The following is a 288,358-nucleotide window of genomic DNA, read 5'->3' on the forward strand; positions in this document are numbered from 1 at the left end:
AAGCCTTTTCTTCAGGGCCTGATCGCCATGGCAACATTTCTTAATTCCTCCGTACACGCTCTCCCCCAGTGCGCTCTACAACGGGCCTGCACAGTCTGTACATCCTAATGATGGAGTAGATTCCATATTAATCCCATGTGATCATTCGAGGATCGAGATGATGCTGAATGCAGGAGAGGGAGGACTTGGCATCCAGCGACGTTTCAAACAATATCACAATTAGGTGTAAAGTACAGTAATTGTAGGAGATCTGTGATCGCCAGTATTCTATAGATGGGTTGCTACATGGACCAGTCGCGTGTCACACGTACGTAATCTATCTAATGTGGTGCAAATGCCGCCGATCTCCTGAATCTGGCGATGGTTTCCTCTTGCTCCTGCGCCTCTCCGTTCCTGAGATATGGCCCCCTATTCCCTGTATGTATATTTGACAGTGTTAGCCAAGTGGGCATGGTCATAACATGGCCCTCTGTGGGTGTATTCATTTGGACCACGCCCACTTGTCTTACAAGGCTAGCTTTATATGCAGGGAAGAGGCCATATCTAAGGAACGGAGAGGCGCAGGAACAAAATAAAAACATTGCCAGATTCAGGAGAACAGGGGTATTTACATCAGGTAAAAAATAAAACAAAAACAGTTGTTTTTAAGCAAGATAAAAGAGCCAGGGGCGCCTTGTGGAAGAGCTTCATCTATTGTCCATGCACAGGCTACACAGAGCATCTGTTGTTATGGCAGGATCAGCACAGATATGTACTACTTAGACAGGCCATTGATTTCTGTAGGAAGAGTGCAATAATTAATATCCCCTGGGATGGCGCTGCTGCACTAGGTGGGGTGTCTGCAACCGGACACCATGTGACCAGCCTATTGTCACTGTACAATCACACATTGGTTGAAGTAGAAAAGACCCTTAAATGATTAGAGAGGAAATCAATCTTCTGCAAATTATGGTCAATGTACATTGCGGGAATTGCTGTATTAAATGACTGGCAATATGTTTGTCAGTAGATAAGTCATTTAGTACCCTGTTTTCACAGGCCGACCTTGCTTCAGATACGCATTGAACGATCAGTAAAAGATCTATTCTGATTCCAGGACTAAGCTGCAAACCATAGGGCGCTGTGAGGCACCATTTCTAGGCTGCCTCTTTTACACCGCACTCATACATAGTGATTTCCTCAAATAGCTTGAACTCGACTGTAGGAGGCACGCATGAAGTTTCCAGCTGAATTCTTGTAAATATGTACACATACAATAGGTAAAAAAGACTTTTCAGAAACAGGACTGCATACACATGAGCTTCTAAGATGGCTGATAGACAGCGAATGAGGAAGAAGAATGAGGAAGAAAAGAGGGGCTACTGACATCAGAGCTACATCACAGACAAACTTCTAAAAAGAGCAAACCTTACTGCCTGGCAACGAAATAGCACAATATAACAACACAATGATAATACAATGTTAAGGGGAAAATATATGGCATATGAATATATACAAGAATCAAAACTGTACCACTATATAGACGCTTTGCTGAGTATTGGGATCATGTTGCTTTAAGATACTTCAGATTTTCTGAGAATTGTTTCTGTATTGTATAACCCACCTAGGCTTCATGCAATACTGGGTGGACTGGGTGGATCGGGCTAGAAGACGATAATTATGTACATAATGATTATGTAGCGATATGGGAACATATGAGATCATATGAGATCAATACTAATTTGCTATTTGGGGTAAACAGTAATTTGGAAATGCACCCATGATGTAACACAATGAGATAGCGCAATTTCTGTTATAAAAACTGTACACCTTGGATTAAAGATAGAGAAGAATCATATTGACATGATACACCTTGTCTTGTGTATTCTTTTCTCCGTGCACGTAAAATCTCTGCTAGAGATCCAATTCGGCCACAGGCAATTAAGACGGGCCACACCCTAGTGTGGCAGAATCCATAGAAATCAACAACAAGACTGTATGTATGATTCCCAAATAATGGGATATGGCAAGATTGTTTGGTGTGCAAAGGATGCCATTGTTCCCTACAGAACGATGTGCGGCCCAAAAGATTACTTCACCCTTACGGAGGAGCGTTTGTGGCTTGTTTACAATGCACAATTACCAAGAAATGATCATTTTAGGAATGGTACAATGTAAATGCCGTGCAGTGCCGAGCTCACTGATACCAGCGCAGTCCTATCATAGCAGCCACCGGGGTAACAAGTCCGTCCATGAAAATTCTTCCTCCTAAATCTAGATTTAGAATGGGATGTGTCGAATGCTCCTTTAGGTGTAATGCGGAGGGTTCACATACTTTTGTTCATATAGTATATGTCACATGTACACATAGCGGTGATCATTATGCCCCCCAACCTTCCTGGATTCTGCAGGACCAACCTAGATTTTTGGAGCTGTCCTGCCTTCCTGGGAGTCGGGGTAGTTGAATACAATGGTGGAGACGTCAGATCCCTACACTTCAGTCTCTACAAATGATCCAGTACAAAGAGCTGGGTCTCATCTAGGAATGATGATGATGGTCGATAAAAATTGAAAGTTTGGCGTCTGTATCTGGGAAGCAAGATAATGAAGAAAGATCAAATGCCAGAGAAAGATATAATAAAAAAAAGCGTTTTTCTTTTTCTACGCATTTCAAAGTTTAACAAACTTGTTCCTCAGGAAACAAAAACCACACCACCAGTGATGGTGGTCAGCAGATGAAACCCCTCTTGACAAATTTTTTGTCATTGGCTGGTTGCAGGTGGGTGGGTTCTCGATTGTGGTGATTTTATCTTAAATGTGCGGGGAAATATTTGATAGGGATTTGTTTAGCAGCCAGAAGAGCTGTCTTTTTTGGTGGAGCCAAATGGCTAACATCAGCAAATAGAGCCAGACTGACTGCCCATCACTAGCAAGAACTTCCGAGTCATGTGGCTGGGCAGTAGAGACTGCCAGTTGCAGACTAGCAGGTGTCCTGGGCGCAGTGACCGACTGCTCGATGGTCCAATCTAGAGCAGGGGCATGCTGAACTGTCGTCATTTTGATTGACTGGGAAGTGCTGAGCTTCCTTCAGGTGTCCCCTGTTCTTAGTGATTTCCCAGGTACTTAGCTAAGCTCTCAGTCCCACATCTCTGCCTGAAGTAATATTTGCTCGGTGGTGCGTGTTTGCCTTGTAGTATTCTTGTGCTTTGTTTGTTTATTTATTGCTGCCTGTCCTTGGACCTTGTTCTGACCATCCGTTTACCTTGCCCCTTTGCTCTGATTCGCTATCTTCCTGGTATTCTGACCTCGGACCGTGACCTAATGTCACCTTTGTGTTTACCCTTTAGTTTACAACAAGCTTTCTTGTTATGTGACCCTGGAACGTTTGACTACCCTGCCTCATGGGCTTGTTCATGAGTAGTGACTATAGTCACAACACTGATGTGAAAGAACGAAAATGTAAACGGGGCCTAAGATTCTGCATGTGGGCGGCTGTGGGGCATTATACCTTGTGGGTGGCATCATACTGTGTGTCACTGAGGGAGCCTCATGTGTGAGGTGGGAGTTGAGAGCATCATACTGTGTGCGGGGCACAGTGCATATATCATACTGTGTGTGGAAATTGTGGGTGCATCATACTGTATATAGAGAGCTGTGGAGGCATCATACTGTGTGTGGGGCATCATAATTTATATAGGGAACTGTGGAGACATCATATTGTGTGTCACTGCGCTTGAGGGAACTGTAGGGGTATTATACTGTATATTGGGAGATGTGGGGATATACTACTGTATGTGTGTGGGAACTGTGGGGGCATCACACCGTATATAGGGAGCTGTTTAGCCCCTTCCTTACCGATGATGGAATAGTATGTCATCGGTAAGGATCCCCTGCTTTGAGGTGGGCTCCGGTGCTGAGCCCACCTCAAAGCTGCGCCATGTCAGCTGTTATGAACAGCTGACATGTGCCCGCAATAGGCGCGAGCGGAATCGCCATCCACTCGAGCCAATTAACTAGTTAAATCCCGCTGTCAAAGCTGACAGCAGGCATTTAAATTGCACTTCCGGCTGCCGGGCCGGAAATGAGCTCATCGCCGACCCCTGTCAGGTGATCAGGGGTCGAGGTCACGTTGCCTGGACAACCACAGGTCTCGTAGAGACCTCCATGGTTGTTCCAGGCAGATGGCTTTGAGCGCCGCCCGATGGTCGGCGCTCAAAGCACAGCAATAAAACTGCTAAATATGGGCGATCTGCTCATCGCCCATATGTAGCAGAGCCGATCGGGTTGTGCATGCTTCTAGCCCCCTAGGGAGGCTATTGAAGCATGCCAAAGGTAAAAAAAAGTTTAAAAATAAAAAATAAATGAAAAAAGCCTAAAAGTTCAAATCACCCCCCTTTCGCCCCAATCAAAATAAAACAATAAAAAAAAAAATCCCACATACACATATTAGGTATCGCCGCATTCAGAATCGCCCGATCTATCAATTTAAAAAAAAGCATTAACCCAATCGCTAAATGGCGTAGTGAGAAAAAAAATTCAAAACGCCAGAATTACGTTTTTTTGGTCGCCACGACATTGCATTAAAGTGCAATAACGGGCGATCAAAAGAATGTATTTGCACAAAGGTGGTATCATTGAAAACGTCAGCCCGGCACGCAAAAAATAAGCCCTCACCCGACCACAGATCATGAAAAATGGAGACGCTACGGGTCTCAGAAAATTGCGCAATTTTTTTTTTTAGCAAATTTTGGAATTTTTTTTCACCACTTAGAGAAAAGACAACATAGACATGTTTGGTGTCTATGAACTCATAATGACCTGTAGAATCATAGTGGCACATTAGATTTAGCATCTAGTGAACCTAGCAAAAAAGCCATCAAAAAACAAGTATGGGATTGCACTTTTTTTTGCAATTTCACCGCACTTGGAATTTTTTTTCCGTTTTCGAGTACATGACATGGTAAAACCAATGATGTCGTTTAAAAGTACAACTCGTCCCGCAACAAATAAGCCCTCACATGGCCATATTGACAGAAAATTAAAAAAGTTATGGCTCTGGGAAGGAGGGGAGCGAAAAACGAAAACGAAAGATCGAAAAAAGCTCCAGGAGTGAAGGGGTTAGACATAATACTGTGTGGGCATATCATACTCTATATTGTAGCTGTGGGGGAACCGTGGGATCATCAAACTGTATATACAGTTGTGGCCAAGAGTATTGACACCCCTGCAATTCTGTCAGATAATACTCAGTTTCTTCCTGAAAATGATTGCAAACACAAATTCTTTGGTATTATTATCTTCATTTAATTTGTCTTAACTGAAAAAACACAAAAAGAATGAAGTAAAAAGCAAAACATTGATCATTTCACACAAAACTCCAAAAATGGGCCAGACAAAAGTATTGGCACCCTCAGCCTAATACTTGGTTGCAAAACCTTTAGCTAAAATAACTGCGACCAACCGCTTCCGGTAACCATCAATGAGTTTCTTACACTGCTCTGCTGGAATTTTAGACCATTCTTCTTTGGCAAACTGCTCCAGGACCCTGATATTTGAAGGGTGCCTTCTCCAAACTGCCATTTTTAGATCTCTCCACAGGTGTTCTATGGGATTCAGGTCTGGACTCATTGCTGCCCAGCTTTCTCACACTGGGCCCTACATTAGCTGCAAAATTTGTTGGTAGTCTCCTGACTTCATAATGCCATACACACGGTCAAGCAGTCCAGTGCCAGAGGCAGCAAAGCAACCCCAAAACATCAGGGAACCTCCGCCATGTTTGACTGTAGGGACCGTGTTTTTTTCTTTGAATGCCTCTTTTTTCCTCCTGTAAACTCTATGTTGATGCCTTTGCCCAAAAAGCTCTACTTTTGTCTCATCTGACCAGAGAACATTCTTCCAAAACGTTTTGGGCTTTTTCAGGTAAGTTTTGGCAAACTCCAGCCTGGCTTTTTTATGTCTCGGGGTAAGAAGTGGGGTCTTCCTGGGTCTCCTACCATACAGTCCCTTTTCATTCAGACGCCGACGGATAGTACGGGATGACACTGTTGTACCCTCGGACTGCAGGGCAGCTTGAACTTGTTTGGATGTTAGTCGAGGTTCTTTATCCACCATCCGCACAATCTTGCGTTGAAATCTCTTGTCAATTTTTCTTTTCCGTCCACATCTAGGGAGGTTAGCCACAGTGCCATGGGCTTTAAACTTCTTGATGACACTGCGCACGGTAGACACAGGAACATTCAGGTCTTTGGAAATGGACTTGTAGCCTTGAGATTGCTCATGCTTCCTCACAATTTGGTTTCTCAAGTCCTCAGACAGTTCTTTGGTCTTCTTTCTTTTCTCCATGCTCAATGTGGTACACATAAGGACACAGGACAGAGGTTGAGTTTAATCCATGTCAACTGGCTGCAAGTGTGATTTAGTTATTGCCAACACCTGTTAGGTGCCACAGGTAAGTTACAGGTGCTGTTAATTACACAAATTAGAGAAGCATCACATCACTTTTCGAACAGTGCCAATACTTTTGTCCACCCTCTTTTTTATGTTTGGTGTGGAATTATATCCAATTTGGCTTTAGGACAATTTTTTTCTGTTTTTTCATTTAAGACAAATTAAATGAAGATAATAATAACAAAGAATTTGTGTTTGCAATTATTTTCAGGAAGAAACGAAATATTATCTGACAAAATTGCAGGGGTGCCAATACTTTTGGCCACAACTGTATGAAGTGTCATACTGTTTGTATGGCAGACTATGGGGGCATCATATTGTAGATAGGGCGTAACATACCGTGTGTATGGCAGGCTATGGGGCATCACACTGTGTATAGGGAGCTGTAGAGACATACTGTACATAGGAAACTGTTGAGGCATCATACTGTGTGTGGCAAATTATGGTGGCATCATACTGTATAGAGGGAGCTGTAGCGGCATCCTGCATATAGGGAGCTGTTGCGGCATCATACTGTAGAGAGGGAGCTGTGGGGGCATCATACTGTGTGTATGGCAGACTATGGGGCATCATATTCTGTATTCTGTGTGTAGCAGACTATGGGGCATCATATTGTATAGGGGGAGCTGTGGGAGCACCATGCTGTGTGTGTAGTAGACTATGGTGACATCATACTGTTTAGAGAGAGCTGTTATGGCATCATACTGTATAGAGTGAGCTGTGGGGGCATCATACTGTGTGTGTGGCAGACTATGGAGCATGATACTATATAGAGGGAGCTGTGAGGGCATCATACTGTGTGTGGCAGACTATGGTGGCATCATACTGTATAGAGGGAGCTGTAAGGGCATCATACTGTGTGTGGCAGACTATGGTGACATCATACTGTATAGAGTGAGCTGTGGGGGCATCATACTGTGTGTGGCAGACTATGGTGACATCATACTGTATAGAGTGAGCTGCGGGGGCATCATACTGTGTGTGGCAGACTATGGTGGCATCATACTATATAGAGGGAGCTGTAAGGGCATCATACTGCTTATAGGGAGCTTTTGGGGGATCATATTGTATAGGGGGAGCTGTGGGAGCACCATGCTGTGTGTGTAGTAGACTATGGTGACATCATACTGTTTAGAGAGAGCTGTTATGGCATCATACTGTATAGAGTGAGCTGTGGGGGCATCATACTGTGTGTGTGGCAGACTATGGAGCATGATACTATATAGAGGGAGCTGTGAGGGCATCATACTGTGTGTGGCAGACTATGGTGGCATCATGCTGTATAGAGGGAGCTGTAAGGGCATCATACTGTGTGTGGCAGACTATGGTGACATCATACTGTATAGAGTGAGCTGTGGGGGCATCATACTGTGTGAGGCAGACTATGGTGACATCATACTGTATAGAGTGAGCTGCGGGGGCATCATACTGTGTGTGGCAGACTATGGTGGCATCATACTATATAGAGGGAGCTGTAAGGGCATCATACTGCTTATAGGGAGCTTTTGGGGGATCATACTCTATAGAGGGAGCTGTTGGGACATTATACTGTGTGTGTCAGATTGTGGGGGCATCATACTGTATAGAAGGAGCTGCGAGGGCATCATACTGTGTGTGGCAGACTATGGTGACATCATACTGTATAGAGTGAGCTGTGGGGGCATCATACTGTGTGTGGCAGACTATGGTGGCATCATACTGTATAGAGTGAGCTGTGGGGGCGTCATACTGTGTGTGGCAGACTATAGTGACATCATACTGTATAGAGTGAGCTGTGGGGGCATCATACTGTGTGTGTGGCAGACTATGGAGCATGATACTATATAGAGGGAGCTATGAGGGCATCATACTGTGTGTGGCAGACTATGGTGGCATCATACTGTATAGAGGGAGCTGTAAGGGCATCATACTGTGTGTGGCAGACTATGGTGACATCATACTGTATAGAGTGAGCTGTGGGGGCATCATACTGTGTGTGGCAGACTATGGTGACATCATACTGTATAGAGTGAGCTGTGGGGGCATCATACTGTGTGTGGCAGACTATGGTGGCATCATACTGTATAGAGGGAGCTGTAAGGGCATCATACTGCTTATAGGGAGCTTTTGGGGGATCATACTCTATAGAGGGAGCTGTTGGGACATTATACTGTGTGTGTGTCAGATTGTGGGGGCATCATACTTTATAGAAGGAGCTGCGAGGGCATCATACTGTGTGTGGCAGACTATGGTGACATCATACTGTATAGAGTGAGCTGTGGGGGCGTCATACTGTGTGTGGCAGACTATGGTGACATCATACTGTATAGAGTGAGCTGTGGGGGCATCACTGTGTGTGGCAGACTATGGTGGCATCATACTGTATAGAGGGAGCTGTAAGGGCATCATACTGCTTATAGGGAGCATTTGGGGGATCATACTCTATAGAGGGAGCTGTTGGGACATTATACTGTGTGTGTGTCAGATTGTGGGGGCATCATACTGTATAGAAGGAGCTGCGAGGGCATCATACTGTGTGTGGCAGACTATGGTGACATCATACTGTATAGAGTGAGCTGTGGGGGCGTCATACTGTGTGTGGCAGACTATGGTGACATCATACTGTATAGAGTGAGCTGTGGGGCGTCATACTGTGTGTGGCAGACTATGGTGACATCATACTGTATAGAGTGAGCTGTGGGGGCGTCATACTGTGTGTGGCAGACTATGGTGACATCATACTGTATAGAGTGAGCTGTGGGGGCGTCATACTGTGTGTGGCAGACTATGGTCACATCATACTGTATAGAGTGAGCTGTGGGGGCGTCATACTGTGTGTGGCAGACTATGGTGACATCATACTGTATAGAGTGAGCTGTGGGGCGTCATACTGTGTGTGGCAGACTATGGTGACATCATACTGTATAGAGTGAGCTGTGGGGGCGTCATACTGTGTGTGGCAGACTATGGTGACATCATACTGTATAGAGTGAGCTGTGGGGGCGTCATACTGTGTGTGTGGCAGACTATGGTGGCATCATACTGTATAGAATGAGCTGTGGGGGCGTCATACTGTGTGTGGCAGACTATGGTGACATCATACTGTATAGAGTGAGCTGTGGGGACGTCATACTGTGTGTGGCAGACTATGGTGACATCATACTGTATAGAGTGAGCTGTGGGGGCGTCATACTGTGTGTGGCAGACTATGGTGACATCATACTGTATAGAGTGAGCTGTTGAGGCATCATACTGTGTGTGTTGCAGACTATGGTGACATCATACTGTATAGAGTGAGCTGTGGGGGCGTCATACTGTGTGTGTTGCAGACTATGTTGACATCATACTGTATAGAGTGAGCTGTTGAGGCATCATACTGTGTGTGGCAAGACTATGGTGACATCATACTGTATAGAGTGAGCTGTGGGGGCATCATACTGTGTGTGGCAGACTATGGTGGCATCATACTGTATAGAGTGAGCTGTGGGGGCATCATACTGTGTGTGGCAGACTATGGTGACATCATACTGTATAGAGTGAGCTGTGGGAGCGTCATACTGTGTGTGTTGCAGACTATGGTGGCATCATCGTGTATATAGGGAGTTTTGGAGTATCATACTATATAAAGGGAGCTGTTGGGACATCATACTGTGTGTGGCATGCTTGAGGACATTACACTGTGTGGATGGAGTGTGGCGGCCATGAAAGGGGTATCACACTGTGTGGGAATTCTAATGGACTATGAGCCCACTATCACTAGTTGATTATTTCTGTGTGGAGCATCCAATGAACTGAGAGAGATTAGGGAACAGACTGTAAAATAAACGTTTCCACACTCAGCAGTTTGCGTCCGTCTTTCTTTCCAAGTTGTGAGCTATGGTGATCTTATATGACGTGTACACACAGTTATCAGGGAACAGCATTGCAACCATTCACACACATATTACCCCACAGCTTTACTATCAGTGGGATTTGCCCAATGCCCTGATATCTGCGGTCCTCCCCCAACTCTACACTAAAGGGAACGGTTTCTATGGCTTGGTTACTAAGGAAGCCATCTTGGCACTGTGGCAGATGGAGAGCGTCAGCCGGAAGTGACGAAGCTGTATAGGGGGCGTGGCTTACTAGGAGCATCTGCTGACTGCAGGCAGTGTAAACAAGGGAGGGAGAGAGACTGCAGTGCACAGAGAGACAGTGACCAGAGGGAGGAGGAGAAGAGAGACTGTGACCAGAGAGAGCAGGAGAGAGACTGCACGGAGAGACAGTGACTAGAGAGAGCAGAAGACTGCACAGAGAGACAGTGACCAGAGAGAGGAGGAGAGAGACTGTGACCAGAGAGAGCAGGAGAGAGACTGCACGGAGAGACAGTGACTAGAGAGAGCAGAAGACTGCACAGAGAGACAGTGACCAGAGAGAGGAGGAGAGAGACTGTGACCAGAGATAGCAGGAGAGAGACTGCACATAGAGACAGTGACAAGAGAGAACAGGAGAGACTGCACAGAAAGAGCAGTGGAGAGACACTGACCAGAGAGAGCAGGAGAGAGAGACTGCACAGAGACAGATAGTCACCTGGGAGAGGGAGACTGCACATAGAGAACACAGAGGGGACAGTCTCCCTAGAGCGATTGCAGGGACTAAGTGAATGCTCTACTGGAGAGATACATCCTATATGGTGACCTCCTCACAGAGGTTAGAGAAGAGACTGGTGGGAATGTATGCAATGGTGATAGAATAGGACAAGGAGCTAAGAGAGCACTGTGCTGGAGAGGCATCCTATAACGGGACTGCATGGTGACAGCCACAAGACTGTCGGTGTGAGGCTGCGGAGAGAGAGGTAGTATACCCTGTGTGTGAATGCCCTGGGTACTCCTGTAGAGAGGCATACGGGGTGAAGAGTGCTCCTATACCTGAGACCACGAGGCAAGAGACCGTCACATAACCTGAGACTACAGGTAGGGACAGTGCTCAGCTAGAGAGACCCTCCATACTTGACTCCAGGGTGACAGATCAGAGGCCCTCAGGTAAGTGGGAAGCCTCTATGCAGCAGTCAGGTGCCTGGATACCTCAATGAGACGTCCAGAGAGAAGAAATTAGAGCGAGAGAGCACACACGTCCCAGGAGGAGAATGCGATGCCAGAGAGTAAGATGAGAGCGCTCGCCTTGTCTGTCCATCTATCACTTCCATTTATTCTTCCTCTCTGATGATTTGGGGGCATGAGCTGTAGTGTAGGATTTATCAGATGATCAATGGGAAGATTAGATTTGTTTCTGAAAGGATGTAGAGGTCAGAAAGCGCGGGGTTAACTCCTTATGGTCCTGTTCAGAACTTATACAGTCACATGCCAAAGTCCTAATATGTATCAGTCTGTACGTTTCTGGGCAGTGAGGTTTATAGGGCACGTGAAGTCGTATGGTGACCACCTATACCCGGGTCGGGGCCTCTGCCTGGTGCTGTACCTGTGGGTTTAGTTTGGCCTGGAGCCTCATGCTGTGTCTGTGGTTGTGGTGGCCCAATGCCTCGGTGACTCTGCCTAGTGCTGTGTCTGTGGGGTTGGTGTGGCCTGGAGCCTCTGGGGCTCTGCCTGGTGCTGTATATGTGGGTTTAGTTTGGCCTGGAGCCTCTGGGGCTCTGCCTGGTGCTGTATCTGTGGGCTTGGTTTTGCTTGGAGCTACAGGGGTTCGGCCTGGTGCTGTGTCTGTGGTTGGGGTGGCCCAATGCCTCGGTGACTCTGCCTGGTGCTGTGTCTGTGGGGTTGGTGTGGCCTGGAGCCTCTGGGGCTCTGCCTGGTGCTGTATCTGTGGGGTTAGTTTGGCCCGGAGCCTTGGGCTCTGCTTACTGCTGCGTCTGTGCGGTTGGTGTGACCTGGAGCCGCTGCCACTAGTGACACCTAATGGGTTAATACAGTGGAATTAAAAAGTAGAGAGATGAATGGTTAATGGGTTGATACGGAAACAGGTAAGTAGTTGACTGTATTAGCGCAGCCCCTATATTATTTAGCAAGTAATTGGTTAATAATGGAGAATTTGGGTTTGGTAGATGGTGGCAGGTTGTGTCTGCAGCTGATGAAGGGTTAACATGAGGGGGGTATGGTCACTTCAAGCTGATGAAATTAGATATAGCCTGAGGCTGCCAGGAAAACACAGTGAGAAGTGAGAGTGCCCCCCTGTGTGCAGATGTGAGTGCTGCGCTTACTGGGAGACTGGCAGGTGGTGTAGGGAAGTTATTCCTCACATTGCTACCAGATGCCTGGAGGCCGGTGTCAGCAACGAATGACTAATGGTGCCAGCTGTATGTATGTGAGCGCTGCCGGGTCGCGGTCAGTCCTGTCGGCTCATTGGATCATGTCTCTTGTTTATAGGTAACTTTAAACATGACTGAAATGTGCCGCCGGATAGCGCCGATGTTCTTCGTGCCCCTCTTGCTGTGGATTGCGGACCCCACGCACGGTTACAAGCCGGTTATCATGGTCCACGGCCTTTTTGACAGTTCTGCCAACTTCAAATACCTGGTGGAATACATCAACAAGGTGAGCCGAACAGGCAGTGCCAGAGAGACTGCGGGGGCTTGTAACTGGCAGGAAGGTTATCGGGAGTATGAGACGGAGACTGACACAGCTGGTGTGTGAACATTATGCACATGAGGAGTGTGTGGAGCACCGTCTCTGCCCGGCTATCGCATGGGGCGCCATATCTCTTCCTGGCGAACATGTTGGGGCACCGTGACTGTATCTCACCTGCGAGCATACGGTGTGTTTTGTTAGTACCAGGACTACATTACTCTTGCCCTCCTGGCATTTTCCTTCTGCTGACACATTGTCCAGACAGCTGCAGGTCTGCTGGGACGATCGAGGGAATCTTCTATCCTGACTTCTTTTTTTCTCCGACCACAGTCTCACCCGGGCACCAATATCTCGGTGCTGGACTTGTTTGACCACAGGGCGAGTCTGCAGCCTCTCTGGAAACAAGTGATGGGATTCCGGGAAGCCATCTACCCCATAATGCAGAATGCTGGCAAGGAAGGGGTGCACCTGCTTTGCTATTCACAAGGTGAGTACTACTCTACCCAGCATCCGGCAGACACACTGTATACCAGTGATTGCAGCTTTTGTGACTATTCATGAGCTGTACAATACGGCAGAATTTCTCCATAGAGATGATTGAGAGCTCTGTGCCAGAAATGTCACCTATGTCTCCAGCGATTGGCTGAGGGCCAACCAACATTAAGTAGCCCAGGCCGAGTCTCGTATGCGGGAGAACTTAATTTTCTAGCTTCTGTTTACTTCACATGCAGCTGGGAGACTTCCAGTTCTTCAGGATAATTTCATTCCAAAGTTCTCAGTCATCTAACAGGAGAAGTGGAGACGCCCAGACAGACACACGGACACCATAATTCAGATATGCATATATTATGGCCGGAAAGTAGGTGTCATCTCCAGGGGCCCCGACAGCTGCTTCCTGCTGTGGAATAGGCAGGAGCGCCATGTATGGTGGGCACAGTGATGCCCCATCCCCGGCAGGAGTGCTGCCCAGCCTGGTCCACTGCTTCCACACCGTCACCCCCTTTCTGGAGCGAACCCCAGTTTGCATAGCTCTACAGACAGGTTACTGACTGCCGCCTCCTTAGGGCTGGCTTCTCCATGGACAACAGAAAATATGCATTATTAAAATAATCTGCTATATACAATCACTAGACCGCCCCCCCCCGCCTTAGACGGCCATACTGAATCCCACCCCACTACCAATTGCATTTTAGTCCATCATCTACTGTTGTTTCTGGAGAATAGTGGTGCCGGCATCTGATTTGATTCCTGCCTTCTCTCTCCTTCTGTCAGGAGGACTGATCTGTCGGGGGATCTTGGAGACGATGCCGGACCACAATGTGGACACGTTCATCTCGTTGTCTTCTCCGCAGATGGGACAGTATGGAGGTGAGGGCTATTCATCCACATCTGTTATGCTCTCCTCTACAAGATCACATGGCGCTGACATCTCCTGACATCTTGGGGGGGTTCGGACAGTTAATTGCACCGCCTGGGCCAGCTTAAAGGGAATCTGTCACCATTTTTTTGAGATATCATATAATGATATCATTCAATTGTGTGTCACATAAGGATTCTCTTAGTACTTTTGCTTCCCCCTGACCCCGCACCTTTCATGGATAAATACCTTTTTTATATCGGTTCAGATGTATGTAAACTGCTGCTGTCTGGTCCGCTGGGCGGGGCTTATTCACCTGCTCCTCCCCTCCCTGTCTTGCTCTATGCATTTCTTCTTGCGCAGAGCAAGACAGGGAGAGAGGGAGCAGGTGAATAAGCCTCGCCCATCGGACCGGAACATGGCAGTTTACATACATCTGAACCGATATAAAAAAGGTATTTATCCATGAAAGGTGCGGGGTCAGGGGGAAGCAAAAGTACTAAGAGAATCCTTATGTGACACACAATTGAATGACATCATTATATGATATCTCAAAAAAGGGGTGACAGATTCCCTTTAAAGGGTGTATATGAGATCTGCCTCAAAACGGTGCCACTCTTGTCTGTGGGCTGTGTCTGGTGTTGAAGTATTCACTTGGTGCAATACCAGATACAACGTATGTACAAGGGTCGTGCTGTTTTATTAGTAATACTCGAGGTCAATCTTTACCATGGTGGTGAGCTAAGACTCGCTGGCATGAAGCAGAATGGTTCTGCAGATATTTACCATGTGTCTCTAGAGGATCATCGCCCCATGTCAGGAAATATTGTTACGCTCCTCCTGTAGTGATGGCAGAACATATGCATTATTAATATAATATGCTATATATAATAACCAGACGTCCCGGCTCTCATTACCGCCTCTTAACCCCTTCACTATCCTATCGTATAAATGTACAACACAGGGGTGTATGGAGCAGGCAGAAGAGCAGAGGCGTCTCTGTACATGGTGGGAGGCAGCTGTGTTATACAACCAGCAACTCCTCAATCAGCAGAGATGACAGCGTCCAGTGTCCCTGCATCTGGAAAAGTCGGATGTCTGATCAGTGAAAATATAAAATTATTTAAAGGGTTTTTTCCCAAGGACAAATGTTGATTTTAATCATCAGTAGATCTTGGAATAATAATAATTTCCAGGGTTGGATGTGTGTAAAGAAAATGTTCCTGTGCTGAGATAATCTTATAAAAGTGTCCCTGCTGTGTAATGGCCGTGTCTGACCGTACAGGGATATGATCTGATCATACCACATCTCCTGGGCAGGGAAGGATGCAAGAGAGTATACAGACAGGACAGCATGGGATCGCAGGGGGGAGCAAAAGAGTATACAGGCATTACAGCACAGGATCACAGGGGGGAGCAAAAGAGTATACAGGCATTACAGGACGGGATCGTAAGGAGGAGCAAAAGAGTATACAGGCATTACAGCACAGGATCACAGGGGGGAGCAAAAGAGTATACAGACATTACAGCACGGGGGAGCAAAAGAGTATACAGGCATTACAGCACGGGATTGCAGGAGGAGCAAAAGATTATACAGGCATTACAGCACGGGAAGCAAAAGGGTATAAAGGCGTTACAGCACGGGATTGCAGGGGGAGCAAAAGAGTATACAGGCGTTACAGCACGAGATCACAGGATAGGAAGAAAAGGATTAAACAGACATTACAGCACGGGAACGCAGGGGGAGCAAAAGAGTATACAGGCATTACAGCACGGGAACGCAGGGGGAGCAAAAGGGTATACAGGCATTACAGCACGGGATCGCAGGGGGTGCAAAAGAGTATACAGACATTACAGCATGGGATCACAGGGGGGAGCAAAAGTGTATACAGGCATTACAGCAGGGGGGAGCAAAAGAGTATACAGACCTTATAGCATGGGACCTCACTCCTAATGTTATTGTTTGAATTGTCTTAACTTGTATTGAATTTATTGTCTGTACATGTCCCCGCTTAATTGTAAAGTGCTGCGGAATATGTTGGCGCTATATAAATAAAAATTATTATTATTATTATTATGGGATCGAAGGGGGGAGCAAAAGAGTATACAGACAGGACAGCACTGGATCACAGCTGGTTCTTTCATTGAAATACTTTTTTTTCCCGCTATATTATATGGGAGAGTCAATGGCATCATTGAGACTACAACTCATCCTGCAGAGAAAAAAAAATAAGGCTCAGAAAATAAGGTATTGCTCTTAGAGGAAGGGGAAGATAAAAGAAAAAAAAAAGTAGCGGAGGAAAGCCTGAGATGTGCAGATGGCTGTACGTGTCACTTTTGGGGTGTTTGTTCCCGTCCAGTTCTGCACATTGGGGTATAATTCTGGTGCGATAACGCTGCTATGTCCTATGTTGCAGACACGGATTATCTGCGGTATCTGTTCCCCACCTATGTGAAGGCCAATCTCTACAGATTCTGCTACACGCAGTTCGGGCAGAGCATCTCCATCTGCAATTTTTGGAACGGCAAGTGACGGCAGAGGATGAGGGGACGGGGGTGACATGAAGGAATTCTGACGCATTCCCGACGCCCGCGGATGCCGCTTTCTGATGTCCACAAGGTGGCGCTGAGTGAAGTAGACATTAAGTGTTTTTTACTAATGGTGTTTTTTCCATTTTCAGATCCCCATCACCACGACATGTACATCAACAGCAGCAAGTTCCTGGCGCCTATAAACTCCGAACGGCCAGAGCCAAACACAACAGGTAATGTAGTGTGGAAAAGGCCAACTTTATGCCCCCATTCCACACACACAAATATACATGGGATCCCCAATATTTGTTTGGCAGAATAATCCTTAATTTCTACCGTACCATGTGTATGCGTCATGTCAATAAGTAATTTTCTTACTTACAGAATGGAGGAAAAACTTCCTGCGCCTTCGGAGGTTAGTCCTCATCGGCGGTCCCAGTGATGGCGTCATCACCCCCTGGGAGTCCAGGTACGGAGGCGGTGGTCCGCAGTGTCAGTGAATTTGTTCCCGTGCACGGCTTTGCCGTCTCATGTTACGTTTTTTTTGCCTTTTCAGCCACTTTGGATTCTACGATGAGAATGAGACGGTGCAGGAGATGAGATACCAGAAGGTTGGTTCTTCCTGGAAATCTCCTTGGGGGTTTGTTCCCACCAATATACTGCAGGATGCAGTGGACCCCCATAATAAATAAGGAGGTAGCACAAGTGCCAAATATAAATTACTCACACTCCCATCATCTATGGGAGGATGGGTGCTTGGTATTACAACAGATAAGACTGTAATCACACAGACACGCGTGGTGCGCCACGTTGGCTTAGCCCATCCTGAGGACACAAAGCTCTCTGTTACACTGTAACGAGTCCTGCCCATGTGTGAGCAGCACATTTGGCTCCTTGTTCCCTAATGTTTCTTGTCCCACCTCAGGTCTACAAGGACGACAGCTTTGGCCTCCGCACGTTGGATAAGAGAGGAGCTGTCACGGTGTACTCTGTGGCCAACGTGGTTCACACAATGTGGCACTCCAACGAGACGGTGTACAAGGAATGCATCGAGAAGTGGCTGACCTAACGCCGCCGCTCCGCAAACCTCCCGTCTGCTCCATCATGGGAACCTTCTTCACCCTCCTTAATGCAGATGGATTCGAATCCATGACCCTTCCTGGCTCATCCTTGGCCGCCTCCTGCCATGAACTCTAGGCCTCCTGCCATTTTTACCTCCCGCCATCGGCCTCCATTGTGTAACCATAGGAGGAACACGTAGGCCACTTTTATATCCCTCCCCTAACTTTTTGGAAGGTAGAACGTTTTCTGGTTGTACCCCTTTTTCTAATGGAAAATTTAATTTTTGGGAAACCATTTGCACAATTTTGGGGGAAGGGTACAAAGTGGGATCCTCTACCTCTTCTCCTCCAATCCACTGCTGTTACATTATGGTCTATCAGGGTGCTTTTTACCTTTGAGGCGAACCTCGTAGCTTTTTACTAAGTGTCTGCCTGCCCTGAGCGTGGACTTTCGTGGTTTCGCCATAGTAGTCGTTTACATACCGTGTTCCCACCGATCGGATGTATGGATTGTCCAATTTCTTGCTATCACTCCAATGCATCTATATTTAAGGCTGCCGTTTTGTGTACACAGCATCCATGCGGAGAAGGAGAAATGCATAACTTCAGAAACCAATTACATAGTTTGTAGTCTGCAACTGCAGAAACGCATAAATCTGCATAGAAGCTGTATACGCAAAACGGTAGGGGATGGTGTTTTAGCTTTATTAACCAACCAATGCCAAAAAGGTACTATGGCCACCCTGCTTGTGCACGATTGGGGAGGGGTGGGCTCGCAAAATCGCTTTGGTAATGGTAGATGCAACAGAACAAAAACAAGAAATGGGGAAACCTGGCCGATCCGCTGCAGATGGCCGCAACGGGCGGCTCTGACCACAGTGTGGCCTCCTCTACAGGGTTAACCTGGAGCTGAAATAACCCTGTGTTTGCTGCAAAAAAAAAAAAAGCCGTCATCAATGCAATGTCCATAGAAGTTGGGGCAGCAAATATTATTTAATTTTTTTACCTTTGATTGTCGGATTCTGGACTCGGGACACTCAGGACGTTGGTTATTTATGTATTTATAATCCCAAGGCACAAGAGCTGACACTCCTGGACACGAAGGACGGCGTCAGCCCGGTTACGTCAGGAAGTTTACCGCCCCGTTAGACTTGTAATCGTGGTTTTTCTGCCTTTTTTTTAATTGCTGTTTGTTGTGTTCAATAAAACATTTGTGCATTTGAAGTTGTTATATAAAGCGTGTGTGACCGCGACTAACCGTCATCACAGATCCGTCACCGGCAAGGAAATAATGGGACGGGGGCAAGAAATGACTGATCTGTGCCTTTATTCCTGAACAGTGGTCTATTGGTGATACCTGGTATTGCAGCCCAGGTCTATTAATTCAATGAGCTGCAGTACCAGATCCAACCAATAAACGTGTGTGGCGCTGTTTCTAGAAGGAGGCGCCTATATTATAATAATTCTGTACAAATCCTTTACCTGCACCCTTCCCACTCCCGGTAAAGCTATTGCTTTCTGTTCCAAGACGTATTACACAACGGGTGCCAGCCCTGCACCCAGTAAATAAAAAAGGTTACTTGCATTTACGTAAAAAATAAGCAGCATCAAAAACTCACTCAAAACTCAGCGTGGGAACGTAGCCTTAGGGTATGTGCACACGGTGCGGATTTTACTGCGGATCCGCAGCGGATTTGCTGCGGTTTTAAATCCGCAGCATGTCAATTCTTTGTGTGGATTCCGCAGTGGTTTGACACCTGTTGCATTGTCCAGGTGTCAATCCACTGGCAAATCCACAGGAAAACCGCAGGTCACTTTACCTGCAAATCCGCGTGGAAAAATCCGCAGGTGAATCTGCAATGTGTGCACTCACCCTTAGGCTTCAGTCACGCGTGGATATGAAAAAAGTCAATTTTCCATCCTTGCTATGGCCCGTTTATCATTATCAGTGTGACTTCCACAATAATATGTTTTATATAATCGTATATAAAATTATATATATAACATAAAAATAATTTGTGAAAAGATTATATATAAAACAAAAATAATTTATGAAAATATACGTATATAACATAAAATAATTTATTAAAATATATTATAAGAATAAATGCAAAAAGATTACCATACATATAAAAGAAATATAAAAAATATATTACATTTTAAAAATATAAACTAGAAAAAATATAAAATTTAAGATGACATAAAAATATTAAAAATACAAATATTAATACTTTTGTGTAATTTTTTCATATACTATAGAAAATGTTACTTTTAATATTTTATTTTTGATTTATATATTTATATGTAATCTGCATTTTTATATTTATCTTTTTTCTAATGATTTTTCTACTATGATAAATTTTTTAGAGTTAATTATATTTAGTTTATATTAAATATAAAAATAGCATAAAATTTGTTTTTATATTAAAATATGTAAACTATAAAAAAATTATATATAAAATCTAAATTTTTTTATATAAAATATATATAAAAATAATAAACTGCCAGCTACTTTCCTATTTTGTAATGGATCTGTAGAAAAATGTAAAAAAAAAAAAAAGAGAATTGCTGTTTTCTAGTGAAAAAAAAGTAATAAAAATACTGCAGATATTTTCTGAACTTTCCGTAACTCCTGTACACACACATACAAAAAAATCATCATTAGTTAAGTCATTTTGACTCTTTCCTCTCCAGATTGTACGGCTGAAAGGGAGCAAAGTCTTTATCCCAATGGTATGGGGGCTGTAGTTAACGTAAAGTTATATATTTTTTTTGCTGCGGTGTACAGTACCATTCAAACCTATGAAAAAAAAACCCCGCTGTGCAGACACTGCAGAATTTTCCACGGTTTCAAAACCGCAGAAAGAATTGACATGTCAATTCTTTCTGCGGATTCCGCTGCGGTTTGCCAACTCCTCCATTAAGGAGATGCAAAACCGCAGGCTAATCCGCAGGTAAAACCGCAGGTCTTTTGACCTGCGGATTTACCTGCGGATTTTACAAAATCCGCGTGGCCAAATCCGCACCCCAATCCGCAGTGTGTGCACGTACCCTTAGAAGTGGCCTTCTATAAATTCAGAGCTAGCCTGGGGATGCAATTATGTAGGGGGACTTTTTTGTACATGTATCAAAGTACGCTGGCAGTTATAACATCGCAGCTGGGCAGGAGACAGGTAAGACAAATCTATTCTCTGTACATTTGGGCTACCGCAAATATATACCATATGCATTTGTGTAATTTATATCCTGGCCGCTGCATTTACACACATCCACCGCCCTGGTATTAACTCTCTACACTCAGTCCATATCGGCCCCTCGCTCCTTTCCTCTCCTATGTATAGCACTCACGCTCTTTTCACATTGCTAAACAGCACAGATCCATTCAGTCCCACCATTCAACATCAGAGACGCTCTCACAAATCACTTAACCATCTTCTCACTCTTTCTATCCTCCTTTTCCTAGTCGCAGGAGACATTGCTCCCAACCCAGGTCCCCCATGTTATAGAAAGTCAAACCCCCCAACTGCTATACTCAGAAACCCCTCTAATCTTATTAATATTCCCTGCATGCCATCTGTCTCTCTTAATTGTGCCCTATGGAATTCTCGCTCAGTGTGTAACAAGCTCTCCTTCATTCATGACTTTTTCCTTTCTAATTCTCTTAACCTCCTGGTTCTTACTGAAACCTGGATCCAGCAGTCAGACACTACCGCTGCAGCTGCTCTTTCATACGGGGGACTACACTTCTCTCATACCCCAAGATTAGACAATAGAGCAGATGGAGGCGTTGGTCTGCTCCTATCACCAAAATGTACCTTTCAGGTTATCCCTCAAGTACCCTCACTTGTCTTCCCTTCCTTTGAGGTCCATGCTGTCAGACTCTACACCCCCTTCTCCATGCGAGTGGTGGTGGTGTATCGTCCTCCCGGCCCCTCCCATCAGTTCCTGGATCATTTTGCCACTTGGCTTCCACATTTTCTCTCCTGTGACATCCCTACCCTCATCATGGGCGATTTCAACATCCCCATTGCTCTTCCCCTCTCCCCATCTGCTTCTCACCTTTTATCTCTAACCTCCTCGTTTGGCCTTTTGCAGCTTACTAATTCTCCAACGCATGAAGACGGTAACTCCCTCGACTTGGTCTTCTCTCGGCTTTGTGCAGTGGATGATTTTGCAAACTCCCCTCTCCCGCTCTCTGACCACAACCTTCTTTCATTCTCTATCAAGAACTACCAGGCTGCTCAGGTCACCCCCACTGTCCATATTTATAGAAACATACAGGCCATTAACACCCAGAAACTTATGAAGAACTTGCAGTCTTCATTGGCCCCTATCTCCTCCCTCTCATGTCCTGATTCTGCACTGAAGTATTACAATGAAACACTTCAAAGTGCCCTGGATGAATTTGCACCCCCTATAAATAGAACACCACAACGCAGACGGCGACAACCCTGGCACACCCTGCAAACATGTTTCCTGCAGCGGTGCTCCAGGTGCGCCGAACGTCTGTGGAGAAAATCCAACCTACCCGAAGATTTCATCCATTATAAGTTTATGCTTCGAACATATAACACTGCCCTTCACCTCTCAAAACAAACCTATTTCAACACCCTCATCACCTCACTGTCCAATAACCCGAAACGTCTTTGACACTTTTCATTCTCAACCCAAGAGTACAGGCCCCAACCACGGAGCTCCGAGCTGACGATCTGGCCAATTGCTTCAAAGAAAAAATTGACAAGATCTGACAGGAAATTATCTCCCAATCACCTCATACCATGCACTGTCCTCCCTCCCCCACTGCATCTAGCTCACTCTCTGATTTTGAATCAGTCACAGAGGAAGAAGTAAGCAGGCTCCTTGCATCTTCTCGTCCAACCACTTGCACCAGTGACCCATTTCCGTCACATCTCCTCCAGTCCCTTTCCCCTGCTGTCACTCCTCACCTAACTAAAATATTTAACCTCTCTCTCTCTTCTGGTATCTTTCCCTCCTCATTTAAGCATGCCATCATACATCCACTACTTAAAAAAACCATCCCTCGACCAAAACCGTGCCGCTAACTATAGACCTGCCTCTAATCTTCCCTTCATCTCTAAACTCCTGGAACGCCTGGTCCACTCCCGCCTTATCCGCTATCTCTTTGATAACTCTCTTCTCGCCCCTCTCCAATCCGGTTTCCGCTCTTTACACTCTATTGAAACTGACCTCACTAAAGTCTCTAATGATCTACTAACAGCTAGATCAAATGGTCATTACTCCATGCTAATTCTCTTGGATCTCTCTGCAGCATTCGACACTGTGGATCATCAGCTCCTCCTAGCTATGCTCCGTTCCATTGGCCTCAAGGACACCGTTCTCTCCTGGTTCTCCTCCTATCTCTCTGACCGCTCCTTTACTGTATCTTTTGCCGGTTCCTCCTCCTCTCACCTTCCCCTTACTGTTGGGGTTCCTCAAGGATCGGTTCTAGGCCCCCTCCTCTTCTCCTTGTACATTGCCCCTATTGGTCAAACAATCAGTAGATTTGGTTTCCAGTACCATCTCTATGCTGATGACACCCAATTATACACTTCTTCTCCTAACATCACGCCAGCCTTTCTAGAAAACACCGACGATTGTCTAAACGCTGTGTCTAACATCATATCCTCACTATATCTGAAACTGAACCTGTCAAAGACTGAACTCCTTGTGTTTCCTCCCGCTACTAATGTACCTATACCCGACATTGCCATTTCCGTGTGTGGTTCGACTATTACTCCCCAGCAACATGCCGCTGTCTTGGGGTCATACTTGACTCCGAGCTTTCCTTTGTCCCCCACATACGATCACTGGCTCGCTCTTGTTATCTGCACCTCAAAAACATTTCTACAATTCGACCTTTTCTTACTTTTGACTCTGCAAAAACTCTTACTGTTTCTCTTCATTCTCGTCTCGACTATTGTAACTCTCTTCTAATCGGTCTCCCTCTTACCAAACTCTCCCCTCTCCAATCTGTCTTGAACGCTGCAGTCAGGATCATATTCCTCGCCAATCGTTACACCGATGCCTCTACCTTGTGCCAGTCATTACACTGGCTACCCATCCACTCCAGAAATCCTCAATAATCAGAACCGCCCACTCCCGTCTCCAAGACTATACACGTGCTGCGCCAATTCTTTGGAATGCACTTCCCAGGTCAATACGATTAGTCCCCAATCCCCACAATTTTAAGCGTGCCCTGAAAACGCATTTATTCAGACTGGCCAATCGCCTCAACACATTAACCTAATCTATCCCTGGGTGGCACAGCCAAAAGTTTTATCATAACCAGGTTCCCCGCATCATGTTCCCACATGCTTTATGCATCCATTAGCCCTCTGTGTCTGTACTGATACACACTTAACATTATGGCTGGTCCATACAATCAGGGCAACTGTTACCACCCACCTTTCGTGTCTACCTCTTTCCTCATAGACTGTAAGCTTGCGAGCAGGGCCCTCATTCCTCTTGGTATCTGTTATGATCTATGTGATTATTGTTATGCTGTAATGTCTATTGTCTGTACAAGTCCCCTCTGAATTGTAAAGTGCTGCGGAATATGTCGGCGCTATAGAAATAAAATTTATTATTATTATTATTAATGTACTGTCTTTTAAAAAGTGGGCGTGGCCTGACATCTCACCTGTAGGAGTAGGTGGGACCCGCCCAAGTTAAAGATCTGTAAACAGAGTAAACCAACATCCCACACAGGAGGGGGGGGGTGGAGGAAAAGTTGTCTGGACTCTTCCAAAGTTTCAGTAACTTCACTGCAGCCTGAAAAGTTGTCATTAACCCCTGAGCTGCCTGACACCCATGTACAAAACGCACAGTCCTCTGCCGTTGCCGCCTCTTCCTGCGCCCTCTGGAACTGAAAGCGTTAATATCCCCCATAATAACCTGAGCAGTGTGAAAGCTCCAGCCAAAAAAAAAAAATCCTCATTTGCAAAATCCGTTTAACTCTTTCCTCTCCAGAGCAAAAGTTTTAATCCCAAGGGGGGGGTTTCGAGCTAACAATTATCCGTGCTCCAGTTCTTCCTGAATAGGACATGCTGGGACTTGTAGTGTGCTGCTCTTCTCTAGGAGAGGTGGTGGTAATGCTATTCTGCAGGAGATTAGATGAGCTATTTCCAGTATAATCTCACAAAGCTGCTCTTTAACCCCTTAAATGTCAGGGAGTTCACATAGCAAATATTTTCCATTTGTTACTATGAGTCTCGTCAGTGTGTATGGTGGGGGGTGAAAATTGATACATTGTAGTAGCAAACCTGAAAAAAAAACAACAACACACCTTTGTGTCAGGTGCTTCTACCTTGAAAGGGTTAAGTCAGGTAGTGTCCTGGGTGCACACCTCCACTCCTCCCTCTTGGGAGTTTCCTGGAAGGAGAGGTGAGCTGGCAGGGGAGGGTCTGTCCTGCTCCTGAGCACTCCCTTCTGGATACCAGTCTGCCATGGGGGCATAGGAGTTTTGGAAGGAGCTGTGACTAGTTCTGCATGTGCAAGGAGACCTAGGGGCCCAGTCAGTGCCAGCAACAGAGCACAGGTGGGTGGTGACAGCGAGGGGGCAGCAGGGGTGCTGGCGGTGGCTTACTGGTTGGCAGAGGACAGACTGGAGCAGCTGTAGGGGAATAGCAGAGGGTCTTGTATAGCAGAGGATCTGGGGTCACGGGAACTGGGGAAATGTTTTAGGAGAAAGAATCAGTGGAACAAGCCGGTAATCCCTGACTGCCGCAGGCCTCCTCCTTGCCTTCCCTTCCTACAGGGTGTTGTGACAGATGAGTCAGTGCTGTGAAAACGTGGACATGCTCCCCTTGTATGTTGTGTGCGAAACATTCAGCCCTGCGAAGGGCCGGTGACATGTAAAGCTCTGAGCATCAGGTCCCTCGGGGTTAAAAAGTTTTTTTGTTTTTTTCCTGTAGTTTTTAAAAAAATATTTACCGCTTAGGAATGTTTCTCGGTTTCCTCTTCTAGATATGTCTGATCTTTGCCGTCTCTGTTCCTCACAACTTCGTGGATCACGTCGTAAGTGGCTCTTCGGGGGCTCTGGATCTCTTCCAGCCTTATTTTCCCATGTAGTAGGGACCCCAGTTCTACGCAATCCACCTGGATCATCCCCTAGACTGGGAAAAGGGAAAGGAAGGCCGGAAGATGCGGAGTTCATCTGCGGAAAGTGCTGCCACTCACTGAATGTCTACCACCGCTATGACCAGGTGTTGTCTCGTATGCGGGAGCTGTATGAGCAGAGGTCCATCCGCCTGGTGAAGGAGAAGGAGAAGCTTTCGTTTACCCTACGTACTATTCACGCTAGGGCCTGGGGGCTTCCAGTACCCGAGTACCTTGGGCATCAGCAAGACCGTAATGCCTATGGGTATCGGGGTTCTTATAATGATCTCAGATCTCCGGGTTACTCTAAGTCTCGTAATAATTCCCTTTCTCCAGGATACCAAAATTCACGTCCAACATCTCCTTTTACGGACCGCCCAGGGTCCTTGCATAGTTCTTTGGGTTCTTTGTCTTCAGGAACTCCTTCAAAGTCTTACCAAAATCTTCTGGACCATGACCGCTCAATGTGGGAGCATGAGAGCTGGTGGGACAACCATGACAAGGGCTGCTCTCATTGTGTCAGGGGCGAGAAGTGCCATTCTTGTTCCTCCTGGAGAGTTTCCGATGCCAATTACGAGTCTGTGTGTACAGTCCCTCGGAGGAAGAAGCACGGCCGAAGCGAAGATGACGTCTCTGTTCTTCTAAGGAGCAAATCTCTAGGAAGTGTTGGTGGAGAGAGTACCAGCAGTAAGGGTTCCCTCCTCTCCTTATCTGCCTCTTCTTTGGATTCTCTTTCTTACGCTGGTGAAGAAGGAGATGGAGTTGTGTTTTGGGAAGCAAAGTCTCCTTTAGCCTCGTCTCCGCCTTCATCATTTTCTTTCCCCAAACCAATGGTGGGAGAATTGTTGAAAAGCTTGAAGGAAATTAAGTATAGTCCCATTAAAACACCGACAAAGAGCAAGATACCCATCAGGGGTCAACCGAGAGTTACGGCGGGAAGTGTGGAGATACATATTGAAGATGACTATGAGGGGCCACGGGTCGAGGAACCTGTGCGAGACTTCGATGCTTACATGTGCATTGGGCCTGAGGTACGTGATAGTAGATTGGTATGTTGGAGTATAAGCACATATATGTGACTGTCTCGAGAGTTGATAGTGTTTCATGGGTCAGGTGGCTAATGGAGGGTGCAAAGAGATGAATAAGACTCAAACTTCCCTGGTCTGGCATCCAGTTTGGTGCTCCATGGCAGCTAGACCAGGGCAGTGTTCAGTTCTGCACTGAAAATCCTCTGCCCAGTATCATCACGAGGCTTGGTCACCAGCCCAGCCTTGTGCATAAAAATGTGGACACTGTTGTCCTACTTTTTTCATGAGGTCCACCTTTGGTTTGATCGGTGAAAATTAAACCGGTAGAATAGTGACTCGTTATCTAGAGAAACCAAATCATTTGACATGAAGATGCTTCAATCTCTACTCATTGGTGCAAGTAAATTCAACGCATTTTGGGACCAAGGTAATCCTGAAAGCTATTGCTGTTACCTTCACCTACTGATGAAAATTGAAGCATCTTGATTGCCTCCTCTTCTCTGGATAAGTGGCATCACTTTTCTACCATATTCTTTGTGGTTTTAGAAGTGTTGAACATGCATTTCGCCCCTCATGCCACCAGGGCAGTGATGTTGCTTCCTGATGTTCTGGGAGCAAGGAATGGCACTAACAAGCCAATAAACGAGGGCACGGAAATTAACTCTTGCCCTGGGTGAAGGAAAATCTGGTGGCGATGTGGCTGGTCTGTCTAGTCAGTCCATGGGTGGGCAGCAATATTATCTGCCCAACTATGGCTGGCCTTTACAACAAAGTACAGATGTCTCGGGCGTGTCCCGGTCAAAGACAAACATTAAGCCAGACAACCTGTATAGTCTAAACAATGGCAGGACTAACTCCACCCAGTGTGCCACAATATAAACTGTGGAATTACAGGGGAGGAATCCGCACGTGTGCCCGCGTGTGATTGGCATATGACACCTCTTCATAATTGCCCCATTAATGGAGGCAACATATCTGGGAGATGAGTCCATATTGGTGACGGTCAACGCTCCGGAGCCAGTGACTGAGGTGCGAGGCATTTATGAGGGATTCCACCTGCATCTTGTATATACCCTGATCCAATAGGAATGTCCCTTGTATAATATACGGCGGGGAATGAGGCGTCCTAGTAAATTTGAGTCATTCCAGTAAACGTGCAGAGAACTGTAATATACAGAGGCTTCTTTTTGGGTGGCTCGCCCTCCTTGGCAATGACCGTTTTACTGCCCGGCCATTAATATTGTCACGTTGGCTAGTGGTGAGGGATGGTGTACTGTTAGGCGTAAGGACTGCGAGGAACTCCACCTGCGTAGTGGAAGATGTGCTGCCGACAATGACTTTTAGGCAGCACAGAAGATGCAAGATGCTCATGAATGAGTGATTGAGCATCTGCTGATCCCTACCATGGATAAATGGACCAATGACCTGTAAGGCCTCTTTCACACTTCCGTTTTTTCTTGTCAGTTAAAATCTGCCAAAATGGCGGAAAGCGGATCCGTTTGTAACTGATGCAAACGGATGCCACTGGACCGTTTTTTTGACGGATCCGTTGAATGCAGAATTTTAAAGGAACCGCAATCTGGGAAGGAGAGAGAGAGAGAGAGAGAGAGAGAGAGAGAGAGAGAGAATATATGAATATTTGTTTCCACCGCCAGAAAGGATTTCAGGGTTAAATCCCCGGCTGACTTCCTTTCTCCGGCCATGCGGATCCTACAGCCAAAAAAAGCATTGCAGGGTCCGTCCAGGCATGCCGGCGGACGCAAACATTTTGGCGGATCCGCAAAAAAACGGATCCAACGGATGGCCATCCGTCAAGATCCGCCGGTAATGCAACTCAATGGGGGAAAAAAACGGATCCGCTAAAAAAATGGAGGATCCGTTTTTTTCAAAAACTGGCGCATTTTGACTGATGGTCAAAAACGGAAGCGTGAAAGAGGCCTAACTGGCGTTTGGCCTGTGTGAAAGGGCTGTTAGGCTCCTGCCATGAAACATTCCCCCCCCGGTGGTCAGACATTCATCAGTCGTCCTTTAGGCTCTTCTCTGATATTAATGATCATACATGTTATACTTATCTCCGTATTCCTGTCCCATCTGAATTCCAGGTCTGCAAGACTCAAACATCTCGTTCGCTCCACATCCGGGAGACCATAAGCTGGCTACAGACACAGCTGAAGGCCGCGCAGAGTGGCAGCACTGAGTCACGGCAGCAGGTAAATACCCAATGTGTGATCGGTGGCTGTCATCACTGTGCTGCTATGTGCCCGCAGTCATAATGACCCCAAATCCACAATGTGATGTCATCCTGTGGTGTATCAGTCATTGTACATGAGGGGGAAGAGGTGAGCTGTGATATCACTTATTGTGTATGGTGATCCTGTGTTACCTACTGTATATAGAGGTGTTATCAGTCATTGTACAGGAGGGGGAGGAGGTGAGCTGTGATATCACCTATTGTGTATGGTGATCCTGTGTTACCTACTGCATATAGAGGTGTTATCAGTCATTGTGCAGGAGGTGAGCTGTGAAATCACCTATTGTGAATGGTGCAGCCTGTGTTATCTACTGTATATAGAGACGTTATCAGTCATTGTACAGGAGGAGGAGGGGAGCTGTGACATCACCTATTGTGAATGGTGGATCATGTATTATTACTGTATATAGAGATGTTATCAGTCATTGTACAGGAGGAGGAGGGGAGCTGTGACATCACCTATTGTGAATGGTGGATCCCGTGTTAAAATTCAGTGTAATCTCACTTTTGATGATAATGAGGTGACTGATCTCTACAAAACAGAGTGTCAGAGAAAATTACAACATTTTATATTTTTTTAATAATTGTCATTGCTTGGAAAAACTCTATAGCTTCTGTTTAGCACTGCCTATTGCTAGTGGCAGGATGAGTTACCCGAGAATCAATCAGTGAGCTCATTCTGAAGAGAGAGTTTGACTCTAATCTTCCCTCTTCTACTACTAGAAAGAGGAGCTGCACCTTTTGTTATGATTCACCCGAGATGAGCTCAGAAGAGGGAAGATTAGAGCCATAAACTCCCATCAGAATAAGCTCGATGATAGATTTTCAGTTGACTCATTCTGCAGCTTGACAACAGACTGTGTAAAATAAAAATTATGTGATTTACAATATAAATACCTAGAAAGTGAAGTTAGAAAAACATTTTTTTTTCTTTAAAGTGGTGGTCGCATCAGAATCTGAGATAACCCAAGTCCTATTTCCATCTTAAATATTTATAGAGGAAGCCACTCTCGGCATGTGGTCGTTTATACAGACTCTCCATTATATATATTCTATTTATATAATTGCCTTGTAATGTTTTCATTTCCTGTTCTGTCCAGATGTCACCGTATCCCAGAATTCCAAGAGGTGGAAGTTCACCGACTTCCATATTGGGACACCCAAGTGATGGGTGTCTCAATATGGAAACTGCTGGTGGTACCAACCTATTGCACGGTACCACCAGCGGAACACCGTCGTACCACACACTCGCTCACTCTCACACACATTCGCTCTTGCGCGGTACCACCAGCGGAACACCGTCGCACTGCACTTGCGCGAATTCCACGCAGACGCAGCTAGTCATTCGGCTGATCCTGGCGGCAGATGCGCGACGTGTCTACAAGCAGAGGAAGCCGGTCACGTTAAAGGGGTTTTCCAACGAACAAAAGTTCATTTTAAAAATTGTCTGTGTCTGACCGTGTACGGAGCATACCACATCTTGTGGACAGGGGAGGAAGGAAGCAAAAGACAATACTGACATTACAGCAGGGGATCACAGAGGATTCATTTTGTAAGGTAAACTTTTTCACTGACTGTTTTTAAACAATATTTTACCTCACAAAATGTATCCTCTGCGATCTGCTGTAATGTCAGTATTGTCTTTTGCTTCCTCCCCTGCCCAGGAGCTGTGGTATGTTCTGTACACAGTCACACAGGGGTGAGAGAAACAGAACACAGGGGAGTAGACAGCTCAAATGGGACAGCACATGAGGGGAGAACACAGCACAGGAAGGAGACAGCAGACAAGAGGGATAGCACATGGGGTAGAGAGGTCAAAGAAGAGAGTACAGACGGGAGAAGTCAGCACATGGGGAAAGAGAGTGGATAGGTGGGTGAGCACATGTGGGGGGGAGAGATTCTCAATGCTGCAAAGCCTGCCCCCATGGTGACATTACCGCCCTCCCGATGCGACAGCATCGGGCCTCCATCTAGTAATATATATCAGTCTTGTCTTTAGGAGACCTCCCCTTTAAGGCTGCAGTGTTACATCTCCCTGCACTTGTTGGAGCTTTGGTTTTACTCTCGACACTCCTTCCCTTCCAGGACCAAATGATCGAACAGCAGGAACTAATCCGAGATTTGATCAAGAGACTGACGTTGAAGGAGGACTTCCTGGAGGTGGGCGCCCGCGCAGGTCTGACCTACGGTGGTCTATGGAATCATGTTATGGTCCACTGAGACTTATCCTCTAATCCTCAGGACTCGCTGAGTTTACTGCTGGCACTCCCTGTAGCCTGTGACCCATCGGGGCAACTTATTACAGACTTTGTTGAAAAGTTAAGGGCACGAGAAGATCAGATACAGGTGACTAACAATGACCCCAAATTAGAGACCATGACAGGGGGACATGAGCAACACCAGAAGGCGGAGGAGGAAAAGGAAGCAGACACCGACTGATCAGTGTTACTGAAATTATTATGGTTTGATGTCTGTTTTGTCACTAATAAACTATACGATACATCCTGCTGCGTCCTGAATGAGGATCAGGCTAAACAGTGACGTCAATCTGCAAATGATAGAGGAGAAATAACTTTACATCACTCATCCTGTATTATACCCCAGAGCTGCACTCACTATTCTGCTGGTGCAGTCACTGTGTACATACATTACTGATCCTGAGTTATATCCTGTATTATACTCCAGAGCTGCACTCACTATTCTGCTGGTGCAGTCACTGTGTATATACATTACATTACTGATCCTGAGTTACATCCTGTATTATACTCCAGAGCTGCACTCACTATTCTGCTGGTGCAGTCACTGTGTACATACAGTACATTACTGATCCTGAGTTACATCCTGTATTATACTCCAGAGCTGCACTCACTATTCTGCTGGTGCAGTCACTGTGTACATACATTACTGATCCTGAGTTATATCCTGTATTATACTCCAGAGCTGCACTCACTATTCTGCTGGTGCAGTCACTGTGTACATACATTACATTACTGATCCTGAGTTACATCCTGTATTATACTCCAGAGCTGCACTCACTATTCTGCTGGTGCAGTCACTGTGTACATACATTACTGATCCTGAATTACATCCTGTATTATACCCCAGAGCTGCACTCACTATTCTGCTGGTGCAGTCACTGTGTACATACATTACATTACTGATCCTGAGTTACATCCTGTATTATACCACAGAGGTGCAGTCACTGTGTACATACATTACTAGTAGGAAAAAAAGGCCACTAAATTAACAATCCATCCAGCTCTATAGATGAAATTCCGTCCCAGTGATTCTAGTACTGATGAATAGATCCATAAGATCTGGTTTCTTAGGGCCTTGACTCGTTTTGACACTGTGGCCTGTCTGAGCAGAGAGAAGGGGATGAGCTGGCCTTACTCAAAAGCCAAAGAGAAACGGAAATGAAACGTCTGCAGGAAGAACTGACAGCGAGAGAGGAAGACACCGCACATCTGTCAAAGGTTCTTCGCGACAATCAGGACATCATAACTGTGAGTGGCTCCCAGGGGGCGGGTCTATAACTGGCATTGCCTTTCAGCACTGGAATCTTGCCAATCAATATATCGAGTTTCTATATTCCTACTATATTCATTTAGAATTCTTCTTGTTTCGTCCTCTGCTCCAAAAACTTGCTAGCTGACGCCCAATATATCCACTACCACCTCTGCCGTTCCCTCAGGGGTTGTTGTCACCCAGCTTTTCTAATGCTATCTTCTATTTAATCATGGAGGCTCTGCGTGACATCCTGGTAGAGAAGGACTTCACCATCCAGAGGTTAGAGGTGGCCCTGGACTCTGCAAATCGCTCTGCAGCCTCCCAGGATGCTCTGCGCCTCTCTGCTCTGCGGGAGAAAGATGCCCTAATCGCAGCAATACAAGGAGCTCTGAGCAGTAGCAATCAAGATGTCGAGGTGAGTGTGAGGGGCGTCCGAACCTCAAACCTCTGTGTAAAATATTATCTCTGACTTTCTCCAATAGCGAACCTCACATCATGGATATCTCCATCTTTGTTTCAGGCACTCGCAGACTCTCTCTTATCCCAGGGACTAGATGACTTTAGCACCTCAGTTCCTGGATTGTCTGCCCCTAATCCTCTAGTCTCCCAAATCCAGGAGAAAGGCCGTCTGCTATGCCAGGCCCACGCAGAAAATCAACGCCAGAGTGTTCATCACCAGCGAGACATCCAGGATCTACTGAATGCTCTTAATGAGAGTCAGACACTGCTCCAGGTGAGTCACGAGTGCTGTCTGTAATATAACTATAATACTACTCCCTATGTACAAGAATATAACTACTATAATACAGCCCCTATGTACAAGAATATAACTACTATAATACTGCCTCTATGTACAAGACTATAACTACTATAATACTGCCCCTATGAACAAGAATATAACTACTATAATACTGCTCCTATGTACAAGAATATAACTACTGTAATACTGCCCCTATGTACAAGAATATAACTACTATAATACTGCCCCTATGTACAAGAATATTACTGTAATACTGCTCCCTATATACAAGAATATAACTACTACAATACTGCTCCCTATATACAAGAATATAACTACTATAATACTGCCCCTATGTACAATGTAACTACTATAATACTGCCCCTATGTACAAGAATATAACTACTATGATACTACCTCCTATGTACAAGACTATAACTACTATAATACTGCCCCTATGAACAAGAATATAACTACTATAATACTGACCCTATGTACAAGAATATTACTGTAATACTGCTCCTTATATACAAGAATATAACTACTACAATACTGCTCCCTATATACAAGAATATAACTACTACAATACTGCTCCCTATATACAAGAATATAATTACTGTAATACTGCCCCTATGTACAAGAATATTACTGTAATACTGCTCCTTATATACAAGAATATAACTACTACAATACTGCTCCCTATATACAAGAATATAACTACTACAATACTGCTCCCTATATACAAGAATATAACTACTATAATACTGCCCCTATGTACAAGAATATAACTATTATAATACTGCTCCTATGTACAAGAATATAACTACTATAATACTGCCCCTATGTACAAGAATATAACTACTGTAATACTGCCCCTATGTACAAGAATATAACTACTATAATACTGCCCCTATGTACAAGAATATTACTGTAATACTGCTCCCTATATACAAGAATATAACTACTACAATACTGCTCCCTATATACAAGAATATAACTACTATAATACTGCCCCTATGTACAATGTAACTACTATAATACTGCCCCTATGTACAAGAATATAACTACTATGATACTACCTCCTATGTACAAGAATATAACTACTATAATACAGCCCCTATGTACAAGACTATAACTACTATAATACTGCCCCTATGAACAAGAATATAACTACTATAATACTGCCCCTATGTACAAGAATATTACTGTAATACTGCTCCTTATATACAAGAATATAACTACTACAATACTGCTCCCTATATACAAGAATATAACTACTACAATACTGCTCCCTATATACAAGAATATAATTACTGTAATACTGCCCCTATGTACAAGAATATAGCTACCACAATACTGCTCCCTATATACAAGAATATACCTACTATAATACTGCTCCTATGTACAAGAATATAACTACTATAATACTGCCCCTATATACAAGAATATAACTACTATAATACTGCTCCCTATATACAAGAATATAACTACTATAATACTGCTCCTATGTACAAGACTATAACTACTATAATACTGCCCCTATATACAAGAATATAACTACTATAATACTGCCCCCTATGTACAAGAATATAACTACTATAATACTGCTCCTATGTACAAGAATATAACTACTATAATACTGCTCTGTATATACAAGAATATAACTACTATAATACTGCCCCTATGTACAAGAATATTACTGTAATACTGCTCCTATATACAAGAATATAACTACTACAATACTGCTCCCTATATACAAAAATATAACTACTATAATACTGCCCCTATGTACAAGAATATAACTACTATAATACTGCCCCTATGTACAAGAATGTAACTACTATAATACTGCCCCTATGTACAAGAATATAACTACTATAATACTGCCCCTATGTACAAGAATATAACTACTATAATACTGCTCCTATGTACAAGAATATAACTACTATAATACTGCTCTGTATATACAAGAATATAACTACTATAATACTGCCCCTATGTACAAGAATATTACTGTAATACTGCTCCCTATATACAAGAATATAACTACTACAATACTGCTCCCTATATACAAAAATATAACTACTATAATACTGCCCCTATGTACAAGAATATAACTACTATAATACTGCCCCTATGTACAAGAATGTAACTACTATAATACTGCCCCTATGTACAAGAATATAACTACTATAATACTGCCCCTATGTACAAGAATATAACTACTATAATACTGCTCCTATGTACAAGAATATAACTACTATAATACTGCTCTGTATATACAAGAATATAACTACTATAATACTGCCCCTATGTACAAGAATATTACTGTAATACTGCTCCCTATATACAAGAATATAACTACTACAATACTGCTCCCTATATACAAAAATATAACTACTATAATACTGCCCCTATGTACAAGAATATAACTACTATAATACTGCCCCTATGTACAAGAATGTAACTACTATAATACTGCCCCTATGTACAAGAATATAACTACTATAATACTGCCCCTATGTACAAGAATATAACTACTATAATACTGCTCCTATGTACAAGAATATAACTACTATAATACTGCCCCTATATACAAGAATATAACTACTATAATACTGCTCCCTATATACAAGAATATAACTACTATAATACTGCTCCTATGTACAAGACTATAACTACTATAATACTGCCCCTATATACAAGAATATAACTACTATAATACTGCCCCCTATGTACAAGAATATAACTACTATAATACTGCTCCTATGTACAAGAATATAACTACTATAATACTGCTCTGTATATACAAGAATATAACTACTATAATACTGCCCCTATGTACAAGAATATTACTGTAATACTGCTCCCTATATACAAGAATATAACTACTACAATACTGCTCCCTATATACAAAAATATAACTACTATAATACTGCCCCTATGTACAAGAATATAACTACTATAATACTGCCCCTATGTACAAGAATGTAACTACTATAATACTGCCCCTATGTACAAGAATATAACTACTATAATACTGCCCCTATGTACAAGAATATAACTACTATAATACTGCTCCTATGTACAAGAATATAACTACTATAATACTGCCCCCTTTGTACATATAATTCTGGGTTTACTCTGGTCAGTAGCTCCTGTATGTGTGTTGCGCAGTGTCCGGGTCGTTCCCTGCACAGTATTAGGACCTCTGCGCTGTGGTGAGTTCCCCAGGACTTTCCTCTCGGTGTCGGTGCAGCTGGGAATCTGTGATCGCATCTCACATGTGAATGATTTCTAATAGCATTAGTGCCGGGCCAGTGACGCTTATAGACTTTGACACTCAGCCCTGAGTCAGTCAGTAACAAGGAGGCCTCTGAGTCCAGAATACAATGTGGCATCTGCAATATGGGAGGGAGATTTAGTTTCGGATTGGTTTTATACAGTGAATCGCTTTTTTGGAAGTCCCATGTAAATGCTTGGTTAGAAGGATCTGGTAATTCATTATGTGTAGTGTAGCAGAACTGGGAGACCTAATCAATGTTGTTTCAGTCAGTCTCAATGACGTGCTGTTTTTTCCTCCACCATGCTTTACACTGCATCTCTGTGTTTACATGGCTGTTGTGTAAAAGTTGAGCAGGACGTCCGTAGATGGTAACATGAGTCTCAGGTTGGCAGCTATAGAGGGCTTTGTGGTATTTCCTTTCTTTACGTTGTACCTGTATGTGATCCATCTCCATAACATTGTCCTTCACCTTCAGGAACAGCTGCAACATTGTAAGAAACGTCTGCAGGACGGGGCTCTGGAGCAGAAGATGCTGCGAGAGTCGCTGCGGGTGAAGGAGGGCGAACTGCAAGCAGAGAGACGGAGGCACAATGCTGATCGGCACCAAGTACAGGCCAAACTACTGGAACTACAAGACTCGGGGAGGGAGAAGGACCGGACAACTAAGGTGAGGACCACACCACCCTAGATCCTGGTCCACGGTCACCTCAATGGGTGAGGACAGAACAGACTGTAACACCCCATGAACATTTTAGATAGATCTGAGGTCACCACTAGGGGGAGCTCACTGCATATAGATTTATACAGCCACCACTAGGGGAGCTCACTACCTATAGATTTATACAGCCACCAATAGGGGGACCTCACTACATATAGATTTATACAGCCGCCACTAGAGGGAGCTCACTACATATAGATTTATACAGCCACCACTAGGGGGAGCTCACTACATACAGATTTATACAGCCACCACTAGAGGGAGCTCACTACATATAGATTTATACAGCCACCACTAGGGGGAGCTCACTACATATAGATTTATACAGCCACCACTAGAGGGAGCTCACTACATATAGATTTATACAGCCACCACTAGAGGGAGCTCACTACATATAGATTTATACAGCCACCACTAGGGGGAGCTCACTACATATAGATTTATACAGCCACCACTAGGGGGAGCTCACTACATATAGATTTATACACCCACCACTAAGGGAAGCTCACTACATACAGATTTATACAGCCACCACTAGAGGGAGCGGTCTGTATTCAGATTTATACAGCCACCACTAGAGGGAGCTCACTACATATAGATTTATACAGCCACCACTAGAGGGAGCTCACTATATACAGATTTATACAGCCACCACTAGAGGGAGCTCACTACATATAGATTTATACAGCCACCACTAGGGGGAGCTCACTACATATAGATTTATACAGCCACCACTAGGGGGAGCTCACTACTTACAAATATCCTAAGAATAGTTCATTATTTCAGATTTGTGAGGGTCTGACAACCAGCACCCCAATTAAGCATCCGTCACCAAGTCCCGCGTTCTCCGGAAGTAAATGGTGTATAGAACAGCACAGCGCTGTATTCTATCTAGTGGCTGTTCTCATGTACTGCAGCTCAGATCTCTCTCACAATTTACTCTAACTTTCTTGTCTTCTAGAAATTGCTGAAGGATGCGGAGAGCAGAGATCAGATCATCAAGAAGCTTCAGGAAAGACTGAGCCTGGGAGGGGGGATGATGGGCACGCTGTGAGGTAAGCGGAGTCCCTGTGACTGTGCACAGATGCCTGGTGCTGTTGTGTGGCACTGGCGGGTGATGGACAGGTGCACTACTCTGGTTCCTAGTGACATAAATGAATTATGCTGGTGGAGTAAAGATTTTACCTGGTTCACATGGCGGGTAATGAGGCAGGTGCCAGTTTGTGGCCTGTGAGTTTGGTCTGAGTCCTGATGCTGGGCTAGTAGGGACTACTGTGGCTTGTGGTCATGAATTTAACGCGTGGTGGCCCCCAACCCGCTTACTTTGTCAGATGGGGGCCCCCAGTTGCAGCCAAATTAAGACTTTTCAAAGCTTTTTATGCCAGAATACTGGTATAACAGCTCTGATGAAACTGCCCTTTTCCTTTTATTCCCGTTTTTTTAATCTACTCTCTTTAAAGCTTATATACCACACACCATACGGGGATGAGGGGACCCATTACTAAACCCTTCTGCTCCCTCCCGTCCATGGGTATCAAATTAAATATTAGTTACTTGAAGTCACCACTAGGGGAACTCCCCACAGACAGTCACACAGCTACCAATGAGTTCTTTGCGAACTGTATACAGCGCCCTCTGCAGGATGCATTTTTCCGGAATTCAAGCTGAGCCCTTTCAGGACTGCAGTAATTATATGTTTATATGTGACTTAGTGTCTCTCATCACATTTCCTTACATTTGTCACTGTCTTCTCTTCCAGATGTTCTTCTAAGCTACTTTTCTAATGGAATGAAACTAATTGTTTACCTGCTGGAGACTCAGAACTGGAATAATTTTTTTCTGGGTTGGGGTGGGTGGGGAGGGTTATAGTAACTTGGGATCATTTTTCGAAAGCTGGAGGCTTGATATATGTTTATGGAGGAAACAGTAGGTGACATATCTTATAGGATGTAAACTGCGGTGGGAATGAAGACGAGTCAGATTTGGAAATATAGAATTTGGAATGTTAGAGATCTTCTACTTGAGATATGCATACAGATCAGATGGATCTACTATGTGATGTCCTACAGAAAGACCATGGAGAAGTGATGAGGCATGAGCAATGATCCAAGACGTCCTATGTCCTGTTATCTTTGGGTCAAAAGAATCAACGCGACCTCATCTGAGGGCCAGGACATTATGGAGTTCAGCGGATCTGAGGGCCATGACTTTATGGAATTCTGCTGATCTGAGGGTCAGCACTTTATGGATCTCTCCTGATGAAACATATTCTGCCATGATGTAATCCTTCGCTTTAGTCTTTCCTTGGTAGAGGCCGAATATGATGGAGATGACATTCATTCCTTGTGCTGCCTTCACTCCTCTACCGGGTGGACGACTTCTGGACAGATAATACAACATTGTTCCCAGGTGTCCAGTAAGTTCCACCAGGGCTGGGATTTCAGGTCATCCTGTCAGACAGTAGAGGAGACCATAATGTCCTGATCTCACCTCCCTGAACCGAATCATTTTATTGGTCCTCCTGGTGTCGGCATTGGTTGTCTTTCTAGGTACATCACACTTGTGTTGTCTTCTGCCATAATCTAAAAGTGTCCAATGCCATAACGAGAGAAAACGCCATCCGGAGACTGAGAAGTTTACTATGAGCCTGTAAAGGTTCAGATTACTCACATCCCCTCTCAGGACACAGGGTTTTTAGCCATCTCTCAGGTGCTAGGTGACCGGCCTGTCAGCAATTGACTGCCTCTGCGCTGACTGCCATAACGCTGGTGCTCAGATCTACTGAACTAATGCTCTTACTGGTTGTAATTATTTATTTTCTGGGAAAGAAATTTGTTACAATTCTAATAATAAAAGGTCTATAATAATCACATGTAATGTCCTGGCATTTATTTATAGAGGATCGTGAAGGTGCTGGATTATCAAATGTTCCAAATTAACAGAAGTATAAAAGAAAATAGCACACACAGACATGAGGGATTCCTGCTCACCTATTTAAACTAAGCACATGTCCAGAACACAGTACTGAGCAGTGTAGTTGTGAATCCAGCTCCAGGGTTCAAGAAACACTTACTAGAAAGCAGCAAAACGTATAAAAATAGGAGCAGATGTAGGCTGATAACTTTTTCTTTAGTTTTTATGATCATGCACAGGATTTCAGTGCATCCTAAAGGCAGGCTAACTGATTAACGTCAACTAAAGTGGGTACGAAAAGTATTCAGGTACCCCTTTAAATTTTTCACTTTGTTTCATTGCAGCCATTTAGTGAATTCAAAAAAGTTAATTTTTTTCCTCAATGTACACTCTGCACCCCATCCCTGAAAAAAAAAAAATGTAGAAATTTTTACAAATGTATTACAAAAGAAAAACTGAAATATCACATGGTCATAAGTAGCGATGGAAGAGCACTAAAATGCTCAGGTCGAGTAAATTGGAATGCTTGGGCTCGTTGCTCGGGTCGAGCACCCAATGTACAGTGGGGGAAAAAAGAATTCAGTCATCCACCAATTGTGCAAGATCTCACACTTAAAAAGATGAGAGGCCTGTAATTGACATCATAAAGTATTCAGCCCCTTTGCTCAGTATTGAGTAGAAGCACCCATTTGAGCTAGTACAGCCATGAGTCGTCTTGGCAAGTTTTTCACACCTGGATTTGGGGATTCTCTGCCATTCTTCCTTGCAGATCCTCTCCAGTTCCGTCAGGTTGTGTAACAACCATGCTGGCATTGCTGCATGGCCTCCCATTCCCCACTCACCAACTTGCTCACTGCTCCAAACCATGCTGTGAATTCTGTTTACTGCCAGCTCCTTGCCTTGCCTCCTGTCTGCTGTGTTCGTTTCCTGACTGTGTGTATAGGGGGCGGCGCCTGAACTCTCTGCTTCTTATGGAGTCAGGGTGCACCTGGCTAATGTGTCCCTGACCAATTACCAAGAGCCCTATACTATTTAGGGCTGCCCCACCCACTGGAACATTGCTTGAGCAATGTCTAAACTCAGTGTTTTGCTGCTGAGTAAGCCAGGCCCTGTGCTGTGTTTCTCCTTCTCTGGAGGCTACACACCTAGCTTTGTCTTGTGCCTGTCTGTCTGCCCTCCAGGAGGCAGAATATCCTTGTCTCTGTGCTATAGCTCCTGACCTTATCTTTCCAAGTACCTCCGTCCTCCCTCCAGGAGGCAGAATATCCTGGTCCTCGAGTCTTTGTCCCTGTACTTTATCTGAACTCTGTCCTACCCCGCCTCCTTGTCTTTGGCTTCTTTCCCTGCTGTGTCTATCCCTGTGTCCTCCCTGTCTGCTTCGCACTCCTGCGGCTCCGCCTACTTCTCACACCTGCCTGTATCCATACCTGTGGGACGCCCTCACACCCAGGGCTGTGGGGTACTCGGTACCGTGCCCGATGAGCTCCAATGGGAGATGTCACGGCAGCTGTATCCCGGCCCATGGCCCTGGGCGCCCATTGTAAAAGGGGGTTGTTTCAGTGTGCTTATGGTGATGAAAGTTTATAAGTGATTGACGCCACCTGTGGTGTTCGGCGATAAAGATGTAAGCCGACGCTGCAGACAGATCCTCTGGGACAGATGGTGTGGTGCAGCAATGATGTTATAGCCTTCCACAGGCAGGGCTGTAGTCCCAGGGCAGAGTAGGTGAAGGGACATGTAGATGGTGTAGTGTCAGGCGCAAGGGATGTAGCAGTGCTGGGCAGGTTGGCGCAGGGATAATTGGAGGACACCAGGGCATGTAGTTCCAAAGCTTTACTCACAGTCTGTTGTACAAACAGGTGCCTGCCTCCGCGCCGTGTCCTCCGGATCAGGGACTCAGTCAACCTCCAGGCAAGATGCAATGTATGTGCCTTTCTGAACGTCTCCTCTTATAGCGCCTTTAAATGAAGTACTCCCAGTACTGAGTTACACTGGAGTTCCTCCTGTCCGATGTTCCTATGAACTCTACTTGTACAGCAGACAGCTGTAGCCTGCTTCGGGGACTCCTTACTCCTAGTCCCGGCTCACTATCGTTGCTGTTGTGCCCCCAAGTCTTGTGTGGGAATAAAGTGGTCACTACTTCTATTCCTCCGGTGTCTGCTGCAGGACCATTAGTATTCATACAACCTCGGGGACCGCGCCCCAGCTTTGCGCTTGGAACTTCTAGGAAGGGTCCTCTTCTAACCCACGTCCTCTGTTCTCTTTTACTCCTCACGTTCCGTACTAATCCTTCTTTCTATGGAGAATCAGGCTTTCAGTCTATGCTGCTCTCTCTCTTCCTTTGCCGTGCCAGCAGACCCAGGTCACTGGGATCTGCTGCAGCACTTCCATCCATCTATCCCTCTCTCCAGGGATCTTCTTCTCTCCAACACTCTAACCAACTGACTTCTTATCCTAAACTCTTCCCGCTCTTTGTAATGTAATCTAACTCCACCCACCTCCCAGCACGTTTCGTGTTCCAAGCAGGGAGCCACCAATGGGTGCTTTGCTATACTCCAAGCAGGGAGCCGCCGAAGTGCTTTGCTACACTACTTTGTGGTGTGGGGGTGCAGGTGTTGGAGCCTGGTCAGGAGTCTCCACCTTACCTGGATGGTGGGATACCACACCTCAGGAGAAGGTGCAGTACCTCTGTGGCGACTGAGCCTCAGTGGTGCCACACCTGCTCCTCCCGTGTGAACAGGTCCAAACCTGTCCCATCATATTCCACTCCATCCTATCAGTACCTGTACAGTCATGGCCAAAAGTTTTGAGAATGACACAAATATTATATTTTCACATGATCTGCTGCCCTCTGGTTTTTATGTGTTTGTCAGATGTTTTTATCACATACAGAAATATAATTGCAATCATATTATGAGTAGCAAAAGGTTATATTGACAGTTAGAATGAGTTAATGCAGCAAGTCAATATTTGCAGTGTTGACCCTTCTTCTTCAGGACCTCAGCAATTCTCCCTGGCATGCTCTCAATCAACTTCTGGATCAAATCCAGACTGATAGCAGTCCATTCTTGCAAAATCAATGCTTTTATTTTGTCTGAATTTGAAGGTTTTTGTTTGTCCACCCGTCTCTTGATGATTGACCACAAGTTCTCAATGGGATTAAGATCTGGGGAGTTTCCAGGCCATGGTCCCAAAATCTCTGTTTTGTTCCCTGAGCCATTTAGTTATCACCTTTGCTTTATGGCAAGGTGCTCCATCATGTTGAAAAAGGCATTGTTGATCGCCAAACTGCTCTTGGACGGTTGGGAGAAGATTCTCTTGGAGGACATTCTGGTACCATTCTTTATTCATGGCTGTGTTTTTAGGCAAGACAGAGAGAGCCCATTCCCTTGGCTGAGAAGCAACCCCACACATGAATGGTTTCAGGATGCTTGACAGTTGGCATGAGACAAGACTGGTGGTAGCACTCACCTGGTCTTCTCCGAATAAGCCGTTTTCCAGATGTCCCAAACAATCGAAAAAGGGATTCATCAGAGAAAATGACTTTACCCCAGTCCTCAGCAGTCCACTCCCTGTCCCTCTTGCAGAATATCAGTCTCTCCATGATGTTTTTCCTGGAGAGAAGTGGCTTCTTTGTTGCCCTCCTTGAGACCAGGCCTTGCTCCAAGAGTCTCCACCTCACAGTGCGTGCAGATGCACTCACACCTGCCTGCTGCTATTCCTGAGCAAGCTCTGCACTGCTGGTAGCCCGATCCCGCAGCTGAAACACTTAAGAGACGGTCCTGGCGCTTGCTGGTCTTTCTTGGGCGCCCTGGAGCCTTTTTGGCAACAAGGGAACCTCTCTCCTTGAAGTTCTTGATGATGCGATAGATTGTTGACTGAGGTGCAATCTTTCTAGCTGCAATACTCTTCCCTGTTAGGCCATTTTTGTGCAGTGCAATGATGACTGCACATGTTTCTTTAGAGATAACCATGGTTAACAGAAGAGAAACAATGATGCCAAGCACCAGCCTCCTTTTAAAGTGTCCAGTGGTGTCATTCTTACTTAATCATGACAGATTGATCTCCAGCCCTGTCCTCATCAACACCCACACCTGTGTTAATGGAGCAATCACTGAAACAATGTTAGCTGGTCCTTTTAAGGCAGGGCTGCAATGATGTTGAAATGTGTTTTGGGGGATAAAGTTCATTTTCTAGGCAAATATTGACTTTGCAAGTAATTGCTGTTAAGCTGATCACTCTTTATAACATTCTGGAGTATATGCAAATTGCCATTAGAAAAAATGAAGCAGTAGACTTTGTAAAAATTAATATTTGTGTCATTCTCAAAACTTTTGGCCATGACTGTATCTGCACCTCCTGTTTGAACAGGACCCAACCTGTCCCTCCAAATTCTATAACTTCCGGCCAGTACCCGCTCCTGCTGTTTGAGCAGGTCCCTACCTGTTCCTTCATACACCACACCTGCCTGCCCTGTGTCTCCAAGCCGTGCCTGCCTGCCAGTGTATCAAGCAGTGCCTGCTTGCCCTGTGTCTCAGCTGTGCTTGCCTGCCCACCAGCTGCACCCAAGTGACTTGTCCCCGAGTGGGATCAGCAGTCACAGCCAGACACCACGCTGGAGTGGCACCTGGGAGCTGCCTGCTGCACAACCCTGACCTCACCATTGGAGGCTCCAGAGAAGACCAAAGCAACTGTCTTAGTCACGCCCCTTCCAGGGTAATCTGGTCCGTGGCACAGAGGGGCCACAACCTCCCGATTCGCGCCAACCTGCCAAGACGTGAGTGTGACAGGTTGGATGGTGAATGTTGGTGGACAGCCATTTTCAGGTCTCTCAAGAGATGCTCAATTGGGTTTAGGTCAGGGCTCTGGCTGGGCCAGTCAAGAATGGTCACAGAGTTGTTCTGAAGCCACTCCTATTTTAGCTGTGTGCTTAGGGTCATTGTCTTGTTGGAAGGTGAATCTTCGGCCAAGTCTGATGTCCAGAGCACTCTGGAAGAGGTTTTCATCCAGGATATCTCTCTACTTGGCCACATTCATGTTTCCTTCAATGGCAACCAGTCATCTTGTCCCTGCAGCTGAAAAACACCCCCATAGCATGATGCTACCACCACCATGTTTCACTGTTGGGATTGTATTGGGCAGGTGATGAGCAGTGCCTGGTTATCTCCACACATACCGCTTACAATTACCACCAAAAAGGTCTATCTTCGTCTCATCAGACCAAAGACTCTTATTTCTCATAGTCTGGGAGTCCTTCATGTGTTTTTTAGCAAACTATACAGGCTTTTATATGTCTTGCACTGAGGAGAGGCTTCCGTCAGGCCACTGTGCCATAAAGGCCCGACTGGTGGAGGGCTGCAGTGATAGCTGACTTTGTGGAACTTTCTCCCATCTCCCTACTGCATCTGTGGAGCTCAGCCACAGTGATCTTGGGGTTCTTCATTACCTCTCTCACCAAGGCTCTTCTACCACAATTGTTCATTTTGGCTGGACGGCCAGGTCTAGGAAGACTTCTGGTGGTCACAAACTTCTTCCATTTAAGGATTATGGAGGCCACTGTCCTCTTAGGAAACTTGAATACTGCAGAAATTCTTTTGTAACCTTGGCCAGATGTGTGCCTTGCCACAATTGTGTTTCTGAGCTCATTGGTCAGTTCCTTTTGACTTCACGATTTTCATTTGGTGTGACATGCACTGTGAGCCTTCACAAATCAAGTCCTATCAGTTTAATTAAACACAGCTGGACTCCAATGAAGGTGTTGAACCATCTCAAGGAGGATCATAAGGAAATGGACCGCATGTGAGTTAACCCCTTTCTATCATCTGACTTTCAGTACTATCCCATCTAGGTTACCCAGGCTCGTATGACCGTGGACGGGATAGTACGTCATCGCGATCAGCTGCTCTCACGGGGAGCGCAGCTGATCGCGGCCGGGTGTCAGCTGATGATCACAGCTGACACCAGGCACTATGTGCCAGGAGCTGTCCGGGACCGCTCCCGGAACACTGCGATCAAACATGATTGCAGTGTTCCAGCGGCATCGGGCAGGGAGGGGGCTCCCTGCGTGCTTCCTTGAGACCCTCCGAACAACGCGATTGTGATTTTATTTTTATGGCTCTATGTTAGAAACTTCTGTGAAGCACTTGGCAGTTCAAAGATCTCACCACACATCTAGATGAGTTCCGGTGGGGGTCTAGTTTACAAAATGGGTTTACATATGGCGTATCAGTGTACTCAGGACAAATTGCACAATAACTTTTAGGTTCCTGTTACTCTTGGGAAAATAAAAATTGGGGGTGAAAAGATCATTTTTGTGGAAAATTTTTTGTTTTTTTTTTTTAATTGTACGGCTGTACGTTATAAACTTCTGTGAAGCCCTTGTGGGTTCTCACCACCTATCTAGATAAGTTCCTTGGGGGGTCTAGTTTCCAAAATGGGGTCATTTGTGGGGGGTTTCCACTGTTTAGGCACTTAGGGGGTCTCCAAACGTGACATGGCGTCCGATCTCAATTCCAGCCAATTCTGCGTCGAAAAAGTCAAACGGCACTCCTTCCCTTCTGTGCTCTGCCATGCGCTGAAACAGTGGTTGCCCCACACATATGAGGTATCAGCGTACTCAGGACAAATTGCACAATAACTTTTGGGGTCCAATTTCTCTTGTTACCCTTAGGAAAATAAAAAAAATTGGACCTGAAATTTTTTTGTGAAAAAAGTTAAATGTTCATTTTTTTTTTTAAACATTCAAAAAAATTCCTGTGAAGCACCTGAAGGGTTAATAAACTTCTTGAATGTGGTTTTGAGCACATTGAGGGGTGCAATTTTTAGAATGGTGTCACTTTTGGGTATTTTCTATCATATAGACCCCTCAAAGTGCCTTCAAGTGTGACGTGGGCCGTAAAATAAAATGGTGTTGTAAAAACGAGAAATCGCTGGTCAACTTCTAACCCTTATAACTTCCTAACAAAAAAAAATTTTGGTTCCAAAATTGTGCTGATGTAAAGTAAACATGTGGGAAATGTTACTTATTAAGTATTTTGTGTGATATATTTCTGTGATTCTAGGGCATGAAAATTCAAAGTTGTAAAATTGCGAAATTTTTGCCAAATTTCAGTTTATTTCACAAATAAAATCAAGTTATATCAAAATTTTTTTTTAAGACTAATATGAAGTACAATATGTCATGAGAAAACAATGTCAGAATCACCAGGATCCATGGAAGCGTTCCAGAGTTATGACCTCATAAAGGGACAGTGGTCAGGATTGTAAAAATTGGCCTGGTCATGAACGTGCAAACCACCCTTGGGGGTAAAGGGGTTAAATAGTGTCTCAGCAAAGGGTCTGAATACTTATGACCAGGTGATATTTCAATTTTTCTTTTTTAATGAATTTGCAAAAGTTTCTTTTTGGTGCAGAGTGCACATTAACGAGAAAAAAATGAACTTTTTTGAATTTACCAAATGGCTGCAATGAAACACAGTGAAAAATGTAAAGGGGACTGAATACTTTCCGTACACACTGTAGGTGAATTTATATCTCATGACTCTTAACAATCTCAAAAAGTAATACTATAAGGGTTCTCAAATAAACTCATATATATATATATCCCCTACAATGATACTTTATTGTTTAAAAACCACAACTGTGGTATACACCAGAAAAAACGTGACTAGAGATGAAAAAAAGTAAAAAGAAAAAGTGTTCAAGCAAAGCCCATACTAAGGTGACACCTTGGAATCCCTCGTACGTAACTGAGCTGTATCCTGCCTGGCCGCGGAGGTTGGCACCCTAGGGGGGAACGTTTTGGCGCCCCCGCTCAACGATGGCTGTCCCTAGGGGCCCTAATAAACCCTACAGCCACTAGTGGTCCCTTCTACCCAATAAACATAAGGGAACCCCTGCTTCTAGACAGAGACCAAGCTGCTCTATAGAGGACCCTGTGTCCCAAAGAGAGAGGTTAAAAATAGATTTACAACACATATGGCATTAGGTGGTCATATTAGATAATGTCCCAAGAAGACCAACAGACATCATAATGGGATAAAACAGTTGGGCTAGTGCCTCAGTCTCATGTACAAGATCTATTGATATACAAAAAAGAGGCACATTATTCTATTGAATTACTGATTCTGATAAGCCACAACCCAAAAAAACGGCCATAAACAATATCCCAATGCTGTACATATACAAAAAACGCAGAACTGCCACAGCGATACTCATCTGCGTTTTTCGCCACCTGCCAACAAATGGTTAACGCCTCAACGCGTTTCGCCTTATTAGGCTCATCAGGAGGCCCGATTCTGCGATATCTTGTGTCCCATGAAGGTGCAAATAGCTTACCGATACTCAGTACAGCTCCCCTCTTTAAACCTGCCGCGCAGAGCCTAAGCTCCGCCCACTCACATTCCATGGCGTCTCTGAGCGCCAATTGCATCGCCACCCATTCACTGTCGCTCCAATCAGCAGGCAGATCACTCATGCAGCATCATAGTGACCAATCAGGTGTCCTCAGACAGAAAGTCTCCCAGCATTCACCAATCATCAGAGCTGAAACTGGTTACCGCGTCTGACGTGTATGCAGCGTCGCTGCTGAGTCACCAATCAGATGTCCATAGACAAAAACTCTCACAGCGCTCACAACACACTGCGGCTAAGACCCACTGTCAGCTCCGAAGTATATCACCCACATATACAGTAGACACTCCACTCTTCTAATATGCCCACAGTCAGGCACTGTATATGATCCGATGCTTAGCAATCTTAACATATTAATTGCATTATTAATTAGCATGCAACTAAGCAAGTATAAATCGCATCATAACCTTCAACGGTGTGAACAGGCGTCAATATGCAACTACCTCATCATATGAAATAGAAAGTGGATGCCTACAAGAAAAAAACTGTACACAATATATATGCAGATCTTTTAGTTGTTAATCAGATGCTTAACAATCCAGTCCAAACATGTTATCTTCGTTGCACAGATAATTAACATGAGAATAATCATGAATCGCATCATACATTTCAACAGTGTGAACATGCGTCAATATACAACTCCCTCAACATAAACATATGCTGAGAACTTTCTGTGTATGTCACTAGGGCTGAAATTAGCCAACAACTGCTCAAAGTCCATTAAAGAGTGGATATACATACGGCAGTAAGAAGGGGAGGTTTTATACATCCAGTATTCCACGACAATGCATGGGGATCCCACTAGAACGGGAAACAGAAACAAAATCCAAAAGGCCAATATCCTCGAGAAAGAACATATTATTCAATTGTGGCTCATAAGAAACAGGCAAATGACAGTTGCTCATTCAGCCCCCTCGGCTCCAGGGACTCCATCCTGAATATCCATTCACATTCTCTCCTAAGAATCACCTTGTCCACATTACCTCCTCTTGGGTTCACATTAACTACCTCTATAACACAAAATTTAATGTCACCGGGGTCGCCTTTATGACACGTCCACATATGCTTTGCAAGTGGGGTTTCTCTTTGATGTCTAATGTCTCCAAGATGTTCCCCCACTCTTCTTCTGAATTCTCTCCTAGTCTTCCCTATATAATTTTTAGGGCACAAACATATGGCCATATAAATGACCCCTGTTGTCTTGCAGTTTGAGAAGTCACGTTGATAAAACATCTTACCAGTGCTTGCACTACAAAACGACTTCCCCGGTCTCATATATTTACAAAAACTGCAATCCCCGCACTTAAAAAAGCCACAGGGTCTCCTGTCTAGCCAGGTGCCACCAACCACTGGTCTCCTATATTGGCTGTGGACAAACATGTCCCTGATTGATTTGCCCTTTCTGAAGGTAATATTGGGACGCTCACCGATCATATTTTTCAAATCTGGATCTAACCTGAGAACATCCCAGTGCTTAGACAGGACCTTCCTGACCTCCTGATGGTTAACATCAAATGTCCCGATCACCCTTATTAGTTCTGTCGAGTCTTCAGTCTCACGTTTCTGCAACAATTTAACCCTGTCTGCTTTCCTTGCAAAATCATACGCTGTGTCTAGAACATGTTGCGGGTACCCCTTATCCTTAAACCGACAGAACATATCACCAGCCTGTCTTTGGAACAGATCATTCCTGGAACAATTCCTCCTCAATCGTAGGAATTGTCCCTTCGGGAAACCTCTCTTAAGAGGAACTGGGTGGTGGCTCTGCCAATGTAACAAGCTATTTGTGCTCGTCGGTTTCCGAAAAATACTGGTAGAAACACCTCCCATCAGATCTTTTTTGATTTTAATATCTAAAAATGGTATTTCGGTTTCATGAATTTCTGAGGTAAATCTCAGGTTCACATTATTTTGATTCAGTTCTCTTACGAATTCTTCAAACTGATCTTTTTCCCCTGTCCATATCATGAAGACATCGTCTATGAACCTGTACCACAGAGAGATCAGACCGTGCCACCACTTCTCCTCTCCTCCAAAAACAATGGTCTCCTCCCACCAGCCCAGGAACAAATTTGCATACGAAGGGGCACAGGGGCACCCCATCGCAGTGCCCCTGAGCTGGTGGTAGAATTTTCCATCAAAACAGAATGCATTATGGTTCAATACGTACCGCTAGAGAGAGTTCATAAAGGTGTTATGCCCTCTACAGGCTATTGACCTCTGACTCAAAAAGTGTCCCACACCCCTAATGCTTGCTTCATGTGGTATATTGCTATAGAGGGCTTCTATATCAATGGAAGCCAACCAAGCATTCCCTTCCAGATGTACGCCCTCTAATTTTAGCAGTAGGTCTGATGTATCCCTTAAGTAAGATGGCATAGAAACCACAAAGGGGCGTAATATCTGATCAATATATAAGCCACTATTTTGTGTCAATGAGTCCACACCTGATACAATCGGCCTCCCTTTCAGGGGATTAAGGCCCTTATGTATCTTTGGTAATGCATAAAAAGTGGCTACCAATGGAAATTTAGGGAGAATGAAATCAAATTCTATCTTCGAAATCAAGTCCTCCACTAGGGCCTCATCCAAAATCAATTGCAACTCCTCTTTAAAGGTGGCCATAGGATTCCCTTTTAACACCTCATATGTGGAGTTGTCCTGCAGTATAGCCTGGCACATTTTGCGATACTCAGCATGGTTCAAAATTACCATATTACCCCCTTTGTCGGAGGGTTTCACCACTATTTGGTCATTTTTCTTTAAGGCCTCAAGTGCTGATCGCTCACTGGCCGACAGATTATCATGATTTTCCCACTCTGGTCCTGTTAATCTCTTAAGGTCCCTCTCCACCAAACTGGCGAAGATATCAATATTTCCCATATCACCCAGAGGTGGCATCTTTTCACTTTTATTTCTCAAATTAGTGAAGGGACCTTTCCCAGCAGTGGGGACTCTATTATTTTCATTCAAAAGTCCAATGAGCGCCTCATATCCTTCAATATCTTCCTCATTAAGGCCCTGTTGTCTACAGGCCTCACGACTATTGTGTCTAAAGAACTTTTTCCACTTGAGTTTCCTACAAAACAAATTCAAATCTTTAACCCACTCAAAACAATTGAACCTATTCATTGGCACAAAATTCAGGCCTCTTGAGAGGACACTCTGCTCATCCCTAGTGAGGATGTGCGAGGACAGGTTAATAATCTGACCTTTTATTGGTTGAACCGAGTTCTTAATTGGTAACCCGTCCTCGCACCTTGTTCCAAAAAAGAGGAAGAGGAGACAACTGGGGTAGAGGGCTGAGCAAAACCAGAACCAGATGCTGAATTGGAGCCTGAAAAGGGAGTTGGCATTCGCATACCTCCCCTGTGTGGCCCTCTTCCCTTTCTCATGGATCTGCCCCTCCCACCTTGCCATCTCTGTTTCGACAACGTCTCTCTGTACTGATATATACCCCCTGGTGCCCTCTCCGTCCTTTCTGTATCAGAAGTGTCAATATCAGATGACGAAGCCTCAGACTGTCTTTCTTTCTGGTAGTTGAACACCTGATTGTCACTAAAGTCCTTCAGATCTCTATGAAACTGGAGATGCTTTCGCTCTTTCAGCAGGGCCTGATACCTCTCAACAGAGGTTTGTAATACTCCCTCCCTTCTATTAAAGTCGGGATCCCCTTTAAATTTCAGGACTCGTTCAATCAGTTTATTCAATTCCTCAGTAGCCCTCTCAAGCACTTTCCTTTCTTCTGCCAACAAGATTTGCATGAATCTAAGAGATGACTCTATGGATTCCTTCATCCACGCATTCATAAGGTCTGGTGAAGAAATTCTGGGGGAGGGATTGATGTTTATCCTCAAACCTCTTGGAATTATCCGATTTTTTATATAGTTCTCAAGTGTCCTAAGTTCCCACCAGGATTTCAAAAAGTCTTTATAACCTCCATACACTTCGTTAAACAGATTCTTAAGAGCCAATGGGCATGTGTTGCCCTCAGCTGACCCTACTATGTTAAATGCCTGATTAGCATCTTCTAGCCACAAATCTGAATTAATAGGGCCTCATGCAAATCTTGTTGGCAGAAGAAAGGAAAGTGCTTGAGAGGGCTACTGGGGAATTGAATAAACTGATTGAACGAGTCCTGAAATTTAAAGGGGATCCCGACTTTAATAGAAGGGAGGGAGTATTACAAACCTCTGTTGAGAGGTATCAGGCCCTGCTGAAAGAGCGAAAGCATCTCCAGTTTCATAGAGATCTGAAGGACTTTAGTGACAATCAGGTGTTCAACTACCAGAAAGAAAGACAGTCTGAGGCTTCGTCATCTGATATTGACACCTCTGATACAGAAAGGACGGAGAGGGCACCAGGGGGTATATATCAGTACAGAGAGACGTTGTCGAAACAGAGATGGCAAGGTGGGAGGGGCAGATCCATGAGAAAGGGAAGAGGGCCACACAGGGGAAGTATGCGAATGCCAACTCCCTTTTCAGGCTCCAATTCAGCATCTGGTTCTGGTTTTGCTCAGCCCTCTACCCCAGTTGTCTCCTCTTCCTCTTTTTTGGAACAAGGTGCGAGGACGGGTTACCAATTAAGAACTCGGTTCAACCAATAAAAGGTCAGATTATTAACCTGTCCTCGCACATCCTCACTAGGGATGAGCAGAGTGTCCTCTCAAGAGGCCTGAATTTTGTGCCAATGAATAGGTTCAATTGTTTTGAGTGGGTTAAAGATTTGAATTTGTTTTGTAGGAAACTCAAGTGGAAAAAGTTCTTTAAAACACAATAGTCGTGAGGCCTGTAGACAACAGGGCCTTAATGAGGAAGATATTGAAGGATATGAGGCGCTCATTGGACTTTTGAATGAAAATAATAGAGTCCCCACTGCTGGGAAAGGTCCCTTCACTAATTTGAGAAATAAAAGTGAAAAGATGCCACCTCTGGGTGATATGGGAAATATTGATATCTTCGCCAGTTTGGTGGAGAGGGACCTTAAGAGATTAACAGGACCAGAGTGGGAAAATCATGATAATCTGTCGGCCAGTGAGCGATCAGCACTTGAGGCCTTAAAGAAAAATGACCAAATAGTGGTGAAACCCTCCGACAAAGGGGGTAATATGGTAATTTTGAACCATGCTGAGTATCGCAAAATGTGCCAGGCTATACTGCAGGACAACTCCACATATGAGGTGTTAAAAGGGAATCCTATGGCCACCTTTAAAGAGGAGTTGCAATTGATTTTGGATGAGGCCCTAGTGGAGGACTTGATTTCGAAGATAGAATTTGATTTCATTCTCCCTAAATTTCCATTGGTAGCCACTTTTTATGCATTACCAAAGATACATAAGGGCCTTAATCCCCTGAAAGGGAGGCCGATTGTATCAGGTGTGGACTCATTGACACAAAATAGTGGCTTATATATTGATCAGATATTACGCCCCTTTGTGGTTTCTATGCCATCTTACTTAAGGGATACATCAGACCTACTGCTAAAATTAGAGGGCGTACATCTGGAAGGGAATGCTTGGTTGGCTTCCATTGATATAGAAGCCCTCTATAGCAATATACCACATGAAGCAAGCATTAGGGGTGTGGGACACTTTTTGAGTCAGAGGTCAATAGCCTGTAGAGGGCATAACACCTTTATGAACTCTCTCTAGCGGTACGTATTGAACCATAATGCATTCTGTTTTGATGGAAAATTCTACCACCAGCTCAGGGGCACTGCGATGGGGTGCCCCTGTGCCCCTTCGTATGCAAATTTGTTCCTGGGCTGGTGGGAGGAGACCATTGTTTTTGGAGGAGAGGAGAAGTGGTGGCACGGTCTGATCTCTCTGTGGTACAGGTTCATAGACGATGTCTTCATGATATGGACAGGGGAAAAAGATCAGTTTGAAGAATTCGTAAGAGAACTGAATCAAAATAATGTGAACCTGAGATTTACCTCAGAAATTCATGAAACCGAAATACCATTTTTAGATATTAAAATCAAAAAAGATCTGATGGGAGGTGTTTCTACCAGTATTTTTCGGAAACCGACGAGCACAAATAGCTTGTTACATTGGCAGAGCCACCACCCAGTTCCTCTTAAGAGAGGTATCCCGAAGGGACAATTCCTACGATTGAGGAGGAATTGTTCCAGGAATGATCTGTTCCAAAGACAGGCTGGTGATATGTTCTGTCGGTTTAAGGATAAGGGGTACCCGCAACATGTTCTAGACACAGCGTATGATTTTGCAAGGAAAGCAGACAGGGTTAAATTGTTGCAGAAACGTGAGACTGAAGACTCGACAGAACTAATAAGGGTGATCGGGACATTTGATGTTAACCATCAGGAGGTCAGGAAGGTCCTGTCTAAGCACTGGGATGTTCTCAGGTTAGATCCAGATTTGAAAAATATGATCGGTGAGCGTCCCAATATTACCTTCAGAAAGGGCAAATCAATCAGGGACATGTTGGTCCACAGCCAATATAGGAGACCAGTGGTTGGTGGCACCTGGCTAGACAGGAGACCCTGTGGCTTTTTTAAGTGCGGGGATTGCAGTTTTTGTAAATATATGAGACCGGGGAAGTCGTTTTGTAGTGCAAGCACTGGTAAGATGTTTTATCAACGTGACTTCTCAAACTGCAAGACAACAGGGGTCATTTATATGGCCATATGTTCGTGCCCTAAAAATTACATAGGGAAGACTAGGAGAGAATTCAGAAGAAGAGTGGGGGAACATCTTGGAGACATTAGACATCAAAGAGAAACCCCACTTGCAAAGCATATGTGGACGTGTCATAAAGGCGACCCCGGTGACATTAAATTTTGTGTTATAGAGGTAGTTAATGTGAACCCAAGAGGAGGTAATGTGGACAAGGTGATTCTTAGGAGAGAATGTGAATGGATATTCAGGATGGAGTCCCTGGAGCCGAGGGGGCTGAATGAGCAACTGTCATTTGCCTGTTTCTTATGAGCCACAATTGAATAATATGTTCTTTCTCGAGGATATTGGCCTTTTGGATTTTGTTTCTGTTTCCCGTTCTAGTGGGATCCCCATGCATTGTCGTGGAATATTGGATGTATAAAACCTCCCCTTCTTACTGCCGTATGTATATCTACTCTCTACTGGACTTTGAGCAGTTGTTGGCTAATTTCAGCCCTAGTGACATACACAGAAAGTTCTCAGCATATGTTTATGTTGAGGGAGTTGTATATTGACGCATGTTCACACTGTTGAAATGTATGATGCGATTCATGATTATTCTCATGTTAATTATCTGTGCAACGAAGATAACATGTTTGGACTGGATTGTTAAGCATCTGATTAACAACTAAAAGATCTGCATATATATTGTGTACAGTTTTTTTCTTGTAGGCATCCACTTTCTATTTCATATGATGAGGTAGTTGCATATTGACGCCTGTTCACACCGTTGAAGGTTATGATGCGATTTATACTTGCTTAGTTGCATGCTAATTAATAATGCAATTAATATGTTAAGATTGCTAAGCATCGGATCATATACAGTGCCTGACTGTGGGCATATTAGAAGAGTGGAGTGTCTACTGTATATGTGGGTGATATACTTCGGAGCTGACAGTGGGTCTTAGCCGCAGTGTGTTGTGAGCGCTGTGAGAGTTTTTGTCTATGGACATCTGATTGGTGACTCAGCAGCGACGCTGCATACACGTCAGACGCGGTAACCAGTTTCAGCTCTGATGATTGGTGAATGCTGGGAGACTTTCTGTCTGAGGACACCTGATTGGTCACTATGATGCTGCATGAGTGATCTGCCTGCTGATTGGAGCGACAGTGGATGGGTGGCGATGCAATTGGCGCTCAGAGACGCCATGGAATGTGAGTGGGCGGAGCTTAGGCTCTGCGCGGCAGGTTTAAAGAGGGGAGCTGTACTGAGTATCGGTAAGCTATTTGCACCTTCATGGGACACAAGATATCGCAGAATCGGGCCTCCTGATGAGCCTAATAAGGCGAAACGCGTTGAGGCGTTAACCATTTGTTGGCAGGTGGCGAAAAACGCAGATGAGTATCGCTGTGGCAGTTCTGCGTTTTTTGTATATGTACAGCATTGGGATATTGTTTATGGCCGTTTTTTTGGGTTGTGGCTTATCAGAATCAGTAATTCAATAGAATAATGTGCCTCTTTTTTGTATATCAATAGATCTTGTACATGAGACTGAGGCACTAGCCCAACTGTTTTATCCCATTATGATGTCTGTTGGTCTTCTTGGGACATTATCTAATATGACCACCTAATGCCATATGTGTTCTAAATCTATTTTTAACCTCTCTCTTTGGGACACAGGGTCCTCTATAGAGCAGCTTGGTCTCTGTCTAGAAGCAGGGGTTCCCTTATGTTTATTGGGTAGAAGGGACCACTAGTGGCTGTAGGGTTTATTAGGGCCCCTAGGGACAGCCATCGTTGAGCGGGGGCGCCAAAACGTTCCCCCCTAGGATGCCAACCTCCGCGGCCAGGCAGGATACAGCTCAGTTACGTACGAGGGATTCCAAGGTGTCACCTTAGTATGGGCTTTGCTTGAACACTTTTTCTTTTTACTTTTTTTCATCTCTAGTCACGTTTTTTCTGGTGTATACCACAGTTGTGGTTTTTAAACAATAAAGTATCATTTTAGGGGATATATATATATGAGTTTATCTCATGACTCTTCCAGGATTCCAGACTCCTAACTGCTGAAGCATATAGGGTGTGGGAAAAGTTTACTAATAATTAGTCATATGCATCATATCTTATCATAACAACGGTTTCGGTGGTGAAATTCCCTTTACTGTTTAGTAAAATAAAATTTTCTTGCCATGACAAATCCCACCACTAGGTGTCTCTAGAAGTAAAGCAGAAAATCTGGATATTCTACACAGATCACTTCTGTAAAACTTTACCAAAACTTAACTTGATCTAGTTTTCCCCGCTACAGACTTTCTATCTAATTTTTAGTTGTCTCTGAGTGACTGGTTGTAGGCTTGCTGCTCTGTTGTATCCCGTACACAGCACATATTCAGAAGCAGCAGCAGTGTAGCTGTGAATCCTACTCCACAGTAAAATAAAACACTTACTAGAAAGCAGAATCACCATCTGCGTTTGTCTCTGCCTCACTCACCCCTCTACATTGATTACAGTTGACTATTATAGTAATGAGCCCTGGCAGTGTCTTATCTTCAGCAGGAAAGATTTTAGAAGGTTTTTTTTAATAATGAATGAGGAGTTCAGGAGGCAGTGGGGAAATAAGTGGCTCATAAGTGAAAAAAGCAGATTTTTTTTTAATAAGATTGCCTCATGCATTCATACGATGTAATCATGTAGTCAGATTATTTCTTATAATTCAATTTATTAAACTCTTATGAAAATACTTTACTATAAATCTATGGACACACAATATACAGGATTATGTACATAGGATATAAAACAATCTAAAAGCAGAAGATGCAATCTAAATATTATATACACTGTCAAGTGCGCTCCAGTGGAGCTCAGGTTAACCCCTCCTCTTTGGCTATTTTTTAGGACATTGCTGAAGATGCCTCTAGTCCTTCTCTAAGGACACCAAGACTGAATATAGATGAGGAAGCTGCATACGGGGATGATCTAGCCAGGTGCTAAGTAACGGACATAGAGGATAGAAAAGTCGGGACTTATGACGCGACCTTCTATCTGCGGTTTTTATTTCCATAATTCCTCTATACGTGGCGTGAGAAATTACTGCCTCTCAGATTTAGCTTAACCATCGCGATGTAATATTGGCATATATAATGCAGCCAGCAGGGGGAGCTCACTGCGCATACTTTTATACTGATCTGAATAGGAGCTCCCTCTAGGAGGATGTCGTAACAAGAGGACACTATAAATATATTAAAAATTGCTCCATGGTCACAGACCATGTTGTCTGTTTTAAATTCCCTATTAATTTCCTAAGCCACCACAATATAAGTATGTCTTTTTAAAGCACATTGTCTGTTAAGAATGGAACTTGTGATTCACAAAACTCAGTGTGCCCCTTTAAGGGTATGTGCACACGTTGTGGATTTGGCTGCATCCGTAGGTAAAATGACCTGCGTTTTACCTGCGGATTTAGTGCAGAATTACTGCGGATTTTCGGCAGTTTTCGGGCGGATTTCCCCTGCAGATTCCTATAATGAAGCAGGTGTCAAAACGCTGCGGATCCGCACAAAGAATTGACATGCTGTGGAAAATAAACCGCAGCAAATCTGTGCGGAATTTTCCACAGCATGTGCACAGCGGATTAGGGTTTACATGGTACTGTACACCGCATGGAAAACTGCTGCGCATCCGCAGCCAAATCCTCAACGTGTGCACATACCCTAAGACTACTGGAAAAGTACTCAAGGTTGTAATAGATCCTGACCACCAGCTGATCCCACGCAACAGGCTCCCGGAAACTTTAAGCATTTCTTTGTAGTGCAAGTTTTCACCCTTGAAATCTCTCGAAGTGGCCATAGTTCTACAACAGTAGATCACAATGAGATCCGGCGGCCATAGTTATGCTCAGAGCAAACACGCCGTCACGTTAGGCTGCTCCTGCCCATATTCAAGTAGTTGTGCCTTCTACTGGACTTCCTAATGGAGGCTAGGAGAAAGAAGAAGCCATATTCACAGCTGAGAGGTCACAGAAGGAACAGTCAGACATTGTGACGGATTCTCCTCACTCATGTAATCTTGGTATAATGGTTGCCGAATGGTGTAGAGGGGGACTCCAGGGACCATCAATGTGACGCTTCTCTACCAAACCGGGTCATTCATGGGCGGCAATAGAAGCCAAATGCGGCCATTTTCTTTGGTTTGGCGCAGCAGTCAATAAACCTTTCATGGGAGCGCTGATGATCGAAAATGTAAACAAAATGGCTGCCCTGAAATCTGCGGAGGGCACCAAACTAAATCAATAATAATGGCAATAAAGATAATCGGCCGCGAATCTCAGCGGAAAAGTCATTATTTCTTCTTTTTGCCACTACCCTTACGAGGCTGGTTCTTCTTGTTTAGGATCGACATCAGAGACTTGGACATGTAATATGGCTTCTCGGGGGAACCGTCGTGCCTTTCTAAGTCTTCCACTGGAAAAGACGGAGAGGAGAGGTCAGTGGGTCGGACGGTGATGCCATTTATGGTTGGGCTTATAAGGACGATAGGAGCAATCATCATGGTCACAAGGTTTGAGGAGACCCCTGAGCGTCAGTCACTGATGTCTCTCTGTCTACTCATCTCAGACCCATCGATCCATCCTCCTCCAAGCCCAGGAGATATAGGACAGCCGTGATTGCGCCTACAAGGTTGAGACCTTATGGACTAGCCAGCACCATGAGATTTGGAAGGTTTCCATGTTTCAGCTGCCTGACTTAAGATCCAAGATGACCACTCGGGTCAAATCAGACATCTGTAGGTCAACATCTAACATCTTCGTAAATGGCAACGTATACTCACAGAAGCAGAGAAAGAGAGTGTCCACGCACATAGTGTACACACTGAAGAAGCCTTGTGCGATCATGTATGACCCCAACACCACAGTCTGCGAGAAAAAAAAAAATTTACATAACGTGTGAAAATCCGACCACTGAGAAGAGTCCTTCAAGGATTCCAGGACCCGCAATATGTAAAGCCATAGATATGACCAGGTTATCCCATCAATGTTCACATCGGTAACATAAGCCCACCCAGCTCCTCACCAGAATGGGTATCCAGTAGTAGTTCAGAGTCGGCGACTTGAAGGCATCGTTTGGAATCGGCAGACGGCCGGAGAAGAAGAAAAACGCGAGGACTCCTGAGAAGACACAGCACATAAGTGTGAGATCTATGCAACAGAGATGAAGGAATTTTGGGGGCCATGGTGATTACAAAAAAAGACCGTCATGTAGGGTGAGGGTGGTGGTGGCAGAAGATGACCGTAAAGGGTCACATGTTTGTAGCATTGGAGCCACAGGTAGAACAAGGGAGGATAGTTAAAATATTGGTGGCAGCCAGTACAGATTTCTTGGTTGTGGTCATTTGGTTTCCTCACCTACTCCACCGACCACAATCAGTTTCCCGAAGAAGATCAGCAAATCTGTGACCTTATCCAGCACAACGACCCTGCAGAGAGAAGCACCAGATGTCAGAAGTAACAGACAAGACAACATATTCCACCCCAGAAATGACACTCTAACTAGACAATGGAGGCTGAACACACAGAGGACGTGCAGAATACTCCAAGACCACACAGGAAGCCAGATCAGCACGAAGGTGCAAACGATATCCAAAACATGCATAGGCCGGGAGAACATGCAAAATCCTCCATTACATTCAAACAGGCAAATCCAACTCCATAAGCCAAGACATACTTTACTTTTGTCAAGTCCAGATCACAAATCAAGTCCAACTCAATATGTTCAGTCACTTAGAACTCGCCAACACATCAAATCCAGCACTGCATGCCAGGTCCAGCTCACACATCACTCACAACATTCAAAGTCTAGGTCCAGCTCAATGTGCTAAGCCCAGCTCAGAGCACCTGTCCGCATTACTCAGAATATGGAAAGTCCAGGTCTAGCTTAATGTGTTAAGACCAGCTCAAGTGCTTGGCTCCATACTACTTAAGATAGGCCTAGTCGAGCTCACACATTACTCAGCAGATGTAAAGCCCAAGTCTAGCTGAATGCATCATGTCCAGTTCTCACTTTACTCAGTACATGCAAAGTCTTAGTCCAGCTCAACACGCCAGGTCCGGTTCATGGCACCGAGCCACACTGAAGTCCAACTAAGAAAGCCAAGCAATATATTACTCAGTACATACCAAATCCAGGTCAATCTGTCGAGTCACTGAGCACCTGCCAACTTCACGCAAACCCACCAAGTCCTGGTGATTGGCTAGGATCTGGTACACACACTGCCCACGACATGCCGCCCCCTTCTCACCACGCATTACTCACGAGTCATATTAGTGATAGACAGACACTTATCCGGAGACGCGACTCTGTGTAATAAGCAGGAAACATATGTATGTACAGGTGTATAACATGGGGGGACGGGGGGCCGCGTGTGGTCACCTCACAATGTTTCTCATCAGCAGCTTGAAGGCATTTTTGGCTGAAACGCAGAAATTCTTTCCATATACCGCAATCTGTAGAGGAAGGAGGAGAGCGGGTCAGTGTGTTACAGTGGCAGTATGCAGGGGTGGTGAGCACGAGACCCCGGGGTGTGTTCAGACCAACAATCTGAAAGTTGGTCCTTTCATCGATATTGGTGAAAGTCTTATTTTTTTCTCCATTCACAGCCAAAGCTGAATTGTAATTCTCATCTAAGCTCCCACAATGGACTGCTCTCTGATAGAAGGAAACCATCAGTAATGCTGAATGGGGAGGAGCCAAACTGCCGTCTGTTTCCAAAAGCCATCAGGAGAACTGTGAACGTCACTTTGAGTATGAAGGGAGAGCAGAAGCATAAACATGAATACATTGTAAAACTCTTCCTTCTATTTCTCTAAAGGCTGATGAGCAGCGTTCATATATGTGGAGTTACCATGATATACGCGTTTCGGTTCAAGAACTTGATGAACTTCTCCAGACACCAGAAGCAGCATTTCAGGCAGCAGAGGAGGAAGCGCGTGCAGGCATTCTGTGACCCTAGTGGAGAGAGCGGGCATTACACAGAGATGGATGCTCCTATCGGCTGGGCGCCATCCTGCGCCAATCACCGGACGGTGCGGCGTCTCTTGATCGCATTACCTTTCAGCCGGTGGTCCAGATACTCCAGGATGATTCTGATCAGTTGAACAATGGTGAGGATGAGTGCCCCAAACGCCAGTGATCCTGTGTGATACCTGGGGGCGACAGACACAGGGGGCAAAAACTTTTAAAGCTGGTCATTGGCATGTGTGACATATTTAAAGGAAAGTCTATATCCACAACCAGGTCATCAAAATCATTCCAACATAAAACTGAAGCAACTTTCTAAAAAAAATCTTCATTAAAAATCTCCCACCATTTTGCGTATACAGCTCCTATGCAGACTTATGTGTCATCATGGTAAAACGAGACAAGACCTAATATTAGATGGCGACATCTATTAATAGACTGACTCATAGCTTCACCTAGTGTGAAGAGTGGATCCTGTGTGATCTACTGTATATAGAGGTGTTATCAGTCATTGTACAGGAGGAGGAGGAGGAGGTGAGCTGTGATATCACCTATTGTGAATGGTGGATCCAGTATTATCTACTGCATATAGAGGTGTTATCAGTCATTGTAGAGGTGATCTGTGACCACCTATTTTGAATGGTGGATCCTGTGTTATCTACTGTATATAGAGGTGTTATCAGTCATTGTACAAGAGGAGGAGGTGAGCTGTGACATCACCTACTGTGAATGGTGGATTCTGTGTTATCTACTGTATATATAGAGGTGTGATCAGTCATTGTACAAGAGGAGGAGGGGAGCTGTGACATCACCTATTGTGAATGGTGGATCCTGTGTTATCTACTGTATATATAGAGGTGTGATCAGTCATTGTACAAGAAGAGGAGGGGAGCTGTGACATCACCTACTGTGAATGATGGATCCTGTGTTATCTACTGTATATAGAGGAATTATCAGTCATTATACAGGAGGAGGAGGTGAGCTGTGACATCACCTATTGTGAGTGGTGGATCCTGTGTGATCTACTGTATATAGAGGTGCTATCAGTCATTGTATAGGAGGAAGAGGTGAACTGTGACATCACCTATTGTGAATGGTGGATGTGTTATTACTGTATACAGAGATGATATCAGTCATTGTACAGGAGGAGGAGGTGAGCTGTGCCAACTACTGTATATAAAGGTGATATTAGTCATTGTGTAGGAGGAGGAGGAGGTGGGCTGTGACATCACCTATTGTGAATGGTGGATCCTGTGTTATCTACTGTATATAGAGGTGATATCAGTCATTTAACAGGAGGAGGTGAAATGTGAGATCACCTATTGTGATTTGATTCGTTGTCAACTACTGTATATAGAGGTGATATCAGTCATTGTAATCATTGTCTGTCATGATAAATGAGGCTGCTGAAAAGTCATCAGTACTGAGCAGGAAGTACGAGTCTAGTGTTATACCTAGGTTTCTGTAAAGATTGCTAAATTTCTAACTTTATTTATATAGTGATATGGAAAAATCCCCTCCCTCCTGACTAGTATATACAAGTAACATGGCCCCTGATGAAGCCACAGGTGATCATCGGGTTCCCTTGTGGATAAGGCTCTCACCTCAGGGTTCTCATGAAGGCGGCAGACACGGGGAAGTATGGGATGTCCTTCGGTTTGTGGAATGCCCAATAATAGGAAGCGAAGGTCCCGGCGAGGACGCACTGGCCCAGGGCGATGACAAAGTTAATGCACCAGAGGAAGCCGATCACGTTGTAGATCTGCAGGTTGAAGAGGTTTTGCTGGAAGATTCCCTCGGTGTTGTACTTGTAGAAAATGCATCGCGCCTCGGAGCAGCCGCTGCTGGAGGCGTTAAAGGCCTGCGAGAGGGAGGACATGAGATAACAGCCGCCTTGTAATGCAATCTATTACTTCCTCACCAATGATAAGATTTCTGCTTGGGCTGGATCATGGCAACATGCACAGGAGAGGACTCGTTACAGTGTAACAGCACAGTCCGTACAGCTTTGTGTGATGGATCGGGTGTAATTACATAGAGTACATGAGCGGGTAGTGGCCACGTATGTGGTGCTGCGTCAGGAGGCTCCCGTTCTGGATGAGCCGCCATTATCCAGCATTACCCACCATATTCCAATGCAACTGTACAATGCTTCAGTTCTCCTGAGGTGGCGCTGCAGAGAAATGGATCACTTCCTGCCAGATTGTCCCACTGATTACAGCTGATGGCAGGTTTCCTGGCAGGGTATTCGGCCTATGGTCATGGATGACATCTAACACAAGGCATTATTCCCAGTGCGCCAGCCCTGTAGTAGGCCACACATTGCCCTTAGCGCAGACGTGCTCCATACTCACCATCGGGTCACAGGTCTGGTTCCCAGTTATATTAGTGCACCCTGCGATGCTGCTGTTCGGGGCGGATATAACATATATTGGAGTTCCCGAGGTTGCCAGATACCTGGGGAAAGTTAAGGATCCACCACTGCATTGCTGTGCAGCCACCATGTCTACTGCCAGTAACAAAGCTGTGCACATCAGAGGCTTCCCAACCCCAGAACATCACTTCTAACACGAGATTCTGTGGGATCAGCACCAAAGCTGTCACTCACTCAGTGGAGTTCCACCAATCACAAGAACAGGTAGTCTGAAAGTCCCCTGTGTGAAAGGAGTGGTACTGAGCATGTGCAACCACCCCTGCTGTAGACTGTGATTGGAACGGTACTGAGCATGTGCGACCACCCCTGCTGTAGACTGTGATTGGAACGGTACTGAGCATGTGCGACCACCCCTGCTGTAGACTGTGATTGGAACAGTACTGAGCATGTGCGACCACCCCTGCTGTAGACTGTGATTGGAACGGTACTGAGCCTGTGCGGCCACCCCTGCTGTAGTGTGGATGGAGCGGTACAGAGCATGCAGGACCATAACTGTTGTAGAGTGTGGAAGGAGTGGTAATGGGCATGTGGGATTACCACTGCTGTAGACTGTGGATTGAGCGGTACTAAGAATATGGGACTATCACTGCTGTAGTGTGAATGGAGCGGTACTGAGCGTGTGCCACCACCACTAGTGCATGGAGCAGTGGTCACACATGATTTCTACTGCTCTATACAAACAGGGGACTTTACAACCCCATTTCTATAATCATTGGGGCCTTGTGATCACATTTCCCATCAATCCTGTAGGTACACCTCGTTACCTTCTATTATTTAGGTAACAAGGTAGTGATAAGAATTGGTATGAAGGACAGGACCAGATGAGGAGTCAGACTTTCTGAGCTTTGTAATTTTTGCCTCTCTATCCCAAAGCTATAAATGTAGGAGCTTTTACAGCACTTCCTAAAGTGGAGAAACATGGCTGCTTTCTCCAAAGACCAGTGCCACAGCACTATACCTGTTGTGTGTGAGGTCGTAGCTCAGCTCCACTGTATGAGACTCAGCTGCAATACCACCCACAACCTGTGCTCAGAGGTGGCGCTGGGATTTGGGAGAATGTTACACTATTAACCCCTTTCTGTCACCCCAGGGGCTGAATCTCTATCAGGAAGGTATATGCTGGATGCTTATGAAGGATACAAAGCGGTCATGCTCCAGTACGCCACACACACCACCAGTAGAACGAAGGTGACGAGGGGATAAAACAGGGAGGACATGATGTGAGCGATCGCCCTGTGGAGGCAAAGAGAGATGGTCACCAACAGACGCTTTACACCCGGGCGGGGGGCCGCTGGGTCGTTTCCCCTCTCCCGCTCACTTGCTGGCTTCTTTAATCAGCGCGATGGCAATGAGAATCCGCTTCCGCAGGAAGAGCAGGAGTAAGAGCAGGATGACTTCCACCACCAGGAGGATGATAACTGTGGGTGATAACACAGTGTTAGAGAGCGGCAGATGTATAGAAAGGCTCGGCAGCACATCTCCTGCTTACACGGGACAATGTGCTGCCGAGAATTAATATTTTAAGCAATTGTAAAACTCATTTCAGACCACGAGCAAGCATTCTGCTAATTTACGCTGTCTAATAACTGTTCCCGTATTGCAGCCGGTGTGAACGTGCGCTAACGTTAGTCTGACCCATATCTCGTGTACGGCCGTTACTAATCAGGTGAAAATCTAGATGAAGACTATGGAAGACACCAGATCAGATAAGTGATCCATGCTGTTATCTGAATGGCGCTATATAAGTGAAAAATACAAATCAATATTTTGCATTTTTCCAGTTGCGTGTCGGTTCCCACCTGCTGCAGTACTGTGTATGGCCACTAGATGGTGGCACTGACACAAACATTGTTATAGAGAACACCAAGACTCTAGCTCTCACTGTTATCAGCCATTAGGGTGCCGCCGTATTGCGGTGAGCTTCATCGATCTGCATCTACCTATGGCTATTTATCTGAGCCGACATGAAATAATTGTCCTGTAGGGTGAATGTCTGTTTGTTTGTGGCTTTCCCCAGAAAACCGCTCGCAGAGGCTCTTAAAATGGTGTACTGGCCCTTTAAACGATTCTTCCTAAGCTTTTACGACATGTGAAGGTTACTGCAGACTACGATAAGTGAGTCGGGAAGCACAGAGCGAGACGTACAGAAGGCCAGCCATGTCTCCTGCACATTGAAATAGGCGCTCAGGTTGGTGGTGAAGCCCACATTGTTGATCGTCGCCCCCGTCTTCTTGAACGTGTCATACTCCATATAACAGTGGTAAATGCCTGGGAAAGAAAGGAAGGAAAAAGAGAACATTCAGGTGCAGAATGAATTAACTGAGAACCTGTCAGTGAGCTAATTCTGGCGGGGAGTATATAACTCGTTCCTTCCTTTTCAGTTCCTCTCAGCTGATTTATGACCATATAACTCTTACTCTGGTCTGTATTTAAAGTATGTTCCTTTTTGGTGACTCTCTGATCATAAATTAACTCAAATGACCTCAGAAGGAGGAAGAAAGGCGGTCATAAGCTCTCCTGTCAGAACAAGCTCACTGATGGATACTCTGTTAACTCATACTGCAGCCTGCAATAAACAGTGCAACACAAAGGCTATAGAGCTATAGAAGGCAAAAAGATGCAAGGTTTTAAACTACTTCCAGATCGCCCCTAAATAATAATCATCCGGGCAGTCTGCGTTCTACTGTATATGTGATTGTGCAGCTACAGGAGTGGGGAGCAGATTGTCAGCTACAGCCAGACTCCCCATAGAGAAGGCATAGACTGTTTATTACGGTCTCTGCTTTTAGGTGATTGCTGGGTCTAGGAAGGGAGCAGGAGCTGCTGGATGCAAGGAGAAAGTCACCTCTGCTATACATCCAGGATGCAGAATTTCCCTTGTAATTAGGTCTAATATAACAGGTCTAGTTACAGGGGAAATCAGGTATAATAAAGAAAAAAACAAGTATTTAAAGGGAATCTGTCACAGGTTTTGCCACCTAATCTGAGAGCAGCATAATGTAGACGCAGAGATCCTGATTCCAGCGATACTCACTTACTGGGCTGCTTGCTGTAGTTTTGACAAAATCACTGTTTTAATCAGCAGGAGATTATTACTAGAGGACTAGTTAACCTTCTGCCAGTGGTGGAGGAGGGATTATAAACAGCTCAGTATTCTGAGCACTGGTAGATCTGCAGCATATTAAACAGTTTTCAATCAAAACTGCAGCAAGCAGCCCTTTAAGTGATAAGTCGCTAGAATCAGCGTCTCTGCTCCTGCATCATGCTGATGTCAGATGGAAGACCAACAACCTGGTGACAGATTCCCTTTAAATGTCCAAACAGACCCCAAATGACTTTTTATGCAGGTACAATAGATATATAAAAACAAAAAAAAGCCTGTGCGCCATATATAAAAAGAATGGATATGAAAAGGGGAACAAAATTTAAGATATATTTTAGTGGTTCTAAAACATAAAAAAGTGGAAAATAGAAATCGGTATTTCCTTTATTTTCTAATCAATATCAGCAAAAATAAAGAAATAAAAGAACTCCTCCTCAAAATAGTATAAAAAGTACATTTTTAATTTGCACAATGTCACTAGTCAAATAAACTGGAAATACTGTAAGGTGCGAGTCAGAAGTAATACAATGGCTTCCTGTCCAACTGGGAACTCCACTTTACATTGTGTATAAAAGCTGAGACACATTACTGATCCTGTATTATACTCCAGAGCTGCACTCACTATTCTGCTGGTGCAGTCATTGTGTACATACATTACATTACTGATCCTGAGTTACTTCCTGTATTATACTCCAAAGCTGCACTAACTATTCTGCTGGTGCAGTCACTGTGTACATACATTACATTACTGATCCTGAGTTACTTCCTGTATTATACTCCAGAGCTGCACCCACTATTCTGCTGGTGCAGTCACTGTGTACATATATTACTGATCATGAGTTACATCCTGGATTATACTCCAAAGCTGCACTCACTATTCTGCTGGTGCAGTCACTGTGTACATACATTACATTACTGATCCTGAGTTACTTCCTGTATTATACTCCAGAGCTGCACTTACTATTCTGCTGGTGCAGTCACTGTGTACATACATTACATTACTGATCCTGAGTTGTATTATACTCCAGAGCTGCACTCACTATTCTGCTGGTGCTGTCATTGTGTACATACATTACATTACGGATCCTGAGTTACATCCTGTATTATAATCCAGAGCTGCACTCACTATTCTGCTGATGCAGTCACTGTGTACATACATTACATTACTGATCCTGAGTTACATCCTGTATTATACCCCAGAGCTGCACTCACTATTCTGCTGGTGCAGTCACTGTGTACATACATTACATTACTGATCCTGAGTTACATCCTGTATTATAATCCAGAGCTGCACTCACTATTCTGCTGATGCAGTCACTGTGTACATACATTACATTACTGATCCTGAGTTACTTCCTGTATTATACTCCAAAGCTGCACTCACTATTCTGCTGGTGCAGTCACTGTGTACATACATTACATTACTGATCCTGAGTTACTTCCTGTATTATACTCCAGAGCTGCACTCACTATTCTGCTGGTGCAGTCACTGTGTACATATATTACTGATCATGAGTTACATCCTGGATTATACTCCAAAGCTGCACTCACTATTCTGCTGGTGCAGTCACTGTGTACATACATTACTGATCCTGAGTTACTTCCTGTATTATACTCCAGAGCTGCACTTACTATTCTGCTGGTGCAGTCACTGTGTACATACATTACATTACTGATCCTGAGTTGTATTATACTCCAGAGCTGCACTCACTATTCTGCTGGTGCTGTCATTGTGTACATACATTACATTACTGATCCTGAGTTACATCCTGTATTATAATCCAGAGCTGCACTCACTATTCTGCTGATGCAGTCACTGTGTACATACATTACATTACTGATCCTGAGTTACTTCCTGTATTATACTCCAGAGCTGCACTTACTATTCTGCTGGTGCAGTCACTGTGTACATACAAAACATTACTGATCCTGAGTTGTATTATACTCCAGAGCTGCACTCACTATTCTTCTGGTGCTGTCATTGTGTACATACATTACATTACTGATCCTGAGTTACATCCTGTATTATAATCCAGAGCTGCACTCACTATTCTGCTGATGCAGTCACTGTGTACATACATTACATTACTGATCCTGAGTTACATCCTGTATTATACCCCAGAGCTGCACTCACTATTCTGCTGGTGCAGTCACTGTGTACATACATTACATTACTGATCCTGAGTTACATCCTGTATTATAATCCAGAGCTGCACTCACTATTCTGCTGATGCAGTCACTGTGTACATACATTACATTACTGATCCTGAGTTACTTCCTGTATTATACTCCAAAGCTGCACTCACTATTCTGCTGGTGCAGTCACTGTGTACATACATTACATTACTGATCCTGAGTTACTTCCTGTATTATACTCCAGAGCTGCACTTACTATTCTGCTGGTGCAGTCACTGTGTACATACATTACATTACTGATCCTGAGTTACTTCCTGTATTATACTCCAAAGCTGCACTCACTATTCTGCTGGTGCAGTCACTGTGTACATACATTACATTACTGATCCTGAGTTACTTCCTGTATTATACTCCAGAGCTGCACTTACTATTCTGCTGGTGCAGTCACTGTGTACATACATTACATTACTGATCCTGTGTTGTATTATACTCCAGAGCTGCACTCACTATTCTGCTGGTGCTGTCATTGTGTACATACATTACATTACTGATCCTGAGTTACATCCTGTATTATAATCCAGAGCTGCACTCACTATTCTGCTGATGCAGTCACTGTGTACATACATTACATTACTGATCCGGAGTTACTTCCTGTATTATACTCCAGAGCTGCACTTACTATTCTGCTCGTGAAGTCACTGTGTACATACATTACATTACTGATCCTGAGTTGTATTATACTCCAGAGCTGCCCTCACTATTCTGCTGGTGCTGTCATTGTGTACATACATTACATTACTGATCCTGAGTTACATCCTGTATTATAATCCAGAGCTGCACTCACTATTCTGCTGATGCAGTCACTGTGTACATACATTACATTACTGATCCTGAGTTACATCCTGTATTATAAACATGAAGAGAGAAGGAAGATCCGGCACTGGAGACTTAATAAAATCCACGATAAGTTTTATTCACATAATTTCATGATAAAACCATAAAGGGGAAAACAGACCCCCCACGCCTGACGCGTTTCGAACCTTACACCAGGTTCTTCCTCAGAGACATGCCTCTGAGGAAGAACCTGGTGTAAGGTTCGAAACGCGTCAGGCGTGGGGGGTCTGTTTTCCCCTTTATGGTTTTATCATGAAATTATGTGAATAAAACTTATCGTGGATTTTATTAAGTCTCCAGTGCCGGATCTTCCTTCTCTCTTCATGTTTGCAACACATGGTGGTCAGCCATTTGATCCCTAGGCACGACCGGCTTACAGGACTATTTTGGTGAGCACAAAATTTCCCTTTCCCCTTCCTAATTTTCTAAATATCCTGTATTATACCCCAGAGCTGCACTCACTAATCTGCTGGTGCAGTCACTGTGTACATACATTACATTACTGATCCTGAGTTACTTCCTGTATTATACTCCAGAGCTGTACTCACTATTCTGCTGGTGCAGTCACTGTGTACATACATTACATTACTGATCCTGTACTGATTCTGAGTTACACCATCCATGTATTATACCCCAGAGCTGCACTCACTATTCTGCTGGTGCAGTCATTGTGTACATACATTGCTGATCCCGAGTTACATCCTGTATTATACTCCAGAGCTGCACTCACTATTCTGCTAGTGGAGACACTGTTATATATTTCAGATCCTGGTGGAGCAGTCGTGCTCCTTAGACTTACCATAACCAATAACCCCTATTACACCGATGATGAGCAGCCACACCAAGATGCCAGCAATGAACCTCAATAAGATGAGGAAGAGGAAGCTTGTCAACATAGCTATAGCCAGAGCTCTGCAATACACGGAGATGAAAGATTACAGAGTGTCAGCTCTTCCATCCACATTACTGTTAAATACTTTGTGACCACATCGCTATACTTTACTGGGAAGCTGCTCTCTATCCGACCCTGCAGCTGGTGCCCCATCACCTCAATGCCCTCCATGGTGCCATACACACGTTTTTACAACTGTCACCTACCAAATGCCTCGTTCACACTGACGTTTATACTTCCACCTTCAGATGCCACCATTTCCAAGTCAGACCACTTACAATGGTCCTAGAGCTACCTCCTCCAATTTACCAATCAAGAGGCTCCCATGTTCCCTGTGTGAATGAAGCGATAGTGAGCGCATGCACCCACTGGCTCATTCACTGCGTATAGTGGTGATTGTCGGACACGCTCACTATTTCTCCATCCACTGTGTACAGTATTGGTGGTCGCTCACGCTCACTACTTCTCCATCCATTGTGTTTAGTATTGGTGGTCGCACATGCTCACTACTTCTCCATCCACTGTGTATAGTAATGGTGGTCGCACACATTCACTACCGCTCCATCCACTGTGTATAGTAATGGTGGTCGCACACATTCACTACCGCTCCATCCACTGTGTATAGTAGTGGTGGTCGCACACGCTCATTACCACTCTATTCACAGGGTATAGTATTGGTGGCTGTACACGCTCACTACCGATCCATCCACTGTCTATAGTAGCAGTGGCCACACATGCTAACTACCGCTCCAATCACGGTGTATAGGCTTGGTGGTCGCACATGCTCACTGCCGTCTAACATCATGTCCTCACTATATCTGAAACTGAACCTGTCAAAGACTGAACTCCTGGTGTTTCCTCCCTCTACTAATGTACCTATACCCGACATTGCCATTTCCGTGTGTGGTTCCACTATTACTCCCCAGCAACATGCCCGCTGTCTTGGGGTCATACTTGATTCCGAGCTTTCCTTTGCCCCCCCACATTCGATCACTGGCTCGCTCTTATCATCTGCACCTCAAAAACATCTCTAGAATTCGACCTTTTCTTACTTTTGACTCTGCAAAAACTCTTACTGTTTCTCTTATTCATTCTCGTCTCGACTATTGTAACTCTCTTCTAGTCGATTTCCCTCTCACCAAACTCTCCCCTCTCCAATCTGTCTTGAATGCTGCAGCCAGGATCATATTCCTCACCAATCGTTACACCGATGCCTCTACCGTGCGCCAGTCATTACACTGGCTACCCATCCACTCCAGAATCCAGTACAAACTTATTACCCTCACCCACAAAGCCCTCCATGACTCTTCACCACCCTACAGCTCCTCCCTTGTTTCAGTATACCACCCTACCCGCGCTTTCTGTTCTGCTGATGACCTGAGGTTAGCATCCTTAATAATCAGAACCTCCCACTCCTGTCTCCAAGACTATACACGTGCTGCGCCAATTCTTTGGAATGCACTTCCCAGGTCAATACGATTAGTCCCCAATCCTGAAAATTTTAAGCGTGCCCTGAAAACTCATTTATTCAGACTGGCCTAACGCCTCAACACATTAACCTAATCTATCCCTATGTGGCAACAGCCAAAAGTTTTACCATAACCAGGTTCCCCGCATTATGTTCCCACATGCTTTATGCATCCATTAGCCCTCTGTGTCTGTACTGTTACACACTTAGCATTATGGCTGGTCCATACAATCAGGGTAACTGTTACCACCCACCTTTCGTGTCTCCCTCTTTCCTCATAGATTGTAAGCTTGCGAGTAGAGCCCTCATTCCTCTTGGTATTTGTTATAATCTACTGTATGTGATTATTGTTATGCTGTAATGTCTATTGTCTGTACAAATCCCCTCTGAAATGTAAAGTGCTGTGGAATATGTCGGCGCTATAGAAATAAAATGTATTATTATTATATTATTACTACTGCTCCATCCACTGTGTATAGTAGAAGTGGTCACACACGCTCACTACCGCTCCATCCACCAGCTATAATAGTGGTCGTCGTGTAAGGAGGTGACGGAGAGCCTCATTGTCTCCTCTCTCTCCTATGTCTTGGCCCCGTGCGCTTTATGCGGTACCCGGATAGTGTACCTGTTTATTAGTGCCTTGTTGTTACTGTACTGTGAAATGTGTGTACAAGCAATGTACAGCCATTATGTTAATGTGTATTAGTGCAAAGAAAGGAATCATGTCTGTCAATAGTCACTTATCAATGCATAATCAACATTAATGGGCAACTCTCAATAATAATACTAAACCTACAGAGAACACCAGAGTCAAAAAATGCCCCAAGAAAAAAAATCTTCTTTTTATCTAAAAAAAACAAACATTTATTTTATTGAAAATTTCACAAAACATAATGCAAAAAGATAAATAAGAACGAGTATACTCCTGAGGTGGAGAAATTTGTAGTGAGCATATCAGGCACAGATTAGGCACCTATAAGTAAAGCTGGAGTCACACATAGCGACTCACCAGCGATCCCGACAACGATATCAATGTGTCAGGATCGCTGGTAAGCTGTCAAACAGACAGCTTCACCAGCGATTAGCACAGCGACGCCGCGTGCCCGGCATCGCTGTGTTCGTTAGCGCTGATGCCATATTCATGTCAAAAATAGAATTAAAATAAAAAATGTTGTTATTCTCACCTTCCGATGTCCCGTGCAGCATTCCCGCCTCTCTCCACGCTCCGGTCCCAGTAATCCTTTGCGAGAATTACCGCGATGACGTCTGTTCTCGCGGGATCGCAAAGTCTCGCGGTCATTCTTGCAAAGGATTACTGGGACCGGAGCGTGGAGAGAGGCGGGAAGGCTGCGCGGGACGACGGAAGGTGAGAATAACAATATTTTTTTTAATTATTTTTTTACAGCTGATCGCTGGTCTCCCGCCTGTCACACGCAGCGATGCGTGCTGTGCTGGCCAGCGGGAGATCAGCGACGAAAAAATGTCCAGAGGTTTCTTGCAGCGATCCCGGCAGGGGGGCCGGTCGCTGATCGCTGTCACACACAGCGATCTCGCTGGTGAGATCGCTGTTGTGTCACAAAAGTTGTGACTCAGCAGCGATCTCGTTAGCGAGATTGCTATGTGTGACGGGGCCCTAAGGAACACCTTGAACAGTAAGTTTCAAGTTAAATGACTGGATGAAATGGGGGCAAAAAAGGAACCATCCCTCTTGTCAATAGCCGCTGTTATCAATAGTAAAAATCCATCTTATACACAATAAAAAGGTCAATCAGCAATCAAATTAACAGGGAAGTTACCGGGGTAGAGAGACAATCCTCTCAAGTGTATATACTCTGGTTCACATGAACCAATGCAAGCCCACAGGACATCACAGACAAAAAAAAAGTCAATAAAATAAAGTGCCATTTATAGTGCCAGGAAGATGAATCTCCTCACCCATGTGGGATCCTGATATGCCACACCATATATAGGGGGTTAAAAACTGTGTAGTAAGTTGGCCGTCTGGCCCGGACACTGGTTTTAATGGTCTCACAAACAATAGGACTAGGGTCAAGTGGACTCGTAGAGAGAGAGACCGACTCTCCCTCTGATGTTTTTTGAAACTTTTTGCACCAAAGTTTTTATGTATGTGTTGCTGCTAATTGCACAGAGATCGTCATGGTCGGGGACAACCATGTTTTAGGAGGGAGGGGTGTAAGGAGGTGGTGGAGAGCCTCACTGTCTCCCCTCTCTCCTATGTCTTGACCCCATGTGCTTTATGCAGACAGTGTACCTGTTTATTAATGCCTTGTTGTTCCTGTACTGTGAAATGTGTGTACAAGCAATGTACAGCCATATATTAACGTGTCCATGGATTGTGTGCTCCTGTGTATGTAGAGTAGGGAAAGTAAAAGGTTATCTTTGTGGGCCGAGCCAGCAGCCTCTTGGGAGCAGGAAGCTCCTGCTTCCAGGTCAGAGCCCGGGCACGTTGGCCCAGGGCAGATGCTCAGGTGCAGATGGGAGCCTTGTCAGACCCCAGGAGGGGAAAGGGTACTGCCCCAGACCTTTGGGCAGCAAAACGGGCACCAGGACTTCGTAGGTGCCCCACCGAAGGGACTTCATGCGTCCAGATTCCGGCATATGGACTACCTCCTCTTTCAGCCGCAGTGGCTGATGTGGGTACAGCTGTGGACATCATTGGGGAGAGAGCAGGAAGTTAATGTTGTACTTTATTCATCCCTTTTATTTCCTTGTTGGACTGCAGCTGTGCCTGGGATTGCGTCCGTCATGTCTATTTCTGTAGAAGGTGCCGGGGTGTACACTGACTATGGCTTAGTTGACTTGGCTGGGACTACCACCCCGGGCCACCTTGTTACAGTCTAACACGCTCACTACCGCTCCATCCACTGTGTATAGTAGTGGTGGTCGCACAAGCTCACTACCACTCCATTCACTGTCTATAGTATTGGTGGTTGCACATGTTTACTACCACTCCATCCACTGTCTATGGTATTGGTGGTCGCACACGCTCACTACCGCTCCATCCACCATCTATAGTAGTGGTGGTCACACACGCTCACTAACACTTCTCTCACTCAGGGAAATTTGGATCCTCCTGTGATTGTTGGGTTGGTCTCAGCAGAAGGACCCCCAGAGATCATGCATGGATAGATTTGTGGTGTGTGGGACATTCCCTTATGACTTACATGAGGATCCAGGACCATGACTTGGCAAAGTCCTGAAATATTTTCTTTCCCAGGTTCTGGAAGTTGAAGGAATCAAAGATTTGGCTAAAAAAGAAAACAAAAAGGTGGAGGTAGAGGAGTTAGGAATTTGTGGTACAGGTAGGAGAATTGAGTCATCTGTGAAACTCAGGTAATTGGCAAAGGAGTAACTACACATTGCCGGACGGTGGATTCGGCAGAGACATAAAACATGGAGTTGTGGACCTGATGGAGGATTGTAAAGATTGCAATAAGTCAAAGTAGCTAGAAGTAAAAAAAGGGACGCCAAAACCTACTTGGTTGCATTAAGTATAGAGTCTTTGGATTCGTTGCCAGTCAAATTCTTTCCTTCATACATGATTGAGAAGTTAGGAGGAATGGAGAAATTCGCACTGGGGAAACACCTGTTAAACACTGAGACAGAGAGACCTGTTCACAAACACATCTGCCATCAGAGAGGAAACACCCCATTATGGATAGATCGGGGGAGTGTGTGAAGCGCCCTCCATATCAGGCCGTTGCCGACTGTGACACACAGCCAGAACCTGTCTACCTGCAGCGATCAAAGCTAGCTCCGATCATTGCCGTCAACTCCTAAAATGGCGCTGTCAATTGCTAGCAGCTGCAATTAAGCTGTGCAAACCTCGCCTGGCGTTCGTCCCCATCGCAGTCCTCCCCTCCCCACAATGTAATCGCCTGTTGAAGATCCCCCATCGCTGTCATGTTGGTATTCAAAAACATAATGTAAATCAGCTGTCTTTCCCCAGTTAAGAAAGAAAGAAATGTAAAAGATCTATATCTATATCTATATCTATATATATATATATATATATATATATATCTCTATCTATATATATATATATATATATATATATATATATATATATATGGTCTATCAAAATATAAAACTGTTTAACCTGTATGACGACGTTGTTAGGCCCCCCCAAAAATTGGCAAACATTAACATTGATTAGTCACAGCTACTCTGCAAAAACAATAAAAACAAAAAATTATCAAAATGTCAAATGTTCCCAAAATGATACCATTAAAATCTACAGCTCATCATGCATTAATGGAAGGTAAAAAAAAAAGGTATAGGTCTTAGAAAACATCAGCATAAAGCAATTTGCCCTGTACTTAGGGTTTGAAACAAAATTTTTAACTTTTTTTTTTTTTATTTAAAAAAAAAAAAAAAAAAAAAAACAGGGTGAAAATCTATCAGCTCATTTAGCAGCTTGTCAACTAAATGTGCATCCAATGACATCACGCTTGGCGCAATGATGTCACTAGCACCAGCCCATTAGCCCAGGAATATTACCCAGTGAATGGCCTCATAAGAGGCAGATTATCTTTTTAAATTCCATAATATAGCATGTCATTTTCTGAAACAGAGATGCGAATCCTCATACATAGAAAGAAAAAAAAAAAAAAAAAACATCAAAAGTATCCACCACTAGAGGGTGTGTGTGAGAGTGATCTACACTCACTGGCCACTTTATTAGGTACACCTGTCCAACTGTGTGTTAAGACTTAATTTCTAATCAGCCAATCACATGGCGGCAACTCAGTGCATTTAGGCATGTAGACATGGTCAAGACAATCTCCTGCAGTTCAAACCGAGCATCAGTATGGGGAAGAAAGGTGATTTGAGTGCCTTTGAACGTGGCATGATTGTTGGTGCCAGAAGGGCTGGTCTGAGAATTTCAGAAACTGCTGATCTACTGGGATTTTCACGCACAACCATCTCTAGGGTTTACAGGAGAATGGTCCGAAAAAGAAAAAAAATCCAGTGAGCGGCAGTTCTGTGGCCGGAAATGCCATGTTGATGCCAGAGGTCAGAGGAGAATGGGCAGACTGGTTCGAGCTGATAGAAAGGCAACAGTGACTCAAATTGCCACCCGTTACAACCAAGGTAGGCAGAAGAGCATCTCTGAACGCACAGTGCGTCGAACTTTGAGGCAGATGGGCTACAGCAGCAGAAGACCACACTGGGTACCACTCCTCTCAGCTAAGAACAGGAAACTGAGGCTACAATTTGCACAAGCTCATCGAAATTGGACAGTAGAAGATTGGAAAAACGTTGCCTGGTCTGATGAGTCTCGATTTCTGCTGCGACATTCGGATGGTCGGGTCAGAATTTGGCGTAAACAACATGAAAGCATGGATCCATCCTGCCTTGTATCAACGGTTCAGGCTGGTGGTGGTGGTGTCATGGTGTGGGGAATTTTTTCTTGGCACTCTTTGGGCCCCTTGGTACCAATTGAGCATCGTTGCAACGCCACAGCCTACCTGAGTATTGTTGCTGACCATGTCCATCCCTTTATGACCACAATGTACCCAACATCTGATGGCTACTTTCAGCAGGATAATGCGCCATGTCATAAAGCTCGAATCATCTCAGATTGGTTTCTTGAACATGACTGAGTTTACTGTACTCAAATGGCCTCCTCAGTCACCAGATCTCAATCCAATAGAGCATCTTTGGGATGTGGTGGAACGGGAGATTCGCATCAGGGATGTGCAGCCGACAAATCTGCGCCAACTGTGTGATGCCATCATGTCAATATGGTCCAAAATCTCTGAGGAATGCTTCCAGCACCTTGTTGAATCTCTGCCACGAAGAATTGAGGCAGTTCTGAAGGCAAAAGGGGGTCCAACCCGTTACTAGCATGGTGTACCTAATAAAGTGGCCAGTGAGTGTATATACTGTACTGCTTTGAGGTTGAAATCAATAATAACACTGTATGCAGAGAGCCTCCCCCTAGTGGTGGCTGAAGGTAGCCAGATTGTCATGCTTAAAGGGAACCTGTCATGTATAAAAAACATCTATTAACCTGCAGATATGGGGTTAATCTACAAGTTAATAATGTTCTGAAGCGGTGTAGCAGCCAAAAGTATAGGGAGTCTCTCTCTCTCTAACATTCCCGTAGGAGCCACAAACATAAATTAGTAAGTGACCTCTATCTAGGACAATTCTTCAAGCATTGTTAACTAAAGAAAAAGTGCAGGTTTATCATTACTCACATGGATCACTCTTAATCAGAAACGCAGGACACAGCTCCTTGGCCACGATATCATACACAGACTGAGGGAAAAATAGAAACGTAATTACATGCAATATTAGGTCACTGTGTATATCTAATATATAAAGCTCAAGTGTATGTATGTATGTATGTATGTATGTATGTATGTATGTATGTATGTATGTATGTATGTGATTGGCATCCGCACCGTCGCCGCCACAGCCACAAAATTTGGCACAGTCACACGTCTGGACCTAGAGAGCGTCCTAGGCTATGTTGTGAAGCAAAATTTTAACCCCGTGCATTCCAATTCACCAAACAATTTTGCCCCTATCTACATAATGGGGAAAAAGTGTGTGTGTATCAAGCCCCGCCCCTCATTATGTCATAATGGTTGCCATTACGACGCTGATGTCATCATAGGTTGCAAGCCCCGCCGCTCGTTATGATGTCATAATGGTTGACTATGGGATGGAGGATGTGTGATGGTTATATGGGCACTGAACTATGGGATGGAGGATATGTATGATGGGTATATGGGCATGGGACTATGAGATGAAGGATGTGTGATGGGTATATGGGCACTCAACTATGGGATGGCGAATATGTATGATGGTTATATGGGCATGGGACTATGGGATGGAGGATGTGTGATGGGTATATGTGCATGGGACTATGGGATGGAGGATGTATGATGGGTATATGGGCACGGGCCTATGGAATCGTGGATATGTATGATGGGTATATAGGCACGGGACTATGGGATGGAGGATAATTATAATTTGCTATAACTAACCACAGTTAGTTACTATGCCCGGGCAGCACCGGGCTCTTCAGCTAGTACATTATATATCCTGAGTATAACACTTCAGAGCTCCACTCACTATTCTGCTGGAACAGTCACTGTGTACATACATTACATTACTTGTCCTGATCCTGAGTTACATCCTGTATTATCCTCCAGAGCTGCACTCACTATTCTGCTGGTGCAGTCTGTGTGTACATACATTACATATCCTGTACTGATCCTGAGTTACATCCTGTATTATCCTCCAGAGCTGCACTCACTATTCTGCTGGTGCAGTCACTGTGTACATATATTACACTAGCTGAAGAGCCCGGCGCTGCCCGGGCATAATAAACTAACTGTGGTTAGTTATAGCAAGTTATAATTATCCTCCATCCCATAGTCCCGTGCCCATATACCCATCATACATATCCTCCATCCCATAGTCGAGTGCCCATATACCCATCACACATCCTCCATCCCATAGTCCCATGCCCATATACCCATCATACATATTCTCCATCCCATAGTCCCATGCCCATATACCTATCATACATATTCGCCATCCCATAGTCACGTGTCCATATACCCGTCATACATATCCTCCATCCCATAGTCCAGTGCCAATATACCCATCACACAACCTCCATCCCATAGTCAACCATGATAACATCATAATGAGCGGTGGGGCTTGCAACCTATGATGACATCAGCGTCGCCATTGCAACCATTATGACATCATAATGAGGGGCGGGGCTTGATACACACACTTTTTCCCCATTATGTAGATAGGGGCAAAACTGTTTGGTGAATTGGAACAGGCTGGGTTAAAATTTCGCCTCACTACATAGCTTAGGACACTCTCAGGATCCAGACGTGTGACTGTGCCAAATTTTGTGGCTGTAGCTGCGACGGTGCGGATCCCGGACATACACACACACATACATACATACATTCGTGGCCAAAAGTATTGACACCCCTGCAATTCTGTCAGATAATACTCAGTTTCTTGCTGAAAATGATTGCAAACACAAATTCTTTAGTATTATTATCTTCATTTAATTTGTCTTAAATGAAAAAACACATATCCAATTTGGCTTTAGGACAATTCTTTTTAATTCCACACCAAACATAAAAAAGAGGGTGGACAAAAGTTTTGGCACTGTTCGAAAAATCATGTGATGCTTCTCTAATTTGTGTAATTAACAGCACCTGTAACTTACCTGTGGCACCTAACAGGTGTTGGCAATAACTAAATCACACTTGTAGCCAGTTGACATGGATTAAAGTTGACTCAACCTCTGTCCTGTGTCCTTGTGTGTACCACATTGAGCATGGAGAAAAGAAAGAAGACCAAAGAACTGTCTGAGGACTTGAGAAACCAAATTGTGAGGAAGCATGAGCAATCTTAAGGCTACAAGTACATCTCCAAAGACCTGAATGTTCCTGTGTCTACCGTGCGCAGTGTCATCAAGAAGTTTAAAGCCCATGGCACTGTGGCTAACCTCCCTAGATGTGGACGGAAAAGAAAAATTGACAAGAGATTTCAACACAAGATTGTGCGGATGTTGGATAAAGAACCTCGACTAACATCCAAACAAGTTCAAGCTGCCCTGCAGTCCGAGGGTACAACAGTGTCAACCCGTACTATCCGTCGGCATCTGAATGAAAAGGGACTATATGGTAGGAGACCCAGGAAGACCCCACTTCTTACCCTGAGACATAAAAAAGCCAGGCTGGAGTTTGCCAAAACTTACCTGAAAAAGCCTAAAACGTTTTGGAAGAATGTTCTCTGGTCAGATGAGACAAAAGTAGAGCTTTTTGGGCAAAGGTATCAACATAGAGTTTACAGGAGAAAAAAAGAGGCATTCAAAGAAAAGAACACCGTCCCTACAGTCAAACATGGCGGAGGTTCCCTGATGTTTTGGGGTTGCTTTGCTGCCTCTGGCACTGGACTGCTTGACCGTGTGCATGGCATTATGAAGTCTGAAGAGTACCAACAAATTTTGCAGCATAATGTAGGGCCCAGTGTGAGAAAGCTGGGTCTCCCTCGGAGGTCATGGGTCTTCCAGCAGGACAATGACCCAAAACACACTTCAAAAAGCAATAGAAAATGGTTTGAGAGAAAGCACTGGAGACTTCTAAGGTGGCCAGCAATGAGTCCAGACCTGAATCCCATAGAACACCTGTGGAGAGATCTAAAAATGGCAGTTTGGAGAAGGCACCCTTCAAATATCAGGGACCTGGAGCAGTTTGTCAAAGAAGAATGGTCTAAAATTCCAGCAGAGCATTGTAAGAAACTCATTGATGGTTACCGGAAGTGGTTGGTCAACCAAGTATTAGGCTGAGGGTGCCAATACTTTTGTCTGGCCCGTTTTTGGAGTTTTGTGTGAAATGATCAATGTTTTGCTTTTTGCTTCATTCTCTTTTGTGTTTTTTCATTTAAGACAAATTAAATGAAGATAATAATACCAAAGAATTTGTGTTTGCAATCATTTTCAGGAAGAAACTGAGTATTATCTGACAGAATTGCAGGGGTGTCAATACTTTTGGCCACAACTGTACATACATACACACACTTCAGCTTTATATTAGATTAGTGATCCTGAGTTACATCCTGTATTATACCCCAGAGCTGCACTCACTATTCTGCTGTGCAGTCACTGTGTACATACATTACTGATCCTGAGTTACATCCTGTATTATACTCCAGAGCTGCACTCACTATTCTGCTGTGCAGTCACTGTGTACATACATTACATTACTGATCCTGAGTTACATCCTGTATTATACCCCAGAGCTGCACTCACTATTCTGCTGGTGCAGTCACTGTGTACATACATTACATTACTGATCCTGAGTTACATCCTGTATTATACCCCAGAGCTGCACTCACTATTCTGCTGGTGCAGTCACTGTGTACATACATTACATTACTGATACTGAGTTACATCCTGTATTATACTCCAGAGCTGCACTCACTATTCTGCTGGTGTAGTCACTGTGTACATACATTACATTACTGATCCTGAGTTACATCGTGTATTATACCCCAGAGCTGCACTCACTATTCTGCTGGTGCAGTCACTCAAAACACCAAAAAAACAAAACAAACAGTCATAAGGTCCAAAAAGGTAGTAATAACTTTATTAGTTATATTAAAATATTACAGACAAACAGACAAGGTAGGGCTAGAAGATGGAACCTGATGGATCCGAACATCATAGGAAATGGCCCAGGGTGGGTATGTCCATGGATAAAGTGTCCACAATCAAAAAAGTAAGCAAAGTGTTGATACTAAGGATAAATATCCATATATAAAACGTCCCCCATACAAGCAGGTAGTATCAATAATAAAGTGCATATATTACTTGGCATATAGTAGCCCCAATGTTATACCAGTGACATAGCAGGGGAGAAATACATCTATACCCAAAGTACTGCGATAATATGATAATGTATGTAAATGCCTTATATGCAATGGAACACCTTCCCGGACAGGCCCTACCATTGCATATAAGGTATTTACATACATTATCATATTATCGCAGTACTTTGGGTATAGATGTATTTCTCCCCTGCTATGTCACCGGTATAACATTGGGGCTACTATATGCCAAGTAGGTATCCCCGGGTCCTGTGTACCAGAGACTGTGTTTGGTGCTATAGACACTGTGCGAAATTGGCGCCATTGCTGCCTTTATCCCGCTGATTGGCGTGCGCAGGAAGAAGAGGGGGCAGACCTTTGTCGGCGGAGCCAGCTGAGAAGCGCGAACGGAGAAGAGCGCGCGGGAAGTGAGAAGCTGAGGCCTGGAGTTCCGGCGTCCCCTGATCCAGCTGAGGAGCGGCATCCGGTAAGCCAGCGCAACCCCGCGGCCTGGCCCACATTAACTAGGGGGGAGAGAAAATGTCTGAGGACAACGCCAATGCAGCGGCGGACGCTCCCGCAAACCCCTCAGCGACGCGAGAAGTAACGCCACCGCAGCGGTCCCCATAATGCCGCTGTCCATGCCCTACATACCGGGAGCGGCCTGGCTACCGCAGTACTCGGGTGAGTCACATACCCTGAGTGAATTTAAAGAGAGACTGTGCAGTTTGTTTGAGATGTATCCTCTATCTGAAAGCCAGAAGGTGAACATCCTTATTGGGCAGCTAACAGGTGCAGCACAGAGGGAAGTAAAAGCCTGGCAGGACACTGATAAAGAGACTGTCAAAAAGATTTTGGCCAAGCTAAAAAGCACCTTTGACACCGGCCCTGCAGCTGAAATCAAGATGAGGTTCTTTGGATGTAAACAGAAAGTGCAGGACAGTATAAGGGACTATGCTCTTAACCTGCAGGAGGCGCTGCGAGCCGTCAAGCAAATTGATCCTGACAGTGTGAAAGAGGAAGACAAACTGTTAAAGGAGCAGTTCATTTAAGGACTCCTATCCAGTACCCACAGAGCACAGCTGCGCATCATAACCCAAAACTCTGACCTGGACTTTGCTGGTTTCAAGGACAGGGCTATTTGGGTACTGCAGGAACCAACTGTCAACCGTCCAGCGCCCCCTGGGCGCCCAACAAACACCTACCACCAGGAAGCAACATCTTTCTCTTCCATCCCTGTGGAGGCTGATGCACAGACTCTGGATAAAGATCCAACTGAAGAACTGCGTCTTCAGGTCCAGGAGTTGACCAAAGGTATGGCTGCACTTACTAAAACAGTGCAGTCCCTGCAGGTGTCCTCCAAGGAGAAGATCCAGCTTGCTTCCAGTCCAGAGGATGTCCCGTGGCTCCGGAAAAGGAGAACCCTGCCACTCCGAGGGAGGAACAACAATCACTATGACAAGGATGGACATCCCATCTGTCGTCACTGCCACAAGGCAGGCCATCTTGCAAGATTCTGTTATTTAAACGAGCAACCGCTAGGGCGGAGGGCCAACCCCCAGAAGTAGGACCACAAGGCCTAAGGAACTGGCGAGCCAAGTATGTTGGAGGGAGACCGATCCTCCCTGTGGTGATTGACGGCATCCCCATGAACGCTTTGCTGGACACTGGCTCCCAGGTGACTACTATGCCCTATATCCTTTACAAGCGGTATTGGGCTGACTCTGACCTCACCCGTGGCCCAAGTGATGAACTAACAGTAGTTGCCAGTAATGGCCAGTCTTTACCACAAGTGGGATGTAAAGAAATTACTGTTCAAGTGGGGAGGGTGGAGTTAAAATCTGAAGGTCTGATAGTTGTGGATATTGATCGACGTGAATGTAATCCCATGATGACTCTTGGTACAAATGTAATTGAAAATTGTCTTTCTGAGGTTATTGTCTTGTTGCAACAGGTGGCTGAGACTGCTGGTTCCAGTGAACAACGAGTCCTGCAGAAGGAGATCAGAGCCCTGATGCAAAGACAGCAGGTAGAACTCTCTGGTGGAGAAATTGGCAGCGTCAGAGTGAGTGATGCTTTCCCCATTGCAATACCCCCCAGATGTGAAATGTTGATTTGGTGTCGGGCAGCCATAGGCCTCAGAGGAAATTATTACCAGGCATTGGTAGAGCCAGTATACTCTGATAGTAGGCCCACTGTCCTGACAGCCAGAGGGGTAGTTGATGTACGTAAAGGGAGAGTACCTGTATGCCTTTTGAATTGTGGGGAGGAGGAGGCCACAATACCTCGGTACGCCACAGTTGCTAAGCTGCTCACTGTAACAACGCCATACAGGCAGCAGAGCCATTGGTCTCATCTGATCAGGTGGAGGACAATGGCTCTGTGAAGCAGCTGGAGGAGTGGTGTCAGCAACTGCAGGTAGGAAATGACTCTACGCCCTCCTACCAAAAAAATGGGGTTTATAGAGTGACCCAGGAGTATGAGCGGGTATTCAGTAAACACTCTAGATTTTGGGAAGGCAAAAGGGGTTCAACATAATATCCCCACTGGGAATCATCCACCCATTAAAGAAAGGTACCGGCCTATACCCCCAACACAATACCAATGTGCCAAAGGTATGTTGAGAGAGATGAAGGAAGCTGGGGTTATCAGAGACAGTTGTAGCCCCTGGACAGCTCCAATAGTTTTTGTAAAGAAAAAGGATGGTACCATGAGGATGTGTGTTGATTACAGGAAAATTAACAGCATTACACAAAGATGCCTACCCTTTACCTAGAATTGAGGAGTCATTAGCCGCACTTAAAACTGCTAACTACTTTTCCACCATGGATCTCACTAGTGGGTATTGGCAGGTTCCCGTGGCAAAGGCAGACAAGGAGAAAACAGCATTTACCACCCCAATGGGTCTCTGTGAGTTCAACTATATGCCATTCGGGCTCTGCACCGCCCCAGGAACATTTCAACGGCTGATGGAGTGCTGCCTGGGACACATGAACTTTGAGACAGTCCTGTTGTACCTTGATGATGTCATTGTTTTCTCCAAGACTTATGAAGACCATCTGGAACACCTGGCTGAGGTGTTTGAAGCTTTGTCCAACTTTGGCCTGAAGGTGAAGCCTTCCAAATGCAACCTCCTGAAGCCCAAGGTACAGTACCTCGGTCATGTGGTGAGTGCAGAAGGTGTGGCACCAGATCCGGACAAAGTCAGTGTCATCCGGGACTGGCCGAAGCCCAGTAACCTCCATGAAGTACGCTAATTCCTCGGACTGGTAGGCTACTACCGAAGATTCATCAAAGGCTTCACTGAGATAGCCACCCATATGCAAAATATTCTGGTGGGACAGTCCAAGAAAGCCAAACAGAAGAGTTCCACATTTGAATGTAATGAGGAACTGGAGAGGTCCTTCACCCAAATGAAGATGGCTCTCACAGGAGAGGAAGTGCTGGCCTACCCAGATTATGACAAACCGTTTGTGTTGTATACTGATGCCAGCAACGTGGGACTAGGAGCAGTACTGTCACAGGTACAGAATGGCAAAGAAAGAGTGATCTCCTACGCCAGCAGGAAGCTTCGTCCCACTGAAAGGAACTCCGACAACTACAGTTCCTTTACCCTGGAGTTCCTTGCCATAGTCTGGGCTGTGACTGAAAGATTCAAGCATTACCTAGCTTCAGCCAAGTTCACCATCTTCACAGACAACAACCCGTTGACTCACTTGGAAACTGCCAAGCTAGTGCACTGGAGCAGCGATGGATGGCTCGGCTGCCTAACTATGAATTTACCATCAAGTACCGAGCAGGGCACAAGAATGCCAATGCTGATGCGCTGTCCAGAATGCCTAATCTGCCAGATGCAGGAGAAGACCCTGAGGCTCTTGAAGAAATAGAGTTACCTCCCTTCCGCCGGCCAATTGCGGCCCAACGTGCTCAAGGAGTGAGGAACAGGCGGTCTGGCTTGAAAGAGGTCACCCTAAATCCTTTGCCCCATCATGACTGGGCAGAAACGCAGGATAGCGACCCCGCAGTCCACCTGGTGAAGGAGCTACTGTCACAAGCTGACTCACGCCCAGAGTCGGATGCTCCTGAAGAAACCCAGCAATTGTGGAAGGAGAGAGGCCGGCTGTTCATTTATGAAGGAAAGCTGTGTCGGAGTAGTATCAATGCCCGCACTCATGAGCTGGTCTGGCAGGTGATAGTCCCAAAGAGAGAGGCATCAATGGTCTTGGAAGCATACCACAATGGAGCTGGACACTTTGGATGGAAGAAGTTGGAAGCATTGCTCCGGGAGAGATTCTACTGGGCTGGTATGAGGAAAGCCATTGAGAAAAGTGGTGTCGGGAGTGTGGACAATGTAACCTGCGCAGAAAGGATCGAAATAGCCAGAGAGCTCCTCTTCAGCCAATAGTAACCAAACAGCCACTCTAATTGGTCGCCCTGGACCATGTGAAACTGGTCCCAACCCGTTCAGGCTACATCTATGCTCTTACCATCGTTGACCACTGCTCAAGATTCCTGGTAGTTGTGCCTGTCAAGGATCAAACAGCCAAGACAGCAGCCAGAGCATTCCAACAGCACTTTTGTCGACCACACGGATATCCCGAGCGAGTGCTTACAGATCAAGGTCCAGCCTTTGAGGCAGAAGGGTTCCAGGAATTCTGTAACTTGTACGGTTGTAAGAAAATCTGGACAACACCGTACCACTCACAGACCAATGGCATGTGTGAACCGTACCACTCACAGACCAATGGCATGTGTGAAAAGATGAATCAGGTGGTGATCGACGTGCAGAAGACCTTGCCTTTGGAAGAGAGGAATCTGTGGCCAGTAAAGTTGCCAGATCTGGTAGACCTCTACAACCACATTCCTGTGAATTCCACCAACTGCACTCCAGCCTACCTAATGAGAGCGAGGCCTGGTAAACTGCCTATTGATTTGGATATGGGAGTCCTTACACCTGAGGTGACGTCACCAGATGCTGACTGGGATACAGAAAGGCAGCAACAGTACCGTAGAGTACAAGAGTGTGTGGAAAAGAGTCTAGCTCAGGCAAGACAAAAACAAGAAAGGCACTACAATCAGCATGCACCTGCAGTTCCCTTGTCACCAGGAGAACAAGTCCTAAAGAGGAAAAGGAGAATGCATAAATTAGATGACCAATGGTAAGCTGAACCCTACACCATTCTACCCTCAAACTTTGACAATACCAAGGTGTGCCTTATTAGTAAAGATGGAGGAGAAACCTCAGCAGCAATATCGAGGGATCATTTGAAATTATGCCCTGACCAGCTAAAAGAAAGAATGGAAGAACAAAATACGGTAACATCCAACCCATAGAAGAAAAGGTCAGCACTATACTTGGAGAATTCGCTGCAAATTGGACTAAAGTAAATGATGCTATAGTGGTGCAAGTGTTGACATTTCCCCAACTTGTAGTACAAGAAGTAGTGACTCAAGAAAATCCTGAAAATCAGGAAAATCAGGCAGCAGATGCCACACCAGCAGTGGAGCCAGAGAACCCTCGCCCACAGTGAGTAGAAGTGGTCCTAGGAAATCTAGTATCCCTGTGCTACGCAGAACCACCAGTAGTGTATCCAGTACATCACACACTACACCAGTAATTAGCATCAGGCAACCAGTAAGATCCTCAACCACGCCAGTGTTACGTAGATCTACCCGTACTACACAAGGTATACCGCCCATCAGATATCGTGTATAGATAAGTTCATGTAAATGTTGAAATTGTGTGTATATATGTAACTGTTCAAGTTTTGTGCCTACAGATATTCTGCAAGAAATCCCTTTTTGAATATTCCAGTTTAGTTTTGATGGACGTTCTGGCCACAGGACTGTGTGTGGTCACTACCCTTGTAAATAGTTTACCAATTGCCCAGGAATGGACCATGGAAATTGATGCTTGGACTTATCATTAGGACTAATTTTGGAGCTTTTGGTTTTTGTAAATTTTTCTTTTTTCTTAAATCTTGTAACCTTCATATTGTTTATATGTTTTTCATTTTTTCTTTTATCAGTCCAGGAGTACTGACTTCACTAGGGGGGAATGTGGCGCCCCCTGGAGTATGGTCGCCACAGTGGCATTACCTTCCTCCAGGGAGGGTGATGTCAGGCTTGGGGGCAATGAAAGGTCTCTCGAACAGGTAACCATATCATGTAACACAGTTCCCACTCCAGGCCAGCAGAGGGAGCTCTGAACCAGAATTGGGGGAGGAGTGCTCTCTGAGGGCCAGGAAGGGAAATTAGGAGTTAGTGTGAGGAGGGCAAAGAGTGTAGACATGTGGAGAGAAGCTGGAGGTTGAGCTGAGGATAGAGAGCTCCCTCCCAGAGATAGCGCATGATCTGGAGCCTGGTCTCCACGGTTGTATGGATACTGAAGGTCCTGCAACAGAAACCAGAGGAATAGGAAGCTGTAAATGCTCTATTCCCAACTAAGACTCGGAGGCACAACAGCGATGGGTGAGCCAAGAGAGATAGAGGGCTACAGCTGTCTGACATACGAGGTAGTTCTAAGAGAAGATAATAAGGAGGAACTTCAGTGTAACACAGTACTGGATGTACCTCAAGCCAGCGCTAGGAAGGAGACTACACAACCCATCTGATAGAGAGATCCCTGAGTTGCTTCCAGGCTAGCCTGCTCCTGTGCCATCTGTAACCAGGACCCTGGACTGCGTTTGCCAAGTAAAGGTAAAGAAACTGCACCCTGTTGTGTCCTTGCCTTCTTCCTACAAACTCTCCGGCACTGCTACATCTCTGTGCCAGACACTGCACCCTCGTCCCCAACACCTATCTACACTGCCCTGGGACCAACAGCCCTGCCTGTGCAGGGCTATAACATCATTGCTGCACCCCACCATCTGTCCCAGAGGATCTGTCTGCAGCGTCGGCTTAACATCTTCATTGCCGAACACCACAGGTGGTGTCACGAATCACTTATAAACTTTATTCCCAACTCAACCCCTTTTACATGGGCGCCCAGGGCCACGGACCGGGTCACCGCTGCTATGACAATTCCATCTGAGAGACTCGCTCGGTACCGAGTACCCCACAGCCCTGGGAGGGTGACCCACAGTCACTGTGTACATACATTACACTACTGATCGCTGATCCTGAATTACATCCTGTATTTAAACTCCAGAGCTGCACTCACTATTCTGATCCACCACAGATCACTGGAGGTCCCAGAACAGGACACACGGTGCTCGGCTGATTGTCAGGGATCCTCATATGAAGATGAGGGTGTCCAAAGTGGAAAATTCGTATAAATAGGAAGACCCCCTGTCCGCTTGTGTAACGATCCAATCTGCCTATACTCCATGTAATCATTGCATCGAGTAATAACGGTGCGCACTGCTCCTCCGCATACTGACCAGTTCTGTGGTTGTTAGATTAATGCTGGGCTGACAATACTCTTGAATGAATGCATCTTTAGGTGAGGCCCAGAAAGACGTGCCTCTGAAATCCTGCGGGCATTCCTTCACACAGACCTGAAATGCAGGGAACAGGCAGGGAAGGGTTAAAGATGGCAGGATATGAGGGGTATGGGGAGGAAGGTGTATGAGCATGGTCATGGACACTTACCTGGGTGGTGGGGCACTGTAACCCATTCATAGCTGACGCCAAGATGCTGGTGCCCGTGATACACTTCAGCAGGTTATAGTACAGCAGGTAAGGCTTGTTCCTGCGCAGAGAGAAATAAATGAGAAGATGCAGAGGCGAAACCCTCCACGGCTGAAAAGTGGGAGGTGCGAGAGAGAAGCAGAGATATAAAGTATGGATCATCTGGAGACAAACAAGAGTAAAGGGCACAGGTTTGACTGTGCACAGAAGTCACCAAAAGTCCTCAAATTACCAGTAGGGAAACAGACTGTAAGATGCCAGGATTTATGTAAAACCGCCCAAGACTGGGTGCTCCGACTCAGTTCCAGGCTGCTCCCTGGGGGTGGGATTTAAACTCACTGCATACATAGCCACTAGGGGAGCTCACTGCGTACTCAGTCACTAGGGGGAGCTCAATGCTTACACAGCCAGTAGGGGGAGCTCACTGCATACACAGCCACTACGGAGAGCTCACACAGCCACTAGGGGGAGCTCACTGCATACACAGCCACTGGAGGGAGCTCACTGCTTACATAACCACTAGGGGGAGTTCACTGCATACATAGCCACTAGGGGAAGCTCACTGCATACAAAGCCACTAGGGGGAGCTCACTGCATACACAGCCACTAGGCAGAGCTCACTGCATACACAGCCACTAGAGGGTGCTCACTGCATATGCAGCCACTAGAGGGTGCTCACTGCATACACAGACACTATGGAGAGCTCCCTGCCTACACAGCCACAAGGGGGAGATCACTAAATACACAGCCACTAGGGGGAGCTCACTGCATACACAGCCCTTAGGGGCTGCTCACTGCATATACTGTACAGCCACTAGAGGGTGCTCACTGCATACACAGCTTCTAAGGAGAGCTCACTGCATACACAGCCACTAGGGGGAGCTCACTGCATACACAGCCACTAGAGGGGCTCACTGCATACACAGCTACAAGGGGGTGCTCATTGCATACACAGCCACTGAGCTCGCTATATAAGCAGCCACTAAGGGGAGCTCACTGGATACACAGCCACTAGGGGACGCTCACTGCATATGGGTCGCCCTCCCAGGCTTCACCCAGGGCTGTGAGGTACTCGGTACCGGGCCGGTGTCAGAGGGAGATGTGTCACAGCAGCGGTGACCCGGTCCGTGGCCCTGGGCGTCCAATATCAATGGCAGATGATGTTTGTAATGTAGTTTATATGGAAAGTTCGTGACGCCACCCGTGGTGTTTGGCAAGTAAGATGTTAAGCCAACACTGCTTGCAGATCCACTGGGACTGATGGTGTGATGCAGCAAAGATGGTGTAGCTCCCCACAGGTGGAGCTGTAGTTCCAGGGCAGTGTAGGCGCTATGGATGAGGATAGGTGCAGGACGGTGTGGATGCTGGTACCCAGATGTAGCGGTGCTGAAGGTGCTAGTGACGAATGAATGGAGGACACCAGAGCTTGCAGTTTCAAAGCTTTACTTACAGTTCGTGGTACCCACTGGTGCCTTCCTCTGTGCCGTGTTCTCCGGGGTAGAGACTCAATCACCCTCCCGGGCAATTCAGGGCTCTCCTCTCCAACACTCCGCCAACATGTGCCTTTCCTGAATGACTCCTCTATTGCGCCTTTTAGTGTGAAGAACTCCAGTACCGTGGTTCCCTGAAGTTCCTCCTGTCAGATGTTCCTAACAACTCTACTTGTATGACAGACAGCTGTAGCCTGATCAGGGACCTCCTGGATCCCGGCTCTCTATCCGTGTTGCTGTTGTGTCCCAAGTCTTGGTTGGGAGTAGTGCATTTACAGCCAACTACTCCACCGGTGTCTGCTGCAGAACCATAAGTGTCCATACAACCTCGGGGACCGGGCCCCGGCCTTGCGCTGAGAACCTATAGGCAGGGTTCCTATCCAACCCACTCCTCCTCTCTGTTCTCCTACTCCTTCGTTCCGCGCTGTTCCTTCTCTCTCTTATGGAAGCTTAGGTTGCAGTCCTACGGCTCTCCACCTTTCTTACTTTCCCGTGCCAGCTGGCTCAGGTCACTGAGGCAGCTGCAGCACTCCTTCCTCCATCCCTTCTTCCAGGGATCCCCCACTCCTCACTGAGTGGCTTCCTACTCCACCGACCTTTTGTCAGACTGAACTGTAATTCTAAACTTTCCCACTCTTTTATATGAATCTCAACTCCACCCACCTCCCAGCACATCTCGTGTTACGAAGCAAGGAATCACCAGAGGTGCTCTGCTACCCTCTAAGCATGAGCCGCAATGTGATCAGTGCTGAACTATCCTGTGTGTGGGATGCAGGTGTTGGAGTGCGGAAAGGAGCTCCCAACTTACCAGGATGGTGGGGCACTACACCTTAGGAGAAGGTGCAGTACCTCTGTGGTGACTGAGCCTCAGGGGCACCACACATACACAGCCACTAGAGGGAGCTCACTCCCCACACAGCCACTATGGGGAGCACCCTGCCTACACAGCCACTAGGGGGAGCTCACTGCATACACAGCCACTAGGGGGTGCTCACTGCATGTACACAGCCACTAGGGAGTGCTCATTGCATACACAGCCAGTATGGGATGCTCACTGTATACACAGCCACTAGGGGAAGCTCAATGCATACACAGCCACTAGGGGGTAGCTCACTGCACACATACTGTATATCTACAGCTTCCAGTGACGTCTATGAGAGCGATAGAAATGCTTAGGTAGTCAGTGCCCCTAGTGGAAGCTTCCTACAGCTTTTCCAGCAGATCTACTTGCTCAGCAGGGAATATATACAGGTACTTCTCACAAAATTAGAATATCAAAAAGTTAATTTCAGCTCTTCAATACAAAAAGTGAAACTCATTATATAGAGTCATTAAAACAGAGTGATCTATTTCACGTGTTTATTTCTATTAATGGTGATGATTATGGCTTACAGACAATGAAAAGTCATTATCTCAGTAAATTAGAATACTTTATAACACCAGCTTGAAAAACTATTGTAAAATCTGAAATGTTGGCCTACTGAAATGTTTGCTCAGTAAATGCACTCAATGCTTGGTTGGAGCTCCTTTTTCATCAATTACTGCATCATTTTGCGTGGAATGGAGGTGTAGGGAAGTGGACTGACCTATGGACCTGTCTGAGGCAGGAAAGTGAATGTAAGATGTGCAGTAAATATGCTTGATGTGAACTGGCATATACATGTGGGGAGACAGATAGAAAATAGTGAAAGATGGTGAAGTACTGGGTTTTAGCCACTAGGGGGAGACAAAGGACAGCAGGAAAAGGAGACAGTGCAGTAATAAGGTTTGGCCACAAGATGGAGACAGAGCAGTGAGAAAAGGGCTTAACAGCAGCTTAAGGCTAGGAAACCGCATAGTCATGGTGGGCGGAGTTACAGGGACTCGAGAGGGGAATTCCTGGGCAGGGGAATAAAAATGGAGAAAGCGTTCCAGAAGGAAGCCAGTCCAGGGGGAGGAGCTCAGCAGAGGAAGAGACTGAAGGAGGAAGAGACGGAAAGAGGTAGAGCTCCGGAGGGGACTGGAAGGAGAGACGGTCAGGGGGGTGGCCCTGACAGGATAGCCGCAGGAGAGAGAAGGCCCGGGGGTACCAGACGGAGGACTCGGACAGGCGAAGCGCTGTGGTGGTAGGCCTAGGGCAGCCACAGCGATAGAACCGCGAGGGACATCACTACAATGGTAAGAAGGAAGGTGAAAGGTACCCGGGCCTGTGGGTACGGAGGCTGTCGTGTTGCTGTGGTCATCAGGAGGACGACCAGTAAAGAAGACCTGTTGAACGTACATCGGTTTCTGTCTCCAGTCTGTTCGCGGTGCAAAAGGACCACCCCCCAGTCGGCACAGGTACCTACAGAGGCGATCAACCTGTGGCACTGCTGAGGTGTTATGGAAGCCCAGATTGCTTTGATAGCAGCCTTCAGCTCATCTACATTGTTGGGTCTGGTGTCTCATCTTCCTTTTGACAATACCCCATAGATTCTCTATAGGGCTAAGGTCAGGCGAGTTTGCTGGCCAATCAAGCACAGTGATACTGTTGTTTGTAAACCAGGTATTGGTACTTTTGGCAGTGTGGACAGGTGCCAAGTCCTGCTGGAAAATGAAATTTCCATCTCCAAAAAGCTTGTCGGCAGAGGGAAGCATGAAGTGCTCTAAAATTTCCTGGTAGATGGCTGCACTGACTTTGGCCTTGATAAAACACAGTGGACCTACACCAGCAGATGACATGGCTCCCCAAACCATCACTGATTGTGGAAACTTCACACTAGACCTCAAGCAGCTTGGATTGTGGTCTCTCCACTCTTCCTCCAGACCCTGGAACCTTGACTTCCAAATAAATGAGATGCGAAATTTACTTTCATCTGAAAACACCTTGGACCACTGAGCAAGAGTCCAGTTCTTTTTCTCCTTGGCCCAGGTAAGACGCTCCTGGCGTTGTCTATTCGTCATGAGTGGCTTGACACAAGGAATGTGACACCTGTAGCCCATGTCCTGGATATGTCTGTGTGTTGGTGGCTCTAGAAGCAATGACTCCAGCAGCAGTCCACTCCTTGTGAATCTCCCTCAAATATTTGAATGGCCTTTTCTTAACAATTCTTTCAAGGCTGCGGTTATCCCGGTTGCTTGTGCACCTTTTTCTACCACACTTTTTCCTTCCACTCATCTTTCCATTAATATGCTTGGATACGGCACTCTGTGAACAGCCAGCTTCTTTAGCAATGACGTTTTGTGGCTTACCCTCCTTGTGGAGTGTGTCAATGACTGCCTTCTGGACATCTGTCAAGTCAGCAGTCTTCCACCATGATTATGGAACTACTGAAACAGACTAAAGGCCCCATCTCACTAAGCGATCTCGGTAGCGAGATCGCTGCTGAGTCACAACTTTTGTGACGTAACAGCGATCTCACCAGCGAGATCGCTGTGTGTGACAGCGATCAGCGAGCAACCCCCCTGCCGGTATCGCTGATCGCTGCAAGAAACCTCTGGACATTTCTTTGGTCGCTGGTCTCCCGCTGGCCAGCACACATCGCTGTGTGTGACAGGCGGGAGACCAGCGATCAGGTGTAAAAAATAATAAAAAAAAATAAAAAATATAGTTATTCTCACCTTCCGACGTCCTGTTCAGCCATCCCGCCTCTCTCCACGCTCCGGGTCCCAGTGATCCTTTGCACGAATGACCGCGAGACTTTGTTATCCCTCGAGACCGTGATATCTCGCGGTCATTCGTGCAAAGGATCACTGGGACCGGAGCGTGGAGAGAGGCAGGATGGCTGAACGGGACGTCGGAAGGTGAGAATAACTATATTTTTTATTTTGATTCTATTTTTTACAGCGATGGCCAGCGATGCCGGGCGCTCGGCATCGCTGTGCTGATCGCTGGTGAAGCTGTCTGTGTGACAGCTCACCAGCGATCACATAGCGACTTACTAGCGATCCTGACACCTTGATATCGGTGTCGGGATTGCTGGTAAGTCGCTTAGTGTGACGGGGCCTTTAGGGACCTTTGTAAACGCTTAGGAAGCCTTTGCAGGTGTTTTTTGTAAATTATTCTAATTTACTGAGATAATGACTTTTGGGTCTTCAATGGCTGTAAGCCATAATCATCAACATTAACAGAAATAAACACTTGAAATAGATTTGTTTGTAATGACTATAGAATATGAGATTCACTTTTTGTATTGAAGAACTGAGAAAAATTAACTTTTTGATGATATTCTAATTTTGTGGGATGGTGCAGATTACATCAGTCATAAAAAATACTTTTGGATGCATAGGTCATTGAAGGCTGACAGATTTGGCATGTAAATTGGACTTGCTGATTAATGGTTTATTCAGAGTTGCTGGTTAGATGAGACCAACTTTTAGGAAATACAGTGGGGGAAGTTAGTATTTGATCCCTTGCTGATTTTGTAAATTTGCCCACTGAAAAAAGACATGAACAGTTGATAATTTTAAGGGTAGATTAATTTTAACATTGAGAGATAGAATATAAAAAACAAAATCCAGAAAATCACATTGTAAATTGTATAAATTTATTTGCATTTTTCAGTGAGAAATAAGTATTTGATTCCTCTGGCAAACAAGACTTAATACTTGGTGGTGTAAGGAGGCTAATGACCATGTAATCAATGGGAGGTATGTGTCACAGAGATGGCTGCTTCCTGTGATGCAACCTGAAGTATTTTGCTTTAGTGGACGTAAGCACTAAGATGTCATTTAGTGCACCTGGGTCCGGGTTGTGGGTAGCTATGAGAGATGGGCAGGCCTGGCTACCCACATACCTCACTGTGGGTGTGGTTACAGCCTACATAATGGAAGATGTTGTTTGGCACATGGTCTGTGTCTTGGGAGGTAGAAGGCCTCCTGTGTGTGTGGCTCCAGACCGAGCCTGCGTGCTGGACATTGCCCAGCCTGTGTGCTCACAGGCCTGAGGGAGCAGAGAGCCCGGCTAAGGACATTTTGTGTTGTTTTGCCTGCACTTAAAGCAGTTTTACTTTTGTTGTTACTGCTGGCTTTATGGAGCAAATAAACCCACATGGACTTGTAAAGAAATGCACCTCCAGTGTTCCTCCTGCAGCACCTGAGTACAATCCTTACAGTGGCAAAATCCTTGTTGGCAAGCACAGCAGTCAGACATTTTTTGTAGCTGATGATGAGGTTTTCGCACAGGTCCAGGAGGAATTTTGGGCCACTCATCTTTACAGATCACCTCTAAATCATTAAGATTTTGAGGCTGTTGCTTGGCTACTAGGAGCTTCATCTCCCTCCGTAAGTTTTCCATGGGATTATGGTCTGGAGACTGGCTAGGCCACTCCATGACCTTAATGTGCTTCTTTATGAGCCACTCGTTTGTTGCCTTGGCTGTATGTTTTGGGTCATTGTCTTGCTGGAAGTCCCAGCCACGGCGAATTTTTAATGTCCTGGCAGAGGGAAGGAGGTTGTCACTCAGGATTTTACAGTATTTGGCTCCATCCATTCTCCCATTGATGCGGTGAAGTAGTCCTGTGCCCTTAGCAGAGAAACATCCTCAAAACAAAATGTTTCCACCTCCATGCTTAACAGTGGGGACGGTGTTCTTTGGGTTATAGGCAGCATTTCTCTTCCTCCAAACACGGCGAGTTGAGTTAATGCCAAAGAGCTAAATTTTTGTCTCATTAGACCACATCACCTTCTCCCAATCACTCATTCATCCAGTCATCCAGGTGTTCTTTGGCAAACTTCAGACGGGCCTGTACATGTGCCTTCTTGAGCAGGGTTGGACCTTGCAGGCACTGCAGGATTTTAAACCTTTACGGTGTAATGTATTAGCAATGGTTTTTTTGGTGACTGTGATCCCAGCTGCCTTGAGTTTTAGGTTCAAGGCACACCTTGCTCATGATCAAGGATTGAACACGATGTGAGATTTTGCATGGTGCCCCAGATTGATGTTGATTGACAGTCATTTTGTATGTTTTCCATTTTCTTACTACTGCGCCAACAGTTGTCTCTTTCTCACCCAGCGTCTTACTTATGGCTTTGCGCAGGTATATGATCTTATCACTGACATCCTTATAAAGCTCTTCGGTCTTGCCCATATTGCAGAGGCTAAAGTCTGACTGATTGAGTCTGTGGACAGGAGCTTTTTATAAAGGTGACCAAGACAGCTATCTTTAATTCAGCTAACGAGTTAATTAGTAGCATCTAACTGGTCTGTAAGAGCCAGAACTCTTGGTTGGTAGGGGGATCAAATACTTATTTCTCACTGCAAAATACAAATATATTTATATAATTTATACAATGTGATTTTCTGGATTTTATTTTTGATATTCTATTTCTCAATGTTAAAATTTACCTACCTGATAATTATAGACTCTTCATGTCTGTGTCAGTGGGAAAACTTAGAAAATCAGCAAGAGATCAAATACTTATTTCCCCCACTGTACATACCACATACATACATACATAGGTTCAGACGTTATTACTGGGCCAGGTAGTAGACAGGCTTTTGACCACGTTTTACTTGCATAGAGATAATACTTACTGGTTTTCCCCAACCCCGCAGTACATTCCAGTAGAATTTCGGGGATAGATGACCTGACGAGGATCTCCATACACCCAGGCTAGAGGATAAGAGGAAACAACATGCAGTTAATAACTAGAAGCAGAAATGCTACTATTACTGGTGAATTACTGAAGAAATCAAGGTTGTAGATCAATGTTGACTTTTTGGGAACCACTGAGCTTAGTTTTACTAAAAGAAAAGAACTGACAAAAATTGTAAGCCCAAGCCCCAATATGGTCTCTTCACAAACCTGATGATGGACTCCAACCATTGTGGATTCAATGAAAATGTTTCCAACCAAGGGGAACCCTACAACTACCTCAAAAACAAGCACAGCGCCCAGGCAAGACACACTGACCACTTTAGCCACCACCAAACCATATATGAGGCTTCCTGCCTCTGCAACAAAAAAAAAAAAAAAAAAAACACAAAACAACTGTTGGGTCCTGCAAGTTACCTTCTTGGATGTCATTCTCTACACAGATCGCAATGTCTATCCAAGTCATAGCATAGCTGTAGGCATCTTGGCCAGTTCCAATATCCAGGAGGATCTAAGTATTGAGTTAGACCTCCTAGACTCCTGGAAGTGTTGGCAAATCTCTTAGGTCCCTAGAAGACTGCTCAAAGTCTCCGAGAAACCAGAGGCTTGTATATTCATTTGTAGAATGAGGTGAGAAGAAATAGGGACAGGTTACAGATGTGTGACCCCAAAAGGGCTGTGGCATTGACTAAAAATGTTCACACCATTCATCTATTGGTTGGAGGAGCTGGCAAGTCATAAGGTGTATTGGCGCCTGATGGGATCCATAGGTCCCTCTCTTGTATAGGAAGACACCAGTGTTAAGCAGCATGTGGTTGAAGAATGGGGGCATTACAGATTTTTGCTGGGCTCAGGAGCTTCAGGTTTCTTCCTTTCCTCTTTTCCCCAAGCTTAACATAAATTCTCATGTAAAGCAAACGGACATTAATCGATCTCAATACTTGTTACTGACTCCTGTATTTTTTGGGCTGTTACTTTCGTTCAGTCACAATTTCAGCTCCATGATTGCCATTTCCTGCAAGTATTCAAGTATTTTTTTCTTTAAATGATTGTCGACTGGTTTTTGGTGGCCACATTCCACACTTGAGTTGTGTGACCGGTTCCTTCCGACATTGTCATTGCTGCCCCAAGGGGACACTTTCTACATAGTTGCAAAGTCAAAGGCAAAATTCCCCAAAAAAGTCTCCTACAATGAACAATGGAGTGATGAGCCATGAGCCGTCATACAATGACTAATTCAAGTCATGTCACAATGATACGTGGCCAACATGTGGAAGATCCATCCACCTGTGACAAGTCATGGCTCCAATCGATGGGGCGGACATTTGTCATTTGGCCTCTGCTCAGTAACGATCGACTTCTTGGATGTCTGAGGTCTTTACTTTCTGTTCAGCTTAAAGGGTTCCTCCACTTTGGTTAATAGCGACCCGTAAGAAGTTTCCCTTGACAATAAACAGATCAAATGGGTTGTCTGTGTAATGCCGAACAGCAGAGGTCCTCCAGAAACAGACATGGGATTACATCATTTTTTTTTTTCTGCCATCGGTCAAATCCATGTTATAGAACCACATGGTTTTGCTGCAGTTTTGCGCTGTAATTTGGAAATGAGTGCGTACAATAGGAACATGTGCAATAACTGCGCAACTGAAAGCTACATTGCAAATCTAAGACAACATTGAGACTGCTCGACAGACCAAGAGGTCCTCTGTAGGTTGGGGTCAGGCGAGGTAACTGTCAGCCAAAGGATTGGCAGAACCATCGTTCATCAGACAGCTATTGAAAAGTGTATGGAGATATTATACCACAGAGGCTGTGCAACACTAGCCGTCCATGGTACATTGCAAAAGGCCATCCGTGGTGCTGTAAGATGAGCCGAGTCATAGGTGTCCCGTGCCCTTTAAAGCTGGAACTATCGGGACTGTCACCACTGTTGGCAGGGGGAGGTTTCTTCTAGGAGGGAGAGACGTTTCTGTCGGACAGCAGGGCGCGGGGTATATAACAAGACCTGAGTGCGGGAATGGGTCAGACTTGGCGGGAAGACGACAGGGGACGGTTGACTCCTCCTACGCTGCTCGCGCTGACAACTTCATGTCACCCAACCCTCAGTGTGCTGACCTAAAGACTTCCTTTAATGCTATTAACTTGCCGTCTGGACCCATACTTTCAGATATCCGTGTTGTGACTGTGATAGAGGATAAAGTGCCTAGATACTATTCTGAAAGAACGCCAGTTGCCTTGGGCTGTAATTATGCCCATGTCTCGTGTCCGGCGCCATTGCTGAGGAATCCGCCTGAAAGACTGTTTCCACATTCCGACACACTCAAGTCAAGCAGGTCCGAATCCATCAGCACCGTCGGGAGACAGTGCTTCTCATATCTCCTTAGCAGAGCCAGAGACTTTGTCCACGATTTGCGACACCGACGGGAGATTTTCCAGCCTTTCCCCTGCAAGAACTGCAAGCGATAAGTAACTGTGTTTCTTTAGCTCTTATTCCTGAGCATTGTGTTTGTATGTGATTTCCTCTGCTCTTTACTGGTCTTGCCTCCCTGTGTGGAGTATTACTTGTTAATTTCCTGTTCAGTAAACCCTTGTTAACCCTTTCTCTGTCTCCGGCTATTCACTGCATCCAACGGACCTCTCCTCTTTACAGTGCTGTAAGGGGGTGAAATAATACTACTTCCTTGCTCTGCCTCCCTTATTAGTTCTAAATGATTTATGTTGTAGGGTAATTGCTGCTACCGTGTATTTATAGCTATCCGGTGGTACTGCTTCATGTCGCCATGTATTACCACCCAGAATCAATGGTATTGCCACACTTTTATATGTTTTACCATTTCCTCTAAATGTGTTGTGTTCTGTTGTACAATACTATATTTTAGATAGGGAAAGTTTAGTGCACCCTTTGGACACACTAGAGGGGGGCACTTTAGTACATGGAGTTCTTAATAAGATAGTTAAGTGTAGGAGGGGCTTCCGGGAGGTAAGGTTAGAAGGAAGTTAGTTCAGATGGGGCCAGGGCGCCCAAATGTCCACATGGGCTATAGGCCCAGGACGGCTTGGCAGCCACACAATGTTAATTAGTGAAAGTCCCAGTTATCCACAGCTATTTGACATTAGTACAGTGAGCCAGAACAGCAGATAATAGGTGGTGACTCATTGCTTGGGCGGACGCTGTTCGAACTGGAGTTGGACAGGCTGAGGAACAGAAGGAGGCTGTAGCTTCACAGGGAGCAGTACAGATGGGTCGGATGCTTTTCCAGAGGCAACTAAACCAGATGGCTAATGATCTCAAGTCTGGGGCGAAACAGGCAGAAGGAATTGTCATCATGGCAAGGTTAGGCCAGGAGGAAGCTGGGAAGCAGTCCAAGACGGTCTGGTCCAGGTACGTGCCCCATGTGGAAGATCCAGCAAAGTAAGGAAAGCTGAGGAAGCATGTAAAGAAGGATGTGTCATAAATGTTGTGACAACTGTGGATATGCTGTGTGCAGTTGTCAGTAAAGAAACCGTTCAAGTTACCATGGACTGGGTCTCAGTTACTGGAAGTCGCCTCGGAGGGGGGGTTATCGCCGATTGGGAATTGCCCAGAGGGACCCAAACCTAGAAATGCAGATACACCGAATAGTGGACTTTATTTTTCTGTGAGGGGAGGCCAGGACACTAATGCCCAGGTGTCCTCAGCTACGATTACGGTCCTGGCCAAACCATACAGTTCAACACAAAGTTCATGCAGGTTATAACACCTGTGGGTATCACACTTGTTGGCAGCTTGTATCATTCACACAAGCAAAAAGTTTCTTGTGAAAATAGGAAGTTTTATTGAAGTTCATAAAACTTCTAGGTAGAACAAAATAGATAGTCTTTCTCCGACATAAAGTTGGAAATTAAGCAAAACTGTCCACACAACAATTTGAACTCACTAGTTCAGACAAAAATAAAAAGCTTTTCACACAAGTTGTTAAGTGTTGGGCCACAACTGACCAGCACATACAAGTATTTCCGCCTCTCCACATACACACTTCGGAGGCAGCTCAGCTACCTTTTAAATGAACGGCAGGGCTTGGATTGGAGGAAAGGGAACGATCAGACCCACCCAGCTCTTCTGGCCATTGCTAAAATCCGCACCCATTAAAAAAAACCCTTGACTTATGGATATGGGACGGACCCCTACTCCATCTTAAAACCACCATAGCTACAGTAAACCTAGGCACTAGAATAAATACACAACACATTATTTTGGTTGTCAAAATGGCCACAGCTTTATTTAAATCACAGGATTAAAACAATCACAGTAGGAGTCAGGTGAAGTGCTAGTACATTGGGATTCACAAGTACTGTGATATTCCCAGCTGTCTGACATACAGAACCAGGACAGACAGCCATAAAGGGGCGGCACGCACTGGCTTGCCATTCAAGCAGATCCAGTAAACTTTCAGGGCACCAATGACCCTATTATCCTCACTCCTGTGCTTAACCACTGTGCCCGTCCCTGATTGACGTTACCATTACAACGTCCTTGAGGCTCGCCACCAAAGCCGAGCCTGTTCACCACCATGAGGTTTTACATCCTCTATTAGGTAAAATGAGTCCACCTTAACTCGTCTGCAACTTCCACCTGACACCTAAACCGCAAAGCTGTGGCGGGTTATAAATTCACATTTGACACCATTTTTTTTTTTTTTTTTTTAATAAATCACTTTAGTAAACTTATAAACTAGAAGTCCCTGCAAAAGCATTAAGGGAACTAACTTGGCAAACCTCCGACTCACAAAGAGTCATCCTACAGCACTCTGGAGAGGAAAAACCCCCTATGGAGGAAACCTCTAGGGAACCATGGCTGAAGGATGGCCCTTCCCTTGGGCTTAGAAGGTTAATGCTGTTAACTCTTTATAGCCATGATAAAATTGAACCTGGAACAAAATATACAATGGTAATTTCAAAAATACAATAAAGCATTCATCATACAAGCAATAATTAAAACATTTTAGGATAATGATTATAAACAGGGGCGGGAGAGCGGGAAATGCTTCCTCCTGTTTATCCTGTGTAAGAAAGTGGGAAAGAGACAGATTTCCTGTTCTATATAAGCCCCACCCTCCTCAAAGTAACCCCCCAGGCACAGACATACTGTGCTTCTTACTCTGAAAGCAGCATCACTCTTGCTTTAAATCTACACCACTATACCAAAAAAACTGCAGGAGTAAAGGTCCACCCATCCCCAAGTCATGTCCTCCTCCGCCTATGGCTCCAGTGGTTTCTTTCAGCACTTATCAGAGCTAGAGAAATGCTTCCAGGTTTCATGTCACCGAGGCTAGCCACCTCCTGACACATACAGGTGCTTCTCACAAAATTAGAATATCATCAAAAAGTTAATTTATTTCATTTCTTCAATACAAAAAGGTGAAACTCATATTATATAGAGCCATTACAGACAGAATGATCTATTTCACGTGTTTATTTCTGTTAATGTTGATGATTATGGCTTACAGCCAATGAAAACCCAAAAGTCACTCTCTCAGTAAATTAGAATAATTTACAAAAAAAACCTGCAAAGGCTTCCTAAGGCTATGTGCACACATTGTGGATTGTTGTGCATAATTTTCTGCACGGAATCTGCAGGTCAAAATCTGCGCGTTTTTTATGCGGATTTCGCATGTGTTTTTACACCTGCGGATTCCTATAATAGAATGGGTGTAAAAATGCTGTGGAATCCGCACAAAGAATTGACATGCTGCAGAAAAAAACCGCTGCGTTTCAGCACGGATTTTTCTGCAGCGTGTGCACAGCAAATTTTTTTACCCATAGAATAACATTATACTGTAAATCACTTGCGGATCTGCAGTGGATCCGCAGCAAATCCACAACATGTGCACATACCCTAAGCATTTAAAAGGATCCGTCTGTTTCAGTAGGCGCCACAATCATGGGGAAGACTGACAGATGTCCAGGAGGCAGGCACTGACACACTCCACAAGGAGGGTAAGCCACAAAAGGTTATTGCTAAAAAAAGCTGGCTGTTCACAGAGTGCTGTATGCAAGCATATTAATGGAAAGTTGAGTGGAAGGAAAAAGTGTGGTAGAAAAAGGTGCACATGCAACTGGGAAAACTGCAGCCTTGAAAGGATTGAAAAGGCCATTCAAATTTTTGGGGGGAGATTCAAAAGGAGTGGTCTGCTGCTGGAGTCATTGCTTCAAGAGCCACCACACACAGACGTATCCAGGACATGGGCTACAAGTGTCGCATTCCTTGTGTCAGGCCACTCATGACCAATAGACAACGCCAGAAGCGTCTTACCTGGGCCAAGGAGAAAAAGAACTGGACTGTTGTCAGTGGTCCAAGGTGATGTTTTCAGATGAAAGTAAATTTTGCATTTCATTTGGAAATCAAGGTCCCAGAGTCTGGAGAAGAGTGGAGAGGCCACAATCCAAGCTGCTTGAGGTCTAGTGTGAAGTTTCCACAGTCAGTGATGGTTTGGGGAGCCATGTCATCTGCTGGTATAGGTCCATTGTGTTTTATCAAAACCAAAGTCAGCGCAGCCGTCTACCAGGAAATTTTAGAGCACTTCATGCTTCCCTCTGCCGACAAGCCTTTTGGAGATGGAAATGTCATTCTCCAGCAGGACTTGGCACCTCTCCACACTGCCAAAAGTACCAATACCTGGTTTACAAACAACAGTATCACTGTGCTTTATTGGCCAGCAAACACGCCTGACCTTAACCCCATAGGGGTATTGGCAAGAGGAAGATAAGAGACACCAGACCCAGCAATGCAACCAAGCTGAAAAGGCTGCTATCAAAGCAACCTGGGCTTCCATAACACCTCAGCAGTGACACAGGTTGATCGCTTCCATGCCACGCCGAATTGATGCAGTAATTGATGCAAAAGGAGCCCCGACCAAGTATTGAGTGCATTTACTGAACATACATTTCAGTAGGCCAACATTTTGGATTTTAAAATAATTTTTTAAGTTGGTGTTACTGTAAGATGATTAACCGGACCGGTTCTGGAACTGTAGGGGCTGTCACCAGTGTTGCACGAGGAGAGCTTTCAGACCCAGTCGGATCTTTGCACTGGACAGTAGGGGGTGAGTCTGACATAAAAAGGGCTGCACATGGGAAAAGGACAGGAGAATGGGTGGGAAGACGGAGTGCGCAGCAGATTGAGGTGCAGGCCTTGTCAGTGGAGCATCGAGTGAGAGCAGGCCCACCTTTCATATCCCCTGTGACCATGTCTACTGTTCGGTTATAACAGACTGCTAATCCTCCGTTGTCTCACATTCTTGGAGGTGACTCACACTCGAGACCAGTGACTGCTGTGTGCGTGTGGTCTCGCCAAGGACAGGCGACTCCTTACCCGCATATACCGTGGAACAGAGCCACGTTCCGGCGGTATCACCCATTTAACTGAGCCCTATACGAGGAAACTGTGGGAACAGGATCCCACTTAGGACAACAAAGACTCCCCGCTTGCATAGAGAACCGAACCTTCGTCTACTCAGGACAACTCCGGGATGTCACGTGCCGCTGGTGTCGGCGCCACCGTTGGAGACAGAAGCTGCAATTAAGAAGCTGACAGACTCATAAGTTTACTCTCTCTTGAACATTTGCCTTATCCTTGTTCTCTCCATCCAATCTTTCCATACCCACATTGCCCTATACCTTACATCTCATACTCCCTCTCTCCCTGCGTGGAGTTTGACCCTGTTAATAAATTTGTTAACTCTTGATCTGCCTCCTGTCCATGATGACATCCCGATCCCTGCAATTCTACATTATAAAGTTGGAAGCCTTTGCAGGTGTTTTTTGTTAATTATTCTAATTTACTGAGATAATGACTTTTGGGTTTTCATTGGCTGTAAGCCATAATCATCAACACTAACAGAAATAAACACGTGAAATAGATCACTGTCTGTAATGACTCTATATGAGTGTCACTTTTTATATTGAAGAACTGAAATAAATTAACTTTTTGATCATATTCTAATTTTGTGAGAAGCACCTGTATCTTCCATGATCTTGCCAGCATCTTCCTTACACACTATACAGGGATTAACCTCAGTTGTTCTCCGAAAAATGGGATAATTTTAATCTAGTTTATAAATAATGGGGTTTATGGCTATTGGTGAAATTTGCATTGTAAGGGCTGGTAGAGAAAGTGTTAATTTAATTTCTGATTAGGAACAAGGAAGCTTGGCTAAACAGCAGCATGGGGATGGCTGCACATCTATTCTACATTTACATCTCCTGGTCTCCAGTTCTGCAGCTTGGGGATTGGAGATTTCACAGTAAATTCCTCCACATTATGATGGAAGTCATCTATAAACTGATCTGAAGACTATGAATACATAATAGAGGCTTGAAGCGCCAGGTCCGACTCTTGCTTTTACTCTGCCCATGTGTCCCCATGAGGACACTCCCAGAGAGGTCGATTACGCAAGCTAGAGGGGGCTTCTTAGTTTTATATCTTTTTTTTAATTTCTTTTTATTTCTTCAAATAATAAGCTACAACCATTTAAAAGGGAACCGTCACTTGCAATAAATAAGTATTTTTTTACCTGGTGTAAATGCTGCTGTTCTCCTGAATCCGGCGATGTTATTCTTGTGCTCCTGCGCCTCTCCGTTCCGGAGATATGGCCTCATCTTCCCAATATGTGAATCTAGTCTTTGTTTACCAAGTGGGCCATGTCCCAGTGAAGACACCCACAGAGTTGAGGACCACACCCACTTGTATAACAAGAATTTGTTTACTAACAAGGAAGAGGAGGCCATATCTTAGTAACGGAGAGGCGCAGAAATAACAGAAAAACTACACCAGGATTTAGGGAAACAGCGGCATTTATACCAGGGGGAAAGATTATATATTTATAACAAGAGACGGGTCCCCTTTAAATGTAAAAGGAAACCAGGTGTGGTGGGACATGTCATGGTGAGTGCTGTGATATCCCATATCTGCACTTTTACAGGTAGGTCCATATATATTTGGACAGAGACAACATTTTTCTAATTTGGGTTCTAGACATTACCACAATGAATTTAAAACAAAAGAATTCAGATGCAGTTGAAGTTCAGACTTTCAGCTTTCATTTGAGGGTATCCACATTAAAACTGGATGAAGGGTTTAGGAGTTTCAGCTCCTTAACATGTGCCACCCTGTTTTTAAAGGGACCAAAAGTAATTGGACAGATTAAATAATTGTAAATAAAAAGTTCATTTCTAGTACTTGGTTGAAAACCCTTTGTTGGCAATGACTGCCTGAAGTCTTCACGTCATGGACATCACCAGACGCTGTGTTTCCTCCTTTTTGATTCTCTGCCAGGCCTTCACTGCGGTGGTTTTCAGTTGCTGTTTGTTTGTGGGCCTTTCTGTCTTTAGTTTAGTCTTTAACAAGTGAAATACATGCTCACTTGGGTTGAGATCAGGTGACTGACTTGGCCGTTCAAGAATATTCCACTTCTTTGCTTTAATAAACTCCTGGGTTGCTTTGGCTTTATGTTTTGGGTCATTGTCCATCTGTAGTATGAAACAACGACCAATCAGTTTGGATGCATTTGGCTGGATCTGAGCACACAGTATGGCTCTGAATACCTCAGAATTCATTCGGCTGCTTCTGTCCTGTGTCACATCATCAATAAACACTAGTGACCCAGTGCCACTGGCAGCCATGTATGCCCAAGCCATCACACTGCCCCCGCCGTGTTTTGCAGATGATGTGGTATGCTTTGGATCATGAGCTGTACCACACCTTCACCATACTTTTCTCTTTCCATCATTCTGGTAGAGGTTGATCTTGGTTTCATCTGTTCAAAGAATGTTCTTCCAGAACTGTGCTGGCTTTTTTAGATGTTTTTTAGCAAAGTCCAGTCTAGCCTTTTGATTCTTGATGCTTATGAGTGGCTTGCACCGTGCAGTGAACCCTCTGTATTTACTTTCATGCAGTCTTCTCTTTATGGTAGATTTGGATATTGATACGCCTACCTCCTGGAGAGTGTTGTTCACTTGGTTGGCTTTTGTGAAGGGGTTTCTCTTCACCATGGAGATTATTCTGCGATCATCCACCACTGTTGTCTTCCGTGGGCGCCCAGGTCTTTTTGCATTGATGAGTTCACCAGTGCTTTCTTTCTTTCTTTCTTTCTTTCTCAGGATGTACCAAACTGTAGATTTTGCCACTCCTAATGTTGTAGCAATTTCTCGGATGGGTTTTTTCTGTTTTTGCAGCTTAAGGATGGCTTGTTTCACCTGCATGGAGAGCTCCTTTGACCGCATGTTTCCTTCACAGCAAAACCTTCCAAATGCAAACACCACACCTCAAATCAACTCCAGGCCTTTTATCTGCTTAATTGAGAATGACATAACGAAGGGATTGCCCACACCTGTCCATGAAATAGCCTTGGAGTCAATTGTCCAATTACTTTTGGTCCCTTTAAAAACAGGGTGGCACATGTTAAGGAGCTGAAGCTCCTAAACCCTTCATCCAATTTTAATGTGGATACCCTCAAATGAAAGCTGAAAGTCTGAACTTCAACTGCATCTGAATTGTTTTGTTTAAAATTCATTGTGGTAATGTCTAGAACCAAAATTAGAAAAATGTTGTCTCTGTCCAAATATATATGGACCTAACTGTATGCCAGTCACGGGGAACCCCTCATCTGACTTTATGCCCAGCCTTGCTCGGATGGATCCTTTGAAGTGTATACTTTGGGAGGCTGGGATTTGTAGTCCTCCATAAGGTCCTTGTTATCTTCTAGGATAGTTCTTTGCATCAGGCCCTGATCGTTTATTTCTCTATATACTTTTCTCGGGACTTAATCTACATCAGCAATCGAGCCTCTCCGCTGTGACGTATCGGTAACACACAGACGAGGCGTTATGTTTACCCAGCTCAGATAGGCTTCTTTCCCTGCGCTAGTGGAGCCTGGTGTGACATGACACCAAGTTCAATGTATAAGAATCAGTCCTCTTGTTTCCAACCATTTTTTGTACTCTAAAGTCAGGGAGGTGCACTGAGCCTCATACCTCACTATTGCCACCATAAGGGTATATGGGGGCTGCTTCTCCTCCTTTCTTTTGGAGGAGACCATGGTTTGGCATATTATCCACCATTAACCAAAAGTCAGATTTACTGGCTGATTTTAGGATGATTTTCAGATGGAGGTCACCAAATAATTAAGGTAGGGAGAGGGAACATTTGGACTCTTAGTTTATACCCCGATCACTGGCATCAAGTCTACTAGCCCTTTCTCGCCTCCCAGGGGAAAGTTGGGTGCGATTATTTGGCCGACCGCAATCTCGTGAGTATGGTCACCATGTTGTAAGGCCTCTTAAAGGGACAAATATTGGCTTGCAGGGTAGCTGCCTCCAATAGGTGGCACTAGAGCGCCAGATTTCATTATTTTGGAAGAGAACTAATTTGCATATCAATTATTAATGAATTACCAGAGAGGTTTTTGTTTCCATGATTCCGGTATGGTTTTCCAGACTTAAAGACCCTGGTGAGATTCTCACCTCCGCACCCCTGACACCGGTGCCTGCTGTGTACTGTGTGAATATAGCCATACGTAAGGGTAGGAGTGAGGCTGTTATCACTCAGCGCCCGCAGATAAACGTATCTCTGTCTGATAACGGTAACAGGCTTATGGCGGACATTTTTTTCGCAGACGCACAGTAGTTTTCATATTTTCACTGCAAATTATCGCAATGGTGATAAGGCTCAGCGGTGATAATAAGCCACTACTGATCCCTTGGCAACATGTACATGCATGGTCTGTTAAAGACGTAATATCCCTTTTCCATTTTCTGGTTCAGTGTATGTACCTTTAAAAAAAAAAAAAAAAAGACGTTAACTGCGAAGTTCCTGAGAACTTTATTTGATTCTCCTCTGCCCCACTCCCTGTCCTGCGACACTCCTGATCATTCGCCAAGACGCTGTTCTTTGTTATCCACCACAAGCCTGGATTAAGTCCAGGGACTCTAATCCTTGGAGCCCTGGGTTATTGGCATCAATATACATGGGCAGCGACTCTGGATGGTCTCCATGTAATCAGACACGGTCCTGCCTGGAGCTTCGGGCCCCAAGATACAGAATATGGGGTAATACACGGTCTGTCGCCTATTTCTTATAAGACTTTATAGACAGAAGTCATGAAGAAGCGTGGCAGCGTTGGCCACCTTACGGCCATATTCACACATGGTGGAGATGTCCAGGTTTTCGCTGGACTTCCAATAACATCAGTCAGTGTTCTCCCTATTATACAATTTCTACGTGACTTTTTTTTATTTTTTTTTTTTTATTTCCATGCTTACCCAGAACTCCGACTACAATGTATCCAAGAATGAACACCATGAACAGGACACAGCAGATGATGTCTGTGCAGCCCCTGCACGAAGAATGGAGACAGACAGTAAGACCAAACACATATCGGCGGTCTCCTGGATGTGCCCACTGGATGATAAATCCAGAAACCAGGGTCACGGGGTGAACAGCTATGATGCCGCAATGACAGATCACTCACCGATTTTTGATAGGTCCATTAAATTTTGGGTCATATTTTTCTGGTTCACCTGTGAGGAGAAGAAAGAGGGGTTAACAGATGGAGACTGAAGACATTGGTAGGAGACGAATATGGTGACCTGGCATTTTTCATGGTTGATGTTCCCTTACGATCCTTCTCACTCCCGCTTTATCCCACACTTAGCATAGGGAGGATAAAGGGGTCTCTACCACCTGGCTCTATGTACCATAAATCTGTCTTCATACACAGTATATTGTTGAAGGGGCCGCTATTAGCCTTTGTCTGGCCCTATCCAGGGGTCTACTTGCCTTGGGAAATCGTGGGCTGAAGAACTATTGGACCCTTCTGTCCGCATCTAGGGGCTCCATTGTTGCTCTATGTAATGGTCCTGCTCTGGCCATAAGATTTTGTACCCCAAACATTAGATATTTTGTAGTTCGTACATTGATTTACTTCTGATATTGGGAAATTCCGACGCTGACTGTGTAATGTATGACGTTGCCCCCTGGGATGACTCCCCGGGCGCTTCCTCCGCTTTCTTCCTTGTCACAGGGCAACGTTATCGTCAGAGAAATGTGTTAATTGCACCATATTTACCTCTCTTATCAGCTAATTATGAGGGAAATTGTACACTTCACCTTGAGGCCTGTTTACAACCTTGATTTGTCACATCCCCGGCTGGGAGTTTATGACATGTATTTTCTTCAGGTATGGAACATCATGGCTTGTTTAGACACACGTCCGGCAGCTTGAAAATGGGAGGAGAAACAGTCTAGTGTCGAAGGTCAGGCAAATTGAACAAATTACCACAGGGCCTCCACCAGCCTCACAGCGGTCCTGAAGATGGACACTGTGTGATTGATGCGCACATGGTGTTGTGCCCGTTTTTGACAAAAATGTTTAAGGGGTCAATGTCTTTAGGCTCATATCCACTGTGAAGATCGGAGGTTGTGAGTTGTAATAATCACAGACAGGTTAATGCTGCATTTTTTTTTTTTCCTTTCGTCCATGGTTTTAAAACAACTCTGGGTAGATGGCCAAAATATATTGCCTCTTTGTTGACAAGATCCCCACCGAGGAGCAGGTAATTCCAGGTGATACTTTTGGTTGTCCCACAGCTTTTGAATCTCCTGCCAGTATAGTCTGTAGTCACAGCCCACTCTCCTCCAGATGACAGATAAGACCGTAGCACATGTATCCAACGCCAGCCAGCAGCAACAGTCTTTAAGATAGTTCATTAAATCCAGACAACAGATCCTACGATCGTAGCAGGGACAACCATGCTAGCTAGGCAACCAATCTCTCAACTCCATAGGACATCCATAAATGGGAACCAGGACCTCAGCATTAGATCCTCGCCCCTTGACGTCACTGCACCAACTCACTAAACATGTGACTTATTGTTCTCTCTCTACTGGGATCAGCCCCAGAATGGGCATAAGTGTTCACACCTTTCCTCCAAAGCCAACTGTGAATTGGTGGAGGTATGTTCCCCAGGCCAAACATATCACCTAGGACTGCAGGTGAGACCCCTCTGTGGTGAGGACTCCACTAGGTCTACTATCCCCATCCACACAATTGGACTAGTGACAGGGAGAACAATAGCTTGAGGCCCCTGAGACACCAATGAGAGTAACATAATGACCGCTTTCCTTGATTACAAATCTTGGGTCTGGCCTTATGTATATGCATAGGATCCAGCCTGCACATCTTCCTCTGCTTACTGTCACTGAATGGAAACATTGATTTCGGAGGCTGAACTGACAAGCAAGCAAATCTCTAATAAAATACAACAATAAGATTGACATAACTGATGCTCCGAGCTGGAAAAAGTCTGCTACCCCTAGAGCAGCGGATTCCGCTGGCTCTTCTTCTGGTTAGCCAGCCTGGTGTGACATTACATGTGCATCACACAGCAATGATGACATACAGACTGACTAATACAAAGAGGAACTGTGGATGCTGTTGTGGCGCCTCTGAGGGTTTAGTCGCCACAGAGGTACTGCACCTCCTCCTGAGGTGTGGTACCCCACCATCCAGGTAAGGTGGAGACACCTGACCACACTCCAACTCCTGCATCCCACACAACATAGTAGTGTAGCAAAGCACCCTTTGGTGGCTCCCTGCTTGGAACACGAAGAGTGCTGGGAGGTGGTTGGAGTTTAGTTTGCATCAAATGAGCGGGAAGAGGATAGGAGACAGTCACAGGACTCTGAAGAGGAGAGTCTGTGAAGGAAGATCCCCTGAATGGGATGGATGAAGGAAGTGCTGCAGCCGACCTCAGTGACCTGGGTCCGCTGGCACAGGAAAGAGACATTGAAGGAAAACCTAACTCTCTCCATCAGAAAGAAGGATTAGCATGGAACGTAAGGAGAGGAGGACTAAGCATTAGGGTTGGAGGAGAACCCTTCTCAAATGCACAGCGCAAGGCCGGGGTCCGGTCCCCGAGGTTGTATGAATACTAACGGTCCTGCAGCAGACACCGGAGGAATAGAAGTAGTGACCACTTTATTCCCACACAAGACTTGGGGGCACAACAGCAACGATAGTGAGCCGGGACTAAGTAGCAAGGAGTCCCCGAAGCAGGCTACAGCTGTCTGCCGTACAAGTAGAGTTCATAGGACCATCTGACAGGAGGAACTCCAGTGTAACTCAGTACTGAGAGTACTTCACTTTAGGCGCAAAGGGAGACGTTCAGAAAAGGCACATATGTTGGCGGAGTGATGGAAAGGAGTACTTCATCTTGCCTGGAAGTTGGCTGAGCGCCTGACCCGGAGGACACATCATGGATGCGGGCTCTAGTGCCACAACAGAATGTGAGTAAAGATTTGGAACTACATGCCCTGGTGTCCTCAATTTATTCCTGCGTCCACCTGCCCAGCACGGCTACATTCCCTGCGCCCGACACTACACCATCTAAGTGTCACTTCATCTACTCTGCCCTGGGACTACAGCCCTGCCTGTGGAGGGCTATAACATCACTGCTGCACCACACCATCTGTCCCAGAGGATCTGTCTGCAGCGTCGGCTTAACATCTTCATTGCCGAACACCACAGGTGGCGTCCCGACTTATTCATTCACACAGAACATTTACAATGGGCGCCCAGGGCCACGGGCCGGGTCCCAGCTACCTTGACATCTCCCATCGAGGTTCATCGGGACCGGTAACGAGTACCCCACAGCCCTGGGTGTGAGGGCGCCCCAACTTGGCGTCACGAACAGGATGACGAAGCCCGGTGCCACCGAGTTCTGTGTGCCTACGGTTTATTGGACTGAAAAATTAGTGGAACTGTGCAAAAGACCCAATTTGATAGACTGTAAAATGACCGCTAAAAATGGCCGCCGGCGCGGAGAAGAAGGGCGTGACAATATGGGTGGTCCTAAGAAAAGACCGCGAACTGTCCTGGGCCTCCCCTGCCTGAACATCTATGCAACTGCAACATGGCCCACCCCCTCGAGGGGTTCGTATACTGGCCTGGTACGGAGGAGTAGGAAGAAGACGCCGCCCCCCAGAAGGAGGAGCGAGAGCCGGTGGCAGGAAGAGAGTCGAGACAGGAAGAAGAAGAAGGAGAGAACGCCATGATGGAAGGAGAGAGGAGGCCTGAAGAATGAAGGGAGGTTGAGATGAATCTCCCAGGCGCAATGGCTGAAGGCTCCGATCTGGCTTCTGGAATGAATCGACAGCAGCTGGAGGATGAGATAGCCCAGCTGATCACCCGTCTGTGACTAAGGCAGGAGGCGTTATGGAGGATGAACGGGCAGCACGCCCAGGAGGGGCCACCATCCGCGGTACCCCAGTCACCGGTACCCGCCACTGCTGCATCAGATCTCCTCCAGGCAAACCCTGTGGAGCCCGCAGCTGCTGCAAAACCACCGGCAGCGCCTATCACCAGCTCCCCTCTGTCATCGCCGCCGGGTGAGGCCTGCCAGGAGGAGTTGTCCGAGGGCCTGGGAGCCGAAGTGGAGGAAGAGGTAGAGCTCCCGCCTGGACCTGACGCGCTGCGCAGGTCCCACCGGAGACCCCTGCGGACCTGGAGCCGCCATCTGCTCCACCACCGCTGACATCCGGACAGACTACCCCTGTGGATACCCCTGCAGCTGCCCACCGTCTCAAGCCTGCACCGGAGCCGGAACACCGCCAGGAGGCCCCAGGTACGTCTGCTCTCCCTGCACCTGGGAAGGCCCTGGGGTGTACACCCGTGGCAGCATCAGGACAGGTCGTGCTGGACCTTGTCTGGGACCGGAACTCTGATTCCTGTGGGGTAACGCCTGAACCCCTAGCGATAGTGCCCTTGTCCACTGTGGGTAGAAGCCGGACCCGGGAGGAGCGGGAAGAGACAGAGGCCCGATGCCAAGCGATCATCCGCCAGCTGGCAGTCGAACAGAGGGAGAGGGAGCAGCGGAGACAGGCTGTGCAGGGCCCTGATCTGGACCGGAAGGGAAAAGTCCGTACTGGTCACTACGGTCCCCGGGACTCAGCTGGATGGGGACAGGTCCTCAATGTGAACCATGAGCGGGGGTTTGGGTTCATTGCAGACCCCAAGAGGATCAGTGACTTGTTCTTCAGCAGGAGAGATGTGGAGTCACACCTGAGGAAGGGACACCCTGCTAGAGATCTGCAACCAGGGGAATATGTGACCTTCACCCGGCATGAAGGGTTAAGAGGTTGGTACGCCATGAACATCCGCCACATCCTTGAGGATTTTATTGCAGCCTATAAAAAGGAGAAGGCTTATGTACCCCCAGCAGGAATGCCTCCTACAGTAGTGATCAAACCTACCAACGCCAGGCAGGCAACATCTACCCCTGTCGCCCACTCCATGGTACAGGTAACTACACCCGCTGTACCTCAGGCAGCAATTGCAACAGCTGCCACCACCTCGTCCTTTGAGAAACAGTCAACAGGAAAAGGTTGTCCAGAAGTTCTTCCCTGGAAGCAGCAGCCAAAGTCAACAGCTTCCAGTACCCCAGGAGGGGAACACCAACATTAAAGAACATACCAAGCAACTAACTCTGTTACCCAGGAGGGTATTTGCACCATTGCGCCTATTTTTTCTATTTTTCTATTTCTTTTGGTTATCACGATGTTTTCCCTGTTGGTCCAGTTTTGTTGCCCAGTTTTATTGGCAGCGTTTTTCATTCTGAACTGTGGAGATCATGGACACTGAATGATCCGGAACTTTAATGTATATAGTTGCACCTCTTTAGGTGCCCTCTCTTGGTTTTACATAGCTCTTTTAAGAATAAGGACTACCTCACTAAGAATAAGGACATTTCAACACATCTTGGCTGGATCAATGTCTATATTGCACTTATTAATGATGTTTAGCATTTTTGATAGAGAAAGTAAATAGTGAATGTTTTGCAGAGTTTAGATTAATGCTTCAATAAAGAGATGCAAGAATAAAGAATAAAGATTTGAAAGATGTAGGCGATGAACCAGGCATCAGCGGTTATCACTTAAAGTTAATAATAGGAAGTAGAAAATGTGAAAGAAGAGATGAAGAAGAAATGTGTTGATGAAGAATACTTAAAGTGGTAGTGAGTTACTGCCAATAGCACTTTTGAATTAGGTACTGTATTAAAACATAGATAGGTAGTTAAAATTGTTTGCAACGTTCAAGAAACAGTGCCTCTCATATTGAGAAGATTAGAAAAGAATTGTTTACTAAGCATTACAAAAATGTTTGTATGCTCCTGTATTTTGTCAACTTTGTTTTCTTGCAGCTCGCGGACGTGCTGTGTTTAACGGGGGGGTATGTGGTGCCCCTGAGGGTTCAGTCGCCACAGAGGTACTGCACCTCCTCCTAAGGTGTGGTACCCCACCTTCCAGGTAAGGTGGAGACACCTGACCACACTCCAACTCCTGCATCCCACACAACATAGTAGTGTAGCAAAGCACCCTTTGGTGGCTCCCTGCTTGGAACACGAAGAGTGCTGGGAGGTGGGTGGAATTTAGTTTGCATCAAAAGAGCGGGAAGAGGATAGGAGACAGACAGTTAGTCACAGGACTCTGAAGAGGAGAGTTTGTGAAGGAAGATCCCCTGAGTGGGAAGGATGAAGGAAGTGCTGCAGCCGACCTCAGTGACCTGACTCCGCTGGCACAGGAAAGAGACATTAAAGGAAAACCTAACTCTCTCCATCAGAAAGAAGGATTAGCACAGAACGTAAGGAGAGGAGGACTAAGGATTAGGGTTGGAGGAGAACGCTTCTCAAATGCACAGCGCAAGGCCGGGGTCCGGTCCCCGAGGTTGAATGGATACTAACGGTCCTGCAGCAGACACCGGAGGAATAGAAGTAGTGACCACTTTATTCCCACACAAGACTTGGGGGCACAACAGCAATGATAGTGAGCCGGGACTAGGAGTAAGGAGTCCCCGAAGCAGGCAGCAGCTGTCTACCGTACAAGTAGAGTTCATAGGAACATCTGACAGGAGGAACTCCAGTGTAACTCAGTACTGAGAGTACTTCACTTTAGGCGCAAATGGAGATGTTCAGAAAAGGCACATATGTTGACGGAGTGTTGGAAAGGAGTACTTCATCCTGCCTGGAAGTTGGCTGAGCTCCTGAACCGGAGGACACGGCACTGATGCGGGCTCTTGTGCCACAACAGACTGAGTAAAGCTTTGGAACTACATGTCCTGGTGTCCTCCATTTATTCCTGCGTCCACCTGCCCAGCACGGCTACATTCCCTGCGCCCGACACTACACCATCTAAGTGTCACTTCACCTACTCTGCCCTGGGACTACAGCCCTGCCTGTGGAGGGCTATAACATCACTGCTGCACCACACCATCTGTCCCAGAGGATCTGTCTGCAGCGTCGGCTTAACATCTTCATTGCCGAACACCACAGGTGGCGTCACGACTTATTCATTCACACTGAACATTTACAATGGGCGCCCAGGGCCACGGGCCGGGTCCCAGCTACCGTGACATCTCCCATCGAGGTTCATCGGGACCGGTACCGAGTACCCCACAGCCCTGGATGTGAGGGCGCCCCACTGTCACGTAAGAGGCGATTCTCAGGGCTCCTCTTCAGCAGCCCCAGATTATGTTCGTGACCAATGTACTGGGTCCTGCGAATGGCGCACCGTCTCTAATGGCCATCATTGCAGATTTCCCATGATTTACATAATGGATTATAACATCAAATACATGTGTAAAAGTTACACCAAACATGGGAGGGGTCAAGTTTCAGAATTGTCCGATTCCACCAGAAAAATACTGAAATCTTCACTTTCAAAGTTTTTGTTCTTATACAGTAATTATAGTGAGGTTTTCAGATATTTTAGTTCCCTCATTGTCCGCCATCCTCGCCACCGCCCCACCGGACACACTCTTCATTTCAGCCTTTGTCAACGAGATAAAGGCTAAATCTACATTTCCGTGTTTGCACAATCTGTATAATGTGGGTGTGGGACATTACCGTCACCAAGAACAAAAGCACGGAGTAATATTACAGCTCGTGAAAATGCCAAATATAGATGCATGTTCCTCTCCTGGTCGTCAAAAGTAACCTGCCCCTACGTCCCCTTTATTACTTCACCTGCCTCAGGAGTTTTCTCACCTTGCACCTTCCTAACTCCTTGAGTCTTTCTTCATACCCCGAGCTCATAAGCCTTGAGCCTCCTGCCAGGACACATGGAAGGACTTGGGTGTTGGGGGCATATATAGGGTTATGCTTAACAGCGAGTGTGCAGCAGCAATGCTCTGCAGGATGAATAGAGCAATGCTCTGCGCGGCTATCAGTATTGGAGGGGTGGATGATAGCCGTGCAGAGCATTGCTCTATCGGTATTGGAGGGGTGGATTATAGAGCAATGCTCTGCGCGGCTATCGGTATTGGAGGGGTGGATTATAGAGCCATGCTCTGCGCGGCTATCAGTGTTGGAGGGGTGGATGATAGAGCAATGCTCTGCACGGCTATCAGTATTGGAGGGGTGGATGTTAGAGCCATGCTCTGCACGGCTATCAGTATTGGAGGGGTGGATTATAGAGCAATGCTCTGCACGGCTATCAGTATTGGAGGGGTGGATGTTAGAGCCATGCTCTGCACGGCTATCAGTATTGGAGGGGTGGCTTATAGCGCAATGCTCTGCGCGGCTATCAGTATTGGAGGAGTGGATGTTAGAGCCATGCTCTGCGCGGCTATCAGTGTTGGAGGGGTGGATGTTAGAGCAATACTCTGCACGGCTATCAGTATTGGAAGGGTGGATGGATGGTGGAGCAATGCTCTGCATGGCTACTGGTATTGGAGGGATGGATGGTGGAGCAATGCTCTGCATGGCTACTGGTACTGGAGGGATGGATGGTGGAGCAATGCTCTGCATGGCTACTGGTACTGGAGGGATGGATGGTGGAGCAATGCTCTGCATGGCTACTGGTACTGGAGGGATGGATGGTGGAGCAATGCTCTGCACGGCTACTGGTATTGGAGGGGTGCATGCACTTCATGGTTATCAGTATTGCAAGGTGTTAACAGAGAAAAGCTCTGCAAGGCAGTAATGTACGAGAACTACAGCCCACAGATGTGATTTTGTAAAATGTATTATAATGAAAACCCCAAAAGGTGACAGGAAAGAGATCTACTGGGGTCCCTTTCAAATTGCCCCTTACTTTAAAAAGGCTCATTTAATTGCGCTCTTAAGAAATTCCTAAGCTGCCAACAGAAGGCGCCCACTATTCTATATGAATTCCTCTAGCATGCTCAATGGGACCGAATCACAAAAATTAATGAGCCTTGATCATAGATTAGGAAACCTTGAAATTTGTGTGGATGGCCTGGTGGGATCGCAGAGTGTCTCTCTTATAACAATGTTTGCCTGGAGATAAGCGATGAAGTTCAAGCCCCAAGATCGGCCATGAGACAATACACCGACACCTGATGGGTATAACAGATAACCTCACTGTGGGAAAATCAATGTACAGCCTATTGATTTCAATGGGAAAGGTGCAATACTTTGTTTCTCCTGTCGGGGCACTGTAGGGAAATGAAACACTTACTACTAGGTTCCTCCACAATACAAAACTGACCACTGGAGGTCTCAACTGGACTTCGCTTGTTTCTGGGGAAGCCTTTTATTATAGAAGAGGGCTCAATAGTGCAAAGGATTGAGGGATTAGTATAACCCAACTCCTATCTGTAAGCAATCCTGAATGTCAGAGGATACCTACAGCTAGTGTGGCGCCCCTGAGGCTCAGTCGCCACAGAGGTACTGCACCTTCTCCTAAGGTGTAGTGCCCCACCAACTAGGTAAGTTGGGAACTCCTTTCCACACTCCAACACCTGCAAACCACACACAGGATAGTTCAGTAGGTCCGCCTAGCAGCTTCAGGCTGGGGGTAGCAGCGCACCCTTCGTGGAACCCTGCTTTGTAACACGAGATGTGCTGGGAGGTGGGTGGAGTTAGTATAAAAGAGGGGGAAGTAGAGAATTGTAGGTCAGTCTGACGAGAGGTCAGGCGAGAGGAGTTCAGTTCTGAAGTTAGTTTTGAGTTCCGTTTGAATTCAGTTTAGAAAGAGTGCTGCAGCTGCCTCAGTGATCTGAGCCAGCTGGCACGGGAAAGAGAAGAGAAGGAGAAAGACGTAGACCTGCAACAAAGGTTCCATAAGAGGGAGAAGGAACAGTGCGGAACGAAGGAGTAGGAGAACAGAGAGGAGTTGTGGGTTGGAAGAGGAACCCTGCCTATAGGTTCTCAGTGCAAGGCCGGGGCCCGGTCCCCGAGGTTGTATGGACACTTATGGTTCTGCAGCAGACACCGGTGGAGTAGTTGGCTGTAAATGCACTACTCCCATCCAAGACTTGGGACACAACAGCAACCGATTTGCGAGCCAGGACTCTAAGAGGAGTCCCCGATAGAGGCCACATCTGTCTCTCATACAAGTAAGGTTCTAGGAACATTTGACAGGAGGAATTCCAGAGAACTACGGTACTGGAGCTCTTCACATTAAAAGGCACGATAGAGGAGTCGTTCAGGAAAGGCACATGTTGGCGGAGTGTTGGAGAGGAGAACCCTGACTTGCCTGGGAGGTTGATTGAGTCTCTACCCCGGAGGACACGGCACAGGGGCGGGCACCAGTGGGTACCACGAACTGTGAGTAAAGCTTTGAAACTACAAACCCTGGTGTCCTCCATTCATTCGTCGCTAACACCTTCAGCACCGCTACATCTGGGTACCAGCATCTATACCATACTGTGCCTCTCCTCATCCATTGCACCCACACTGCCCTGGGACCACAGCGCCACCTGTGGGGAGCTACACCATCTTTGCTGCACCACACTATCAGTCCCAGTGGATCTGCATGCAGCGTTGGCTCAACATCTTACTTGCCAAACAGCACGGGTGGCGTCACAAACTATTCAACTAAGCTATAACACTATTGACATCACCGCCATTGATATTGGTCGCCCAGGGCCACGGACCGGGTCACCGCTGCGGTGACACATCCCCCTGACACCGGCCCGGTACCGAATACCCCGCTGCCCTGGGTGTGAGGGGCGACCCACTAGTCTGAACTTAGAGGAGTGCAAGTCATGGTAGACTTCGTACAGGTTGTGGAAATGACTGGGAGCGGGTCATGTGTCCCTTTGAGCAATCGATGGAGTAAAATGCAGAGATCTTCTGCAGGGTCTTCCAGGCAAGTGATTGGACCCTAAAGAAAGACTCTACAATCCCAGCGTTTACCACTAAATATTCAGAAGAACATCATCCATTGGTGGGATTCCCACAAGTAACCATAAGGCGTTTAATGGGGTTCCTCAGGGAAAAGTAAAGATTTGTTCAAGGGTCAAGGAGTCTGAGAGGGAGTACAGGTGCTTCTCACAAAATTAGAAATATCATCAAAAAGTTAATTTATTTCAGCTCTTCAATGCAAAAAGTGAAACTCATATTATATAGAGCCATTACACACAGAGTGATCTATTTCACAAATTTATTTCTGTTAATATTGAGGATTATGGCTGTGGTGTAATGACCACTGTGTCCACGAGGGGGCGCTGTGTGGATGTCCCAAGAGTGTGAGTGGTTGAAGAGCCATTATGTATCTCAAGGTGGGTGACCTTGAGATAGAGACATATGTATGTTTATGAATGCTATTGTAAAGTATATATGTCTGTGTGAAGGACCTGTGGTGAGGTCATAGTCATGTGACCCGGTGGGCGTGGCTATGGACCATATAATGTGGCCAGGTTAGGTCACATGGAGTGAATGCTGGGACCTGATTGGTCCAGTTTGGAAGGTCCCGTGAGGAGAAGGATCTCCTCACTAACAGCAGCCTGTGGAGCGGCTGTGTGTGTAATGGCGGCCAGTATCTGAGAGTCCCTGAGGAGTGAGTGGACTTCTGCGGCCTGGAGAAACAGCCATATGGGAACCCTGACGTGGGTGAGATAACCCTGGGGCTAAATAGCCTGTATAATGGACGCTCTCCTGTAATGCTGTGTATATTGCTGCTGGAGGTTTATGAAGGATGAATAAACCTCATAGACTATGATTTGTTGGAAAATCCTGTGCCGGATGTGTTTTTTATCGCTGCAAGCGAGTGTCCCCCAACCCTGAATGACAGCGCTACCTCACATGGCTTACAGCCAATGAAAACCCAAAAGTCATTATCTCAGTAAATTAGAATCATTGACAAAAAAACACCTGCAAAGGCTTCCTAAGCGTTTACAAAGGTCCCTTAGTCTGTTTCAGTAGCTCCACAATCATGGGGAAGACTGCTGACTTGACAGATGTCCAGAAGGCAGTCATTGACACACTCCACAAGGAGGGTAAGCCACAAAATGTCATTGCTAAAGAAGCTGGCTGTTCACAGAGTGCTGTATCTAAGCATACTAATGGAAAGTTGTGTGGAAGGGAAAAGTGTGGTAGAAAAAGGGAAAAAGGTGCACAAGCAACTGGGATAACCGCAGCCTTGAAAGGATTGTTAAGAAAAGGCCATTCAAAAAGGCCATTCATTTGTGGGAGATTCACAAGCAGTGGGCTGCTGCTGGAGTCATTGCTTCAAGAGCCACCACACATAGCCATATCCAGGACATGGGCTACAAGTGTCGCATTCCTTGCGTCAAGCCACTCATGACCAATAGACAATGCCAGAAGCGTCTTACCTGGGCCAAGGAGAAAAAGGACTGGACTGTTGTCAGTGGTCCAAGGTGTTGTTTTCAGATTAAGGTAAATTTTGCATTTCATTTGGAAATCAAGGTCCCAGAGTCTAGAGGAAGAGTGGAGAGGCCACAATCCAAGCTGCTGGAGGTCTAGTGTGAAGTTTCCACAATCAGTTATGGTTTGTGGAGCCATGTCATCTGCTGATGTAGGTCCACTGTGTTTTATCAAGACCAAAGTCAGCGCAGCCGTCTACCAGGAAATTGTAGAGCACTTCATGCTTCCCTCTGATGACAAGCTTTTTGGAGATGGAAATGTCATGCTCCAGCAGGACTTGGCACCTGTCCACACTGCCAAAAAGCTGCTATCAAAGCAACCTGGGCTTCCATAACACCTCAGCAGTGCCACAGGCTGATCGTCTCCATGCCATGCCACATTGCTGCAATAATTGATGCAAAAGGAGCCTCGACCAAGTACTGAATGCATTTACTGATCATACATTTCAGTAGGCCAACATTTCGGATTTTACAATCATTTTTCAAGCTGGTGTTATAGAGTTTTCTAATTTACTAAGATAATGACTTTTTGGTTTTCATTGGCTGTAAGCCATAATCATCACCATTAATAGAAATAAACACTTGAAATAGATGCAGATGGGCTCCTCATATCTTCCTGAGCTGAAATGACCGACATTGGGGCTTAATTCAGTCACTTCTGAAATGTTAGGTTTTGAGGAGAGGTGGACCTGTCACTTGCCATAAATATATGCAAATACCGCAGTTCTCCTGAACCCGGCGATGTTTTTCTTTGACGCTTGTTCTTCTCCGTTCCTGAGAGATGGCCCCCTCTTCCCTTTATGTAAATCTGGGCTTGTTAGCCAAGTGGGTGTTGTCTTCAAGTTTTGAAGACCTCACCCACTTGGCTAACAACACTATATCTAGAAAATGAAATAAGGAGCCATATCTCAGGAACCGAGAAACGCAGGAATGAAAGGAAAATATCGCCGGATTCAGGAGAATGGCAGGCATTTACACCAGGTAAAAAAATGTATACATTTATGGTAAATGACAGATCTCTTGAAAATGTTTTTTTCTGGTTTTAGAAAACTGTCTCCCAACTAGATTCAACTCCGAGTCTCCAGCGCTTCATTCAAAGTCTGTTATCATCTGCAGCTCTAATGTCACGTCGACAGCACTGCAGCCAATCATTGAGCTCAGTAATTCGTGTTGTCAACTTGACGGCTTGAGCAGCTGAGCTCAGATACTGGCTGCAGCGCTCTTGATATGACATCAGCGCTGCAGACAGTTACAGACATTGATCGGTAGCATCGGCAGAGACTCCGTGCTGAACTTGAGAAAGGTGAAAAGAGCACATTTGTGGAAGAGAGACAAGTGTCAGCATACCCCGTATGGAGGATGTGTACTGCAGATTTCAGCATAAATGAAAGACCAGTAGAAAGGCAGCAACCAGGAATAATAAAAAATTTAAAAAAATGCAGCTTCTTAAACTAGAGCTATTACACCCAAAAAATAGGACAAAATTCAATTGAGTCTACGCGTTTCAGGCCAGTATGGCCCTATATGTGAGCCTGAAATGCGTAAACTGTGGAGTTTTGTCTTTTTTGGGGTCTCGATGCAGGCTTTCTATTGGTTGGTGAATAATACAGTTTGATTTCTTTAAAGCTGCAGTCAGGCAGATGGGTTTTTGAAAATCCCTCTTGATAAAAGCTGTGATATCATAACACAACGTAAGCTGGATCTATCACACTGACCCAGTAATTAGTTCAGGGCTGGAACTATTGACAATGTCACCACCAGCATCATCATTATTCCTGGAACCAATAATTAAGAACAACAAACCACACCATGGCAATGCCGCTCCCCGGGGCCATGGTGATGCCCTGCGAGTGACGGCTACGGCTCAGATCTCTGCTCCTCTGTACACAATATGCAGAGCTGGTTTGTGACCACAATGGAGTCGGTGTCCGATTCCATTTTCACTGCAGACTGTCGCTGTCTGATTTTCCTAGAAAACAGAAAACAAGTAGCTTGGCTACTGATTTGCAAAACAGATAACCTCCCACGACAGAGCACAACGTGGTCCTTGTCTACCCTCCTTCCACTTGACCTGCAGCTTCGTGACTAATCCACGGTCATCAAGTAAAAATATCATTCAATTTAGTGTCACCTATGCATTACACAAGTACTTTTGATACCCCTTGCCTCCCCACGTACAGTACGATCCATAAATACTTTTTTTTATTCCTCCCGTGCTGTATGTTAATATGGTTGGTCTGGTCTGATGGGTGTGGCTTATTTTCGCCCCCCCGCCCGGTTGATGTACGCATTCCTTTCGGTGAATTTCTGCGATCGTGTAGAGTTTTCTCAAGTGCGCATTCCCTTTAACAGACAACACCTCATTAGTATTACAGAGCATAGGGAAGGTTTAGCAAAACTAGTGCAAGGGAAAAATAAGCAATTATCGTACGAGATCTCCAATTCATTCTAAATGAGTCATTTCCCCACAATTGGTGGGGGTGCCATTGGTCCGACCCCTACCAACATCATATGGATAGGTAATAACTTGCCAAGTAAAGCCGCAATACCAGACCAAAGCAATGAACAACTGGGGTGCTGTTTCTAGACAGAAACATATCTAATAGTATGCATACTACTGTATGGTTGTTGCTTGGGGAGGCTATTTTTTTAATGTGGTCCCATAAGACCAACGGAACAAAAGCTCTCATTATCCTTACGAGGTCTCTGGCTGCCTGACCCCAATACTACAATTTTCATAACATGTATGCTCGTCACTTTCCTGGTGTCTTCTTTCTTGGGCGCTGTGTTGGTAAATCTCATGCATCTAAGACGCTTTTTAAAATATGCTAGAAATCGGCTAAAAATTTTAAAAAGAAAAAAAGAAATGCACCCCACCATCATGATATTAGGGTTCTGGCTACCAGTTTTCCTATAGTTGCTTCTATCTACAGGAACAAGTCATTCCTAAAATTCCAAAATTCTTTGTAAGCAGATATATTTTTAGCATATTCAAGCCATGAACCCTTCCCAGGTCCACTCCACTTCCTGCTCGAACTGGACAGATATCAAGGAACTGCAACCAATCACCGGCCTCAGCAGAGTCCAAGATGTCACTACTACTGCCAGCGACTGGCTAGAGCAGTCACATGTCTATGCAGACTGACCAGGAAGTTCAGAGATATTTTCTGCTTCCAATGGACATGTAATCACTGTAGACAATCACTGGGCACAGGGGTGGCCAACACATCACCAATGCATTGGCTGCAATAATCACAGTCTAGATTGAGCAGGAAGTATAGAGAGCGGCAGCGGAAGTGAGAAGCTTCATATTGCAAGTAGCCAATATTTCCCCTGTATTTCCAAAGAATGACCCGCCATCCTCTCTTTTTTTTTTCCAATTTTATTTAGCAGGACATTCCATTTAATTAGAAATTACTTGCTAATTGTCATCAAGTACATGGAGTACAGAAGAGGATAAATTATAGGAAATGAGAGCTGGTGAGTGCAATGACATGATTAGCCCCAGGAATGTCAACATTAGGCCTCCTTCACACGTCCTGGTGATTCCTGTGCTGGTAAAAACTGTCCTGGTGAGATCTGTGGTCTATGTCGGTGTGCCATCCATATATCCGTTTGCTGTCCGGGTGTCACATCCATGTGCAGACCGTGTGCCCTTGTGACACGTACCATCTCCTTGGTGCTGAAGACAGCTTTCATCATTGCCGCTTGGTCTCCCTGAGATTACTGCCAGGCGACAATGATGGAAGTTGTATTCAGCACCTGCTGTGAACGTAGTGTGTAAACTTAAGAATTAAATTAAATAAATGGTGTTGGCTCTAGCTTAATTTTCATAACCAGCAGAGGGAAAGCCCATGACTGGGAGCTGATGTTAATAATCTGGGAAAGGGGACAATATCTCAAAAGGTTTCCAGGCTATTAATAACAGTTCAGAGCTGTTTCATTAGCCTTTCCTGGTGAATTTACGAGGGACTCCAGGAAAAAAAAATTACGTAAGGTTCCCCTATAAATTAAAACCAGCAAAGGCTAAACAGACAGCTGTGGGTTGATATTAATAGCCTGGGAAGTGGCCAGGGATATTGCCAGAAAATTCTCACGGTGCTAGCGGTGACGTCATGAAGGTTACCTCACTTCCTAGGGCCGCTCACAGTGAACTGAGCATGGGATCAGCTGGAAGTAACCGGCCGTAATCTCTATGTCTATCATGCCACCATTCATTAAGACATCTAAGTGTAGTAGAGATGGATTACGGCGTGAGACAAATGGATTATTATCTCATCGGACAGGTGAGGAATATGTTTCATTATTTTCATTTTTACATTAATAAATGGGAAAAAGATAGTTAGGGAGTATTTATTTCACATAAAGGATTTTATTCTTGCTGTGTGATGATTTCTAAACTTACTACTGGGTTTGTAAAAAGGGAGTCTTATAGACGTCTCTCCATTACTAACCCCTGGACTTGATGTCTCCTGGCAGTACAAAGCTGAAATCAACTCCAACTCTATTACCTCACATGCCACCGCACAAGGCCAAGTGGGAAGAAGAGAGGCTAAGCGCCAGTTTTGGCGCATCTTAAGAATGCGCTATTTCTGAGGTGACTGAGGACTGATCTTGGTATCCTGGGAGGGGAGAGGGCCAATATCCCTGGTCCCTTCCCAGGCTATTATTATCAACCCACAGCTATCTGTTTAGCCTTTGCTGATTTGAATTTATGGGCGGACCCGACGTCATTTTTTTTTCTGGGGTCCCCTGTAAACTAACCAGTAAAGGCTAATCCAACAGCTCTAAGCTATTATTAATAGTCTGAGAGACTTTGGGGATATTGTCCCCATTCCCAGATTATTAGCATTAGTCCCCAGCCATGGACTTTCCCTCTGCTGGTTATGAAAATTACGCTGCAACCCATGCCATTTTTGAAACAAAAAAACTTCATTCATAATTTTACACATGATGTACACAGCAGGTGCTGGATACAACTCCCATCATTGTCACCTGGTCACATTATTCTCAGGAAGACCAGGCGACAATGATGAGAGCTGACTTCAGCAACCGATGCCTGGGATCAGTGCGAACTGCACCGCTTTTTCCCACGTGCCGGTACATGTCACACTGATGTTATCCGCGTGTCATCGGTATGCACGTGTGCTGCATACATTTTTGTTCTGCGCAAAAAAAAAAAAACATCTGGGGGGTTTTCACACAGAAAAAAGTCAGAAAATCCTGTACCTCGCTGAAAAGATCCCAAACCATTGGGAATCCAGAGATTATAGAAAATTTGATGCAATGGGTGGAGAATAGTCACAGGGGCATCGCTACAGCTGAAAATTTTGCACTTGTCATCTACTTGTCTCCAGGATAACACTGGAAGTCCTAAATGTTGAGAGAAAGGGTGCAGAATGTGAGAAGAGAATGCTATTCTTTAGAAGTCTACTAGACCAGTAAAGGATGTAGCGATTAGCATCAGTACATTTTTGGAGCACAGTTATTGATATTTTGGAAAACTATTTAGAATAAATGTTTCCTAAAAAAAACAATAAAAAGCTAAAACTCAAAAATGTTTGCAAAAAATAAAAAATAAAAACTGACAAAAATTCTCTCTTATGGGTTTTTCATGATCCAAAAAACTATTGTGCAGTCCTCTGTACAATTGACTCTTGAGATGCAGGGGGCCGCATAGTCATCATCTTGATTAATGATAGAACAATGGCCCTTTCGTCAAAGTAAAGAGGTTTTTAAGCAAGATTGTTAATGGGTTTAGGGAGAAGTAGAACAGGAAAAACAAGGCTTTTCTATGCATTTGTCAGTCGCTTGTAGAAACCTGACAAGAATAGAAATTTCTGCCTGGTATTAAAGGAAATTCAGAGACAGAAAATGTGAGGCTCGGGGTCATTACGGGTGTTGTACAGAGTTAGATATTAAGCCAGAGCTGTTACTAAACTGCAAAATGGCCTCGTAAAAATAGTTGATGCATTAACCATGAGCTGACAGAGAGCAAAGACTTCCTATGGGGGGAAATCAAAGATTGGACTACAAGATGGAATAAACTCAAAATTGGGACCCCTAATTATGGGGTAGGGGTGGGAGGATGTCCGCAAACACCCAAACTAAGTAATGGCACCGTAAGTTGGATATGTGCAATTCTTGGAAGGTTGGAGATTAGGCCACACCTCTGGTTTGACTGGTGCCCTGACCATATGCGTGGGTTAGGAAGGTGACAAGTAGAACACCATAGCTGCACGACTTCCTGATATCACTGATGGGAGGGTGGTGGGTCCAGGATCCGAAATTGCAATGTGACCCTGACCTCTGGGGAACTGAAAGATGGGACAAATAATAAAAATGGTACCAGATAGCAAAAACTTATTGGCAGAGAAAGAGTGAACGGTGTCACATTATTCAAATTTCCTCTATAAAAACAATGTTCTTGGATTTCCATAACCACAGTACCAGGAAGAAGCGGAGAAAGCATTAATGTACGTTACGATGGGGGTCAGCTCACAGGAATTTAACCCCAGCACTGCCTACTCTATGGCTGGTTAAAACACTTAGAAGTTTGTTGGTACAACACTACTGGCAACGGTCTGCAGCTTGCACCTCTCCAGATACTGCGGAACTACAACGTCCAGCATGCTAGGAGAAAGCTGCAGACCACCTTTATACAGTGGCAATAACAACCTTTAAATTAATGAATGTGGAGCATTAGAAATCCTGAATACTCTCATAGCTGCATGTCACGGGCGTCACCTCCATGGTAGGTACAAAGAATATGGGGTGTGTCTGGCGGCCCCATAGCTTAATTCTGGTGAATATCATCAGAAACTCAGGTCGCTGGATATGCAAGTCCTAAATCTCCAGCTGAGAATATGAAGAGAATGGTCCAGAGACTCCAGTATAGCAAAGAATGGGAGGGCAAGTATAACTGGTCAAACAGGGTCAGGAAGAACAGGACCAGCTGATGGGCACTGCTCAGCACTAGCCACAAGAGGCCACCAAGCGGTGATAAAAGATCAAATGAGGCAGAAACCCAGTATAATGGTCTCACAACCTTTAACGAATGAGGAGCATTCGAAATCTTGGATGCGGTCGTAGCTGCAGAAACCCAGTACAATGGCCCCCAGCTCTGTATTGTAGAGTGCCCTCACACACCGTGCGAGCCACAGAGTGCCCTCACACACCGTGCGAGCCACAGAGTGCCCTCACACACCGTGCGAGCCACAGAGTGCCCTCACACACCGTGCGAGCCACAGAGTGCCCTCACACACCGTGCGAGCCACAGAGTGCCCTCACACACCGTGCGAGCCACAGAGTGCCCTCACACACCGTGCGAGCCACAGAGTGCCCTCACACACCGTGCGAGCCACAGAGTGCCCTCACACACCGTGCGAGCCACAGAGTGCCCTCACACACCGTGCGAGCCACAGAGTGCCCTCACACACCGTGCGAGCCACAGAGTGCCCTCACACACCGTGCGAGCCACAGAGTGCCCTCACACACCGTGCGAGCCACAGAGTGCCCTCACACACCGTGCGAGCCACAGAGTGCCCTCACACACCGTGCGAGCCACAGAGTGCCCTCACACACCGTGCGAGCCACAGAGTGCCCTCACACACCGTGCGAGCCACAGAGTGCCCTCACACACCGTGCGAGCCACAGAGTGCCATGATCAATTACAGCAATTAGCCATCAGATAAGAAGAGATTCTAACTAGATCATTTTAAAACATGATATTTTATTAATTATTAATATAAAAGACAAATATATTTAAAAGCCGTCAAATCCGCCTTATATGCCCTGACATGTCCCTGGAAGAAGTGAAACAGCGACCTACGGGTGTGGGGTGGACAAAGCCTGTTCTTCTCACCCTTGACTTATCTTACCCTTAGGTAATATACCATTGATTATTTTTATGCAATTTGGTTCCAGTAATGTCAGGGATGTCTTTCCTCTGGATTTGTCGGTAAAGGTGGAGTGATGGAGATGCAGGATACATATATTATACTTTTAATAGGGTTTTATGTTACCCCTTTGAATATCCTGCTTTCCATTTCACCACCTGCCTCCTCTCCACTGAAAATCTCTTCAGCCTGGAGATTGGTGATTGAAAAATACCTTTAGGCTATGTGCCCACGTACGGACTCCTTCCCAGAAAACGCGCGTTTTTTTCCGCGCGATTTTACCGCAATTATGTTCGTGATTTTCGAGTGCGAAATTCAAGCACTTTCCAAGCGATTTGAAGCATCGCTTGGAAACTGATTGACAGGTTGGTCACACTCGTCAAACATAGTGTTTGACAAGTGTGACCAGTTTTTTACTATTGAGGCTGCCTATGCGGCATCAATAGTAAAAGATAGAATGTTAAAAATGATAAAAAAAACAAATAAAAAAAAAAAACTGGGGTATATTTACCTTCCGACGTCCCGCGCAGTCTCAGCGACGCTGCCGTTCCCAGCGATGCCTTGCGAGACCTGTGATGACGTTGGTCTCGCGTTGCTATAGTGATCTCACGAGACCGCTAGAGTAACGCGAGACTACGTCATCACAGGACCTTGCCGCAAGGCATTACTGGGAACGCTGAGGCCCGGGATGGCAGCGCGGGACGTCGGAAGGTAAATATACCCGGATTTTTTTATTCTTTTTTTTACAGGGGTATGGTACCCAGGGCCTGGAGGACAGTCTCCTCTCCTCCACACCGTGGGTACCAACCGCACATGAGACGCTTAACTTCCCGCATGGTGGGCATAGCCACATGCAGGAAGTAAGCGATTCTCATGCATTCCTATGGGTGCGGAATCGCGGCAATTCTTTGCGATTCCGCAAAAAGAATGAGCATGCTGCGTTTTTTTCCGCGATGCGATTCCGCTGCGGAAAAAAGCGCAGCATTAGTACAGCATGTGCGGAATGCCATAGGAATGCATGGGGGGCGTTCTGTACGAGTTTTTTTTAAACGGTTTTGTGCCGAAAATCGCGGCAAAAACGCTTAAAAATCGCATCGTGGGCACACAGCCTTAATTGCATTTGCACTTTACTGGTTAGACCTCTTAGGGTCTAATAGCATTTTTTGCTGTATTATGCATTAGTATGTGCCCCCTCCTCCTAGGCTTGATATATAATAAAGTGTAATCATTTATATTCTCTGGCACACAATTGATTTAATCTGCTGTGTTCCCCCCTTCTTTGGAGGCATTTTTGAAAATATATTTGTCTTTTATATTAATAATAAAATATCATAGTAACATAGTTATTAAGGTTGAAGGAAGACTTTAAGTCCATCTAGTTCAACCCATATCCTATCCTAACCTGCCCTAACATGTTGATACAGAGGAAGACAAAAAACCCCATGTGGCAAACAGTAAGCTTCACATTGGGGAAAAAATTTCCTTCCCGACTCCACATACGGCAATCAGACTAGCTCCCTGGATCAACGCAATATTAAGGAGACTAGTGTATATACCCTGCAATATTATACTCTTCAAGAAAGGCATCCAGTCCCTTCTTAAATTTTAGTAGGGAATCATTCATTACAACATCATATGGCAGAGAGTTCCATAGTCTCACTGCTCTTACAGTAAAGAATCCGCGTCTGTGAGTATGCTTAAACCTTCTTTCCTCCAGACGTAGAGGATGCCCCATTGTCCCCGTCACAGGTCTAAAGGTACTGTCACACTTAGCGATGCACCAGCGATCCCGACCAGCGATATGACGCGGTCAGGATCGCTGGTGCATCGCTAAGCGGTCGCTAGTGAGCTGCCACACAGGCAGATCTCACCAGCGACATAGCAGCAGTCAGGGGTCACTACTTACCTGTCAGATGAGGCGATCCTGACGTCCTCCCCCCCGCGTCCACGCGTCGCTCGTCGGCGCCACAGGAAGCCCAGCAGGAAGCTGACGACGAGAAACGGTCCAGGACGTTCTCACGCGATCACCGATAACCAGCGGGCGAGACGGTCGAAGTTAAGTATCACACAAAGCGATATCACTAGCAATATTGCTGCTATGTCACAAAATCGGTGACGTTATAGCGATATTGCTAGTGATATCGCTTAGTGTGACAGGCCCTTAAGAGTAAAAAGATCATTAGAAAGGTCTTTGTATTGTCGCCGCATATATTTATACATTGTAATAAGATCACCCCTAAGCCTTCGATTTTCCAAACTAAATAACCCCAAGTGTAATAACCTGTCTTGGTATTGCAGACCCCCTAGTTCCCTAATAACCTTTGTCGCTCTTCTCTGCACCCGCTCCAGTTCAGCTATGTCTTTCTTATACACCGGAGACCAGAACTGTACACAGTATTGTAAGTGTGGTCGCAATAGTGACTTATATAGAGGTCAAATTATGTTCTCCTCATAAGCATCGATGCCTCTTTTAATGCATCCCATTATTTTATTTGCCTTTGCAGCAGCTGCCTGACACTGGCCACTAAATGTGAGTTTGTCATCCACCCAGGTCTTTTTCAGTGACAGTTTTGCCCAGTGTTTTACAATTAAGCACATAATTATACATCTTGTTCGTTCTACCCAAGTGCATGACCTTACATTTATCCCCATTAAAGCTCATTTGCCATTTATCAGCCCAAGCTTCTAGTTTACATAAATCCTCCTGTAATATAAAACTGTCCTCCTCTGTATTGATTACCCTGCAGAGTTTAGTGTCATCTGCAAATATTGAAATTCTACTCTCTATGCCCCCTACAAGGTCCTTAATAAATATGTTAAAAAGAAGCGGGCCCAAAACTGACCCCTGTGGTACCCCACTGCTAACCGTGACCCAGTCCGAGTGTGCTTGATTAATAACCACCCTTTGTTTCCTATCCCTGAGCCACCTCTTAACCCACCTACACATATTTACCCCTATCCCCATTGTTCTCATTTTATGTATCAACCTTTTGTGTGGCACGGTATCAAAAGCTTTTGAAAAATACATGTACACCACGTCCACTGCATTCCCTTGGTCCAGTCCGGAACTTACCTTTTCATAGAAGCGTATCAGATTAGTCTGACAGGAACGGTCCCTTGTAAACCCATGTTGATACTGGGTCATGAGGTTATTCTTCTTCAGATACTCCAGTATAGTATCTCTTAGAAAACCCTCCAGGATTTTACCTACAGTTGAGGTTAAACTTACTGGCCTATAATTTCCAAGTTCAGTTTTTGTCCACTTTTTGAATATTGGCAGCACATTTGCTATACGCCAGTCCTGTGGTACAGACCCTTTATTATGGAATCTTTAAAGATTAAAAATAATGGTCTATCTATGACTGTGCTTAGTTCCTGCAGTACTCGGGGGTGTATCCCATCCGGGCCCAGGGATTTGTCAATTTTAGTGATTTTTAGACGCCACCGTACTTCCTGCTGGGTTAAGCAGGTGACATTTATCCCTGATCATGTTATCCGTCATGGGATTTTCATGTGTAAATACTGTTGAAAAAAAGTCATTTAGCATATTGGCTTTTTCCTCATCCACCATTTCACCCAGACTATTTTAAGGGGACCAACACTATCATTTTTTAGCTTCTTACTATTTATGTAGTTAAAGAATATTTTGGGATTATTTTTACTTTCTCTGGCAATGAGTCTCTCTGTCTCAATCTTTGCTGTCTTGATTTGCTTTTTACAGAATTTAATTTTCTGTATTTAGTTAATGCCTCATCACTACCTACTTGCTTTAATTCTCTAAATGCTTTATTTTTGCCACTTATTGCGCCCCTTACAGCTCTATTTAGCCATAGTGGTTTCTTCCTATTTCTCGCATGTTTATTCCCATACGGTATATATTGTGCACAGGTCCTATTCAGGATGCTAATAAACGTCTCCCATTTTCTTTGTGCATTTTTATGTCTCAGGATATCGTCCCAGTTAATTGCACCAAGATCATCTCTCATCCGTTGGAAATTTGCTTTCCTGAAGTTTAGTGTCCTTGTAACCCCTCTACTACACATCTTATTAAAGGATACATGAAAACTTATTAATTTCTGATCACTATTACCCAAGTGACCCCCAACCCTTATATTTGATATGCGGTCTGGCCTGTTGGTTAATATTAGGTCTAGCAGTGCCCCCCCTCTTGTTGGGTCCTGAACCAGTTGTGAAAGATAATTGTCTCTCATAGTTGTCAAATACCTATTACCTTTGCTGGAACTGCAGGTTTCGGTTCCTCAATGTATTTCAGGGTAGTTGAAGTCCCCCATAATAATGACTTCTCCTTGAGTCGCTGCTTCATCTATTTGCTTTATGAGGATATTCTCTGTTGCTTCCATTATTTTTGGAGACTTATAACAAACCCCTATCAGTAAGGGAGAAAACAAGGGGAACTGCTACCTTGGATCTAATCCTTATAAACAGGGAGGAAATGGTTGAGGAGGTAAAAGTGGCTGGGACCCTAGGAGGTAGCGACCATGCTATTTTAGAATTTTGGATTACTAGAGGTGGAAGACCTGTGAAGACTCAGACGTCAAGGTTAGATTTCAGAAAGGCAGATTTTAAGGGATTCAGAAAGAGAATTGGAGGGATCCAATGGCTGGATATCCTTAAAGACAAAAATGTCCAGGAAGGATGGGAAATCTTGAAAAATGAAATTCTCAAAGCACAGTTGTTAACAATTCCGAAAAGAGGGAAGAATAGGAAGCATTTAAGGAAACCAGGATGGATGAACACAGAACTTAAGCACATGCTAAAAAGGAAGAAAAAAATGTTTATAAAATGGAAAGAGGGAGACATATCTAAAGAAGAATATAATGCTGTCTGCAGAACCTGCAGGGCACAAATCAGATTAGCTAAAGCTGAAAATGAACTGAGGCTTGCAAGAGATGTCAAAAGCAATAATAAAGGATTTTGGGGATATGTCAAAAGTAAAAGAAAAGTCAAAGATGCTATAGGATTTTTACAGGATGAAAATGATGAAATGGTAAGACAGGATGTTGAGAAGGCTGAACTTTTAAATTCCTATTTTGCATCTGTTTTCTCTCAGAAAGGAAATGCAACATCAACTGTTATTCACTGTCCTATTAAGGGAATAGAAGAATCCAGGATATCTATAAACAGAAAGATAGTGAGGAAACACTTAGCTAACCTAAATGAATTCAAGTCTCCAGGTCCAGATGAATTACACCCCAGAGTACTGAAGGAGATAGCAGAAGAAATTTTTGAACCCCTCTCCATAATCTTTGAAAATTCTTGGAGAACAGGAGAAGTGCCAGAAGACTGGAGAAGAGCAAATGTTGTTCCTATCTTCAAAAAGGGGAAGAAGGTGGACCCAGGCAACTATAGGCCGGTGAGTCTGACTTCTATACCAGGAAAGATCTTTGAACAAATTATTAAACAACATGTATGTCAATACCTGGATAAGAATGAAGTGATTAAACAGAGTCAGCATGGGTTTCTAACTAATAAGTCATGTCAGACTAACTTAATTTCCTTCTATGACGGTATCACTGATTGGGTGGATCAAGGAAACGCTGTAGATATAGTATATCTTGACTTCAGCAAAGCATTTGACAAAGTCTCTCATACAATCCTTATTGAAAAAATGACTAAGTATGGAATGGACAAGGCAACTGTTAGGTGGATTCATAACTGGCTTAGTGATCGGACCCAAAGAGTGGTCGTAAATGGCTGCACATCCAGTTGGAAGAATGTCTCAAGTGGGGTACCACAGGGCTCTGTCCTGGGCCCTGTATTGTTCAACATCTTTATCAACGATTTAGATGAAGGAATTGAGGGTAAACTGATTAAATTTGCTGATGACACAAAGCTAGGAGGGATAGCTAATAGTAGAGAAGAGAGAGAGAGGATTCAAAAAGATTTAAATAAACTGGAGAAGTGGGCAGCAACTAACAGAATGGTTTTTAACAGGGAGAAATGCAAAGTACTACATCTGGGCAATAAAAATGAAAAAAGCATATATAGAATGGGAGGAATAGGGCTAAGTGACAGCACATGTGAAAAAGACTTGGGTATACTAATAGATCACAGACTGAATATGAGTCAACAGTGTGATGCAGCAGCAAAAAAGGCAAATGCAATTCTAGGATGTATTAACAGAAGCATACAGTCTAGATCACGTGAAGTCATTATTTCCCTCTACTCCTCTTTGGTCAGACCTCATCTGGAATATTGTGTCCAGTTTTGGGCACCACATTTTAAAAAAGACATCAACAAACTGGAGCAAGTTCAGAAAAGAGCGACCAGAATGGTGACCGGTCTGCAAACCCTGTCTTATGAGGAAAGGTTGCAGGATTTGGGAATGTTTAGTTTGCAAAAGAGAAGACTGAGAGGAGACTTAATAGCTGTCTACAAATATCTAAAGGGCTGTCACATTGTAGAAGGATCAACTTTATTCTCATTTGCACAAGGAAAGACTAGAAGCAATGGGATGAAACTGAATGGGAAGAGACACAAGATTAGATATTAGAAAAAACTTTTTGACAGTTAGAGTGATCAATGAGTGGAACAGGCTGCCACGAGAAGTGGTGAGTTCTCCTTCAATGGAAGTCTTCAAACAGAGGCTGGACAGACATCTGACTGGGATGATTTAGCGAATCCTGCTTTGAGCAGGGGGTTGGACCAGATGGCCCAGGAGGTCCCTTCCAACTCTACGATTCTATGATTCTATGATTCTAAGTTATTATTTTTCCTCCCTCCCCTTATCTCTACCCACAGGGATTCTACATTTTCATTAGATTCATATATATTATCACGAAGGATGGGTTTTAAGGATGATTTTACATATAAACACAAGCCTCCCCCTCGCTTATTTGTTCGGTCATTTATGAACAGACTATAGCCCTGTAAATTAGCCGCCCAGCCAGGTCTCAGATATCCCCACCATGTCATAATTATGTTCCAACAACATTAACTCCAATTCCTCCATATTGTTGGCGAGGCTTCTGGCATTAGTATACATGCACTTTATGTATCTCTCTGTACCTCTATTCTTTCTTAAATTATTAACTGTTCTAACCCCACCCCCCATGCCACCCCCAATTTCATTATTTGTGCCCAGGTCTCTGTTTGCACTGTCTTCCCCTCCTATAAAAGGAATACCCTCCCCCCCGTCCCTAGTTTAAACACTCCTCCAACCTTCTAGCCATTTTCTCCCCCAGCACAGCGGCACCCTCCCCATTGAGGTGCAGCCTGTCCCTAGCGTAGAGCCTGTAGCCAACTGAGAAGTCGGCCCAGTTCTGCAGGAACCCAAACCCCTCCTTCCTACACCAATTCCTGAGCCACTTATTAACTTCCCAAATCTCCCGTTGCCTCTCTGGCGTGGCACGTGGTACAGGAAGTATTTCCGAAAATACCACCTTGGAGGTCCTTGCTTTAAGCTTACAGCCTAATTCCCTGAAATCATCTTTAAGGACCTTCCACCTACCTCTAACTTTGTCATTTGTGCCAATGTGCACCATGACCGCTGGATCCTCACCAGTCCCTCACAGTAATCTGTCAACCCGATCAGCGATGTGTCGGACTCGAGCGCCAGGTAGGCAGCACACCGTTCGACGATCCCTGTCTTTGTGACAGATTGCCCTATCTGTTCCCCTAATAATTGAGTCTCCCACTACCAGAACCTGTCTGGCCTGCCCTACTCTCCTATTTCCCCCCTTACTGGAGCAGACACTCCTCCGGCTTTCAGAGGACATGCCTTGCTGCAGCAGTGCTACTCCTGCACTAACACTCCCCTCATCTGCCAACTTAGCAAACTTATTGGGGTGTGCCAAATCAGGACTAGCCTCCCTGGTGCTCTTCCCTCTACCCCGCCTTCTAACTGTCACCCTGTCATGTTTTAAATTTTTCTATTTAGAATCTCTTCATATCTGACAGCTAATTGCTGTAATGAATTATGGTGTTTAATTATGGTAATAAAGAAGAGTCTAATAACACACTGTTCTGGGGCATATTGGAGTAATAGGTAGTGACTCCATCTGAATCATCACAGACAGTGGCCCTGTCAGGGCATACATCGAAATCTTCTCTCTTTTTAAATCATAATGACAACCCAAAACATCCAAATGGCCCTGATCAAAAGTTTACATACCTCATTTCTTAATACCGTGTATTGTCCCCCCCCTCTAACATTAATGACAGCTTGAAGTCTTTTGTGGTTGTTGTGGATGAGGTTCTTTATTTTCTCAGATGGAAAATCTGCCCGCTCTTCTTGGCAAAAAGCCTCCAGTTCCTGTGAATTCCTGGGCTGTCTAGCATGAACTGCGTGCTTGAGATCTGCCCAGAGTGGCTCAATGATATTGAGGTAAGGAGAGATGGCCACTCCAAAACCTTCACTTTGTTCTGCTGTAGCAAATGACAGGTCGACTTGGCCTTGTGTTTTGGATTGTTGTCATGTTGGAATGTTGAAGCACGTTCCATGCGCAGCTTCTGGGCTGATGACTGCAAATTTGCCTCCAGTATTTGCTGATAACGTGCTGCATTCATCTTTTCTTCAATTTTGACCAAGTTTCCTGTGCCTTTATAGCGCACACATCCCCAAAACATCAGCAGTCCACCTGCATGCTTTACAGTAGGAATGGTGTTCCTTTCATCATAGGCCTTGTTGACCTCTCTCCAAATGTAACGTTTATGGTTGTGGCCAAAAAGTTCAATTTTGGTCTCATCACTCCAAATTACTTTGTTCCAGAAGGTTTAAGGCTTGTCTCTGTGCTGTTTTGCGTATTGTAGGTGAGATACACTACCGTTCAAACGTTTAGGGTCACTTACAAATCTCCTTATTTTTGAAAGCACAGTTTTTTCCAATGAAGCTAACATTAGATGATTCAGAAATACACTCTATACACTGTTAATGTGGTAGATGACTATTCTAGCTGCAAACGTCTGGTTTGTAATGCAAGGTGTATAGAGGTCCATTTCCAATAACATCACTCCAGTGTTCTTATGGTACTTTGTGTTTCCTATCTGTGTAAGAAGGCTAATGGATGGTTAGAATACCCTTGAAAACCCCTGTGCAAGTATGTTAGCACAGCTGAAAACAGTTTGGCTGATTAGAGAAGCTATAAACCTGACCTTCCTTTGAGCTAGTTGAGAATCTGGAGCATTACATTTGTTGGTTCCATTAAACTCTCATAATGACCACAAAAAAAGAACTTTCATGTGAAAACTCGACAGTCTATTCTTGTTCTTGGAAATGAAGTCTATTCCATGTGAGAAATTGCCAAGAAACTGAAGATTTCCTACAACGGTGTGTACTACTCCCTTCAGAAGAGAGCAGAAACAGGCTCTAACCAGAGTAGAAAGAGAAGTGGGAGGCCCCGCTGCACAACTGAGCAACAAGACAAGTACATTAGAGTCTGTAGTTTGAGAAATTGACGCCTCACAGGTCCTCAACTGGCAGCTTCATTAAATAGTACACGCAAAATGCCAGTGTTAACATCTACAGTGAAGAGGCAACTCCGGGATGCTGGCCTTCAGTGCAGATGGGCAAAAGAACACAGAAATTGGACAGTGGAAGATCGGTAAAAAGTGTTATGGACAGACGAATCCAAGTTTGAGGTGTTTGGATCACACAGAAGAACATTTGTGAGCCACAGAACAACTGAAAAGATGCTGGAAGAGTGCCTGACGCCATCTGTCAAGCATGGTGGAGGTAATGTGATGGTCTGGGGTTGCTTTGGTGCTGGTAAAGTGGGAGATTTGTACAAAGTAAAAGGGATTTTGAATAAGGAAGGCTATCACTCCATTTTGCAACGCCATGCCATACCCTGTGGACAGCGCTTGATTGGAGCCAATTTCATCCTACAACAGGACAAGGACCCAAAGCACTCCTCCAAATTATGCAAGGACTATTTAGGGAAGAAGCAGGCAGCTGGTATTCTATCTGTAATGGAGTGGCCAGCGCAGTCACCAGATCTCAACCCCATTGAACTTTTGTGGGAGCAGCTTGACCGTATGATACGCAAAAGTGCCCATCAAGCCAAACCAACTTGTGGGAGGGGCTTCTAGAAGCATGGGGTGAAATTTCTCCAGATTACCTCAGTAAATTAACTTATAGAATGCCAAAGGCCTGCAATGATGTAATTGCTGCAAAGGGAGTATTCTTTGATGAAAGCAAAGTTTGAAGGAGAAAATTATTTCAAATAAAAATCTTTATTTTGAACCTTGTCAATGTCTGGACTAGATTTTAAATTCATTTGATTAATAAAAGTATGAGTTTTCATGGAAAACACAATTGTCTGGGTGACCCCAAACTTTTGAACAGTAGTGTACTTTGTGGCATTTGCGCAGTAATGGCTTTCTTCTGGAGACTCAACCATGCAACCAATTTTTCTTCAAGTGCCTCCTTATTGTGCATCTTGAAACAGCCACACCGCTAGTTTACAGAGAGTCCAGTATTTCAGCCGATGTTATTTGTGGGTTTTTCTTTGCATCCCAAACAATTTTCCTGGCAGTTGTGGATGAAGTTTTTGTTGGTCTACCCAACCTTGGTTTTCTTTTACAGAGCCCCTGATTTTTCATTTGTCAATCAGAGTTTGAATGCTGCTGACTGGCATTATCAATTCATTGTATATTGTTTTGTATCCCTTTCCTGTTTTATACAGTTCAACTATCTTTTCCTGTAGATCTGTTGACAATTCTTTTGCTTTCTCCGTGACTCAAAATCCAGAAACGTTAGTGGCTGGAGGAAAGATGCAAGAGTCTGTCTGGATCCGAGAAATTCACTCAGCTTTTATGCACACACACTGATTACAAGCAAACAGGTCACAGGTGAGAATGCTTCATGCTTCCCTCCGCCGACAAGCTTTTTGGAGATGGAAATTTCATTCTCCAACAGGACTTGGCACCTGTCCACACTGCCAAAAGTACCAATTCCTGGTTTAAAAACAACAGTATCACTGTGCTTGATTGGCCAGCAAAAACGTCTGACCTTAACTTAATTGTCAGGAACACCGCACTGCACTTGCTCACTGAGCCAGTGCGCGTCCTGAGTAAAGCGAACTGTGCTCAAAGATACCTGTGGAGCGGGCAGCAGCCGAGTAGGTGCGTACTTCAGAACAGCAGGACCTGAAGCACGTGACTGCTGGGGGCGTGGCCTAAACTCCAGAGAGCTAGGAGCTGCAAGAGAACTCCTAGCAGGGTAACTGCGAGACAAAGTTACCAAGGGGCATAGACAGGGAGGATAGTCAGGACGTAGCCAATGAGTCATACACAGAGATAGCTGCAAGGTACAAGAGGGGCGAGTAGAGAGTAGTCAGGTCACAGGCAATGAGTCATACACAGAGAGGGTAGCGCAGTACAGAATCAACAGGCAACTCACAACGGGGAACAGAACCAAATAAACAAGCTATAACAACCAACAGGCACAGGCACACAGAGGTCAGCACACTCGGCCAAAGGCAAAAGTATAACTGACAGGGATTGGAGCTTCCCAGGAGTTTAAGAAGCTCTCCCAGAACCAAAAAGAGGCCACAATCATTAACCCCAGGTGTGCAGGTCAAAACCTGCACTGAGCTCCAGACATTAACCCCTGATGTGCAGCTCAAAAGCCTGCACTGGGATCATGACATTAATCTTGTAAAGAGAAAGATGAGAGACACCAGACCCAACAATGCAGAGGAGCTGACGGCTGCTATCAAAGCAACCTGGGCTTCCATAACACCTCAGCAGTGCCACAGGCTGATCGTCTCCATGCCACATCGCATTGATGCTGTAATTGATGCCAAAGGAGCCTCGACCAAGTATTGAGTGCATTTACTGAACATACATTACAGTAGGCCAACATTTCAGATTTTACAATCATTTTTCAAGCTGGTGTTATAAAGTATTCTAATTTACTGAGATAATGACTTTTGGGGTTTCATTGGCTCTAAGCCATAATCATCAACATTAACAGAAATAAACACATGAAATAGATCACTCTGTTTGTAATGACTATATATGAGTTTCACTTTTTGTATTGAAGAACTGAAATAAATTAACTTTTTGATGATATTCTAATTTTGTGAGATGCACCCATACCCTTACCCATAGATTACCACTATGAACAGTACCAGTCGGCGTGCCATCTTACACACTGCTGGCTGCAGATTGCCAACTTTAGGGTGATACCTTGCACACTGATGGCCACAGAGTGCACCAATATGCAAGTCCATCCCAAAATAGTAACAACCTCATAAACTAGTGATACTCACATTAAGCCACAGTTACAGGCCATCCCAGAATTGGAGGATATTAGTTGTAATCTATGACCACAGTAAAAGGAAGCTCCATTAAATTCAATGAATTGTCCAGAAGAAAATCATTCTTGATGGCGACATGTTAGAATATCACTGGGGGTCACGGACCCTCGAATTCCTTCAATATGAATGGTCTATGAAGATTCAATGAGAGACATAGAGGGGGATCCGAGTTCCCAGACCCCACTGATGACATCCTCTCAGGTTACTACTAGTTATGAGCGAGCATACTCGCCTCTGCTCGATACTCAATTGAGCATCGGGGTGCTCGGGTACGCTCGTTACTCGATTGAGTATCGCGGTTGCTTGAGCGCCATGCCCGAGTCCCCACCCCGCATGTGTTGCGGCTGAGTCCCCACTCCACATAATTCGCGGCTGAATCCCCACCCTGCATAATTTGCGGTTGTTAGACAGACAACAAACATGTGGCGATTGCCTGCTATACACGGTAATGCCATAGCCATGTTGGCTACTAGCATTACTGTGATTGGCCGGCTGCATCGCATCATTGAGTCTTATATCGGACCCGGTGACATGATGCTTGGGCACACTGTCCTCTGGAAACAGTTCAGGGAGAGTTGATCCAGATACTTGCAGTAGTTGTATACCGCTGCTGCACCATTAAAATAAATGTCCTTTTCAGGGCTACATACTGTCCTTTCTCTAGTAACAGTTTGCAAGCATACATTATATACCTAATTTAAAATGAGCAAGACGTGCGGTAATGGACGGGGAAGTGGACGTGCTGCTGATGGTGCACGCAGAGGCCGTTGACCATGTGAAACTGTGCCTGGTTCGGGAGCACATCAAACACACTCATTCACAAGACCTAGCTTCCTGTTCCATTTTGCAGGGGGCACAGGACACTACTCTTTATGCCAGAACATTTTAGAGAATCATTAGGTGGACCTCACTAATTTTTAAAGAATATATTGGCAGCCCTTGCTCATCATTTTTAGAAGGTCAACAGGCGGCCCTTGCTCAAAATTTTTCCAGGGTGTTTTCTGAGGCCCTCCTCTATGTGTCTTCCAGGGTGTATTGCAGTCCCTCCTTGTAATTTTTGGCAGCCCTTGCACTTAGCGCATACCCTTTAGTCTAGGAGTCTGTCCTACTACCTAACAATTTTATCAGTGTGTACGAGGCCTTCCTTTATGGATAACACAGGGTGCATGGGAGTCCCGCTTCCTTCTAATTTTTGGCAGTTCTTGCATTGTTCGCATAAGTTTTGCGAGTTTCAGAGTCCCGCCTTCATAAATTAAACAGGATTTGTCTGATCATGTCTCACACCACATGGACAGATAAGGTGGTAAAATGTTAAAATTACATTTACCGGTGACTATCGGTGGGTCCTGTTTTTTTTTCCCCTCTTCCATGTCATCTACTAAAGTTATAACTGACAGGGAAATACGGTGACACATGGCCCGGCTATTATGGGGTGAAGAAGGTATTTTTTCTCTTTGTAATTTTGCCTTATACAAAAAGTATTCACCCCTTGGCTTTTTACCTATTTTGTTACATTACAACCTGTGTTTAAATATTTTTGTAATCTGATTTGTGTCTGATCCATCAGCACTAAAGAGTCGGTGAAGTGAGAAAAAAAATAGGCATAAACTAAATTTATGGGATCAAATAACTAAAAATGTGCATATGTATTTACCCCTTTTGCTATGAAGCCCCTAAAAGTTTCTGTTGCAAGCAATTCCTTTCATAAGTCCAATGCTTAGTGACTAGACGTCCCGCTGTGTGCATTCTAAGTTTCACAAGCTCCTAGAGACTTATCCAAACCGACTTACAGCTGTAATTGCAGCAAAATGAGGCTCTACAAAGTACTGACTTTAGGGGGGAGTGAAAAGTTATGCACACTGAAGTTTTCAGTTATTTTGTCCTATTTTTTGTTTGCTTAGGCCTGTTTCACACTTCCGTTGTTGTCTGTCAGTTGTTATCCGTGAAAACGGATCCGTGATTGATGTGAGATCAGCGGGTGTCACTGGACCGTTTTTTTGACGGATCCGGCAAAAGTGAAATTTTAAAGGAACTGTAGCGTGGAGAGAGAGAATTTTTTTTTTTTTTTTTTTTTTTTATGATCCCGGAACGGCATTACTGGGTTAAAAATGATCCCGGAGCAAAGCTCCCGGGCATGCACACATGAAAATAGCGGACCGTCAAGAAGAAAATCGTTGCAGTGTCCATCTCATCCGCCCGGGAACCAGAAAAATGTTGGCGCATCCGTCAAAAAACAGGGGTAACGGACGACCGTCAGTTAAGATCCGCCAATAATGTAAGTCTATGGGGGGAAAAAACGGATCCTCCCCTTTTTTTGGCGGATCCGGTTTTTTCAAAAATTGGCGGATCATGACTGACGTGAAAAAACTGAAGTGTGAAAGAGGCCTTAACAATATAAAGAAATCTAAATGTTCACAGTTGTTGCCATGTTCTGTACTTGAACTGATGCAATTCCTCAAACAAAAAATAAAAAAAGTGAAATTCCGGGTTGTGGGGCAGCAAAACAAGAAAAATGCCAAAGTGGGGGTGGGTGGGTTTGAATACTTATACAAGTCATTATACAGGAAAGAATGTTTCCTAACTGTTTCCAGTAAAATCCCTTTTATCGTCGGTTTTGTATGTATTATTATCAGTCCGTATAAGTGTTGTAATACTCTGACCACATTGTTCCCAGCAGCGACCTGGGAGTCAGAGATGCATCCAAGGGTCTTCCCCATGATGTTCCCATTTCAGTGATTTTCCTACCTTCCCCTGACCTCCTGTTTGGGTCTGCTGGAAAAATGTTTGCTTTTCCCATTGACATCCATTACACTCAGGTCGAGCCCGTCCGAGTGTCTCACCTGCTTGATCCGAGTACTGAGCGCACGAGCATTTAGTGCCCGATCATCACTAGTCACTACCACATCAGAGGATTTTCCCATTGAAATTTTAAAAATAAATAATTTCTTCCCATTAGCAGTGCGCTTTGCCGTGTCACACAAACGTCCAGAGCTCCCAGGTACCAGGTATACACATGCCAGCGCACAAATGCCAATCAGCGGATTTACATATAGTTACACTGGAAACACCATCAGCAAACATAACCATGGGAAAATGGAAGACTGACCTAGAAACGTTCACATGGCTGGCACTAGAGCACAGATAACCAGGCCCGGTACAGAGCGGGCATTACAGGCCATGGCATCACAACAAGCAAGGAGGTATGAAGCCATTACTGGTTTGTGTGAGCAGGTGATATAATACGGTGTTATCCCCCCTCCTCCTATATATCAGTGCCATCTCCTATCCCCCTCCTCCTCCTCCTATATATCAGTGCCGTCTCCTATCCCCCTCCTCCTATATATCAGTGCCGTCTCCTATCCCCCTCCTCCTATATATCAGTGCCGTCTCCTATCCCCCTCCTCCTATATATCAGTGCCGTCTCCTATCCTCCCCCTCCTCCTATATATCAGTGCCGTCTCCTATCCTCCCCCTCCTCCTATATATCAGTGCCGTCTCCTATCCTCCCCCTCCTCCTATATATCAGTGCCGTCTCCTATCCTCCCCCTCCTCCTATATATCAGTGCCGTCTCCTATCCCCCTCCTCCTATATATCAGTGCCGTCTCCTATCCCCCTCCTCCTATATATCAGTGCCGTCTCCTATCCCCCTCCTCCTATATATCAGTGCCGTCTCCTATCCCCCTCCTCCTATATATCAGTGCCGTCTCCTATCCCCCTCCTCCTATATATCAGTGCCGTCTCCTATCCCCCTCCTCCTATATATCAGTGCCGTCTCCTATCCCCCTCCTCCTATATATCAGTGCCGTCTCCTATCCCCCTCCTCCTATATATCAGTGCCGTCTCCTATCCCCCTCCTCCTATATATCAGTGCCGTCTCCTATCCCCCTCCTCCTATATATCAGTGCCGTCTCCTATCCCCCTCCTCCTATATATCAGTGCCGTCTCCTATCCCCCTCCTCCTATATATCAGTACCGTCTCCTATCCCCCTCCTCTTATATCAGTGCCGTCTCCTATCCCCCTCCTCCTCCTATCAGTGCCGTCTCCTATCCTCCTCCTATATATCAGTGCCGTCTCCTATCCTCCTCCTCCTATATATCAGTGCCGTCTCCTATCCTCCTCCTCCTCCTATATATCAGTGCCGTCTCCTATCCTCCTCCTCCTCCTATATATCAGTACCGTCTCCTATCCTCCTCCTCCTATATATCAGTACCGTCTCCTATCCTCCCCCTCCTCCTATATATCAGTGCCGTCTCCTATCCTCCCCCTCCTCCTATATATCAGTGCCGTCTCCTATCCTCCCCCTCCTCCTATATATCAGTGCCGTCTCCTATCCTCCCCCTCCTCCTATATATCAGTGCCGTCTCCTATCCTCCCCCTCCTCCTATATATCAGTGCCGTCTCCTATCCTCCCCCTCCTCCTATATATCAGTGCCGTCTCCTATCCTCCCCCTCCTCCTATATATCAGTGCCGTCTCCTATCCTCCCCCTCGTCCTATATATCAGTGCCGTCTCCTATCCTCCCCCTCGTCCTATATATCAGTGCCGTCTCCTATCCTCCCCCTCCTCCTATATATCAGTGCCGTCTCCTATCCTCCCCCTCCTCCTATATATCAGTGCCGTCTCCTATCCTCCCCCTCCTCCTATATATCAGTGCCGTCTCCTATCCCCCTCCTCCTATATATCAGTGCCGTCTCCTATCCCCCTCCTCCTATATATCAGTGCCGTCTCCTATCCCCCTCCTCCTATATATCAGTGCCGTCTCCTATCCCCCTCCTCCTATATATCAGTGCCGTCTCCTATCCCCCTCCTCCTATATATCAGTGCCGTCTCCTATCCCCCTCCTCCTATATATCAGTGCCAGCTCCTATCCTCCTCCTCCTATATATCAGTGCCAGCTCCTACCTGCGCTTTCCTCCCTCCGTCCCTGTACACATTAGGGCTGTGCGGAGATTATATCACACACAGGAGAGGTCTGTGCCGGTCACACAGATGGGCTCCCGGAGTGTGCTCCGCTCTTACCGTACTCCTCCGCCATCTTCCCCGGTGGCCGGTGCCTCCGCTCTCTGGCCGCTCAGCAGTTGTCTCCGTTCCTGAACCTGTGTGGTCACCTGGCAACGCCCCCCGCTCACACCTGTGTTCCGCCCCGCCCACCACCACTACTGACCACTCCCAGGGCCCATGAGAAGAACTGAGAGTGTGAGAAAGGATGAGAGATACAGAGAGAAGATAGATATTCTATAGGTGCAGTCTATGTGGCAGATTCTATAGGCACAGTCTATGTGGCAGATTCTATAGGCGCAGCCTAGGTGGCAGATTCTATAGACGCAACCTAGGCGGCAGATTCTATAGGTGCAGCCTATGAGGCAGATTCTATAGGTGCAGCCTATGTGGCAGATTCTATAGGCGCAGCCTATGAGGCAGATTCTATAGGCACAGCCTATGTGGCAGATTCTATAGGCGCAGCCTAGGTGACAGATTCTATAGGTGCAACCTAGGCGGCAGATTCTATAGGCGCAGCCTATGAGGTAGATTCTATAGGCGCAGCCTATGAGGGAGATTCTATAGGCACAGCCTATACGGCAGATTCTATAGGCGCAGTCTATGTGGCAGATTCTATAGGTGTAGTCTATGTGGCATATTCTATAGGTGCAGTCTGTTAGGCAGATTCTATAGGTGCGGTCTATGTGTCAGATTCTATAGGCGCAGTCTATGTGGCAGATTCTATAGGCGCGGTATATGTGGCAGATTCTATAGGTGCAGCCTATGTGGCAGATTCTATAGGCACAGTCTATGTGGCGGTTATTATAGGCACAATCTATATGGCAGATTCTATAAGCGCAGCCTATGTGGCAGATTCTATAGGTGCAGCCTATGTGTCAGATTCTATAGGTGCAGCCTATGTGTCAGATTCTATAGGTGCAGCCTATGTGGCAGATTCTATAGGTGCAGCCTATGTGGCAGATTCTATTGGCGCAGTCTAGGTGGCAGATTCTATAGGTGCAGCCTATGTGTCAGATTCTATAGGTGCAGCCTATGTGTCAGATTCTATAGGTGCAGCCTATGTGGCAGATTCTATAAGCGCAGCCTATGTGTCAGATTCTATAGGTGCAGCCTATGTGTCAGATTCTATAGGTGCGGTCTATGTGTCAGATTCTATAGGCGCAGTCTATGTGACAGATTCTATAGGCGCGGTATATGTGGCAGATTCTATAGGTGCAGCCTATGTGGCAGATTCTATAGGCACAGTCTATGTGGCGGTTATTATAGGCACAATCTATATGGCAGATTCTATAGGTGCAGCCTATGTGGCAGATTCTATAGGTGCAGCCTATGTGGCAGATTCTATAGGCGCAGTCTATGTGGCAGATTCTATTGGCACAGTCTAGGTGGCAGATTCTATAAGCGCAGCCTATGTGTCAGATTCTATAGGTGCAGCCTATGTGTCAGATTCTATAGGTGCAGCCTATGTGGCAGATTCTATAGGCGCAGTCTATGTGGCAGATTCTATTGGCGCAGTCTAGGTGGCAGATTCTATAGGCGCAGTCTAGGTGGCAGATTCTATAGGCGCAGTCTATGTGGCAGATTCTATAGGTGCAGTCTATTAGGCAGATTCTATAGGCGCAGCCTATGTGGCAGATTCTATAGGCACAGTCTATGTGGCGGTTATTATAGGCACAGTCTGTGTGTCAGATTCTATTGGCGCAGTCTATGTGGCAGATTCTATAGGCACAGTCTATGTGGCAGATTCTATAGACGCAGTCTATGTGGCAGATTCTATAAGCGCAGCCTATGTGGTAGATTCTATTGGCGCAGTCTACAGTCATGGCCAAAAGTTTTGAGAATGACACAAATATTAATTTTTACAAAGTCTACTGCTTCATTTTTTCTAATGGCAATTTGCATATACTCCAGAATGTTATAAAAAGTGATCAGCTTAACAGCAATTACTTGCAAAGTCAATATTTGCCTAGAAAATGAACTTTATCCCCCAAAACACATTTCAACATCATTGCAGCCCTGCCTTAAAAGGACCAGCTAACATCGTTTCAGTGATTGCTCCATTAACACAGGTGTGGGAGTTGATGAGGACAGGGCTGGAGATCAATCTGTCATGATTAAGTAAGAATGACACCACTGGACACTTTAAAAGGAGGCTGGTGCTTGGCATCATTGTTTCTCTTCTGTTAACCATGGTTATCTCTAAAGAAACACGTGCAGTCATCATTGCACTGCGCAAAAATGGCCTAACAGGGACGAGTATCACAGCTAGAAAGATTGCACCTCAGTCAACAATCTATCGCATCATCAAGAACTTCAAGGAGAGAGGTTCCCTTGTTGCCAAAAAGGCTCCAGGGCGCCCAAGAAAGACCAGCAAGCGCCAGGACCGTCTCTTAAAAGTGTTTCAGCTGCGGGATCGGGCTACCAGCAGTGCAGAGCTTGCTCAGGAATGGCAGCAGGCAGGTGTGAGTGCATCTGCACGCACTGTGAGGCGGAGACTCTTGGAGCAAGGCCTGGTCTCAAGGAGGGCAGCAAAGAAGCCACTTCTCTCCAGGAAAAACATCATGGACAGACTGATATTCTGCAAGAGGTACAGGGAGTGGACTGCTGAGGACTGGGGTAAAGTCATTTTCTCTGATGAATCCCCTTTTCGCTTGTTTGGGACATCTGGAAAATGGCTTATTCGGAGAAGACCAGGTGAGTGCTACCACCAGTCTTGTCTCATGCCAACTGTCAAGCATCCTGAAACCATTCATGTGTGGGGTTGCTTCTCAGCCAAGGGAATGGGCTCTCTCTCAGTCTTGCCTAAAAACACAGCCATGAATAAAGAATGGTACCAGAATGTCCTCCAAGAGCAACTTCTCCCAACCGTCCAAGAGCAGTTTGGCGATCAACAATGCCTTTTTCAACATGATGGAGCACCTTGCCATAAAGCAAAGGTGATAACTAAATGGCTCAGGGAACAAAACATAGAGATTTTGGGACCATGGCCTGGAAACTCCCCAGATCTTAATCCCATTGAGAACTTGTGGTCAATCATCAAGAGACGGGTGGACAAACAAAAACCTTCAAATTCAGACAAAATAAAAGCATTGATTTTGCAAGAATGGACTGCTATCAGTCAGGATTTGATCCAGAAGTTGATTGAGAGCATGCCAGGGAGAATTGCTGAGGTCCTGAAGAAGAAGGGTCAACACTGCAAATATTGACTTGCTGCATTAACTCATTCTAACTGTCAATATAACCTTTTGCTACTCATAATATGATTGCAATTATATTTCTGTATGTGATAAAAACATCTAACAAACACACATAAAATCCAGAGGCCAGCAGATCATGTGAAAATATAATATTTGTCATTCTCAAAACTTTTGGCCATGACTGTATGTGGCGGTTCTTATGGGCACAGTCTATGTGGCAGATTCTATAGGCGCAGTCTATGTAGCGGTTATTATAGGCACAGTCTATGTGGCAGATTCTATGTGGCAGATTCTATAGGCGCAGCCTATGTGGCAGATTCTATAGGCACAGTCTATTTGTCAGATTCTATAGTTGCAGTCTATGTGTCAGATTCTATAGGCGCAGTCTATGTGGCAGATTCTATAGGCACAGTCTATGTGGCAGATTCTATAGGCACAGTCTATGTGGCAGATTCTATAGGCACAGTCTATTTGGCGGTTATTATAGGCACAGTCTATGTGTCAGATTCTGTAGGGCACAGTCTATGTGGCAGATTCTATAGGCACAGTATATATGGGGCGGTTATTATAGGCACAGTCTGTGTGTCAGATTCTATAGGCGCAGCCTATGTGTCAAATTCTATTGGCGCAGTCTATGTGGCAGATTCTATAGGCGCAGTCTATGTGGCAGATTCTATTGGCGCAGTCTACAGCCATGGCCAAAAGTTTTGAGAATGACACAAATATTAATTTTTACAAAGTCTACTGCTTCATTTTTTCTAATGGCAATTTGCATATACTCCAGAATGTTATAAAGAGTGATCAGCTTAACAGCAATTACTTGCAAAGTCAATATTTGCTTAGGAAATGAACTTTATCCCCCAAAACACATTTCAACATCATTGCAGCCCTGCCTTAAAAGGACCAGCTAACATCGTTTCAGTGATTGCTCCATTAACACAGGTGTGGGTGTTGATGAGGACAGGGCTGGAGATCAATCTGTCATGATTAAGTAAGAATGACACCACTGGACACTTTAAAAGGAGGCTGGTGCTTGGCATCATTGTTTCTCTTCTGTTAACCATGGTTATCTCTAAAGAAACACGTGCAGTTATCATTGCACTGCGCAAAAATGGCCTAACAGGGACGAGTATCACAGCTAGAAAGATTGCACCTCAGTCAACAATCTATTGCATCATCAAGAACTTCAAGGAGAGAGGTTCCCTTGTTGCCAAAAAGGCTCCAGGGCGCCCAAGAAAGACCAGCAAGCGCCAGGACCATCTCTTAAAAGTGTTTCAGCTGCGGGATCGGGCTACCAGCAGTGCAGAGCTTGCTCAGGAATGGCAGCAGGCAAGTGTGAGTGCATCTGCACGCACTGTGAGGCGGAGACTCTTGGAGAAAGGCCTGGTCTCAAGGAGGGCAGCAAAGAAGCCACTTCTCTCCAGGAAAAACATCATGGACAGACTGATATTCTGCAAGAGGTACAGGGAGTGGACTGCTGAGGACTGGGGTAAAGTCATTTTCTCTGATGAATCCCCTTTTCGCTTGTTTGGGACATCTGGAAAATGGCTTATTCGGAGAAGACCAGGTGAGCGCTACCACAAGTCTTGTCTCATGCCAACTGTCAAGCATCCTGAAACCATTCATGTGTGGGGTTGCTTCTCAGCCAAGGGAATGGGCTCTCCCTCAGTCTTGCCTAAAAACACAGCCATGAATAAAGAATGGTACCAGAATGTCCTCCAAGAGCAACTTCTCCCAACCGTCCAAGAGCAGTTTGGCGATCAACAATGCCTTTTTCAACATGATGGAGCACCTTGCCATAAAGCAAAGGTGATAACTAAATGGCTCAGGGAACAAAACAGAGATTTTGGGACCATGGCCTGGAAACTCCCCAGATCTTAATCCCATTGAGAACTTGTGGTCAATCATCAAGAGACGGGTGGACAAACAAAAACCTTCAAATTCAGACAAAATAAAAGCATTGATTTTGCAAGAATGGACTGCTATCAGTCAGGATTTGATCCAGAAGTTGATTGAGAGCATGCCAGGGAGAATTGCTGAGGTCCTGATGAAGAAGGGTCAACACTGCAAATATTGACTTGCTGCATTAACTCATTCTAACTGTCAATATAACCTTTTGCTACTCATAATATGATTGCAATTATATTTCTGTATGTGATAAAAACATCTGACAAACACACATAAAATCCAGAGGCCAGCAGATCATGTGAAAATATAATATTTGTGTCATTCTCAAAACTTTTGGCCATGACTGTATGTGGCGGTTCTTATAGGCACAGTCTATGTGGCAGATTCTATAGGCGCAGTCTATGTAGCGGTTATTATAGGCGCAGTCTATGTGGCAGATTCTATAGGCGCAGTCTATGTGGCAGATTCTATAGGCACAGTCTATGTGGCAGATTCTATAGGCACAGTCTATGTGGCAGATTCTATAGGCACAGCCTATGTGGCGGTTATTATAAGCACAGTCTATATGGCAGATTCTATAGGCACAGTCTATGTGGCAGATTCTATAGGCACAGTCTATGTGGCAGATTCTATTGGTGCAGTCTATATGGCAGATTCTATTGGTGCAGTCTGTGTGTCAGATTCTATAGGCACAGTCTATGTGGCAGATTCTATTGGTGCAGTCTATATGGCAGATTCTATAGGTGCAGTCTGTGTGTCAGATTCTATAGGCACAGCCTATGTGCCAGATTATATAGGCGCAGTCTATGTGGTAGATTCTATAGGCGCAGTCTGTGTGGCAGATGCTATAGGCGTAGTCTATGTGGCAGATTCTATAGGCACAGCCTATGTGCCAGATTCTATAGGCGCAGTCTATGTGACAGATTCTATAGGCGCAGTCTATGTGGCAGATTCTATTGCGCAGCCTATGTGGCAGATTCTATAGGCACAGCCTATGTGGCAGATTCTGTAGGCGAAGTCTATGTGGTGGTTATTATAGGCACAGTCTATGTGGCAGATTCTATAGGCGCAGTCTATGTGGCAGATTCTATACACTGTGTTCCAAATTATTATGCAAATTATATTTTTCTATGATTTTCCTAAATAGTCAGTACAAATGACAGTCAGTCTAATAAAAGTCATCACCCGTTAGAGTATACATCAAATTTTATTGAAGAAACCTCCCAATGATAACAGTATAATCTCCAAAATGAATAAAAACTCAAATTGCACTGTTCCAAATTATTAGGCACAGGAGAATTTCTAAACATTTGATATGTTTTAAAGAACTGAAAACGTTCATTTGTGGAATTTGCAGCATTAGGAGGTCACATTCACTGAACAAAAAAAGCTATTTAACTCCAAAACATCCTAACAGGCCAAGTTACATGCTATCATAGGAACCCTTCTGTGACATCACCTTCACAATTCTTGCATCCATTGAACTTGTGAGTTTTTGGAGAGTTTCTGCTTGTATTTCTTTGCATGAAGTCAGAATAGCCTCCCAGAGTTGCTGTTTTGATGTGAACTGCCTCCCACCCTCATAGATCTTTTGCTTGATGATACTCCAAAGGTTCTCTACAGGGTTGAGGTCAGGGGAAGATGGTGGCCACACCATGAGTTTATCGCCTTTTATGCCCATAGCAGTCAATGACTCAGAGGTATTCTTTGCAGCATGAGATGGTGCATTGTCATGCATGAAAATGATTTTGCTCCTGAAGGCACATTTCTGCTTTTTATACCATGGAAGACAGCGGTCAGTCAGAAACTCTATATACTTTGCAGAGGTCATTTTCACACCTTCAGGAACCTTAAAGGGCCCTACCAGCTGTTTCCCCATGATTTCGGCCCAAAACATGACTCCTCCACCTCCTTGCTGACGTCGCAGCCTTGTTGGGACATAGTGGCCATCCACCAACCATCCACTACTCCATCCATCTGGACCATCCAGGGTTGCTCGACACTCATCAGTAAACAAGACTGTATGAAAATTAGTCTTCATGTATGTCTGGGCCCACTGCAACCATTTCTGCTTGTGAACATTGTTTAGGGGTGGCTGAATAGTAGGTTTATGCACCACAGCAAGCCTTTGAAGGATCCTACACCATGAGGTTCGAGGGACTCCAGAGGCACCAGCAGCTTTAAATATCTGTTTGCTGGTTTGTAATGGCTTTTCAGCAGCTGCTCCCTTAATCCAATGAACTTGCCTGGCAGAAACCTTCCTCATTCTGCCTTTATCAGCACAAACATGTCTGTGCTCAGAATCAACCACAAATCTCTTAACAGTACGATGGTCACGTTTAAATTTTTGGGAAATATCTAATGTTTTCATCTCTTGACCAAGGCATTGCACTATTTGATGCTTTTCAGCAGCAGATAGGTCCTTTTTCTTTCCTAAATTCCTTGAAACCTGTGCCCTGCTTAATAATGTGGAACATCATTCTTAAGTAGTTTTCCTTTAATTGGGCTCACCTGGTAAACTAATTATCACAGCAATTTGAGATTGATTTCAGTGATCCAAAGAGCCCTGATACACAATACCATCTATGAGTTTATTTGAAAAACAAAAAATTACATCTTTATGACACTTAAATCCAATTTGCAGAATAATTTGGAACGCAGTGTAGGTGCAGTCTGTGTGTCAGATTCTATAGGCGCAGTCTGTGTGGCAGATTCTATAGGCGCAGTCTGTGTGGCGGTTATTATAGGCACAGTTTATGTGTCAGATTCTATAGGCGCAGTCTGTCAGATTCTATAGGCGCAGTCTGTCAGATTCTATATGCACAGTCTGTGTGTCAGATTCTATAGGCGCAGTCTGTCAGATTCTATATGTGCATACTGTGTGGCAGATTCTATAGGTGCAGCCTGTGTGTCAGATTCTATAGGTGCAGTCTGTGTGTCAGATTATATAGGCGCAGTCTGTGTGTCAGATTCTATAGGTGCAGTCTATGTAGCGGTTATTATAGGCACAGCTTATGTGTCAGATTATATAGGCGCAGCCTATGTGGCAGATTCTATTGGCGCAGTCTATGTGGCAGATTCTATTGGCGCAGTCTATGTGGCAGATTCTGTAGGCAAAGTCTATGTGGCGGTTATTATAGGCACACTCTATATGGCAGATTCTATAAGCACAGTCTATGTGGCAGATTCTATTGGTGCAGTCTATATGCCAGATTCTATAGGCGCAGTCTATGTAGCGGTTATTATAGGCACAGCCTATGTGTCAGATTCTATAGGCACAGCCTATGTGTCAGATTCTATAGGCGCAACAGATTCTATAGGCACAGTCTATGTGGTAGATTCTATAGGCACAGTCTATGTGTCAGATTCTATAGGAGCAGCCTATGTGGCAGATCCTATTGGCGCAGTCTATGTGGCAGTTTCTATAGGCGCAGTCTATGTGGCAGATTCTATAGGCGCAGTCTATGTGGCAGGTATAAGCACAGTCTGTGTGTCAGATTCTATAGACGCAGCAGATTCTATAGGCAGTCTATGTGGCAGTTATTATAGGCACAGTCTATGTGGCAGATTCTATAGGCGCAGTCTATGTGGCAGGTATTATAAGCACAGTCTATGTGTGAGATTCTATAGGCGCAGCCTATGTGGCAGATCCTATTGGCGCAGTCTATGTGGCAGTTTCTATAGGCGCAGTCTATGTGGCAGTTTCTATAGGCACAGTCTATGTGGCAGGTATTATAAGCACAGTCTATGTGGCAGGTATTATAAGCACAGTCTATGTGGCAGATTCTATAGTCGCAGTCTATGTGGCAGATTCTATAGGCACAGTGTATGTGGCAGTTTCTATAGGCGCAGTCTATGAGGCAGATTCTATAGGCGCAGTCTGTGTGGCAGATCCTATAGGCACAGTCTATGTGGCAGATTTGATAGGCACAATCTATGTGGCGGTTCTTATAGGCACAGTCTAGGTGTCAGATTCTATAGGTGCAGCCCATGTGTCAGATTCTATAGGCACAGTCTATGTGGTAGATTCTATAGGCACGGTCTATGTGGCAGATTCTATAGGCGCAGTCTATGTGGCAGTTATTATAGGCACAGTCTATGTGGCAGATTCTATAGGTGCAGCCTGTGTCAGATTCTATAGGCGCAGTCTATGTGGTTGATTCTATAGGCACAGTCTATGTGTCAGATTCTATAGGCACAGTCTATGTGGTAGATTCTATAGGCACAGTCTATGTGTCAGATTCTATAGGAGCAGCCTATGTGGCAGATCCTATTGGCGCAGTCTATGTGGCAGTTTCTATAGGCACAGTCTATGTGGCAGATTCTATAGGCGCAGTCTATGTGGCAGGTATTATAAGCACAGTCTGTGTGTCAGATTCTATAGACGCAGCAGATTCTATAGGCAGTCTATGTGGCAGTTATTATAGGCACAGTCTATGTGGCAGTTTCTATAGGCGCAGTCTATGTGGCAGGTATTATAAGCACAGTCTATGTGGCAGGTATTATAAGCACAGTCTATGTGGCAGATTCTATAGTCACAGTCTATGTGGCAGATTCTATAGGCGCAGTCTATGTGGCGGTTATTATAGGCACAGTCTATATGGCAGATTTCATAGGCGCAGTCTATGTGGCAGATTCTATAGGTGCAGTCTATGTGGCAGGTATTATAAGCACAGTCTATGTGGCAGATTCTATAGGTGCAGTCTATGTGGCAGTTTCTATAGGCGCAGTCTATGTGGCAGGTATTATAAGCACAGTCTATGTGGCAGATTCTATAGTCGCAGTCTATGTGGCAGATTCTATAGGCGCAGTCTATGTGGCGGTTATTATAGGCACAGTCTATATGGCAGATTCTATAGGCGCAGTCTATGTGGCGGTTATTATAGGCACAGTCTATATGGCAGATTTCATAGGCGCAGCCTATGTGGCAGATTCTATAGGTGCAGTCTATGTGGCAGATTCTATATTTGCAGTCTATGTGGCAGGTATTATAAGCACAGTCTATGTGGCAGGTATTATAAGCACAGTCTATGTGGCAGATTCTATAGTCGCAGTCTATGTGGCAGATTCTATAGGCGCAGTCTATGTGGCGGTTATTATAGGCACAGTCTATATGGCAGATTCTATAGGTGCAGTCTATGTGGCAGATTCTATAGGTGCAGTCTATGTGGCAGATCCTATAGGTGCAGTCTATGTGGCAGATCCTATAGGTGCAGTCTATGTGGCAGATTCTATAGGCACAGTCTATGTGACAGATTCTATAGGCGCAGTCTATGTGGCAGATTCTATAGGTGCAGTCTATGAGGCAGATTCAGCCTAATAGGTGCCATCATTTATAAGCCAAGTAAAGAGCACAGCAGTTCCTGGTGAGGAGTCTACGGCCGATCTGCCCTCTATATGCCTGTGTATAAGATGTGTACAGTCAGACAGAGCCATATTTATGACCATGTCAATGATTACAGGCAGAAGGAGTCGCCCGCTTTTAAAAAGAAGATTGTGAAACATTAACAAAGTAATTAACAGGGAGAAATGCAAAGTACTACATCTGGGCAATAAAAATGAAAAAAGCATATATAGAATGGGAGGAATAGGGCTAAGTGACAGCACATGTGAAAAAGACTTGGGTATACTAATAGATCACAGACTGAATATGAGTCAACAGTGTGATGCAGCAGCAAAAAAGGCAAATGCAATTCTAGGATGTATTAACAGAAGCATACAGTCTAGATCACGTGAAGTAATTATTTCCCTCTACTCCTCTTTGGTCAGACCTCATCTGGAATATTGTGTCCAATTTTGGGCACCACATTTTAAAAAGACATCAACAAACTGGAGCAAGTTCAGAAAAGAGCGACCAGAATGGTGACCGGTCTGCAAACCCTGTCTTATGAGGAAAGGTTGCAGGATTTGGGAATGTTTAGTTTGCAAAAGAGAAGACTGAGAGGAGACTTAATAGCTGTCTACAAATATCTAAAGGGCTGTCACATTGTAGAAGGATCAACTTTATTCTCATTTGCACAAGGAAAGACTAGAAGCAATGGGATGAAGCTGAATGGGAGGAGACACAGATTAGATATTAGAAAAAACTTTTTGACAGTTAGAGTGATCAATGAGTGGAACAGGCTGCCACGAGAAGTGGTGAGTTCTCCTTCAATGGAAGTCTTCAAACAGAGGCTGGACAGACATCTAACTGGGATGATTTAGCGAATCCTGCTTTGAGCAGGGGGTTGGACCAGATGGCCCAGGAGGTCCCTTCCAACTCTACGATTCTATGATTCTAACAAGGAGATTTACCAGAAATTGTGCGCTGCCAGCTCAGGTGTATCAATGTACCGTTATCAAGATGGTCAAGATAAGAAAACCCCTTTAAAGGGAATCTGTCACCCCTTTTTTGAGATATCATATAATGATGTCATTCAATTGTGTGTCACATAAGGATTCTCTTAGTACTTTTGCTTCCCCTTGACCCCGCACCTTTCATGCATAAATACCTTTTTTATATCGGTTCAGATGTATGTAAACTTCCTCTGTCCGGTCCGATGGGCGGGGCTTATTCAACTGCTCCCCCCCGTCTTGCTCTACACAAGAAATGCATAGAGCAAGACAGGGAGGGGGAGCAGTTGAATAAGCCCCGCCCAGCGGACCGGATCGTGGCAGTTTACATACATCTGAACCGATATAAAAAAGGTATTTATGCATGAAAGGTGCGGGGTCAGGGGGAAGCAAAAGTACTAACAGAATCCTTATGTGACACACAGTTGAATGATATCATTATATGACATCTCAAAAAAGGGGTGACAGATTCCGTTTAATAATGCAACATCATGTGCTGCTCTATTACAGGATGGGCTCTATTACAGCCCCCACTCGGTCATAAAGGGGAGACTGGAGTGGTGACCCCCCCATCTTTGACATTCATGTCTTAATAGCACACATGGACTTGATGAGACTCTTTTAAAGGGATGATCCATCAACCGCAACATTATTCTATATTTTTATATTATTTCTTTTTTAAGCTGCGGTCATGTAGTAGCTCTGGGTCTGATGGGGACAGCCGAGCTCTGATCCTTCTCCATCAGGATAAGTTGTAATGCTCACCAGAGCTCACTGGAGAGCCGTCATTGTCTATGGGTGAAAGCCAAGTACAGCACTGGGCCATCCCGTTGCCCAACATAAAAAAAAAATTGCAGGTCCTTGGTCCAGCTGTGTCGGCCACCCCTGGTCCAGCCGCAAGGGTCACCCATGGTCCAGCCACAAGGGTCACCCATGGTCCAGCCGCGTCGGCCACCCCTGGTGATCCCACATCAGCCACCCCTGGTCCAGTCACCTCAGAAATCCCTAGCACCTATTACGAATAGTCGGCCCCCCTCTGTTATTATGTTGGGCCTGACCTAGTAAGTGGAAGAGGCGTTGTTGATGCTTCAGGCAGGAGGAGATTCTGGTGGCCTCGGACTTCTGACATGACCACTCTGGGTCCTGCATATATTTTTGCTCAGCTTTCGACACCACCGTTGAATATCCTATAATTATATATATATGCTATCATGCAGCTACATACAGTAGAGCAGTACATATCAGGCGCGGCCTGACATTGGGTCATACGTGCGTTGTGCGTGCATTATTATATTACTATGTGAACTTCTCATATAAAAACACAAAAAAAGCAAAGTCCAAAACCAACAAAAGTCCCAACAAGGAAGAAAAGAGGATATCATATCCTAGACTCAGCTATCATAAAGTGCAGATGACTTCGATCCTGGAACTGACAGCAGATCACTGACTTATTATCAGAGGATGTGGCCACAGAGCTACAAGGAGGGGAAAAGAGAAGACACCCAAAACTAGTGCATGTCAAGCAACGAGTAGTACAAGTATTTTCACAGGAAAAGCTGAAAATGTTAATGTTCCATAAAAAGCTCTAAGCAATAAACATTTAAGATGGGATTATCCCTTTAAGGAGCCTTATTTACCCATCAGCGATACAGACATAATGCACAGTCTCATATGTGACTGGACCAGGAATGGCGGCCCTAATACTGACGGTAACATACGGCTGCTATATGTGAATGCGCCCTTATTCTCATCTCCAGATATCTGGCCAATCCACAACCTGCGCGGGTATTTTTAGGACTCGAGTACCTCTCCATGCAACCATATTCCTGCAGGTTTGACGTACACATGTGAGATAGTAATACCCCTTTAAGGTTCAGTATTGGTGGCATATCTGTATTAATGTTCAGTTCAGTACACCAAGTCTTTCATAGAAAACCTGCAGAAGAGCATGGCCAATAACAAGGCAAAGCTGCTTTTTGGAATACATACCAGGAATGGTACCAATTCTCATGCTCTGTAAATTGTTATTCACACTTTCATAAAGTGCCTCTCCTCTCTTCATTGCTATTCTACCAGAACTATAGGTGCAGGAACATCCTCAATTTCCATCAAGTATTGCTCCTACCAAAGTCCAATAGCCTTCCTGCCACTTCCAGTAAACAAACACCCTTCCACTTTCCTGTACAGAGACAAAGCCCCGCCCCTTCTTTTGGTATAGAAACAAAGGCCCACCCCTACTTTCTGTACACAAAGCCCCGCCCCTACTTCCTGGATAGAAACAAAGGCCCACCACTCTTCCTGTAGTCTCAAGCTCTGCTGCTACTTCCAGGATAGACACAAAGGCCCACCCCTAAATCCTGTATAGAAACAAAGACCCACCCCCACTTCTTGTAGATTCAAAACCCCGCCCCTACTTCCTGTAGAGAAACAAAGGCCCACCCACACTTCCTGTAGACACAAGCCTCGCCCATACTTCCGATATAGAAACAAAGGCCCACCTCTACTTCCTGAATAGAAACAAAGGCCCACCCCTACTTCCTGAATAGAAACAAAGCACCGCCCCTAATTCCTGTAAATAAATAAAGTTCCATCCCTACCTACTGTAGACACAAGTCCTGCCCATACTTCCAGTATAGAAACAAAGACCCACCCACACTTCCTGTAGAAACAAATGCCCACCCCTACCTGTATAGAAACAAAGCCCCGCCCCACTTCCTGAATAGAAACAAGGCACCGCTCCTAATTCCTGTATAAAAACAAAGTCCCACCCCCACTTCCTGTAGACACAAGCCCTGCCCATATTTCCAATATAGAAACAAAGGCCCACTTCCTGAATAGAAACAAAGACCCACCTCTACTTCCTGCATAGAAACAATAGCTGACCCCTACTATACTTCCTGTAGAAACAAAGGCCCACCCCTACTTCCTGAATAGAAACAAAGCACCGCCCCTAATTCCTGTATAGAAATAAAGTTCCATGCCCACTTCCTGTAAACACAAGTCCGTCTCATACTTCCAGTATAGAAACAAAGGCCCACCCCCACTTCCTGTAGAAACAAATGTCCACCCCTACTTCCTGTATAGAAACAAAGCCCTGCCCCTACTTCCTGAATAGAAACAAAGCAGCGCCCCTAATTCCTGTATAAAAAAAGTCTCACCCCCACTTCCTGTAGACACAAGCCCTTCCCAAACTTCCAGTATAGAAACAAAGGCCCACCTCTACTTCCTGTAAAAACAAAGGTCCACCCCTACTTCCTGTATAGAAACAAAGGCCCACCCCACTTCCCTTCCTATAGACACAAGCCCTACCCATACTTCCAAGATTGAAACAAAGGCACACCCCTACTTCCTGTATAGAAACGAAGGCCCACCCCCACTTCCTGTAGACAAACCCTCGTCACTTCCTGTATAGAAACAAAGGCCCACCCCCACTTCCGGTAGATAAACCCCTGCCCCTACTTCCTCTATAGAAACAAAGGCCCAACCCTACTTCCTGGATAGAAACAAAGCCCCACCCCTATTTCCTATATAGAAACAAAGCCCCACCCCCACTTCCTGTAGACATAAACCCCGCCCTACTTCCTGTATAAAAACAAAGGTCTACCCCACTTCCAGCAGAAACAAAGGCCCACCCCTACTTCCTGCATAGGAAAAAAAGGCCTACCCCCACTTTTTGTAGAAACAAACCCCCGCCTCTGCTTCCTGTGTAGAAACAAAGCCACGCCCCTACTTCCTGTGTAGAAACAAAGGTCTGACCCTACTTCCTGTATTGAAACAAAGGCCCACCCAATTTCCTGTAGACAGAACCCCCTCCCCTACTTCCTGTATAGAAACCAAGGCCTACCCTCACTTCCTGTAGAATGTCAAAGCCCTGCCGCTACTTCCTGTATAGACACAAAGACTCTGCCCCACTCAATTATGTGTGCACAGTGGCAGTGCCGATAGTCACTCAGATGCAAATATAGTGCAGAAAAAGTTTAATAAAATGCTCTTCTTGAAGGTGTCTATTTAGAGTGAGCCATGTACACATTTTGGATGCAGAGCCCAGTGATACTCCCGTCTACACAGAGCCACGTACACATTTAGGATGCAGAGCCCACACTGATATTCCCATGTACACATGTAGGATACAGAGCCCACAGTGACATTCCCGCATACACATGTAGGATGCAGATCCCACAGTGATATTGCCGTGTACACAGAGCCACATACGAATGTAGGATGCAGAGCCCATGGTGATATTTCCATGTACACAGAGCCACGTATGCCTGTAGGATGCAGAGGCCATGGTGATATTCCTGTGTACACATGTAGGATGAAGGAACCCGCCCTCCTCAATCACAACTGTAACAGATGCAATAATCGCTGCTGAAAGAAACATTTCCTACCTATTCATAGTCTACTTTATTTCACAACTGAAAGCAATGTAAACTGATAGAAATGACCGATGCGCAGAGTGCTCGGCACACACGACGCCCCGTACATCCGCTGATTGCTCGCGGCCGCTGCCGACAATCACAAAAGGAGCGTTACATGGCACATACCATCCTATATATATAAAAAAGTCAACATCTTTATTGTATTCATGAGGTTGGACGATTTACAAGACATTGATCAGGCAGGAGAACGGCGAGCAGAGAAAAGTTCTGCACGATGACGACTTTATCCTCGGACAGGACAGTGGTGAACGGTGTGATGCTCTGCAGGATTTCAGATGCTCAGCAGGGTAACTTAATCAAGGCTCTGATAAGCAGTCTAACCTATAAGACAGTCTGAGGAGGAGGCGCAGGCGCAGCCGCAGAGACGGGCACCGAATCTGGAACCTCAATCCGAGCGAGGCGGCTCTGCTCCAGCGCGATGGCTTCTGCCGAATGCTTGCACCTCTCTGAGCCACACTGGCACGTGAAGTATTTGCTCTTGATGTCCCAGAAACGGTCACCATAATCAAATCTGGAGGGGTGGGGGGGTCGGGGAGAAAAGAAAAAGTGCCAGGTGTTAATAATGGAGGGCGACCTGCAGAGTGGGGAGCTCTGCCTCCAACACACCAAGGCTAACTGGCTTAGGCTGCTTTCACACGAGCGTTTGGGTAAGCAGCGTATGGCTGCGTACTTCTTTCCTTAAGATCCGCATGCGCCTTGCGTACCGATATTTTACATTGAGTACGCAGGGACATGCGTTGTATGCGGATGAGTCCCCATGCGTCGTTTTGACGTATCAGAACGCATGGGGATGTTGCGTTCGGCGGGCACGTCAAATCGATGCACAGGGACGCATCCGCATACAACGCATGTCCATGCATACCCAATGTTAAATATAGGTACGCAAGGTGCATGCGCATCTATGCGAATCTTAAGGAAAGAAGTCATACGCTGCGTACACAAACGCTAGTGTGAAACCAGCCTCAGCTCTATGTCTGCAGGAGAGACTTTGTTTTTCCACTTTGTGGTGATAGCGGGAATAACCGAAGATATCAGTGGACACCAGCCGCCGGCTCAGCTACTAAACTGTACGGCGGAGGTCTCTGAGGGGCAAGAAAAAAAAAATAAAAATGATATGTAATCTGTCACTTTCCGCTTACCCCAGCTCCTCTCCGGCCCGGATTTCTCTTCCGCTGAAAAATGCAATCCGGGGAAAGCGCAGATCCTGGTGAGACATGAAAACTCGCACGGGGATCAGGTTGGGCTCGCACAGGTGGTTGATGAAGCGGCTGACATTTCCATAGTACCGGGCATCTATGCAGTACACCTCCCCATCCTGAGAGAGAAGAGTGAGAGGGTCAGAGCTGACGGCAGATGTGGGGTACCACAGGATAACCATTTTACAAATTATTTATGGCACAAGGTCTCAGAATCCTCAGACATGTGATCCCCTCCTTCCCATCTACACGGCAGAGGGGGAACAGAATAGGGTTATACAGGGTACCGGACTGCCCGAGCCCCATGTAATGTATATGCATGGTTACTTCATATATATAGGGCACCAGACTCCCCGTGCCCCCTGTAATGTACATGCAGAGTTAACCCATATATATAGGGCACCTGACCGCCCGTGACCACTGTAAGATACCCCATATACCCAGGGTACTGGACTCCTTGTGGCCCCTGTAATAGTTAATGCATATACAGTACAGACCAAAAGTTTGGACACACCTTCTCATTCAAAGAGTTTTCTTTATTTTCATGACTATGAAAATTGTAGATTCACTCTGAAGGCATCAAAACTATGAATTATCACATGTGGAATTATATAATTAACAAAAAAGTGTGAAGCAACTGAAAATATGTCTTATATTCTAGGTTCTTCAAAGTAGCCACCTTTTGCTTTGATTACTGCTTTGCACACTCTTGGCATTCTCTTGAGGAGCTTCAAGAGGTAGTCACCGGAAATGGTTTTCACTTCACAGGTGTGCCCTGTCAGGTTTTATAAGTGGGATTTCTTGCCTTATAAATGGGGTTGGGACCATCAGTTGTGTATCCACCAGACTTCTGCACAACACAACTGATAGTCCTACTATTTGAATAGACTGTTAGAATTTGTATTATGGAAAAAAGTCTATTCAGTAGGACTATCAGCTGTGTATCCACCAGACTTCTGCACAACACAACTGATGATCCCAACCCCATTTATAAGGCAAGAAATCCCACTTATTAAACCTGACAGGGCACACCTGTGAAGTGAAAAACATTTCCGGTGACTACCTCTTGAAGCTCATCAAGAGAATGCCAAGAGTGTGCAAAGCAGTAATCAAAGCAAAAGGTGGCTACTTTGAAGAACCTAGAATATAAGACACATTTTCAGTTGTTTCACACTTTTTTGTTTATTATATAATTCCACATGTGTTAATTCATAGTTTTGATGCCTTCAGAGTGAATCTACAATTTTCATAGTCATGAAAATAAAGAAAACTCTTTGAATGAGGTGTGTCCAAACTTTTGGTCTGTACTGTATATATTTGGCACTTGACCGCCCGTGCGCCCCAGTAATGTACGTGTACGGTTACCCCTTATACAGGGCACGGGACCACCCATGTCCGCTGTATTGTACGTGCATGGTTGCCCCAAACATATCAATCTTGGCTCTAACCTTGTTATCCAGGTCGAATAGATAGGAATCGTCTTCTCTCACATCAGCTTCTGCATCGGAGATCAGCTCCCCAACGTATCTGCAGGCGGAAGAAGAGATAAGGGGCAACACGGTGGCTCAGTGGTTAGCACTGCACTCTTGCAGCTCTGGAGTCCTGGGTTCAGATCCCACCAAGGACAACATCTGCAAGGAGTTTGTATGTTCTCCCCGTGTTTCCGTGGGTTTCCTCCCACATTCCAAAGACATACTGATAGGGAATTTAGATTGTTAAACTGTAAAGCGCTGCAGAATACGCTAGCGCTATATAAAAAGATTATTATTATTATGGGGATATAGCGCAGAGAGGAAGGGAGCAGCTCTGGAGTATAAACCAGGATCAGTGCTGGAAATATAACTGCATTTACAAAGGGAAACGGAATAAAAAAATATTCAGTTAAAGGGATCGTTTCTCGCTTCTGCTGAGAGAAACTGCTGAACTTGTGACCAAGGCGTCTCCATGTATTATGCACCTGTCTGGTTAGGACGCGACAAGGTTTGCAGCCCCTCAAAGCCACAAGGTCGGCAGCCCCCCCTCGACGTCACAAGGTCCGCAGCCCCCCAACGCCACAGCCACCCCCCACCCCTCTGACGCCGCAAGGTCCGAGGTGCCCAAGACGGAAGAGAACCTCTTCAGTCTGAAATTCCTGCTACATTCAAGGCTCCGCTTAGTCGTTCTTTGTGGGAGGTCACAATTTTATTCTGCTTTTTATCAGCTTTAATCACGTCTGCAGTCTCCGCAGGAGCAATCACCGGGATTTCCTGGTGCCCTAAACTGTAAATCCTCATCCATGGTGCTTAATAAAAGCAGAATAATAAGGGAGAGTCACCATCCAGGACTCTGGAATCCCTACATTATAAAGAGCGTCATCAGCTGGTATACTTACTCGCAGATGAAGGATCCCTGGGGAATGGTCTGCAGAGCTCTCACTCCCCAGCCCATCTTCGCTGTACGATACAGCTGCAGCCGGACCCTGGAATGGAAATTTGAGTTATTTCATTGTCACATTTCCATAACTATAAAGGAAGAATAACCCTCTATAAATATTCCAACGTTTAATTAACATGGATTGATTTTTTTTTAACTATAAAGTGGGAACAAGTTCTCACTAGAGTTGAGCGACTTTGGTTGGATCGGGTTTCGTGAAACCCGACTGAAACAAAATTTGAGTCGGATGAAACTGATCCGACTAGGGCAAAAAAGGTTGGAGTTTTGTCCGAAACCCGACCCCAAAGTAAGTCAATGGGGCAGAAAAGTCGGCATTGAGTGGATGAATGTCATCCGCTCAATGCCGACTTTTATTCCCCATTGACTTGCATTGGGGTCGGTTTCAGACGAAACTCCGACTTTTTTTGCCCTAGTCAGACCAGTTTCATCCGACTCAAATTTTGTTTCAGTCGGGTTTCACGAAACCCGACCAAAGTCGCTCAACTTTAGTTCTCACCAATCCACAGTGATCATCACAAACTGAGACATCCATCAGCAAAATAAGGAAATAGTGCCCTGCGATGGTGACTGCATTCATTCACTATGGTTTGTGCATTGCAAGCCCCTCAGCGGGGGGGTCAGTGGTTGGATCCACTCAATTTAGTGGGTAGGTGATGACTTACCCCTTTAATCAGCAAGACAATACAGTAACCTCCATTAATCTAGAAGACGTTTGCTCTGTGTGGGGGTATATAATGCTCACTGGCAATAAAGAAATAGTCCAACAATTTTATGTGTGTGGGATTCTTACAACTCTCGCATGGTCGGTCATGTCCGATTTAAGCATGTCCGACCCATTTCTCCTCATACGCAAGGGGGTGGTTCCACGTGTATGGTCAGCTTTATTACACACTGATATAACGAGGTTGCCCCTATCAGGACAATGTACCTTTCTGGGTCATATAATCCCCCTTAGGAGGCTCCATCATCGGGGGAACCACCTATTAGCTAGACTAGTCACCTGCAGCACCGGCACTGCCGCATAATAGTCACTTACTTTATGCCACTCTGCACCACTCGGTTCTTGCACGTTTGCCAGCACGCACAGGCCTGATTACATTCAAAGATCAGAGGAGGCTCAATCTTGTTAAATTCTTGCAGCAGACGACCATCCTATGGAGAAAGAGGAGAGGACGTTAAGAGAGGAAGCTGGAGAAGATGTGAAGAGCAGAATATAAACCCTCTCACCTTATCATACCAGCAGCGGATACTCAGCTGTCCGCAGAGGCAATTACTGGATGAACAGTCGTCCTGGCAGCTACAATTCTGTCCATACACAAAATGAAAGTCAGCAGCAGAAATGGCGCACAACGCAGAAGACAAGACAGGAACCTGGAGTCGTTGCTACCTGCAGGTGAGTTATGTTGCGGTCGATACTCATGGCCGACGTCTCACAGTTCTCCGACACATATTTGTAGTCATCCGGCGTAAGTTCTTCATCCACTCCGTTCACACATGGAATGGGGACGCGTTCATATCCGTGAGCGATATCCCTAAAAGAACAGAATATGGAGGACTTGAGAGAGGCGGCACCATCATTTAAGACAGAGGTTAAAGAACAAAGCAGTTCTCAATATTGAAACAGGGCGTCACTACCTATATCATATTGATTTATAACTGGCTACCTGCTATGATAGGCTGAGCTGGCTGACAACCAACATGATGTCAGACGTGACAACCCGTCTACAGAGCAGAGCGGAAGAGAAGGAGCTACTCTGTCAAAGTGACGTCGCAGGAAGCAGAAGAATCGATAGCAGGAGCGGTCCGTGACTGCTCTGAGCTAGGAGACAACATCATAGGGCAGAACATGCAGGTAGATAATTACCTGTCAATAAGTGCTTAGCCCCATAGGGAGAATTAAGCCCCCAGATAACCCCTTTAAGTGTACTTCTTAGAGTCAGTTTCCTGGTCTCAGCAGCATACACCCATGGTTTTCCTGTGTTCCGCAATGAGGTGCCCAACAATACAATTTTAAGTCCGGCAGAAGCAATTGTGAAATAAATTTTAAGAAACAAGTTGGGAGCTAGAAAATTAGAAAAAGTCCTCAACTCCGCTACTAAACTTCATTAGTGGAATTTCTAGGTAACAAAATTAGGAGGGTGAAAGATCACAGCAGCTCATTAAATCCGAAATCCTGTCCTTGGCGCCAAATCAGAGCACTTTTTCAGCAAAAAAAACAAATAAAAATCTTCCGACTATTCTGTAAGGTATGAATTTCCCCCTACGGCGGCTTCATGTGCAGGTTTCACTCCCTTACTTGCTAATGATCCTCTCGGTCCGGACAGCTCTGTTGAAGATCCCTTGTCGGATCTTACGATTGAGCTGTAGAGCGTACCAGACGTCCGTGTGCTCCAGGGTTAGGTCGCCTGGTGTGTCGCCTTCATTGTTCCGAACATCCGTGTCAGCCCCTCGAGACAGGAACAGGCTGGAGAGCGACAACGTGCATCAATATACATGTTAATAAAAGCCCTACATATATCATATACACCAGGAAAGGATCCACGGGCATCAGTTTGAGATGGCTGCTAAAATCTCATCCTTTATAGCCTCCATCTAAGTGGTTTGTGTTGGTATAAGTTTTTCAATGGTATTGGAAAGCAAAAATGGCAGCTGCAATAAAAAAATTACACCATGCACAATGGGGCCCAGTACAGATCACATCAGAGGTGATACTTTCCAGGGAAGGCAACCATGAGATGCCCAGAGAGTGAGTACCACCTCCTATCGAAGTCACGCAGCATCAGGTTTTAGCTTAAAGAGAGGTGACCACTCCAAGCAAATGCTGACAGTGTCCGTAGACTTTCCTGGGCCTGTGTTGTACAAGCAGCAGACAGACAGATCTTACTTTACGCAGTGGATGTAGCCTTCACGAGCAGATATGTGCAGTGGCGTATCCCCGTGGAAGTTTACTGCATGCAGATCACACTGTGCATTCAGCAAAACCTCCGCAATGTCTGCACTGCCGGTGAAGGACGCCCAGTGTAGGCAGATATTTTTCTCCTGTCACGGGGACAAAAAAAAAAAAAAAAAAGATTTAGTAATTGGTCCCAGCAGGAGACATAGTGACAGGTGGACCTGAATGATGGGGTAATAGGTCGGGTACTCACATTGTCCTGCAAAGTTACATCTGCCCCTCTTGTCAGCAACGTACGGATGACATCAATGTGCTTGTGCTCCGCAGCCCAGATGATTGGTGTCCAGCCACCATTATCCTAAAAATACATCACAGCATTAAAAATGAGATCTTGTATAATGGCACCATATGTGAATATGCGGATATATATGTATATTTAATAACCAACATGCTCACCTGGGCATTTACATTGACCTGTCCTGTCGAAAGCAGGAAACACAGCATCTCTAGATTTCCACTTTTGGCCGCATGGTGAAGGCAAGTAGAGCCGTCCTCCTCCTGAGAAAATGTCAGGTGTAAGTCTACACTGCCGAGACCTCATCTATGATCACATATTACAGAACTGATGATCGCTAGAATTCTGCATATATAGCGCCACCTAGTGCCAAAATGGTTACAGTGCTCTAATCTTAGAAGACTATCCAATCATAAGTTATAAATATCTGATATTTGGAGGAGCAAGATCCCCGTTTCTTCTCACTGACGGGGATTAGTCCAGTCTAGCACTGGGCTACATCCAACATTACCAGGCATAGCGATGAGTGGCAATGGTTATCCCGGACCCCAGTGAGTAAACAGGGGTCCCCCAGTGATCGGACATTTTTTCACCAATCTTGTGGATAAATGTCATTTGTGGGACAACATCTTGATTAAAAAGTTTGTCTTTCCCCAACGCGGACAGACAGTTCTACGGCCACGTTATATATTCAGACTTTTAATACAGAGACTGCACGGGTTAAATCCGAGGTGAAGAATAAAATGGTGACGTGATAAACACGTGACGGCTTCTTCTGACTGGACACAAAGATGGAGGATCTGCTGAGATTCGATGGCTGCAGGGAGTCTAGAAATCCCAATATCTGCCAATTTATATCATGTAAGTGACAATCCCTCAGATAAAAACTTTTTGACAGTTAGAGTGATCAATGAGTGGAACAAGCTGCCACGAGAAGTGGCGAGTTCTCCTTCAATGGATGTCTTCAAACAGAGGCTGGACAGACATCTGACTGGGATGATTTAGCGAATCCTGCTTTGAGCAGGGGGTTGGACCAGATGGCCCAGGAGGTCCCTTCCAACGCTACGATTCTATGATTCTATGAAATATCAGGTCTAAATGGATAGTGCAGATGTGCGGCCTCACCTGATGGTACACACAAGCTCCGCACTGGACCAAATATTTGGCCACCTCCAGATGATTATTGACAACGGCTTCTAGCAGAGGAGTACGAAGAACTTTGTCGGTGGCGTTGAAGTTGGCGCCTGCCTGCAGGAGAGGATACGGCGGTGTAAGCATTATATCCACAGACACATGTATATACAGATATAAGGTATGCAATACTCCACTTGTATGAGGATGTGACACAGCTCCATGCTTCCTCTCTGGGCTGCGGCATGGAGGGCACTTCTCTTTAACTGATGATCATTTAGGAAACTGGAGTCTTGGTTATCCACTAAAGGAAAATTAAAGTAATGGGGAAGACATGGACATGTGTGTGAGAAGTTGACTAATCTGTAGCTACAGAAAAAAAACTCAAAATAAGCAAATAATGACAATGGATATAAAGAACGGCATAAATTAAAGGGGTTGTCCGGGACTTTACTTTCTATTTTCCTTACTTATCGGCAGGTAGTTAACTACCTGCCCTGTGACTATCTCTCCTGGCAGCGATTTTCCTGCTTCTTGTGACATCACATCGACAGAGCAGTTCCTTCTTTTCCACACTGCTCTGTGGATGCGGCGTCTCTTCTGATGTCATGTTGATTGACAGCTGTTCTTAGCCTAAAGCAGCGGTGAGCTGGCTGTAAAGCAATATGGCATCAGCTGGTGCACAGCAGAAGAGGAGGAACTGCTCTGTAGACTTGACGTCAGAGAAAGCTGGAGAATGGACGGTAGAAGCGGAACAGTCCTGGGAGAGATCGTCACAGACCAGCACAGTCGGGTAAATTAGCGACTAAGTGCTCGATAAGTGCTGAGCCTCAAAGGAAAAATAAAGACTAAGTCCTGGACCTCCTTTTTAAAAGGGTCTCTTCTGTTTGCATAGTAAATGTAGAGGACATAATCGATGGCACAGATATTGATATACACATGCATAAGCAGGGTAAGACATCTTTGGTGGCAGCTTATCTCCGAGAGAATTGTCTGTTGAGGGAATGTCTGGTGACCCCCATTACATATCTGATGGTTGAATGGTCCCAGCAAAAATTAGTGGAATCAGACTATAATCTGATGTGTATAGAGGTGGTAGGTACTCACTCAACATGAGCAGGACTTTCTGCAGCTCCCCACCCTTGACACTAAGGTAGAGCTGCCTGGAGTTGTAGCGGATCTTCTTTCTGCTTCTTCCTTCTCTCTTTTGCTGGTTCAAACTAGAAAGCCAAGAGAATTAATACATATAAAGTCCCGGAAAGGGGGGACAAAATCACGTAAAAAGGCAAATGCCATACTTGTCAGTTTCTTGGGACATCAATGCTTTCTGTAAGGCTTCCCGGGCAGGACCAGGCGGCAGACCAGCAGCATTGAGAGCCGCCCCAGATGGAAGGAGAACAGACGGGCCTTCAGCACCTCCATTGAGAGATGAATCATCGAGAAGTGAACGTTTTCCGTCACCTACGCCGCTCATCCGCGCGCTAACGTAGAAACAGACATGTCATTAAAGGATAAAAGAATCAACCTCATGCACAATCTAAAAAGAGGGATGCTGGCTCACCTGGGCTGTGTGGTATCTGCCCGTCCTGGACCACTGCTGTCATGAGGAGGTGGGGCAGGAACGGGCACAGGGGTATCCGCTTTTGCTATGGTGATCTGTTCCACTTCTGTAGCGTCCTCTCCACAGTGAGGACAGAAAATGATGCCATTTATAGGGGAGACGCAGGCCTTGTGAAAGCGATGATTGATCCGGAAATCAGGATGGCATTCTAGGAACGAGCCCTGCGGATCAGGTATAAGAGAAATATTAGATGAGCTAAAGCCGGACCTGAACGCTCCACTGCCCTTAATCTATAGCCAGCCCCTCCAAATATCACGTCAATTATATGGTGCCCCTGCAAGCTCCAGGGCACAGGGGCAATGACAAGTTCTCTTTCTGTCACCCTCATAGTTAGGCTGAGTTCACACGTGGCGTTTTTTTCGCGTTTCCGCGGTGGTTTTAACCGCGCAATTTTGCCGCGAAAACGCGAAAAATAAGCATCCCATGCATTCCGCAATGCTGTGCTAATGCTGTGGTTTTACCGCGGCGGAATTACTTCGCGGTAAAAAACGCAGCATGCTCATTAATTTCGCGGAATCGCGGCGATCCCGCACCCATAGGAATGCATTGTTCTGCTTACTTTCCGCATGTGGCTGTGCCCACCATGCGAAAAGTAAGCAGAACATTCGCGGATGTTACCCACGGTCTGGAGGAGAGGAGACTGCCCTCCGGGCTTTGGGTACCATATCCCTATAAAAAATAGAATTTAAAATAAAAAATATTGTTATTCTCACCTTCCGACGTCCCGCGCAGCCTTCCCGCCTCTCTCCACGCTCCCGGTCCCAGTAAGCCTTTACGAGCGATGACGTCCGTTCTCACGGAATCGCGAAGTCTCGCGGTCATTCGCGAGAACGGACGTCATCGCGGTAATTGTCGCAAAGGATTACTGGGACCGGGATTGTGGAGAGAGGCGGGAAGGCTGCGCGGGATGTCGGAAGGTGAGAACAACAATATTTTTTTTTTTATTATTACTATTTACATTCTATCTTTTACTATTGATGCCGCATAGGCAGCCTCAATAGTAAGAAGTTGGTCACACTCGTCAAACACTATGTTTGACGAGTGTGACCAACCTGTCAATCCGTTCTCCAAGCGATGCTCCTGATTGCTTGGAAAACGCTAGCAATTCTGCAAGCTAATTACGCTTGCAAAATGCTAGTTTTTCCGCGGGAAAATCGCGGGAATTTAAAATGCGATTTTCCCGCGGAATGGAATTCCGGAACTCTAGCGGTAATTTCCGTGAGAGTTCCGCTACGTGTGAACCCAGCCTTAAACTCCTGGTTGCAATGCCAGGCACACAGCACAGATTTCCCCTAATCTCCAGGCATATGATGGACACATACGCTGGTGCAGAAATATCCACATCCAGGGCAGCAGTGATGCTTCACCATTCTGGCACGGTGGCTTTCACAAAGGACCATGAGAGGCACTCGGCTGGAAGGACGCATGGTCTCTCGCTTGGTGATAGGGGTGTTACATCCGCTCAGCTGAAATTAAAGAGAGAAAAATGACGTCACTTTTACTTCATGCAATCGTACTATAAACAGATCTACAAAATGACGATTCGTGCATTCACTGTCTGAATTCTGAACCAAATACTGAGACTTTGCATCAAAGGGTGAAATCTACAATGTAATATTGGCAGCTGAATTTATGCTGTGGATTTTCTTTGCAGCATGAATTAAATTCTAATTTATTATGTTATCCCTGTACAAAGCAGCACATTTTTTTTTTGTAGCGGGCTGTGTGTATGCCAAGTGTATACATTCCCTAAAGGGTTAGTCCTAAATCCAGCCCTAAAGCCTCCTGGGAATGGAGGGGGTAGTTGCACTCCTGAAGACTGACAGTTCAGACCAGGGGCATGCATAACTCAATGGGGCCAATCTGTTCGCTCTCCCATGCTGCCTGCCTGGATCCATTCAGTTTCTGGGCAGTGCTCACAAGCTCTATAACAAAAGCTTGTGCTTGTAAGACTACAGAGGGGTCCAGTCACCCAGGTAGTAAACCACAGAACTAAATTTCCATCTGCTTTTGAGAATGGAGGGGACTTTTGCCTATTTTTACAAACACTTTACTATTTTACCCATTTATATAGATGCAACCGCCCCCTCTGTATTTCCATACAGACTCTAGGCGGGAAGAGATTGCACTTACTTATCCCACTGTTCGCAAATACTATTATCCAATCCTTCTCACAAGTTCAGCCCTACGAGATCCCCTTTTTTCTTCCATCCCACTGTCCCCTCGCTCCTCCTACCTCTCCATCAACACTCTCAGTAGCCATACACATGTTATTGGCTTGCTCGCAGACTCTCTCCACGCTAGGAGCCTCCATACGACAGCTGCACAGGGGAAGTTCTTCGAAGCGCTCGGTGTCCATGGAGCTGGACTCATTGTACACACCTAAAAAAAACAACCAAACCACAGCGTAAGGAAGGAAGCGCACAGAGTGACGTAGCTATAGCGTGAGGGGAAGAGGCAAACAACAGCCATGGGATCTTTAGGGGAAAAAGCACATGGGTTGGCTTGGAAAACATGGTGTGAATAGAGTATAAGGTGAGGGCACACAATGCCAACATGCACAGCAGATACTGGGGGATGAGTTACCTGTGTGATTGGGAGACAGAGTCCCCTCACTAGGCAGATCCAGGGATCCTAGCGGCACCTCTGTGTACTCGCTGTGTGATCCCCCTAGAGTACTAGCAGCTATAAGAGGAGGGTATAAAGTAAGGTGACAGCTCTGTGGCGACCAGGGTACAAATCATCCTAACATATCACATCATCACGCCGTCCTGTCTGCGTTCACTCACCATGTCCTCATCACTCACCTGTTCCAGGCTTCTCTCTCTCCCGCCTCTTCCTTTTCCGTGTGGGTTTCAGCCAGGCCTTGTCCATCTTCCACTTCTTTTTTCCTTTCTTTTTCAGGCTGCTGGTGCTCTGGAAAGACCGAGGACGATTCAATACCGGCAGACACAGTAACTACGGACATACAGCGTCTCTGCAGCCAATGGATCTACTCACCCTTTCTGACTGGTTTCCAGATCCTTCTTCCTCCTCCTCATCCTCCTCCTCATCATATTCCTCCTGACATTATTTAATAGAGTCAGTTTCTAGATAATTGCCCCTTCTACTTAGATTTTTTTTTTACACCATGTCTCTATCTACCTTGCTGTCGCTGTCACATTGGTCCTCCATAGACATGCTGTCATAGAAAAGGCTGAAGTCTGTGCCCACATCTGGCTCCCAGTCCTCAGCCTCCATGCCATCAGGGTCCCGGGAGGAACCTGCAGCCGCTGAGGAGGGTATTGAAGGCCCCTGGGAAGAAAGCAAAATTACAATCTAAAATGGTACAAAATTGCACGCCACATAATTTTATAACATATCTTGATCGGGGTTAAAGTTTTCTGATCTGTAACTTCAGAGCCTGTGCTGTCCGTCTGTCACAAGCTCTAGTGTTCAATGGTAAAATTCCAACAGTGAGCTTAGTGATGGAAGGAACGTGGAGGAGTGAAGGGGACACATCGTCTGGAGTCCCCATCATAGAGTTGTCTGTGTCGCAGTGGGTGGAGTCATTTTACTGGTATGATGCACTTATACTTTGCACACACAAACATAAGGGATTCCTTCTCCCCTCTCTATAAGCACATGTTCAAAAGCAGAAGCATACAGGACATTATACAGCAGTACTGAGCAGTGTAATTGTGATTCCAGCTCCGAGATGAGACTTGTACTAGAAAGCAACAGAATATTATACAGAAGCACTGAGCAGTGTAGCTGTTTTCATCTTTGAGAGGAGATGAAACAGAAGCATGCACATCATATAGCATCACTGAACCGTTTAACTGTGATTCCAGCTCAGAGATGGCATAAGACACACACTATAAAGCAACAGAAGTATGCGGTACATTATACAGCAGTACTGAGCAGTGTAGCTATGATTCCAACTCTGAGATGACCTAAAACACATACTATTAAGCAGCAGCAGTATGCAGGACATTATACAAAGGTACTGAGCAGTGTAGCTGTGAATTCATCACTGCTGAGATAAAACCTGTATTTGAAAGCAGCAAATTATACAGCGTTACTGAGAACTGTTGCTGTGATCCCAGCTCTGAGATGAGGTAAGGCACACACTAGAAAGTAGCAGCAGCAGCGGCATGCAAGACATTATACAGCAGTACTAAGCTCTGTGATGAGATAAAACATGTACTAGAAAGTAGTAACATACAACACATTACACAGCAGTACTGAGCATTGTGGCCGGGAATACTTGAGGAGAGATAAACCACTTAGTAAAGAGCTGTGTTAGGAAAATATGAAGTATTTCCTATTGTCCTAAGGTTAACATACAGAGCTGCTGCTGCCCCACCCCCATTTGGTTTGTGCAGTGTAAGGGTCCGGTCACACACAGCGATCTCGCTAGCGAGATCGCTGCTGAGTCACAAGTTTTGTGACGTAACAGCGATCTCACCAGCGAGATCGCTGTGTGTGACAGCGATCAGCCCCCCTGCAGATATCGCTGTTGGAAAGCCCTGGACATTTTTTTGGTCGCTGGTCTCCCGTTGGCCAGCACTCATCACTGCGTGACAGGCGGGACACCAGCGATCAGCTGGTAGCTAAGGTAAACGCAGGGTTTCTAAGCACGGCGCTGTGCTTAGAAACCAGATGTGTACCTTAGTTACCAGCGCGCTGATGCAGGGAGCTGGTAACTAAAGTACACAGCGACTGCGCACGTCCCTTAGAAACCCGATGAGTACCTTAGTTTCCAGCTCCCTGCATCAGCGCGCTGGTAACTAAAGTACACAGCGAAGCCGCACGCTCGGCGTCGCTGGTCCTGATCAAACCGACATGTACTCCATGTAAAAAAACACGCTACCTTTTGGGTTGGTTCCTGACCCGATATAAGCTTTAGTATCAAACGAGGAAATGATGGCAGCATAGCATCCTGGTGGTATAGTGGAACCCTTGCAGTGATGAATTTGAGGTTTCTGTATTTCCAGCCTGGGACTGGTGATATACACACTGCCCTCACTGCAGAGTGCCCGATAGCCAGCACGCGACAAGGCAGCCTCTCTGGCGACTACTTACCCTAGGTGCAGATCCCTGACTGACCTGAGGTTAAGGGGGGCAACAGGGAGCTGCAACTTAGTAGCCAGAACTGAAAGTGGAAACAAAAGTTTCTGGGATATTATATATATATATATATATATATATACACACACATATATATATTACACACATATATATATATTACGCACACATATATATATATATTACGCACACATATATATATATATATTACACACACATATATATATATATATTACACACACATATATATATATATATATTACACACACATATATATATATATATTACACATATATATATACACACATATATATATATATATACACATATATATATATATATATACATATATATATATATATATATATATACAATATATATATATATATATATATACATTATATATATATATATATATATATATATATACATTATATATATATATATATATATATATACATATATATATATATATATATATATATATATATATATATATATATATATATATATATATATATATATATACACACACATACACACAGCTCTGGCAATAATTAAGAGACCACTGTCAAATTTTTCAGTTTGTCTGATTTTTCTCTTTATAGGTATATTTTTTAGTAAAATGTAAAATTTTTTTTATTAACTACTGACAAAATGTCTCTGAATTTCCAAGCACTCAATGAGATGTTAAAAATTACAAAAAAATGAAGTGCTTGCAGACCTCAAAAAATGCTAAGAAACCAGTTCATAATCATTTAGAAACAACAATACTAATGTTGTAACTCAGGAAGAGTTCAGAAATCAATATTTTGTGGAATAACCATGATTTTTAATCATAGCTTTCATGCGTCTTGGCATGCTTTCCACCAGTCTTTCACACTGCTTTTGGGTGACCTTATGCCACTCCTGGTACAAAAATACAAGCAGTTCTTCTTTCTTTGATGGCTTGTGAATATCCATCTTCCTCTTGATTACATTCCAAAGGTTTTCAGTTGGGTTCAGGCCTGGAGATGGAGATTGGGCTGCCCAAGACAGGAATTTGATGTGGTGGTCCTTCATCCACACATTGATTGATCTAGCTGTGTGGCATGGCGCATTATTGTCCTGCTGGAAAAACCAGTCCTCAGAGTTGGGGAACATTTCCTGAACAGAAGGAATCAACTGTTTTTCCAGGATAACCTTGTATACGGCTTGATTCATACGTCCTTCGCAAGGATTAACCTGCCCAATTCCAGCCTTGCTGAAGCATCCCCAGATCATCACCGATCCTCCACCAAATTTCACAAAGGGTGCAAGTCACTGTGCGTTGTACGCCTCTCCAGGTCTCAGTCTAACCATTAGATGACCAGGTGTTGGGCAAAGCTGAAAATTAGACTCATCAGAGAAGATTACCTTACTCCAGTCCTCTATGGTCCTATCTTTATGGTCTTTGGCAAACTTCAGCCTGGCTCTCCTTTGCTTCTCATTGATGAAAGGCTTTTTTCTAGCTTTACATGACTTGAGCCCTGCCTCTAGGAGCCTGTTACGAACTGTTCTTGCCGTGCACTTCACCCCAGTTGCCATTCCTTTTGTAGGTCACTTGATGTCATCCTGCGGTTGCTGAGTGACATTCGAATAAGATGACGGTCATCCCGGTCAGTGGAGAGTCGTTTTCACCCTCTGCCGGTCCGTAGCTTTGTTGTCCCTAATGTCTTCTGCTTGACCCTGTTATAATGGACTGCCGTCTTAGAAATTTTAAGGATGGAAGCAACATGATGCTCACTGTATCCCTCTGCTAGTAAAGCCAGAATTGAACCCTTCTTTTCCTCACTCATGATTTTTCTTTTCAACTCCTTTGGCATGGTTAAAGGTTATTTTTTCATTCCTATTACTTTTGGGATATTACTAGCACTTGTTTTGCCATCCAGCTTGTCCTATTGCAAGAGGATTCTGAACCCCACAGCAGGGTTTTTTTTATACTTTCCTTCATTAACCCCTTCCTGACATGACGTACTATCCCGTCCACGGTACCCGGGCCCCTATGACTGGGGACAGGATAGTATGTCATAGCGATTGGCGGCGCCCCCGGGGGGAGCGCCGTTGATTGCGGCCGGGTGTCAGCTGATTATCACAGCTGACACCCGGCACGTTAACTCCTGGCACACTGCGATCATACATGATCGCAGTGTACCGGAGGATCAGGGAAGCATCGGCAGGGAGGGGGCTCCCTCCGTGCTTACCCGAGACCCCCAGAGCAGCGCGATGTGCTGCGGGCCTCCTTCCCTGCAGGTCCCCGGATCCAATGTTGCGGCGGGGACCTTCGGGGGCCTGCAGGGAGGCGACTTCCTCACTGCCTGCAAAACGCACTGCCTGTCACATTGCTGATCTGTCACAGCGCTCTGTGACGTGTCAGATCAGCGATATGACAAATGACAGTGATGTCCCCCCCGGGACTGTGTAATAAAGGGGGAAAAAAAAAAAAAAAAAAAAAAAAAAAAAAAAAAAAAAAAAAAAAAAAAAAAAAAAAATCGCTAAATAAAAAACAAAAATATTCCCTAATAAATTCATTTTTTGGAACTAAAAAAAAACCCAATAAAAGTACACATATTTAGCATTGCCGCGTCCGTAACGACCCGCCCTATGCAACTGTAACCCCTTTAGCGAACCCCTTAAAAAATAAAAATAAAAAACAGCAAAAAACAATGCTTTATTATACCACCGAACAAAAAGTGCAATAACGCGCGATCAAAAAGACAGATATAAATAAACATGGTACCGCTGAAAACGTCATCTTGTCCCGCAAAAAAAGAGCCGCCACACAGCGTCAGTGAAAAAATAAAAGTTATAGCTCGCAGAATAAAGTGATGCAAAAATAATTATTTTTTATATAAAAGTTTTTCATTGCATAAAAGTGCCAAAACGTAAAAAAACGACATAAATGAGGTATCGCTGTAACCGTACTGACCCGAAGAATAAAACCGCCTTATCAATTTTACCACATGCTGAACGGTGTAAACGCACCCCCCAAAAGAAATTCATGAAATGCTGGTTTTTGTTCATTCTGCGTCCCAAAAATCGGAATAAAAAGCGATCAAAAAATGTCACTTGCCCGAAAATGGTACCAATAAAAACGTCAACTCGTCCCGCAAAAAATAAGACCTCACATGACTCAGTGGGTCAAAATATGGAAAAATTAGAGCTCTAAAAATGTGGTGATGCAAAAACTATTTTTAGAAAGCGTCTTTTAGCGTCTTTAAGTTTCACCACAGCATCAGTCCCTGTATTTTCCATGAAGAATTTGCACTCTTTGCACATCTTTGTACTCTAATATCCCACACCAAGATGGTTTAAATGCCTGCAAATTCTTCATGGAAAACACAGGGACTGATGCTGATGCTGTGGTGAAACTTATAAAATTCATCCTCACCCACAATTACTTTGAATTTGACAACAGGATCTATCTACAGGAGACTGGCACAGCTATGGGAAGTAAAATTGCTCCACAGTATGCAAATCTTTTCATGGCCAAGCTTGAAAGCGACTTTTTGTCCTCATGCCCCATCAGGCCCCTGGCCTACTACCGCTTCATTGATGATATTTTAATCATCTGGACGGAGTCTGAGCAACAGCTAAAGACATTCCACGAACAGTTTAATCAATTTCATCCCATCATCAATTTAACACTCAACTACTCCAGTACTGAGATTAATTTTTTGGACACCATCATTAAACTAAAAAACAATGAAATAGAGACATCCCTGTATCAGAAGCCAATCGACTGTCCAACATACCTTAAATGGGACAGTTTCCATCCAAAACACATAAAGAACTCTATTATCTATAGCCAAGCCATCAGATACAATCGTATATGTTCCAACCCCATGGATAGAGACAAACACCTTGGTCGCCTCAAAAAGACCTTTTTGAATCAGGGTTACCATCCAAGAACAATTGAAAACCAAATTACAAGAGCCACCAGATTGTCAAGGAATCACCTGCTACATTACAAAGCTAAAGAAGAAAATAACCGAGTGCCTCTAGTAGTCACCTACAACCCAAATCTGGAGGTGCTAAGGGGAGCTGCACGGAAATTACAACCTTTACTACAAAAAGATGCCCGATTAAAATCCATTTTTCCAGACCCCCCACTGCTGTGTTTTAGGCAGCCCCCAAATTTATGAAGCATCATTGTCAGAAGCTCCCTGTCCTCTCCAACAGCTGCAGGAACCTTTCCTTGCAACCAGAAAAAATGTAAAACTTGTCCATTTATAATGACCACGGACAAGATAAAGATCCCCAACTCACATCAAGACTACAAGATCCCAGGTACTTTCAGCTGCATTACATCTAATGTGGTGTACTTAATTATTTGTACTAAATGTCCAACTGGGGGTCTGTATGTGGGGGGAGACCGGGCAAAAGCTTAGAACAAGGATGAATGCTCATCGTCACACAATAAGAGAAAAAAGAATGGATCTACCCTGTGGCAAAACATTTCTGTATCCCTGATCACAGCAACGTGGATATGAAATTACTGGTATTGAAAGGTAACTTCACATCTCAGAGAGAGAGACGAGTTTGGGAGTACAAATTTATGACGACATTTGACACACTCAGTGCTGGAATGAATGTGTCGCATGGATTTATGTCTTTTTACATCAATTAAGGAATTTCCTTTTAAAACCGTGTGGGGGCATTACAACACAGAACTAGACCCCAATCAGAGGACCATAAAACATCCGGACTCCTTATCTATGAACTGGTCCAATGTTTATATTTATGTTTCTCCCTCTCCCATATTGATAGTTCTGCTTCACGTCACTTGTCTTATCTATTGCATTTTTTCTAGGCTGTATTGTGCATAAATATGTGACTTCAGATTTTGTATTAGTCTAGCCTGATGAAGAGACCTGAGTAGTCTCGAAAGCTTGCAATGTGTTACCATCTTTTCAGTTAGCCATTAAAAGGTATCAACTACTGAGGACTCTCAATCCTGAATATTTTTCCATGTGGGAAAAGCTGGATTACTTACCGGTAATGCTCTTTTAATGAGTCCACGACAGCACCCACTGGAGGTATCGGATCCGCCCCATTTGGAACAGGAAACCCTACAGGAAAGATAAAAGGGGGCGGTCCGCCTTTCCTCCTCAGTTTTGCATTTCAGAGTACCAGGAGGACCGCCAAGGATTAGGCAATGTCTTGTACTTGTAACTTTACTTATCCAACTTTAGCAGATATACTTTTAATATTGATATTTCTAGCAGGGAGGGAAGTGAGCGGGTGCTGTCGTGGACTCATTAAAAGAGCATTACCGGTAAGTAATCCGGCTTTTTGCCCTTCGCCACGACAGCACCCACTGGAGAGATTCCAGAGACCATCACCTGGGTGGGACCACCGTGCTAAGGACAGTCCTGCCAAAGCTTAGGTCAGAAGTAGACGAAAGGTCAAGTCTATAGTGTCTATAGAAGGTAGAAGGGGATGACCAAATTGCCGCCTTACATATGGTTTGAATTGGAATGTCTCCCCTCTCCGCCCAGGAGGCCGCCATTGCTCTGGTGGAATGTGCTCTGATGTCTTCCGGAGGTTCTTCATTTCTTGCAGAGTAGGCTAAACGAATGGCATCCCTGATCCATCGGGAAATGGTGCTCTTTGTGACTCCATACCCTTTTTTACAGCCCTGAAAAGAAATGAAGAGAGCCCTACACTGCCTCCAGCTCTCGGACCTTTCAATATACTTTAGGACAGTTCTTCTGACGTCCAAAGTGTGGAATTTCTGCTCTTCCGGAGTGGAGGGATCTTCAAAGAAGGTTGGGAGGAGTATCTCCTGAGACCTATGGTACTTTGTAGATACCTTAGGCAGGTATGAGGGGTCTGGCTTTAATATTAATCTATCCCGGTATACCTGCAAAAAGGGTGGATCTATGGACAGGGCCTGGATATCACCCACTCTCCTAGCGGATGTCAGTGCTACCAAGAGGGCCGTCTTAAATGATAAATATTTAAGGGATATCGTTTCTATTGGTTCAAAAGGTTCTTCTGTCAGGGCGTCTAACACCAAGTTTAAGTCCCATGTAGGGATTGTGGGTATGTGAACCGGAGTTATTCTTTCACATGCTGTAATGAATCGGGATATCCACTTATTCCCTGCTATATTATGGCCATACAGCGCCCCCAACGCAGACACCTGTACTTTCAGTGTGTTTACTGACAAGCCCAATTCCTTCCCTTTTTGTAGGAATTCTAAGATAGGAACTATCGAGACTTCTGCTGTATGAGATGCTGTATGAAACTGTAGGAATTTCTTCCATATTCTTTTATAAATTTGGGTTGTGGACTGCTTCCTGCTCTGTAGGAGCGTAGTAATTAATGATTCCGAAAACCCTCTTGATCTTAATAGGTGCCTTTCAAGTTCAACGCCGTCAAGTGTAAGTTGTCCACTTGAGGGTGGAAGAAAGGGCCTTGGGAGAGTAGGTTGGGGTTTGAGGGGAGAACCCAAGGATCTGTCACTGACATAATTCGTAGCCACGAGAACCACGGTCTCTTGGGCCAGAATGGTGCTATCAGGATTACTCTCGCCTTTTCCTCTCTGATTTTCCGAATCACTTGTGGCAGGAGAATCAATGGAGGGAAGGCGTATGCCAGCTTGAATTTCCATGAGGCCTGGAGGGCATCCAGTATGTCTGGGTGATCTGCTGGAGACAGGGAAGCAAAGGTCTTTGTTTGTCTGTTTTCCCTTGTGGCGAAGAGGTCCACTTGAGGATGCCCCCATAGAGCTACTATGTTCTGGAAGATTTGGCGATTGAGGCACCACTCCCCTTGCCGAAGTGTGTGTCGGCTTAAGAAATCGGCTTCTTGGTTGTCCTCTCCTCTGATATGAAGAGCTGAGAGGGACAACAAATTGCTTTCGGCTAAGCTTAAGATTCTTGCCGCAGAAGACATCAGAGTCTCTGATCGAGTACCTCCTTGTCTGTTTATGTAGGCCACTGTGGTGGTGTTGTCCGACAGGATCCTGACATGTTTCTGTTGGAGCTGTGGAAGGAAATGATGTAGAGCATAGTATACTGCTGTCAGTTCTTTTAAATTAGACGAGTATTCTCTTTCCTCTCTATTCCATCTTCCTTGACAAAAGCTATTCCCCATATGGGCTCCCCAGCCTTGGGGGCTAGCGTCGGTGGTTAGGATACCAGATGGTACTATGACCCATGGGACTCCTGAGGATAGATGGTCATCATCTAACCACCATTTCAGAGAAGTCAAGACCTCCTGAGTTAGAGTTATCTTGCTCTCGAGGTGACCACCATGTCGCCTCTCCTCCTGGAGGATCTGATGCTGAAGTGTGCGGACATGATAATGGGCCCACCGGACTGCAGGGGCACAGGAATCTAGCGACCCCAATAGCGACATTGCCCCTCTCAGAGACATGCGTGGTCTATCTATGGCTGCCTCTACTTTTCTCTTTCTCGTGCAATCTTTACCTGAGGAAGTAGACATTTCTGGGTTATGGAGTTCAATTGGAACCCCAAAAACATCTGGAGGGATTGCGGAACGAGCCTGGACTTCTGTATATTGATGATCCAGCCTAGGTCCTCTGCCATCACCTTGGTGAAGATTCTTGGCGCTGTAGAGAGGCCGAAAGGCATGGCTGTGTACTGAAAATGACGGACCTTGCCATCGAACACCACTGCGACCCTTAGATATTTTTGGTATCTATTATGGATAGGAAGATGATAGTAAGCATCTTTTAAGTCAATTCCCGCCATCACACAATTTGGAAAGAGAAGCTTTATGGTGGATCTGATTGATTCCATCTTAAACTTATAATTTTTTATAAACGTATTAAGCTTCCTTAAATTAATAATTGTTCTAAACGTACCATCTGGTTTGGAAATTAAAAATAAAGGAGAGTAGAAGCCTCTACCTTCCTGTCCCTCTGGGACCTCCACTAAAACCCCCTTGCATAGTAGGCTCCGAATTTCTTCTTCGAGGGCCTTTTGTTGGGCCATAGAGTTAAGGCGGGTTAGGATAAAGAAATCATAAGGGTTTTGAAGGAATTCTATTTTCATTCCTTCTTTAATAATACCCAAGATCCATGGGTTTGAGGATATTTGTTCCCATTTTGGATAAAAGAACCGTAATCTACCCCCTACAGGTGGGTCTGATTTTTTAATTTCTATTCTCCCTTCGGAATGTTGGACCCCTGAACATGGTACCCTTTTGTTTCTCCTCTTTTGCGGCCCATCTATTTGATCTTTCCGTTTGCCTCCTTCTTCCAAACGGTCGCCTCTTAAAGGTTCTCCTATAGAAAGGGATAGAAGGGTCAGGGAGGGCCGACTTCCTCTCCTTTGCTTTGGCGAGTATAGTGTCTAACTCTTTCCCGAAGAGAAACTCACCCTCGCATGGGGTTGCACAAATCTTAGCCTTTGATTGCGCGTCCCCCTTCCAGCTCTTCATCCACAACGCCCTTCTGGCGTTGTTCACAAGAGCTGCTGATCTTGCTGCCAGCCGTAGAGTGTCCACCGACGCATCAGCCATAAAGGCAGCTGCCCCTCTAATTAATGGGATAGCGGCCCGTAATTTTTCTCTGGACACCTTTTGCTCGATTTGTTGATCCAGCTGGTCCAACCACATGAGCATAGATCTAGTGGTGCATGTGCTGGCTACCGCTGGCTTAAAAATACCCGTGGTAGATTCCCAAGACCTCTTCAATGATGATTCTGCCTTGCGGTCTAACGGTCTGCCAACAAGCATGCGTCCTCTACTGGAATAGCCGATTGTTTCGAGGTAGAGGATATAACGGCATCCACTTTTGGCACCTTGGTCCATTTTAATAGCTCCTCATCGCTAAATGGATACTTTCTTTTTGAGGCTGATGGGAGAAAACTTCTTTGGTCATGTTTTTCCCATTCTCTCTTTATTAGGGCCTTAATTGCCGGTATTACCGGGAATGCTCTCCTTTTCTTTTCCGCCAATCCCGCAAACATTATGTCTTGTGCGGTTTGGGCACCCCTTGGTTCCTCACACCCCATAGTGCTTCTCACCGATTTAACTAGGTTGTCCACAATATCCAGGGGGAAACATGACTGTCCCTCCATGTCTGATGACGACGAGGATGTGAGTGAGGAGTCAGAGATTAACCCCCCTTCTTCCTCTGACTCTGAGGGTTAACTGCTTTTTGCTGCCAGTCTCTGAGGGAGTTTTGGCGCGGTTAATAGCCTGTATCTCCTCCCTGATTATAGCTCTAATGTCTTTTGTCGACAATGCGGCCCCCTGCTTTGTCTCTCTGGTGCACTGCTTACAGAGCTTCTTAGGGTAGGAGTCAGGGAGAGGTTCAGAGCATAACGCACATTCTTTATGCTTGGATTTATCCTTTTTCTTTGTCTAGAAGGGGACACCAAGGTGGGGGGGGGGGTAGGGGGGGGGGAGAGGTCAGCTTAGTAGGCAGAGTATATACTTTGCACACTCACCCAGTGAAGCCTTATATTACCGGATCAGATGGCTGAGATCCCGTCCTAGGCCTTGATTCTCCTGCTTCATTCCTGCGGCCGGTGTTGCGGTCCCTGGTGGAGCTACCTCCTGCAGAATCCCCCGCTGGAGCGTGCGCTTCCATTGGGGACGACATTGCTGCATCGCCGCTCAGCTGCGCCGCTGTTTAAATAATTTGCCTCTTTTTTTTTTCTTCCTGCCGTCCCCCCGGAAGTTGCTCCTCCTCCCTGGGATCACCGCGCGCATGTCCCGACGCGCTCTCAGCCATCCCGCCCCGGAAGTTCAACCATTACTTCCGGGGGGCCAGGAGACTCTGCGCCGGCCGGCTACCGCGCCGCTTTGATGTGCGGTCCCCCTCTCTATGCACCGCCACCGTTGCTGGCGCTTTTTATTTAAGAAAAAAAAAATCTTTTTTTTTTTTTGTTATGCACCACTGGCGCTCTTACCACTCCCAGTAGCGGTGCGTCCCGGGGCCTACCGGCGCTCTCCTGGGTGAGGCGGGGCGGCCCTCCCCGGACCCCGTCATCACCCTTCGTTCACCAGACGAGGGGGGAGCCGTCTAGCGGAATCTCCCCCGACGCTGCCTCCGGACCGCAGCCCCTGCCGTTCACATGGAGACTGCACAGGCGGCATGCCTGGCCCAGGTATTCTTTCCTGAAGGATATCGTGGCTCCGTTTGGAACAGGAAACCAAAACTGAGGAGGAAAGGCGGACCGCCCCCTTTTATCTTTCCTGTAGGGTTTCCTGTTCCAAATGGGGCGGATCCGATACCTCCAGTGGGTGCTGTCGTGGCGAAGGGTAAAATGTTATTTATTAAGTTTTTTGTGTGCCATATCTCTGTGATTTAAGGGCATAAAAATTCAAAGTTGGAAAATTGCAAAATTTGTGCCAAATTTCCGTTTTTTTCACAAATAAACGCAAGTTATATCAATGAAATATTATCATGAAGTACAATATATCACGAGAAAACAATGTCAGAATAACCGGGATCCATGGAAGCGTTCCAGAGTTATGACCTCATAAAGGGACAGTGGTCAGAATTGTAAAAATTGGCCCGGTCATGAACGTGCAAACCAACCTTGGGGGTAAGGCTATGTGCACACAGTGCGGATCCTCCCGCGGATTTTTCCGCGCTGATTTTACTAAATCCGCAGGTCAAATGACATGCATTTTTCCTGCGGATTTCTTCCTGTTTTTTCGCAGTTTTTGTGCGGTTTTCCACCTGCAGATCTGTAGAATGGAGCAGGTGGAAAACTGCAGCAAAACCGCACAAAAGAAGTCACATGCTGCTTTTTTTTCCCCGCACAAAAACCACGTGGAAAAAAACGCATGTGCACAGCGTTTTTTTGTTTTTACATAGGCTTTAATGTACATCACCTGCAGTTCTGCTGCAGATCCGCAGCGGCAAATCCGCTGCAGATCCGCAGCAGAATCTGCACCGTGTGCACAGGGCCTAAATAAGACTTGGTTCAGGTGATCACCTAATCAGAAGCACATTAAGTAGAATCAGGTGCACTCTGGTTGGAATTGAACTGACACTGGAATGGAATGGCTGTCAGACATGTAGAGAAGCTGGTTTTAATAAAACTGTGCAGTGGTCTCTTAATTTTTGCCAGAGCGCTCTGTGTGTATATATATATCCCACAGACTTCTATGGGCAGTTGTTACCTGATTAATGACTTCGAGCAAGACATTTTAGCAACATTTCTAAGTGAACGATGCGATCGAAAGGCAGGGGAGAGGAGAAGAAGTGGCTCATAAGTGAGGAAAGAAGCATCATTTTCTAATATTATATGACGTTTCTTAAATTCGCTGCTACTACTGAATTATGCGAAACAAACACCTTGATGGCAAAATGTCATCATTTCTCACCCAACGGTTCACCGTCACTGACCTGAGAGTCCTTGGACATGGCAGTGAGTGTGTGAGCGTTATGTAAGGCGTTGGTTCTTTTCTGAGTAGAATCTGAAAAAAATAAAAGATCTATTGTGACTAGGACATTACCTCCAGGGCGGCATGTCTCCAATCCTGGGACCTTCCACACAGGGTAAATCCACTGAGGATACTAGCGTGCTGTGGGTAGGATCATGAATGCTCAATCATCTCCTCCATCATGTGGATTTCTTGTAGCACCGGCCTGTTATTCTCCAGACCAGAGGATCAGGACGGTGATATCTAACCCACGTGTGGATTGGGACATGGAATACGCTTGTGCTGCTCCTTTTCCAGAATTATCGTCGGACTGTACCTGGGCTGTTTCTATTTCCCATAGCGTCCTTCCTCATAATCTGTTTCATTCCATCTCTAAAGAACATTCCTTCTCCCGACATCTACAAAACACAGGTAAATGGTCAAATAGACATGGACTCCAGAATTCCATGTCAATGCATAGCAGCGGGGTGAGACACTCACATGTCCGGCCCGGGGGATGGTCTTTCTTGCACGATGTATTTTGTCCACCCCATCCCGGTTAATATTCAGCAGTCGCATTGCCAATGTTTGCGTGGTGTGAGGTGTCTTCCCAGCTCCGGTAAGAGACATCTTGGCTCTGCTGGAGACTGGGGAAGATGTCAGAGATGGAGGTGTTGGGAGGGACTTGGATGCATGACCTGTCAAGAAGAAAAAGAGCAGAATGCACCTATATATCCAACGCCAGGCACTGCCGCACGGTCTATAATGATCAGAATGTCCCAGAGGAGGCGACATCGTACCTGACAGACCTCGAGCTGGAGGAGAAAAGTTCAAGTTCTCCTTCTCAGTCTCCACGGCGTCGTCCTCCTCGGTCAGCAGGACGCCCAGAGACGCATCCTTTTTCACTTCAGCAACACCATCATCTAAGTAGAAGAGAGTCTATAAAGATGACATGACCAGTGCAGAGTGCAAAGGGGGTCGTCTGACCGCTTATTTCAGCAGTCAAGCCAGGCCCCTTCTGTCTACACATTGGTGGTAGGGTTTAATGAAGTAATACATTTATTGTATTAAAAAAAAAATCTATAAAGAGGATATAAAGTGGTGAATCACCGGCCCATTGCCCCTCACACTTACCCCTGCTGGAAGGCAGTCCCAAGGCATCTTTCTCAAGAGGGGCATCTCGCTCAGATTCCCTTGCCGGCAGCATCTGAATGGAGGAGAATATAAACCTCAAAAGATTACAGGTTTGATGGTCACAGATCCGCACTGAACCCAGCACAAGATGGGTCCCAGGCACTCAGGGATTTTAGGCTACACACTCTGAGATTTCATAAAAACACCATTGACTTTAACCTTACCCCCCACTGTGATAGCACACGACACTAAGCTGGTCATTCCTGTGAAGCCTCATATTGTTACACAGCCGTGATGGTGGGGACACAGAAGTGTTATACGTCTGAGAACCAACAAGTAAAATGCCGGCTAAGGATGCATCAATATCATATAGCAGGTAGAGCAGGGGGTCAGACAGTCAGCACCCTCACTTATCAGCAAGAGATGATTAACAGCTGATCGATGCTGGGTGTCAAACCCTCTTAGATCTGGTGCTGAGTAGCGCCCCTAGCTTAAGTGGTTTTTACAAAGGAAGAGGAGCTCCCATTGTGAGTACAATACTATCATCTTGGGTAATAGGCTGTCAAGAGTGGACATGAGGCCTAATAAAGGGCTGGTCTGCGGGGGCCTAATAAATGAAGAGGTGGTCTGTGGGGAACAGGGGCCTAATAAATGAGGGCCTGGTCTGCGGGGGTGCACAGACCTAATAAATGAGGGGCTGGTCAGGCAGGGGTCTAATAAATGAGGGACTGGTCTGCAGGGGTGCTGGGGCCTAATAAATGAGGGGCTGGTCTGCAGGAGCGTAATAAATGAGGAGCTGTCTGCTGGAGTGCAGGGGCCTAATAAATGAGGAGCTGGTCTGCTGGGGTGCAGGGGCCTAATAAATGAGGAGCTGGTCTGCTGGGGTACAGGGGCCTAATGAGGGGCTGGTCTGCTTGGGTGCAGGGGCCTAATAAATGAGGGGCTGGTCTGCGGGGGGTGCAGGGGCCTAATAAATGAGGGGCTGGGGTGCAGGGGCCTAATAAATGAGGGGCTGGTCTGCGGGGGGTGCAGGGGCCTAATAAATGAGGGGCTGGTCTGCGGGGGCCTAATAAATGGATGGGCTGGTAAGCGGGGATGCAGAGGCCTAATAAATGAGGGGCTGGTCTGCGGGGGTGCAGGAGCCTAATAAACGAGGGGCTGGTCTGTGGAGTTGCAGGGGCCTAATAAATGAAGGGCTGGTGGCCTGCAGAGGCATAATACATGAAGAGCTGGCCTGCGGAGTGCCTAATGCAGGAAGAGCTGGCCTGAGGGGTGCAGGGGCCTAATAAACAAAGTGGTGGTCTGCAGGGGCCTAATAAATGAAGAGCTGGTCTGCAGGGAGTGCAGGGGCATAATGAAATCCTCTATGTCTACTATGCAAACTAGTGGTAGGACTCGATAAGCTGCCTGTCAGTAACACGCAGAGGGGTAGAAGGGTAATACAATGTATTATAAGAGCGATATAAGGAAATCTGTAACCAGCATGAATCAGAGCCTGGTGGTATGACTGATGCCAGATATGCTTTCCTCTGAAAAAAAAAAAGTTTCAAAGTCTGGTTGAGGACCGTAGACAGATCTGACTAGTCTGGCTTGGTTTCGCCCCCACCCAGAACCAGGTGATTGACAAGTCTCTGGCAAATATGTACATAAAGAGACTTGTCAATCAACTGGAGCGGGGCAGAGAACAGTTGGCCGGGGACTGCAGTGCCAGACTAATCAGGTCTCTGCCTATAGTCCCCTACTACCTGGCCTACAGTCGTGCTGATAATGACTTTGGCAGCACAGCAACAAGTTGCCTTAAAAAAAATCTTCATATTCCCCAATGGGACAATTGTTGAATAAAAAAAAAAAAAAAAGTAGAAAACACTAATTTCTCTTACAAAAATGCTTTAAAAAAATGTAGAAATAAACACATAAGTGTCATTGCTAATGAGCTCTACGATAATGCGCACAGTTAAACCTACAAAGTGCCAAAAACAAAACAAAAAACAACACAAGGGCTTGATCACACCTGGTGTTTGTGCACTCTCTCTATCTCTTATGGTGCAAAAAATGCAGAGTTTTACAGCAGCAGCAAAGTGAGTGTGATCTGTATGATCTGATTACGCTGTGCTCTTTCTTATTGCATTTATTGTTCTGCACTTTTGTTCTCTTTTACAGCGCATCGTGTCAATTCTTTCAGAATTTTACTGGGTTTTCCCACTGAGACCAATGTATCTGCACAGCAAAAGAAAAATAAAATCAAAGCCATGTATTTTATATGTGAAGGGCATCTGGGTTTTTCTGGCGATTGCATATTTTCCTGTGGGAAAAGATCTGGTACTAACGAAAACTGTATGTTGCCCCACAGGAACACAGAACTTCCTCCAGCTGAAGTATAAAAAAAAAAAAAAAAATTACAGAAAAGCACGTTTTCTAAAAGTAGGAACCAAAACCCCTCTGACTGTGGGGGGGGTCGGACTGCATGGGGGGGGCTGCACCTTTCTCTCACTATGGGCCCGCTCCGCGCGGCCGGTGGCGGAGGGGCTGCTGGGTGTCGCTTTCAGAGCAGCAGAGAATGGACTCTGGACTGGAGACAACTGTAACAAACCCTCAGCAGTGAAGTATTGTCACTTCTCCAAGTGATGGATCATTCACTGACAGCAAGCACAACTCTCCCTTCTCCCTACATGCTATTAGTGGTGTTGCAGGAGTACAACGCTCAGAAAAACTGCCAGGACCTGCTGGGAGTTGTAGTTCCACACTAGCTGGCGCTCAGTCACCACCTGTTGCTCCAGTCTCCCTTTCCCCTTTGTCTGGGTCTCCCCGTCAGTGTCTCACAGTCACTCCTCACCACCCCTGCCTTTATTTCCCAGCACTGCCCCCAGCTCCGGTCCTCTCCAGCCGCCAGGCGTCCTCACTAGTCCCCCTCTGTATATCTCACTCTTTCTCCCGCCGCCTCCATCGCTCCTCAGCGCACACCACCACTTCCTGTCTGGCCACTAACGTCACATCCGGCGCTCCTCTCCACTGATTGGATGGGCCAAGCTCTAGAGGGTGTGTCTTAATGCTGCACAGCTATCCTGTCCTTGATTGGCCTTTCCGTCGCCATGGAGAAATACGTTCTGTTGGCTGTTCTCTGATTGGACAACGTGTCCGCCCCTCTAGTCCTATTGTAAGCATTTTTTGCGCGTCAAGGATCACGTGACCGGCAACTGATTGGCTGGGATTCATCCAAGCCTCGATGTCACTTGTGGGTTGTTTTCTTAAAACGGCAATGCCATATAGTTTTTAGAGGCTCAATGTGCATCAGAAGTTAGGATCTTCAAAGCATTGTGTGTAGCGAGGGCCGTCAGATTGTGTGTAGTGAGGGGCGGGGGGTCAGAGTGTGTACAGCGAGGGCCGTCAGAGTGTGTACAGCGAGGGGGGGTCAGAGTGTGTACAGCGAGGGGGGTCAGAGTGTGTGTAGCGAGGGGGGTCAGAGTGTGTGTAGCGAGGGGGGGTCAGAGTGTGTACAGCGAGGGGGGGTCAGATTGTGTGTAGCGAGGGGGGGTCAGAGTGTGTAGCGAGGGGGGGTCAGAGTGTGTGTAGCGAGGGGGGGTCAGAGTGTGTACAGCGAGGGCCGTCAGATTGTGTAGCGAGGGCGGTCAGAGTGTGTACAGCGAGGGGGTCAGAGAGTGTACAGCGAGGGGGGTCAGAGAGTGTACAGCGAGGGGGGTCAGAGTGTGTACAGCGAGGGGGGTCAGAGTGTGTACAGCGAGGGCGGTCAGAGTGTGTAGCGAGGGGGGGTCAGAGTGTGTGTAGCGAGGGCGGTCAGAGTGTGTAGCGAGGGCGGTCAGAGTGTGTGTAGCGAGGGGGGGTCAGAGTGTGTGTAGCGAGGGGGGGGTCAGAGTGTGTACAGCGGGGGGGGGGGTCAGATTGTGTAGTGAGGACGGTCAGAGAGTGTACAGCGAGGGGGTCAGAGAGTGTACAGCGAGGGGGGTCAGAGTGTGTACAGCGAGGGCCGTCAGAGTGTGTAGCGAGGGGGGTCAGAGTGTGTGTAGCGAGGGGGGGTCAGAGTGTGTAGCGAGGGGGGGTCAGAGTGTGTAGCGAGGGGGGGTCAGAGTGTGTGTAGCGAGGGGGGGTCAGAGTGTGTGTAGCGAGGGGGGGGTCAGAGTGTGTACAGCGAGGGGGGGTCAGATTGTGTAGTGAGGACGGTCAGAGTGTGTACAGCGAGGGGGGTCAGAGTGTGTGTAGCGAGGGGCGGGGGGTCAGAGTGTGTGTAGCGAGGGGGGGTCAGAGTGTGTACAGCGAGGGGGGGTCAGATTGTGTGTAGCGAGGGGGGGTCAGATTGTGTAGCGAGGGCGGTCAGAGTGTGTACAGCGAGGGGGTCAGAGAGTGTACAGCGAGGGGGGTCAGAGAGTGTACAGCGAGGGGGGTCAGAGTGTGTACAGCGAGGGGGGTCAGAGTGTGTACAGCGAGGGGGGTCAGAGTGTGTACAGCGAGGGCGGTCAGAGTGTGTAGCGAGGGCGGTCAGAGTGTGTAGCGAGGGCGGTCAGAGTGTGTGTAGCGAGGGGGGGGTCAGAGTGTGTGTAGCGAGGGGGGGTCAGAGTGTGTGTAGCGAGGGGGGGTCAGAGTGTGTGTAGCGAGGGGGGGTCAGAGTGTGTGTAGCGAGGGGGGGTCAGAGTGTGTGTAGCGAGGGGGGGTCAGAGTGTGTGTAGCGAGGGGGGGTCAGAGTGTGTGTAGCGAGGGGGGGTCAGAGTGTGTGTAGCGAGGGGGGGGTCAGAGTGTGTGTAGCGAGGGGGGGTCAGAGTGTGTGTAGCGAGGGGGGGTCAGAGTGTGTGTAGCGAGGGGGGGTCAGAGTGTGTGTAGCGAGGGGGGGTCAGAGTGTGTACAGCGGGGGGGGGTCAGATTGTGTAGTGAGGACGGTCAGAGAGTGTACAGCGAGGGGGTCAGAGAGTGTACAGCGAGGGGGGTCAGAGTGTGTACAGCGAGGGCCGTCAGAGTGTGTAGCGAGGGGGGTCAGAGTGTGTGTAGCGAGGGGGGTCAGAGTGTGTGTAGCGAGGGGGGGTCAGAGTGTGTAGCGAGGGGGGGTCAGAGTGTGTAGCGAGGGGGGGTCAGAGTGTGTACAGCGAGGGCCGTCAGATTGTGTAGCGAGGGCGGTCAGAGTGTGTACAGCGAGGGGGTCAGAGAGTGTACAGCGAGGGGGGTCAGAGTGTGTACAGCGAGGGGGGTCAGAGTGTGTACAGCGAGGGCGGTCAGAGTGTGTACAGCGAGGGCGGTCAGAGTGTGTACAGCGAGGGCGGTCAGAGTGTGTGTAGCGAGGGGGGGTCAGAGTGTGTGTAGCGAGGGGGGGTCAGAGTGTGTGTAGCGAGGGGGGGTCAGAGTGTGTGTAGCGAGGGGGGGTCAGAGTGTGTGTAGCGAGGGGGGGTCAGAGTGTGTGTAGCGAGGGGGGGTCAGAGTGTGTGTAGCGAGGGGGGGTCAGAGTGTGTGTAGCGAGGGGGGGTCAGAGTGTGTGTAGCGAGGGGGGGGTCAGAGTGTGTACAGCGGGGGGGGGGTCAGATTGTGTAGTGAGGACGGTCAGAGAGTGTACAGCGAGGGGGTCAGAGAGTGTACAGCGAGGGGGGTCAGAGTGTGTACAGCGAGGGCCGTCAGAGTGTGTGTAGCGAGGGGGGTCAGAGTGTGTGTAGCGAGGGGGGTCAGAGTGTGTGTAGCGAGGGGGGTCAGAGTGTGTGTAGCGAGGGGGGGTCAGAGTGTGTAGCGAGGGGGGGTCAGAGTGTGTAGCGAGGGGGGGTCAGAGTGTGTGTAGCGAGGGGGGGTCAGAGTGTGTGTAGCGAGGGGGGGGTCAGAGTGTGTACAGCGAGGGGGGGTCAGATTGTGTAGTGAGGACGGTCAGAGTGTGTACAGCGAGGGGGGTCAGAGTGTGTGTAGCGAGGGGGGGTCAGAGTGTGTACAGCGAGGGGGGGTTAGAGTGTGTACAGCGAGGGGGGGTCAGATTGTGTAGTGAGGACGGTCAGAGAGTGTACAGCGAGGGGGGTCAGAGTGTGTGTAGCGAGGGGGGTCAGAGTGTGTACAGCGAGGGCCGTCAGAGTGTACAACGAGGGCCGTCAGAGAGTGTACAGCGAGGGGGGTCAGAGTGTGTACAGCGAGGGCCGTCAGATTGTGTAGTGAGGACGGTCAGAGAGTGTACAGCGAGGGGGGTCAGAGTGTGTGTAGCGAGGGGGGGTCAGAGAGTGTACAGCGAGGGGGGTCAGAGAGTGTACAGCGAGGGGGGTCAGAGTGTGTGTAGCGAGGGGGGGTCAGAGAGTGTACAGCGAGGGGGGTCAGTGTGTGTGTAGCGAGGGGGGTCAGTGTGTACAGCGAGGGGGGTCAGTGTGTACAGCGAGGGGGGTCAGTGTGTGTAGCGAGGGGGGGGTCAGAGTGTGTGTAGCGAGGGGGGGTCAGAGTGTGTGTAGCGAGGGGGGGTCAGAGTGTGTACAGCGAGGGGGGGTCAGATTGTGTAGTGAGGACGGTCAGAGAGTGTACAGCGAGGGGGGTCAGAGTGTGTGTAGCGAGGGGGGGTCAGAGAGTGTACAGCGAGGGAGGTCAGAGTGTGTACAGCGAGGGCCGTCAGATTGTGTAGTGAGGACGGTCAGAGAGTGTACAGCGAGGGGGGTCAGAGTGTGTGTAGCGGGGGGGGTCAGAGTGTGTGTAGCGAGGGGGGGGTCAGAGTGTGTGTAGCGAGGGGGGGGTCAGAGAGTGTACAGCGAGGGGGGTCAGAGTGTGTAGCGAGGGGGGTCAGAGTGTGTGTAGCGAGGGGGGGTCAGTGTGTGTGTAGCGAGGGGGGGTCTGAGTGTGTGTAGCGAGGGGGGGTCTGAGTGTGTGTAGCGAGGGGGGGTCTGAGTGTGTGTAGCGAGGGGGGGTCAGAGTGTGTGTAGCGAGGGGGGGTCAGAGTGTGTGTAGCGAGGGGGGGGTCAGAGTGTGTGTAGCGAGGGGGGGTCAGAGTGTGTGTAGCGAGGGGGGGTCAGAGTGTGTGTAGCGAGGGGGGGTCAGAGTGTGTACAGCGAGGGGGGGTCAGATTGTGTAGTGAGGACGGTCAGAGAGTGTACAGCGAGGGGGGTCAGAGTGTGTGTAGCGAGGGGGATCAGAGTGTGTACAGCGAGGGGGGGTCAGAGTGTGTGTAGCGAGGGGGGGTCAGAGTGTGTACAGCGAGGGGGGGGTCAGATTGTGTAGTGAGGACGGGGTCAGATTGTGTAGTGAGGACGGTCAGAGTGTACAGCGAGGGGGGTCAGAGTGTGTGTAGCGAGGGGGGTCAGAGTGTACAGCGAGGGCCGTCAGAGAGTGTACAGCGAGGGCCGTCAGAGAGTGTACAGCGAGGGCCGTCAGAGTGTGTACAGCGAGGGGGGTCAGAGTGTGTACAGCGAGGGCCGTCAGATTGTGTAGTGAGGACGGTCAGAGAGTGTACAGCGAGGGGGGTCAGAGTGTGTGTAGCGAGGGGGGGGTCAGAGAGTGTACAGCGAGGGGGTCAGTGTGTACAGCGAGGGCCGTCAGATTGTGTAGTGAGGACGGTCAGAGAGTGTACAGCGAGGGGGGTCAGAGTGTGTACAGCGAGGGCCGTCAGAGAGTGTACAGCGAGGGGGGTCAGTGTGTGTAGCGAGGGGGGGTCAGAGTGTGTACAGCGAGGGCCGTCAGAGTGTGTACAGCGAGGGCCGTCAGAGTGTGTTGTGAGGACGGTCAGAGTGTGTGTAGCGAGGGGGGTCAGAGTGTGTGTAGCGAGGGGGGTCAGAGTGTGTGTAGCGAGGGGGGTCAGAGTGTGTACAGCGAGGGGGGGTCAGAGTGTGTACAGCGAGGGGGGGTCAGAGTGTGTACAGCGAGGGGGGGTCAGAGTGTGTACAGCGAGGGGGGGTCAGAGTGTGTAGCGAGGGGGGGTCAGAGTGTGAATAGCGAGGGGGGGTCAGAGTGTGAATAGCGAGGGGGGGTCAGAGTGTGAATAGCGAGGGGGGGTCAGAGTGTGAATAGCGAGGGGGGGTCAGAGTGTGAACAGCGAGGGGGGTCAGAGTGTGAACAGCGAGGGGGGTCAGAGTGTGAACAGCGAGGGGGGTCAGAGTGTGAACAGCGAGGGGGGTCAGAGTGTGAACAGCGAGGGGGGTCAGAGTGTGAACAGCGAGGGGGGTCAGAGTGTGAACAGCGAGGGGGGTCAGAGTGTGAACAGCGAGGGCGGTCAGAGTGTGAACAGCGAGGGCGGACGGTGTGTGTATAGTGAGGGCGGTCAGTGTTAGCAGACCCCTGCAACCACGTGTACCACGCTATTAGTGTGCCAGTGTAAACAGTGAAGGGGCAATCAGGGTCTGATCAAAAATAAAAGCTTGGGCCGGTCTGTATATGGACAGGACTGAAAGCCAGACTCCTGACCATCCTAAACCTTCGCCTCACAGAGACACAGTAGGCCGGAGGTTCAGACTGGTCATGCCGCAGCCGCACCTTAGCCAGCCTGACCCTGGCCTTACTCTAAGGCCAGGGTCACACATGCGAGAAACTCGGACGAGTATCGCATGTTAACACCCGGCACTGCCGCCGGCACTCGGAGCGGAGCATTCAGCCGCACACTCCGGTCCCGAGTGCCGGGTGTTAACATGCGAGACTCGTCCGAGTTTCTCGCATGAGTGATCCCAGCCTAAGGAGATTATCGTACTGTCCCCCCCAGTTACTGGTTCAGTAACACCTCCCACCCTCAAAAAAAAGGAAATTTTGTCTTTTTTTCCCCTTTTCGTCTACCGATTGTGTCACAAAATGTTATCTTTTCATAGATCAGACTTTTCTACACTCTTACAGCTACTTTTTTTATTTGAACCAGGTAAAAGGTGATTTTGATTTTTAAATACTAAAAACAGCAAAAAATATAAAAAAGAAAATTGGACAAAAATAATTTTAAATCAGAATACAAAAATAATCAAATCCCCACCTGTTCTAGGTGTAACCAATATTTTGCAGTTATAAGCACCAGAAATGTTTACTTTTATTTTTTTTCTCTTTCAAGAGAAATCAATGTTTCTTTATATCAATGTTGCAGAATGGTTTTTTTTCCGTTCCGTTTTTCTTCTCTGCTAGGAGGATTCAGAGAGAATATGATGTTATACGGCAGGGTCTGTCCACACACATTTTTTATGTACTTTTTTGCCTTAGTGTATAAGCTGGGGTGCACACTGAATGTTTCGAGGAGTTTTTGGAGCAGAAAGTGAGCGGAAACTCTCAAAAATCCTCTAAATATGAAAACCTTCAGTTTCTGTTCCATATTGTCAGCCAAACGGGAGGGAGCACTAAGGCCCCATACAGATTAATGTTGGCCAAACCCGCTGATAGACAGGTTCAGCCAAATATCTAAGACTTGTGTAGGGGCACCAGGCAAGTGATCATTGGGGGAGATGTTGATCGGACATGTCAGATTTTGGACTGCTGATCTCATTTTTCTCCCAGACACCCTTTGGCCAGCAGCTTTCTCATATGGGAGAGTTGGCTGTCGGACAAATAATTGGCTGACGCATCGTTCAACAGATATCTAATGTGTATGAAGACCTGACAAACAGTATGCCACAACTACCACCACAGGGGATCTTCCCACAGGGGGGCTACAGTGGTCACATGAATATCTAAGATGGGAAAACTCATTATGGCATCAGCACCAGACAAGTTTTGGCAATTGCCCTTTGGATTTGGCAGGGCAGCAGAACTACGGTATGAGATTTTGTAGGCTGGGGTAGGCCATTGGGTGGCAGTGCACCTAGAACTGGCTCTGGTTAGAACAGTGTTTAATTAATCAAAAACCATTAACAGCAGCACAGAGTAATTAATCTAACCCAGTAATGACCACATGGCCATGTTTTGTTTCACTTCATTGAACACAGTTATTCTCCAGGGACAACAGTCGGGAGTCTAAAAGACGAGGACAAATTCTAAACAAATTGTAAAAATTCAGTATTGCTACAGCAGAAATCAGGGAGATTAAAAGTTCTTCGTATAACAAACTAGAGTCCAAGTCTTCCGATCCGAAGGTCTAGGGGGTAACGTTACTTTGTAAAGTCTCCAAACTACAGTAGTCAAGAAAGCCAAAACCCCACGTCTATAAAAAGGAAGTACAACCGGCCGGGAATTAGTGCAAATTAGCCAAAAAGGGAACGTAAAGCTCAAAAATGTCCGCGAGCCTCTAACCCATCATAGTATTCATGTCAGATGCCAGAGACTCCAGGGCGTTGTGTGCAGAGATATTCATCTCCACCACTCCAGCCTCCAGGACGTTCTGTGCGGTGGTCTTCCCGTGCTGCTCTTTCAGGTGACGCCTTATGGCGGGCTTGTGTGCAAATCGCACGTCGCAGTAAGAACAGCGGTACGGCCTCTCCCCACTGTGCAAGTTTAGGTGGTCGTGGAGAGTGGATTTTTGAGTAAAGCACTTGCCACATATATTGCAGGTGTGGGACTTTACGCCCCGGTGAACGTTCATGTGTCTGTTCAGGTTACTGCTGTGGTTGAACTGCTTCCCGCAACGTGGACACATGAAGACAAAGTGTTGCGCCCGCATGTGAAAGACCAGTTTCTCCACTCCTTGGAAAGTCTCTTCACATTTAGTGCATCTCAACAGTCGTCTGTTGCCGAACCTGGCATCACCGATGACCATCGCGCCGAGGGATGATGGGCCTCCTGGGCCACCAAGAGAACTTCTAGAACTGCCATCAATTACAACGCTACTTTGGCATCCACCAACCCCTCCATCGAGGATCTCACCCTCTTCTTCATGATAGCTGCTGGGGATGATCAGAACCCCCTCACCACCTTCCACCTCCTCACTGTAGATGGCCTTCATGACCCCTTGTTGGACTGCGGCTCCATCCACAGTCTCTCCCTCTACTGTAGAATTGACCAAAGCTTCTTCTGGTTGTGCCACCGAATTACGTTCCACTCTTCCATTCCTCCAAGATCGTCCCGCCTTTTCTCCTGCTCCACCACCACTACCTCCGGCTTCTACTTTCACAATACAAAGATCAGCAGGAGATTCTTCTTCCTCTTCCTCATCATCTTCTTCATCTTCTGCCATCATCAGCATCTCCTCCTCGCTCTCGTCCGCTTTCATGGACTTGGAGTTCTCGGCTGGACGAAGCGGGCGAATTGTACTTGTAGTGGTTGTTGAGGTTGCGCCACGTGATGCCATGCTTTTTGGGTCCCTCAGACCTATCTGAGGATCAATAAACTGTGTCAAAGCCTGGCGACACTTTTCCACGATGTGTTCCATCTGCAAATAGCTGGCCGCCGTTAGGTAGTTCACAATATCCCTGACTGAGAATTCCAGGAGTCCAGTGTAACAAGATTGTAGAAGGTCCCACACCACCCTCGGTCCATGCATGAGAGAAACTTGGAGTTCTGAGCCGGGATTCAGAAGGAACTGATCTCTAAGGAAAGGGGAGCAGGCGGCCAGCACCACACGGTGGCCTCGGAACTTAAGTCCATCAGCGAGAACCGTCACGTCGCAGAAGCGTTCCTCCGTCCTCAGTTGGTTCATGCTACGCATCGTCGCTGCTTCGTGCCCTGGGAGTTGGAAACGAAGGACATCGTAGGCGGACGTCATCTTTGATAAGAACAGTAGAGCTTAGGGCTTCGGAGAATCTCACTCAGTTTTAGAGCAGAAGTTTTAATCTCAGATATTTGGATATTATTTTTCAAGTGACGAAAACATTTTAAAAAAAACAAAACAAAAACATGAAGGTCACGTGTACATCTTTTCTAGTCCAACCAATGTGGTCTAATGATTTCCTTCCTCTGGTTCGGACATGTCAGGATCCCTGCAAAGAAATAGAGACAATGAGTAGAACAAATTGACTTAGCAGGACACCCTAAGGGTGAGACCATAAAAAAAGACGACTGCCTGGCAGAGCCATTGACCACTGTTGCTGGGCAGAGCCTTGGCCATGTGCAACCAGTCGTCTACGTCATCTCAGCCATAGACGGGATTCACAAGGAAGGACAGCAATTTCCGGACCAGTCGTGAGACTTCTGACCTGAACGCCATCTCCTGTTAAGTGCGTTGAGCTTGGAATGGTCCAGGAGTGTGGAGGTCCTGGGACATCTGACATAGATTCCACTGTCCAAGACTAATCCGCCCTAGCAGGAGGCACCTTTGGCACGACAAAGAAAGCTAAAGGAAAGGAGGCGGACACAGAAGTATCCTGTTCTCACTTGATACCCCATCTTGAAGGACCCACTCTAAAGGTGGCTTTGGTGGTGCGTGGGGTCACATTGCAACCCCGAGGTTACTGCGACATGAAAGCTGCAAAAAATCAGATGAGATTGGACTTTTCGTGACTTGCTGGTCACAGTTCCAGTACCCTCGCCATTGCATAGTACCATAATCACAGTATAGGGGGCGCTGTACACCCCAACAAGCTTTATGGTTGGCATCACCTGTGTGTGGTGTAACTACACCGATACCACTATCCCTCTCTAGATTCGCATCCCAATAATGGGAATGGGGCTACACAGCGATATGGAGGTGTCAGATTGCGTCTTAGAAGGGTCAATGTGGTCGCATCGCTGCCCCCGCGATATGATGCACCCAAAATCCAAAGTCATTGGATTTTTTGGGTGTGCACAACTTTGCCGCTGCAGATCTCAGTGCCCATCTCTGACTCGCTCACACATTTTGGGTTTTCTTTCTCCCAAAACTGTAAAATAGTCACGTCACGGAAAACCGCAGGACTTGTCTGATACTGGATGTCGCCTGGGAGGTGCCATTCAGAGGACGCAGCATCAAGTCGCCCACACCGGGCAGGACGCAGACGTGGCTGCACGCGGGGCCGGAGACAGTCAGGGGAAAATAACAAGACAGAAAAATCCGAAAACCAGCAGCTGAATCTGCAGAACATTGCACCAAGCACCTGGGGAACAGCAGTGAAGGGGTTAAGAAGGCAGGGTGACCTCTGATTGGTGAATGAATTAAAAGGACGATCGTATGCAAATTAGAAAAGTTGCATGAAGCCCCCCCCTCTCTCCCCAGCCCCCAGTGCTCTGCACCCCTGCACTCACCCTGATCAGTCCCCCCACTTTCATTTAAAGGCACATTACCTGGCCACACTGCAGCCTGTCCGGACTCTGCCCTCCTCTTCCTGTTCCTCTTCTTTCTTCCCTGACACCCCTCCCCAACCCGTGCATGCTGCTTAAAGGGGCACTGCTGCGTTCTGCCAAAATACACAGCAGCTCTGCTATGCTCACCCTCTGCCTGTGTGCTGCAGCGCGACCAGCAGGTGGCAGTGTGAGCCCAGCAATGTGCCTGCTCACCCTCTGCCTGTGCGCTGCAGCATGACCAGCAGGGGGCAGTGTGAGCCCAGCAATGTGCCTGCTCACCCTCTGCCTGTGTGCTGCAGCGTGACCAGCAGGGGGCAGTGAGCCTAGCAATGTGCCTGCTCACTCTCTGCCAGTGTGCTGCAGCGTGACCAGCAGGGGGCAGTGTGAGCCCCGCAATGTGCCTGCTCTCCCTCTGCCAATGTGCTGCAGCGTGACCAGCAGGGGGCAGTGTGAGCCCAGCAATGTGCCTGCTCACCCTCTCCCGGTTTGCTGCAGCGTGACCAGCAGGGGGCAGTGTCAGCCTAGCAATGTGCCTGCTCACCCTCTGCCTGTATGCTGCAGTGTGACCAGGAGGGGGGCAGTGTGAGCCTAGCAATGTGCCTGCTCACCCTCTGCCTGTGTGCTGCAGCGTGACCAGCTGGGGGCAGTGTGAGCTCAGCCATGTGCATGGTCACCCTCTACCTGTGTGCTGCAGCGTGACCAGCAGGGTGAAGTGTGAGCCCAGCAATGTGCCTGCTCATCCTCTCCCTGTGTGCTGCAGTGTGACCAGCAGGTGGCAGTGTGAGCCCAGCAATGTGCCTGCTCACCCTTTCCCTGTGTGCTGCAGTGTTACCAGCAGGGGGCAGTGTGAGCCCAGCAACGTGCCTGCTCACCCTCTCCCTGTGTGCTGCAGTGTGACCAGCAGGGGGCAGTGTGAGCCCAGCAACGTGCCTGCTCACCCTCTCCCTGTGTGCTGCAGTGTGACCAGCAGGGAGCAGTGTGAGCCCAGCAATGTGCCTGCTCACCCTCTGCCTGTGTGCTGCAGCGTGACCAGCAGGGGGCAGTGTGAGCCCAGCAAAGTCCCTGCTCTCCCTCTGCCTGTGTGCTGCAGTGTGACTAGCAGGGGGCAGTGTGAGCCTAGCAATGTGCCTGCTCACCCTCTGCCTGTGTGCTGCAGTGTGACCAGCAGGGGGCAGTGTGAGCCCAGCAATGTGCCTGCTCTCCCTCTGCCGGTGTGCTGCAGTGTGACCAGCAGGGGGCAGTGTGAGCCCAGCAATGTGCCTGCTCACCCTCTGCCAATGTGATGCAGCGTGACCAGCTGGGGGCAGTGTGAGCCCCGCAACGTGCCTGCTCACCCTCTGCCTGTGTGCTGCAGTGTGACAGGAGCAGTGTGAGCCCAGCAATGTGCCTGCTCACTCTCTGCCGGTTTGCTGCAGCATGACCAGCAGGGGGCAGTGTGAGCCCAGCAATGTGCCTGGTCACCCTCTACCTGTGTGCTGCAGTGTGAGCCCAGCAATGTGCCTGCTCACCCTTTCCCTGTGTGCTGCAGTGTTACCAGCAGGGGGCAGTGTGAGCCCAGCAACGTGCCTGCTCACCCTCTCCCTGTGTGCTGCAGTGTGACCAGCAGGGAGCAGTGTGAGCCCAGCAATGTGCCTGCTCACCCTCTGCCTGTGTGCTGCAGCGTGACCAGCAGGGGGCAGTGTGAGCCCAGCAAAGTCCCTGCTCTCCCTCTGCCTGTGTGCTGCAGTGTGACTAGCAGGGGGCAGTGTGAGCCTAGCAATGTGCCTGCTCACCCTCTGCCTGTGTGCTGCAGTGTGACCAGCAGGGGGCAGTGTGAGCCCAGCAATGTGCCTGCTCTCCCTCTGCCGGTGTGCTGCAGTGTGACCAGCAGGGGGCAGTGTGAGCCCAGCAATGTGCCTGCTCACCCTCTGCCAATGTGATGCAGCGTGACCAGCTGGGGGCAGTGTGAGCCCCGCAACGTGCCTGCTCACCCTCTGCCTGTGTGCTGCAGTGTGACCAGCAGGGAGCAGTGTGAGCCCAGCAATGTGCCTGCTCACTCTCTGCCGGTTTGCTGCAGCATGACCAGCAGGGGGCAGTGTGAGCCCAGCAATGTGCCTGGTCACCCTCTACCTGTGTGCTGCAGTGTGAGCCTAGCAATGTGCCTGCTCACCCTCTGCCGGTTTGCTGTAGCGTGACCAGCAGGGGGCAGTGTGAGCCCAGCAATGTGCCTGCTCACTCTCTGCCGGTTTGCTGCAGCATGACCAGCAGGGGGCAGTGTGAGCCCAGCAATGTGCCTGCTCACCCTCTGCCGGTTTGCTGTAGCGTGACCAGCAGGGGCAGTGTGAGCCCAGCAATGTGCCTGCTCACCCTCTCCCGGTTTGCTGCAGCGTGACCAGCAGGGGGCAGTGTGAGCCTAGCAATGTGCCTGCTCACCTCTGCCGGTTTGCTGCAGCGTGACCAGCAGGGGGCAGTGTGAGCCCAGCAATGTGCCTGCTCACCCTCTGCCTGTGTGCTGCAGCGTGACCAGCTGGGGGCAGTGTGAGCCCAGCAATGTGCCTGCTCACCCTCTGCCGGTTTGCTGCAGCGTGACCAGCAGGGGGCAGTGTGAGCCTAGCAATGTGCCTGCTCACCTCTGCCGGTTTGCTGCAGCGTGACCAGCAGGGGGCAGTGTGAGCCCAGCAATGTGCCTGCTCACCCTCTGCCTGTGTGCTGCAGCGTGACCAGCAGGGGGCAGTGTGAGCCCAGCAATGTGCCTGCTCACCCTCTGCCTGTGTGCTGCAGCGTGACCAGCAGGGGGCAGTGTGAGCCCAGCAATGTGCCTGCTCACCCTCTGCCTGTGTGCTGCAGCGTGACCAGCTGGGGGCAGTGTGAGCCCAGCAATGTGCCTGCTCACCCTCTGCCTGTATGCTGCAGTGTGACCAGGAGGGGGGCAGTGTGAACCTAGCAATGTGCCTGGTCAACCTCTGCCTATGTGCTGCAGCGTGACCAGCGGGGGGCAGTGTGAGCCCAGCAATGTGCCTGCTCACCCTCTGCCTGTGTGCTGCAGCGTGACCAGCGGGGGGGGCAGTGTGAGCTCAGCCATGTGCCTGGTCACCCTCTACCTGTGTGCTGCAGCGTGACCAGCAGGGGGAAGTGTGAGCCCAGCAATGTGCCTGCTCACCCTCTCCCTGTGTGCTGCAGTGTTACCAGCAGGGGGCAGTGTGAGCCCAGCAACGTGCCTGCTCACCCTCTCCCTGTGTGCTGCAGCGTGACCAGCAGGGAGCAGTGTGAGCCCAGCAATGTGCCTGCTCACTCTCTGCCTGTGTGCTGCAGCGTGACCAGCAGGGGGCAGTGTGAGCCCAGCAATGTGCCTGCTCTCCCTCTGCCTGTGTGCTGCAGTGTGACCGGCAGGGGGCAGTGTGAGCCCAGCAATGTGCCTGCTCACCCTCTGCCAATGTGCTGCAGCGTGACCAGCAGGGGGCAGTGTGAGCCCAGCAATGTGCCTGCTCACCCTCTGCCTGTATGCTGCAGTGTGACCAGGAGGGGGGCAGTGTGAGCTCAGCCATGTGCCTGGTCAACCTCTGCCTGTGTGCTGCAGCTTGACCAGCAGGGGGCAGTGTGAGCCCAGCAATGTGCCTGCTCACCCTCTGCCTGTATGCTGCAGTGTGACCAGGAGGGGGGCAGTGTGAGCTCAGCAATGTGCCTGGTCAACCTCTGCCTGTGTGCTGCAGCTTGACCAGCGGGGGGCAGTGTGAGCCCAGCGATGTGCCTGCTCACCCTCTGCCTGTGTGCTGCAGCGTGACCAGCTGGGGGCAGTGTGAGCTCAGCCATGTGCCTGGTCACCCTCTACCTGTGTGCTGCAGCGTGACCAGCAGGGTGAAGTGTGAGCCCAGCAATGTGCCTGCTCACCCTTTCCCTGTGTGCTGCAGTGTTACCAGCAGGGGGCAGTGTGAGCCCAGCAACGTGCCTGCTCACCCTCTGCCAATGTGCTGCAGCGTGACCAACAGGGAGCAGTGTGAGCCTAGCAATGTGCCTGCTCACCCTCTGCCTGTGTGCTGCAGCGTGACCAGCAGGGGGCGGTGTGAGCCCAGCAATGTGCCTGCTCTCCCTCTGCCGGTGTGCTGCAGTGTGACCAGCAGGGGGCAGTGTGAGCCCAGCAATGTGCCTGCTCACCCTCTGCCTGTGTGCTGCAGTGTGACCAGCAGGGAGCAGTGTGAGCCCAGCAATGTGCCTGCTCACTCTCTGCCGGTTTGCTGCAGCATGACCAGCAGGGGGCAGTGTGAGCCCAGCAATGTGCCTGGTCACCCTCTACCTGTGTGCTGCAGTGTGAGCCTAGCAATGTGCCTGCTCACCCTCTGCCGGTTTGCTGTAGCGTGACCAGCAGGGGGCAGTGTGAGCCCAGCAATGTGCCTGCTCACCCTCTCCCGGTTTGCTGCAGCGTGACCAGCAGGGGGCAGTGTCAGCCTAGCAATGTGCCTGCTCACCCTCTGCCTGTGTGCTGCAGCGTGACCAGCTGGGGGCAGTGTGAGCCTAGCAATGTGCCTGCTCACCCTCTGCCTGTATGCTGCAGTGTGACCAGGAGGGGGCAGTGTGAGCCTAGCAATGTGCCTGCTCACCCTCTGCCGGTTTGCTGCAGCGTGACCAGCAGGGGGCAGTGTGAGCCCAGCAATGTGCTTGCTCACCCTTTGCCTGTGTGCTGCAGTGTGACCAGCAGGGTGCAGTGTGAGCCCAGCAATGTGCCTGCTCACCCTCTGCCGGTTTGCTGCCTGTGTGCTGCAGCGTGACCAGCAGGGGGCAGTGTGAGCCTAGCAATGTGCCTGCTCACCCTCTGCCGGTGTGCTGCAGCGTGACCAGCAGGGAGCAGTGTGAGCCCAGCAATGTGCCTGCTCACTCTCAGCCTGTGTGCTGCAGCGTGACCAGCAGGGGGCAGTGTGAGCCCAGCAATGTGCCTGCTCACCCTCTGCCTGTGTGCTGCAGCATTACCAGCAGGGGGCAGTGTGAGCTCAGCAATGTGCCTGCTCACCCTCTGCCTGTGTGCTGCAGCATTACCAGCAGGGGGCAGTGTGAGCCCAGCAATGTGCCTGCTCACCCTCTGCCTGTGTGCTGCAGCATGACCAGCAGGGGGCAGCGTGAGCCCAGCAATGTGCCTGCTCTCTCTCTGCCGGTGTGCTGCAGCGTGACTCCCTGATGAAGCGGGTGAAGCGAAACGCGCGTTGGAGTGGTGTGTGCGGGGGCATGGTGGTGGTGGGTAATGTATTCCCTTTGATTATGGGCTCTTTCTATTCATTTCATCACATGTGAGGTCTGCATCCATGAAAGTTTTTTTATACTGAGTAATTTATACATTGTTTTATGGAGGCTTACTAACATTTTGTGCACCTCTAAGTAATATATGATGCATATTTATTACTTGTATATGTATTATTAATTCATGCACTATTATGCAGTATTAATTATACTTTTGTTATTTTATATGAGGTCTGCATTTAATTTATAGTAAATTATATACTATTTGATGGTGGTGTAAAAATATTACCTTATGCACTTTGTATTAATATATGTATATTTATTACTTTGATAATTAATATTAATTTATGCACATTTATTTATTTTTTTACACTTCATTGGTCATGAAATATTTATAATGATATATTTTTGGGATATGAAATGAATTTTTTTTAGTCACTTTTTATATTTATATTTAATATGATTAATGTATTATTCATGGTGCTATTGACCTCCTAATTGATTTTTTAGCCCTGATTTAATGGTTCTTGCCACCTGTTCTGGCTGCTCTCTTGTCCCCACACATACAGGTCATGTTTGTTTTTAAATCATTTTGAATAAATATTGTTTTTAATCAATTATCGAGATATTGTGCTTCTTTTGTTTATACTAAATAAATATTGTTATTAGAAATAATTTTTAATGGATAGTTTTTATGGGTTTATCAGTTGATGATTAGTATCCATTTCTTTATTGGTATACAATAAAAATTTTACTATTGGTATTTCTTCTTTTATGTAGGATTTTTTTCTATCCTACCACTGTCCTCCATATCCTCACTCCACGACACAGACACTGCCACTAGCTTTTTCAATGCCACTCTTGCATCAGCCATCGACTCGGTCGCCCCTGTCATGCATAACAGAGTGCGAGGAATCAATAGACAACCCTGGCACAATAACACCACTAAAAAGCTTCAGCAAGCATCCAGAATTGCAGAGCGGCGCTGGAAGAAAACGCATTCACAAGACGACTTCACTGCACTCAAACAAGCAACACTTGCATTCAAATCAGCTCTCACCTCTGCTAAACAGGCCTTCATTACATCCCTTGTATCTTCCTTATCCCACAACCCCAAACAGTTGTTCAATACTCTTAACTCTCTCCTCCGCTGACTACTGACCCCTCCGACGTCCCTAATCTCTGTGTTGGAATAATGCATATTGATCTGTATGTATTGCAACAACTACTACTGTACTGTTTTATATATTGTGCATATTGTGAGATTGTTAACAAAGTTCAGTGCCAAAAAAAACAAAACAGACAGGATGCCCCCTCCTTCTCTTCCCTTCTTGTTGTTGTAATGCTCCCATGCTGCAAGCCACAGCAGATACCAGACTGATCACATTTCATGCTGTAAGCTGTTCAACCTGGATATGAATAAATCTACATTCTGTGTTGCTGACTCTGGATGTTACGCTGATTAATCCGCTGCAAACACTCTGCCGAGGACTTTGCAGCACACTTCAAAAACAAGATAGACCAAACATGGCAAGTCTTTATTGCTCAACCACCACAACCCCTTTGTACCAGACCAATACCCAAACCCCATAACCTCCCTATCTAACATCACTGACGGGGAGCTTGCTCATCTTCTCTCCAAATCACACCTCACCACTTGTGCACTAGACTCCATCCCATCTCCTCCCCAACCTCACCATCACACTTATTCTATCCCTAACCCACCTCCTCAACCTATCACTAACTTCTGGTAGCTTCCCTTCTGCTTTCAAAAATGCCACAATCACGCCTATCCTTAAAAAGCCAACCCTCGACTCAACAGCCATGTCCAGCTATCGCCCAATATCGCTGCTCCCATTCACTTCTAAACTCCTGGAGCAGCATGTCCACACTAACCTTTCCTCCCACCTCTCATCTAACTTGCTCTTTGACAATCTACAATCTGGTTTCCGCCCCCATCACTCCACTGAGAAAGCCCTGACCAAAATTACTAACGACCTACTTACAGCCAAAGCTAACGGACAATACTCTATATTCCTCCTTCTAGACCTGTGCTTTCGACACAGTTGACCACTGCCTCCTACTACAGATCCTCTCCTCGTTTAGCATCAAAGACCTCGCCCTAGCCTGGATCTCCTCATACCTTTCCAACCGCACATTCAGCATCTCCAACTCCCACACTACCTCCTCATCTCACCCTCTCTCTGTTGGAGTCCCCCAAGGCTCTGTTCTAGGACCCCTACTCTTCTCAATATACACACTTGGTCTGGGGCAACTCATAAAGTCCCACGGATTACAGTACCACCTTTATGCCGATGAAACGCAGATCTACCTCTCTGGCCCAGACGTCACCTCTCTGCTCTCCCAAATCCAGGAGTGTCTATCAGCCATATCCTCCTTCTTCTCCTCTCGCTTCCTCAAACTCAATGTGGACAAATCTGAACTGATCATCTTTTCCCCATCTCACAGATCTTCCTTACCTGACCTATCTATAACAATTGACGACATCACGCTTTCCCCTGTATCGGAAGTCCACTGCCTCGGAGTTTCCCTTGACTCTGCCCTGTCCTTCAAACCGCACATCCAAGCTCTCTCCACCTCCTGTCGCCTCCAGCTCAAAAATATTTCCAGAATCCATCCCTTCCTCAACCCTCAGTCTACTAAACTACTTGTGCATTCCCTCATCATCTCCCGCCTCTACTATTGCAACATCCTTTTCTGTGGCCTCCCTGCTAACACCCTCGCACCTCTCCAGTCCATCCTTAACTCTGCCACCCGACTAATTCATCTCTCTCCTTGCTACTCCTCCACTTCTCCCCTCTGCAAATCTCTTCACTGGCTCCCATTCCCTCAGCGTATCCAGTTCAAATTACTAATACTGAGCTACGAGGCCATCTATAACCTGTCTCCTCCATATGTCTCTGAACTAATCTCCCGATACCTTCCCTCACGTAATCTACGGTGCTCCCAAAACCCCCTTGTCTCCTCCACACTTATTCGCTCCTCACCCAACCACCTCCAAGACTTCTCCTGATTAGCCCCTACCCTCTGGAATTCTTTGCCCCAACACGTCCGGCTATCAACCACACTCGGATCCTTCAGACGGAACCTGAAAACCTACCTCTTCAGGAAAGCATACAGCCGGCAGTGACCCCATTGCCGGAGGTACAGCCTCACCATCACAAGAGCTGCTGCAACCCCCCAACCTACTGCCTACTTCCCCACCATCCTGTAGAATGTAAACCTGAAAGGGCAGGGTCCTCTCTCCCCTCTATCAGTCTGTCATTGTAAGTTTGTTTACTGTAAGTGATATCTGTAATTTGTATGTAACCCCTTCTCATGTACAGCACCATGGAATCAATGGTGCTATATAAATAAATAATAACACATGCCTGTTTGTGAGGCAATACCTGAATGTGTTGCAGCTGCGAGACATGCAGCCGCGGAGACTCTAAAACATTATTTGAGCACGCTGAGGACACTCGGTTAGCACCCGAGCATGCTCAGATAACACTTTATCCAAGCACGTTTGCTCATGACTTATCCGGACCCATTACTCCCTGATATACAACATCTGGTCCCGTCGCCACCGGTGTATAACATCCGGCCCCTTGCTCCCCAGTGTATATCCTCCACCCCCCAAAATACCATTTGCCTTTACTAACATGTGACAGAACGGCCGGTGGTGCGGAGCTCTCTATACCAGAGCGGTAATGTAGTAGGAGCCTCCGGGGTAACAAGTTGATTCATGACATTTCTTTATCCTGAATCTTTCCCCGAGTGCGGAGTAGTCATGGGCAGAAAAGTCACCTATACTCTGCTAACCCCATAACTGCAGCGTCCAGACCTCCTCTGGCATATCATCAGCACAAACACTGCGCCACTACCAGGAGCTTCATGGCCGGGCAGTTGCATGCAGCCGTACATCACCAAGCTCAATGCCGAGCGTCGGATGGAGTGAAGCCGCCAGCACTGGACCCTGGAGGAGACGTGTTCTGTGCAGTGACGGATCGCACTTCTCTATCTTCGTTTGATGGAGGAGTCTGGGTTTGGTGATTCCAGGGGAACGTTACCCCCAACTCTATTTAGCACACTGTACAGTTTGCTGGAGGAGGATAATGCTTCTAACCACTGGTGCAGTGTAAACTTGGGGGATCTGTCCCGGAGGTCAATGCAATGTCCTGACTTTCACTCACTCTGTGATTCTTGGTCTTGCAGTCTTCACTGCCTGTGCCTGTTGATCCCTGGTTCCTCTTTCTCATGGTTTTAGAGGACATGTCAGCTTCTCTCTGAAGTATACATACTTACATTTATTTAAATATTTCACTCTTCTCTTTCTTGAATTCTAAACTCCACGGGATTAAAACTCCCAACTTGTATTATGGGAGGAAGCAGCAAAAACTAAGCACATTATACTGGTACATACAGCTACATCTCTATATACCAGATCATTTCCATCCACCTGTATTTTAGGGGTAAAATAAAAGTTATTGTAAAAACTTACAATAATGACATTTTTTAATCTTTAACATTACAAATCAAATAGCAGGCAAATATTGTGTCCCTACAATCAAAACTTGCTCAACACAGTGAACAGATTTTCGGTACATGACGTGATTGATTTTTTCTCCATTAAACCCATAACAAATGTAATAAAAACGCAATGTTTGAGGCAGTGTATATATACACTCACTGGCCACTTTATTAGGTACACCTGTCCAACTGTGTGTTAAGACTTAATTTCTAGTCAGCCAATCACATGGCGGCAACTCAGTGCATTTAGGCATGTAGACATGGTCAAGACAATCTCCTGCAGTTCAAACTGAGCATCAGTATGGGGAAGAAAGGTGATTTGAGTGCCTTTGAACGTGGCATGATTGTTGGTGCCAGAAGGGCTGGTCTGAGAATTTCAGAAACTGCTGATCTACTGGGATTTTCACGCACAACCATCTCTAGGGTTTACAGAGAATGGTCCGAAAAAGAAAAAAAATCCAGTGAGTGGCAGTTCTGTGGCCAGAAATGCCTTGTTGATGCCAGAGGTCAGAGGAGAATGGGCAGACTGGTTCGAGCTGATAGAAAGGCAACAGTGACTCAAATTGCCACCCGTTACAACCAAGGTAGGCAGAAGAGCATCTCTGAACGCACAGTGCATCGAACTTTGAGGCAGATGGGCTACAGCAGCAGAAGACCACACTGGGTACCACTCCTCTCAGCTAAGAACAGGAAACTGAGGCTACAATTTGCACAAGCTCATCGAAATTGGACAGTAGAAGATTGGAAAAACGTTGCCTGGTCTGATGAGTCTCGATTTCTGCTGCGACATTCGGATGGTAGGGTCAGAATTTGGCGTAAACAACATGAAAGCATGGATCCATCCTGCCTTGTATCAACGGTTCAGGCTGGTGGTGGTGGTGTCATGGTGTGGGGAATTTTTTCTTGGCACTCTTTGGGCCCCTTGGTACCAATTGAGCATCGTTGCAACGCCACAGCCTACCTGAGTATTGTTGCTGACCATGTCCATCCCTTTATGACCACAATGTACCCAACATCTGATGGCTACTTTCAGCAGGATAATGCGCCATGTCATAAAGCTCGAATCATCTCAGATTGGTTTCTTGAACATGACAATGAGTTCACTGTACTCAAATGGCCTCCTCAGTCACCAGATCTCAATCCAATAGAGCATCTTTGGGATGTGGTGGAACGGGAGATTCGCATCAGGGATGTGCAGCCGACAAATCTGCGCCAACTGTGTGATGCCATCATGTCAATATGGTCCAAAATCTCTGAGGAATGCTTCCAGCACCTTGTTGAATCTCTGCCACGAAGAATTGAGGCAGTTCTGAAGGCAAAAGGGGGTCCAACCCGTTACTAGCATGGTGTACCTAATAAAGTGGCCAGTGAGTGTATATATATATATATATACACTCACTGGCCACTTTATTAGGTATACCTGTCCAACTGTGTGTTAAGACTTAATTTCTAATCAGCCAATCACATGGCGGCAACTCAGTGCATTTAGGCATGTAGACATGGTCAAGACAATCTCCTGCAGTTCAAACCGAGCATCAGTATGGGGAAGAAAGGTGATTTGAGTGCCTTTGAACGTGGCATGATTGTTGGTGCCAGAAGGGCTGGTCTGAGTATTTCAGAAACTGCTGATCTACTGGGATTTTCACGCACAACCATCTCTAGGGTTTACAGAGAATGGTCCGAAAAAGAAAAAAAATCCAGTGAGCGGCAGTTCTGTGGCCGGAAATGCCATGTTGATGCCAGAGGTCAGAGGAGAATGGGCAGACTGGTTCGAGCTGATAGAAAGGCAACAGTGACTCAAATTGCCACCCGTTACAACCAAGGTAGGCAGAAGAGCATCTCTGAACGCACAGTGCGTCGAACTTTGAGGCAGATGGGCTACAGCAGCAGAAGACCACACTGGGTACCACTCCTCTCAGCTAAGAACAGGAAACTGAGGCTACAATTTGCACAAGCTCATCGAAATTGGACAGTAGAAGATTGGAAAAACGTTGCCTGGTCTGATGAGTCTCGATTTCTGCTGCGACATTCGGATGGTAGGGTCAGAATTTGGCGTAAACAACATGAAAGCATGGATCCATCCTGCCTTGTATCAACGGTTCAGGCTGGTGGTGGTGGTGTCATGGTGTGGGGAATTTTTTCTGGGCACTCTTTGGGCCCCTTGGTACCAATTGAGCATCGTTGCAACGCCACAGCCTACCTGAGTATTGTTGCTGACCATGTCCATCCCTTTATCACCACAATGTACCCAACATCTGATGGCTACTTTCAGCAGGATAATGCGCCATGTCATAAAGCTCGAATCATCTCAGATTGGCTTCTTGAACATGACAATGAGTTCACTGTACTCAAATGGCCTCCTCAGTCACCAGATCTCAATCCAATAGAGCATCTTTGGGATGTGGTGGAACGGGAGATTCGCATCAGGGATGTGCAGCCGACAAATCTGCGCCAACTGTGTGATGCCATCATGTCAATATGGTCCAAAATCTCTGAGGAATGCTTCCAGCACCTTGTTGAATCTCTGCCACGAAGAATTGAGGCAGTTCTGAAGGCAAAAGGGGGTCCAACCCCTTACTAGCATGGTGTACCTAATAAAGTGGCCAGTGAGTGTATATTAGTACATAGGGGCAGTATTATAGTACTTAGTTATATTCTTGCACATAGGGGCAGTATTATAGTAGTTATATTCTTGTACATAGGGGGCAGTATTATAGTAGTTATATTCTTGTACATAGGGGCAGTATTATAGTAGTTATATTCTTGTACATATGAGCAGTATTATAGTAGTTATATTCTTGTACATAGGGGCAGTATTATAGTAGTTATATTCTTGTACATAGGGGGCAGTATTATAGTAGATATATTCTTGTACATAGGGGGCAGTATTCTAGTAGTTATATTCTTGTACATAGGAGCAGTATTATAGTAGATATATTCTTGTACATAGGGGGCAGTATTCTAGTAGTTATATTCTTGTACATAGTGGTCAGTATTATAGTAGTTATATTCTTGTACATAGGGGCAGTATTATAGTAGTTATATTATTGTACATAGGAGCAGTATTATAGTAGTTATATTATTGTACATAGGGGCAGTATTATAGTAGTTACATTCTTGTACATAGGGGCAGTATTATTGTAGTTATATTCTTGTACATAGGGGCAGTATTATAGTAGTTATATTCTTGTACAAAGGGGCAGTATTATAGTTGTTATATTATTGTACATAGGGGGCAGTTTTATAGTAGTTGTATTCTTGTACATAGGAGCAGTATTATAGTAGTTCTATCCTTGTACATAGGGGCAGTATTATAGCATTTAGTTATATTTTTGCATATACGGGCAGTATTATTGTAGTTATATTCTTGTACATAGGGGCAGTATTATAGTAGTTATAGTCTTGTACATAGGAGCAGTATTATAGTAGTTATATTCTTGTACATAGGGGCAGTATTATAGTATTTAGTTATAGTCTTGCATATAGGGGCAGTATTATAGTAGTTATATTCTTGTACATAGGGGCAGTATAATAGTACTTATATTCTTGTACATAGGGGCAGTATTATAGTATTTAGTCATATTCTTGCATATAGGGGCAGTATTATAGTAGTTATATTCTTGTACATAGGGGCAGTATTATAGTAGTTATATTCTTGTACATAGGGGTAGTATTATAGTAGTTATATTCTTGTATATAAGGAGCAGCATTATAGTAGTAATATTCTTGTACATAGGAAAAGTATTGTAGTAGTTATATTCTTGTACATGGGAGCAGTATTATAGTAGTTATATTCTTGTACATAGGGGGCAGTATTATAGTATATTATTGTACAAAGGGGCAGTATTATAGTATATTCTTGTACATAGAGGGCAGTATTATAGTAGTTGTATTCTTCTACTTAGGGGCAGTATTATAGTAGTTATATTCTTGTACATAGTGGGCAGTATTATAGCAGTTATAGTCTTGTACATAGGGGCAGTATTATAGTTGCTATATTATTGTACATAGGGGCAGTATTATAGTAGTTATATTCGTGTACATAGGGGGAAGTATTATAGTAGTTATATTCTTGTACATAGGAGCAGTATTATAGTAGTTATATTCTTGTACATAGGAGCAGTATTATAGTAGTTATATTCTTGTACAAAGTGGGCAGTATTATAGTATTTATATTCTTGTACATAGGGGCAGTATTATAGTAATTATATTATTGTACATAGGGGCAGTATTATAGTAGTTATATTATTGTACATAGGGGCAGTATTATAGTAGTTACATTCTTGTACATAGGAGCAGTATTATTGTAGTTATATTCTTGTACATAGGGGGCAGTATTATAGTAGTTATATTCTTGTACATAGGGGAAGTATTATAGTAGTTACATTCTTGCACATAGGGGCAGTATTATAGTAGTTATATTATTGTACATAGGGGCAGTATTATAGCAGTTATATTAGTGTACATGGGGGCAGTATTATAGTAGTTATATTCTTGTACATAGGGGCAGTATTATAGTAGTTATATTCTTGTACATAGGGGCAGTATTATAGTATTTAGTTATATTCTTGTATATAGGGGCAGTATTATTGTAGTTATATTCTTGTACATAGGGGCAGTATTATAGTAGTTATATTCTTGTACATAGGGGGCAGTATTATAGTTGTTATATACTTGTACATAAGGGCAGTATTATAGTAGTTATATTCTTGTCCTTAGGGGGTAGTATTATAGTAGTTATATTCTTGTACATAGGGGTAGTATTATAGTAGTTATATTCTTGTATATAAGCAGCAGCATTATAGTAGTAATATTCTTGTACATAGGGGCCGTATTATAGTATTTAGTTATATTCTTGTATATAGGGGCAGTATTATTGTAGTTCTATTCTTGTACATAGGGGCAGTATTATAGTAGTTATAGTCTTGTACATAGGAGCAGTATTATAGTAGTTATATTCTTGTACATAGGGGGCAGTATTATAGTTGTTATATACTTCTACATAAAGGCAGTATTATAGTAGTTATATTCTTGTCCTTAGGGGGTAATATTATAGTAGTTATATTCTTGTACATAGGGGGCAGCATTATAGTAGTTATATTCTTGTATATAGGGGGCAGTATTATAGTATATTATTGTACATAGGGGCAGTATTATAGTATATTCTTGTACATAGAGGGCAGTATTATAGTAGTTATATTCTTCTACATAGGGGCAGTATAATAATAGTTATATTCTTGTACATAGTGGGCAGTATTATAGCAGCTATGTTATTGTACATAGGGGCAGTAGTATAGTAGTTACATTCTTGTACATAGGGGCAGTATTATTGTAGTTATATTCTTGTACATAGGGGGCAGTATTATAGTAGTTATATTCTTGTACATAGGGGCAGTATTATAGTAGTTATATTCTTGTACATAGAGACAGTATTATAGTAGTTATATTATTGTGCATAGGGGCAGTATCATTGTAGTTATATTAGTGTACATAGGGGGCACTATTATAGTAGTTATATTCTTGTACTTAGGAGCAGTATTATAGTAGTTATATTCTTGTACATAGGGGCAGTATTATAGTAGTTATATTCTTGTACATAGGGGGCAGAAGTATGTTATATTCTTGTACATAGGGGCAGTATTATAGTAATAATATTCTTGCACATAGGAGCAGTAATATAGTAGTTATATTCTTGTACATAGGGGCAGTATTATAGTAGTTATATTCTTGTACATAGGGGGCAGTATTATAGTAGTTATATTCTTGTACATAGGGGGTAGTGTTATATTCTTGTACATAGGGGGTAGTGTTATAGTAGTTATATTCTTATACATACGGGTAGCATTATAGTAGTTATATTCTTGTACATAGTGGGCTGTATTATATTCTTGTACATAGGGGCAGTATTATAGTAGTTATATTCTTGTACATAGGAGCAGTATTATAGTATATTCTTGTACAAAGGGGCAGTATTATAGTATATTCTTGTACAAAGGGGCAGTATTATAGTAGTTATATTATTGTACATAGGGGCAGTATTATAGTAGTTACATTCTTGTACATAGGGGCAGTATTATTGTAGTTTTATTCTTGTACATTCGGGGCAGTATTATAGTAGTTATATTATTGTACATAGGGGCAGTATTATAGTAGTTATATTCTTGTACATAGGGGCAGTATTATAGTAGTTATATTATTGTACATAGGGGCAGTATTATAGTAGTTATATTAGTGTACAAAGGGGGCAGTATTATAGTAGTTATATTCTTGTACATAGGGGGCAGTATAATAGTACTTATATTCTTGTACATAGGGGCAGTATTATAGTAGTTATATTCTTGTACATAGAGGTAGTATTATAGTAGTTATATTCTTGTATATAAGGAGCAGCATTATAGTAGTAATATTCTTGTACATAGGAAAAGTATTATAGTAGTTATATTCTTGTACATGGGGGCAGTATTATAGTAGTTATATTCTTGTACATAGGGGGCAGTATTATAGTATATTCTTGTACATAAAGGGCAGTATTATAGTAGTTATATTCTTCTACTTAGGGGCAGTATTATAGTAGTTATATTCTTGTACATAGTGGGCAGTATTATAGCAGTTATAGTCTTGTACATAGGGGCAGTGTTATAGTTGCTATATTATTGTACATAGGGGCAGTATTATAGTAGTTATATTCGTGCACATAGGGGGTAGTATTATAGTAGTTATATTCTTGTACATAGGAGCAGTATTATAGTAGTTATATTCTTGTACAAAGTGGGCAGTATTATAGTATTTATATTCTTGTACATAGGGGCAGTATTATAGTAGTTACATTCTTGTACATAGGAGCAGTATTATTGTAGTTCTATTCTTGTACATAGGGGCAATATTATAGTAGTTATATTCTTGTACATAGGGGAAGTATTATAGTAGTTACATTCTTGTACATAGGGGCAGTATTATAGTAGTTATATTATTGTACATAGGGGCAGTATTATAGCAGTTATATTAGTGTACATGGGGCAGTATTATAGTAGTTATATTCTTGTACATAGGGGCAGTATTATAGTAGTTATATTCTTGTACATTGGGGCAGTATTATAGTATGTAGTTATATTCTTGTACATAGGAGCAGTATTATAGTAGTTATATTCTTGTACATAGGAGCAGTATTATAGTAGTTATATTCTTGTACAAAGTGGGCAGTATTATAGTATTTATATTCTTGTACATAGGGGCAGTATTATAGTAGTTACATTCTTGTACATAGGAGCAGTATTATTGTAGTTCTATTCTTGTACATAGGGGCAGTATTATAGTAGTTATATTCTTGTACATAGGGGCAGTATTATAGTAGTTACATTCTTGTACATAGGGGCAGTATTATAGCAGTTATAATAGTGTACATGGGGGCAGCATTATAGTAGTTATATTCTTGTACATAGGGGCAGTATTATAGTAGTTATATTCTTGTACATTGGGGCAGTATTATAGTATTTAGTTATATTCTTGTATATAGGGGCAGTATTATTGTAGTTATATTCTTGTACATTGGGGCAGTATTATAGTAGTTATAGTCTTGTACATAGGAGCAGTATTATAGTAGTTATATTCTTGTACATGGGGGCAATATTATAGTTGTTATATACTTGTACATAAGGGCAGTATTATAGCAGTTATATTCTTGTCCTTAGGGGGTAGTATTATGGTAGTTATATTCTTGTACATAGGGGTAGTATTATAGTAGTTATATTCTTGTATATAAGCAGCAGCATTATAGTAGTAATATTCTTGTACATAGGGGCCGTATTATAGTATTTAGTTATATTCTTGTATATAGGGGCAGTATTATTGTAGTTATATTCTTGTACATAGGGGCAGTATTATAGTAGTTATAGTCTTGCACATAGGAGCTGTATTATAGTAGTTATATTCTTGTACATAGGGGGCAGTATTATAGTTGTTATATACTTGTACATAAGGGCAGTATTATAGTAGTTATATTCTTGTCCTTAGGGGGTAGTATTATAGTAGTTATATTCTTGTACATAGGGGGCAGTATTATAGTAGTTATATTCTTGTATATAGGGGACAGTATTATAGTATATTATTGTACATAGGGGCAGTATTATAGTATATTCTTGAACATAGAGGGCAGTATTATAGTAGTTATATTCTTCTACATAGGGGCAGTATTATAGTAGTTATATTCTTGTACATAGCGGGCAGTATTATAGCAGCTATGTTATTGTACATAGGGGCAGTAGTATAGTAGTTACATTCTTGTACATAGGGGCAGTATTATTGTAGTTATATTCTTGTACATAGGGGGCAGTATTATAGTAGTTATATTCTTGTACATAGGGGGAAGTATTATAGTAGTTATATTCTTGTACATAGGGGCAGTATTATAGCAGTTATATTCTTGTACATAGAGACAGTATTATAGTAGTTATATTATTGTGCATAGGTGCAGTATTATTGTAGTTATATTAGTGTACATAGGGGGCAGTATTATAGTAGTTATATTCTTGTACTTAGGAGCAGTATTATAGTAGTTATATTCTTGTACATAGGGGCAGTATTATAGTAGTTATATTCTTGTACATAGGGGGCAGTAGTATGTTATATTCTTGTACATAGGGGCACTATTATAGTAATAATATTCTTGCACATAGGAGCAGTAATATAGTAGTTATATTCTTGTACATAGGGGGCAGTATTATAGTAGTTATATTCTTGTACATGGGAGCAGTATTATATTAGTTATATTCTTGTACATGGGGGCAGTATTATAGTAGTTATATTCTTGTACATAGGGGGCAGTATTATAGTAGTTATATTCTTGTACATAGGGGGTAGTGTTATAGTAGTTATATTCTTATACATACGGGTAGCATTATAGTAGTTATATTCTTGTACATAGTGGGCTGTATTATTGCAGTTATATTCTTGTACATAGGGGCAGTATTATAGTAGTTATATTATTGTACATAGGGGCAGTATTATAGTAGTTACATTCTTGTACATAGGGGCAGTATTATTGTAGTTCTATTCTTGTACATAGGGGCAATATTATAGTAGTTATATTCTTGTACATAGGGGAAGTATTATAGTAGTTACATTCTTGTACATAGGGGCAGTATTATAGTAGTTATATTATTGTACATAGGGGCAGTATTATAGCAGTTATATTAGTGTACATGGGGCAGTATTATAGTAGTTATATTCTTGTACATAGGGGCAGTATTATAGTAGTTATATTCTTGTACATTGGGGCAGTATTATAGTATGTAGTTATATTCTTGTACATAGGAGCAGTATTATAGTAGTTATATTCTTGTACATAGGAGCAGTATTATAGTAGTTATATTCTTGTACAAAGTGGGCAGTATTATAGTATTTATATTCTTGTACATAGGGGCAGTATTATAGTAGTTACATTCTTGTACATAGGAGCAGTATTATTGTAGTTCTATTCTTGTACATAGGGGCAGTATTATAGTAGTTATATTCTTGTACATAGGGGCAGTATTATAGTAGTTACATTCTTGTACATAGGGGCAGTATTATAGCAGTTATAATAGTGTACATGGGGGCAGCATTATAGTAGTTATATTCTTGTACATAGGGGCAGTATTATAGTAGTTATATTCTTGTACATTGGGGCAGTATTATAGTATTTAGTTATATTCTTGTATATAGGGGCAGTATTATTGTAGTTATATTCTTGTACATTGGGGCAGTATTATAGTAGTTATAGTCTTGTACATAGGAGCAGTATTATAGTAGTTATATTCTTGTACATGGGGGCAATATTATAGTTGTTATATACTTGTACATAAGGGCAGTATTATAGCAGTTATATTCTTGTCCTTAGGGGGTAGTATTATGGTAGTTATATTCTTGTACATAGGGGTAGTATTATAGTAGTTATATTCTTGTATATAAGCAGCAGCATTATAGTAGTAATATTCTTGTACATAGGGGCCGTATTATAGTATTTAGTTATATTCTTGTATATAGGGGCAGTATTATTGTAGTTATATTCTTGTACATAGGGGCAGTATTATAGTAGTTATAGTCTTGCACATAGGAGCTGTATTATAGTAGTTATATTCTTGTACATAGGGGGCAGTATTATAGTTGTTATATACTTGTACATAAGGGCAGTATTATAGTAGTTATATTCTTGTCCTTAGGGGGTAGTATTATAGTAGTTATATTCTTGTACATAGGGGGCAGTATTATAGTAGTTATATTCTTGTATATAGGGGACAGTATTATAGTATATTATTGTACATAGGGGCAGTATTATAGTATATTCTTGAACATAGAGGGCAGTATTATAGTAGTTATATTCTTCTACATAGGGGCAGTATTATAGTAGTTATATTCTTGTACATAGCGGGCAGTATTATAGCAGCTATGTTATTGTACATAGGGGCAGTAGTATAGTAGTTACATTCTTGTACATAGGGGCAGTATTATTGTAGTTATATTCTTGTACATAGGGGGCAGTATTATAGTAGTTATATTCTTGTACATAGGGGGCAGTATTATAGTAGTTATATTCTTGTACATAGGGGCAGTATTATAGCAGTTATATTCTTGTACATAGAGACAGTATTATAGTAGTTATATTATTGTGCATAGGTGCAGTATTATTGTAGTTATATTAGTGTACATAGGGGGCAGTATTATAGTAGTTATATTCTTGTACTTAGGAGCAGTATTATAGTAGTTATATTCTTGTACATAGGGGCAGTATTATAGTAGTTATATTCTTGTACATAGGGGGCAGTAGTATGTTATATTCTTGTACATAGGGGCACTATTATAGTAATAATATTCTTGCACATAGGAGCAGTAATATAGTAGTTATATTCTTGTACATAGGGGGCAGTATTATAGTAGTTATATTCTTGTACATGGGAGCAGTATTATATTAGTTATATTCTTGTACATGGGGGCAGTATTATAGTAGTTATATTCTTGTACATAGGGGGCAGTATTATAGTAGTTATATTCTTGTACATAGGGGGTAGTGTTATAGTAGTTATATTCTTATACATACGGGTAGCATTATAGTAGTTATATTCTTGTACATAGTGGGCTGTATTATTGCAGTTATATTCTTGTACATAGGGGCAGTATTATAGTAGTTATATTATTGTACATAGGGGCAGTATTATAGTAGTTACATTCTTGTACATAGGGGCAGTATTATTGTAGTTTTATTCTTGTACATTCGGGGCAGTATAATAGTAGTTATATTATTGTACATAGGGGCAGTATTATAGTAGTTATATTCTTGTACATAGGGGCAGTATTATAGTAGTTATATTATTGTACATAGGGGCAGTATTATAGTAGTTATATTAGTGTACAAAGGGGGCAGTATTATAGTAGTTATATTCTTGTACATAGGAGCAGTATTATAGTATATTCTTGTACATAGGGGCAGTATTATAGTAGTTATATTCTTGTACATAGGGGGCAGTATTATAGTAGTTATATTCTTGTACATAGGGGCAGTATTATTGTAGTAATATTCTTGTACATAGGAGCAGTAATATAGTTGTTATATTTTTGTACATAGGGGCAGTATTATAGTAGTTATATTCTTGTACATAGGAGCAGTATTATAGTAGTCATATTCTTGTACATAGGAGCAGAATTATAGTAGTTATATTCTTGTACATAGTGGGCAGTACTATAGTATTTATATTTGTGACGAACAGCCCACCGCTGTTTGCCCAATACGGCGACTAAAGGGGGTCCCACTGCCACCAAAACGTGACGGACAGCGGACCCTGTGTCACCACTATGTCATGATCCCACCACTGACACCGGTGTAGCAGCGGATGGAGGGATTCCACACACTGCCAGCACACGGCTATCACAGGCGCCTTGGGGGCTTATCTTAGTTATCCCACCACTGGCACCATGTGACCAAAAATATCCAGCAAGCTAATCTCGCTCTAACAATTTGCCGCAGGGGGGTTTAATTTGGATGCCCCACCACTGCTATCAATCTTCCAAGTACTGTGGGGATTTATGTATATCCCACTTTCTCAGTTCCCCTTTGGAACTCGCAGCTCTCCGGCGCCCCCCTTACCCTCAGGTCAGTCAAGGAACTGCACCTAGGATAATTAGTCGCCGGACGGGCTGCTTGTTATGAACCGGCGATTAGGCTTCTGCAGTAAGGGAATTATCAATGCTGTGGCCGCAGCCCCTCATTCAGCAATATAAGACCCTTCTGGACTGCTAGCAAGCTGCAATAACCGTACACAACGTGCTGCCACCAGCTCCTGGTTTCTCCGCTTCACATGTAAGTACACTCACATGTGGTCAGTTGGTGTTAGGCATCCCATGTGGCTTTAAGGGGGGTGAAGACGGAGCTGCACGTCTCCGCTCATCTGGAGTTCTTGTCAGCATGGACTCTGCAGCTGTTCTGAGCTGATTTTGCCAAGGGAATGCCTTATAGACTCTGCTATGTGACATCACGGAAAGAGGCATTCTGGGGTAGTCCCACCTCTCTCTTTCCAAGGTAGAAATCTTACTAAAACTCATAATCATCATAACTCGGTGGGGGGAAACCGCACAGACATATATATGGCATCATTGGTTGTAATTCACCGAGTGGAATCTGTAAATACTAAAGATGCCATAACTGGGCCATTCTAGTTGGGAGTACTCCGTAATTCAGGTTCTGGGGATCCGAGGGCTTCGCGAAAACCATGGCAGTGAAGCTGGGACTGCTCAGATCACAAAAATATGATTATTATAACTCTGGTGTGTATGGTTTTCGCAAGGCAATCTCTCATAGGTTTATTCAAACCTCTTGGTTTCTTCAAACCTCTTGGTTTCAGACAAAGAGCTTTTCCCTCACTTTTTTTTTTTCAGCTGCGGAGAGGGACCCAATGGTTGTAATAGGGAGTGTCCTAGCTAATTAACATTCCTGCTCCTCCAGAGGAAGTGGCAGGGTTGATAACACTTGGGGGGAAGGAATTCCTACTACTGACAGTTTACAATGTCATAGGATGGAGGATTTCTAGCACAGTCCAACAGAAAACATATTTTGCAGACATTGTATATCACACCTCCCCCCTTAAGAGGGCGCTAAGGAGGCATTACCTCTCGGTAATTGGCCATGCGCACCTCAGCGGCTTCGCCCCTGCGGGACAACCCATCGGCATTGCCGTTTTCACTGCCCTTCCGGTGTTTTACAGTGAAGTCGTACTGTTGAAGGGCAAGGCTCCAGCGGAGCAACCTTCCATTAGTTCCGGACACTGTGTGCAACCAGCTCAGAGGGTTGTGGTCGGTTACCACAGTGAAAGCGTGCCCGTACAGATAGGGCTGCAAACGTTGCAGTGACCACACCATGGCCAGACACTCCTTCTCGATGGTCGAGTATGCCACTTCCCTCGGCAAGAGTTTCCGGCTCAGGTACAACACGGGGTGCTCCTGGTTCCCCGAGTCGACCTGGCTAAGCACAGCACCGAGGCCAAACTCGCTGGCGTCGGTCTGTACCAGAAACAGGCAACTGCTGTCGACTGCTCTCAACACTGGAGAGCTGCACAGGGCTGCTTTCAAAGCTTGGAAAGCCGCCTCACAGTCATCTGTCCAGTTGACTGTTTGGGGTAGCCTCTGCTTGGTGAGGTCAGCCAAGGGTTTTGCAAGGGAGCTATAGTCCTGCACGAACCGCCTATAGTACCCTGCAGTGCCCAAGAAGGACTTCACCTGTTTCTTGGTCCTGGGGGTGGGCCAGGACACAATTGCGTCCACCTTTCCTGGCTCCGGACTCATGAAACCCCCGCCTACCCGGTGCCCCAGGTAGTGGACCTCGCGCATGCCCATCTGGCACTTCCCCGGCTTGATAGTCAGGCCTGCCTGGTGAAGACGCTTGAGCACCTCCTGGAGGTGCTGAAGGTGCTCCTCCCAGGCGGAACTGAAGATGGCAATATCGTCTAAGTACACCACCGCGTACTCCTCCAGTCCCCGAAGCAGGTGGTTGACATCCGCTGGAAAGTGGCAGGGGCATTCTTCATGCCGAAGGGCATGACTGTGGACTCGTACAGTCCAAAGGGGGTGATAAAGGCGGATTTCTCCTGCGCCTCGGGGCTCATGGGAATCTGCCAGTATCCCCGACTCAAATCCATAATGGATATGTATTCGGCTTTTGCCAACCGCTCAAGCAGATCCTCGATGCGCGGCATTGGGTGGGCATCAGAGGTTGTGATGGCGTTGAGCCCCCTGTAGTCCACGCAGAACCGGGTCCTTTTTAGGCACAAGGACTACAGGTGAAGCCCACGCGCTTTTTGACGGTCGAATCACCCCCCGCCTGAACATCTCATCGATCTCTTGGTGCATGACTTGTTGCACCGCCTCAGAGATCCGATAAGGTGTTCGCCGTAATGGGGCGTGATTCCCGGTGTCCACCTCATGAACCACTAACGCCGTCCTCCCAGGTCGGTTGGTGAACATGACCCGAAAAGGTTCCAGGGCTTCCATCAACTGCGACCGCTGGGATACGGTTAGCAAACCACTTATCTCCATGTCCTCAATGGACCCATCAGCCTTGGCTTGGGCCAGCATGTCCAGGAGGGGATCTTCCTCCCCGTCCTCTGGCAGATTGCAGACCGGTAGGACGCAAGCTTCACTTTCGTAGTGTGCCTTCAGCATGTTGACATGAAAGGCCTTGCGCCGAGCATGGTCAAGCGTGACCACGTAGGTGACCGGGTTGAGCTGTTGGTGGACGACGTACGGGCCTTCCCAGGCTGCCTGAAGCTTATCCATTGGTACGGGGACCAGCACCCACACCTTTTGACCCACCTGGTAGGTCCGCTCCCAGGCGTTCTGGTCGTACCAGTGCTTCTGGTTAGCCTGATCCTGCGTCATGTTGTCATGCACCAACTGCGTCAAGGTCTGCATCTTGTCACGGAAGCGCATGACATAATCCACGATGGACACTTCTGTGGTGTTTGGCTCATCTTCTCAGGATTCTCTTATCAACCCAAGGGGTCCCCGGACTCGCCTGCTATACAGGAGCTCGAAGGGGGAGAACCCGGTCGAGGCCTGCGGAACTTCTCTGTAAGTGAACAGCAGGTGTGGGAGGTACCGCTCCCAGTCGAGCCCTTGGGTCTCAACCAGTATGCGGAGCATCTGTTTGAGGGTACCGTTGAAGCGTTCACACAAACCATTAGTCTGTGGGTGATATGCACTCGATACCAGATACGTCACCTGCATTTTCTCACAGAGAGCCTCCATTAGGCGAGACATGAATTGGGTCCCTTGATCGGTAATCATCTCCCTGGGAAATCCTACCCTTGAAAAGATGGTTACCAGTGCGTCAGCCACTTTTTCTGCCCTGGTTGAAGACAGAGCTACTGCCTCTGGGTACCAGGTAGCGTAGTCTACCACGGTGAGAATGTATCGCTTTCCGGAGCTGCTGGGGACGGACAGCGGTCCTACGATGTCCACTGCGATTCTCTGGCAAGGCTCCTCTATCACCGGCAAAGGAATAAGGGGAGCCATATGAGCAGGCCCCGCCTTACCCACTTTTTGACAGGTGTTACAGGAGCGGCAGTATTGCGTCACATCTGTCCCCATCTTGGGCCAATAGAAGTGTTGAGACAGCCGTGCCTTTGTTTTGCTGATCCCCAAGTGTCCAACGAGTGGAATCTCATGGGCAATCCGCAACAGCTCAGTTCTGAACTGTAGGGGAACGACTAGCTGTCTTTCCCTCAACCACTCCTTTTGAGGATCTCCGGGTACTGTCTCCCGATACAACCTTCCTCGTTCCCAGAACACCTTCTCCTTATCAGACTTGGAGGTGGGCGTCTTGGCGAGACCTCTCAATTTCTCCAGGCTGGCATCTGAGTACAGAGCAGCCTGGAACTCCTTGCTGGAGGCTGCCAGAAGTGACGTCAGGGTCCCTTCTTTACTGGGACCCTCTGGAACCGGCTCTGGGTTCACCTCTGGTTCAGTCTCTCCTGTAGCAGCAGAGGGTCCAGAAGACAGTGCATTACCTGCGATCTGGGCACTCTGACTGCGTGTGACAGCTGCTATGTATGCTGCCTCCCTGGGGATTTCAACAGACCCACCAGCCGGTGCTGCCCTGGGCTCTACCTCCCCATCCACCCCCAACACTTCAGGAGCAGTGCTACTTATGGGCCAGTTACCTTCCTCGGTGGCACTGGTCAGCTGCATGGCATTACCTTCCTCATGGTCCCCATGCACCTCCCCATTTCCTTGCGCACCGTTGCTTGCTCCTGCCAGGGGTTCCTCAGCCGTCTCACTCCGCAGAGTGACGGGGCTGAGCACTTCGGTACCTGTGGACACATCTACCGTTTCAAAGAAAGGGTTAACTGGTTCAGTCGGCACAGATACATCAACATCGTCATCATCCTTCCTAGGAAGAGAATGGTTATCAGTTTGCTTTGGTACATTCACATCAGCATCAGCATCATACCTGGGGAAAGAATGATTGTTAGTTGCATCATTACTCATCAAGGCATTAGCAGGTAACACATTCAGTTTCCCATCATCATCAACATCAGGGTTAACGTTACCCTTATTATCAGATTGGGGAAGGGTGTCAGGGACATAGTATGCAACCATCCGCCCCAAGTCAGTCCCCAATAAAACATCAGTGGGCAGGTTTTCAGACACTCCCACCTCCCTCAACCCGCTCCCAGCACCCCAATCAAGAAAAACCCGGGCCACTGGCAAGGGACAACGGGTGCCTCCAATCCCGGTGACAGTCAGGGTTTTCCCCTCAACAAACTCTTCAGGGGCCGCCAGTCCAGGACGGATGAGGGTTCGTTCAGCCCCGGTGTCCTTGACGCCTGTAGCAAGACGGTTGAACGTTGTCGTCAATCCTCCCAACCACACCTTCCACCAAAAGAACAGAGGCGTTGGGCCCAGAGGCCTTGGCTGGGGGACTCTTCGGCTTTTCTGGACAGGCGTGACGGAAATGACCAGTCCGATTGCAGGTGAAACACAGGCGACTGTCAGTAGTAGGCCTGGTGTTGGCAACAGGGACAGGGCCTCCGGAGGGACGGCTAGCTGGGGCATTGGGGTTGGGTGCAGGCTTACCCCCTCTCCAGCTGGTGGTGACTGGCCTCCGCATCTCTGGCTTCCTGTTGGCCTCATAGTTGTCGGCGATCTGCGCCGCTTTGTCCGCATTCGTTGGTTCGCGGTCCAGGATGAACTGTCGGACCTCAGCTGGGCAGAGATGCAGGAACTGGTCTTTGATCATCAGATCCCGTAGCTGCTCAAAGGATTCAACGGACAGTCCATGGATCCACTGGTCAAAGTGGGTCCTGAGTCCTTGCACCACATCACTGTAGCTATTGTGTGGGCCACGTTGGAGGTGCCGGAACTTCTTTCGGTATACCTCAGGTGTCAGCCGGTATTTGGCGATCAGTGCCTGCTTCATGGCGTCATAGTCATCATCATGCACTTGCGGAAGAGAAGCAAACGCCTCCAGTGCTTTGCCTTTTAGCCCTGGGGTCAAGTACCTGGCCCATTGGGCTCCGGGCAGACGGTACTGTCTGCAGGCTTTCTCAAAGGCTCGCAGAAACGTGTCCAAGTCCCCGTCCTTTTCCATCACGGGAAAATGCTCTGGTCGGGGTTTAGGAGTCTGGATGCTGCTGGGCTCACTGCTTCGGGCTGTGGGGGCATGCCACCCCCGCTGGAGCATCTCCAGCTCATGGGCCCTCTGCGCCTGGCACTTGGCTCGCTGCTCCGCTCTCTCCCGCTCGGCTCGCTGCTCTGCTCTCTCTCGAGCTTGTTGGAACAGCTGCATACGTTCGTCACGGTCTTCGGCAGGGAGTGCGTCCAAGGCCGCTTGCAGGTCGGGGTCCAGCGTGCTCTGGTTGAATGTGGGGCCAGCGCTCAGGAGTAGAGTCTCTGCTGCAGCCTCATTGCCACTTGGGCCAACGTCTGCGCCCGCTGGATTCTGGTCGTTGTCCAGCTGCACTAGAGCCGCGATCATTTGATCTCTGGTTCCGCTTGCGGCGTCAATGCCTCGGTACGTTCATAACCCAGCAAGGGTGTCCTTTTTCTGCTGCTTATACCACTCCACTCTCATCGCCGCCATGGTTGCCAAATAAAAGATAGAAAAGAAAAACGAAGAAACGAGAGGGGATACTTGCACGTACACAAAAATGTCTCAGGACTAATAACCACTGAGTCTGTTCTCCAAAACCTATGATGCAGGATTCCCGCAGGAACCGTGCAGGTCTTTAGTGAAAAGAATGATTGCTCAAGCCAAATAACTAATGCTCTAGGATGATCCCACCGCTCTGCCACCAAAATGTGACGAACAGCCCACCGCTGTTCGCCCAATACGGCGACTAACGGGGGTCCCGCTGCCACCAAAACGTGACGGATAGCGGACCCTGTGTCACCACTATGTCACGATCCCACCACTGACACCGGTGTATCAGCGGACGGAGGGACGCGACACACTGCTGGCACACGGCTATCACAGGCGCCATGGGGGCTTATCTTAGTTACCCCACCACTGGCACCATGTGACCAAAAATATCCAGCAAGCTAATCTCGCTCTAACAATTTGCCCCAGGGGGGTTTAATTTGGATGCCCCACCACTGCTATCAATCTTCCAAGTACTGTGGGGATTTATGTATATCCCACTTTCTCAGTTCCCCTTTGGAACTCGCAGCTCTCCGGCGCCCCCCTTACCCTCAGGTCAGTCAGGGAACTGCACCTAGGATAATTAGTCACCGGACGGGCTGCTTGTTGTGAACCAGCGATTAGGCTTCTGCAGTAAGGGAATTATCAATGCTGTGGCCGCAGCCCCTCATTCAGCAATATAAGACCCTTCTGGACTGCCAGCAAGCCGCAATAACCGTACACAACGTGCTGCCACCAGCTCCTGGTTTCTCCGCTTAAGTTATAGACTCAAGGGAGGGGTTCGAAGCCAACCCGACAAATTAGTAGCGATTATCTAACAAAGGCGTATAGTTCGATTCTTAGAGCATGGAGACAGAACGAAATAACTTTATCATTTATTTTCCGAAAGAGGACAGTGATTATACAGATAAAAGTTGCTATGAAATTGAGACATAAGATATGTACATTAGACAAGTACAAAACAAAGTGGATGAACGAAGAAAGTACACTCACATGTGGTCAGTTGGTGTTAGGCATCCCATGTGGCTTTAAGGGGGTGGAGGCGGAGCTGCACGTCTCCGCTCATCTGCAGTTCTTGTCAGCATGGACTCTGCAGCTGTTCTGAGCTGATTTTGCCAAGGGAATGCCTTATAGACTCTGCTATGTGACATCACGGAAAGAGGCATTCTGGGGTAGTCCCACCTCTCTCTTTCCAAGGTAGAAATCTTACTAAAACTCATAATCATCATAACTCGGTGGGGGGAAACCGCACAGACATATATATGGCATCATTGGTTGTAATTCACCGAGTGGAATCCGAAAATACTAAACATGCCATAACTGGGCCATTCTAGTTGGGAGTACTCCATAATTCAGGTTCTGGGGATCCGAGGGCTTCGCGAAAACCATGGCAGCGAAGCTGGGACTGCTCAGATCACAAAAATATGACTATTATAACTCTGGTGTGTATGGTTTTTGCAAGGCAATCTCTCATAGGTTTATTCAAACCTCTTGGTTTCAGACGAAGAGCTTTTCCCTCACTTTTTTTCTTTTCAGCTGCGGAGAGGGGCCCAATGGTTGTAATAGGGAGTGTCCTAGCTAATTAACATTCCTGCTCCTCCAGAGGAAGTGGCAGGGTTGATAACACTTGGGGGATGGAATTCCTACTACTGACAGTTTACAATATCATAGTATGGAGGATTTCTAGCACAGTCCAACAGAAAACATATTTTGCAGACATTGTAAATCACAATATTCTTGTACATATGGGCAGTATTATAGTAGTTATATTATTGTACATAGGGGCAGTATTATAGTAGTTACATTCTTGTACATAGGGGGCAGTATTATAGTAGCTATATTCTTGTACATAGTGGGCAGTATTATAGTAGTTATATTCTTGTACATAGGGGGCAGTATTATAGTAGTTATATTCTTGTACATAGGGGGTAGTATTATAGTAGTTATATTCTTGTACATAGGGGGTAGTATTATAATAGTTATATTCTTGTACATAGGGGGTAGTATTATAGTAGTTATATTCTTGGTCATAGGGGTAGTATTATAGTAGTTATATTCTTGTATACAAGGAGCAGCATTATAGTAGTAATATTCTTGTACATAGGAGCAGTATTATAGTAGTTATATTCATGTACATAGGGGGCAGTATTATAGTAGTTATATTCTTGTACATAGGGGGCAGTATTATAGTATATTCTTGTACATAGAGGGCAGTATTATAGTAGTTATATTCTTCTACATAGGGGCAGTATTATAGTAGTTATATTCTTCTACATAGGGGCAGTATTATAGTAGTTATATTCTTCTACATAGGGGTAGTATTATAGTAGTTATATTCTTGTATATAAGGAGCAGCATTATAGTAGTAATATTCTTGTACATAGGAGCAGTATTATAGTAGTTATATTCATGTACATAGGGGGCAGTATTATAGTAGTTATATTATTGTACATAGGGGCAGTATTATAGTATATTCTTGTACATAGAGGGCAGTATTATAGTAGTTATATTCTTCTACATAGGGGCAGTATTATAGTAGTTATATTCTTCTACATAGGGGCAGTATTATAGTAGTTATATTCTTCTACATAGGGGGCAGTATTATAATAGTTATACATATATTATCAGTTGTGACTGGAACTTCCCATGAAGCTATTGAGGAATCTTCTGGATTATGGATACATCTTGGCTGTGAGAACTTTTCTTGATGTTTATAATCTCCACCCAAAGCTAAATATTTGGTGTTGGTGGATTTATTACCTAATAATATAGAAGGTGCAGATATGTTATTATTAGACGACAGTCTGACAACCGACCCGTGATGCTGTAATCCCCGTATTTGCTCAGTGAAGCTTCCTGCTTCTGACACTTTATCTCGGGATTTCTGTTCCAGAATGAATATGCCCTGCAGGGTGAAGGAATGTGCATTCTGAGTGCTAGAACAGAAGGGTCTTACTTGGCACTTGGGCTGTGTGCACACGCTGCAGATTCTGCTGTGGATTTGGCCGCTGCAGTGTACAGTACCATTCAAATGAATGGAAAAAAAAACCCGCTGTGTAGACGGTGCAGATTTTTCCCGCGCGGTTTTCCTGTGGTTTTGAAACCGCAGAAAGAATTGACATGTCAATTCTTTCTGCGGAATCCACAGCGGTTTCCTATCTCCACCATTGTGGAGAAGGTGAAACCGCATGGCAAAACCGCAGGCTAATCCGCAGATAAACCGCAGGTCTTTTGACCTGCGGATTTATCTGTGGATTTTGCAAAATCCGCGCGGATGAATCCGCTGAACTGCAGTACCTGGGAGCGGCAACCTCACTGTAGTAGCAGCTACTGTAAACAGCTGATCGTGGGGTGCTGGTTGTTAATTCCCCACTGACCTGATAAAGGAGAAGTCATTAATATCTAAGTTGTGGCCAAGATTGTCTCATTTTCTTCATTCAGGAGCACACCCTTCCTTTCCCCCTTAACCTTCTCCCTGCCGGAGGCTGTGCGCTTCTAAAGATTAACAGTGCCTTCCATCATCTCCATTCTGTCAGTGCATGAATATCTCGATGCACTTAGATGTCAGCCGAGTGCAGTCCGATGTTTTCCATGCACTCACTGACTTGCATGGCCGAGCGCTATCCGAATATTGGATCAAACTCGTTCTTGCAGCAATTTTTTGCTCCAACAGGCGCAGTCTGAAGACAAATTCATATGTGTGCACGATCCCATAGAATAACTTTGATGTTTTGTCGGATCGCACCCAGACCAAAAATACGGTCATCCGCACCTGTTCTTAGCATAAGCCATCAATGTCCAATCTGTCTGATGATCCACTGTTCGGGGGCTGTAGCACTCTGTTTAGCTCCAGGACATCTCCAAATTACAGACCATTCTGGGTATTACAATGTTCTCCCATTCACTTCCATGTAAAAATGCTGGCGACACATGAGACGGCAGCGCTCACGGAAGTCGGACTCTCTCTGAACAGATATTGCTGACCGGAAGTCCTATATCACTGAACCTGAGAACTTTGCTTCTAGCTCGGATCATTCATGGTCGTTGTATATATTCTCTCCCTCGTACCGGACAATGATCTCTTCTTTTAGGTTTTTGCGCCGCTCTCTTGACTTTGCATTATTTCTAACATACAATAAAACCTCAGAGGTCACAACTTCCCCCGGCCAGTCCGGGTATGTGATGTGTTTTATCTCCAGCTCCTGATGGAACTAGTGAAGCTCTTGATTCTGGAGAAAATATCTGTTTTGCAAATGTGGGATATAAGTCAGTGGACGGAATAATTCTGAGGCTGGAGAAGTGCCATTTTGTGAAAGTTTGCAAAATTTGCAAATGAACTGAATATGCAGCGGAGGATGAATCCGTTTGATTACGGCTGGGTTTACATATGTGGTGATACAAGAAGCTCTGTGGTTTTGCTGGTTCCTCTTTCGCAGAATTTCTGTTTTTCGTTTTTTTCTTATTTTGTGAAGTTCTGTATTTTGCACTTCCAGTAAAATTGGTGGAATTTAAGAGAAATGAATTCACGTGTCATCTGCCGACAGCCAATGTCACATGTTGCTCCATAATGAATGAAAAGAGAAAATTACTGACATAAAGTGCAATTATAGTTATACCCTCCAAGAAGGAGATGTGGAAACCTCTGGATATATCCAGTCTGGAGTCTGAGCCTCGTGCAGAAATCTCAGCACTTTCAGCCTCGGCTGCAATCACTGAATTTATTAATGGTCGTCTGAAGAAAGTTCTGCCTCTGAATGCTCTTGGGCAAATGACCAAGATGCTCTGCTGGCAGCTCCTGTGTAATCACCGACCAATGACGTCCCTCAATGTGCTGGATGGGAGACAAGTCTGGAGATGCTGCAGCCGGGGAGAAAGGTTAGGCCACGCGGGTAGCTCGCAGTAGGACGAGGAACATGTGGCCTGGAGATGTCGTGTTAAAAAATGTCTCCTAGGACACTTGAGAAAGGGTCACATCACTGGTCCCACTAACAAGTCAATGTAATGCCGAGCAGTTAGTGACCTGGAATAAAGACTAGAGGGTTCCGGTTACTGTACATTATATCCCCACATCATAATCCTGGGAGGAGGAATGATGTCATGAAAGCCTAATTTCACTTGCAATACAAAATGGGTTACACTTGGAACCAGTGGTGTGGCCATTTCTCCATCCCATTGTCCCAGGAGCCACCTTTCAAGGCTCCAGGCATGTATAGACACTTATACTCCATACTGAATAAATCCAGATGTTTTGAAAATGTTGTTTCAATTTTCAGCAATTGCAGATCAAAAACATGTCCATCCTATAATCACTAATATTCTATGAGTTTTCCTATTTGCTGTTACAATTTCAATGTTAATGTGCCCCTGTCAGCAGGATTGTGCACAGTAACCTACAGTGTCAGGTCGGCGCCATTATACTGATTACAATGATACCTGGTGATGAAATCCGTCTTGTGGTTGTTTAATCTTTATTTTCAGTTTTGTGTTAATGACATTCTCGTGCTCCGGGGCGGCCTGTGGGGGCGCTGTGGGCGGGTCTTCATGTGGTGCTTTGATTAGGAATTCATGTGTATGGCTTCTGACAGGTCACTGATCCCTCACTGACCTGCCCCCTATTTTACATAATGAATATTATATATACATACTAAAAAAATCCCCTTCTGCAGGCAGGTGCTGTGCTGCAGCATGATTACATGTGTACTGTGTATAAAGTTAATATGGTTGAGGCTATCCTGATACTAAAAAAAAAAAAAAATCCATTTGAAAATGGCACTGGCCTGGACAGTAAAAGCTATTGGTGTATATAGAAGTGATCCAATAGCTGCTATTGCTCATGGACCTGTGGCGCCATCTTGCTAGAGAAGAAAAAAATTTCCTCCTCTAAGATGGCGCCACCGAGCCTGCGCAGTAACAGCTATCGGATCACCTCTACGTACACCGATAGCTGCTACTATGCAGGCGCGGCCAGCACCATTTTCAACTGGATATTTTTTCTGAATATCAGAATAACCTCAACCATAATAATTATATGCACAGTACCCAAGCGATTATGCTGCAGCACAAGGGCCATGGCCGACTCCTGCCTGCAGAAGGGGATTCTTTTTAGTATGTACAGTTAGGTACATATATATTTGGACAGAGACAACATTTTTCTAACTTTGGTTCTAGACATTACCACAATGAATTTTAAACAAAACAATTCCGATGCAGTTGAAGTTCAGACTTTCAGCTTTCATTTGAGGGTATCCACATTAAAATTGGATGAAGGGTTTAGGAGTTTCAGCTCCTTAACATGTGCCACCCTGTTTTTAAAGGGACCAAAAGTAATTGGACAATTGACTCCAAGGTTATTTCATGGACAGGTGTGGGCAATCCCTTCGTTATGTCATTCTCAATTAAGCAGATAAAAGTCCTGGAGTTGATTTGAGGTGTGGTGCTTGCATTTGGAAGGTTTTGAAGTGAAGGAAACATTCTTCGGTCAAAGGAGCTCTCCATGCAGGTGAAACAAGCCATCCTTAAGCTGCAAAAACAGAAAAAACCCATCCAAGAAATTGCTGCAACATTGGGAGTGGCAAAATCTACAGTTTGGTACATCCTGAGAAAGAAAGAAAGCACTGGTGAACTCATCAATGCAAAAAGACCTGGGCGCCCACGGAAGACAACAGTGGTGAATGATCAAAGAATAATCTCCATGGTGAAGAGAAACCCCTTCACAACAGCCAACCAAGTGAACAACACTCTCCAGGAGGTAGGCGGATCAATATCCAAATCTACCATAAAGAGAAGACTGCATGAAAGTAAATACAGAGGGTTCACTGCACGGTGCAAGCCACTCATAAGCATCAGGAATCAAAAGGCTAGACTGGACTTTGCTAAAAAACATCTAAAAAAGCCAGCACAGTTCTGGAAGAACATTCTTTGGACAGATGAACCCAAGATCAACCTCTACCAGAATGATGGAAAGAGAAAAGTATGGCGAAGGCGTGGTACAGCTCATGATCCAAAGCATACCACATCATCTGTAAAACACGGCGGAGGCAGTGTGATGGCTTGGGCATGCATGGCTGCCAGTGGCACTGGGTCACTAGTGTTTATTGATGATGTGACACAGGACAGAAGCAGCCGAATGAATTCTGAGGTATTCAGAGCCATACTGTGTGCTCAGATCCAGCCAAATGCAGCCAAACTGATTGGTCGTCGTTTCATACTACAGATGGACAATTCCCCAAAACATAAAGCCAAAGCAACCCAGGAGTTTATTAAAGCAAAGAAGTGGAATATTCTTGAATGGCCAAGTCAGTCACCTGATCTCAACCCAACTGAGCATGCATTACACTTGTTAAAGACTAAACTTCAGACAGAAAGGCCCACAAACAAACAGCAACTGAAAACCACCGCAGTGAAGGCCTGGCAGAGCATCAAAAAGGAGGAAACACAGCGTCTGGTGATGTCCATGAGTTCAAGACTTCAGGCAGTCATTGCCAACAAAGGGTTTTCAACCAAGTACTAGAAATGAACATTTTATTTACAATTATTTAATCTGTCCAATTACTTTTGGTCCCTTTAAAAACAGGGTGGCACATGTTAAGGAGCTGAAACTCCTAAACCCTTCATCCAGTTTTAATGTGGATACTCTCAAATGAAAGCTGAAAGTCTGAACTTCAACTGCATCTGGATTGTTTTGTTTAAAATTCATTGTGGTAATGTCTAGAACCAAAATTAGAAAAATGTTGTCTCTGTCCAAATATATATGTACCTAACTGTATATATATAATATTCAATATGTAAACTAAGGGGCAGATCAGTGAGGGATCAGTGACCTGTCAGAAGCCATACTGATGAATGCCTAATCAGAGCACCACATGAAGCCCCCCACAGGCCGCCCCGGAGCACGAGCATAGCATTAACTCAAAACTGAAAATAAAGATTAAATAACAAGATAGCTTTAAATCACCAGGTATCATTTTAATCAGAATAACGGTGCCAACCTGGCACTGTCTGTAGGTTACTGTGTACAATCCTGCTGACAAGTTCCCTTTGAAGCTATAAACAGGTTTCCTTTAACCCCTTTACTACCAAGGGTGGTTTGCACGTTAACTCCCGGGCCAATTTTTACAATTCTGACCACTGTCCTTTTATGAGGTTATAACTCTGGAACGCTTCCATTGATCCCGGTGATTCTGACAATGTTTTCTCGTGACATATTGTACTTCATGTTAGTGGTAAAATTTCATTCATACAACTTGCATTTATTTGTGAAAAAAATGGAAATTTGGCGAAAATGTTGCAATGTTCCAACTTTGAATTTTTATGCTCTTAAATCACAGAGATATGGCACACAAAAAACTTAATAAATAACATTTCCCACATGTTTACTTTACATCAGCACAATTTGGGAACCAAAATTTTTTGTTTGTTAGGAAGGTGTAAGGGTTAAAAGTTGACCAGTGATTTCTCATTTTTACAACACCATTTTATTTTTACGGACCATATCACATTTGAAGTCACTTTGAGGGGTCTATATGATAGAAAATACCCAAAAGTGACATCATTCTAAAAACTGCACCCCTCAAGGTGCTCAAAACCCGATTCAAGAAGTTTATTAACCCTTCAGGTGCCTCACAGGAATTTTTTGAATGTTTAAAAAAAAGAACATTTTTTTTTTTTCACAAAAAAAAGTACTTCAGGTTCAATTTTTTTATTTTACCAAGTGTAACAGGAGAAATTGAACTGGATAAGTTATTGTGCAATTTGTCCTGAGTACACCGATACCTGATATGTGGGGGAGGGGAACCACTGTTTGGGCACATGGCAGAGCTGGGAAGGGAAGGAGCGCCGTTTGACTTTTTTCACTGCAAAATTGGCTGGTATTCAGATTGGATGCCATGTCAAGTTTGGAGAGCTGCTGATGTGCCTAAAAAGTGGAAACCCCCCACAAGTGACCCCATTTTGGAAACTAGACCCCCCAAGGAACTTATCTAGGTATGTGGTGAGCACTTTGAACCCCCAAGGGCTTCACAGAAGTTTATAATGTACAGTCGTACAATTAAAAAATCATATTTTTTCCTCAAAAATGATCTTTTCACCCCAATTGTTATTTTCTCAAGGGTAACAGGACCCCAAAAGTTAATGTGCAATTTGTCCTGAGTACACTGAAACCCCATATGTGGGAGTAAACCACTATTTGGAAGCATGGCAGAGCTCAGAAGGGAAGCAGCACCATTTGACTTTTTTGGCTGGAATTGAGATTGGACGCCATGGAATACCCCTGATGTGCCAAAACAGTGGAAACCCCCAAATTCTAACTCCAACCCTAACCCCAACACACCCCTAGCCCTAACCCTAGCCCTAATAGGAAAATGGAAATAAATACATTTTCTTTTAGTTTTATTATTTTTCCCTAACTAAGGGGGTGATAACAGGGGGTTTGATTTACTATTTATGGCAGGTTTTTATGTTTGGCAGCTGTCACACGCTAAAAGACGCTTTTTTATTGTAAAAATAGTCTATGCATCACCACATTTTGAGAGCTATAATTTTTCCATATTTTGAACCACCCAGTCATGTGAGGTCTTATTTTTTGCGGGAGGAGTTGATGTTTTTATTGGTACCATTTTCGGGCATGTGACATTTTTTGATCGCTTTTTATTCCGATTTTTGGGACGCAGAATGAACAAAAACCAGCATTTCATGAATTTCTTTTGGGGGGTGCGTTTACACCGTTCCGCGTGCGATAAAATTGATAAAGCGGTTTTATTCTTCGTGTCAGTACGGTTACAGCGATACCTCATTTATGTTGTTTTTTATGTTTTGGCGCTTTTATGCAATGAAAACAATTTTATATAAAAAATAATTATTTTTGCTTTATTCTGCGAGCTATAACTTTTTAATTTTTTTGCTGATGATGCTGTGTGGTGGCTCAATTTTTGCGGCACAAGATGATGTTTTCAGCGGTACCATGGATATTTATATCCGTCTTTTTGATCGCACGTTATTGAACTTTTTGTTCGGTGGTATGATAAAGCTTTATTTTTTGCTTCGTTTTTTATTTTTATTTTTTAAGGGGTTCAATAAAGGGGTTAACTAGTGGGACAGTTTTATAGGGTGGGTCGTTACGGACGCGGTGATACCAAATATGGGTACTTTTATTGTTTTTTTATTATCAAAAAATGAATTTATTAGGGAATACTTTTTTTTTAAAATGTATTTAGCGACATCAGCGATCTGTCACAGGCAGTACTGCAGGCTTCCTTATGCCGGCGCTTTGCCGGCATGAGGAAGCCGCCTCCCTGCAGGCCCCCGAAGGTCCCCGCCACCATTTTGGATTCGGGGACCTGCAGGGAAGGAGACCCCCACAGCAGCGCTGCACATCGCGCTGCTGTGGGGGTCGCAGGGAAGCACAGAGGGAGCCCCCTCCCTCCGGATGCTTCCCTAAACCCCCGGTACACTGCGATCGTGTTTGATTGCAGTGTGCCAGGGGTTTCCTCTGACACATAGTGCCGGGTGTCACCTGTGATAATCAGCTGACACCCGGCCGCTATCAGCTGCGCTCCCCCTGTGAGCACAGCTGATCGCGCTAGACGTACTATTCCGTCCTTGGGACTTAGGTTCCAGGTCACATGGATGGGATAGTACGTCTAATGTAGGAAAGGGGTTAAAGCTATAGAATTCGCAGGAACGAGAGATGTCGTCACAGACAGGAGACAGATCAAGAGTTAACAGGGATTTATTAACAACAGGGATACTCTGCGCAGGGAGTGTAAGGACACTCGGGGGTATGTTAGGACGGAGGACAGGACAGGGAGTTTGGAAGTGGTGTAAGGGGGTGGAATGATACTATTTCCTTGCTCTACCTCCTTTAGTGTTCTTAACGTTTTGTTTATAGTAATCCGGTGGTACGGCTACATGATGTCATGTATAACCACCCAGAGTCAATGGTATTGCCACACTGTTAGATGTTTTACCATTTCCTGTAAATATGTATGTTCCATTGTATAATGCTATGTTTTAGATAGGGAAAGTGTAGTGTTCCCTTTGGACACTAAAGGGGGGCACTTTAGTATATAGATCTCATAAGAAGGATAGGGTTAAGTGTAGGAGGGGTTGCCAGTAGTTAAGGCTAGGTTAGAAGGAAGTTAGTTCAGATGGGGTCAGGGTACCCGAAGGTTCCACATGGGCTATAGGTCCAGGACGGCTCGGCAGCCACGCAACGTTAAGCAGTGAAAGTCTAAGTTATCAACGGCTATTGGATGTCAGTACAGTGAGCCAGAACAGTAGAGATGATATGGAGACTTGTAGCCTGGGCGGACGCTCTTAGGGCTGGGGTTGGACGGAGTGAGGAACAGAAGGATGCTGTAGCTTCACAGAGAGCAGTACAGCTGGGTCGGATGCTTTTCCAGAGGCAACTAAACCAGGTGGCGGATGATTTCAAGTCTGGGGCAAAACAGGCAGAAGGAATTGTCATCATGGCAAGGTTAGGCCAGGAAGAAGCTGGGAAGCAGTCTATGACGGTCCGGTCCGGGTAGGTGCCGTATAGAAGTGTCAGCAAAGTAGGGAAAGCTGAAGAAGCAAGTAAAGACGGATGTGTTATCATCAATGATGTGCCAACTGTGGATATATTGTGTGAAGTTATCAGTAAAGAAATCGTTCAATTTATTATGGACTGTGTCTCGGTTAATGGGAGTCGCCCCAATGAGGGGCCATCGGCGCTTGGGAAGTGCCCAGGGGGACCAAAAGCTAGAGACGCAGGTATGCCGAACAGTAGATTGTACTTAAATGTGAGGGAAGGCCTGGACACTGATGCTTTAGTGTCTCTGGCCACGACTATAGTCCTGGCCGACCCTTACAGGGGAAAGGCAGGAACGAACGAGAGTTCGGTAGGAGTGAGAAAGTCAAACTGATCAGTCTGTAGTCTTCTTGATTGCAGCGTCTCGGTGCTCCAACGGTGGCATCGACAACAGCGGCACATGTAGTCTCGGAGTGGTCCGGAACTTTAGCTCTGTAAATATATGCTGGTGAGATCAGGGCACAAATGTCAGCCTCGTACTCGGCCCCTAGTTCTAGACCATACTCGATCATAGACAACAAGATCGCAGCACAATTAGGGTCTCCCGCGGACGGGAAAGTATATGCTGGTAAGGTGGGTCACAAAAGTCTGTCCAGCACTAAGCTCTCTCCTTGCAGCACGTGCACTGTATTGCTCAGTCAGTAAATGCGCGGCACCTCGATCTCTGCCAGCTACTGGGCGCGCTGCACTTTCCTCTCTATGCTGCACGCCAGCCTGTCCATGCCAAGACTCAAGCGCTGACAACCACTGGCGAGCTGCTTCTCTCTGGTAGTCATCAGCACACTGCACATACGTCCCCCTCTCTGGACCTAGCTGTTGGTGGTGGGCGCCGCTGGTCTGCATGGTGCTGGTGCTCCCAGCCGGAGAACTCCTCTCGTCGCCTGCTGTAACACCTGGCTCGGCTCTGCTCTGTACTATGGCCGTCTCTCTGTAGGCGATAGGGGCTCTCTCTACGTGGCCTGTCCCTGCGCAGGTCCTCTGTGGTGGGGGCAGGGGAGGCAGAGCGCGCCACTCACGGCACTGCGCCCTGCACTCCACTGGCGCCAGAACCTCTTGCTGCGCGCGCTTTCCTCTTAAATATTGCCACATTTGCGCGCCATTTTCAGGTTCTCTCTGCCCTCTCCTGTCAGTAGGAAGCTCCGTCTCAGTAATGCTTCTCTCAGGCAACAGGGGAAGGTCTGCCTCTCTAAAGCTTCCCCCCGGAAACAGAGGATGCAGCCCTTTAAGTTCTGGACCCGGCATGCAGGTACCCGTGGTCCGGTCTACCTCCTTACAAAGCAGCACTCCAGAGAATCTTTTCAGCTCTGGAGTGGTTCCTTGAATGTCAGTCCCCTGTCCCTGGTCATATACTCACCCTCCGGCGTCTTCATCATTTTTCGATGGCACTCCGGTTCCACAACGCCATCTTGTGAGTGCAACTTCTGACTATCCAGACGTCAGACGCTACATCACAAGCTCTCAATGGAAGTTTATGAGTGCCAGAACGAGACAAGAACAAGGCTCCCATAGACTTGTATTGACCTCCGCGCAGCTCCATGAAACACTGGAGCTGCAGTCACTGTAGAGGTTCTTCTCAGAAAATTAGAATATTATCAAAAAGTTAACTTATTTCAGTTCTTCAATACAAAAAGTGAAGATCCTTTATAATATGGAGTCATTACATACAGAGTGATCTATTTCACATGTTTATTTCTGTTAATTTTGATGATTATGGCTTACAACCAATGAAAACCCAAAAGTCATTATCTCAGTAAATTAGAATACTTTATAACATCAGCTTGAAAAATTATTGTAAAATCTGAAATGTTGGCCTACTGAAATGTATGTTCAGTAATTGCACTCAATACTTGGTCGGGGCTCCTTTTGCATCAATTACTGCATCAATGCGGCGTGGCATGGAGGCGATCAGCCTGTGGCACTGCTGAGATGTTATGGAAGCCCAGGTTGCTTTGATAGCAGCCTTCAGCTCGCCTGCATTGTTGGGTCTGGTGTCTCTCATCTTCCTATAGACAATACTCCATAGATTCTCTATGGGGTTAAGGTCAGGTGAGTTTGCTGGCCGATCAAGCACAGTGATACTGTTGTTTTCACACCAGGTATTGGTACTTTTGGCAGTATGGACAGGTGCCAAGTCCTGCTGGAGAATTACATTTTCATCTACAAAAAACTTGTTGGCATAGGGAAGTGTGGTGCCCCTGAGGCTCAGTCGCCACAGAGGTACTGCACCTTCCTAAGGTGTAGTGCCCCACCAACTAGGTAAGTTGGGAACTCCTTTCCACACTCCAACACCTGCATCCCACACACACGATAGTTCAGTAGGTCCACCTAGCAGCTTCAGGCTGGGGGTAGCAGAGCACCCTTCATGGAACCCTGCTTCGTAACACGAGATGAGCAGGGAGGTGGGTGGAGTTAATATAAAAGAAGAGGAAAGTAGAGAATAGTAGGTCAGTCTGACGGAAGGTCAGTCTGGGCTGAGTCCCAGAGAAGTTCAGTTCTGAAGTTCAGTTTTGAGTTCAGTTTGAGTTCAGTTTAGAAAGAGAGTGCTGCAGCTGCCTCAGTGATCTGAGCCAGCTGGCACGGGAAAGAGAAGAGAAAGAGAAAGACGTAGAACTGCAACCTAAGCTTCCATAAGAGAGAGAAGGAACAGCGCGGAACGAAGGAGTCGGAGAACAGAGAGGAGTTGTGGGTTGAGAGACAGTAGCCTGCCTATAGGATCTCAGCGCAAGGCCGGGGCCCGGTCCCCGAGTTTGTATGGACACTTAAGGTTCTGCAGCAGACACCGATGGAGTAGTTGGCTGTAAATGCACTACTCCCATCAAAGACTTGGGACACAACAGCAACCGATTTGCGAGCCAGGACTCTGAGAGGAGTCCCGATAGAGGCTACAGCTGTCTGTCATACAAGTGAGGTTCTAGGAACATCTGACAGGAGGAATTCCAGAGAACTACGGTACTGGAGCTCTTCACATTAAAAGGCGCAATAGAGGAGTCGTTCAGGAAAGGCACATGTTGGCGGAGTGTTGGAGAGGAGAACCCTGACTTGCCCAGGAGGCTGATTGAGTCTCTACCCCGGAGGACACTGCACGGAGGCGGGCACCAGTGGGTACCACGAACTGTGAGTAAAGCTTTGAAATTGCAAGCCCTGGTGTCCTCCATTCATTCGCCGCTAACACCTTCAGCACCGCTACACCTGGATACCAGCATCTATACCATTCTGTGCCTCTCCTCATCCATTGCACCCACACTGCCCTGGGATTACAGCTCCACCTGTGGGGAGCTATACCATCCTTGCTGCACCACACCATCAGTCCCAGCGGATCTGCATGCAGCGTTCGCTTACCATCTACTTTGCCAAACACCACGGGTGGCGTCACGAACCATTCAATTAAACCTTAACACCATTAACATCACCGCCATTGATATTGGGCGCCCAGGGCCACGGACCGGGTCACCGCTGCTGTGACACTTCCCCCTGACACCGGCCCGGTACCGAGTACCCCGCTGCCCTGGGTGTGAGGGGCGACCCAGAAGCATGAAATGCTCTAAAATTTCCTGGTAGACGGCTGCGCTGACTTTGGTCTTGATAAAACACAGTGGACCTACACCAGCAGATGACATGGCTCCCCAAACCATCACTGATTGTGGAAACTTCACACTAAACATCAAGCAGCTTGGATTCTGGCCTCTGACGCTCCCTCTCCCATCATTCCTCGCTCTGGCTCTGACACTGCGGGTGCGCGATGACGTAATCGCGCACTCACTGTGTACCAGGCAGAGTAGGAGACAGGAGCCGGGAGCAGCGCAGGCACGAGGAGGTGAGGAATGTGTTGAGGTGAGGTGAGGGGCCAGAACAAAACATGGCATTGGGTGAGTTGAGGATCATTAATCTCACCTAGTATGTGTTGTCAACCATGGAGAGGTCAGTACTGTCAAAGGGTCTTTCATTTACACCCATGAACATGCTGGATAAGATTGAACTGACTAAAGATCTTTTCCTCTTTTGTAGGCAGCTGACTTTTAAAATGCTATATCAAAATCCGTCAAAAATTAATGATGTACCCGATAATGATAGGCAAGTACTTCGGGACCTCCTTGATCTCTTGGAAGAAAATGAACATAATGATGGGAGGCGAAAATTTACAGGTAGGTTGCCTTCTCAGGCAACTCCCTCATTTGCACTCTTCCCAGCCATACAAATCTTCTTTGAGAAGACTAGTAGAGATATCCAAAAATTGAAACTAAATAAACACGGTCATAATAACTTTTCAAAGGGAGAGAGGCGGGCGCTATCTGCTCTAAGGAATAATGATACATTTGAGATCAAGCAGGCTGACAAAGGGGGAAACTTGGTCCTATGGCCTAAGGATATGTATATGGATGAGGCCAGGCGGCAATTGACTAATATTCAACATTATCAAGCCCTTCCCTCTGATCCCACAGAGATTTTCAAATCTCATCTAGATAGATTACTCTGTAGGGCATATCAATATGGGATAATAGACAAAAAAGAGAAGGACTTTCTAACAGTAAAACATCCAGTAGTACCAACATTTTACATGGTGCCCAAAGTTCACAAATCCCTGCAAAAACCACCTGGGAGACTGATTGTGTCGGGTATAGGAGGATTATACGAAAGGTCATGTGTATATGTTGACTTTTTTTTGCAGCCTATAGTACAGGGACTGGACTCATATATCCGTGACTCGGCACATCTTATCCAGTGCCTGGAACCCTTGGAACTTCCGGACCACATCCTTCTGGCAACCTTAGATGTCGAGGCATTATATACGAGCATAAAGCATGACACAGGTATTTCGGCGGTAGAGTATTTTCTGGATTTGTTCTCAACAGGGCACAGGGGACATGATACCTTTTTTTTGGGCCTTTTGAGGGAAGTACTTGAAAAAAACTATTTCATTTTTGATAGAGTTTTTTATAGGCAAGTTTCGGGTACCGCCATGGGTGCCAGATGTGCACCTTCGTATGCGAACCTGTACATGGGATGGTGGGAAGATACTCAAGTGCGGACAAAATCAGCCTTCCAGTGCCATGTGCATGGATGGTACCGCTTTACTGACGATATCCTCATCCTATGGACAGGCTTGAGGGTAGAATTTGATTCTTTTGTTGAGGAACTTAATAACAACAGCTGGAATATACGCTTAACCTCCTGTGTTTCCAACAGCTCGGTGAATTTCCTTGACTTGAAAGTCATGATTCAAGATAATAAGATAAGCACGACACTCCATTGGAAGAGTACAGCGACGAATAATTTTCTTCACTACAAGAGTTTTCACCCAGCCCACTTGCGTAATGGGATCCCGAAGGGGCAGTTCTTACGATTAAGGAGGAACTGTAGTCGGCTGGAGGACTTCCAAAAAGAATCTCGTGCTCTAACGGAGCGTTTCCTGGAACGTGGTTATCCACGAAATACGGTGTCCAGAGCGTATGAATATTCAAGGAACTGTACGAGAGAAGACACCCTGAGGCCTAGGGTAAGAACTAATCTAGGCACAATAAATTTAATAACCAAATTTAATAACCAATGGGGTGATGTTTATAGAATTTTGAACAACAATTGGGATATTCTTTGTAGTGAGAATAAACTAAAGAATTTTATCTCTGAGAGGCCTAGGATGATAGCAAGGAGAGCAACAAACCTTAAGGACTACCTTACGAATAGCCACTTTAGACGTTCCAAAACTAAAATCAGATGTGGTAATTCCAACAAGGGATCATTCCCTTGTGGTAATTGTACAGTATGCCCACTGATGATTGCGACTAGGGGGCTCTCAATACCAGGTATACCTATACAGGTCCAGTCTAGGGCATATTTCAATTGTCGTTCGTGCAATTTGGTCTATGCACTGGTTTGTGGTTGTAATAAGGTATATGTGGGTCAAACCACACAAGAGTTGCGCAGGAGAGTCCAACAACATCTCTCTAATATAGCCACGGCTAGAGTTGATAAAACCAAAGAAAAACAGATCACGTCTGTAGCAGCTCACTTTTTGGAATATCATGGTGGTAGTCCAAAGTCCCTTCGAGTCATGGGGCTGGAAGGAGTTCAGACAAACATCAAGGGAGGCAAAATTACAAATGAGCTATTGAGGCGTGAAGCCAGATGGATCTTTGAACTCAAAAGCTTGGCTCCAGGGGGTTTAAATGAAGAGCTGCTGTATACAGGGTTTTACAAAGAGAGTTAATTTACTATCTTCTTATCTCCTTTGATGACCAGTTTACAGTGGATCTAGAAACACTGATTCCTCCTGTGAACCCCCAGCCCCATGACGTTTTCTTTTCTTTTGTTTTGTCCGTAGGGCTCTAGGATTGGGATCCAAATCTGGGGGAATATCTCCTGATAGATACGTGATGATGAAGTTGATTTGGACAGAACAACTACCAACTCGTTACATCTTGGATAATATTTGGACATTTAAGACTAATTATCTTGTGATGATTATGTTTCTTATTGATGGTACACAAGTTGTGGTCTAGTCCTTGTATTATATCGGAACTTCATATGGATGGAATTTTGATACTAAAATAACGCATGTTTATGTCTGACTCACATGCTCTGTGTCTCAATATGTCGGTCATCAATATCTACAGGAGAATTTCGTGTAGATGGATAGCTTTTTAAGATTAGCTAAGTAACCCTGTTCGTATATTCTTGAGAAATTATTCTGTATCTATATGGGGTGATATCAGAGCCTGGTTTCTGAGTGATTTAAAGTATAGGAGTGTGCTTGATTTCATCAAGATAAATTATGAGCATATAAATACATAGATTTCATAATTATATCATAGTGAACATTATTTGCGACTGAAATATTTGGGGGTACCCCTGTTAGTTTGCATTGTTATGACGCCCTGAGTAGGAAAATTGTGCTATCACATCTAAGTGCTGTATTCACACTATGCGTCATCTTATGGTAGCGTCTTTAGCGCATTAAGCTTTGGTGCCTGCTTGAATGTACTGATGAGATATATGATTTTTCCTTTATCGTTATGATGCTTCTAACAAAGACGATTGTGTTATCAAATCTGGGCGTCGTTATACTGAGTGAGCGTCTGGACCACTCTTTTTTTTTTTTTTTTACAACAAATTGTGGCTGTATTCACACTATGCGTCATCTTATGGTAGCACTTTTAGTGCATTAAGCCGTGGTGCCTGCGCTTGAATGTACTGATGTGATATATGATTTTCCCTATATTTCTATGGAGCTTCTAGCAAGGGCTATTAAATCTGGGCGTCGTTATATCGAGTGAACAGATTTCGTTTTACTGTCATGTTGTGCCAGTGTCTAGACCACTTTTTGACACACTAAATTGTGGCTGTATTCACACTATGCGTCATCTTATGGTAGCGCTTTTAGCGCATTAAGCTTTGGTGCCTGCGCTTGAATGTACTGATGTGGTATATGATCTTCCCTATATCCCTATGGTGCTTCCAGCAAGGATGATTGTGCTATTAAATCTGGGCGCCGTGACATTGAGTGAACAGATAAAGTTTATTATTACTGTCATGTTGTGCCAGTGTCTAGACCACTTTTTGACACATTAAATTGTGGCTTTATTCACACTATGCGTCACCTTATGGTAGCGCTTTTAGCGCATTAAGCCTTGGTGCCTGCGCTTGGATGTACTGATGTGGTATATGATCTTCCCTATATTCCTATGGAGCTTCTAGCAAGGACGATTGTGCTATTAAATCTGGGCGCCGTGCATTGAGTGCACAGATAAAGTTTATTATTACTGTCATGTTGTGCCAGTGTCTAGACCACTTTTTGACACATTAAATTGTGGCTGTATTCACACTATGCGTCACCTTATGGTAGCGCTTTTAGCGCATTAAGTTTTTGTGCCTGTGCTTGGATGTACTGATGTGGTATATGATCTTCTCTATATCCCTATGGTGCTCTTAGCAAGGATGATTGCGCTATTAAATATGGGCGCCGTGATACTGAGTGCACAGATAAAGTCGCATTTTTCATCGGCCTGAGGTCTCCTTGAGGGGAAGGATCCCTCCTGGGCGCCCGCACGCTGCTTGAGAATTTTTTTTTTTTTTCTTGCCGCTGCAGGCGCCTGTGTATTGGAGATCATTGTGCTTGCGCACCTTTACTGATTCAGTACTGAGTAGAGGAGGAAGTACTGAATTCTTGGCAAAACATTTGGGCGCGTGCGCAGTGGAAATAGATGCTTAGTAAGGGCAACTCCATGGTACTTCCGTCAGTTAATACAGGCGCCTGCGCACTGACGGGAGCAGGACGCTGCCTCATTAAACTCAGAACTGAGCCACCTTTTTCCTCTTTTTTTTTTTTTTCCCCCACTTGAAACTCAGCTGGTAAGAGTGATTACTAATTGGATAGGTACAGTCATATGTTAAAGTTTGGGCACCCCTATTAATGTTAACCTTTTTTCTTTATAACAATTTTGGTTTTTGCAACAGCTATTTCAGTTTTATATATCTAATACCTCATGGACTCAGTTATATTTCTGGATTCAAATGAGGTTTATTGTACTAACAGAAAATGTGCAATCTGCATTTAAACAAAATTTGACCGGTGCAAAAGTATGGGCACCCTTATCATTTTCTTGATTTGAACACTCCTAACTACTTTTTACTGACTTCCTGAAGCACTAAATTGGTTTTGTAACCTCATTGAGCTTTGATCTTCATAGCCAGGTGTATCAAATCATGAGAAAAGGTATTTAAGGTGGCCACTTGCAAGTAGTTCTCCTATTTGATTCTCCTATGAAGAGTGGCATCATGGGCTCCTCAAAACAACTCTCAAATGATCTGAAAACAAAGATTATTCAACATAGCTTTTCAGGGGAAGGATACAAAAAGTTGTCTCAGAGATTTAACCTGTCAGTTTCCACTGTGAGGAGCATAGTAAGGAAATGGAGGAACACAGGTACAGTTCTTGTTAAGCCCAGAAGTGGCAGGCCAAGAAAAATATCAGAAAGGCAGAGAAGAAGAATGGTGAGAACAGTCAAGGACAATCCACAGACCACCTCCAAAGACCTGCAGCATCATCTTGCTGCAGATGGTGTCACTGTGCATCGGTCAACAATACAGCGCACTTTGCACAAGGAGAAGCTGTATGGGAGAGTGATGCGAAAGAAGCCGTTTCTGCAAGCACGCCACAAACAGAGTCGCCTGAGGTATGCAAAAGCACATTTGGACAAGCCAGTGACATTTTGGAAGAAGGTCCTGTGGACTGATGAAACAAAGATTGAGTTGTTTGGTCATACAAAAAGGCGTTATGCATGGAGGCTAAAAAACAGCATTCCAAGAAAAACACTTGCTACCCACAGTAAAATTTGGTGAAGGTTCCATCATGCTTTGGGGCTGTGTGGCCAATGCCGGCACCAGGAATCTTGTTAAAGTTGAGGGTCGCATGGATTCAACTCAGTATCAGAAGATTCTTGACAATAATGTGCAAGAATCAGTGATGAAGTTGAAGTTACGCAGGGGATGGATATTTCAGCAAGACAATGATCCAAAACACCGCTCCAAATCTACTCAGGCATTCATGCAGAGGAACAATTACAATGTTCTGGAATGTCCATCCCAGTCCCCAGAGCTGAATATTATTGAACATCTGTGGGATGATTTGAAGTGGGCTGTCCATGCTTGGCGACCATCAAACTTAACTGAACTGGAATTGTTTTGTAAACAGGAATGGTCACAAATACCTTCATCCAGGATACAGGAACTCATTAATAGCTACAGGAAGCGACTAGAGGCTGTTATTTTTGCAAAAGTAGGATTTACGAAATATTAATGTCACTTTTATGTTGAGGTGCCCATACTTTTGCACCGGTCAAATTTTGTTTAAATGCAGATCGTACATTTTCTGTTCGTACAATAAACCTCATTTGAAGCCAGAAATATAACTGAGTCCATCAGTTATTAGATATATGAAACTGAAATAGCTGTTGCAAAAACCAAAATTGTTATAGAGAAAAAAGGTTAACACTAATAGGGGTGCCCAAACTTTAACATATGACTGTATATATAAAGGATCTCAACAGAACATTACACTCACCTTGAGAAAGACACATCACTGTGTTGATACGCGTGGGTTTGGGGGTCCCATGTAACCTACCCGGTAGCTTGTTCATCCTCAGAAACCAGGTGATATCATGCTAGGGAAAGGGAATTGTTAATGTATGTTTATTTGTGTTGGCAACATGATAAGCATTCAATTTTCTATTTATGGTATATGTAGAATCTCTATGTAACCATAGTAGTTATTGATAATATGGTATTTTTGGTCCAAGGTCATGATTGTCATTACGATTGATTTGCTAGGCCCTAGGTTATGGTAACTAGCAGATACCTGGCATTATACTGAATGGTTGGCCTTGGGACCCATAGTATTTAACTATTTATCAAAATGACCCATTGTCTTTGTTATCAGTGTCTGGTTGTTCAGACTTTTTAATTGTTTTTAAACAAAGTGTCTGTTTGTTGTGTCCATTAATAAAATTGATACTTTTTGATTATCATATCCTTGTGGTGATCCCTATTGATCCCTACTTTTTTCTTTGTGTTTTCATGTGTTTTTTAATGCAACAGTGAGTACTGTACCATGGTGCTGTGCTGGAGGGGGCTGTATACCATGGAGCTGAAACTCCTAAACCCTTTATCCAATTTTAATGTGGATACCCTCAAATGAAAACTGAAAGTCTGAACTTCAACTGCATCTGACTTGTTTTGTTTAAAATTCATTGTGGTAATGTCTAGAACCAAAATTAGAAAAATGTTGTCTCTGTCCAAATATATATGGACCTAACTGTAGATTACATTACTGATCCTGACTTACATCCTGTATTATGCTCCAGAGCTCAACTCACTATTCTGCTGGTGCAGTCACTGTGTACATACATTACATTACTGATCCTGAGTTACATCCTGTATTATACTCCAGAGCTGCATTCACTATTCTGCTGGTGCAGTCACTGTGTACATACATTACATTACTGATCCTGAGTTACATCCTGTACTATACCCCAGAGCTGCATTCACTATTCTGCTGGTGCAGTCACTGTGTACATACATTACATTACTGATCCTGAGTTACATCCTGTATTATACCCCAGAGCTGCACTCACTATTCTGCTGGTGCAGTCACTGTGTACATACATTACATTACTGATCCTGAGTTACTTCCTGTATTATACTCCAGAGCTGTACTCACTATTCTGCTGGTGCAGTCACTGTGTACATACATTACATTACTGATCCTGAGTTACATCCTGTATTATACCCCAGAGCTGCACTCACTATTCTGCTGGTGCAGTCACTGTGTACATACATTACTGATCCTGAGTTACATCCTGTATTATACTCCAGAGCTGCATTCACTATTCTGCTGGTGCAGTCACTGTGTACATACATTACATTACTGATCCTGAGTTACATCCTGTATCTCTTTTATTATAAAAATATCAAAAACACAATACATAATACATAAGACAGACAAAAACAACATTCCAGAACTAAAAAACAAGACAAAACCATACAGAAACATACAACGCCTGTGCAAAACTTGCAATGTCCTTTGTGGTCCTCAAGCTTTCCAGCTTGGAAGGCCCCCAGCAGGAACTCTCCAACAACACTATACAATTTAAAAAATAAAAAACCCCAGATATAATCCATTCATCCTCATGCATACCCGTTCACACCCCATTCACATTTCCCACCCATACCTATATACAAATAACTAAAGAAATACTTCCGGCCCATACTGCCTCAAAACTAGCTTTAGCCATTAACTTGGCAAAAAGAACCGCCACCGAGCTTACCACCCCTATCCTTTTTTTTTAATTTTTTTTTATTATATATATTTTTTTTTTATAATTTTTTTTTTTTTTTTTTTTATTTAATTTCCCCCCCCCCACCTTTTTTCCTCACCACAGGTCCATATACGTCCATGGCCTATCACTCCACAAGGTCCATAAAAGTTCGTGGCCTTATCACATCTACTTGAGTAGCACGAAAGTTTTATGCCCCTCAAGAAAAAAAACCCTCCACCATTTGCCTCCGATGTGCTCCAGCATGCCTTTTTCCTCCATGGTCCATCTCCACTTGCCACTTCCCTTTGACTTGGGGTCCTTTGGTTTTTTTCACTCTCACCTCCCCCATTCACCCCCCTCCCAACCTCACTATACCCTCCCATGCCCTCTAACTAAAAGAAAATAATAACACATACACATAATAACATACAATACAATATAACACATAATACACCAATTAAATATAATGTCATAACATCCTATTCATCATTACTAAATACACCATACCCTTCAAAACTTTTCTTACAGGCCCAAGTTCAGTGCCTGCAAGCCCAATATCCATCAATGCTCTATGTTTCCAAAACAAAAGACTAGAGTGGCATGCTTTAGCCCTCCACCAGGAAAAGGAGTTCTCGAGGCCCCGTCCCTCACTAACTCATTCACCCTGTCCCTCAACAACTAAGACTGTCCCTGCTTCTGTCCCTAAAGAAACTGTCCCTATCTGTCCCTTCCTGTCCCTACTCTACCTAACTTATCATAACTAACTCTCTATCTGTCCCTCAGTGCCTGTCCCTCCCTGTCCCTATCTGCCTCTACTTCTGTCCCTAACACACCCAGTGAAACTTATGCTATCCCTACCCTCATTCACACGGAGCTAGCTCTCCCTTGAGTGCGTTTTTAAAAGGAGAGGCCTCTCCAAAGCCAAGAGGCCTTCCTCACACCCAACCTTTCAAACTCCAAAGAACGGACCTTCACCAGGTCACCCAAGATGTTTCCTACCACCTCATCCCTTGGGAGGGTTTTTTTCCGCGTCGAAACTAGGCACCGTGCATTCCAAGTGTAGAACCTAACCACTACACTGACTAGGAATAAAGTGCATGGGTCCCGGCCACCCAGGGATCTGAATGCTCCATAGGCCCACTCAGCGTAGGAGAGGGACGCCAGCCGCGGCCAACGTATGGAAGCACCCACCCTGTTGTACACCTCTGCATTAAAGGGACACTGAAGCAGGAAGTGCTCCATGCTTTCCAGCACGTCGCCACACTCCTCACGGGGACAACCCCGATCATCGGATTTCCTGCACTTCAAGTTATCCTTTACATACAGCCTCCCGTGGAAGCAACGCCAGGTCAAGTCCCAAAACTTCATGGGGATCCGCTTAGAATTTAAAAGCCCCAGCCCGACCTCCAGATCCCGGCCTGGGCAATCCTTAAGGGCCAGGGGCTTCTGGAAATGGGTCAACAGGACCCTCCTGTCAAGGCATTGCCTCGACATGGTCCTGATTTCCCACATTCCCAGACCCCACCGGCGGATCACCTGCAGAACCGGGGTAGCGTAAGCCGGGAGATGCCCATGAGGTGTGCGTAGGTCCTTCACCTGCCCTCCTGTCTCCCATTCCTGGAAGAAAGGCCAAAGCCAACCCTTGCAGGAGACTACCCACGGAGGAGCCCTCTCTAGCCAGAGGTTGGAGATGTTAGTCTTAAGAAAGGTGTTTACTAGAAACACCACCGGGTTGACCATACCCAACCCGCCTAGTCTCCTCGTACGGTATGTAACCTCCCTCTTGATTAGGTTAAGCCTATTCCCCCATAACAATTGGAAGAACAGGCTATAGACCCGTGTCCAGAGAGGTTCCGGCAAGATGCACACACTGCCCAGGTATATTAATAAAGGCAGCAGAAAGCCTTTAGCCAGGGCAACCCTTTCCCTCAGGGTTAAAGACCAACCCTTCCATTGGTCCACCTTTTGGGCTGCGATCTTAAGTCTGCCCTCCCAATTTTGCTGGGGGTAATCCCCGGGGCCAAAATCGATGCCTAGAATTTTGGCGGTGGCCTGGGGCCCTGGAAGGGTGCCCGGGAGACCAAACCTGGGATCTCCCCCTCCCAGCCAGAGACTTTCACACTTATCCCGGTTGATCATGGACCCGGATGCCTCCGAGTAGCGCACTACCTCCGACATGACCCAATTCGCCTCCCCTCTCGAGGACACGAAAAGGGAAACATCATCGGCATACGCCACCACCCTCAGAGAGGACCCAGAGCCCGCCTGGTCCATCCCGACTCCCGCCAACGGTCCACGATCTACCCTCCTTAGGAAGGGATCGATTGCGAACACATATAAAAGCGGGCTCAGCGGACAGCCCTGACGGACCCCAGAACCCACCTCAAAAGGGCGACCTGACCAACCGTTCACCAGCGGAAAAGTCTCAGCCCCTTGGTACAAGACCTCTAACCTCCCAGGCAGACCATACCTCAAAAGGACGGACCAGAGGTACTCGTGGTTGACCCGGTCAAAAGCTTTCGCTTGATCTAATGACAGCAGGTACCCCTTCCAGTGACCTGCCCTACCCTGCTCCACTGCCTCTCGGACACCGAGCACAGCACTAAAAGTACTGCGGCCTGGAACAGAGCAATGCTGGGCCCCTGAAAGGAGCCGGGGTGCAAACTTCACCAGCCGATTAAACAGCACCTTGGCCAGAACCTTCCGGTCCGTATCGAGAAGCGCTATGGGACGCCAATTCTCGATACGGGACGGATCCTTACCCTTTGACAGAATAATGAGGGCTGACTTCCTCATTGAGTCGGGAAGAGTGCCCGAGGAGAGACACTCATTAAATACCCCTGTCAAGAGGGGGACCAAGGAGTCCCTAAAAGTCTTATAGAACTCGGATGTTAAGCCATCCGGACCTGGCGATTTCTTGGGCCGAAGCCCATCAATGGCCAGTCTCACTTCCTCTTCCCTGATTTCTTCTGCCAAAACACCAAGAGAGGGATCACCCCCTGGCTCAGGGATGGTTTCAGCCAGGAAAGCCGACATCCTGTCCCGATCCAGATCCTTCTTTTCCAAGAGGTGTGAGTAGAAGGATCTGACCACCTCCAGGATCCCTGATTTGGATCTGTTCAGGGACCCCGTACTGTCGATCAGTCCTGTCACCATCTTACAATTCACTGACATCTTACAGTTTCTGTAAGGGTAGGGCGAGCGGTACTTCCCGAAGTCCCTCTCAAAAACTAAAGATGTGTGTCTATCATACTGACACCTCTTGAGCAAAGATTTCACTCTGGAGATTTCCTCACGGTCACCTCCAGTCGAGACAAGCTGCTCGAGTTTCCTCCCCAGGGCCTGGTACAAGCGGTGCCTGTTCAGACTCCTGAGGCTCGAGAGCTGACGGAAGAACCCCGCCACCCGCTTTTTGAAGATCTCCCACCACTCTGACTTACTACTACAGAGATCCAACAGCGGTACCTGGCTCTGAAGAAAATCCTCGAAGGATTGTCTCACCTCCGCTTCTTCCAGCAGGGACGAATTGAGCTTCCACAGCCCTCTTCCCATCCGATGAGTCTCTGCAACATTCAGAGAAAAGAAAATTAGACAGTGATCGGAGAACTCCACCTCAACGGCGGACACAGCAGAAAATATGGCGTCCTCCTTCAAAAAAAACCTGTCTATTCTAGACCTACTGCTACCCCTATGGTAGGTGAAACCCCCGTGACCTGGGGTGTGCCGGATGTGGACATCCACCAGGCGAGCTTCACTGGCTATGCTATTCAACGCAACGCTATCATAAGCCAGGCGATCTCCGGGACCCCCCCGGTCACGGGACCTCGTAATGGTGTTAAAGTCCCCACCGAAGACCACCTGCCGGCTCGTAAAAAGAAAGGGCTTGATCCTCAGGAAGAGACATTTGCGGTCCCACTTGGATTGTGGGCCGTAGATGTTGATGAGCCGGAGCTCTTGTCCCCTCATGAAGACATCTAGGATCAGGCACCTCCCCATTTCCAACTCAGTAACCCGTCGGCATTCAACAGCTGCAGTCTTAAAAAGGACTGCCACCCCGCTATACGGCTCGGCCACAAGGGACCAGTATGAGGGCCCGCACCTCCACTCCCTCCGTGCTTTATAGATGACCCCCATGTCTGTTAGTCTGGTCTCTTGCAAGAATAACATTTCTGCCTCAATCCGGGAGAAAAAATCAAAGGCCGTGAAGCGAGCCGCATCTGACTTAATGCTGGCGACATTAATGGACGCCAGCGTCAACAGGGCGAGTTCAGCCATCATGGGTGATCGAGCTGGATGGCCAGTTTCTTCCCTGCCCCGCTATCACCTCCACCTGGGGAGGGGTCAGACACCTTCCTTTTCAGGGAAGCTCCCGACGTGTCCATCCCACCCCCCCCCGGTGTCCTCGCCCCCGGGTTCCAGGTCTCTCCCCCCCTCAGGAGGAACAGTGCCCCCTGAGGGACGGACTCCGCCATCCCCTGAAGGACCCTCCGGTGTTGCCCCCGGCCCAGCACCCTCGTCTGGCGGCTCATCATCTGAACCTCCGAGGGCGCTGAACCGGTTGGAGAGTCTGATCAGAGGGGGGTCAGCGGGCCCTTCCGTGTGCACCCTGGTGATCGGGGGCGGGGGAGACTTTGAAGGCTTGTCAGCTTTCTTCCCCCCCGTTTTGCGCTTGGCACGCCTGGTTTTGCCACCTGATGCTGTAGGCTGCTCTCTGACATCCTCGTCGACACTTTCATAACGAGAGGAGTCGTCTGAGTCAGCCGCTTTCTCCTCTCTCTCCATCCTCCTGATCTCCTCACTCACCGCTCTCTCCCCCAGGGCCTCAGAGGCTTGGAGGGAGGAGCAGGCATCACCCCGGTTGCCCGAGGCTCCACCTGTTCCCTACCTCCCTGACGCTTTTCCTGCCTCCGCTGGTACGCGGGGCCCCTTGCAGCATTGCCCTTCCTCACTGGCCCCTCAGCCCTTCCTCCTCCGCCACCACCTGTCACAGCGGAAGAAGTGCCACCGGGGGTTGCCCCCCCACGGTCTCCCCCCACCGGGCCTGCGGCGGCATTAGAGAAAGAGCGAGGGCAGCGGCTGAGAGGGTGACCTAGGTCACCACACAGGTGGCACCGAATATCCTTACACAAGGCGGCCAGGTGACGTACCCCACCACACAACGCGCACTTCTGCACCTTGCAGTTGGCGCTGAAGTGGGTGGGGTCGCCGCACTTGTGGCAGACCTTCGGTTGCCCCTGGTAGAAGACCAGGATCCTGTCCCTTCCCAGGAATGCCGAGGAAGGGATGTGGGTGACCGTGCCGCCGGAATCCTTCAATTTAACCATAAAGGTCCAGCCTCCCGACCAGATGCCGAATTCGTCCCTGTTCTTTTTTGGGACCTCGGTGACCTCCCCGTAACGGGAAAGCCACGTCATGATGTCCACGCCTGCGAGTGACTCGTTACATGTAACCACGGTCACTCGCTTGACGGAATTTTGGCGAGACACCGCTTGAGCCACGAAGTCTCGCCATCCGGGCTCTTCTCGCACCAGCTCGTAATTCGACCAGAAGAGCTCAAGCCCCTCTGGCCGCACGAAGCTGACGTCGAAGAAGCGGGATGCCGAAGGATGTATCAGGGCAAAGATGTCATTTGCCCCGAAGCCCATCCTAAGGAGGAGCTCCACCACCTTGCTCCTAGGTGGAGAAGCTTCACTGCCCCCCCACCTAAGACGGACCACATTCCTTCTTGGCGGCCCCTGCCCGGCTGTGGGGAGAGACCAAACAGTCCCTCCCTCCCTTTGATTTTGGAAGGCGGCAAGGCCGTGTCTCTCTATGCAGAAAGACAAGTCCACTGTCCTCCCCTCTACCACTATCGACCTTTCTCCCCTTTTGAGAGCCTCCAGGAAACGGCTGTGCGAAATGCCGTCCCTGGAGCCCGGAGGCAAGGAGACCCCCCCAGGACCACCCCGACCCCCAGCCGCGGCCCCCGCATAATTGCGTTGAGGTCTCGCGGCCGGAGGGGCAGACGGGCCAGCCCTCCCACCACTACCACCACTTGTGCCAGCACCCTCATTCGTCCTCCCAGTCACTCTTTTATTATTTGCATTCACCCCAGCATTCACTCCAGCACAGTCACCCACATTCACAGTAGCACTCTCTCCCTCATCCATGTCACTCATATCAACATTTACTTCAGCAAACATCTCCTCAAATATGTCCACTCCGCTTTCGTACTCACTCTCACTCGCACAATTGGTGTTCATAGCAACAATATTTACATTATTTACATTATTTACATTTCCTGAACTAGTGCAGTTCCTCTCTTTGCCTGCTGGGGGCCCTGAGCTCTCTTGCTGGGAGCTACTCCAGCTCCTGTCCAGGAGCGCTGCTGCCCCTTTAAATGCCTCAGTGCTGATGACATCATGCACTCTGTCCTGGCTGGGCCTAGGAGCAACAGCAGCTCCTGGTTTCAGCTCCATTTTTTTTCTTTTGTTGAGTTTTCATTGCTCTGGGCAGGGACGGCCACTGGCACAGCTCCCTGCCCTGCACTTTTCTTCACCCCCGCCGCCGGCTTGCCAGGGAGCGCCAGAGTCCCCGCACCCTCAGATTAAGGTAGGTGGGCCGGGGACCCCGACAACTCCCTGCCAGCTTTTGGGGGCAGCACATCATTACTTGGAAGGGTGGGCGGGACAGAGAGCAGTGGGCCCGCCGAGGCCACGCCCCCCCACCAGTCACAGCCACCACGGGCAGAGCAGCGACCCCTTGCGAGGCCACGCCCCCCCGGGTGACGCAGATGCAGCGGGTGGGACGACGGCCGAGGAGGACATGCCCCCCCGCACGCCACAGCCTTTGCAGGCCGGGCAACACTCGGGGAGGCCACGCCCCCCTCACGGACCACCGCCGCCACCCTATGCCCACCACTTGAGACAGGCAAGGCCGGCCACTCCCCCTCGTCGCCCAGCGGCGGCGGAGCCCCCTGCACGGACCCCTTTTTGGGTCGACGTGCCGGAGACCCCGCTCTCACCACAGGCGCCGACATGGGAGCGACCAGCACTTTGCACCGCCTCAGCTGCTGCTTGATGTTCTGTTTGCCCTTCCTAGGCTTCTGGACCCCCACTAGCGATCCAGACTTAGCGGATCCGTACGTGGGGGGCCCAGAAGCCCCAGCACTCGCCGCCGGAGGTGCGGCCCTGGCTGTACCAACTTTACCTGGTGCCAGGCCAGCCCCCCTGCCACCGAGGGCTGAGCCTGGACACCACCACCACAACCAGCACCGACCTCCATGTCGCTGCCCTGGTCTGAACTGTCACCAGATGCGACAGTCAGGTCACAACAGTCATCTCTCTCCCCGCTCCCTCGCTGCGGACCCACCACAGGGCCCGAGCCGGGGTGGGTAGCGGGTTCCACACAGCGGGACAGAGGGGCCCCGGGAAGAGGAGCAAAAACCAGTTGTTCCTCCACGCCTTCAGAGGCCTTACGCCTGCGCCTCCTGTTTCTCCTCTTCCCGGTTGCCTCATCCTCTGGGCAGACTTCATACCCAAACAACAGCGTGCCAAACCGTGCTGGGGATTCCGTCTGCCGTACTTGTTTAAGGATGAGGCAGCCCCCCTCAGAACAACTCCCGCTCCCTCCATCCTCCCCCTCGCTCCCGCTTTCCTCCGCGTTACTGGAGTCCAGCGGGAGGGCCACCTGCTCGGGGGCTATCCCACTGTATGTTACCTGGCTCACACTGGTGTCCGCCAGGTCTTCAGGTGGAGGTGGCCCGGGTGTGGTGTGGGCGCCATCTTGCTCTTCCTCCTCCTCGCTTTCCTCCACCTGGGTGGGGACTCCTGACCCCCCAGGAGACCCACCGGCCATGGCCCTGAACCGGTCCTCGTTCTGCAGCTTCTCCTGGAAGGGGCCGCTGCCGGCCATGATGGTACTTCTCCGGTCCTCCAGGGCCCGAATCTCCCCTTTCAGCCGCTTGACCGTGGCGGTGACCTCCGCTCTCTTTGAGGCAGGGAGCCTGTTTTTACTGATGACCCGGGCTCCCTCCAACTCCCCCCGGAGTCTCCTGAGCTGCTTGCCGGCCTCCTCGTACTCGGAGAGGTGGGCATGAATGCGGGAGGCGTAGGTGGTAGCTGGCTCTCCCGCAACCTTGGAGCCCCAGATGTTAAGGGGGGGCCCCGCCTCACCTCTGCCGGCTGCTGCACCTCCGGGGGAAGGGCCCGCCACAGCCTTCACTTCGGGGGTCCCAGACCCTGGAGCCTTGCGGCCCCCTGGGGTCCGCTTTTTCCCCATCCCTGGGACTGGCTGGCTGTGCCTTGGGCCTCCTGGTGGTGGATGAGGCCCCCCACCCCCAGCTGGCTTGCCGGAGGGTGGGAGCCAGGGGCACAGCCCCGGCGCTCAGTCCCAAGGAGAGTCCTCTTTCCTGGGAAGGGGGCAGATGGAAAGTCCTTGCAGGAAAAAAAACCTCCCTTCCCAGGAGCTTAGCAAAACCCCAGCCTGCAGAGGCTCAGCTGCGACGCTCCTCCTCTTCTGGGGTGTGTCCAGAGCTGCACTCACTATTCTGCTGGTGCAGTCACTGTGTACATACATTACTGATCCTGAGTTACATCCTGTATTATGCTCCAGAGCTACACTCACTATTCTGCTGGTGCAGTCACTGTGTACATACATTACTGATCCTGAGTTACATCCTGTATTATACTCCAGAGCTGCACTCACTAGTCTGCTGGTGCAGTCACTGTGTACATACATTACTGATCCTGAATTACATCCTGTATCTCTTTTATTATAAAAATATCAAAAACACAATACATAATACATAAGACAGACAAAAACAACATTCCAGAACTAAAAAACAAGACAAAACCATACAGAAACATACAACGCCTGTGCAAAACTTGCAATGTCCTTTGTGGTCCTCAAGCTTTCCAGCTTGGAAGGCCCCCAGCAGGAACTCTCCACCAACACTATATAATTTAAAAAATAAAAAACCCCAGATATAATCCATTCATCCTCATGCATACCCGTTCACACCCCATTCACGTTTCCCACCCATACCTATATACAAATAACTAAAGAAATACTTCCGGCCCATACTGCCTCAAAACTAGCTTTAGCCATTAACTTGGCAAAAAGAACCGCCACCGAGCTTACCACCCCTATCCTCTTTTTTTTTTTTTAATTTTTTTTCCCCCCACCTTTTTTCCTCACCACAGGTCCATATACGTCCATGGCCTATCACTCCACAAGGTCCATAACAGTTCGTGGCCTATCACATCTACTTGAGGAGCACGAAAGTTTTATGCCCCTCAAGGAAAAAAAAACCCTCCACCATTTGCCTCCGATGTGCTCCAGCATGCCTTCTTCCTCCATGGTCCATGGTATATCTCCACTTGCCACTTCCCTTGACTTGGGGTCCTTTGATTTTTCCATTCTCACCTCCCCCATTCACCCCCCTCCCAACCTCACTATACCCTCCCATGCCCTCTAACTAAAAGAAAATAATAACACATACACAACACATAATAACATACAATACAATACATAATACAATATAACACCAATTAAATATAATTAATTACTAAATACACCATACCCTTCAAAACGTTTCTTACAGGCCCAAGTTCAGTGCCTGCAAGCCCAATATCCATTAATGCTCTATGTTTCCAAAACAAAAGACTAGAGTGGCATGCTTTTAGCCCACCACCAGGAAAAGGAGTTCTCGAGGCCCCGTCCCTCACTAACTCATTCACCCTGTCCCTTAACATCTAAGACTGTCCCTGCTTCTGTCCCTAAAGAAACTGTCCCTATCTGTCCCTTCCTGTCCCTACTCCACCTAACTTAACATAACTAACTCTCTATCTGTCCCTCAGTGCCTGTCCCTCCCTGTCCCTATCTGCCCCTACCTCTGTCCCTAACACACCCAGTGAAACTTATGCTATCCCTACCCTCATTCACACGGAGCTAGCTCTCCCTTGAGTGCGTTTTTTAAAAGGAGAGGCCTCTCCAAAGCCAAGAGGCCTTCCTCACACCCAACCTTTCGAACTCCAAAGAACGGACCTTCACCAGGTCACCCAAGATGTTTCCTACCACCTCATCCCTTGGGAGGGTTTTTTTCCGCGTCGAAACTAGGCACCGTGCATTCCAAGTGTAGAACCTAACCACTACACTGACTAGGAATAAAGTGCACGGGTCCCGGCCACCCAGGGATCTGAACGCTCCATAGGCCCACTCAGCGTAGGAGAGGGACGCCAGCCGCGGCCAGCGTATGGAAGCACCCACCCTGTTGTACACCTCTGCATTAAAGGGACACTGAAGCAGGAAGTGCTCCATGCTTTCCAGCACGTCGCCACACTCCTCACGGGGACAACCCCGATCATCGGATTTCCTGCACTTCAAGTTATCCTTTACATACAGCCTCCCGTGGAAGCAACGCCAGGTCAAGTCCCAAAACTTCATGGGGATCCGCTTAGAATTTAAAAGCCCCAGCCCGACCTCCAGATCCCGGCCTGGGCAATCCTTAAGGGTCAGGGGCTTCTGGAAATGGGTCAACAGGACCCTCCTGTCAAGGCACTGCCTCGACATGGTCCTGATTTCCCACATTCCCAGACCCCACCGGCGGATCACCTTCAGAACCGGGGTAGCGTAAGCCGGGAGATGCCCATGAGGTGTGCGTAGGTCCTTCACCTGCCCTCCTGTCTCCCATTCCTGGAAGAAAGGCCAAAGCCAACCCTTGCAGGAGACTACCCACGGAGGAGCCCTCTCTAGCCAGAGGTTGGAGATGTTAGTCTTAAGAAAGGTGTTTACTAGAAACACCACCGGGTTGACCATACCCAACCCGCCTAGTCTCCTCGTATGGTATGTAACCTCCCTCTTGATTAGGTTAAGCCTATTCCCCCATAACAATTGGAAGAACAGGCTATAGACCCGTGTCCAGAGAGGTTCCGGCAAGATGCACACACTGCCCAGGTATATTAATAAAGGTAGCAGAAAGCCTTTAGCCAGGGCAACCCTTTCCCTCAGGGTTAAAGACCAACCCTTCCATTGGTCCACCTTTTGGGCGGCGATCTTAAGTCTGCCCTCCCAATTTTGCTGGGGGTAATCCCCGGGGCCAAATTCGATGCCTAGAATTTTGGCGGTGGCCTGGGGCCCTGGAAGGGTGTCCGGGAGATCAAACCTGGGATCTCCCCCTCCCAGCCAGAGACTTTCACACTTATTCCGGTTGATCATGGACCCGGATGCCTCCGAGTAGCGCACTACCTCCGACATGACCCAATCCGCCTCCCCTCTCGAGGACACGAAAAGGGAAACATCATCAGCATACGCCACCAGCCTCAGAGAGGACCCAGAGCCCGCCTGGTCCATCCCTACTCCCGCCAACGGTCCACGATCTACCCTCCTTAGGAAGGGATCGATCGCAAACACGTATAAAAGCGGGCTCAGCGGACAGCCCTGACGGACCCCAGAACCCACCTCAAAAGGGCGACCTGACCAACCGTTCACCAGCGGAAAAGTCTCAGCCCCTTGGTACAAGATCTCTAACCATTTTACAAACCTCCCAGGCAGACCATACCTCAAAAGAACGGACCAGAGGTACTCGTGGTTGACCCGGTCAAAGGCTTTCGCTTGATCTAATGACAGCAAGTACCCCCCCCAGTGACCTGCCCTACCCTGCTCCACTGCCTCTCGGACACCGAGCACAGCACTAAAAGTACTGCGGCCTGGAACAGAGCAATTCTGGGCCCCTGACAGGAGCTGGGGTGCAAACTTCACCAGCCGATTAAACAGCACCTTGGCCAGAACCTTCCGGTCCGTATCGAGAAGCGCTATGGGACGCCAATTCTCGATACGGGACGGATCCTTACCCTTTGACAGAATAATGAGGGCTGACTTCCTCATTGAGTCGGGAAGAGTGCCCGAGGAGAGACACTCATTGAATACCCCTGTCAAGAGGGGGACCAAGGAGTCCCTAAAAGTCTTATAGAACTCGGATGTTAAGCCATCCGGACCTGGCGATTTCTTGGGCCGAAGCCCATCAATGGCCAGTCTCACTTCCTCTTCCCTGATTTCTTCTGCCAAAACACCAAGAGAGGGATCACCCCCTGGCTCAGGGACGGTTTCAGCCAGGAAAGCCGACATCCTGTACCGATCCAGATCCTTCTTTTCCAAGAGGTGTGAGTAGAAGGATCTGACCACCTCCAGGATCCCTGATTTGGATCTGTTCAGGGACCCCGTACTGTCGATCAGTCCTGTCACCATCTTACAATTCACTGACATCTTACAGTTTCTGTAAGGGTCGGGCGAGCGGTACTTCCCGAAGTCCCTCTCAAAAACTAAAGATGTGTGTCTATCATACTGACACCTCTTGAGCAAAGATTTCACTCTGGAGATTTCCTCACGGTCACCTCCAGACGAGACAAGCTGCTCGAGTTTCCTCCCCAGGGCCTGGTACAAGCGGTGCCTGTTCAGACTCCTGAGGCTCGAGAGCTGACGGAAGAACCCCGCCGCCCGCTTTTTGAAGATCTCCCACCACTCTGACTTTCTACTACAGAGATCCAACAGCGGTACCTGGCTCTGAAGAAAATCCTCGAAGGATTGTCTCACCTCCGCTTCTTCCAGCAGGGACGAATTGAGCTTCCACAGCCCTCTTCCCATCCGATGAGTCTCTGCAACATTCAGAGAAAAGAAAATTAAACAGTGGTCGGAGAACTCCACCTCAACTGCGGATACAGCAGAAAAGATGGCGTCCTCCTTCAAAAAAAACCTGTCTATTCTAGACCTACTGCTACCCCTATGGTAGGTGAAACCCCCGTGACCTGGGGTGTGCCGGATGTGGACATCCACCAGGCTAGCTTCACTGGCTATGCTATTCAACGCAACGCTATCATAAGCCAGGCGATCCCCGGGACCCCCCCGGTCACGGGACCTCGTAATGGTGTTGAAGTCCCCACCGAAGACCACCTGCCGGCTCGTAAAAAGAAAGGGCTTGATCCTCAGGAAGAGACATTTGCGGTCCCACTTGGATTGTGGGCCGTAGATGTTGATGAGCCGGAGCTCTTGTCCCCTCATAAAGACATCTAGGATCAGGCACCTCCCCATTTCCAACTCAGTAACCCATCGGCATTCAACAGCTGCAGTCTTAAAAAGGACTGCCACCCCGCTATACGGCTCGGCCGCAAGAGACCAGTATGAGGGCCCGCACCTCCACTCCCTCCGTGCTTTATAGATGGCCCCCATGTCCGTTAGTCTGGTCTCTTGCAAGAATAAAATTTCTGCCTCAATCTGGGAGAAAAAATCAAAGGCCGTGAAGCGAGCCGCATCTGACTTAATGCTGGCGACATTAATGGACGCCAGCGTCAACGGGGCGAGATCAGCCATCATGGGTGATCGAGTTGGATGGCCAGTTTCTTCCCTGCCCCGCTATCACCTCCACCTGGGGAGGGGTCAGACACCTTCCTTTTCAGGGAAGCTCCCGACGTATCCATCCCACCCCCCCCGGTGTCCTCGCCCCCGGGTTCCAGGTCTGTCTCCCCCTCAGGAGGAACAGTGCCCCCTGAGGGACGGACTCCTCCATCCCCTGAAGGACCCTCCAGTGTTGCCCCCGGCCCAGCACCCTCGTCTGGCGGCTCATCATCTGAACCTCCGAGGGCGCTGAACCGGTTGGAGAGTCTGATCAGAGGGGGGTCAGCGGGCCCTTCCGTGTGCACCCTGGTGGTCGGGGGCGGGGGAGACTTTGAAGGCTTGTCAGCCTTCTTCCCCCCCGTTTTGCTCTTGGCACGCCTGGTTTTGCCACCTGATGCTGTAGGCTGCTCTCTGACATCCTCGTCGACACTTTCATAACGAAAGGAGTCGTCTGAGTCAGCGGCTTTCTCCTCTATCTCCATCCTCCTGATCTCCTCACTCACCACTCTCTCCCCCAGGGCCTCAGAGGCTTTGGCCACGGGCCTGGAGGGAGGAGCAGGCATCACCCCGGTTGCCCGAGGCTCCACCTGTCCCCTACCACCCTGGCGCTTTTCCTGCCTCCGCTGGTACGCGGGGCCCCTTGCAGCATTGCCCTTCCTCACTGGCCCCTCAGCCCTTCCTCCTCTGCCACCACCTGTCACAGCAGAAGAAGCGCCACCGGGGGTTGCCCCCCCACGGTCTCCCCCCACCGGGCCTGCGGCGGCATTAGAGAAAGAGCGAGGGCAGCGGCTGAGAGGGTGACCTAGGTCACCACACAGGTGGCACTGAATATCCTTACACAAGGCGGCCAGATGACCCACCCCACCACACAAGGCACATTTCTGCACCTTGCAGTTGGCGCTGAAGTGGGTGGGGTCGCCGCACCTGTGGCAGACCCTCGGTTGCCCCTGGTAGAAGACCAGGATCCTGTCCCTTCCCAGGAACGCCGAGGAAGGGATGTGGGTGACCGTGCCGCCGGAAACCTTCAATTTAACCATGAAAGTCCAGCCCCCCGACCAGATGCCGAATTCGTCCCTGTTCTTTTTTGGGACCTCGGTGACCTCCCTGTAACGGGAAAGCCACGTCATGATGTCCACGCCTGCGAGTGACTCGTTACATGTAACCACGGTCACTCGTTTGACGGAATTTTGGCGAGACACTGCTTGAGCCACGAAGTCTCGCCATCCGGGCTCTTCTCGCACCAGCTCGTAATTCGACCAGAAGAGCTCAAGCCCCTCGGGCCGCACGAAGCTGACGTCGAAGAAGCGGGACGCCGAAGGATGTATCAGGGTAAAGATGTCATTCGCCCCGAAGCCCATCTTAAGGAGGAGCTCCACCACCTTGCTCCTAGGTGGACAAGCTTCACTGCCCCCCCACCTAAGACGGACCACATTCCTTCTTGGCGGCCCCTGCCCGGCTGTGGGGAGAGACCAAACAGTCCCTCCCTCCCTTTGATTTTGGAAGGCGGCAAGGCCGTGTCTCTCTATCCAGAAAGACAAGTCCACTGTCCTCCCCTCTACCACTATTGATTTATCTCCCCTTTTGAGAGCCTCCAGGAAACGTCGGTGCGAAACGCCGTCCCTGGAGCCCGGAGGCGAGGAGACCCCCCCAGGACCACCCCGACCCCCATCCGCGGCCCCCGCATAATTGCGTTGAGGTCTCGCGGCCGGAGTGGCAGATGGGCCAGCCCTCCCACCACTACCACCACTTGTGCCAGCACCCTCATTCGTCCTCCCATTCACTCTTTTATTATTTGCATTCACCCCAGCACTTTCACCCACATTCACAGTAGCACTCACTCCCTCATCCATGTCACTCATGTCACCATTCACTTCAGCAAACATCTCCTCAAATATGTCCACTCCGCTTTCGTACTCACTCTCACTCGCACAATTGGTGTACATAGCAAAATTATTTACATTTTTTACATTATTTACGTTTCCTGAACCTGTGCAGTTCCTCTCTTTGCCTGCTGGGGGCCCTGAGCTCTCTTGCTGGGAGCTACTCCAGCTCCTGTCCAGGAGCGCCGCTGCCCCTTTAAATGCCTCAGTGCTGATGACATCATGCACTCTGCCCTGGCTGGGCCTAGGAGCAACAGCAGCTCCTGGTTTCAGCTCCATTTTTTTTTCTTTTGTTGAGTTTTCATTGCTCTGGGCAGGGACAGCCACTGGCACCGCTCCCTGCCCTGCACTTTTCTTCACCCCCGCCGCCGGCTTGCCAGGGAGCGCCAGAGTCCCCGCACCCTCAGATGAAGGTAGGTGGGCCGGGGACCCCGACAACTCCCCGCCAGCTTTTGGGGGCAGCACAGCATTACTTGGAAGGGTGGGTGGGACAGAGGGCAGCGGGCCCGCCGTGGCCACGCCCCCCCCGCCGGTCACAGCCATCCCAGGCAGAGCCGCGGCCCCCTGCGAGGCCATGGCCCCCCCGGGTGACGCGAGCACAGCGGGAGGAGCCACGACCGCTGAGGCCACGCCCCCCGCCAGTCACAGCCACCACGGGCAGAGCAGCGACCCCTTGCGAGGCCACGCCCCCCCCGGGCGACGCAGACGCAGCGGGTGGGACGACGGCCGAGGAGGACATGCCCCCCCCGCACGCCGCAGCCTTTGCAGGCCGGGCAACACTCGGGGAGGCCACGCCCCCCTCACGGACTACCGCCGCCACCCTATGCCCACCACTTGAGACGGGCAAGGCCGGCCACTCCCCTTCGTCGCCCAGCGGCGGCGGAGCCCCCTGCACGGACCCCTTTTTGGGTCGACGTGCCGGAGACCCCGCTCTCACCACAGGCGCCGACATGGGAGCGACCAGCACTTTGCACCGCCTCAGCTGCTGCTTGATGTTCTGTTCGCCCTTCCTAGGCTTCTGGACCCCCACTAGCGATCCAGACTTAGCGGATCCGTACGTGGGGTGTCCAGAAGCACCAGCACTCGCCGCCGGAGGTGCGGCCCTGGCTTTACCAACTTTGCCTGGTGCCAGGCCAGCCCCCCCTGCCACCGAGGGCTGAGCCTGGACACCACCACCAACACCACAACCAGCACCGACCTCCATGTCGCTGCCCTGGTCTGAACTGTCACCAGATGCGACAGTCAGGTCACAACAGTCATCTCTCTCCCCGCTCCCTTGCTGCGGACCCACCACAGGGCCCGAGCCGGGGTGGGTAGCGGGTTCCACACAGCGGGACAGAGGGGTCCCGGGAAGAGGAGCAAAAACCAGTTGTTCCTCCACGCCTTCAGAGGCCTTACGCCTGCGCCTCCTATTTCTCCTCTTCCCGGTTGCCTCATCCTCCGGGCAGACTTCATACCCAAACAACAGCGTGCCAAACCGTGCTGGGGATTCCGTCTGCCGTACTTGTTTAAGAATGAGGCAGCCCCCTTCAGAACTACTCCCGCTCCCTCCATCCTCTCCCTCGCTCCCGCTTTCCTCCGCGTTACTGGAGTCCAGCGGGAGGGCCACCTGCTCAGGGGCTATCTCGCTGCATGTTACCTGGCTCACGCTGGTGTCCGCCAGGTCTTCAGGTGGAGGCGGCCCGGGTGTGGTGTGGGCGCCATCTTGCTCTTCCTCCTCCTCGCTTTCCTCCACCTGGATGGGGACTCCTGACCCCCCAGGAGACCCACCGGCCATGGCTCTGAACCGGTCCTCGTTCTGCAGCTTTTCCTGGAAGGGGCCGCTGCCGGCCATGATGGAACTTCGCCTGTCCTCCAGGGCCCGAATCTCCCCTTTCAGCCGCTTGACCGTGGCGGTGACCTCCGCTCTCTTTGAGGCAGGGAGCCTGTTTTTACTGATGACCCGGGCTCCCTCCAACTCCCCCCGGAGTCTCCTGAGCTGCTTGCCGGCCTCCTCGTACTCGGAGAGGTGGGCATGAATGCGGGAGGCGTAGGTGGTAGCTGGCTCTCCCGCAACCTTGGAGCCCCAGATGTTAAGGGGGGGCCCCGCCTCACCTCTGCCGGCTGCTGCACCTCCGGGGGAAGGGCCCGCCACAGCCTTCACTTCAGGGGTCCCGGACCCTGGAGCCTTGCGGCCCCCTGGGGTCCGCTTTTTCCCCATCCCTGGGACTGGCTGGCTGTGCCTTGGGCCTCCTGGTGGTGGATGAGGCCCCCCACCCCCAGCTGGCTTGCCGGAGGGTGGGAGCCAGGGGCACAGCCCCGGCGCTCAGTCCCAAGGAGAGTCCTCTTTCCTGGGAAGGGGGCAGATGGAAAGTCCTTGCAGGAAAAAAAACCTCCCTTCCCAGGAGCTTAGCAAAACCCCAGCCTGCAGAGGCTCAGCTGCGACGCTCCTCCTCTTCTGGGGTGTGTCCAGAGCTGCACTCACTATTCTGCTGGTGCAGTCACTGTGTACATACATTACTGATCCTGAGTTACATCCTGTATTATGCTCCAGAGCTACACTCACTATTCTGCTGGTGCAGTCACTGTGTACATACATTACTGATCCTGAGTTACATCCTGTATTATACTCCAGAGCTGCACTCCCTAGTCTGCTGGTGCAGTCACTGTGTACATACATTACTGATCCTGAATTACATCCTGTATTATACCCCAGAGCTGCACTCACTATTCTGCTGGTGCAGTCACTGTGTACATACATTACTGATCCTGAGTTACATCCTGTATTATACTCCAGAGCTGCACTCACTAGTCTGCTGGTGCAGTCACTGTGTACATACATTACTGATCCTGAATTACATCCTGTATCTCTTTTATTATAAAAATATCAAAAACACAATACATAATACATAAGACAGACAAAAACAACATTCCAGAACTAAAAAAACAAGACAAAACCATACAGAAACATACAACGCCTGTGCAAAACTTGCAATGTCCTTTGTGGTCCTCAAGCTTTCCAGCTTGGAAGGCCCCCAGCAGGAACTCTCCAACAACACTATACAATTTAAAAAATAAAAACCCCCATATATAATCCATTCATCCTCATGCATACCCGGTCACACCCCATTCACATTTCCCACCCATACCTATATACAAATAACTAAAGAAATACTTCCGGCCCATACTGCCTCAAAACTAGCTTTAGCCATTAACTTGGCAAAAAGAACCGCCACCGAGCTTACCACCCCTATCCTTTTTTTTTAATTTTTTTTATTATATATTTTTTTTTTTTATAATTTTTTTATTTTTTTTTTTTATTTAATTTTTCCCCCCCCCACCTTTTTTTCCTCACCACAGGTCCATATACGTCCATGGCCTATCACTCCACAAGGTCCATAAAAGTTCGTGGCCTTATCACATCTACTTGAGGAGCACGAAAGTTTTATGCCCCTCAAGAAAAAAAAACCCTCCACCATTTGCCTCCGATGTGCTCCAGCATGCCTTTTTCCTCCATGGTCCATCTCCACTTGCCACTTCTCTTTGACTTGGGGTCCTTTGGTTTTTTTCACTCTCACCTCCCCCATTCACCCCCCTCCCAACCTCACTATACCCTCCCATGCCCTCTAACTAAAAGAAAATAATAACACATACACATAATAACATACAATACAATATAACACATAATACACCAATTAAATATAATGTCATAACATCCTATTCATCATTACTAAATACACCATACCCTTCAAAACTTTTCTTACAGGCCCAAGTTCAGTGCCTGCAAGCCCAATATCCATCAATGCTCTATGTTTCCAAAACAAAAGACTAGAGTGGCATGCTTTAGCCCTCCACCAGGAAAAGGAGTTCTCGAGGCCCCGTCCCTCACTAACTCATTCACCCTGTCCCTCAACAACTAAGACTGTCCCTGCTTCTGTCCCTAAAGAAACTGTCCCTATCTGTCCCTTCCTGTCCCTACTCTACCTAACTTATCATAACTAACTCTCTATCTGTCCCTCAGTGCCTGTCCCTCCCTGTCCCTATCTGCCTCTACTTCTGTCCCTAACACACCCAGTGAAACTTATGCTATCCCTACCCTCATTCACACGGAGCTAGCTCTCCCTTGAGTGCGTTTTTAAAAGGAGAGGCCTCTCCAAAGCCAAGAGGCCTTCCTCACACCCAACCTTTCAAACTCCAAAGAACGGACCTTCACCAGGTCACCCAAGATGTTTCCTACCACCTCATCCCTTGGGAGGGTTTTTTTCTGCGTCGAAACTAGGCACCGTGCATTCCAAGTGTAGAACCTAACCACTACACTGACTAGGAATAAAGTGCATGGGTCCCGGCCACCCAGGGATCTGAATGCTCCATAGGCCCACTCAGCGTAGGAGAGGGACGCCAGCCGCGGCCAACGTATGGAAGCACCCACCCTGTTGTACACCTCTGCATTAAAGGGACACTGAAGCAGGAAGTGCTCCATGCTTTCCAGCACGTCGCCACACTCCTCACGGGGGCAACCCCGATCATCGGATTTCCTGCACTTCAAGTTATCCTTTACATACAGCCTCCCGTGGAAGCAACGCCAGGTCAAGTCCCAAAACTTCATGGGGATCCGCTTAGAATTTAAAAGCCCCAGCCCGACCTCCAGATCCCGGCCTGGGCAATCCTTAAGGGCCAGGGGCTTCTGGAAATGGGTCAACAGGACCCTCCTGTCAAGGCATTGCCTCGACATGGTCCTGATTTCCCACATTCCCAGACCCCACCGGCGGATCACCTTCAGAACCGGGGTAGCGTAAGCCGGGAGATGCCCATGAGGTGTGCGTAGGTCCTTCACCTGCCCTCCTGTCTCCCATTCCTGGAAGAAAGGCCAAAGCCAACCCTTGCAGGAGACTACCCACGGAGGAGCCCTCTCTAGCCAGAGGTTGGAGATGTTAGTCTTAAGAAAGGTGTTTACTAGAAACACCACCGGGTTGACCATACCCAACCCGCCTAGTCTCCTCGTACGGTATGTAACCTCCCTCTTGATTAGGTTAAGCCTATTCCCCCATAACAATTGGAAGAACAGGCTATAGACCCGTGTCCAGAGAGGTTCCGGCAAGATGCACACACTGCCCAGGTATATTAATAAAGGCAGCAGAAAGCCTTTAGCCAGGGCAACCCTTTCCCTCAGGGTTAAAGACCAACCCTTCCATTGGTCCACCTTTTGGGCGGCGATCTTAAGTCTGCCCTCCCAATTTTGCTGGGGGTAATCCCCGGGGCCAAAATCGATGCCTAGAATTTTGGCGGTGGCCTGGGGCCCTGGAAGGGTGCCCGGGAGACCAAACCTGGGATCTCCCCCTCCCAGCCAGAGACTTTCACACTTATCCCGGTTGATCATGGACCCGGATGCCTCCGAGTAGCGCACTACCTCCGACATGACCCAATCCGCCTCCCCTCTCGAGGACACGAAAAGGGAAACATCATCGGCATACGCCACCACCCTCAGAGAGGACCCAGAGCCCGCCTGGTCCATCCCGACTCCCGCCAACGGTCCACGATCTACCCTCCTTAGGAAGGGATCGATCGCGAACACGTATAAAAGCGGGCTCAGCGGACAGCCCTGACGGACCCCAGAACCCACCTCAAAAGGGCGACCTGACCAACCGTTCACCAGCGGAAAAGTCTCAGCCCCTTGGTACAAGATCTCTAACCATTTTACAAACCTCCCAGGCAGACCATACCTCAAAAGGACGGACCAGAGGTACTCGTGGTTGACCCGGTCAAAGGCTTTCGCTTGATCTAATGACAGCAAGTACCCCCTCCAGTGACCTGCCCTACCCTGCTCCACTGCCTCTCGGACACCGAGCACAGCACTAAAAGTACTGCGGCCCGGAACAGAGCAATGCTGGGCCCCTGAAAGGAGCCGGGGTGCAAACTTCACCAGCCGATTAAACAGCACCTTGGCCAGAACCTTCCGGTCCGTATCGAGAAGCGCTATGGGACGCCAATTCTCGATATGGGACGGATCCTTACCCTTTGACAGAATAATGAGGGCTGACTTCCTCATTGAGTCGGGAAGAGTGCCCGAGGAGAGATACTCATTAAATACCCCTGTCAAGAGGGGGACCAAGGAGTCCCTAAAAGTCTTATAGAACTCGGATGTTAAGCCATCCGGACCTGGCGATTTCTTGGGCCGAAGCCCATCAATGGCCAGTCTCACTTCCTCTTCCCTGATTTCCTCTGCCAAAACACCAAGAGAGGGATCACCCCCTGGCTCAGGGACGGTTTCAGCCAGGAAAGCCGACATCCTGTCCCGATCCAGATCCTTCTTTTCCAAGAGGTGTGAGTAGAAGGATCTGACCACCTCCAGGATCCCTGATTTGGATCTGTTCAGGGACCCCGTACTGTCGATCAGTCCTGTCACCATCTTACAATTCACTGACATCTTACAGTTTCTGTAAGGGTCGGGTGAGCGGTACTTCCCGAAGTCCCTCTCAAAAACTAAAGATGTGTGTCTATCATACTGACACCTCTTGAGCAAAGATTTCACTCTGGAGATTTCCTCACGGTCACCTCCAGTCGAGACAAGCTGCTCGAGTTTCCTCCCCAGGGCCTGGTACAAGCGGTGCCTGTTCAGACTCCTGAGGCTCGAGAGCTGACGGAAGAACCCCGCCACCCGCTTTTTGAAGATCTCCCACCACTCTGACTTACTACTACAGAGATCCAACAGCGGTACCTGGCTCTGAAGAAAGTCCTCGAAGGATTGTCTCACCTCCGCTTCTTCCAGCAGGGACGAATTGAGCTTCCACAGCCCTCTTCCCATCCGATGAGTCTCTGCAACATTCAGAGAAAAGAAAATTAGACAGTGATCGGAGAACTCCACCTCAACGGCGGACACAGCAGAAAAGATGGCGTCCTCCTTCAAAAAAAACCTGTCTATTCTAGACCTACAGCTACCCCTATGGTAGGTGAAACCTCCGTGACCTGGGGTGTGCCGGATGTGGACATCCACCAGGCGAGCTTCGCTGGCTATGCTATTCAACGCGACGCTATCATAAGCCAGGCGATCTCCGGGACCCCCCCCGGTCACGGGACCTCGTAATGGTGTTGAAGTCCCCACCGAAGACCACCTGCCGGCTCGTAAAAAGAAAGGGCTTGATCCTCAGGAAGAGACATTTGCGGTCCCACTTGGACTGCGGGCCGTAGATGTTGATGAGCCGGAGCTCTTGTCCCCTCATGAAGACATCTAGGATCAGGCACCTCCCCATTTCCAACTCAGTAACCCGTCGGCATTCAACAGCTGCAGTCTTAAAAAGGACTGCCACCCCGCTATACGGCTCGGCCGCAAGAGACCAGTATGAGGGCCCGCACCTCCACTCCCTCCGTGCTTTATAGATGGCCCCCATGTCTGTTAGTCTGGTCTCTTGCAAGAATAAAATTTCTGCCTCAATCCGGGAGAAAAAATCAAAGGCCGTGAAGCGAGCCGCATCTGACTTTATGCTGGCAACATTAATAGATGCCAGCGTCAACGGGGCGAGTTCCGCCATCATGGGTGATCAAGTTGGATGGCCAACTTCTTACCACTGCTATCACCTCCACCTGGGGAGGGGTCGGACACCTTCCTTTTCAGGGAAGCTCCCGTTGTGTCCATCCCACCCCCCCGGTGTCCTCGCCCCCGGGTTCCAGGTCTGTCCCCCCCCCAGGAGGAACACTGCCCCCTGAGGGACGGACCCCACCATCCCCCGAAGGACCCTCCGGTGGTACCCCCGGCCCAGCATCCTCGTCTTGCGGCCCATCATCCGAGCCTCCGAGGACGCTGAACCGGTTGGAGAGATCAATCAGAGGGGGGTCAGCGGGCCCTTCCGTGCGCACCCTGGTGGTCGGGGGCGGGGGAGATTTTGAAGGCTTGCCAGCCTTCTTCCCCCCCGATTTGTTACGATTGGCACGTTTACTTTTGCCACCCGCTGCTGTAGGCTGCTCCTGGACCTCCTCATCAACACTTTCATACTGTGAGGACCCGTCTGAGTCAGCCGCTTTATCCTCCCTCTCCATCCTCCTGATCTCCTCTCTCACCACACTCTCCCTCAGGACCTCAGAGGCTTTTGCCACGGGCCTGGAGGGAGGAGCAGGCATTGACCCGGTTGCCCGAGACTTCACCTGCCCCCCACCCCCATGGCGTTTTTCTTGCCTCCGCACATACGCGGGGCCCCTCACCTTGGCATTGCCCTTCCTCACCGGTCCCTCAGCCCCTTCCCCTCCGCCACCACCTGCCACAGCTGCAGGAGAGCCGCCAGAGGTTTCTCCCTCACGGACTCCTCCCGCCGGGCCTGCAGCAGCATTAGAAAAGGAGCGAGGGCAGCGGCTGAGAGGGTGACCTAGGTCACCACACAAGTGACACCGAATGTCTTTACACGAGGCGGCCAGATGACCTACCCCACCACACAAGGCACATTTCTGTACCTTGCAGCTAGCGCTGAAGTGAGTGGGGTCGCCGCACTTGTGGCAGACCTTCGGTTGCCCCTGGTAGAAGACCAGGATCCTGTCCCTTCCCAGGAACGCCGAGGAAGGGATGTGGGTGACCGTGCCGCCGGAAACCTTCAGTTTAACCATGAAGGTCCAGCCCCCCGACCAGATGCCGAATTCGTCCCTGTTCTTTTTGGGGACCTCGGTGACTTCCCCGTAGCGGGAAAGCCACGTCATAATGTCCACGCCGGCAAGTGACTCGTTACAAGTGACCACGGTCACTCGCTTGACGGAATTTTGGCGAGACACCGCTTGCGCAACGAAGTCTCGCCATCCGGGCTCTTCCCGCACCAGCTCATAGTTAGACCAGAAGAGCTCAAGCCCCTCTGGCCGCACAAAGCTGACGTCGAAGAAGCGGGACGCCGAAGGATGTATCAGGGCTAAGACGTCATTCGCCCCGAAGCCCATCTTAAGGAGGAGCTCCACCACCTTGCTCCTAGGTGGACAAGCTTCACTGCCCCCCCACCTAAGACGGACCACATTCCTCCTTTGCGGCCCCTGCCCAGCTGTGGGGAGAGACCAAACAGTCCCTCCCTCCCTTTGGTTTTGGAAGGCAGCAAGGCCGTGTCTCTCTATCCAGAAAGACAAGTCCACTGTCCTCCCCTCTACCACTATCGACCTTTCTCCTTTTTTGAGGGCCTCCAGGAAACGGTGGTGCAAAGCGCCGTCCCTGGAGCCCGGAGGCGAGGAGACCCCCCCAGGACCACCCCGAGGACCACCCCGACCCCCAGCCGCGGCCCCCGCATAACTATGTTGGGGTCTTGCGGCCAGGGGGGCAGACGGGCCAGCCCTCCCACCACTACCACCACTTGTGCCAGCACCCTCATTCGTCCTCCCACTCACTCTCCCATTCACTCTTTTATTATTTGCATTCACTCCAGCACACTCACCCACATTCACAGTAGCACTCACTCCCTCATCCATGTCACTCATATCACCATTCACTTCAGCAAACATCTCCTCAAATATGTCCACTCCGCTTTCGTACTCACTCTCACTCGCACAATTGGTGAACATAGCAACATTATTTACATTTTTTACATTTTTAACATTTCCCAAACCAGTGTAGTTCCTCTCTTTGCCTGCTGGGGGCCCTGAGCTCTCTTGCTGGGAGCTACTCCAGCTCCTGTCCAGGAGCGCCGCTGCCCCTTTAAATGCCTCAGTGCTGATGACATCATGCACTCTGCCCTGGCTGGGCCTAGGAGCAACAGCAGCTCCTGGTTTCAGCTCCATTTTTTTTTCTTTTGCTGAGTTTTGTTTACTCTGGGCAGGGACGGCCACTGGCACCGCTCCCTGCTCTGCACTTTTCTTCACCCCCGCCGCCGGCTTGCCAGGGAGCGCCAGAGTCCCCGCACCCTCAGATGAAGGTAGGTGGGCCGGGGACCCCGACAACTCCCCGCCAGCTTTTGGGGGCAGCACAGCATTACTTAGAAGGGTGGGTGGGACAGAGGGCAGTGGGCCCGCAGCGGCCACGCCCCCCCCGCCGGTCGCAGCCACCCCAGGCAAAGCAGTGGCCCCCTGCGAGGCCACGTTCCCCCCGGGTGACGCGAGCACAGCGGGCGGAGTCGCGACCGCTGAGGCCACGCCCCCCCGCCAGTCACAGCCACCACGGGCAGAGCAGCGACCCCTTGCGAGGCCATGCCCCCCCGGGGCGACGCAGACGCAGCGGGTGGGACGACGGCCGAGGAGGACATGCCCCCCCCCGCACGCCACAGCCTTTGCAGGCCGGGCAACACTCGGGGAGGCCACGCCCCCCTCACGGACCACCGCTGCCACCCCATGCCCACCACTTGAGACAGGCAAGGCCGGCCACTCCCCCTCGTCGCCCAGCGGCGGCGGAGCCCCCTGCACGGACCCCTTTTTGGGTCGACGTGCCGGAGACTCCGCTCTCACCACAGGCGCCGACATGGGAGCGACCAGCACTTTGCACCGCCTCAGCTGCTGCTTGATGTTCTGTTCACCCTTCCTAGGCTTCTGGACCCCCACTAGCGATCCAGACTTAGCGGATCCGTACGTGGGGGGTCCAGAAGCCCCAGCACTCGCCGCCGGAGGTGCGGCCCTGGCTGTACCAACTTTACCTGGTGCCAGGCCAGCCTCCCCTGCCACCGAGGGCTGAGCCTGGACACCACCACCACCACCACAACCAGCACCGACCTCCATGTCGCTGCCCTGGTCTGAACTGTCACCAGATGCGACAGTCAGGTCACAACAGTCATCTCTCTCCCCGCTCCCTCGCTGCGGACCCACCACAGGGCCCGAGCCGGGGTGGGTAGCGGGTTCCACACAGCGGGACAGAGGGGCCCCGGGAAGAGGAGCAAAAACCAGTTGTTCCTCCACGCCTTCAGAGGCCTTACGCCTGCGCCTCCTGTTTCTCCTCCTCCCGGTTGCCTCATCCTCCTGGCAGACCTCATACCCAAACAACAGCGTGCCAAACCGTGCTGGGGATTCAGTCTGCCGTACTTGTTTAAGGATGAGGCAGCCCCCCTCAGAACTACTCCCGCTCCCTCCATCCTCCCCCTCGCTCCCGCTTTCCTCCGCGTTACTGGAGTCCAGCGGGAGGGCCACCTGCTCGGGGGTTATCCCACTGCATGTTACCTGACTCACGCTGGTGTCCGCCAGGTCTTCAGGTGGAGGTGGCCCGGATGTGGTGTGGGCGCCATCTTGCTCTTCCTCCTCCTCGCTTTCCTCCACCTGGTTGGGGACTCCTGACCCCCCAGGAGACCCACCGGCCATGGTCCTGAACCGGTCCTCGTTCTGCAGCTTTTCCTGGAAGGGGCCGCTGCCGGCCATGATGGAACTTCGCCTGTCCTCCAGGGCCCGAATCTCCCCTTTCAGCCGCTTGACCGTGGCGGTGACCTCCGCTCTCTTTGAGGCAGGGAGCCTGTTTTTACTGATGACCCGGGCTCCCTCCAACTCCCCCCGGAGTCTCCTGAGCTGCTTGCTGGCCTCCTCGTACTCGGAGAGGTGGGCATGAATGCGGGAGGCGTAGGTGGTAGCTGGCTCTCCCGCAACCTTGGAGCCCCAGATGTTAAGGGGGGGCCCCGCCTCACCTCTGCCAGCTGCTGCACCTCCGGGGGAAGGGCCCGCCACAGCCTTCACTTCAGGGGTCCCGGACCCTGGAGCCTTGCGGCCCCCTGGGGTCCGCTTTTTCCCCATCCCTGGGACTGGCTGGCTGTGCCTTGGGCCTCCTGGTGGTGGATGAGGCCCCCCACCCCCAGCTGGCTTGCCGGAGGGTGGGAGCCAGGGGCACAGCCCCGGCGCTCAGTCCCAGGGAGAGTCCTCTTTCCTGGGAAGGGGGCAGATGGAAAGTCCTTGCAGGAAAAAAAACCTCCCTTCCCAGGAGCTTAGCAAAACCCCAGCCTGCAGACGCTCAGCACAGACGCTCCTCCTCTTCCTGGGCGTGTACAGAGCTGCACTCACTATTCTGCTGGTGCAGTCACTGTGTACATACATTACTGATCCTGAGTTACATCCTGTAGCTCTTTTTTATTATAAAAGTATCAAAACACAATACATAACAGACTACATAATACAAAACACAATACATAGCAGACAAACAATGCTCCCGACATAAATATTTGTGCAAACCTCGCAATTTTACCTGATCCCCCAGGCTTTCCAGCCTAGAGGGCCCCAGCAGGATCCCTCCACCCCTATACAACTTGAAATAAAGAAACCCCTATGTAACACATTCATCCCCTACGCACACCCTTTCACACTCCATTCGCGCTTTGCACCCATAAAGAAAAAAAACCATATTCCGGCCCTTCTGCCTTAAAAAAAAACCATAGCCACTTATACTGGCAAAACCCCAGCACCAGCCTAACACCTCTACGAAAATTTTTTTTTTTTTTTTTTTAAATTTTAATAATTTTTTTTTCCTTTTTTTTTTTTTTTTTTTTATTTATTTATCATCCCCCCACCACACCCAAGGTCCAAAAGTCCATGGCCCATTACACGAAACACACAAGGTCCATCAATGTTCATGGCCTATCACATCTATCTCTTGGCAAAAACAGTTTATGCTCCAAGAGGAAAACCCTCACCTGGCTCCACCCAAAACCTATGCTATTTACCACGTGGTCCATTCTTCTTTTCCTTTCCACGATTTGTCCATCCACTTTCCCTTCGGATAAAGGTCCTCTTTTCCCATTCTCACCCCCCATTCACCCCCCTCCCAACCTCACTACACCCTCCCATGCACTCCTAACTAAAACAAAAGAAAGTATGTATAATACACAAAAATACAAATATACAATATATATCTACATATACACCACATAACATTATTACCATATTTGTTTTGACTTGCCACCACACACTTTCCTTTGCAGACCCAAGATCAGTGCCTGCAAGCCCAATATCCATTAATGCTCTATGTTTCCAAAACAAAAGTCTAGAGTGGCATGCTTTAGCCCTCCACCAGGAAAAGGAGTTCTCGAGGCCCTGTCCCTCACTAACTCATTCACCCTGTCCCTCAACAACTAAGACTGTTCCTGCTTCTGTCCCTAAAGAAACTGTCCCTATCTGTCCCTTCTTGTCCCTACTCCACCTAACTTAATATAACTAACTTTCTATCTGTCCCTCAGTGCCTGTCCCTCCCTGTCCCTATCTGCCCCTACTTCTGTCCCTAGCACACCCAGTGAAACTTATGCTATCCCTACCCTCATTCACACGGAGCTAGCTCTCCCTTGAGTGCGTTTTTAAAAGGAGAGGCCTCTCCAAAGCCAAGAGGCCTTCCTCACACCCAACCTTTCGAACTCCAAAGAACGGACCTTCACCAGGTCACCCAAGATGTTTCCTACCACCTCATCCCTTGGGAGGGTTTTTTTCCGCGTCGAAACTAGGCACCGTGCATTCCAAGTGTAGAACCTAACCACTACACTGACTAGAAATAAAGTGCACGGGTCCCGGCCACCCAGGGATCTGAACGCTCCATAAACCCACTCAGCGTAGGAGAGGGACGCCAGCCGCGGCCAACGTATGGAAGCACCCACCCTGTTGTACACCTCTGCATTAAAGGGACACTGAAGCAGGAAGTGCTCCATGCTTTCCAGCACGTCGCCACACTCCTCACGGGGACAACCCCGATCATCGGATTTCCTGCACTTCAGGTTATCCTTTACATACAGCCTCCCGTGGAAGCAACGCCAGGTCAAGTCCCAAAACTTCATGGGGATCCGCTTAGAATTTAAAAGCCCCAGCCCGACCTCCAGATCCCGGCCTGGGCAATCCTTAAGGGCCAGGGGCTTCTGGAAATGGGTCAACAGGACCCTCCTGTCAAGGCATTGCCTCGACATGGTCCTGATTTCCCACATTCCCAGACCCCACCGGCGGATCACCTTCAGAACCGGGGTAGCGTAAGCCGGGAGATGCCCATGAGGTGTGCGTAGGTCCTTCACCTGCCCTCCTGTCTCCCATTCCTGGAAGAAAGGCCAAAGCCAACCCTTGCAGGAGACTACCCACGGAGGAGCCCTCTCTAGCCAGAGGTTGGAGATGTTAGTCTTAAGAAAGGTGTTTACTAGAAACACCACCGGGTTGACCATACCCAACCCACCTAGTCTCCTCGTACGGTATGTAACCTCCCTCTTGATTAGGTTAAGCCTATTCCCCCATAACAATTGGAAGAACAGGCTATAGACCCGTGTCCAGAGAGGTTCCGGCAAGATGCACACACTGCCCAGGTATGTTAATAAAGGTAACAGAAAGCCTTTAGCCAGGGCAACCCTTTCCCTCAGGGTTAAAGACCAACCCTTCCATTGGTCCACCTTTTGGGCGGCGATCTTAAGTCTGCCCTCCCAATTTTGCTGGGGGTAATCCCCGGGGCCAAATTCGATGCCTAGAATTTTGGCGGTGGCCTGGGGCCCTGGAAGGGTGTCCGGGAGATCAAACCTGGGATCTCCCCCTCCCAGCCAGAGACTTTCACACTTATCCCGGTTGATCATGGACCCGGATGCCTCCGAGTAGCGCACTACCTCCGACATGACCCAATCCGCCTCCCTTCTCGAGGACACGAAAAGGGAAACATCATCGGCATACGCCACCACCCTCAGAGAGGACCCAGAGCCCGCCTGGTCCATCCCGACTCTCGCCAACGGTCCACGATCTACCCTCCTTAGGAAGGGATCGATCGCGAACACGTATAAAAGCGGGCTCAGCGGACAGTCCTGACGGACCCCAGAACCCACCTCAAAAGGGCGACCTGACCAACCGTTCACCAGCGGAAAAGTCTCAGCCCCTTGGTACAAGATCTCTAACCATTTTACAAACCTCCCAGGCAGACCATACCTCAAAAGGACGGACCAGAGGTACTCGTGGTTGACCCGGTCAAAGGCTTTCGCTTGATCTAATGACAGCAAGTACCCCCTCCAGTGACCTGCCCTACCCTGCTCCACTGCCTCTCGGACACCGAGCACAGCACTAAAAGTACTGCGGCCCGGAACAGAGCAATGCTGGGCCCCTGAAAGGAGCCGGGGTGCAAACTTCACCAGCCGATTAAACAGCACCTTGGCCAGAACCTTCCGGTCCGTATCGAGAAGCGCTATGGGACTCCAATTCTCGATACGGGACGGATCCTTACCCTTTGACAGAATAATGAGGGCTGACTTCCTCATTGAGTCGGGAAGAGTGCCCGAGGAGAGACACTCATTAAATACCCCTGTCAAGAGGGGGACCAAGGAGTCCCTAAAAGTCTTATAGAACTCGGATGTTAAGCCATCCGGACCTGGCGATTTCTTGGGCCGAAGCCCATCAATGGCCAGTCTCACTTCCTCTTCCCTGATTTCCTCTGCCAAAACACCAAGAGAGAGATCACCCCTTGGCTCAGGGACGGTTTCAGCCAGGAAAGCCGACATCCTGTCCCGATCCAGATCCTTCTTTTCCAAGAGGTGTGAGTAGAAGGATCTGACCACCTCCAGGATCCCTGATTTGGATCTGTTCAGGGACCCCGTACTGTCGATCAGTCCTGTCACCATCTTACAATTCACTGACATCTTACAGTTTCTGTAAGGGTCGGGTGAGCGGTACTTCCCGAAGTCCCTCTCAAAAACTAAAGATGTGTGTCTATCATACTGACACCTCTTGAGCAAAGATTTCACTCTGGAGATTTCCTCACGGTCACCTCCAGTCGAGACAAGCTGCTCGAGTTTCCTCCCCAGGGCCTGGTACAAGCGGTGCCTGTTCAGACTCCTGAGGCTCGAGAGCTGACGGAAGAACCCCGCCACCCGCTTTTTGAAGATCTCCCACCACTCTGACTTACTACTACAGAGATCCAACAGCGGTACCTGGCTCTGAAGAAAGTCCTCGAAGGATTGTCTCACCTCCGCTTCTTCCAGCAGGGACGAATTGAGCTTCCACAGCCCTCTTCCCATCCGATGAGTCTCTGCAACATTCAGAGAAAAGAAAATTAGACAGTGATCGGAGAACTCCACCTCAACGGCGGACACAGCAGAAAAGATGGCGTCCTCCTTCAAAAAAAACCTGTCTATTCTAGACCTACAGCTACCCCTATGGTAGGTGAAACCTCCGTGACCTGGGGTGTGCCGAATGTGGACATCCACCAGGCGAGCTTCGCTGGCTATGCTATTCAACGCGACGCTATCATAAGCCAGGCGATCTCCGGGACCCCCCCGGTCACGGGACCTCGTAATGGTGTTGAAGTCCCCACCGAAGACCACCTGCCGGCTCGTAAAAAGAAAGGGCTTGATCCTCAGGAAGAGACATTTGCGGTCCCACTTGGACTGCGGGCCGTAGATGTTGATGAGCCGGAGCTCTTGTCCCCTCATGAAGACATCTAGGATCAGGCACCTCCCCATTTCCAACTCAGTAACCCGTCGGCATTCAACAGCTGCAGTCTTAAAAAGGACTGCCACCCCGCTATACGGCTCGGCCGCAAGAGACCAGTATGAGGGCCCGCACCTCCACTCCCTC

The 288,358-nt window shown here is 46.7% G+C and overlaps 5 protein-coding genes across 10 annotated transcripts; 2 read left to right on the forward strand and 3 right to left on the reverse strand.

Moving 5' to 3' along the window:
* The first annotated feature begins 10,464 nt into the window (after positions 1–10,464).
* PPT2 (palmitoyl-protein thioesterase 2) lies at positions 10,465–19,139 on the forward strand. Its single transcript, XM_073548778.1, has 9 exons — positions 10,465–11,545; positions 12,765–12,932; positions 13,296–13,452; positions 14,238–14,333; positions 16,740–16,847; positions 17,004–17,087; positions 17,239–17,323; positions 17,411–17,465; positions 17,780–19,139. The coding sequence occupies exons 1-9, from the start codon at positions 11,531–11,533 to the stop codon at positions 17,921–17,923; spliced, it is 912 nt and encodes a 303-aa protein (XP_073404879.1). The 5' UTR covers positions 10,465–11,530; the 3' UTR covers positions 17,924–19,139.
* Positions 19,140–25,234: 6,095 nt separating this feature from the next.
* LOC141051761 (uncharacterized) lies at positions 25,235–40,437 on the forward strand. The gene is made up of 11 exons (XM_073548779.1): positions 25,235–25,319; positions 25,902–27,064; positions 29,164–29,271; positions 31,398–31,472; positions 31,554–31,658; positions 32,681–32,818; positions 33,058–33,237; positions 33,343–33,555; positions 37,323–37,514; positions 38,527–38,620; positions 39,325–40,437. The coding sequence occupies exons 2-10, from the start codon at positions 25,904–25,906 to the stop codon at positions 38,617–38,619; spliced, it is 2,265 nt and encodes a 754-aa protein (XP_073404880.1). The 5' UTR covers positions 25,235–25,319; positions 25,902–25,903; the 3' UTR covers position 38,620; positions 39,325–40,437.
* A 17,775-nt stretch (positions 40,438–58,212) lies between these two features.
* SLC44A4 (solute carrier family 44 member 4) lies at positions 58,213–149,520 on the reverse strand. 3 transcript variants are annotated; one of them, XM_073548780.1, is made up of 22 exons: positions 149,375–149,520; positions 112,016–112,064; positions 111,807–111,880; positions 99,449–99,527; positions 91,427–91,526; positions 91,216–91,332; positions 79,681–79,741; positions 76,953–77,070; positions 76,639–76,722; positions 71,893–72,005; positions 67,106–67,228; positions 66,279–66,378; positions 66,101–66,193; positions 64,881–64,983; positions 64,131–64,387; positions 62,617–62,711; positions 62,411–62,514; positions 61,939–62,012; positions 60,915–60,985; positions 60,583–60,677; positions 60,341–60,425; positions 58,213–59,973 (listed from the first exon to the last, which is right to left on the reverse strand). In XM_073548780.1, exons 1-22 carry the CDS (start codon positions 149,388–149,390, stop codon positions 59,852–59,854), a joined length of 2,133 nt encoding a protein of 710 aa, XP_073404881.1. In that variant the 5' UTR covers positions 149,391–149,520; the 3' UTR covers positions 58,213–59,851. The 3 variants fall into 3 exon arrangements, with proteins under 3 accessions (XP_073404881.1, XP_073404882.1, XP_073404883.1); XM_073548781.1 differs by lacking the exon at positions 149,375–149,520 and adding an exon at positions 147,460–147,481; XM_073548782.1 differs by lacking the exons at positions 111,807–111,880; positions 112,016–112,064 and having other exon boundaries at positions 149,375–149,480.
* A 15,825-nt stretch (positions 149,521–165,345) lies between these two features.
* Positions 165,346–205,528, reverse strand: EHMT2 (euchromatic histone lysine methyltransferase 2). 4 transcript variants are annotated; one of them, XM_073548783.1, is made up of 28 exons: positions 205,427–205,528; positions 192,383–192,455; positions 192,049–192,171; positions 191,750–191,946; positions 191,586–191,667; positions 191,232–191,302; positions 177,947–178,096; positions 177,803–177,865; positions 177,610–177,718; positions 177,389–177,487; positions 177,039–177,184; positions 176,125–176,268; positions 174,743–174,963; positions 174,480–174,662; positions 174,289–174,401; positions 173,379–173,485; positions 173,176–173,298; positions 172,212–172,313; positions 172,009–172,113; positions 171,747–171,901; positions 171,159–171,326; positions 170,250–170,394; positions 170,090–170,167; positions 169,899–170,014; positions 168,801–168,887; positions 167,878–167,956; positions 166,373–166,548; positions 165,346–165,744 (listed from the first exon to the last, which is right to left on the reverse strand). In XM_073548783.1, the coding sequence occupies exons 1-28, from the start codon at positions 205,511–205,513 to the stop codon at positions 165,555–165,557; spliced, it is 3,492 nt and encodes a 1,163-aa protein (XP_073404884.1). In that variant the 5' UTR covers positions 205,514–205,528; the 3' UTR covers positions 165,346–165,554. The 4 variants fall into 4 exon arrangements, with proteins under 4 accessions (XP_073404884.1, XP_073404886.1, XP_073404887.1 ...); XM_073548785.1 differs by lacking the exon at positions 205,427–205,528 and adding an exon at positions 195,306–195,481; XM_073548786.1 differs by lacking the exon at positions 177,389–177,487.
* On the reverse strand, positions 202,109–205,294 carry ZBTB12 (zinc finger and BTB domain containing 12). The gene is made up of 2 exons (XM_073548787.1): positions 204,364–205,294; positions 202,109–204,147 (listed from the first exon to the last, which is right to left on the reverse strand). The coding sequence occupies exon 2, from the start codon at positions 203,931–203,933 to the stop codon at positions 202,521–202,523; it is 1,413 nt and encodes a 470-aa protein (XP_073404888.1). The 5' UTR covers positions 203,934–204,147; positions 204,364–205,294; the 3' UTR covers positions 202,109–202,520.
* Positions 205,529–288,358: the final 82,830 nt, after the last annotated feature.

Source organism: Dendrobates tinctorius, unplaced genomic scaffold (genome assembly GCF_039654945.1).
Source record: "Dendrobates tinctorius isolate UK_male_01 unplaced genomic scaffold, ASM3965494v1 ptg000158l, whole genome shotgun sequence".
NCBI classification, from domain to species: Eukaryota; Metazoa; Chordata; class Amphibia; order Anura; family Dendrobatidae; genus Dendrobates; species Dendrobates tinctorius.

What these genes read in the sequence shown, in the direction of transcription:
- PPT2 (XM_073548778.1), top strand. An exon ending in TGGTGGAATACATCAACAAG is followed by an intron (nt 12,933 to 13,295) that starts GTGAGCCGAACA and finishes CTCCGACCACAG; the next exon opens with TCTCACCCGGGCACCAATAT. An exon ending in ATCACCCCCTGGGAGTCCAG is followed by an intron (nt 17,324 to 17,410) that starts GTACGGAGGCGG and finishes TTGCCTTTTCAG; the next exon opens with CCACTTTGGATTCTACGATG.
- ZBTB12 (XM_073548787.1), bottom strand. Translation starts at nt 203,933, where the DNA reads ATGACGTCCGCCTACGATGTCCTTCGTTTCCAACTCCCAGGGCACGAA.
- EHMT2 (XM_073548783.1), bottom strand. Translation starts at nt 205,513, where the DNA reads ATGCACGGGTTGGGGAGGGGTGTCAGGGAAGAAAGAAGAGGAACAGGA. An exon ending in GCAACATAACTCACCTGCAG is followed by an intron (nt 170,168 to 170,249) that starts GTAGCAACGACT and finishes GTGTATGGACAG; the next exon opens with AATTGTAGCTGCCAGGACGA. An exon ending in TCCGCTGCTGGTATGATAAG is followed by an intron (nt 170,015 to 170,089) that starts GTGAGAGGGTTT and finishes CTTTCTCCATAG; the next exon opens with GATGGTCGTCTGCTGCAAGA.
- SLC44A4 (XM_073548780.1), bottom strand. An exon ending in TCATGGTCCTGGATCCTCAT is followed by an intron (nt 72,006 to 76,638) that starts GTAAGTCATAAG and finishes CGTGTATTGCAG; the next exon opens with AGCTCTGGCTATAGCTATGT. An exon ending in GATTGTGGTCGGTGGAGTAG is followed by an intron (nt 60,678 to 60,914) that starts GTGAGGAAACCA and finishes GTGTCTTCTCAG; the next exon opens with GAGTCCTCGCGTTTTTCTTC.
- LOC141051761 (XM_073548779.1), top strand. Translation starts at nt 25,904, where the DNA reads ATGTCTGATCTTTGCCGTCTCTGTTCCTCACAACTTCGTGGATCACGT. An exon ending in AGAGTCAGACACTGCTCCAG is followed by an intron (nt 33,556 to 37,322) that starts GTGAGTCACGAG and finishes CTTCACCTTCAG; the next exon opens with GAACAGCTGCAACATTGTAA. An exon ending in AGAAGGACCGGACAACTAAG is followed by an intron (nt 37,515 to 38,526) that starts GTGAGGACCACA and finishes CTTGTCTTCTAG; the next exon opens with AAATTGCTGAAGGATGCGGA.